The 288358-nt window shown below is 33.8% G+C and overlaps 27 protein-coding genes and 2 non-coding genes across 37 annotated transcripts in view; 18 read left to right on the top strand and 11 right to left on the bottom strand.

Annotated features, from left to right (window-relative positions):
• The first annotated feature begins 16868 nt into the window (after nucleotides 1-16868).
• On the top strand, nucleotides 16869-23898 carry LOC133310762 (histidine kinase 1). 2 transcript variants are annotated; one of them, XM_061511748.1, is made up of 14 exons: nucleotides 16869-17122; nucleotides 17406-17648; nucleotides 18107-18904; nucleotides 19135-19382; nucleotides 19698-19857; nucleotides 19976-20102; nucleotides 20178-20267; nucleotides 20811-21005; nucleotides 21122-21191; nucleotides 21392-21434; nucleotides 21740-21880; nucleotides 22156-22946; nucleotides 23025-23304; nucleotides 23408-23898. In XM_061511748.1, exons 1-14 carry the CDS (start codon nucleotides 16871-16873, stop codon nucleotides 23621-23623), a joined length of 3654 nt encoding a protein of 1217 aa, XP_061367732.1. In that variant the 5' UTR covers nucleotides 16869-16870; the 3' UTR covers nucleotides 23624-23898. The 2 variants fall into 2 exon arrangements, with proteins under 2 accessions (XP_061367732.1, XP_061367731.1); XM_061511747.1 differs by having other exon boundaries at nucleotides 22156-23304.
• A 2552-nt stretch (nucleotides 23899-26450) lies between these two features.
• Nucleotides 26451-30044, top strand: LOC133310763 (proteasome subunit alpha type-7). The gene is made up of 3 exons (XM_061511749.1): nucleotides 26451-26694; nucleotides 27029-27443; nucleotides 29545-30044. Exons 1-3 carry the CDS (start codon nucleotides 26522-26524, stop codon nucleotides 29704-29706), a joined length of 750 nt encoding a protein of 249 aa, XP_061367733.1. The 5' UTR covers nucleotides 26451-26521; the 3' UTR covers nucleotides 29707-30044.
• Nucleotides 30045-31321: 1277 nt separating this feature from the next.
• On the bottom strand, nucleotides 31322-53810 carry LOC133310781 (L-ascorbate peroxidase 3-like). The gene is made up of 10 exons (XM_061511770.1): nucleotides 53665-53810; nucleotides 53461-53585; nucleotides 53307-53356; nucleotides 52933-52998; nucleotides 52783-52831; nucleotides 52148-52230; nucleotides 51164-51243; nucleotides 50972-51074; nucleotides 45849-45997; nucleotides 31322-31490 (listed from the first exon to the last, which is right to left on the bottom strand). The coding sequence occupies exons 1-10, from the start codon at nucleotides 53775-53777 to the stop codon at nucleotides 31322-31324; spliced, it is 987 nt and encodes a 328-aa protein (XP_061367754.1). The 5' UTR covers nucleotides 53778-53810.
• Nucleotides 31432-31505, bottom strand: TRNAI-AAU (transfer RNA isoleucine (anticodon AAU)). The gene has a single exon. It is a non-coding gene; the product is annotated as a tRNA-Ile (tRNA).
• Nucleotides 53811-55658: 1848 nt separating the features above from the next.
• Nucleotides 55659-98892, top strand: LOC133310752 (rac-like GTP-binding protein RHO1). Of its 2 annotated transcripts, XM_061511733.1 has the most exons (11): nucleotides 55659-56181; nucleotides 57667-57873; nucleotides 58059-58264; nucleotides 58655-58878; nucleotides 59897-60659; nucleotides 97093-97180; nucleotides 97268-97377; nucleotides 97568-97631; nucleotides 98204-98268; nucleotides 98347-98412; nucleotides 98509-98892. In XM_061511733.1, the coding sequence occupies exons 1-11, from the start codon at nucleotides 55659-55661 to the stop codon at nucleotides 98608-98610; spliced, it is 2418 nt and encodes an 805-aa protein (XP_061367717.1). In that variant the 3' UTR covers nucleotides 98611-98892. The 2 variants fall into 2 exon arrangements, with proteins under 2 accessions (XP_061367717.1, XP_061367718.1); XM_061511734.1 differs by lacking the exons at nucleotides 55659-56181; nucleotides 57667-57873; nucleotides 58059-58264; nucleotides 58655-58878; nucleotides 59897-60659 and adding exons at nucleotides 96132-96246; nucleotides 96459-96684.
• Nucleotides 61755-64250, bottom strand: LOC133310770 (L10-interacting MYB domain-containing protein-like). Its single transcript, XM_061511758.1, has 3 exons — nucleotides 64117-64250; nucleotides 62725-63078; nucleotides 61755-62344 (listed from the first exon to the last, which is right to left on the bottom strand). The coding sequence occupies exons 2-3, from the start codon at nucleotides 63076-63078 to the stop codon at nucleotides 61796-61798; spliced, it is 903 nt and encodes a 300-aa protein (XP_061367742.1). The 5' UTR covers nucleotides 64117-64250; the 3' UTR covers nucleotides 61755-61795.
• On the bottom strand, nucleotides 73027-75166 carry LOC133310764 (uncharacterized). Its single transcript, XM_061511750.1, has 3 exons — nucleotides 75141-75166; nucleotides 73947-74301; nucleotides 73027-73566 (listed from the first exon to the last, which is right to left on the bottom strand). Exons 2-3 carry the CDS (start codon nucleotides 73950-73952, stop codon nucleotides 73027-73029), a joined length of 546 nt encoding a protein of 181 aa, XP_061367734.1. The 5' UTR covers nucleotides 73953-74301; nucleotides 75141-75166.
• Nucleotides 82410-86690, top strand: LOC133310760 (3-dehydroquinate synthase, chloroplastic). Its single transcript, XM_061511742.1, has 8 exons — nucleotides 82410-82892; nucleotides 83275-83425; nucleotides 83512-83679; nucleotides 83826-84052; nucleotides 84730-84853; nucleotides 85824-85886; nucleotides 86021-86164; nucleotides 86330-86690. Exons 1-8 carry the CDS (start codon nucleotides 82549-82551, stop codon nucleotides 86459-86461), a joined length of 1353 nt encoding a protein of 450 aa, XP_061367726.1. The 5' UTR covers nucleotides 82410-82548; the 3' UTR covers nucleotides 86462-86690.
• Nucleotides 98893-100864: 1972 nt separating the features above from the next.
• LOC133310753 (vacuolar protein sorting-associated protein 35A-like) lies at nucleotides 100865-110276 on the bottom strand. Its single transcript, XM_061511735.1, has 21 exons — nucleotides 109995-110276; nucleotides 109790-109886; nucleotides 109549-109672; nucleotides 108892-109077; nucleotides 108397-108484; nucleotides 108141-108197; nucleotides 107934-108023; nucleotides 107711-107833; nucleotides 106830-106964; nucleotides 105604-105720; nucleotides 105053-105292; nucleotides 104914-104979; nucleotides 104603-104692; nucleotides 104042-104131; nucleotides 103010-103099; nucleotides 102738-102806; nucleotides 102571-102651; nucleotides 102307-102414; nucleotides 102120-102223; nucleotides 101583-101696; nucleotides 100865-101487 (listed from the first exon to the last, which is right to left on the bottom strand). Exons 1-21 carry the CDS (start codon nucleotides 110085-110087, stop codon nucleotides 101277-101279), a joined length of 2373 nt encoding a protein of 790 aa, XP_061367719.1. The 5' UTR covers nucleotides 110088-110276; the 3' UTR covers nucleotides 100865-101276.
• Nucleotides 110277-119035: 8759 nt separating this feature from the next.
• LOC133310778 (heavy metal-associated isoprenylated plant protein 27) lies at nucleotides 119036-120098 on the top strand. Its single transcript, XM_061511766.1, has 2 exons — nucleotides 119036-119298; nucleotides 119513-120098. Exons 1-2 carry the CDS (start codon nucleotides 119212-119214, stop codon nucleotides 119897-119899), a joined length of 474 nt encoding a protein of 157 aa, XP_061367750.1. The 5' UTR covers nucleotides 119036-119211; the 3' UTR covers nucleotides 119900-120098.
• A 4008-nt stretch (nucleotides 120099-124106) lies between these two features.
• Nucleotides 124107-126241, top strand: LOC133310776 (GDSL esterase/lipase EXL3-like). Its single transcript, XM_061511763.1, has 5 exons — nucleotides 124107-124377; nucleotides 124488-124618; nucleotides 124725-124958; nucleotides 125372-125627; nucleotides 126035-126241. Exons 1-5 carry the CDS (start codon nucleotides 124107-124109, stop codon nucleotides 126226-126228), a joined length of 1086 nt encoding a protein of 361 aa, XP_061367747.1. The 3' UTR covers nucleotides 126229-126241.
• A 4310-nt stretch (nucleotides 126242-130551) lies between these two features.
• Nucleotides 130552-131886, top strand: LOC133310782 (uncharacterized mitochondrial protein AtMg00810-like). The gene has a single exon (XM_061511771.1). The coding sequence runs from the start codon at nucleotides 130552-130554 to the stop codon at nucleotides 131884-131886; it is 1335 nt and encodes a 444-aa protein (XP_061367755.1).
• Nucleotides 131887-137560: 5674 nt separating this feature from the next.
• Nucleotides 137561-139733, top strand: LOC133310777 (GDSL esterase/lipase EXL3-like). The gene is made up of 5 exons (XM_061511765.1): nucleotides 137561-137831; nucleotides 137936-138066; nucleotides 138173-138403; nucleotides 138831-139086; nucleotides 139527-139733. Exons 1-5 carry the CDS (start codon nucleotides 137561-137563, stop codon nucleotides 139718-139720), a joined length of 1083 nt encoding a protein of 360 aa, XP_061367749.1. The 3' UTR covers nucleotides 139721-139733.
• Nucleotides 139734-148280: 8547 nt separating this feature from the next.
• On the top strand, nucleotides 148281-153814 carry LOC133310784 (GDSL esterase/lipase EXL3-like; the record flags this gene model as incomplete). Its single annotated transcript, XM_061511772.1, has 6 exons — nucleotides 148281-148290; nucleotides 152003-152164; nucleotides 152251-152381; nucleotides 152514-152747; nucleotides 153182-153437; nucleotides 153621-153814. Coding segments are annotated over 6 exons (987 nt in total), but the record flags the coding sequence as incomplete, so codon positions are not given.
• Nucleotides 153815-164080: 10266 nt separating this feature from the next.
• Nucleotides 164081-170647, top strand: LOC133310761 (protein MID1-COMPLEMENTING ACTIVITY 1-like). 3 transcript variants are annotated; one of them, XM_061511743.1, is made up of 9 exons: nucleotides 164081-164238; nucleotides 164586-164775; nucleotides 164991-165423; nucleotides 166771-167186; nucleotides 167478-167578; nucleotides 168666-168737; nucleotides 169228-169334; nucleotides 169810-169903; nucleotides 170347-170647. In XM_061511743.1, exons 3-9 carry the CDS (start codon nucleotides 165016-165018, stop codon nucleotides 170397-170399), a joined length of 1251 nt encoding a protein of 416 aa, XP_061367727.1. In that variant the 5' UTR covers nucleotides 164081-164238; nucleotides 164586-164775; nucleotides 164991-165015; the 3' UTR covers nucleotides 170400-170647. The 3 variants fall into 3 exon arrangements, with proteins under 3 accessions (XP_061367727.1, XP_061367729.1, XP_061367730.1); XM_061511745.1 differs by having other exon boundaries at nucleotides 164999-165423; XM_061511746.1 differs by having other exon boundaries at nucleotides 165011-165423.
• A 13604-nt stretch (nucleotides 170648-184251) lies between these two features.
• On the top strand, nucleotides 184252-186018 carry LOC133310754 (SKP1-like protein 1B). Of its 2 annotated transcripts, XM_061511737.1 has the most exons (3): nucleotides 184252-184644; nucleotides 185711-185775; nucleotides 185857-186018. In XM_061511737.1, exons 1-3 carry the CDS (start codon nucleotides 184351-184353, stop codon nucleotides 185882-185884), a joined length of 387 nt encoding a protein of 128 aa, XP_061367721.1. In that variant the 5' UTR covers nucleotides 184252-184350; the 3' UTR covers nucleotides 185885-186018. The 2 variants fall into 2 exon arrangements, with proteins under 2 accessions (XP_061367721.1, XP_061367720.1); XM_061511736.1 differs by having other exon boundaries at nucleotides 185711-186018.
• Nucleotides 186019-189062: 3044 nt separating this feature from the next.
• On the bottom strand, nucleotides 189063-191082 carry LOC133310785 (pentatricopeptide repeat-containing protein At3g51320). Its single transcript, XM_061511773.1, has 2 exons — nucleotides 191070-191082; nucleotides 189063-190922 (listed from the first exon to the last, which is right to left on the bottom strand). Exons 1-2 carry the CDS (start codon nucleotides 191080-191082, stop codon nucleotides 189253-189255), a joined length of 1683 nt encoding a protein of 560 aa, XP_061367757.1. The 3' UTR covers nucleotides 189063-189252.
• An 822-nt stretch (nucleotides 191083-191904) lies between these two features.
• LOC133310772 (uncharacterized) lies at nucleotides 191905-193191 on the top strand. Its single transcript, XM_061511760.1, has 3 exons — nucleotides 191905-192089; nucleotides 192204-192258; nucleotides 192804-193191. The coding sequence occupies exons 1-3, from the start codon at nucleotides 192001-192003 to the stop codon at nucleotides 192930-192932; spliced, it is 273 nt and encodes a 90-aa protein (XP_061367744.1). The 5' UTR covers nucleotides 191905-192000; the 3' UTR covers nucleotides 192933-193191.
• A 2211-nt stretch (nucleotides 193192-195402) lies between these two features.
• Nucleotides 195403-195810, top strand: LOC133310751 (uncharacterized). Its single transcript, XM_061511731.1, has one exon. It carries the CDS (start codon nucleotides 195403-195405, stop codon nucleotides 195808-195810), a length of 408 nt encoding a protein of 135 aa, XP_061367715.1.
• A 1372-nt stretch (nucleotides 195811-197182) lies between these two features.
• Nucleotides 197183-197254, bottom strand: TRNAE-UUC (transfer RNA glutamic acid (anticodon UUC)). Its single transcript has one exon. It is a non-coding gene; the product is annotated as a tRNA-Glu (tRNA).
• A 6374-nt stretch (nucleotides 197255-203628) lies between these two features.
• LOC133310771 (protein FD) lies at nucleotides 203629-205047 on the bottom strand. The gene is made up of 3 exons (XM_061511759.1): nucleotides 204292-205047; nucleotides 204027-204101; nucleotides 203629-203926 (listed from the first exon to the last, which is right to left on the bottom strand). The coding sequence occupies exons 1-3, from the start codon at nucleotides 204796-204798 to the stop codon at nucleotides 203852-203854; spliced, it is 657 nt and encodes a 218-aa protein (XP_061367743.1). The 5' UTR covers nucleotides 204799-205047; the 3' UTR covers nucleotides 203629-203851.
• A 35671-nt stretch (nucleotides 205048-240718) lies between these two features.
• Nucleotides 240719-245646, bottom strand: LOC133310759 (la-related protein 1C). The gene is made up of 6 exons (XM_061511741.1): nucleotides 245023-245646; nucleotides 244142-244625; nucleotides 243903-244068; nucleotides 243710-243800; nucleotides 241961-242032; nucleotides 240719-241801 (listed from the first exon to the last, which is right to left on the bottom strand). Exons 1-6 carry the CDS (start codon nucleotides 245425-245427, stop codon nucleotides 241496-241498), a joined length of 1524 nt encoding a protein of 507 aa, XP_061367725.1. The 5' UTR covers nucleotides 245428-245646; the 3' UTR covers nucleotides 240719-241495.
• A 1835-nt stretch (nucleotides 245647-247481) lies between these two features.
• On the top strand, nucleotides 247482-249148 carry LOC133310769 (uncharacterized). Of its 4 annotated transcripts, none has more exons than XM_061511754.1 (7): nucleotides 247482-247676; nucleotides 247764-247868; nucleotides 247941-248027; nucleotides 248230-248280; nucleotides 248426-248519; nucleotides 248601-248685; nucleotides 248803-249148. In XM_061511754.1, exons 1-7 carry the CDS (start codon nucleotides 247560-247562, stop codon nucleotides 248957-248959), a joined length of 696 nt encoding a protein of 231 aa, XP_061367738.1. In that variant the 5' UTR covers nucleotides 247482-247559; the 3' UTR covers nucleotides 248960-249148. The 4 variants fall into 4 exon arrangements, with proteins under 4 accessions (XP_061367738.1, XP_061367739.1, XP_061367740.1 ...); XM_061511755.1 differs by having other exon boundaries at nucleotides 247764-247859; XM_061511756.1 differs by lacking the exon at nucleotides 248601-248685 and having other exon boundaries at nucleotides 248799-249148.
• An 877-nt stretch (nucleotides 249149-250025) lies between these two features.
• Nucleotides 250026-251502, bottom strand: LOC133310766 (peroxidase 64-like). Its single transcript, XM_061511752.1, has 4 exons — nucleotides 251218-251502; nucleotides 250893-251081; nucleotides 250589-250751; nucleotides 250026-250480 (listed from the first exon to the last, which is right to left on the bottom strand). Exons 1-4 carry the CDS (start codon nucleotides 251419-251421, stop codon nucleotides 250086-250088), a joined length of 951 nt encoding a protein of 316 aa, XP_061367736.1. The 5' UTR covers nucleotides 251422-251502; the 3' UTR covers nucleotides 250026-250085.
• An 8264-nt stretch (nucleotides 251503-259766) lies between these two features.
• LOC133310756 (aspartyl protease family protein 1-like) lies at nucleotides 259767-264110 on the bottom strand. Its single transcript, XM_061511739.1, has 10 exons — nucleotides 263508-264110; nucleotides 262868-263003; nucleotides 262327-262562; nucleotides 261676-261900; nucleotides 261368-261503; nucleotides 261194-261270; nucleotides 261020-261116; nucleotides 260867-260924; nucleotides 260267-260338; nucleotides 259767-260171 (listed from the first exon to the last, which is right to left on the bottom strand). Exons 1-10 carry the CDS (start codon nucleotides 263804-263806, stop codon nucleotides 259975-259977), a joined length of 1533 nt encoding a protein of 510 aa, XP_061367723.1. The 5' UTR covers nucleotides 263807-264110; the 3' UTR covers nucleotides 259767-259974.
• Nucleotides 264111-274223: 10113 nt separating this feature from the next.
• LOC133310786 (uncharacterized) lies at nucleotides 274224-275768 on the top strand. Its single transcript, XM_061511774.1, has 2 exons — nucleotides 274224-274920; nucleotides 275374-275768. Exons 1-2 carry the CDS (start codon nucleotides 274224-274226, stop codon nucleotides 275766-275768), a joined length of 1092 nt encoding a protein of 363 aa, XP_061367758.1.
• Nucleotides 275769-275833: 65 nt separating this feature from the next.
• Nucleotides 275834-276886, top strand: LOC133310787 (uncharacterized). The gene has a single exon (XM_061511776.1). It carries the CDS (start codon nucleotides 275834-275836, stop codon nucleotides 276884-276886), a length of 1053 nt encoding a protein of 350 aa, XP_061367760.1.
• A 198-nt stretch (nucleotides 276887-277084) lies between these two features.
• On the top strand, nucleotides 277085-285678 carry LOC133310788 (uncharacterized). Its single transcript, XM_061511777.1, has 4 exons — nucleotides 277085-277435; nucleotides 277556-277748; nucleotides 278004-278767; nucleotides 285613-285678. Exons 1-4 carry the CDS (start codon nucleotides 277085-277087, stop codon nucleotides 285676-285678), a joined length of 1374 nt encoding a protein of 457 aa, XP_061367761.1.
• Nucleotides 285679-285727: 49 nt separating this feature from the next.
• LOC133310768 (very-long-chain (3R)-3-hydroxyacyl-CoA dehydratase PASTICCINO 2A-like) overlaps nucleotides 285728-288358 on the top strand; it is a 2767-nt gene continuing 136 nt past the window's right edge. The window contains exons 1-9 of the mRNA XM_061511753.1: nucleotides 285728-285944; nucleotides 286036-286147; nucleotides 286323-286341; nucleotides 286471-286559; nucleotides 286673-286726; nucleotides 287424-287494; nucleotides 287595-287676; nucleotides 288102-288198; nucleotides 288300-288358. The exon at nucleotides 288300-288358 is cut by the window's right edge and continues 136 nt beyond it. Of these exons, the coding sequence (XP_061367737.1) occupies nucleotides 285874-285944; nucleotides 286036-286147; nucleotides 286323-286341; nucleotides 286471-286559; nucleotides 286673-286726; nucleotides 287424-287494; nucleotides 287595-287676; nucleotides 288102-288198; nucleotides 288300-288358 (654 nt within the window). The 5' untranslated portion in view covers nucleotides 285728-285873. The remainder of the gene's footprint in view (nucleotides 285945-286035; nucleotides 286148-286322; nucleotides 286342-286470; nucleotides 286560-286672; nucleotides 286727-287423; nucleotides 287495-287594; nucleotides 287677-288101; nucleotides 288199-288299) is intronic.

The following is a 288358-nucleotide window of genomic DNA, read 5'->3' on the forward strand; positions in this document are numbered from 1 at the left end:
AGATAAATTATCTTCGATAAGTCCAAAACGACGTTGTTTTGATGTGGAAATCAAGGTATTTTTGTAATTGTAATATATTGCAGGGTTATGTTAGTCTTTAACATTATAATTTTTTTAATCTTATAAATCCAAAACGACATCGTCTTGAGCTCACTGGAGATAACTTTATCTCCGGTGACTGGAGAAATACTTTTCTCATATATATATATATATATATATATATATATATATATAAGTTCATTTTTTTAAAGCTACTTTAAATAACTTCGTCTAATATTCACCAAAACGACATCGTTTTGGGATGAAAATCATGGTGTATTTGTAATTTTAATTTATTTCAGAGATAATAGTCTTTATCTCTCGAATTTTTTAACGCCAAAATGATGTCATTTCGGTAAATATTAGACAAAATTGTCTAAAGTAACATTAGATACTTATATATATATATATATATATATATATATATATATATATATTTATTTATAAGACTTAACATATCTCTTGTCATAGGAGAGATTAAAATTTTCCAGCAGAGAGATAATTTTGTGGAGCCCATGAGTTTTTGAAAATGAAAAAAATGAAAAATTAAAGCACGAAATTCGAGCTGACACAACATGAGAAATACACTTCCCAACAACATATTCTTCCCCCAACTAACGAAGAGATCAATGACGTTCAATTATCCGAAACAGAATTTCCAAAAAAATGGCTAACAGATGGTTTTCATTTTGAATTTGAATGATTATCCCATCTAATTTGTACGTTAAAAATAGGAGAAGTGTATTTCCCATGTATATATATATAAAGGTGAAAATTAAGTGAGATGGACTACCTTGATTTTTACTCTCTAATACTTGAAGTAGGGTGTAAAGTGAATAAAAAGTATTTTTATCTCATTTTTATAGCAGAAGAGAGGTTTAAAACGGTTGAAAATTAAGTGAATATAATTTGTATTCTATTTTTAATAGTCTCTATGTTCTCTAAAAAAATTAATAATACGATTTGGTGCAAAACTCCTATTTTTACAACAATACAAAAATAACCTCCCGTTTACAAAAAATAAAAATAAATAATAAACTCCCCATTTTTATAATATTACCTAAGTGAAAAAACTTTAAATTTCTTTTGTCTCTTAACTTTCAATTGTTTATTTATATTTAACCGAGCATCTCCATCCGTCACATTCTCAAAATTCAGACGGAGGATCAAATCAGTAGTGGCCTATGGAATCACGAGTTGTTGCATGAGTTTAATTTATTTATTTATTTGGGGCATGGGAGGGTAAGGCATTATTTGAGCACCAACTTATCTTAAGATGGTGATGTTTTATTTTAAGTGTGTACTGCAAGCTCCCAAATTCTCAATGCCATAAACTTTTTAAGTCTTTGCAGCGAATCAAATGCTACTTTTGGAACACCATCCTATCTTACGATGGTGATGTTTTGTTTTAAACCTATGTTGATATTATACTATCAATTTAATGTCTTTTATATTATAGAAAATAAAATTATTTTTTATACATATATAAAAATCTGTGAGACCTGTATTTTCTTTTTCTTTTTTTCTCTTCTCTTCGTATAGGCTCTATACACTTTTATATAAATTTTTATATGTTACACCATGAAAAACATCAAATATCCCCTAAAAGATGAGTTATGCTAAAATGAGCCATGAGGTATGGATTTTTATCGACAAGTCGATTGCTTAATAAATTGTGGTCAGGGATTACCTAAATTTTCATCACAACACTAGAGTTATTATTATTATTATTGGGAAGTAAAAACTTAAAAAAAATAAAAAAAATCACTACATAAAAAAAGAGAGGCAATGACCTGTCATTGCAAGTAGAGATAACAAAACGGGGCGGGGCGAGATGAGCTTTTCAACCCATCTGAAAAGCGGGGCAAGGCGTGCTTATTTTTTGGCGGATTGATGGCGGGCATAGACGGGCCGAGGCGGGTCAGTGTAAAATAGGCTTGGACTGGCGGGTCAACCCGCCCAACCCGCCAAACGAAGCGGGGCGGGCTAAGTTTTTCAGCCCACTTTTAAAAGCGGAGCGGGGCAGACTGACTTATTTTTTGACGAGTTGATGGCGGGGCGAGGCGGGCTGCCCACTTTGCCATCCCTAATTGCAAGCACCCAAGTTCCGCCATAGAGAAGACTAATTTATTATGGGAGGAATTTGTCATAATATTTGGCATTAGAAATTTAGAATATTTGACCTAACTAAACTTGTGTGATTTTTATAATGAATGATATGCGGGACGTGTTGTAATCAAAACCATTCATGTTTTATATACGGTACAGTTATGATTAGGTGATTTGCAATTATTCCTAACCATTGCTCTTGTATGACAGGTTCCCTCCAGATACTTCTGCTTTAGATGTTCATCCAGAATAAATGAAATGGAAAAGGTAAACCGTCCAATTAAATAGCACAATAATGAACTATTCATTTTTCTTCAGTGGCAAAAGACATGGATTCCACTTGATTCTCTTCATCGAACATAATCTCAATAAAATGACTAATATTTATAGGTTATTGTCCCTCCTAATGAAGATGACTTCTATACTTGCCATTAAATCCCCCGTACAATTTTTTATAGAATAATATAAATCATTAAAAAAGTCTTCATCCAAAGTTTTAGGTTGAAATAGTTCTTTAATTCTTACCGTTCTCACTTTCTAATGGAATTAAAATAAGCACAAGGTAAACAAAAAATTGAGTCTGTGTAATATTCACATTTCAAGTCCAAAAGATTTTTACATGAGGAAGTGTGTTAGATAATAATATAAATTATTAAAAGGTCATCACCCATTACCTTTAAACTTTTGAGTTAAAATAATTCTCTGCCACTATATATCACTTCTAATCAGGATAGAAATTCCCTTTTTAAATTCTAAAATCCACAACTTGGAATTTCCACCTCTAGTTTATCGCCTTTAGAATTTAATTCCTCCTTGACCAAAACAATTGGTATTTGCGCCCATGGAATATAATTTCAAAAATTGTTATGAATGTGACTGGGAGGGTCACTGAATTGGTACCTTTCATTTATCCACTCTTTTCTCTTATGTTAGTGCCCAAAGATTTTGCATATCTATCTGTTTCTTGTCGGCTTGCTGGCAGCAATAGTTAAACACTAAAACTCTAGGATGGTTTGGTTCAGGAAAATTTTTTTAAATATTAGAGAAATGTAATTAATAGGGAAATGTTAAAAAGTGAGTTTGGTAGAAAAATGTAAAAAAAATTGTTTGGTTGAGTAAAATATTACTGGGAATAAGTTGTAAGTTGTACTGTACACATGTTGCTTTTTGTCATTTACCCAGCTTTCTCTCAAATACCATGTTAGAAGTTGATAAGTTGAACAGTGCTTTTCATCCATTTTTACACACAATTATGAAATGATGGGGAACCAAGTTAGCTAGGAAAATCTTGTAATTTTTTTTACCAAACTTGGATAACACAAAAATCCAATCTCATATGCCTAGATATCCTCACAAAAAGCTCCAACCAATCTCATTTACCCAGTCTATACAATATCAGCTGTGAGTTAAGAACATGTGATAAGAGCAACGGAGTTTAATTCCCGCTAATGTTTTATATGTCAAGTTAATAATTTTATGGGTTTTATTATTCTCCTTCAACATAAGATAGGTATCTTATGTTGTAGAGATAAAATAGGTGGGTCCCACCATTACAAGAAAAAAGAAAAAAAAAGAAAAAGGTGAGATGCGGAAATCGAAGTGAGAGAGTAGGAGAGAAGTAATCTTATGTAAAAGGAGAATAATATTTCTCTAATTTTATATACTATTTGTCTAACATACCTTTCATCTAGGAGTTATTTTGAACTTGAAGTGTGACCAATATACAGCCCATCATATCATATTGATATATAAACATATTACACCGATAACCCATTTTTTTTAAGGGATTGAAACGTGGAACATTTAATTTTTATTAGAAAACATGGATGATAAGAATTGAACTCGTAATCACTTTATCAGAGACACTAATATCATGTTAAATAATTACTTCAACCCAACAATTTAAGTTTTATATTTTATTTTTCTAACATACCTCTTCCTTCACTTCTACGCTCATTAGGGAGCTACAAAGGGGTCAAGCTCGTAGGATGAGTCCTAAGACTAACTAGAAAAATAGAGAGAGAAAGGGCTAAACTGTAATGGCAGATCACATTTTCTAGTTCTGGAATTTTAAGTGGTCGGCCACGTCAATTTTGGGAAATGATCTCATATGTACAAACCCGACATTGAAATATTCTTATAAACTTATACTTTTATCTCTTTAGTAAAAGGAAGAGAAATAAACAAGTTAGGAAATACAATTATAAAATCATAGTACTCTTTGCCGGAAGAGAAAAGGGCAACTAAAGTTTATTAGGAAAAGGAAATTAAGTGCGCCACTTGTTTGTACTATAACGACGAGAATTTATGTATGATATTGTTTCTTATTAGGTCATCTTTTAGCCATGCAATGGAAATGGAATACCGTGGAGAGTTTTTGGCACCAAGGCAGTTCAAACTTTTCCCCACAAAACACCATAAAAAAGAGCTTAACCCTCAGCTCAGTGCTTCAATTCGTCTTCTAAAGCCTCAACGAGGAAGACACACCACGAAAGGGATTTATGTGGATTAGTGAGTTGGAGCACAAAAACTGTGTTCTAGAGGCTCTTTTATACAAGTCAAAGACACCAAGTGCACGCCTAAAATAGGCCCACGTTTTATCGTATTTATTTTTAAGGGTTTAGTGTTGGTCCTTTTAAAGGACATAGAGATATGTCATTTTAATTGAGAAAGATACAAGCAATAAAAATTATGGAAGAAAAATTGAGTGCTTTTTTTTTAAAATTTAAATTTTAAATAAAAAATATTAAATTATGTCTTTTTTCTACTTAAAATAACATAATTATATGTCCTTTAACAGGGCAAATATTTTTACCTTCTTTTAATAGCCACCTTCACATGCTTGCTAAATAATGTGATCGGAATAAGATCGCGTATTGATTACCAGCTACCCCCACTTAACACAAAAAATAATACCCACCAATTGATTCTTTCTTGTTTCACATCTTCCCCTTATAACTTTTATCACTTTCTTTTTTCACGTTTGTTTGAGTTTATCATTTGCCGGGCATAGGTAATAGTAGCAGCTCTGCTTTTAGGTACCACAAATAGAATTAATATTTTTCATTGTATAGAAAGCACAATATGTCTTATATTTTGTCATTGGAGCTGTAAAACATTTGTGTTACCATAAGTTCTTGTATAAACTTGGATTGCCCAAAAGGGATTGAATAGTTAGCAATTTCGCTTAATGTAAATGATGGGACATTATTGTGGTACGGATAAGTTAATTTGGAAGACTAATCTGTTTGCTATGAAGCAAACAAGGAAAAAGAAAAATTAAAATTTCTCTTACCATTTTTAGCTTGCTAATGGTTATGAAAATACATGCTTGTATTTCTTCATCCACAGGCGTATATACTTTCTTTGGGAAGATTTTAGGATCCCATGACGTGCCGACAAAGGCTTGCATTGTCTCATATCCACCAACTCAAATGGGAAGAACAATCATTGCTTCCTAGAAAAGAGACCTTCTTCTTCTCTAAAGTTTAAGGAAATGCAAAGTTGGTGTGAAGTTTCTCCTAAACCCCGTTTTATTTATTTTATTTTTGGAAAATCAGTTTATGGATCCGGATCCGTATCCTAAAGGATCCGGTTATGTATCTTGACTTTTTTTTAAGTGTGGGACCCACACTTAATTTGTGTATGCAAGTAAAATACTCTTGTCCCTTATTTATTTATGGGTTCGCTTTTTGTCATGTCATATGAAAAGAGCTTTTGACCTGCACACACAAATCAAGGGTGAGAAACAGTGTCATTCCTACAACATGACAAACTGATTTTCTTTTATTTTTATTTTTGATACTTCGTTAACCACATTTTAGTGTTAAAAGTTTGAGTTGATAAATAAAGTATTAGGAGAAGGTTATCTTTACAAATTTTTTGTTTACAAACTATATTATGTCTGACCGGTAATACACTCTTGAGTAGAGTATTACCGGTCAGACATAATGTAGCTTGTAAAAAAAAAATCTATATAACCCTACTTATAGTATAATTATTAAATTATAATTTTGTCCATTGATTGAAGCAACTTGGATAATTTTCACCGTCTAATGAGCATGAAGTTTCCTCAAAATTCCATCATTATTTTGATTATAAAAGGGTATGACCTGAAGAAAAAAATCTAATTTGCACATGGCAGTAAGTTCATTGAATTCAAAGATGATTCCCTCTCGGACAAGATACAAAATTCGGTTTTAATAATGTGCCAGAGGCACTTCTAAGATCAACGGGTGTCACTAACTAATAGAATATACTTTTTACTCTCTTGAAAATTCTTGCATAAATCTAGCACTCACTACTAGAAATATTAATATTTTCAACGGAATTTTTTCTTTGCAAATTATGAAAATTCTGTTAAAAAATCATTTTTTCATGGAATTTTTTATGGAATTATTTTGTTGGATAGTCCTTCGTCGAAAGGCAACGGAATTTTTTTTCTGTTGAAATTTGCAACGGAATATTTTTTCGTTGATATATTCGACAGAATAATAAATTTCGTCGAAAACTTCAACGAAAAATATATCCATAAAAAAAATTTGTCTCAATTTGCAACAGAATTTAACAAAAATTCCGTCAAAATTTTTGACGAAATTAATTTCCATTGAAAAATTCCATCACAATTTTCCACGGAATTTAATTATAATTCCGTCGATAATTGCAATAGAAAAAATCTCCGTGAAAAAATTTCGTTGTAAAATTCAACGGAATTTATCTATAATTTCGTCTATAATTTAAATGGAAAATAATTCTGTCGAAAAGTTTCGTTGCTATTTGCAACGGAATTTAAATTCTTAACCGTTTGCAACAGAATGTACAAAAATTCCTTCGAAAATAATATTTTTAATTTAAAAAAAAAAATTAATTGGATTTTAATTCAACAAATATTGACAATATTTTAAACTGCCAGCATAAATATTGACATCATTTTGAAAACTGCCACCATAATTCAACAAATATTGACGTCATTTTTTACGGAATTTATTTTCCGTTGAACATTTCCGTCTCAAAATTCAATGAAAATATTTTCCGTCTCTATTTCAAACAGAACTGAATTTTTGTTAAAAATTCTGTTACTATTTTTGACAGAATATTTTTCGTTGATAAATTTCGTCGATAATTCAACTTTTTTTGCAGTGAGTGTAAGTTAATAACACATTAATATATTGATTATAATAATTAACATTAATTACTTTTATATTTAATTATTAATAATGTATACATAATCTACTGATCTAATGCCTCCAATATAAGTGTACGAAATTTATATAAAAATTTCTCATTAACTTGACGTGTCAATTTTAAATTTATTGAAAGACAGAGAAAATTTATTCTCATTAATTTGTTAAACCTGACGGAAAAAAAGAGGAATAACATATGTTAGAAAACTCTTACCTCAAACCTCTAGGAATGGACTAATAATAAAGAGTTTAAATAGTTTGTAGGTCGCCATTGTTAGTGAAAAAAAAAAAAAAAAAAAAACAAATTCATCAACTTTACCGTGCGAATGAATATTTTATTGATAGGAACATATAGCTCCATAAATATTTTTTTTTATTAACAATGGTGTTGTAACAAATTCACGCACCAATGATGTGTTTATGCACATTTCACCATTTTTTTAGTTAATTTACAGTCAAAAGTTAAAAGAAAAAGTCACAGCAATAAGTAATTCCCAGATTTTCTCTTCGCGATCATTTCCCCTTTCTAGCTTGTAATTATTTTCCTTTCATTATTGAACTCACTACCTTCTTATAGAGCCAGCATGTACGCGAGCTTCACATGACATCATTATTTGATAATTTGCATATTAAATATGTTTATATTTTCATAAAAACAGATCTAATTAACTTTAATCATACAATTTGAAAGCCAACGTGGGTTCGGGTTGATATTAGATAGTTAAGGTCCCAATTTTCCAAGATTTGGCTTGCTTTTGAAGTCACTTAGAATCTCACGTTGATGGACAACTTTTTCTAAGAGTATCTCCTAAGGTCAAAAGGGTTATCATAAAAAAGAAACTTGCTCCAAGGACTCTAAGATAATCCTTTAATTTGGTTGGACTTGTGTTTGTATCTTAACGGAGCGTTGGATAGAGGAGAATTTTTTTTATCCAGAAATTATAATTTTTGGGAATATGGTGAGAAAGTAAATTTTATAAGAATGTTATTAAAAAGCTGTTTAATAGATAAAAAATAATACCAAAAATAATGGATAAATTTTCTCTTTTTCACCTCTGAATGATATTTTTGGATGAAATTTTCATTTACAATTTACATACAAAATAGATTCTCAGGTAAATCATTTTCTCGGATAAATTTTCTGAAATGTGATATTAAACATGATCTTCTTGAAAACTCACACTCACTTTTCTTTTCTGGATATCTAAAAAACTCCTCCTACCAAACACTTCCTAAATGTGAACGACCATTCGCTTAAAGAAATGCATATCCAACGGTCATGATTAGCTGTTGCACTACTGCGCCATGTAAAAATAGCAAAATCTGTTATTCCTTTTTAAATATAACCCGAGAAGAAAAGGGGAATAGATTCATTTTATTTCATTCTAATTCTTATTTTATCATTTCATTTCATAAATTAATTAAGAGAAAATTATCTTACTTTAAATCATAATATATTATTTCTAATGTATTAAAAAAGAATATGTATGCCTAAGATCTATTTCGATGCTGATCAATTAAATCTCTAAATTTTGAAAATTAAACCCAGTATTGTATCAGCATCGTGCCACACTTAAAAGTTGGTCCGCCTCAACCTAACTGTAAGTCACATAATATCTAAATAATATTTTTAAAAATTATAGGTATATTATAATATTTTTTGTTAAATAACAAGAAAAGAGAGGAACATTGAAATAATCTATGTGTATTAATCTGGTGAGAGATGTACAATATATAGACAAACTAATGGGCTAAGCCCAAACCTAATATAATTAGACCTAATACAAAAAGCCTAATGAAATAAGGAAATCCTAATTACAATATAATTCTAACACTCCCCATATGCACCAAGCTTATTACATATAAACTCTATTCGAGGCCCCCTCAAAGATTTTGTCAACACATCTGCTAATTGCTCATTAGAGGGTACAAAACTAGTTTTAATTTCACCAGCAAGAACCTTTTCTCGAACAAAGTGACAATCTATTTCTATATGCTTGGTTCTTTCATGAAATACTGGATTTGATGAAATGTGTAGAGCTGCTTGATTATCACAAATGAGAGTCGCCTGTCTAGTGTCTCCAAACTTAAGCTCTTTGAGAAGTTGTTTAAGCCAGATAAGCTCGCAAGTAGTAGTCGCCATGGAGCGGTATTTTGCTTCAGCACTTGATCTGGCAACCACACTTTGTTTCTTGCTTTTCCAGGAAATCAAGTTGCCTCCAACAAAGACACAATACCCAGAAGTAGATCTCCTATCAGCTGGACAACCAGCCCAATCAGCATCACAGTACCCAACAACTTTATCATGACATTTATCTTCATATTCAAGGCCTTTTCCTGGAGATGCCTTGATATACTTAAGAATACGAATGACTGCATTCCAATGTTCTTGACATGGAGAATTGAGAAATTGACTGACAACACTCACTGCAAAAGAAATATCAGGCCGAGTGACTGTGAGGTAATTCAATTTTCCAACCAATCTTTTATACTGATCAGGATCTGAAAAGGGCTCCCCCTGATTTGGTAGAAGCTTGATACTTGGATCCATAGGAGTATCAACAGACTTTGAATTCAACAGAGCAGTTTCTTCAAGAATATCCAGAGCATATTTCCTCTGAGATATCACAACACCAGCTTTAGACTGGGCCACCTCGATTCCCAAGAAGTATCGAAGTTTCCCGAGATCCTTAGTCTGAAAATGATGACATAAATGTTATTTCAATCGAGTGATCCCATGCCGATCACTTCCTGTGATAACAATATCATCAACATATACCACCAGATAAATAGATCCAGAAGCAGAATGGCGATAAAAGAGAGAATGATCAGCTGCACTCCGAGTCATGCCAAATTGTTGAACAACACTGCTAAATTTACCAAACCAAGCTCTTGGAGATTGTTTGAGGCCATAGAGAGACTTACGAAGACGACAAACAAGATTGACTCTCCTTGAGCAACAAATCCAGGAGGTTGCTCCATACAAATTTCTTCCTCAAGATCACCATGAAGAAAAGCATTCTTGATATCCAGTTGGTAGAGAGGCCAATGGCGAATAGCAGCCATGGCAATAAAAAGGTGAACAGTACACATTTTCGCCACAGGAGAAAAAGTATCAATAAAACCCAAGCCAAAGACTTGAGTGAAACCCTTTGCCACCAAGCGAGCTTTAAGACGATCCACTTGACCATCAGGTCCAACCTTAACAGCATAAATCCATCTGCAACCAACTACAGATTTGCCAAAAGGAAGAGGCACTAGATCCCATGTGCCATTATGATGAAGAGCACCCATTTCATCAATCATAGCTTGTCTTCATCCCGAATGTGAAAGTGCATCACCTGTAGTCTTAGGAACAGATACAGAGGACAAATAGGAAAGGCAAGCAAAGTATGATGGAGAAAGACGATGATAACTAATATTGACTGTATACCTGGCCGGAGGGCGAGTATCACGAGTACCCTTACGAAGAGCAATGGGAAGGTCACTATCCGAAGGTGGGACCGAAGCCGTGGTAGGAGATGCAGTTGAATGTGAGTCCACAGAGACATCTGACGAACTATGTTTGATCTCATCAGCAGAAGAGGTGATAGAAGGAGAGTCAGAAACATGGACAGGTAAAGACGGAAGGTAAAAAAGGTCACCTGGGAAGGACGACTGTACAGAATCAGTATCCACAGGGGTAGTAGAGGATCTGAAAAGGGAACTGATTCAAAAAAGGAGATATCCGCCGAGATAAAGTATCGACGTAAAGTGGGAGAGTAGCAACGGTAACCCTTCTGAGACCGAGGATAACCCAGAAAAACACATTTATGAGACTTGGGAGCTAATTTATCCAAACCTGGACCAAGATGATGAACAAAACACGTAGAACCAAACACATGTGGAGTTAAAGGATATAAAACTTGATGGGGAAATAAAATAGAGTAAGGTACCTTATAATTGAGAACAGATGATGCATGCGATTAATGAGATAGCATGCAGTAAGTACAACATCACCCCAGAATGTGTATGGAACATTACCATCAATTAACAAGGCACGAGTGGTTTCAACCAGATGGTGATTCTTGCGCTCGGCTACACCATTTTGTTGAGGTGTATGGAGGCAAGATGTTTGATGAAGAATGTCATAAGATGAAAAGAATTGTTGAAATTGATGAGATAAGTACTCACATGCATTATCACTACGAAAAGTACGAAGGGGAATACCGAATTGAGTTTTTATTTCATTATAAAATAACTGAAAAATAGAAAACAACTCAGACCGCTTTTTCATTAAAAATAACCAAGTACATCTGGAATAATCATCAATAAAAGTAACAAAATACTTTAAACCCAAGTAGAAGAATAACGACTGGGTCTCCAAACATCAGAGTGGACCACAGAAAAAGGAGAAACAGCTTGACGACTAAGACGACTCGGAAACGTACTACGAGTATGTTTCCCAAACTGACAAGACTCACAATTTAAAGTAGAAAGAGACGACAAATGGGGAACCATCTTCTAAAGCTTTGCAAGACTAGGATGACCCAGACGAGCATGGATAGTAAGAGGAGAATCCACAGTGGAGCAGGCTGAAGAAGAGGGAACTAGTTGATAGAGGCCCTGAGACTCACATCCTTTGGTAATCTCCTTCTCCGAACTCCGATCCTGAAAGATGACAGAGGTTTTAGTAAAAGAAACAACACAGTCAATGGATTTGGTCAAACGACTAACAGAAAGTAAGTTAAAAGGGGAATCGGGCACATATAGAACATGATCCAGAGATAAATTGGGTAAAAGAAGAACCGTGTCAATTCCCTTTGATTGGACCAGAGACCCATTGGCCATAGTAATAGTGGGAAAAGAACCAGTAGTACACAGGAAAGTGAATAAGGACTTATTACCAGAAATGTGATCAGAAGCCCCAGAATCAAGAGTCCAAGGGCCTATAGAGTGCAACTGAGAGATGCCAGCAAAAGAATTACCAGAGGGAGCAATGGATGCAGTAGGACCTGATGTTTGCTTTTCAGACCACCAAGTCACAAATTCATTCAGAAGAGCAGCTGGAGGTTGTGCACTAGAAGGTAACTCTGGAGCAGAGGTACTAGAGAAAGCCTGGGCAACATGAGGATTCCGAGAATGTGGAGGTGGCCTGCCATGAAGCTTCCAACAGCGGTCAACAGTATGATTGGTCTGATGACAATGAGTGCATAACAACTTTCCTTTAGAGAATCGACGTCCACGACCATACCCTTGAACAGCAAAAGCTGAAGGGTCAACATAATCTTCTCGACGTCCGCGACCATATCCTTGATCAGCAAAAGCGGAAGAGTCAACAGAATCTGCTCTACGTCCACGACCATACCCTTGAGCAGCAAGAACGGAAGAGTCAACAGAATCCACTGGGGGTATATGCATCATAGGAGGTGCTGATGACGGAGAGGGCTTAGAGGGAATTCGAAGCAAGGTAGACATCACGGAATCCAGTGTAGGAACTGTAGCAGATCCTAAAATTTGATCCCGATTGGCAGACATGGTCAGGAAAACCATATAAATTGAACAGCATAAACAGTGTATTACGTTGTTCCTGTTCCTTATTAACATCACCAGTGAGAGGTAGAAGCTCATTAAGATCATGAAGTAGACTTTGAGTTTTCCCCAAATATTCAGTCATAGGACAATTGAAGTCCCGAGGAGCAAATATAGTCATCAATTTCTGACACACACCATAGAGTCTCTGGGTATCATTGGTGTAAAGTGCTTTTGCTTGACTCCAAATAGCTTCACAAGTAACAGCAGGTCAAAAAATCTGCTTAATAGACGGATGAAGAGTAGCTTTAATGAGGCTACACAGCTGAGCATCAATCATTTTCCACCGTGTGCGCTCCTTTTCCGCCACAGATTCAGCCTTAGTGGTGAGATGGGATGTATAATTCTGCCCATCCAACCAAAGTCGCAGATCGGAAGACCAAGTATCATAGTTGGAACCATCCAATTTATCCACACTCAACGGAGCAAGGATATAATTTGAAAAAAATAACAGAGTTCGACTTTTTCTCAGCCGGAGTACCAGAGTCATTGGAGACAGGAGGGTCCATAATTAAGAGAAAAAAGTATAAAAAAAGGACAGATCACACAACTAACCGGTAGAAGAAGGATCTGACGTCAACACAAAACGAAGTCCAAACACAGAACGAGGACCAGATCCAGAACCGTCACAGGGAGACGAGGAGAACGCCACCAGCCGCGGCCGGAGAGGAGGTCTCACGCGCCGCCACGTAACACCCCGTATATATCCGGTAACATTATCATACTATCGTATTAAGCTGCGCTTAATTAAAAATGCGGAATATCTTTTTCTTTTCAATTATGAAGTCATTAACATTACCAACTTGCTTATTAATCAATTAATAAAACATCGCCTGTATGCAATTGCAATAAAACAGCTAACTGAAATACCTCATTAATTAAAATAACATAATGTACGTCTCTAGTCGCGGAACTACAACACGTAGACCGGACCACTAGCAGTTTATACAACTCGACTCAAAAGTACTAACAACATAGTGGCATGGACAACTCTCATGCTTACCCAAATAAGGCAACAAAGCCCAACATAAGTCTCAACTCAAAACATAAAGAGCAAAAAACATAAACAACATCCAATCCAGTCATGACAACAATACAACATAAATATCATAATCAGCTAAGCTCTGGCCTCCTGCCGCCAGAGGCATCAATGACCATACTACCTGAACCTGAAATAAGCATTCCCCAAACATGGGGTGAGATCTCTAAACAATAAATCTCAGTAAGGCAAGAGGTCATCAAGGATCTTCCACCTCAAGCTCACTTACATGTGCAATATAAGTTTAAAAGCAGTTCATCAATATCATTTCTAAAACAGTGCAATGCAGCAGATAATAATGTCATGTGTGTCAATTCTATTCTACTGGTCAGAGAAATGCAGGATTTATATACGTCTAATACCCACAAATAGTGCAAAACGCTACTTGCATCCACCCCGGATCACCGTCTTGTATGACGCCACATACTCAGACTTACCATCAAGATGGAACAACACAAGCATATTAAAAGCCATTAACACATAAAGCTCAACAGCATTTCATATATCAAAAGCATGTAACACAGCATGCATATAACCATACCCCCATGGGACATGGTGGAACCACAACATGTAGGGGTGTTCATCAACCGATCCAAACCGATTCAAACCGCGGTGACCGAACCGATAACCGAATAAACCGAAAATCGAAAACCGATAAAAAACCGCAAATTTTAATTGGATTGGATCGGTTTTTGGATTTTTGGATGGGTTGATGAAAACCGATCCAATCCAAACCGATCCAATATATTAATTTTCTTCTACCTACTTGGGTATTTTCCTAATCATAGCCTAAAAATTTCTAAACCCAAGACCCATTAACCCATCAACTAAACCCAAGAAAAAATCTAGTCATATCTCATCAACAAAATTTTATCTTTGTAGAGCTTCATATCTCATTGCCAAAATTAAAAAAAATTATATTATAGTTTACTAATGCTTTTGTATTTCAAAAAAAAAATTACAAAGCCAATATATACAAAAGATGTCATTTGCACAATAATCATGAAATAAATTTTAGGATTTTCAAAAAACCGAAAATCGATCCAATCCAAACCGAAAAAAATTGGATCGGATCGGATCGGATTTGAAAAAAAATCAAAACCGAATGGATGATTATATGATCAAACCGAAAGGATTGGATCAGATGATTTTTGCTTCCAAAACCAATCCAATCCAGACCGCGAACACCCCTAACAACATGGCTAAACCGAGGACACGAAAGCTTACCTTGCAAGCTAACACCCAAAGCCAAGAGTCCACAGCTCAAAGTCCAAACACAGCAGATTCACAATCTGTTATGGACCAATAATATATCAATAAACATGCACCGCAAGCATACAATATTAAGACAACGCCTTTCCATTACGTTTTACGTCTTAAGGCTTCACACAAGCCATAAGCCCTTAATCATATGATTCTTACTCACATTAATTAATTACAGAAGTTCAACTTCCTCAAACTAGGGTCCACAAACCCATAGATCAGTTCTGGATGAACAGTACGCTATTGTTCCTCACAAACCCAGAATATCTGGATATTCCTCGGGGACATATCCGGATATCCAATATCCAGATATCTCACAGGCAATATCCGGATATCACTCTGGCAATATCCGGATATCACTATCCGGATATCCAGATCCCCATATCCGTATATTCCACGGCAAATATCCGGATATTTCGCGACAGAATGCAGTTTCTGCATTTCGCGAAGATATCCTTCCAAGGTTCCATTTTTAACATTTCCAGAAGCTAAAACATGCATCTTAAGGTCCATTTAGGTTCACATGACAGTTGGTTACTTGTTTAATTCATTAAATATGCCAAGACTTCATCTTTAAGCAACAAAACTCAATACCAAGGTTGGTACAACTTACCAAAGCTTAAACTCATCAAAATGGGTGCTCTTGGAGCTCACACAACAGCTCCAAGGTACTGACTTCAATGGAGAGCGAAAATGCTACCAAAGCTTGGCCCTTTCCTCACAAAGGAAGCTTCTTGGAGCCTCCACACACAAGACAAAGGCCCCAACCTCACAACTCAGAAAACTCAGCACCTTAACCTCACAAGGCAGCTCACCCAACTCATAAAAGAAGCTCTCAACACACTCATCAAAGTGTTTCCCACTCACCTAAGGTGTTTACAAGGAGAAAGTGTGAAGAAATCAAAGAAAAGAGGTGGCTTGAAGGTGTTTCATGCAAAGGTGACCAAGGAGAAGGGTGGCAGCAGCCAAGCTCTCAAAATGTCACGTAGGAGGCACCATTTCTGACCTAGAAATGTGTGCCATGGCCTTATATAGGCCCACTTAAGCCTTAAACACACAGTATTAATTTTAATTGCTACGCTTAGTATTTTAATCCTAAACTTTGGATCTTAACCTACTCAAATTTACAAGAATTATCATATTTTTCTTATAATTTTTGGAGCATCTTTCCGGTACGCGCTTTTCATAGCCAGTACCAGTTTCTGACACTGTTCTCATTATTTTGACTTGAAAATCGTTTTACAAGTCCTACATATTATTCTAGTAATTATCATGCACTTATTATAATTTTTCGGGATACTTTTTCGGTATGTATTTATACCGACTAGCAGAACAGGTATCTGTACTTTTCTTCCGAAAGGCGACTTTCAGCATTCTTACTCACTTACTATAATTATTAGAGCCTTATAATAATTATACGGTCAATTATGAAATTATTTTTTAATTTCATATAATTAATTAATTAACTTTCTTAATTAACTGTGCAACTTATCAGCGAAGACACGCTCTCAATCTCTCTCTTTTCATTCTCCATATATATGTATATATATATAACATTGAATCATAGTGGCTTTCTCTATCTGACACGCGGGCATAGACATAAACAAGTTGGAACCTCTCTGATGTGTTACTTTATAAGCTCATAGCTTCAGGAATCAGCAGAGTTATGGCAGAAAACAAAGACGAAACCTGTTCTGAAAGTTCTGTATCTTCACCAGGTTCAAGCTTACCTATGGGTAATAAGTGCATAGACATGTTTGATAGATTATGCAGTTGTAACACTTTGTGGAAGAAAAGCAGCACCCCAAGAGGTCGAAGAACTTTCCAGAGCGATGTGGAAAAAGAAGAATTCCAGTATGCTAGTAGTCATTGTCTCTCATCCTACTATAGTGTGTTTGTGGTTCGACTAGCAATCATGGTCAGTGAATTCTTCACAACACCCATCTTATGAAGTTAAATTTTGGTCTCTAAATTTGTTATTTGCTGCAGTTACGTAATGGTTGATATGTAGAAAGATATTCTTACTGCTATTGGAAATTACATAAATGAGGCATAGTCCATAGACATGGCTAAACTGCCATGAAAAATTAAGAGAACTAGCGGTGAAGAAAAAGGCTACTAGATGAGACCCTTCTTTGAAGAAGATTAGAAAGTGAAACCTATGTTGTTGATCTAACCAACCCTTATTTTGTTTTATGCAGGTCATGCTAGCCATCTTGATAGGGCTGCTTACTATACTGACATGGCATTTCACGAAGATTTATACAAGAAAATCACTTAATAGCTTGGCATATGGTCTGCGTTATGAACTTCTGCAACGTCCCATCTTGCGTATGTGGAACATTTTGAACTCTACTGCTGAAATTACAAATGCTCAGGTCAGGCTTTCCCAGTATGTGATCAGACGTTATAGCAACCCTGCAACTCAAGCAGAGCAAGTTGAGGTTGACTCTTAATTTATTATTCATTACGCTCTTATATTAGAAGGTGAGCCGAGAAGTAGCAATAAGGTTGCTCCTTGTGACCGGAAGGTCACAGGTTCGAGTATGAGAGAAATAGCAGCTATACAAAAATGTAAAGATAAGACTCTGTACAATCGACCCTCGTCCTTATCTTTGCAAGTTGAGGAGTCTTGTACGCCGAGATTTGTTCTTTACTATGCTCTTATTTTATCAATATATATGTATATAACTTCCTGTGCTATTATTGTTTGAGACCATATTAGCACTTGTCATATTAACCAATGATTCCTTGTTTATTTCTAATGTTTCAACTCTATCATCTATATATATGTACACACACATACACACTCTTTATTTGCTATTATTGTTTGAAACCATGTTAGCACTTGTCTTGTTAACCGATTATTTCTTGCTTATTTGTAATGTTCAAACTCTAGCAGCTGTATGAAGCGATGAGGGCTGTGACATGGGCGCTGTTTGCTAGTAGAAAAGCTCTCAACTCAATAACTATCAATTATAAGAATGGATTTGTGCAGGCATTCCATAGAGATCTGAAGGATAACAATACATTTTACATCTACTCTGATCTTGCAAATTACTCCATAGGTGCCAGCAACTCTAACGAAATCAATTCCTTTTCAACACATCAAGCTTGGGAAGATAAAGCCATTCATGGTAACTATTCTGCCATTTGGTACCGCGAACCACTTGATCCTATCAGTGGCGAGAAGATAGGAAAAGCTATGCAAATTGCACCTGAAGACTTAATCAACATAGCTGGCCTTTCCCAAGTACCTGATGGTGTAGCTTCATGGCATGTTGCAGTGAGCAAGTTTACAGATTCACCATTGCTTTCAGCAGCATTGCCAGTTTGGGACTCTTCTAATAAGAGTATCATGGCAGTTGTGGGTGTCACAACTGCACTTTATAGTGTAGGACAGCTAATGAGAGAACTAGTTGAGTTGCATAGTGGCCATATGTATTTGACTTCCCAAGAAGGTTACTTACTTGCAACTTCCACAAGTGCACCTCTGCTCACAAATTCAACAAAGCCTCCCAAGCTTAAGATGGCTGTTGACTGTGAAGATGATGTAATAAAACTGGGAGCCGAATGGTTACAGAGAACTTATGGGAACAATTTTCCTCCAAGTCATGAGGTTCATGTAGAGAATGCCATGCTAGGCAACCAGCAATATTACATTGACTCATTCTTCCTAAACTTGAAGAGACTTCCTTTGGTAAAATTTCAAGATACTGCACCTGTTCCTTACATTTGATCTTATTGAACATTACTTTTAAAATTTAAAAATATCTGTTGATGATAAAGAAGATTTTTTTTTTTAATAGTTCTATTAAGCATAAATTCCAGGAAAAATTTCTGCCTCTATTTTATTTCTGTTTTGAGTAAAACAAATATCCTGTTATACTTTTTGAGTGTCTATGAATTAATGACTTAAACTTTGTGCAGGTAGGTGTAATTATCATACCAAGAAAGTATATCATGGGGAAGGTAGATGAAAGAGCATTCAAAACGTTGGTTATTCTGATATCAGCCTCATTATGTATTTTAGTCATTGGGTGTGTTTGCATTTTGATATTGACAAACGGAGTATCAAAGGAAATGAATCTAAGAGCTGAACTGATAAATCAACTGGAAGCAAGAAGGAAGGCAGAGGCATCAAGCAATTATAAAAGTCAATTCCTTGCAAACATGAGGTTAGTTTTTCAAATTCAGTTTTGGAAATACATACAATAAGAGCTTGCTTTATCCAATTTATGATCTAAAGTTTTTAATTTAGAGATCTAGGAACAATATATCCATCAGCCGATCAATGGCTTCAAGGAATCTGAGGCATATACGTTTACATATTTTATGTATTTCCAAAACTGAATTGTGTTTTGAGGCATATAACACTGGAAAGCTACTCTAAAAGCCTATCTTTGTTATTTGCTTTATGAGTCTAAGATGATCTTTCCTTTGAGCATTCACAAATGTGTTTCATGGTTTTTTTTTTCTTGGGTGTATTACAGTCATGAACTGAGGACACCTATGGCAGCAGTAATCGGGTTGCTTGACATTCTTATATCTGATGACTGTCTCACAAATGAACAATACTCAACAGTTACTCAAATAAGAAAATGCTCAACTGCTCTGCTACGTCTTCTTAACAACATATTGGATCTGAGCAAGGTGAGTATAAGCTAAGCCTTTTGCTCAAGAATATTTGAAAACCAATTCCAAGTTCATTTACCATTGTAATAAAACCGCACTTCTGCCAAAAAGCTTCCTCATATTTTATTGCATTTAGGTGGAATCTGGAAAACTGGTCCTAGAATATGCAGAATTTGATTTGGGACGGGAACTTGAAGGGCTTGTAGATATGTTTTCTGTCCAATGCATCAACCACAATGTAGAGACGGTTTTAGACCTATCTGGTATGAATCTCATTTTGATGATTAGAAGTTCTCTTAACAAGTTTCTGATGCATCTAGCCTATAATTTTTCTGCAGATGATATGCCAAAGGTAGTTCGCGGTGATTCTGCTAGGGTAGTTCAAATATTTGCAAATTTGATCAACAATTCAATCAAGTTTACTCCATGTAAGTCAATTTTTTTATGGTCTAATTTTGTTACAATAGTGGAGTGCGAACCTTGGAGCATAGATGAAAGGCTTCTTCTTTTCAGGCATGTTTCTCTTATGAGGAGTAATACATAATAACTGGACTACAATGTGAGAGTTAGTTTTGGTTGTTTTGTAGTTAGCTCCTACTGTGTGTAAATTGTCAATCATTTGTGGTGTTTCTGAACCCTAATCTTTTCTTCTCTGACAATTTTATTTAATTTTCTTTGACAATGTATTGCAATTATTCTTTTGAGTTTATTCAATTTTTTCGAGAATAAGTGTCATTTATTTAAATAAATTTAGTTTTGTGTGCAAGCATCAAATGAAAGCCATTCAAATATAAAAGGAAAAAATGTGATTGTCTGATCTGATTTTGCTGAAGAAACTTGTGATCATGTCAATATTAATTAGCATGTTCCTTGAGAATCGAAGAATTATTAAATGGGTCAATTATTATGAATCAATAAAGCACTGAAACTCTGAAAAAAGACTAATCTAAACTCTTTCAAATGTATTGCAGCGGGTCACATTATTCTGCGAGGATGGTGTGAAAACCTAAACTCTTGCACTGATAGTCCAAATTTTCCTCTTGACCTGAAGAAATCACGGAGTTTACAAAAGAGCAGAGAGAAGCCAAATTCAAACCACGCAAAGAGAACATCTATAAGAGATAACAAACTGATACTTTGGTTTGAAGTTGATGACACAGGCTGTGGTATGAACCTTAAAACTTGTTTGTAAAAATTACATTGAGAACCGTTCCTTTTGTGTCAAAATAAAAACAAATTTAAAGATTAATCACTATGATTTGCTTCCTGATATGTGATATAGGTATTGACCCAAGTAAATGGGATTCTGTGTTTGAAAGCTTTGAGCAAGCTGATCCATCAACTACTCGACTGTAAGTAATTTAAATTTTTAACAATGACAAGATAGAAGTCTTTTAGGAGTTACATTTTAGCTAACTAATAATCATGATATTATTATGAGATTGTCATTAAACTTCAAAATTAGTACGAAACTTATATCCAATATTTTAAGAACTTTTTAAATGCTATGGACTTAAGATTTATGTAGTTTTGAAACCTTTACTCATTTCAGGCATGGAGGCACTGGTCTTGGTCTTTGCATTGTCAGAAACTTGGTGAGTAACACCCTTAATGTGCAAAGTTTCACATAAGTAAAGTACAATCACCATTCATAATGCATGGGTTTGATGAATGACACTAGATGTGTCTGCTTGTTTTAAACTAAAAAATAAAAAAAATAAAAAATAGTATCTTGTTCAGTAAACAAGAGCACTGCCTTTTATTTTAGAAGAGTATGGTTTCATATCAACAAGGTTTATCAGTTCCTTCTGTATATGTCCTTTTCTCTTCTAAAACAAATTGTGAGTTTGCTTACTTGAATATAGTTTCATTTCATCTCATTACTAATCTGGGGTGGCAGGTTAATAAGATGGGTGGAGATATCAAGGTTGTCAAAAAGGAGGGCCCAGGAACACTGATGCGATTATGCTTGCTACTCAATGCACCCATGGATGTCACAGAACAACATTGTGCAGTAGATTTGACAGATAGTGGCTTCGTGGTGAGCAGAATCACTTTTCTTGGTGAATAATATTTAAAATATCATATATTATATGCTTGTGTGCGTGTCTACGTATGTAAGAATATACTTTTATCAATTAATGCTGACTTTTGTATGGACTTTTTAAAATTATATTTAATTAATGTTGAAAAATGTGCATTTCACTAAAAGCAAGTGCATTCATGGACATTTTAATCGGACCCTATACATTCAGTAACATAAGATCACTGCAAGGATAATAAGCAGGGTCTTAAATAATAAGAATGTCAATGCAGGTACTGCTTGCACTGCACGGCAACATGGGTCGAGTAATTACATCCAAGTGGTTACAGAAAAACGGGGTGTGCACAATGGAAGCGTCTGATTGGAATGGACTAACTCAAATTTTGAGGGAACTCTTTCATTCAAAAAGTTCAGTCCATAATAATGACTTGGATGCAAATTATCTAGTAAATGAGAGATTGAATTCTAAACTACTCAACATTCAAGATATGAGGAACCCGACTTTTGTCATTGTTGTTGACATTGAGCTACTTGACTTGAGCACAGATATATGGAAGGAACAGCTTAACTTCCTTCACAGGTACTTTGGGAGAGCAAAGTTTGTATGGATGCTAAATCATGACACCTCCAATACCATAAAGATGGAGCTCCGTAGGAAAGGGCATATCCTCATGGTCAACAAACCACTTTACAAAGCAAAAATGATTCATATTCTGGAAGCTGTCATAAAGGAAAGAAATCTTGAGCTACAAAAGAAAAACATGACTGCTCCTAGGACCACAATGAAAGAGGGTGATTTGCACGAGTTTCTTGAGATTGATTCAACTCATTTTGATGTTGCTAGCTCTGATGATTCTGACATATCTGAAAAGGTTGGTTCAAATCCTGTAAGTGCCAGTGGAGACAAACCAATTGAAAATCCACCATCACCAGATCAGATGAATAACGGCTTTGTTAGATTAACCAATGAATATTTACAAGACAATAATTTGAGGGAAGAAGAGTCTTGTCAGAGTAACCCCAATTCCAATGATGCCACTGAAGACACCAAACCTAAATCACTGTCCACTAAAGAAGCATCCTTTCCAGCAGAAGCTCAAGATGAAGATTCTGAATGTGGAGCAACACATAGGATCACCAGCTCAAGTAAAGCAATAAATGGAAAGAAATCTCTCGAGGGCCTAAGGATTTTGCTTGCAGAAGATACACCAGTAATTCAAAGGGTTGCAACCATAATGCTTGAAAAAATGGGAGCTGCTGTTGTTGCTGTAGGAGATGGACAACAAGCAGTAGATGCTCTCAATTGCAAGCTCGATGCTGAAGATTGTACAAGGGAGTCTCTCCAAAAGGAAAGAAACACAAGATCTCAAACAGAGATTTTGACTTACCCTCCATATGACTTGATCCTAATGGATTGTCAGGTATGAGCTAGAATATATACATATATAGTAGGTAACTTTTTTTTAACAATAAGTGAAAATCCTCTTAAATGTTCTGATTCTTCATGTCTTTGTGGAAAATAAGATGCCAAAGATGGATGGCTATGAGGCAACAAAAGCAATCAGGAAATCAGAAGTGGGAACAGGCTTGCACATTCCCATTGTTGCTCTTACAGCCCATGCAATGTCATGTGATGAAGCCAAATGCCTTGAGGTGGGCATGGATGCTTACTTAACTAAGCCAATTGACTTCAAGATGATGGTGTCCACCATTCTTTCACTCACTAAAAGATCATCTTGAATTCTCACTTAAAGCCCAAGCAAACAGTGGATGGCTTAGGCAGCTTAGATATGCATAGTAAGTTTACCACATGTTAACATCGGAAATCATAGCTTGACCCATGTATTGTAGAAACGTAGTCCAATTTTCCTGACTTAACTCACTTGTACAAGTAAATGGCTGAAGTTTAGTGCTCTTTTTCTGTGTGCTTTATGACTGCACTGTGAAGAAGGAAAAACTTTATTTTCACCCAGTTACCAACTTCTATTTACATACTGCCAAATGAAATAAATAAATGTATTAAGGCAGAAGGAGTATGGGTCCTCTTCTCAATGAATCTTTGTCATGTAATTGTAAGAATCTACTTTGAATTATTTTTCCCCACTTCCATCTCATTAGATGCAAGGCCAGTAAATAGAATATCAAATTGATATCATTGTCATACACTTTACATACAACCAATGACATGGAATAAATTATCTAACTTACAATAAGCAATAATTTCTTTGTTTATAACATATGCGATAGCTAATATTATGATCAATTTAATTTTTTTATAATAAAGGGAAAATTGCAATTACATCACTGAGGAGTGTATTTTCTTGGGTAGGTTTTGAATATGAAAGGGGAAAGAGAGTAGGAAAAGAAACATCACGTGATACCCATGTGAGTTTGACCATCATTTAGATGTGACAATAATTTGAATGAAAATCATAATTACTACCATATGCATAATTAAGGAATATAATTTCTACTTTATATTGTTTAGATGGTTATTTACAACAACTCACTCAAAGTTTAAGGGGTATATATTTTTTTCTTATAAAACATTATCTATTTTCCACGTTGTATTCTGTTGGGCTTCCTCCTTCAATGCTAAGCCTAAGTTCATTAAGGGGTTTCCTAAAAATCCTAAATCTAGATCTCACATCCTCTATATATTAATTAGTTGTGGGTGGAGGCTAGGTTAGAGATTAAGAGAGAGATTAAAAATTTGAGAGAAAAATTGTTTGAGGAAAGCTTTATGCTTTGTATTTGAGAGATTTCTAGAGAGAGTTTGTGTGAAACTTCTCTAGGGAGGTTTGATTATCATCATTGTTGGAGAGGTTGAGTTAACCATCACATTGGTGAATTTGATTATTTGTAACCATTATTTTCATAGTGGATTTTTGTTTTGGACTAAGTCCCGTGAATTTTTACTTCTTCATTGGAAAAGGTTTTTCCATGTTATAATCTATTTGTGTTCTTCTTCTCTCTCTTCTATTTGCGTTTTTTGATTTTCCGTTGCGTTGCCCGACCTAGTGAAGTTCAGGCCGAGGTATTGTCGAAATCCAAGATCAGGATATTGTTGATTGACTTCCGCACAAAGGCTGCTTAGCCGAGCTTGAGAGAACCGAGTTCCCAACATATTCAACATTAACTATATGCAAAGGTTTTCTTTTAAAGGAATTTAATTTCTCACAATTTTATCTAATACACATATAAAATAATAATTATTATGACCCACTTAGAGGAAGAGAAATAAAAAAATAAGCGAATTTCATCCAATTTTTTTTATATATAAAATAATTTTGTTTCGTCCAAACTAGAAATTATATTCCTACTAATAAAACATATCTAAATTTTTTTAAAATAATGTTTATAAAAAAAGTGTATATAATAAAAAAATGGCTAAATTACAATTTACCCTCTTATACTTTAGTTGTATTTCAAAATACCCTTTTATACTTTCAATTAAATCAATTTACATGCTTTTACTTTCAACATTCAACAATTAAACATTCAACAATTAACTATATCTGTTAAAATTTCATCCATCTCCGTTAGAATATCAAATGACCCAATCTTTCACACCTCATCCTCAATCCACCTCCGTTAAAATTTGACGTGGGTTTTCAAGAAGACAATGTAAGGTGATGTTACGTAATGAACTTTTAGGATAAGAAGGTGAAAGACTATGCCTGATAACTAAACATCATGTGTTCCCGGTTTGTGTTGTAATGGTACATCGCTGCATCTACAAGGCATTTTAGGATTTCTATCCTACCATGGTGCTTCTGAATTGTTGCAGTTGTTGGAAAATGTTAATGAATTAAAGAAAATGACATCGTTGATTTTCTTTCATAATTCGTTTTATGGCAAGACGTGGTTTTCTCTTGCAGTATTGCTGTCATCCGCAATGCGAATAATCAGGGTAGAGGGGGGTTTGGCCGTGGTCGTTGGCAGCCCGGGTTTCAAAATGATAGAGGAGCTGGTCTTCTTCCTCGTCCTGGACCTTATCCTCAGAGGCAGAATTTTGGGTATGGAAACAGGTTTCCGAATTGCCGCCACCACGATGAACAATTTGTCTCTGATATGAAGCTTCAAAGAGTGAAGAAACTCTGTCAAGAAAGTGCATTGCTTTTCAGGAGGTAGGGTAATGCCATTTTCCTATGGTTAATTTGCTTCCTGTGGATGTCTCTCATTTCTTACTATAGGGACACAAATTGTTTTTCTCATTTTGGCTTTGGAGGGAAGAAGACAATATAGAAATTTTACTCACATTACATTAACAGAATGGGATGGAATATGTAACAGAATGGGATAAAATTTTAAGAGACATGGTTAATTGATAATTTTCAAAAGTACAAGCAGGTAAATTGTTTTAATTGAAAGTATAGGAGAGTATTTTGAAACACAACTAAAGCAGGAGGCTAATTTGTAATTTAGCCTAAAAAAATTGTAGTAAAATGTATTTTCCTACTAGTAAAACATATCTAAACTTTTTTAAAATAATTTTTTTAAAAGAAAAAGAAAGAAGAAGAAGCAAAAACTAATAAAAAAAAAAAAGGAACACCCACACAGCACACTTATACTTGACTTGTTGGTTAAGAAGCAGTTCATTTTGATCGAGATTTGAATTCGAAGAGAAGCATAAGCATGGCGAGGTACGATAGAGCAATCACCGTCTTCTCACCGGACGGCCATCTCTTCCAGGTCGAATACGCACTCGAAGCTGTTCGCAAAGGCAACGCCGCCGTTGGCGTCCGCGGCACCGACAACGTCGTTCTCGGCGTCGAGAAGAAATCAACCGCCAAGCTCCAAGACTCTAGGTTTCTGAAGTTTTCCTATTTAGTTTGATTTCACCTTGCCCTAAAATTCTAATTAGGTTTGGATTGCGCTTTTTCTGTTTAAATTAGCTTTCTATAACAGATTCTCAAGGTTAAAATCCCACTTCTCTTTAGATTACGCTAAAATCTGATGTTAGGGTCCATGAGACTAGCTTCTAGGGTTTTTGAAAACTTATAAATTCGTGTGTTTAGTGCATGCTTGATTTTGCTTAATTTTTAGAGAAAAATCGCTTTTATAAGTTATTCTGAACACTAATTGGACTGTACAGTGTTTTTTTTTTTTACATCATAAAGTTTAATTTTTTTTGTTATGCAGAACGGTGAGAAAGATTGTAAATTTGGATGATCACATTGCACTTGCTTGTGCTGGACTAAAAGCCGATGCCCGTGTGCTTATAAACAGGGCAAGGGTGGAATGTCAAAGCCACAGGCTTACTGTGGAGGATCCCGTGACTGTTGAGTACATAACTCGTTACATTGCGGGTCTTCAACAAAAGTACACGCAAAGTGGTGGCGTGCGACCCTTTGGCCTTTCCACTTTGATTGTTGGCTTTGATCCATATTCCGGAACACCTGCCTTGTACCAAACGGATCCTTCAGGTACATTTTCTGCTTGGAAAGCTAACGCAACTGGAAGGAACTCAAATTCTATTCGGGAGTTCCTAGAGAAGAATTATAAAGAAACTTCTGGGCAAGAGACTCTAAAATTGGCTATCCGAGCATTGCTTGAAGTGAGTTCATTTGTTCTTTTTGTGCTGGGGAAACCATTCTCAGTTCTTTTTATTTATTTATTTATTTATTGCTGCTTTCTGCACCATTTTTTCTTGCTCAACGATGTAGTCACTGTCCTTTTCTGGTCAAGGTCTTTATCTGTGTCTCTCTTGCATATAAAATCTGTAGTCAATGGCTTGGGAGGAACTTTAAGATAATGTCTTCAGTCTATATGTTTTGTGAGGTTAATGAATTGGAATAAAAAATAAACCTTTAGAAAAGCTGGTGATTGCAAATTAGGAATCAAGTAAGGAATTTTTGGATGGATTTTGTTAGAGTGTAATATAAATCATTAAAAGGACCCTCACCCAACACCTTAAGGTTTTGGGTTGAAGTGGTTCTTTACATGGTATCAAAGCTTGAGTGACTACAAGATCACAAGTTCGATGTTCGATCCTCACCGCCCCTCACTTTAAAGCGGAATTTAAAAAAAAAAAAAAACACACAAAAAGGTAAACCAAAAATTGGGCCTGTGCAATATCCACGCTTCTAGCCCAAAGGGCTCTTGTGTGAGGAGGGGTGTTAGAGTGTAATATAAATCATTAAAAAGACCCTCACCCAACACCTTAAGGTTTTGGGTTGAAGTGGTTCTTTACAGATTAATCATCTACGTGTAAGACAGAACAAACATTCTAATGTATAGAACACAAATCATATACACTAATTTATGTAGAAATATACCCATGTTTCAATATATGATTTATGCATTAAATGTTCAATTTATAGTTTATGACATTATTAGCTTTCATGCCCTGGTTCATTGATACATTTTCTTGCAAGCTATCCAGTACATTATTTGGTATTTTATGGAAGTAAACATAACATACAGTCTCAATTTTAACTATGTCCTTCTGTTGTACTCAATTATATGATTGTCTGGAATATCATCCAAACTTGTCTGTTACTTTTTGGTTCCCAACTTCTAATCATTTTTATGATCATTTCTCTACTAGTAATTATGATACAATATATGAAAAAAAAAAATATATATGCAATCTATCTTTGAGGGATATGTGGTTAACTTGATCGAAAAGGTCTTCCTTCATTTTGGATTTTTTTTTTTTAAAGTAAAAGGTGTGAATTAGTGCAGGTAGTGTGAAGAGATTATGGCTTGTGGTTACTTAAGCTGTACATATTCTTATTTGGTTTCTGAATTTCTTATGCATTCATGGAACCAAACCACCACTTTACAAATTAACTAAATTCTGAAGACATTAATGTTGTATTTTATGAAATATTCTGGTACAATTAAGATGTTTGAAAAGTGTTGCAAAAATCCCTGCTGTAGTCTACTTTTTGCCTTGGCGCTTAATTCTCCCTTTTTTTTATTCGAAGAATTGCAGTTTAGGAATTATTGGTGAAATATTTTTTATGCTTAGGAACAATTAACCATACAAGCAGTTTACAATGTTAGAATATTGGTTGATGGGTTAACCATATATTGACTTGACTAATCACTTATTTAGTTTTTAGCGGGAAAAAAAAAAATTAGGGTGAGCGATTAGTTACCCTAATCTAGGGTCATGGTAGGCCACCTGAGCTCACTTATTTAGTTAATTGTTCCTAATTTGCAAAAAAAAATTGGGTGGAATTACTTTGTAAATCTCCCTTGTTTCTTTGAGCTCTTGCACCCGGAACTTAAGTGATCCTATTAGGGTGTATACATAATTGGGAGTTTGGGACATCTTAGGGCAATATTATAGCTTAGAAGACTAACAGTAGCATTCGAAGCACATGTCTTGTTTGCATTTGAAGCCTTTATTTTCTTGGTGTGTGGCTTGTCTATACCTTGGCTTCTTAATATAAAAAAATTGACCCCTGTTATTTTCACATTAATATGTCAAATTTTTCGTATGTTGTCAGCCAAGTGAGTAATAAAACATGGTAAGTAAATCTTATGGTTGCATGTTGACTCAGTCAGTACTATTGAAAATTGAACTGGATCAAGTAATTACTTTGGGCTAGTCATTAACTCGCTATGCTTTTTTGGAACTGGGTTTTTATAAATGTACTTTACTTCAGTTATGACTGTTTCTTGTATCTGTTGGCATTTGTAATTAGGTTGTTGAGAGTGGAGGCAAGAACATAGAAGTTGCTGTGATGACAAAGGAGCATGGTCTGCGTCAACTGGAGGAAGCTGAAATTGATGCCATTGTGGCTGAGATTGAAGCAGAGAAAGCTGCTGCAGAGGCTGCAAAGAAAGGCCCCCCTAAGGAGACATGATTTTGTTACTCTAGCGTTGTTCTTGCTAGGTATTGGGCGGACGTACTGAAGCTAAAGTTGATGCCATTGTGGCTTAGATTGAAGGAGAAATCAGCTGCTGAGGATGCAAAGAAAGCCACATATTAGGAGGCAAGATTTTCTGTTTTTGTTTTGGGTTACTCGATTATTGTTCTTGCTTGGTGTTGGCCGGACTTACAATTATTGCTGGACTTACTGTTCTGGTGTCGGATTTTGTAGTATTTGTCAAATTAATTGCACTATTCTATTAGTCAAGCCCCCAAAACCATAAGTATCTTGATTCACAAGATTTTTAATGAGAGGAATTAGGAATATAAAGCTTTTATTCCCCTATATTAAATGATCTATTTTTTTATTTAGAAGAAGAAAATTTAAATCTGTTTTTATTTTTTTGGTAAACAATTAAGGGAGGTGTATTAGATTGAGATTTCAAAAGATTTTAATGGAGAAAAATAACAGCGGAACTAAAACTCTCAAACCAATTTTCTTTTTACATCAATGAAACAATATCAATTTAAAGAAAGATTGAAACTTTCATAATATGAACCCTATATTTCGTAACAATACATTCATGAACGAAATTCCTTCACTATAAGAAATAATTTCAAACAATTTTTGTGTCAATAGATAACTAAAAACTTGTTTCTCAAAAGTCCCAAAGCAATTTAAGGTTTCAATGTATCGATTGAAAAAAAATTAAAATTTTTTCTAAACTTTCATGTAATTAAACCCAAAATTTCAGATTCATATGGTTAGAAAATTTCAAAAATTCCAAGATTTTCAAGATCAATTGCAAAAATTCCAAACAAAATTTTATCATAAACTTTAGGTTCTATATGCAAATTTAGAATTATTTTTATAATTAAAAAAAAAAGTGGGTCTTATAATCATATATGCATAGTTTTGATACCAAATGAAGAAGATAATTTTCAACCCATTAGATATGTGAAAAGTTATTGTTTAGTAATTTTGAATGTTTGTTAAAAATTATATTATGTTTTACTGATTGAGAAAATTATATTAGGTTTTATTTTTTTTATTAATTTCATTGTATTTCTTTGTTATGTTTTTATGAGGATGATATACTTACAACTTATTTTTGTTTAAAATCTTTTACAACCATATATTAACCGTTGATTTCTGTCAATCAATGGTTATTATTTTCGCAAATCAAACTCATTAATTAATATTTAATTTGCAATAAATGATAACCGTTGATTGATGAAAATCAACGGTTAAGATATGATTGTAAAATGTTGTAAACAAAAATAGGTCGTAAGTATAACTTTTCCCTTTTGTATTGACTCTTGTAATTTTGAATGTTTGTTAAAAATTCATATGGTTTTTTAAAATCTTAAAAATCTATATTGTCCTTTCAAATCTTATAAATTCTATTAAAATCCTTTAAAATCCAATCCTATGAAATCTTGATTGTAAAAAAAGTCTTTAAAGTCTCTCCAATTCTAAAATATCTTTTAAAATCTGTAGGATTTTTTATCTCAAAAAAGTCTTTTAAATCCTAATTCAATACACCCCCTGAATCTCTGTTTTATACTACGAGTATTTGGGTAAATAGACGATATTTTTTTTTTCAACGTTATCCAAATAAAAACTTCGCACCCCTGTAAGGGGATGCATTTTTTCGAAACCCTTTGTACATTCTTCTGTGATATTTATTATTTTTTTTCCAAAACGTATTTCCAAAGTTGGCCCATGCAGGTCTCGAACCTGCGACCTTCGCGTTATTAGCACGACGCTCTAACCAGCTGAGCTAATAGGCCAATTGCGAACGATACGTAATAAATATATAATATTTTAAGATGTTTCCTTTCGTTGATATTTTATACTTTCAACTTTCTTTATCATTAATCCCATCAATTCCCTGACATCGGCAATTTTCATTGGACCAATTAGTGTCTTCGGGTTATGCATATTCATTCGCTTTGACTGCTGCCGACTTATTGTCTCAACTTATTATTTCAATGTCTTGCTCACACTCTCTTTGCAACCTTTAATCTGACCTCATCTAATTATTTTAATGTGATTTCTCCTTCATCAGGTAATATTCAAATTTGATGGGTTATAGATATTGGTGCTACAGACCATATAACCCATCTCTCCTCACATTTTCATACCATTAATCAAATTGATCAAATCAATGAGTTTTTCCAATGTTAATATGGTATCAGAGCTCTGGTATTCATCTAGTTCATCTTTCTTCTTTCACTTTGTTTCTTGTTCGTTCTTTCTTCTTTCTGCATCATTCTACAGAAATGGCAAATCAAAATCCTCTTCCAGACCACCTTACAAATTCGGGGAATCCATGCTTTCTCCATCTGAGTGAAAATCCGCTCAATGGGAAAAATTATCACTCTTGGTCTCGGGCAATAAAGATGGGACTCCGCTCGAAGAACAAACTCTCCTTTGTAGATGGAACAATATAGATCTTTACTCTTGCTAATGCCATGTATAATGCATGGCAAAAGTGTAACATGATGATCCTTTCTTGGATTCATCGTTAAATAAATGACACTATTCTTCAATTGGTCCTATGGATCGAGAACGCTTTTGAGGTTTGGAATGATCTTCATCAGAGATTTTCGCAATCTGACGTTTTCGTATCTCTGATCTTCAAGAAGAAATCTACTGGATCCAGAAAGGAGAAAGAACGGTATAAGATTTCTATACTCATATCAAAGGTCTTTGGGATGAATTTGAAACTTTACAACCTCTCCTTACCATACCTGTGTTGTTCCATGTAATTGTGGAATAACCAATTGTGTCCGATAGGGAAGAGAAAATGATCGTACGATACGATTTCTTAGAGAACTGAACGATCAATTTTCAAACGTTCGTTCTCGTATCATGCTTACGAGGCAATTTCCTTTTGTTAATGAAATTTTCTCATTAGTAAGTCAACAAGAAAGGAAGCTGAATACTGAATCACAATTTGATTCGAGTGAGGAACACAAAGTTCTCACAAATAATGCAGCAATTCAACAAAGCTCCAACAATGGATTCACTGTGCGTGGTGGTAGGCAGCAGCTCCTTTCGTGGTCGAGGTCGAAATAATGGTGGTAGAGGACGTGGAAATAAATTGTGCACCCACTCTAAAAAGACTAACCACTCCAATCTTGGATACCAACAACAAACAATGAATGAGTCCAATGAAGTGCATGCCACCAATCCTACTCATACTCCCTCTGCAACCTTTAATACGACCTCATATAATTATTTCAATGTGATTTTTTCTTCATCGGGTAATATCTAAACTTGATGGCTTATAAATATTGGTGCAGACCATACAACTCATCTCTCCTCACATTTTCATACCATGTTAAGTGTTGAGAACCCTAACAGAGAACAGAGACACAAGGAACAGAATTTAAGAAATTCACAAGCACTTTATTAATCTCAATATCAATCTTCGATTACAGATGTCTGTTTTATAGGATGGCACCTCAACTAACAGAATGCACATTCCTAACCAATTGGCACATGGAAAGCTAACTAACTGCCACCTCCTATTACAATATCTCAGCTATTACTAAAATGCCCTTACTGATATACTAATATACAACTCACGGCTATTGATACACACAATTGCACATTTATACATTCACCACATAGTCCCTAGCCCACGCTGGAGCTCCCCTCTTTCTCTTGCTCGTAACATTGCCCCTGTCATCCAAATTAACCTTGTCCTCAAGGTTCAACTGGGGATAGTGCAGCTTAAGGTCAGCCTCATCCTCCCAAGATGAATCTTCTGGTAGAGCATGAGACCGTTGTATTAACCACTAAGAGCCAGTTTTATTCCTATCAGCTACCTGTCGAGACATCAAGGCTGCAATTGGTTCCTGTACAGGGCAGTTTCCATGATTTAACTCAGGTAAGGTTGGAATTAAATCATGATGATCACCCTTAAATGGCTTCAACACTGAAACATGAAAAAATGAGTGTATTTTACAACCCTCGGGTAGCTATAGTTGGTAAGCAACAGGTAGGGGTGTAAATGGGCTGGGCTGGGCTGGGCTTTGGCCATCCTGGCCCAAGCCTACGTCAAAAAAAATTTAGCCTATCTGGCCTATTAAAGGCTTTATTTGTAGGCCAAGCCCGGCCCATTTTCAAAAATAAGAAAGCCTGACATGGCCTACAGGCCTTGTAGGCCTCCCACTATATATACTAAGCAAAAAAAATAATTGTATAAAGCAAAGAAAGTTCCATTCATGCATGCACTAGTACTTCTCATAAGAAAAAAATGACAAACAAGAAAGAGTCAACATAATACCTCAGCTCTAGAATGTATATCATAGAGGAATAGAGTCAAAGAAATGGGAAAAATAAGAAAAATACAATTACTAGATGCTGAAATAAAGTCTACAAGAGAATGTCATTCATCTAAAAATCTTTAAACCACCATCAAGACAAGGGAAAGAAGAGTATTATTGAAAGATCTTCATCAGTAACATCATAATTCAGCAAGGTACTCATTGTTCCATGGTATTAAGTTGCAACAGCATGTAAAATTTGGAGACATTAGACAAGTTTTCCTTTCATAAAATAAAATAGCACAAAAAGTAAGAGATATTGGTATTTGGCACTTTGTGTCTTTGCCACATAAAATAAATATTATTTTATTATTTTATTTTAATAAATTAAATAGGCCAGCCTACAAGGCTGTAGGTCGGGCTTGACAAAATTGGCCTATGGCCTATTTATTAAAAAAGTTATTTTATAAGCCTAAGCCTACTCTACTTTTCTGAAAGGCTGGGCCTGGGCTGGGCTCAATGTAGGCCGGGCCGTAGGCTGGGCTGGGCAGCCTGGCCCATTTACACCCCTAGCAACAGGACTCGACTCGTATAATGGGAAAAAGGCCAAAATATCTTTTAGCCAACTTCTGATTGGACCTCCTTGCTGCTGTAAGCTGTCTGTAGGGTTGTAACTTCACAAGAACTAAATCCCTCACTGCTAAAGAAATATCCTTCCTATGTTTATCCGCTTGAATCTTCATTCTATTTTGAGCTCCTTGCAAATGATGCTTAAGTTGAGCAAGCAAGTCATTTCGATGGATTAGTGCTGTGTCCACAGCTTCTACTTGGACCAGCCCCTTAGGATAATAAGGAATTACGGTTGGCAATTTTCCATACAAAGCCTGAAAGGGACTCATACCAATTGAAGAATGGTGGGCTGTGTTATAGTGTAATTCAGCCCAACTCAAATAAAAAGACCACTTGTGATTCTCATGAAAGCAAAAGGCTCTAAGATATTGTTCCAAATACCTATTAGTCACTTCTGACTGCCCATCAGATTGGGGGTGATAGGTAGTGCTTGTATGCAACTTGGTTTCACTGAATTTGAACAACAAGGTCCAAAATTGGCTAAGGAAAACATTGTCTCTATCAGAGACAATAGTCTTCGAATACCCATGAAGTCTCACCACTAAATCACAAAATAAAGAAGCCATTTTAGCTGTTGTATAAGGGCTGACCAATGCACCAAAGTGTGCATATTTTGTAAGACGATCAACAACTACAAATATCACTGAAAAGCCTTGAGATAATGGCAAGCCTGTGATAAAATCCATGCTGAGATCTTCGAACACCCCTTCAGGAATTGGCAGGGGTTGCAATAATCCAAGAGGTGGTGTGGTGGCTGTTTTCACCATTTGACAAATTGAACAAGCTCTAATTAACTCAGTGACATCTTTTCGCATATGTGGCCAATAAAAGGAAGCGGATAGCCTTAATAGTGTACGGGTCACACCAACATGGCCACCAATTGGAATGGCATGTGCCTCCTGCAATAAAATCTGTCTCAAAACAGATTGTGAGCCTAGCATAAATCGGTGTTTATGATAGAGCACCCCCTCCTTGGCTGAAATATTAGGATCAACAGCTAAACCATTTTGCAACTTAGAATAGAGAGACAATAATTCTGGATCAGTGGCATTTTCTCCTTTAATTTGATCAATTATATCAAAAGTAACCTTTGAAAGTAATGTCATAACAGTACCTGATGTATCATCTTCATACATCCTAGATAAAGAATCTGCTACAACATTGGAGCTACAAGGTTTATATTCAATAATAAAATCATACCCCATCAATTTACATGCATACCTTTGCTGCTCCAAGGTTTGGACTGTTTGAGAGAGCAATTCCTTCAAGCTCCTATGGCCAGTCTTGATAACAAATTTCGAACCAAGCAAGTAGTGTCTCTATTTCTTAACAGCTTCAGTTACTGCAAACAGCTCCCTGACATAGGTGGATGCTACACGCATTCGAGGCCCCAATTTCTTACTAAAATAGGCTACAGGTCTGTTGTTTTGTAACAGGACAACTCCAATACCACCTGAAGATGCATCAGTCTCAATTACAAAAGGAAGAGAGAAGTCAGGAAGATTTAAGACAGGGATAAAGGACATAGTCTCCTTGAGCAATTTGAATGTTGTATCAACATCTTCATTCCATTTAAAACACTCACTCTTAAGCAAGTCAGTTAAAGGGGCTGCCAAAGTTGCATATTGGCGAATGAACTTTCTATAATAACCCGTAAGTCCAATGAACCCTCTCAATTGCTTCACATCTTTTGGTTGAGGCCATTCCATCATGGCCGAAATCTTCCTTGGATCTTCCTTGACACCATCACTCGAAACAAGATGACCCAAATACTCAATCTCAAGCAAAGCAAAGCCACATTTAGTAATCTTAACCTTGAACTGATTCTGTTTTAAGCATTCCAGAGCCAGTTTTAAATGGTTCAAGTGTTCCAAAAGAGAGGCACTATATACTAAGATGTCATCAAAGAAAACATGATGTATCTCCTCAAATAAGGTCGAAACATTTGATTCATTGCCGATTGGAAAGTTGAAGGAGTATTGGTTAAGCCAGATGGCATCACCAAAAATTCATAATGCCCTTCGTGGGTCCGGAAAGCAGTCTTGGGAGTGTCTTGAGGTAACAACTGTATTTGATGGTACCCACTCCTTAAATCTAATTTGGAAAACACAGTAGCCCCCTTCAATTCATCAAGGAGTTCGTCAATAGTGGGAATCGAAAACGATCCTTTATTGTTATTCTATTTAAGGCCCGGTAGTCAATGCACATCCTCCAAGAGTGATCTTGCTTCTTAACAAGCAGTACTGGTGAGGAAAAAGGACTTCTACTGACCTTAATGAAACCGGATGCAAGCAAATCTGCCACTTGCTTCTTAATTTCAGACTTTTGGTGATGAGCATATCTATAGGGTTTCACACTCACTGGTTCTGCCCCTGTTGCTAGATGGATAACATAATCATATTCCCTGGAAGGAGGTAGGCCCTGAGGTATCTGAAAAACATCTTGGTAATATAACAGAATTTCCCACACAACTGAGGGAATTTTCTCTCTAATTGCTAGCAATTCTGATTTACTGGTCTCTGTACTGGCTTCGGTATCACTAGTAGATAAGGACAAACATTCAGCAGCCAGTCCTTGCTTTATGCCGCCATCCCTTTTTAATAATACCCTCTGATGATTCCAATTAAACTCCATAGACAAATCTCCATAATCATGGATAACCCGTCCTAAAGAGCTCAACCACATAATGCCCAAAATAATTCCCAAACCGGTTAGATCAACTACCCATAAACCACAATAAACTCATAGCCTTGAATATTTAACACAACAGCTGAACATTTCCTCTCACAAGTTAAAAATTCCCCATTTCCCAAAAATATATGCATTCTAGGAATTCTTATCATAGGCAGTCCCAAACTAGCAGCTAACTCCTTCTGAACAAAGTTATGGGAGCTTCCAGAGTCTATGAGAATAGGAACTAACCTGCCACTCAATCGAATTTGAAATCGCAACGCTCTTGGATTCTGCTCACTTTCCAAAGAATGGAGTGCTGCATCCATGGGATCCTGGTGAAGTTGCTCAGGTTGCCAAACTATCTGTTCTTCCCCTTCCACCACTTCCTCTTCAGAATCTCCAAACATCAGCAACATTCTCCCTTTACATACATGCTTGGACTTCCATTTTTATCACAAGTGTAGCACAATCACAAGTCTCTTCTTTTTTGCAAGTAATCATGAGTCACCTTCTTGCTGGTTACAGTAGACGGAAAGGCAGGAAAACTTGATTTGGTGATTGGCACAGTAGACGGTAAAGCTGGAAAACTGGACTTGTGGGTTGGCACGAAGTTATTTACTGAGTTTGATGGTTCTACAATGTTCAGTGGCTTGGAAAAAAAATTTCCTGTTAGCAGAAGACAAGGACACACGTAATTCAGTGTAATAAGCCTCATACGTCAAAGCCAACTGCATTGCTTGGTGCAAAGAAGTTGGTGTATGCAATTGGATTGCTTTCCTCAAATCTGGTTGCAACCCCGAAACAAAAAAACTCATCAAGACTTCATTCGAAAATCCAGTCACCTGATTAATCAATGCCTCAAAGCTTCGAAAATATTCAGTAATAGCACCCTCTTGGGTTAATTTGGATAAAACCCCTCGAAGATCAGTGTATGTTGTGCCACCAAACCGTTGCTTCACGGCATGCTTTAGATCCTCCCAAGACTGGATCGTTCCTCCACTATACAACCATTGAAACCATGGGCCAGCCATTCCCTCCATCTTCATGCCCGCCAAACGCACCTTGAGAACATCGGGTATCTGCTGAAGCCCAAAGTAAAGCTCCGTTCGAAAAATCCAATTGATTGGATCTTTTCCATCAAAAGAGGGCAATTCTGTTTTAACCGATTTCATCACATTGCGTGAATCATTAGGGTCAAACCTGAATTGATGATGCCCTGACGATTCAGAATTGACAGTAGTGGGATTACTTTGCGGTGGAGCATTATCACCCATTCTATTCTCCACACCCACAATCGCTGCGTGGATTTGTTGAAGCTGGTTGGTGATATTCACAAACTGTGATTGATGGTCCACGAAACGCTGCTGCATCTCATCCAAGCTACGATCCACACGAGCTTGAAAAGAACCCAAATCCTCAGCTAGATCTTGGAGTCTCATCTTCGACGACGCGAGTCCAAAAGAGTGAAAGCACCAATGTTAAGGGTTGAGAACCCTAACAGAGAACAGAGACACAAGGAACAGAATTTAAGAAATTCACAAGCACTTTATTAATCTCAATATCAATCTTCGATTACAGATGTCTGTTTTATAGGATGGCACCTCAACTAACAGAATGCACATTCCTAACCAATTGGCACATGGAAAGCTAACTAACTGCCACCTCCTATTACAATATCTCAGCTATTACTAAAATGCCCTTACTGATATACTAATATACAACTCACGGCTATTGATACACACAATTGCACATTTATACATTCACCACATAGTCCCTAGCCCACGCTGGAGCTCCCCTCTTTCTCTTGCTCGTAACATACCATTAATCAAATCAATGAGTTTTCCCATTGTTAATACATTGTTAAGACTCTGAAAAATTACTTATGAGATAAAAAAAAATAGCTTTAATATTATAACTATGTGTTACCTGTAGTCCATAGTTATGTTTTCAAAGATAATTTTTTTTTTAATATTATAACTATGTACTACCTGTAATACATAGTTATAATTTTTTGACCGGACAAAAACATATATTCAGTCACATGACACCTAAATTTCCCATATATATATATGGTAAAATCATTTCTGCAGCCGCTTTACGTATAACAACGACAGGTGTATGGTTATGATTTCTCGCATTTAATGCTTTCACGTATATATATGGTAAGTATTTGATTGCTGCACATACAGCATCTGCAGAAATGTAAACCATATATATAGAGAGATAGGATCCTTTGACACCTCATCTAAGAGCCATTGGAACAAAAAACATCAATGGTGTCACATGCTTACAAATCAAAGCCGTTGATCTTTTTTGATCCAATGGCTCTTAGATGAGGTGTCAAATTTTAAATTTAACACTGGTGTCAAAGGATCCTACCTCATATATATATATATATATATATATATATATATATATATATATATATATATATAGGGATAAACATTTCTGCAGTCACTTTAGATAAGCTTATCTACAGCTACCCTTTATAACTATGTTCTCTCGGGAGAATATAGTTATAACATTAAAAGATACTTTTTCTCTCTCTTCATTTACTTTTCAGAACCTCTGCTGACGTGGAGAAAGAGAAAAAAACAAATTTAATATTATAACTATGTTCTCCCGAGAGAACATAATTATAAATGGGTAGATGTAGATAAGTTTATCTAAAGTCACTGCAGAATATATATATATATATATATATATATATATATATATATATATATATATATATAGAGAGAGAGAGAGAGAAAAGGAAGAATTTTTCGTACAACAATTGTTGTTGACATGTAAATAGATCTTGAACATTATAATAATAATAATTTCCGCCATTGGTTTTTCATATCTGTTCAAGCAAGTAACCCACGATTAGGGGTGTGCAAAAAAACTGGTTCACTTGCCCTGCCCTTGATCCGACCTTGACCCGACCCATAAATACCCATATTTTTTGAACGGTGTAAATACTGACCCACTTTTATTTGGGTCAGTTTTAGACCTGACTCGTTTTAATATTGACCCACTGACCCAAAACTTGACCCATACCCATTATGTGAAAAAAAATCACAATTACATTAAAAAAAAGTTTTAACGTAAAACAATTAAGTCAAAAATTTTTATGGAAAATATTTTCATAAAAATTTTCGCAAAAATTTTTGATGAAAAATATTTTCATCAAAATTTGTGACTAAAAACATATCGGTAAAAAAAATTGACGGAATATTTTTTTTGTCAAATTTTTTTACGGAATCTAAATTTCGTCAAAATATTTCACAAAAAAATATATTTATAAAAACTTTCGACGAAACACATTTTCATCAAAATTCTTTACAGATTTCAAATTTCGGCGAAAGTTTTCGACAGAAACATTTTCGTTAAACTTTTTGACAAAAAAAATTTTCGTCGAAATTTTTAGCGAAACACATTTCTATCAAAAATTTTCGACTAAATATTTTCGTCAAGTTTTTTGATAAAGAATATATCCATCAAAATTTTCAACGGAACACATTTCTGTAAAAAAAATTCGTAAAATTTTTTGACAAAAATATTTCGATAAGAAATTTTGACAGAAAAAATATTTTGTCTAAATTCTTTAGAGAATCTAAATTTCGTCGAAAGTTTCAAATGAAACATTTTCATCAAAACAATTTCCATTGAAAATTTCGACGAAACACATCTCCATCAAAAAATTCTGACGGCAAAAAAATTCATTAAAATTCTTTTCAGATTTCAAATTTCGGCGAAAGTTTTCGACAGAAATATTTTCGTCATCAAAAAATTTTGACGGCAAAAAAATTCATCAAAATTCTTTACAGATTTCAAATTTCCGTGAAAGTTTTCGACGGAAAAATTTTTGTTACATTTTTTAACAAAAAAAATTTTTGTCGAAATTTTTAGCGAAACACATTTCCATCGAAAATTTTTAACTAAATATTTTCGTCAAATTTTTTGATAAAAAATTTCCATCAAAATTTTCAATGAAACACATTTCTATAAAAAAATTCCGTAAACTTTTTTGACAAAAAAAACATTTTGACAAAAAAAATATTCTGTCAAAATTCTTTAGAGAATCTAAATTTCGTCGAAAGTTTCAAATGAAACATTTCCCTCGAAAAAATTTTCGTCAAAATTTTCGTCAGAACACATTCCCATCTAAATTTTGAACGAAAAACATTCCGTCAAATTTTTTGACAAAATTCTTTTTTTGTTTAAAACATTTTATGGAAGAAATCATTTTCGTCAAAACTGTTGACGGAAACTACATTTCAATAGAAATTTTTTTTTTTTGTAAAAATTTCGACGAAAAAATAATTTTGTGACGAAATTTTCATCTTTTGCAACGTAAAAATTTTGTGAGAAAACCAAGTCAAAAATGGGTCAGGTCAGATTTGACCCAGTTCAGAAACCAAGTCAGACCCATTTCAGAAACTAAGTCAGGTCAGATCCAAACTGGTTCTGAACTAGTTCAACAAAATCCAATCCAAGTCAGACCTGACTTGGATCAAATTAAAGCGGGTCGGGTCAAAATACTTGACCTATAAAAACCAACTTGGGTCGAGTCGGACAAAAACCTGACCTGACCTGACCCATGCACAGCCCTACCCACGATCATCGCAGTTGAGGCAATAACTAATCCTGTAAGTACCTGGGTCAAACGATTCTTAACATTGAAGCCTAACTCTGAGAGTTTCTTGTGTGAGGTTGCATAATCTGTGAAAAATGCATACCCATCCTAGTTCAATTGAAAATTATTAGTGTAAACAAAAAATTAAAATCAAAGGACGTCTTTATGTCACAAATCAAATTTTCACATAAATTATTTAAATTTGAATACTTTTAACAAATACCCATAAAATGTAAATAAAAAGATTAAATTTGTTTGATTACTTTATTTTGAAATTTAAAAAACTAGCAGATTTAAACTACCAAAAAAAGACTAACAGATTTTTTCTGAAAATAAAAAGTTGAAAGAAATTAATTGTTTCTTGAAAAAAAAAAACCAATCACGCGCAAAATAAAATGTTCCTCAATAGTGTTGTTATATTTATATGAAAAGAGAAAGTGTTTGGGTGTTTGAGCACTCATATAAATTATAATACATATTCTTTGTATCAAAAATAAAGAAATGAATAATTTAAATGAAACTATTTTTTAATTTTTAAGTTTTAATGAATGTATTCCGGATAGAAATAATTTTTCAACTAGTTGTTAGTACAGTAGTGAAAACTTATCCAAGAGTGAGAGCTACAATATATTGTCAGTGATACGGTGACTGGAAGACCGCTTTTAGATGCGACTCTGATGAAGCCGTGTCTTCCTACCTAATACCATCAAACGTGGTATGTTTCTAACCGTGCCTTTGCTACACTGATTTAAGGTAGTGTTTGGTTGGGGAGTTGTGAATATTTTTCCAGCAAAATGCATGTGGGAGTTCCATTTCTCCACGTTTGATAGAAGTTTTCATCACTTTTGCCCATCAATGTCAGTTTCCTATCAATTGAAAATTGCATGTAAAAATTGTAATAAAACACTGTTACGATTCCCTCTGCCAACGTAACATTCTTACAAAACCCGGATAAATGAAAAAAAGGGATGAAAATAATGGCAAGTTTATCCCTCTTCTTATAAATCTTACCTAATTTGCCTAGTAAAGTTTTTTCCAAACAAATTTTTTTACATTTTCCTATCAAACTCACTTTCCAACCATTTTTCTATTAATTACATTTTCCTAGTATTCAAAAAATTTCTCCTCAACCAAACACTCCCTAAAGGCATTTGACTGACAATAATACAACACTAATAAGAGGTGCATCTTAATGCAGTGACTTCTATACGGCGTTGTTCTGCATTAGTTTGATAATTAATTTGATTGGGAACTTAATTTGGTCAAACTTTTTAAAAATGGGATTAGTACGGTCAAAAAGTCTTGATGCTTAAAGCAGAGATTGCATTTTTGTTTGGTTAGGAGTGGGGAAAGCTACATTGAAGCATGCATCAGCCGTGGAAGCCCTCTTGTGCTACAGGCATAGGTGAACCTACATAGGGGTTAGGGTGGGCCCCTGTCCCCCTAAAATCTAGGGGGGAAATCATTTGATCTTATGTTACATTTGACAAAGGTATGATACCACATTCTCATTTAATAGTGTTAATTAATTTCTCATTAGCAACAATAGCACTTACTTTTTTTTAGTATTACCATGGAGGTATCTCCATTCAACTCCCTCCAGCCCACCTTAAGCTAGCTTCTCATTGGTGCAGCGGGTGCATTGGACAGTTGTCGCCGAAGAGAGGATGGGACTAATCCCCAATCGAGGCTTAGAGTGCAAGGGTATCACCTTTGACCCAAAGAGCATCTTCCAAGGATCAAATACACGACCCGATCCTTGGGGCACAATTCACTACCGAATGTGCTCGCCCCTGGAGTTATAGCACTTACTTTTAAGGCAGCTGAAAAGATCTTGTGCCTTGATAGCAAATTTTTTTTTGGTGTTCCAGGCCTCATGTGGTCCTTCTATTCAGGGGGTAACACTTGGATAATTTTTTTCATTTTTCCTCTCTCCTCAAAATTTGTTTGATTTTGATTGGTCCGGACTACTAAATCAATAGTGGTCCGGAACCACCAAAATTCTTCTCCTTGATAGCCAACCCAGTATTCCCCAGTCTTAACTCTTATCCAGTGTTTTAAAACCCTGCCCCGCCCCGGGATCGACCCCGCCAAGTAATTGATCTCCTCTCTGAAGGTTAGGGTCAGTAGTTAGACCCTACATGCACATTGACCCCTCTGACCCCCGAAACCCCCCGGCTGAACCTGTGACTCCTGGATTAGAGGGGTCAAAGGGGGTCACTTCATTTAAAAAAAATTTACACACGAAAAGATATCGTTTGTTGTGTAAACCAAAAAAATAAAAGCTTGTTGCTGCCTAGACCTAGAACTAGATCTAAAATCTAAATTGTTCTTTTTCTTCTTCTCTTTCGATCTTCTTTCCTAACTATGGCGGAATATTTTCGCGATGTCAATGAACAAGATGTACTTCTATTTATCGACAATATCTTTCGCTTCGTCCAAGTAGGATCCGAAGTATCCGCCTTATTGGGTCGCATGCCTTCCGCTGTGGGTTATCAACCCACCCCTAGACCCAGACCCAATCTCCCTAATCTGGTGATCTCTTCCGCCGTAGGGGTAATTCCTCTTCAGACTTCTCTCTCCCTCTCCTCTGCCGTGCTGGTTGTTCTCTCTCCACCATTGATTTGTCACGTCGTCACCTCTCCTCCGTCGTTCTTGTAAAGAACCACTTCAACAAAAAACCTTAATGTATTGAGTGAAGGCCTTTTTATGGTTATATATTATTCTCTAATACACCCCCCCATGCAAGAGCTTTTTGGCTTGAAGCGTGAATATTGTATAAGCCCAATTTTTTTTTTGTTTACCTTATGCTTATTTTAATTCCATAAGTGGGGGCGGTGATGATCCAACTTGTGACCTTGTGGTTACTGAAGCTTTGATACCATGTAAAGAACCAATTAACCCAAAACCTTAAAGTATTAGGTGATGGCCTTTTTAATGGTTTATATTATTTTCTAATACCCCCAACTCAATACCTTAAGGTTTTGGGTTGAAGTGGTTCTTTACATGGTATCAGTCAGAGCTTCATTGACTACAAGGTTACGAGTTCAATCCTCACCGTCCCCAACTTGTGGAATTAAAATAAGTATAAGGTAAAAAAAAAAAAAATGTAGGCCTATACAATATCCATGTTTCAAGCCCAAAGGGCTCTTACGTGAGGGGATGTGTTAGAGAATAATATAAATAATTAAAAAGGCTTTCACTCAACGCCTTAAGGTTTCGGCTTGAAATGGTTCTTTACAGTTTTTTCTTGGGTAAGGGATCCCCTTTCACATGCTACTTTAGGTGCGTGAGAAGGACTAGGAGGGACAGAGTTTGATTATATAACTTTTCATTAACTCCATTGGAATATGTTTTTATAGTCTGATACTTTGATTAGCTTATGTAATATTGACTTGCGAATGTAATTGATTAAATTTTGTTAAATATATTTTGAATCTTTGATTATTGGTAGTTTGATTTTTTTGAATTTTTAACATAGGATATATATTTATACTTTTTTTAACGTATAAAACTGGATCAGCGAAATAATCTCGTGACCCTAATCTCTATCGAGTCGATAGTCGGACCGAATTTTTAAAATTGCTCTTATCCATGCTTTCCAACTTTTCATGGTCCAGTTTAACGCCGCAAAGTTGCAAGCTTTATCTAGGCTAGCTGTTATCCAAACCCGTTAAACTATTGTTCTTCCGCATACTATTATCCACGACTCGGTATATAAAGCCACTACCACTAGGAGTGGGACTTGGGTAGTTTTATAGGTTAAAACTTCAGTATCAATATTATATCCATGCATAGCTATATAGATCTATTAATATTATTGCAGAAGGAATAATTTTTTGCACAATAGTTGGTATTGTTGACATGAAATTACATCTAGAACATTATAATAATATTATTAATAATCTCCTCCTTTGGTTTTTCATTTCCGTTCAAGCAAGTAACCCAGGATCACCGCAGTTGAGGCAATAGCGAATCCTATAAGCACCTGGGCCAACATGGAACGATTCTTGACATTAAAGCCTAGCTCTGAGAGTTTCTTGTGTGAGGTTGCATAATCTGTGAAAAATGCATCCTCGTCCTAGTACAATTGAAAATTATTAGTGGACCTAAAATCACATTAATTATTTTAATGAACAAAAAATAGTTAGAGTAATAATGTGTCTCCAATTTATTATGCATTAAGGATTAATGTCAAACAACAATTAAATGCAAGAAAAGAATTCTAATAATTAAAAGATGAATTTAAAATCAATAATAAAAACTGCAGCTAGGTCTACTTCACCTCTGATCCCCTTTTATGATTTAATTAAATTCAATAATTCTTTATCACATTTGTTTCAAACAATTCACCATCTAAGAATTAATTAGTCAAATCACAATGTCTTAGTTCTTTAACTCTTTAACCCAATCAGAATCTTAATGTCTTAGAAATTCCTTTGATTAAGCCTTACTTGCAATGAATTATAAAAGTTTGCAATTCCTACCAGCCTATGTCTATATCAAGTAAGAATCAATGTTTATCCCTGTCTAGGTTAAGATCTCAATATGTCTATTGCGAATTCTTACCCTCTTTATTCCTATATGGTTGGCCAGATCATACAAGAATTTAAACAAGCAATTCAAGATAAACACAAATAATTAGAGATAATTTATTGATGAAAAAAATTAAACCAAATAAAAGATTCACGTCGGATCCATATTTCTAACTACAAAGAAAATTAGCCAGATATATCTCGCTTAAACAAAATAAAAAAGTAAAAGAAAATAGAAGAAGTCACGGAGTGAGTGTTGGTTGATCTCCACAATAACGCTCTATTATTTTTCTCAAACCAAATTTGATTTGTCCAACCTAAGTAAAAATAATGAACTAGTGCTTGAAACACTAATTTTTGTGGGAACGATACTCTACTCACTTTTTTATTACTTGTACAACCGGTATGCTTACCGTGATCATAACAACTAATAATCAGTGGTGTACCACATCCACGCCAGCAAGTGTCTTGGCACCTGCTTGTTTTAATTTTTATTTATTTATTATATATATTACATAATTAATTATAATTAACCAATGTTAAAATTATAATTTGGTACCACCTATGTAATACCCTATATTTTCTTTTAATAAAATAATAATAATAAATATTTTTGGATAATAATGATATTTAGTATTTTTGTAATTAATAATATTGGTATTTAGTATTTTTAATTAATGAGTTAATAATTGTTAAAATAATAAGAGGTAAGATAATAATAGTAATATTATTTGATTTATGTGATAATATATATATATATATATATATATATATATATATATATTAGATGATAAATTATGATTAATTGATTTATTAATTGATTGATGATTTATGTATTTATGTTTGATTAGTAATGATTGATTAGTAAATTGTTTAGATATGATGAGTCAACAAACATATATTGTTTAGATATGATGAGTCAATAAACATAAATTGTTTAGATATGATGAATCAACAAACATATATTGTTTAGATATGATGAGTCAGCATTGAGTCAGTAATGTATAAGCCCTAAACTTCAACTATAAATAGAGACATAGCTTAACCAAACCAATTCACTCTCCTCTACTACTCTCTCTCTCTTCTCACTCCAAAAAGCTTAGTTTAATTATTTTCAATCTTTATATTTTTTTTATCAACCGGTTCTCTACCCCAAATTACTCTTCTCTTCTAGAAGTTAGCGCGGAGACCAGGTAATCCTAATCTCTAGGTGGTTGTAGATTCGTTGTGTATGAAATTTTTATTGTGTGTAATCCTAATCTTTAGGTAGTTATATGTTTGATATGTGTAATCCTAATCCTTAGGTTATAATTTTGTTTGAAGTTTATTAATAGTAATCCTTATCCCTAGAGAGTCATGGATTATATTGATATGAATCTCGGTATATGTAATCCTATTCGTAGGTTATTTCTTTTATATAAAACTTGGATGTAATCTGAATCCTTAGGTGTTTAGGTTATCTCTATTATATGAAATTTGGGCATAATCCTTATATGTAATCCGTAGATGTTCTTAATAGTTTGGTATGAACATTTCTATATATATAGGTATTTGTTTTTTTTAAATTTAAATTACTACATATGATAATTAGAATATTTGTGGAAAATTTTTATTATTTCAGAAATTATGATTATGTGCAATATATGATATAAACTTTTAATTCATGTGCAATATATGGATCTTATTGAATAATTATGAAAATTATGGAATTATACTACTCTTTAAGAAAAACTTTCCAAATATGTGTTTTAATGATTGAATTTAAATATTTATATTATTAATAACTATGATAATTGATGTGATGGGATTATTTGAATGACGATGATTGGATTTAGATTTTTCTATGATGAATGTTGAAGATTTAAATTATTATATCCTTGAATAAATTGGAAAGTTATGATGAGGATCAGATTTGGATTTTACTGTGATGAATGTTGAAGATTTGAATTATCATATCCTTGAATAAATTGGAAAGTTATGATAATGATCAGATTTGGATTTTACTGTGATGACTGTTGAAGATTTGAATTATCATATCCTTGAATAAATTGGAAAGTTATTATGATGATCAGATTTGGATTTTACTATGATAGATGTTGAAGATTTGAATTGTTATATAAATTCGAGAATTTATGATAATAGTTGTTTGAATTATGATACTTTGGAAAATTATAATGCCCTTGAGTAACTCATTTAGAGATGATAATACTTAAAGAATAAATAATTATGATTGAATATTTCCTGATTGTGTGTGTTTGTAATAAATTAATGGTGGGAGGATAGCTTTGGGATGGTACCTCCCAAGGTGATGAACACAACTTTTGGGCTTTATGCCTCCGATGTGAAACTGATGTGAAAAAGATTATATCCGTTCTTTCCAAAGTGGTGTCTGGCATGGTTTCCTGGGATACTAGTAGCAACTTTGGGAAGAGGTGTGCACACTAGGAAGATGTGAATTGATTATGGCCAATTTTGATTATACGTGGCTGGTAACAGTGGTTTTTTCCCGGGTCACGGGGTAGACTGGCAGGGTTTCCCGGGTCTACCATGGTTCTCTTCCCACTAAATATAATGAACTTAAACATTATTAATAATGAAATTTGTTATTTGATTTGATTATGAAGAATGTCATTGAGTTGTGAATATTATCATATTATGACTAATGTTGTGCTAAATATATTAGTTGATAATTACCAAATACATTAAATGAACTTAATAAAGATAAATATTATATTATGGAATTTTGATTATTATATTGATATTTGATTTGATTAATGTGGAATTGATTTGAACACTATTTGACATTTGATTTAATTTGTTATTACTCACATTAATTGTATTTTGATTAGGATTACCAGCTTTGCTGACTTTTGTGTTTGTTTGACTGTAATGATCCTGCGGCTGCGGGGGAGCAGATTTTCAGTGAAGCATGTTGCAAAGGATGGGGCTAGCTGTGGACAGTGAGGATCACGACTCGAGTATTTCAAGCTAGTTTCTAAGTTTAGAAATTTATAAGATTTAAATAAATGCATAAGACATATTTCCTTTATTTAAACTTTAGTCTTTGGTTTTATTTTAATGTAATAAATTTAGCCTTGCGCCTGTTCATTGTACAGGTGCGGCGGTAACATTCCCCAAATTAGATTTTGATTAGCTTCCGCAATATTTCTATTATTATAATTGTGAAAAAAAATGAATTTTGACAATTTATTTATTATAAGATTGTTTCATAAATTGTTAGAAATTTGGGGTGTTACAACCTAAATATAAAATCAAATACTCAATACAAAGTAACAACAAACCATCTAAATGCAAACAAATAATAAGGAATGTGTACAATATGATTATTTTTGTGTTTCACCTTCTTCTTTTTATCTTGTGTATTTTTATTTTTATTTTTGCTTTATTCTAATCAATTATGTTATTTATTCTTATTCCTATTATTTTAAAAAATAAAGACTTCTAAACTTAATCACAACAATGATTAGTTGATCTATTTCAAAATTTGGGCCCAACAAAATCAAATAAATCCATTTAAAAGTAGGAAAAAAGGTTTGTCCTTTTAAAGGACACAAGCTTGTGGAGAGAGAAAAAATTGCTTTTAGTTTATTCTTTATCCTTTTAGTTTTTAACACCATATGTTACCGGTAAGACATAGTTATAATATAAAAAATTGTTTTTTTTTTCTCTTTCTTCATTCACTTTAGCTGACGTGGAGATAGAAAAAAATAACTTTTTATGATATAAATATGTCTTAGCGGTAAGATATAGTGTTAAAAATTAAAAGAACATTGTTATCAAAAAAAAAAAAAAATTAAAAGAACATAAATTGTGTCCTTTAAAAGGACACATTTAACCCTTGAAAACAAAAATCATAAAACTAAATGAATAACAGGTCTATAGTTATGGAATATGAAGGTCCATTGAACTATTGTGTTTTGGGTTATTGCACACACAAAGAATAGTCAAAAACCTAATTCCTAAATGTGAGAACTTTTTGTTGTGCTTATTGTTGTTGCAAACAAGGGCGATGTTCTCTAACGTGAGATATTGAAAATTTAAGGAATAGAGATAATGAAAGGGTCGACAAAAGACAATGCTTATTATACATATAATTATTATATTTGTGTATTTTCATATCATTAGGACAATGTTTGGTTCATTGCTTATTATGTTGTGGAAGGAAAGTGAAATTTTTATGTTTGAAATACTCACCGAAAAGGTTAATGCAATTTTATATATTTGTTTTGATATATAATCAATGTCAATTGTTCATTTGAATTTTCAATGTTATATGACATTATTTATTACATAATTTAGATAATATGCTAGAATTCATAGTAAATTTTTTTCTAATAAATTTGTGTAATTACAATAAATATTTTGATAATTTGATGTCAAATTTTTTGACGCCACTTAAATTTTTAGGCCGGGTCTGCCATTGATAATAATATATATATATATATATACATATATATATATATATATATATTTCTAAGTTCTAACTTTTTGGCCAATACCTTTGCATACAGTTCAACATACGTGTGGAACTCAGGATCCTCGACTAGAGCCTTGTCTGTGGGAAGCTTCAATAAGTCCTTTGATTCCGCATTCAATAGTTCCCTGTTTAGTAATGCTATATGTGAAACTTCAATTTTTAATTATACATTTTGTGAATAAACAAAAGCTTGTAATATAATTAAACATCTTACACAAAATAGGAGTTATCAAACTTCAAAGGGTCCTTTGTCCATTGACCTTCAAAGTCTGAACGTTCTTTATGTGCCTTACCCTTATCAATTAAAATGAATAATAATGAGATTAAATGTTTTCTTCAATATATATATATATATATATATATATATATATATATATATATATATATATATATATATATGAGGCAGGATCCTTTGACACCGGTGTCAAAGAAAAAGTTTGACACCTCATCTGAGAGCCGTTAGATTAAAAAAAATCAATGGTGTCACATGCTTACAAATCAAAATCGTTGATTTTTTTTAATCTAACGGCTCTCAGATGAGGTGTCAAACTTTTTTTTTGACACCGGTGTCAAAGGATCCTGTCTATATATATATATATATATGGGGCAGGTTATATTTACAAACTTTTTTGTTTACAAACGCTTACAAACTACGCTATCTTCTGCCGGGAGAACACTGATTAGGAGAACATAGCGTAATTTGTAAAAATTTGTAAACGGATCATTCTCATATATATATATATATATATATATATATATATATATATATATGTAGGATCCTTTGACACCGGTGTCAAATTTCAATTTTGACACCAGTGTCAAATTTCAATTTTGACACCTCATCTGAGAGCCGTTAGATCAAAAAAGATCAACGACTTTGATTTGCAAGCATGTGACACCATTGATCTAACGGCTCTCAGATGAGGTGTTAAAATTGAAATTTGACACCGGTGTCAAATTTGAAGTTTGACACCTCATCTGAGAGCCGTTAGATCAGAAAAGATCAACGACTCTGATTTGTAAGCATGTGATACCATCGATATTTTTCGATCTAACGACTCTAAGATGAGGTGTCAAACTTCAAATTTGACACCGGTGTCAAAGGATCCTACCTCTATATATATCTATATATATAGATATATATATATATATATATATATATATATAAAGCGACTCTTGGGTGTTATATCGTTCTTACCAAAGTGTGGCCACCAGATAGAGCCACGATGTCTCTATCACCCAGACCCATACGATTAAAAACATCCCTTAAATGCGATGCACCTGAAATTTTTCCATATGAATGAATTTTTCTAATAACTATACTTAAGTCAACATCACTAATACTTTGGATACGGTCAGAAAGTAATATCCTATGGCTAAAAGAACAGAGGAACACAAACAAATAGATGGGCAAAACCATTGTCACTAATCTTAAGATCTATACCAAAAATTTTTCTATGAAGCAGTTGATAAATGTTTAATAAGTTGTGGTGTATAATAAAATGAGAGACAAAATCTCACAAAAGTAAAATGAAACATTCAGGTTTTCCCAAAAAAGACTTTTAAAATATACATTAGACAAAAGAAATTCTACAAGAATGTGCCTCCTATGATGACAAGACAAACTCAACCTATTGGCTATTTTATTTTCCATTTGCATTATACCTAGTCAGACTTGTACTTAACAACGTTTAAGGTAATGAAATGACAAGTTATAAGGAGATGGGAAATCAATTGTTGTAAAATGGTAACATTGACAGCAAAGCCAACTTAAGGAACAGATCCCAAAATGGTAGAAAACAAGAGGCACAACAACCAACATGATTTTATAACCTTGTTTGGCATCTGGAAGACGCCCTTCTTCTGGAGATTCCAATGAATCCTAATAAAGAAAATAGTAGAATATATAAAGAGCTACATATTGAAACCCTAACCCATTAATTAATTATGAGACTAAACAAAAACTTCTGCATGATCACATACCTTTCTCCCGGGAATAAAATCAATTGTTGGACCCCCAGTGACCTCTACTGCAACAACACCAGCTAGCTGAAATACAAAAGTTAATCTATATATGACTCCACATATATATATATAGAGAGAGGTATGATGTTTTGATATCGGTGTCAAATTTTAAATTTGACATCTCATCTTATAGCCGTTAAATAAAAAAAATCAACAAATCTGATTTGTAAGCATGTGACTCCATTAATTTTTTTGATCTAACAGCTATAAGATGAGATGTCAAATTTGAAATTTGATAACGGTATCAAAGGATCCTACCTCGTATATATATATTTATTAAACCCCCCTCTAATTTCTTAATCACAACTATTACATGCCAAAACTAAAATAACCTGGTAAAGGTCTGCATATGAAACTTTTGGATGTTTGTTCTTCACTTCCTCTATTCTCAAAAGAAACCAAAAACATTGAGGATTAAGCAGAGAGATAGAAGAAGAAGAAGAAGAAAAAAAGCATTTCAGTGAAAAGAAGTAAAAGAAAGCTCACCACAGAATTCAATAGCTGTTTTCAACCCCTTGTTTGCAGTGTGATTCAATTCTTGTTCACTCCTAATAGAACCATTGGGGCCTCCTGTTCTGGTTTTAACATCGTAGGTACCAGCATCGTGCCACCTACAAACATATATAAATTATGTTAATTACTAAAAGTTTATGATACATAATATTCTAAATGAAAACAGTTGCAACGTACGCTAATCGAAGCATGAGAGGAGCGCAGTTTCTGTTTGAGATAAGAGCGCGAAGGTCACGACGAGCCTTCTCTATTTCCTTGAGATACATAGAGTCAACTACAGGTTTCGCCATTGTCAAAGTTTATTTGCAGTTTCAACGATTTGATATGAAAGGAGGAAGTGCAAAGAGGCTTTTGCGTGTGAAGTGTTTATAAAGCGAGAGAGGACATAATGAACAAGGTATGCTGATGCTGATGCTGATGCTGATGCTGGCATGCAAGTAAAGGATTTCTTTCCTTTTGATTGCTTTGCTGCAACCAGAGGAAAAGGAAATCGTATTTTTGTGTGTTTTTCTTCACAAGGAGAAGATTCGGTTCAAACATCACATGCCTTCTTCATTTTTGTACCCAATTCGTTTTAAATAAAAATTAATCAATGAAATTAATTTCATTAATGTAAAACTTAAATGTTGCTTTCTTATAAATCACTCTTCCCATGTTAATGATAGGATAAACAGCCACCCTATAAAATAGAGGCCTAAATTCTAACACAATGATTATGATACAATTATTAGCAAAAAGTTAGCTAGTTAAGTTTATAAAGAGTAACATACCATTTATCACAACAAAATTTATAATACAGGGATGGTCAAAGGAAATATTTTTAAAAATAATAATTACTTACACTTAATCTTTTAAAATTCAGCTCGATTATTGACTTGATTAAAGTATTGGATCATTAGTTCAATCGATATCATTAGTTCAACCGATTTAATTAAATTTATATTATAAAATGTATTTTTACTAACAAGATTATTTCAATCTATCCAAATCAAATACATACATATGTTCCTGAAAAGGGACATTTTTTAATTTTTAATTTTTTTGGTACGTTGGCATTTTTTTTCTTTAATATAAAATTGTCTTTTTTTTTTGGAAATTATATAAAATTGTCTTTTGTTATTGAATAACCAGCAAAGCATAAGAGAGATGTGCGATAGCCCACGTCCCTATGTAACGCCACTTGGCACAGAAATCCATCTTTGGCAACGCCATTTCGAAGCACACTCAACACCAAATCAAAATTAAAATTGAGAGTTCAGTGAGTGACTCTCATGCGTTTCTTAATTTTTATTTAGAGAAAGTTATACCCTTTAATCAAAAGACAATATTTTGAAACAATTCCCATGCCATGCCACGGGTGAGAATAGCGAGATGGGGCTTTATGTCCGGATCAAATTACCAAAATGCCCTTTTGATTCAAATCCACTATTCTAAAATTCTTTGGAAGATAGCCCCATCCGTGCATCTGATCTGGCACTGGCAAATCTGTTTTGGGCTTTTGGCCTTTGGGGATATTATGCATCATGCATGTTCCTTCACGTTATGTAAAGAGAATTTGACCATTTTATAATTACCCCAAACCCAGAGTAAAATTACACTAGAGGGCTTGTAGGGGTACTTTTGACAAGTTAAATCCAAATACATGGAATAAAATAACTCTTTGCATTGTAGGCTCTCTGCCCAAAGCTTACTTGTTTGTCTTGTACCTTCTCAAAACAAGTACCAACATTGATTTCTCTTTCTCCATTGTTGCTCCAACATTAAGAGAGAGAGTCCCAAGCATAACATAACTATCCTGATTCCTAAACTGCATTTTCATTCTGGGTGAGAGTGGAGTTTCGGATTCAACCAGAAAACATAAATACATGTCTTGAGAGGGAATGGCTTAGTAGTTAAAGTGAAGGTATTTAGACCCAAAAGAAAGCTACTTTATCACTTGACAACCAAAGCCAGAGTTCGAGGCATTAAAATAGGAAACTTTATGCAGAAGAAGCACCATCCATCCTCACTGATTCACGTTTTTATGGAGTTTGCCAAAGAGGGGACCATTTTTTTAGCATAGTAACAAAAACAAACACAAACACAAACACAGACCAAAAAAAAAACGAGCTTTATTCTTCTACAGAAGCAAGGTGATCTTGTTCCTAGCAAGGCAGGAACAAAAAGACAAGATGGGTTGCTGCCATTCCAGAATAGAGAGAGAAGAAACTGTGTCACAATGCAAGGCCAGGAAGCGTTACATGAAACAGTTTGTGCAAGCAAGACACGCTTTTTCTGCTGCGCATGTTATGTACATTCGGTCTCTTCGTGCAACTGGCTCTGCTTTGTTTCAGTTTGCAAATGCTGAAACCGCCGTCAACCACCACCACTACCACCACTACCACCACCACCATAACCACCATCTTCCTCCGGAGCCTCAGCCCATTCTCCCTTCACCGCCGCCGCGAACCCCGACCCCAATGCCACCTCCTCCGCCGCCTCCGATGAGTCCAAGTTCAGATACTTGGACATCGGTGACTGCCTCCCCCGCTCTTCCTCCGCCGCCGCCACCTCCGCCGCCGATGTCTTCCTCCGCCTGGGATTTCTGGGACCCGTTCATGCAGGCCCCACCTCCTCCGCCTTCAAGGTCCGCGACAGAGGAAGAGTGGGAAGCGACGACCACCACGGGTTCTGAGGTGGTGGTCTGTGTGTGTGTGTGTGTGTGTGTGTGTGTGTGTGTGTGTGTGTGTGTGTGTGTGTGTGTGTGTGTGTGTGTGTGTGTGTGTGTGTGTGTGTGTGTGTGTGTGTGTGTGTGTGTGTGTGTGTGTGTGTGTGTGTGTGTGTGTGTGTGTGTGTGTGTGTGTGTGTGTGTGTGTGTGTGTGTGTGTGTGTGTGTGTGTGTGTGTGTGTGTGTGTGTGTGTGTGTGTGTGTGTGTGTGTGTGTGTGTGTGTGTGTGTGTGTGTGTGTGTGTGTGTGTGTGTGTGTGTGTGTGTGTGTGTGTGTGTGTGTGTGTGTGTGTGTGTGTGTGTGTGTGTGTGTGTGTGTGTGTGTGTGTGTGTGTGTGTGTGTGTGTGTGTGTGTGTGTGTGTGTGTGTGTGTGTGTGTGTGTGTGTGTGTGTGTGTGTGTGTGTGTGTGTGTTGTGTGTGTGTGTGTGTGTGTGTGTGTGTGTGTGTGTGTGTGTGTGTGTGTGTGTGTGTGTGTGTGTGTGTGTGTGTGTGTGTGTGTGTGTGTGTGTGTGTGTGTGTGTGTGTGTGTGTGTGTGTGTGTGTGTGTGTGTGTGTGTGTGTGTGTGTGTGTGTGTGTGTGTGTGGGTGTGTGTGTGTGTGTGTGTGTGTGTGTGTGTGTGTGTGTGTGTGTGTGTGTGTGTGTGTGTGTGTGTGTGTGTGTGTGTGTGTGTGTGTGTGTGTGTGTGTGTGTGTGTGTGTGTGTGTGTGTGTGTGTGTGTGTGTGTGTGTGTGTGTGTGTGTGTGTGTGTGTGTGTGTGTGTGTGTGTGTGTGTGTGTGTGTGTGTGTGTGTGTGTGTGTGTGTGTGTGTGTGTGTGTGTGTGTGTGTGTGTGTGTGTGTGTGTGTGTGTGTGTGTGTGTGTGTGTGTGTGTGTGTGTGTGTGTGTGTGTGTGTGTGTGTGTGTGTGTGTGTGTGTGTGTGTGTGTGTGTGTGTGTGTGTGTGTGTGTGTGTGTGTGTGTGTGTGTGTGTGTGTGTGTGTGTGTGTGTGTGTGTGTGTGTGTGTGTGTGTGTGTGTGTGTGTGTGTGTGTGTGTGTGTGTGTGTGTGTGTGTGTGTGTGTGTGTGTGTGTGTGTGTGTGTGTGTGTGTGTGTGTGTGTGTGTGTGTGTGTGTGTGTGTGTGTGTGTGTGTGTGTGTGTGTGTGTGTGTGTGTGTGTGTGTGTGTGTGTGTGTGTGTGTGTGTGTGTGTGTGTGTGTGTGTGTGTGTGTGTGTGTGTGTGTGGTGTGTGTGTGTGTGTGTGTGTGTGTGTGTGTGTGTGTGTGTGTGTGTGTGTGTGTGTGTGTGTGTGTGTGTGTGTGTGTGTGTGTGTGTGTGTGTGTGTGTGTGTGTGTGTGTGTGTGTGTGTGTGTGTGTGTGTGTGTGTGTGTGTGTGTGTGTGTGTGTGTGTGTGTGTGTGTGTGTGTGTGTGTGTGTGTGTGTGTGTGTGTGTGTGTGTGTGTGTGTGTGTGTGTGTGTGTGTGTGTGTGTGTGTGTGTGTGACGGCTCCGCCGTCTGTGATTAGCAGGTTTTCCAAGCAAACCCCTAGTGAGCTTGCAATGGTGGTGTCAAGGAACACCAAAGATCTGGTTGAAGTTATCAAAGAGCTTGATGACTATTTTCTCAAAGCTGCTGATGCTGGTGCTCATGTCTCGTTGCTTCTAGAAGTTCCAAGCTCTGGCTTTTCTGATCAAAGTAAAGCAAGTAAGACTCAGATTCATGTAACAAATTTCGGGTTGCTTTTTGTGGAGTGTGAACATCTTTGAAATGTGCATCTTATAATTTGTTCTTCACACTTTAATATGTTCTATGTTGTTCAACATTCAAGTTTGTGTTTTTCTTGACCTTTTTTGAATTTTGAAGGTTGTGTTTGTACCTGTTGATTGTAGGTAAAGTGTACAGCTATGGATGGAGTCTGAGTCCATCGTTGTGGGCATGGGGTTCGAGTCCAAAACTGAACGGATTTGGCAAGCTGGCTGAGGGAACTCCGGTTTCTGTTGGTAATTTTGGGGCTAATGGTGTTGGAAGTGGTGGCCATTGCTCCACTGTGGAGAGGCTATATGCGTGGGAGAAGAAATTGTACCAAGAGGTCAAGGTGTGTAGCTTTTTTCTGAGATTCCTTAGAGGATGATAATAATTAAAAGAAAAAGAAAAGGGAAATAAAGGTTGAAGAAGATTTCCCTTTTTGTGGGTACAAATTTGATGTGGGTCTGGTGAAGAAGTCTTGTTCTTTACAATTAATATTCTGTGGATGCTATGATTTTCTAGTAGTGGTCATGTGTTCATTTACTTAGTTTTAGTTCAATTTTGCATTTCCCTCATCTTTTGGAGTCCGTAGAGCTAGACCGAATTAAGAAAACTTCTAATATCAAAATCATTTGAAGAGGAAATCCCACCTTTTTATTTTATTAGATTCATTAGGTGACTTGATAATTCCCATTAATCGTTGCTTACCTTCTTGTTAATATTCTTTGGTTGGTTTAAGAATGCTAAGACTATAAAGATGGAGCATGAGAAGAAGGTGGCACTGCTAAGGAAGCTAGAGATGAAGAGGGCTGACTATGTGAAGACAGAGAAGACAAAGAAAGAGGTCGAGAAAACAGAATCACAAATGATGGTTGCTTCCCAGGCCATCGATAGTACATCTGCTGAAATAATCAAATTAAGGGAGATAGAGCTCTACCCTCAACTCATTGAGCTTGTCAAAGGGTTAGTCTTCTCATTTTCTGTACTTCATTTTAGGGTCCACTTAAATTTTATACATATCTTTGCGTCACAAATGGGATGATCATAAGGTAAAAGGCAAAGCTCTCTAGCAATAGTAGAAAATAGTAGCATATTAGCAACTGAGGCTTAAAGCAGAGATTGCATTTTTGTTTGGTTGGAAGTGGAGAAAGCTACATTGAAACATGCATCAGCCCTGGAAGCTCTCTTTTGCTACAGGGGATTAAGTTACAGCTTCTTTATTTATGTAGCGGAGTGGAAGTCAACTGCTACAAACTGTGTCTACATACGTAGTATCAGTAACAGTAGAAAATATTGCTTTTTACTTTTACTGAGATAACTATGTGCTCCTCACTTGTTTTTGGCGAAGACAATGCTGACCACCACCCTTGACCGTGTGAAGTACAATCTGTACGACCAGAATCTCATTTTTTTTATCAAGTGGATTTCCTTAGGATCAGGGCTTATTGCTTGTAAACCTCTTTTTCTTGGGGTTCAAACTTCAAAATGTGCCCCTGGTCTTTTTGTTCAAAGTGTGCCCTTGTCTTTGGACTAGACATTATTGTAGCACACTTTGTTTGTACCATATAATTTTCATAAAGGTACATGATGGGATGTTATGGACCCCGCATGAGGGTTCTTATCTGTCTGTTTTCTGTTTATGAATAATGATATCCTTTTTCTATTGCTTTGATAACTCGTACAATATACATACAGTTTAGGGACTGGTTGAAAAAAGCAGTACTCTATGTTGGGGACAGGCAACAACTGTAGCTATAATTTGACTCTTTTCAAATGGTTTAAAATTTAAAATCTTGGATGGCCATTTTAATTTTATTGAATTCCTGGCTTGAATTATTGTTGCTTCTGATTTGCTAACAGAATGTGTACCACCATATCTAACCCGCTGGATTAATCATTGACAGTGACATTTCAAAGTAGTCTATGTTTTATTTAAATGACATTAGTCTCACTCAGAATTGTGTGTTTGTTATGTTGGTAGATTGATGTGCATGTGGAGAAGCATGTACGAGTGCCATCAAGTCCAAAAGCACATAGTTCAGCAGCTGGAATACATCAACACTATACCATCAAATAACCCAACATCTGAGATTCATAGACAATCAACTCTTCAGCTGGAGCTTGAAGTACAACAATGGCACCAATCCTTCTGCAACCTCTTCAAGGCCCACAGGGATTATATCCAATCCCTCACAAGTTGGCTAAGGCTTAGCCTTTTCCAGTTTAACCGAAACCCTTTGAACAGAACCACTGAGGAGTCAAAGATATACTCCCTCTGTGAAGAATGGCACCTTGCTGTTGACCGTATTCCAGACAAGGTGGCATCTGAAGGAATCAAAAGCTTGTTGACAGTGATTCATGCCATTGTAGTGCAACAGACAGAGGAGCATAAACAAAAGAAGAAGTCAGATTCTGCATTTAAAGAGCTTGAGAAGAAGGTGGTTCAACTTCGATCCTTGGAGTGCAAATATGGTCCATACTCCATGCGAGAATCCTCTGGCACCATGCGAAACAAGGACCCCGTCGCCGAGAAGCGTGCTAAGGTGGAAGCTTTGAGAGCAAAGGCAGAGGAAGAGAAGACCAAACATGAGAAGTTAGTGAGTGTAACACGGGCAATGACACTGAATAACCTGCAAATGGGTTGCCCACATGTTTTTCAAGGGATTGTTGGGTTTTCAAGTGTGTGCATGGAGGTTTTTGAGTCGGTACACAACAAAGCCAAAGTTATTGAGCAGGAGCATGACGTGAAGAGAATATTACAGTAGGAGAATTGACCTGGATCTGTATAGATGATCACCCTTGCCCATATATAGATTGTATTTACACTCAGTTATATCATGAACCATGGTATCTGATAGGAGAATGGAAAAGTGCAATCTAATTCACTTTTTTTTCTTTTGGTAAGACTCAGATAAGTTTGGTGTAGAATCATCGTTCCAGTTGAAGAAGCTGCCAACTTGCTAGTTCAGAAAGCTAGGAAGCACTTAGCTTGGAGTTTCTCTTGGTTTCGTTATATTACTGTTAATATAATTACATATAGTTAAGAAATTTTGATAATTAGGGGAGGGGAAAGTTTGTAACGAGTTTGAACTTTCTTCTAAGGTATGGTTCCATTTAATGTAACGTTTCCTTAGGTATTCTTCTAAGTCAAGGCGTTCTCAAATAATTTTTAACACAAAAAAAAAAAAAAAAAAAAAAAAGGCAAAAGAGAACAAATTAAAAAAAATTTGCTCCTGTCCTGTTCACACGTTTCCTGCTTGGAGTATTTTTGTTGCATTTATACGTAAACCTAAAATTTTATCATCGAACTGAAATTTAACTTATTACAAGGACTTACGACCAAACTCTACGTAATGTAATACAATTTAATAGTCTTAAATTCCTTTAATAGATATTAAATAGTCATAATGATTCTTTTAAGATGATGAAGCGCAAATGTTAAGGTTGTTACTTGTGATTAATAGATCACAGGTACGAGTTTAGGAAACAGTTTTCTCCCAAAAATGCAAGGATAAGTGAGGGAGTTTTATGCATGACGTAGGCACTCAATGATCTTTTTAAATACTTATTTTCAATAAAGTGCACGAATATATTATCCCGATTGTTTCTGGATGTGACGGTTCCGCATATTTCGTTGTCAGATTTCAGCTGAAGTTGAGCTTAATATGTTTTTCAGCAATTTGGAGAAATCAGTTTGTTGTATGGAATAGATCAACTTTGATATCATTACGGTAGCATGTATTGGTGCCATGCATACATTAATATTTTAACACAAACTTTACGAAGTAATGTGATATGAATGAGATTATATAATCAAAGTTTGTGAATAATTAGTACCTACGGATCAAACTGTGACCAAAGGAGATCTTTTCCTCTTTTTTCAACCAATACTATTGGATGCAACAGCACACTTGCCACGCAACCAAGTCAAACGTTTATCCTTTTTGAGAGACAAAAATATCTCCCTGACATTAGGTTTGTTGAACAGATCTAAAGCAGCAAAATATAGTTGTTGATCAATATCTTGCATCAAATCCAAGTCCTTAATACAGTCAGCCATGCTATATCTAGCATTATGTTGCTCTATGGCAGCTGCCCTCATCTTAGAAGCAGATGCCATCTCCAATATGGCTTTTGCAATAGCATCATCGATTCCTTTACGCCCTCTTTTGCGGTTACAGGTTGCAGTAGGTGTAGTAGGTTGAACTGTTAGAGGGTCATTAGCATCTTCCTCATCCTGGGATCCAGATGAGGACTCCTCTTGGTGCGTGCTCAAGAGCTCTGAACAAGGAGTTCTAGATGTATGTTCACCCTCAAATGCAACTAAATATTCATGCTTGCCATTAGTTGCTGGCTCAGAGAATATTGTGCATAGCTCCTTAAAGATTGGGCAGCCACAGCTTTTTACAGTCTCAGCATCAGGATGTTTCTGTAATTTCAAAGAGTTAATCAAGTATTTTTATAAAGAACAAAAAACACCTCCTGCCTGAGTTCAACGGAACTCCAATCCTGCAGGCTATAATAGAAACTAATAGAGTTTCACTCCAGAGACTTATGCCACGGCATTCTCAAGAGTTACATAATAAACATAACTTATTCCACATTCTTATCACCAAAAAGAAAAAATGTAAAGCAAGCTTTGGTGTGAAAAATTCAAAAGCAGATTTTTCATATAAAGCATCCATGACTTTTTAAACTCATTTTTAAGGGAAGACCAAACTGACCATATGTTCAAAAGTTTCCTCCTTAAGCAGGGCCATTTCTTGGTATTTAATTAATAATAACAGAACATAAGATGAAGGAACATACCTTTATGTATTCAACCCAAATTTCATCATTTGCCGTGATAGATCCCGTGGCTTCATCCCAAATAAAGTCACTTTGATCAAGAATGGACTTTACAGTTGCATACTGTCTTCTCAAGACTGAATATCGGTTTTTGAGTTGCTCCTTGTCCCATTTCAGACCAGTTTTGTTGTAAAATTCATCACAAATATATTTCCATGCTTTCTTATTGAATAAATTGTTATGTTTATTCCCTTTATGTACTTGGTCAACCATCAGCTCTGCAAGTATCTTAGTGATTGATGTCGTCCACCTAGCCCTTGACTGTTCCTGCTGTTGAGTTTCTAGTCTTCTTGATCTCGTAACTTGGCCTGCCATCTATAACAAATGAAAGTGCTTGATAAAGCGGGGTATAAAGCCGTACACACACAGAGAGAGAATAGTCATAACAGGAGTGGTTTCTAGTCTTTGGCCTTAGGATTCTTGTTGACTGTGGCTAACAATAATGAAAGGAGTGCAAGGCAAGAACAAATAACAGAAAATATAAATAAAACTAGTCTATGATGAATCATGTGTGGGTGCATAAAACTAATAAACAGACAAGAAAAGAAAAAAATTCCCATTCAGGCCCCAAAGAAACATAGTTTGTATACAATAACTAGTAGCCATATTGCAGAACTCAACCACAAGGAACTCAAAAATCTGGCAACAAAAGGACACAACATATAAAAAGAAAGAAAAAAAAGCCAGGGTGGCTCGAAACTCAAAGAAGAATATAGACTAGATATTTACCAGAACTAAGGAGACGAAAGAATATAAACAGCAAATCAATTCTCCAACTGAAGGAAGCAGTGATAAATATTAAACAAAATTTATTGACACCAAAAAAGCAAACCTATATCAATCAAAAAGCCAAAATTTCCACTCACTCTACTTCTACATCTATAGTTCAAGGCAACAACTAAAGAAACATCTTGTATGGACTATGGAGGCAAAATAAGCTTAAAGGTAAGCTAGTCATAGCCCATGAAAATCCCTGGGATCTTGATATGCAGTTGAGAACTCTTCGTGCATACAGTGATGAATGAAAAAGTTCACTAAATACAAAACCTACCCACACACAATAAATTAGGGAATTGTTTGCACCGGTGAAATGGGCATTATAGCAGGCACAGATTTTTGGTACTAGGAGGACATACCAAAACCTCCAAAATCAAATAAAACCCAAATAGCATGAAAGGGAAAAGTCATAAACTTTATATCATTCAGAATCAGGGGAAGCAGATTCATCTCAACTCAGGCATTCTATGTTGGTGGAATCATCATTTCAAAGAAGTTGATTCAAGACAATTACACTTTTTTTTTAACCTTGTGGAAAACCCTGAAGCAAAGGGAAGAAAGTAAATTTAAATTTACCTGAGGGGACGTTTGGTAGAGGAAAAACACCGATCTCTTCGATTAGGATTGATCCTTCGATGAGATTACAACAAGGGGAAGAAGAACATATAATCCTTGAAAACGGACCTCGTTTGGCAACGAAGGAAAGTAAACCCTTTGCTGATTAGTTTTAGTTATGAGTATTTTAAATAATCTTTTTCGTGTGAATTAATTAAATTTAATCTTAATTGATTGTATTTATTCATATTTTAAACAGAAATATTTCTGTGCAGATAAGTTATCTGTATTTACTTTTAAAATAACGTCATTTTGAAATTAACAAAAATTAAAAATTATAATTATAAAGATTAAAATAACCCCAAAATAAATTAGAATTATAAAAATATCATGATTTCTGTTTTAAAATTATGTTTTTTTAGACTTACTGCAGATAACTTATCTGTAAAAATTGCAGAAAAAACTAACCTTATTTTAAATTATCGTCAATTAAATTTAATCTTTTTCATGTGAATTGGTTTGTCTTTGTAACATTTTCATTATGAGTAGTTTTTTTGTTGATTTGTTAGCCTTCCTGTTTTGTTCATATCAATTCATTATGAAATGAAACAAATGTCCTTAAATTTGTATCGCCTTATTGTACACCTGTATAATGTATTGATGAAGAATCCTACTGACATGGCACCAAATAACTTAGATGTAAATTGTTTTTTTTTTTCCTTTTCTTAGATGTATTTAACTATATATTTCTATTTCTCTAACATTTTCTCACCTTTTCCGTTCAATATTTGCATAAACATTGGATATTCCCATCAGTTACAGTTATGCTATGTGTTACAAGTTTTTTTAGTGAAGGGGAAACGATGGCAAAGGAATAAAAGGAAAAGAGAAATTTATGGGATATTTGACATTCAAAAGCAGTTTTTTGATTTTGCAAAAATAATTTTGAAAATTATAATAATTTTAGTTTTTGGAAAGAGTGTTTGTCATTTTTTATTTTTTTTTGATAACATGAGTGTTTATCATTTTAAATGTCATAAAATTATGTGAGAGAGATAGACACCAGAAAATATTTTTTTATTTAAAATTTAAATTAAAAAAAACCATTCACTTTCTCTTCCATAATTTTTATTTCTTGTATCTATCTCTCTCAAAATGACATAACTTATGTTATTTAAAATGACAAACACCAACCCTTAGTTTTTATATTCAAATTTAGAGAAATATTTTCAAGCTCGAGGAGTACTCTCTGCTCCTTTTATTAAAAAATAACACTTTTACATTATCTTTATCTTTGTATTTATTTTCACTCATATCCCATTTTTTTTTATTTTTTAGAAGGGATCATTTATATTTATTTTCACGCATATAACACTTTTTTTTTTTCCTTTTGAGAGGGACCATGTGCTCCTAGAGCATAGAAAAAGTTCTCCAAATTTAGAGAACATGGGCCAATTTGATCGTACTTTTTTTCTCTTAAAAATGTTTTATAAAATAATTAATAAAATAAGTGTTTTTTATATATATTTTTAAAATTAAAAATCAAAATACAAAATAAAAACAACTGAATGGCCTGTTTGAATTCTGTTTTCAAAAATATTTTTTCTAATTTTCAGAGTAAAAAATTAAGAAAACATATTTAATAAGGATATTTTATAAAAATAATTTTAAAAATTATAATTATTTTTTAGTTTTTAAAATCAATTATAGAGAATATAAGTATATAACAGACCTTATCGTATAGTTTTGATTTAAAAAAGGGAAAAGTATTTCTCCGGTCACTGGAGATAAAACTATCTTCAGTGAGTTCAAAACGACGTCGCTTTGAAATTATAAGATTAAAAATTATAATGATAAAGACTAATATAGCCCTGCAATATATTAAAATTATAAAAATACTTTAATTTCCGTCACAAAACGATGTCGTTTTGGACTCACCGAAGATAACGTATCTACACTCACTGGAGAAATCTTTTACCCTTTTAAAAATTACAAAATAAGCAGTTATAATTTTTACAAAACAAACGTCTTTAAACAAGTTTTTTGTTTTTTTAAGTTTTTTCTGTTTTAAAAATTATTTTTCAAAATAGAATTAAAAAGATGCACTTGATCGTAGGCAATAGGCATCTACTATGACCATACTTGACATTAGAGGTGAAAGTGAGCTAGGTCGACTTACGGGGGCCTGCGGCCTAGCCTATATCAGGTCGAGCTTGACCTATTAATCATTTGGTCTAAGATGATAGGCTTTTTTTACATGTTGGGCCTATAAGCCTACAGGCCAGCCTATATCATATTATTTTTTTAAATAAAATAAAATAAAATTATTCATAGTAGTACCAAATGATGATAATTCACTTGGTGCATGTGAGTTAAGTAGGTGGTGGAAGAACCTAGGTTCGTTTCCTCACCAATACTATCCTTGAGAGTGGCATAACATCTGTGTCAATCTCTACAGTACAATCAGAATCAACATTTAGTGCTGGAGGAAGAGTTATTGATACCTATCGTTCTAACTTGGCTAAAGATACCATCCAAACTTTAATATATGACGAAGATTGGCTACGTAATAGGTATGACTTGAAGAAAAAACAAAAAAATATAATTTTAATCAATTGAAATTATTTTATAATTTAATTATATTCGATTAAATTTTAATAGAAATTTGACTTTATTTTTTATGTAGAAGGAACCAACATCTTAGCATGTGAGATTGCCTATATGAATCTATTAAAAGATTTTTTGTTTCTTAATCTTAATTTTTTTTTGTTTCTATTCTTTATTCTTGTTTTTTGTTTTCTAAATTTACAAATTGTTTGCAACTTATATAATCTTGGAATTGTATTTGCAGGGGAGAGAAAATGAAAATAAATTTTTGGCTACTACAAGGATCATGATGTGTTTGTTGGATTTATGTAGTTATTTTAATTTACATAGCATAGATTTATTTGTTGGATCTGATGAAATATATGTTATTTAGTTTGAGCATTTTGCTTTTGAAAGTGACTTAAATGCATATTGTGATGAGTTTTGTTGTAATTCATGGTTCTATTTGGACGTTGAAATTGTGATTTTTGTTTTAGCAATAGGATTTGAGTATTTTTTGAAGTTGATTAATGGTTCTGCTTGGAAATTAAAAATTAACAGGCTAACAGCTCAAGTCAGGCCATTTTTTTTTTTTTTTTATAAACGGGTCAAGCCAGACTAACAGTTAGACTCGTACTAGGCTCGGGTCAAGCCAAATTATAATTTTTTGGATAGACTTGAGCTTTTCGGGACAAAGCTCGGCCCAGTCCAACTCACTTTCACCCCTACTTGACATCCGATGAGAACTCAACTCTTCACTAGCAAAGGAATAAATGCCTCAAAGCCTCTTTAGATTCTCTATTTTTTTTAATGAAGAAGCTATTTTTTAGTTGAAGCTAAAAAAAAAGAGCTTAATAGAAAAATAAAAAGTTATTTGGTGATTATATAAATATTTTAATTTAAAAAGTTACTTAAAAACACACATTTTAAGAAAAGCTCCTCTCTCTATATATCTATATCACTCTTCATTTCAAAAAAATTCGTAATAGCATATAGTTCAAGAAAAGTAGACAAGAGCTTAAAAAAAATTTCTCTTTGGAGTTTTTGGTTATTAATTTTTTCTTTATTATAAAAAAAAATTATTATAATTTTTTTTTTCAAATTTTATTTGGCCTATAAAAAAAAAACTAAAAATAAGATGATATAAACATGTACTAAACATCTTGTACAATGGAATATCACGAATAAGCGTCAAATTTTAAGAATGGTGAGAAACATGACATCAGCATGTAGGCACAAAAAGTAATATGTCACGTGGCTGTTAAATGTTAAGGGAAAAATGTTTCTGCAGTTAATGCAGATAAGTTTTCTGTATTTATTTCTAAAACGACGTCGTTTTAGTATTAAAATCTTAAAAAATTATAAATATAAAGACTATTATAACCTTAAAATAAATAAAATTACAAAAATACCATGATTTCCGTCCAAAACGACATCGAATTGGGCTTACTGCAGATAACTTATCTGCAGTAACTGCAGAAAAAGCGAACCCAAATGTTAATTATGAAAACCATTTTACAGTTGCTGCTTGCAAGGTCTTTAGCTAAATAGTCAAGGAGAGGTCTTCCGGTACAATGAGTGTATTTATTTCCTTGCATAAAATAATGGGTTCATTTTTTCTATATTCAATATAGGTAATTTATTTATATTGAGTCCAAAATGATGTCGTTTTGAGATGGAAATTAAATTTTTTTTATAATTATAATTTATTTTAAGGTTATAATAGTCTTTTTCATTATAATTTTTTAATTTTTCGATCCAAAACAATGTCGTTTTAGTATAAATAACTTATCTACATTCACTTTAAAAAAATTAAAGCCTAAAATAATATATATAAAAAAGTTAAAATGGATAAAATGTACCTATTTTAATAAATGGGTGTACCGAATATTAAAATACTACGAATTCGGTACACACATAGTATTAAATTTTTTTCCATAATCAAGGGCGAAAAATAAAAGATGAAAGATGCCAATTATGAAAACCATTTTACACCTATTTCCTTAGTTTGAAAAAAATAATAAATAATATTTTTACATAATTGAAACTTTGAAAGACTTAATTAATGAGAATTTAAAGAAAATTGTAGTTGCATACTATATGAAGCACCGACACTTCAAAAACTCTAACGTGTGGTACCCGACATTCTTCGACATTCTGACACTCTCCGACACTCCAACACGTGTTATAGAAATTCAAAAAAATATTCAAAGGTTGCGTTGAGTTGAGTTTTTAGTTTAAACTATTAGATTCGTTGGATTACGATTATCATTTTATTGAGTTTAATATAAATATCGGAGATATCTTATGTTTCTTTACAAAATTGATGAATATTATAAGATTAATGTCATTTTTTTGTTAAATTATTGAATATTAAATATAATATACACTACATAAATTAAAAATATTATTTAATATCAAAACGTGTCGAAATCTAACATTTCTTATAATTAACGTATCGAAGTAGACAAAAAAATTAAAATAATGTTTTTAATTAAATAATTACGTATTTATTGCAGTTTTGAGAAAAATTACGGATCTATTGCACACTGTGACGCCACATTGAGGCGTCTCACCCTAAGGGGAAGACGCCCAAATGGAGCGTCTCTCGTGAGGTGTTGACAGGTGTCACTTTTTTTTTCAAAAAAAAAATTAATTTAATCATAAAACTTCTAAAGGCCATAACTTTTGACTCGAGTATCCAAATCAGGTAATTCTTTTTTTGATTCTACATAACTTTTTGAGATCTACGCAATGACATCTCATTTGATATATTTTATTTCTCATCAACATAATTTAAATTTAAATCAGGTAATCCTTCTTCCTTAGATATTTAGAATATTTATTTAATTATTTCCTTTATTAATACAGATTTTTCAAATTGATTTTTGATTTTAAATCACAAATCAAATCTTTATTTTGTTTTCCTTATTAATAATAATTGTTACTTTTAATTTAAATTACAAACTAAATTTTTTTATAATAAAAATAAAAAAATTTATTTTTTTAATTTAAATCACACATCAAATCTTGATTTATTTTTTGTATTAAATCACAAACGCAAAACTCAGGAACTTCTGAGTTTACATTGCATAGCCACTCTTTATTCTCCTTGTCACTATCTAGACACAGTTGTTAATGTTTTAACAAGGGGAAACCCGAATGTTTACATTGAGAGTGTAATTTTACCAAATGGTGAACTGTACAAGGACATGGTAGGTCTTTCGTGTTTGAATTAACTGTACGTGTGTATTTGTACTTTTGGCAATTGCATAAAAAGTGGTTGCATATTCAACTGATAGATACTCTTATGAAAGTCTTTGACAGAGCCATTGAGTCACGGTTGGACCGGCGGTGTACGTTTATTGCTCTTGGAGGTGGTGTGATTGGCGACATGTGCGGAGCTTCCTTCCTAGTCTCTGCCACTTGACATTATCTTTTTTACTATTCATTGGATTTTGTATTATGTTCCCAAGTTGATTCTTCAGTTGGTGGCAAAATTGGGATAAACCATCGCCTGGGAAAGAACCTAATTGGTGCTTTTTACCGACCTCAGTGTGTGCTTATAGACACAAACACATTGAATACATTACCAGACAGGGAACTGGCATCAGGGTTTGCAGAGGTTATAAAGTATGGGCTCATCAGGGATGCAGAATTGTTTTAGTGGCAAGAAAAAAATATGCAGGCATTAATGGCAAGGTAAAATCTTGATTAAATACGGTACTTTTTCAAGCTTGCGTTCCTTCTATTTGTCTATTTGGTTTTCATAATTAAGCTTGTAATAATATGTGAAAGTGTAAAACATCTCATGGGTCATGGAAGCAAATCTTCTGGGAAATGTATGTTAAAATATGTACTTTTGGCTGTAAAAAGTATCTCAGCATTGAACTTTATGACTTCTCATTACTTATTAGCTAGTTGCATGAATACAGATACGAGGATCATACGATATGCAAATATAATAGTTTTTAAAAAACTTAAGATACTGCTATGTTATATATAGAGGTGTCAAAATGTGCTGAAGTCTATGGGCTAGCTCGCAAAGTCCTATATTTGGCCCTAATCCATTAGGACCTTTTTGTGGTAGGGTTTGTTTTAGCCCTAACTCTCAAAGCTCTATAATTTAGCAGGTTGAGTTAGGGCTGACCCACGGGCTAAATTTTTTCCTTTATCAAAATTTTCATTATTTAATTTATAAATATAAAATAAATTATAACGTAATATAAGTTAAAATTGTTGTGAATTTGATAGAGAATATAAGAGCAAGTGAAATATGAAAGAAAGAAAAAATGAAGTGTACAAAGAAAATCAAAAGAAGAGTAAGATAAGAACAAATATGACCTCTTAAAGGTAAGGAAATATTATTATATTCTGAATTCACCAAGTACCATTTTTTCCATCTAAGATATGTCCTTATATAGGACTTTAAACATAATTAGGGGAATAACACATCATTAGTGTGAGTGATAGTTGTAGAATAACAAAGATCATGAAAAACAAATAGTCACATTTTATGAACCATTTACAAAGTCATCCATAATATTTCACAACACTTCCCTTTGTATGTATTCTACAATTCAACACCCGTTAGTGTGATGGTTATAAAATACATCAAAAGGTCATGAATAACAAAGAGTCACATGTTATGAATCATGTGAATTGTCATCCATAATCCATGTGAAAGGTCATCCATAATATTTTACAACACTCCCCCTTGGATGTATTCTACAATTCAACACACCATTAGTGTGATGGTTATAGAATACATCAAAGGTCATGAAAAACAAAAGAGTCACATGTTATGAACCACGTGAAAAGTCATCCATAAAAAATAAAAATGAATTTTTCACCAGTGATATGTTTTAACAGAGAATTTCATCTGCACATCAATAAAAATTAATTTTTTTATTGACATCTAAGCATGTTATATATCCAAATTTGTATTGAAACATATGGTATACAATGCACCTTAGTAATTTTGTGGATATAATAACTAATTTTTTTTGTAACAATAGTAATTAAGAAAATCAATGGTTTTACTTTCAAATGTATAGCATACTAATAGTAGTTATTCAATACTGGTATTAAGGCCATTTTTCCGTCGTTACTTTTAGTTTTCTACTAGAGTTGTTGTATTATGTTATGACTCCTGGTGAGAAATTCTTTATTTGATGACATCCTTTAATAATGAATTTAGTAAAGGCAGTAACTAAATTTTCACTTATATTAAAACTTTGTTTACATTTTCACTTGTATATTTTTTAAAAAAATTAAATCATAAAAACTTATAATTTGTATAAAATATGTTAAGAAAATGTTATATATTTATTTGTTAAAATATTTTTTAATGAATTAAATATGATAAAAAAAATTATGAAATTATAATCTTGGATAACCCTCAAGCAGGCCTTAACCCATAGGACACGAGCCTTTATTATTGAGATTCATTTGGCCCTGGGAGCTTTTTGGCCCTAATCTAAGGGGCTAAGGCTAATGGGATGGATTGATCCATTTTGATAGTTCTATCAGTATACATGAAGTAAAATATGTGTATTTATATATGTAATTTAAAATCAAATTTATTTACATGTGATTATCCTATCTCAACTCATGTTCCATCTGTTCTCCTTGTCTCAAGTCCCTATGTAATAATTTTGAAGTTGGCAAGTACTTTTAGGGTGACAGATTTCAAAAAATAAAACAAAACACACACACCCCAAATGCATGTGTATTATACGAGTATCTATCTGTATTGAACATGGTTGCGCCACCATTTTGGAGTATCCGTGCATCGCAGCTTATTAATGCCACATACTTTCTTGTTGGTCTATTTATTTTTATCAGAATGTTGTGCAATTGCTTCCATAATGCTCTTCTACTCGTCTAGTTATTACAAGTTATTGGACATGGTCTATTTATTTTTATGAGTTTAGGAAACAGTTTTCTCCCAAAAATGCAAGGATAAGTGAGGGAGTTTTATGCATGACGTGGGCGCTCAATGATCTTTTTAAATACTTATTTTCAATAAAGTGCACGAATATATTATCCCGTTGTTTCTGGATGTGACGGTTCCGCATATTTCGTTGTCAGATTTCAGCTGAAGTTGAGCTTAATATGTTTTTCAGCAATTTGGAGAAATCAGTTTGTTGTATGGAATAGATCAACTTTGATATCATTACGGTAGCATGTATTGGTGGTGCCATGCATACATTAATATTTTAACACAAACTTTACGAAGTAATGTGATATGAATGAGATTATCTAATCAAAGTTTGTGAATAATTAGTACCTACGGATCAAACTGTGACCAAAGGAGATCTTTTCCTCTTTTTTCAACCAATACTATTTGGATGCAACAGCATTCTTGCCACGCAACCATGTCAAACGTTTATCCTTTTTGAGAGAGAAAAATATCTCCCTGGCATGAGGTTTGTTGAACAGATCTAAAGCAGCAAAATATAGTTGTTGATCAATATCTTGCATCAAATACAAGTCCTTAATACAGTCAGCCATGCTATATCTAGCATTATGTTGCTCAATGGCAGCTGCCCTCATCTTAGAAGCAGATGCCATCTCCAATATGGCTTTTGCAATAGCATCATCGATTCCTTTACGCCCTCTTTTGCGGTTACAGGTTGCAGTAGGTGTAGTAGGTTGAACTGTTAGAGGGTCATTAGCATCTTCCTTATCCAGGGATCCAGATGAGGACTCCTCTTGGTGCGTGCTCAAGAGCTCTGAACAAGGAGTTCTAGATGTATGTTCACCCTCAAATGCAACTAAATATTCATGCTTGCCATTAGTTGCTGGCTCAGAGAATATTGTGCATAGCTCCTTAAAGATTGGGCAGCCACAGCTTTTTACAGTCTCAGCATCAGGATGTTTCTGTAATTTCAAAGAGTTAATCAAGTATTTTTATAAAGAACAAAAAACACCTCCTGCCTGAGTTCAATGGAACTCCAATCCTGCAGGCTATAATAGAAACTAATAGAGTTTCACTCCGGAGACTTATGCCACGGCATTCTCAAGAGTTACATAGTAAACATAACTTATTCCACATTCTTATCACTAAAAAGAAAAAAATGTAAAGCAAGCTTTGGTGTGAAAAATTCAAAAGCAGCTTTTCATATAAAGCATCCATGACTTTTTAAACTCATTTTTAAGGGAAGACCAAACTGACCATATATTCAAAAGTTTCCTCCTTAGGCAGGGCCATTTTTTGGTATTTAATTAATAACAACAGAACATAAGATGAAGGAACATACCTTCATGTATTCAGCCAAATTTCATCAGTCGCCGTTATAGATCCAGTGGCTTCATCCACATACTGCCTCCTCAAACTGAACATCGGTTTTTGAGTTGCTACTTGTCCCATTTCAGACCAGTTTTGTTGTAAAATTCATAGCAAATATATTTCCATGCTTTCTTATTGAATAAATTGTTATGTTTATTACCCTTATGTACATGGTCAACCATCAGCTCTGCAAGTATCTTAGTGAGTGATGTCGTCCACCTAGCCCTTGACTGTTCCTGCTGTAGAGTTTCTAATCTTCTTGACCTCGTAACTTGGGCTGCCATTTATATAACAAATGAAAGTGTTTGATAAAGAAGGGTATAAACCTGTACACAAAACACATAGAGAATGGTCATAACACGAGTGGTTTTGGGTTTTTGGCCAAACGATTCTAGTTGACTATGGCTAACATTAATTAAAAGAGTGCAAGCAAGAACAAATAACAGCAAATGTAAATGAGACTAGTCCATGATGAATCATGTGTGGGTGCATAAAACTAATAAACAGACAAGAAAAGAAAAAACTTGGGTAGGATAAGCCACTAGGAGTGGTTTAGTGGTGAGGGGTTTGGGTAGTCTACATAAGGTCATAGGTTTGAATCTCAATACTATCATTGTATCAAAAAAAAAAACTTAGGTAGGACATATATTACAATTACAAAACCTAAATTCAATTCCCATAATTTACCCCCCTTCCTCCCCTAAATAAAAAAAAATGAATTCCCATTCAGACCCCAAAGAAACATAGTTTGTATGCAATAACTAGTAGACATGTTGCAGAACTCAAGCACACTGAACTAAAAAATCTGGCAACAAAAGGACACAATATATAAAAAGAAAAGAAAAAAGCCAGGGTGGCTCGAAACTCAAAAAAGAATATAGTCTGGATTTTTACCACATCTAAGGACATGAAAGAATATAAACAGCAAATCAATTCTCCAACTGAAGGAAGCAGTGATAAATAATAAACAAAATTTATTGACACGAAAAAAGCAAACCTATATCAATCAAAAACCCAAAATTTCCACTCACTCTACTTCTAAACATTTTGTATGGACTATGGAGGCAAAATAAGGTTAAAGGTAAGCTCGTCATCTTGATACGCAGTTGAGAACTCTTCGTGCATACAGTGATGAATCAAAAAGTGCACTGAATACAAAACCTACCCATTGACAATAAATTAGAGAATTGTTTGCACCGGTGAAATGGGCATTATAGCAGGCACAGATTTTTGGTACTAGGAGGACACACCAAAACCTCCAAAATCAAATAAAACCCAAATAGCATGAATGGGAAGAGTCATAAACTTTATATCATTCAGAATCAGGGGAAGCAGATTCATCTCAACTCAGGCATTCTATGTTGGTGGAATCATCATTTCAAAGAAATTGATTCATGACAATTATTTAACCTTGTGGAAAACCCTGAAGAAGAGGGAAGAAAGTAAATTTACCTTAGAGAAACACCGATCTCTTCGATTAAGATTGATCCTTCGACGAGATTACAACAAAGGAAGAAGAACAGGGAATCCTTGAAAATCTCGTTTTAGTTATAAGTATTTTAAATTATCTTCAATTAAATTAAATATTTTTTCGTGTGAATTAATCAAATTTAATCTTAATTGATTGTATTTATTCATATTTTAAATTATCATCAATTAAATTTAATATTTTTCATGTGAATTCATTAAATTTAATCTTTTTCATGTGAATTGGTTTGTCTTTGTAACATATCCGTTAACGAGTAGAAGTTGTTGATTTGTTAGCCTTCCTGTTTAGTTCATACCAATTCATTGTGAAATGAAACCTATGTCCTCAAATTTGTATTGCCTTATTGAGCACCTGAATTGTATTGATGAAGAATCCTACAGACATGGCACAAAATAACTTAGGGGGGCGTTTGGTACACGGCATTTGGCCGGATTCCCGGGAAACTGATTTTTTTTAAATTTTAAATTTTTGGATATTATCGTAAACTGAATGTAATAATCATATTTTTAAAAATTGAGATTGCTGAACAAATAAAAATTTCTCCTGTACCAAACACCCCCTAGGTGTAAATTGATTTTATTTTTTCTTTTCTTAGAGATATCTAACTATATCTATATCTATTTATCCAACATTTCTCACCTTTTCCCGTTCAATATTTGCATAAATGTTGGAGATTTCCATCAGTTACAGTCATGCTATGTTTTATAAATTTTTAGGGAACGAGAAAGGATGGCAAAGTAATAAAAGGAAAAGAAAAATTTAGGGCATGTTTGAATTCTATTTTTTAAATTAGCTCACATGCTTAGGCTCACTACTGGGTCCAATCTAAAAGGCCCACTTCTAGAAGGTATAGGATGCCCTCTCATTTTCATGCACCTTGCTGCCCCTGCACACTGGCAGGGGTTCAGCATGCCTAGCCTGAAAAGGCTAGGCTGGCTAGGTTGACTAGGCTTTAACTCTAAATATCCTCTCTCACATTGAGGAAAGGAGGCTCTTCTCCTCCATTCAGCTTCAGGCGCTGCGAACATGGAGAACAATGCTAGCCACTCTCACACACCCTCCTTTATGGACACCATGGGAAGCTTCATTAGTGCTTTGGTCTCTACCATTGCTACTATGAGCACCCTTATATCAATATATTTGACCCTCCATGGAACACATCTATGTACCACTATGAGTACAGTTATATTTAATTTTTAAATTTTAGAATTAAATTTATACAATATATTTTAATTATTTCTGTTTTGTATTTTGACTATTAACTTTAAAAAAATAAAAATATATATATATTTCATTAAATATTTTACAAAATAATTTTAAAAAATAAAAAATAAAAATCGAACAGCCCCTAATTTAGGAATCTACTCTTACAATAAGAACTCAATTCTTCACAAACGGGGATTAAATGCCTAACCATCTCATTCTACAATGGAAAATCACGAACAGAAGTCAAATTCTAAGAATGGTAAGAAACATGAAGTCAGGATCATAGACACAAAAAGCAAAATGTCACGTGGCTGTTAAATGTTAATTATGAATGCCATTTCACAATTGCTTGCAAAGTCTTTAGCTAAATAATCAAGGACGAAACATAGCAGATGAAAGATGCCAATTATGAAAACCATTTTACACTTGTTTTTTTAGTTTTGCTAAAAGAATAACTGATTTAATAATATTTTACATAATTGAAAGACTAAATTAATTATATTCTTTTTTCAAGAACTAAAATAATAATACTTGTATCGTAGAAAAATAAGAATTTACTTTAAGAAAATTGTAGTTTCATATTTATCCCACACATGGTAGTTAAAATTAAGATTTTACATAAAATCGAAAGGGAATAAAAAATCGTAACACGTAGAATCATAAAAATATAAAAGCGTTTGGAATATTGGTAAAATCGTTTTGATGAATTTTTTTTATAAAACAGTAAAGTCATAATAATAAATTGGGATTTTAACTACCGTTGTCCCACAAACTTATAATTTTTAAGATAGACTTGTTTAATTGTTTGGACAGTTAAAACACAAAATTGTATGGTTCAGTCTGAGTAGTTCGAGAATGTTCACCAAATAGATGATGAATCAATATCACAAATATCATAGATCATCATTGTGCACTAAACGGTAAATGATATAACTAAAATGTTGGTGTGTGCACAACGATGATAATAATAAAGATGAGCCAAAAGTCCTTCCATGATGTCTTTACCTTTTATTTACTTGTTTGGGCTTGGGCCTTGTTTGTTTTCATATAGTTACGATTTCTTATCTTGGCATTAGTATTAGAATCCCCATCTATTTCTCCTGTTTGTTAGATTCTTTGGGGGCGTTGGAAAATTTGTTTTAGCGGTAAATCATAATTATTGAAAGGGGTTTAATTTTCTCATATTGAATAAGAATTCAATTCTCATGTTGTAGAGATAAAAAGCATGTGGGACTCATGTGTTAGAAAAAATTATATGTATGACCCATGTCAGCACGGAAATCGAAGGGTGTGTAGGAAAATTTTAATTCTCATATTAAATGAGAATTATAAAACCCTTATTGAAAATATGGTAGAGAAGTAAATTTTAAAAGAAAGTTAAAAAAATATATTTGAGACCTCGAAATATTACTGAAAAAATTGATTTAAATTTTCCGAGTCTATATTTGATTAAAGGTAAAATATTGCTGAAAAATGTGTTGAAATTACGGAAGTAACTCTTGTCTATCAAATTTTGACACGTTATTTCAGAGATATTTGTATCCAAATTTTTATTCCCTAATTTTTTTGTTTTCCAGTTAAATCAAAATATCACCTATGATTGTTATTCTCGAGTGATTATCTGGATAAAATTGTATACACAATATCACATTCCCATATCCTTTGAATCTTATATGAACTTTTCCACACAACAAAATAAAACTCTTCTATCAAACAAACCCTTAATTGGAGTAGTTTGTTAGGATATGGACTCATGGATCAGGTCCATTACATATTGAATATTGAAAAACCAAATAAATAATGGGATAGGATATTATTGTTATTAAATAATATTATTATCATATCTTAACCATTAATTTTTGTGGAAGAATAATTATCATTTATTATGAATTAATAATTAATTAATAAATTTAATTTGTGAAAATAATAACTGTTTACGAAAATTAAACTGTTACAACACGATAGTTAATATCCTATCCCTTGAATAAATAAATAGATCATAATTTGGAACAGTGACCAATTTGCCACTGATTATCATAAAATTTACCAGAATGCCACGCGCACAGTAAAAATTCCCAAACTGCCACGCAGGCTAATTCGCTACATAGTGTAGCGAATTAGGCCGGATGATGTGTTACCTACTCACTGGTCCACGTATTTCGCTACACAGTGTAGCGAAATACGTGGTCAAAAGGTCAGCCTGGTCAGTCACCTTTTGGACACGTGTCAAGCCACCCATATTTCGCTACACTGTGTAGCGAAATATGTGGCAACGGTCACCTGCTGCACTGCGCATGTCAGACACGTGGCAGCTTGGCACAAATTCGCTACCTTGGGTAGCGAATTATGTGCATCTTTTTTCCTATATAAACCCCACGGTCCCCTCCCCTCCCCCCACCAATTTCCTCTCATCCTCTCCCTCACTCCCTCTCTCTCTAAGTGCTTTCTCTCTACAAGGTTAGTAATTTTTTTTATGGGTTTTATAATTCTCATTTAACATGAGAATTCAAATTTTCCTACACACCCTTCGATTTCCGTGCTGACATGGGTCCTACATATAATTTTTTCTAACACATGGGTCTCACATGCTTTTTATCTCTACAACATGAGAATTGAATTCTCATTTAACATGAGAAAATCAAACCCCTTTTTTATTGCTTTTATAATATGTTTGTTTCATTGATTATGTTTTTTTTTTATAAATGGGTTATATTATCTTATATTTATACTTTAAACAATAGATTAGTAAATATGTTATATTATTTAGTGTTTAGGCTTGAAACTTTAGGTTAGTAAATATGTTATGTATTTAGTGTTAATACTTGAAACTTTAGGTTAGTGAATGTGGTATATTATTTAATGTTGATATTTCCAACCTTAGGCTAGTAAATGTGATTATTTTAAATCATGCATAAATGATTAGGTATAATTTATTTAATTTATTATTTAAGCTTTAATATATGTGTAATGTTATTTAATTTTGGTTTTTGATACCTTAGGCTAGTAAAATGTGTTAATGAATTCCATGCTATAATGCTTAGGCTAATATAAATAATTTTTTATTAATGCTGTAATATTTTGTGAATATTATTTAATGTTGGTATTTGAAACGTTAGGTTAATAAATGTGTGAATTTATTTTACGAATGAATTCATGATTAGGTCTACATAATTAAAAATTTGAGCACAAAATATATAAACGTTAATAATTTATAAATTTAGATTTTGGGTTTAGGGTTTTAAAACCTTAGGCTAGTAAAATGTGTTAATATTATTTAATGTTGGTATTTGAGCCATTAGGTTAATAAATGTGTTAATTTATTTTACGCATAAATGAATGGTTAGGTCTACATAATTAAATTTTTTAATTATTTTATAAACGTTAATAATTTAGAAATATTGTTTAATTCTTAAAATTTTGAAACCTTAGGTTGGAAATTATGTGAATCTATTAAGTTATAAAATCGTAGGTTTAATTAATTTAATTTATTATTTATGCTTTAATACTTATTTCATTGTTAGTTACTGTTGATGTTAGACACGATAGGTTATCAATTTATTTTAATTTAGTTAAAGCAGAAACTTAAATGGAGAAAAACCTTTGAATTGTGCTTTTATTAATTTTTTATTTAGCTAAATATTTATGAATTCTTTGTTCATGAATATTAGTTTAATTGTTTTGTATTAATTTATTTAGATATGGAGCATGATGAGGCACCTCGTCCTGGGTCTCCACGCAGCGTGATTGACCCTGGGCCTTCAGACAAGACTCTCCTAACGTTACAGGAGAAACATATATCCACACATGTGTGGAACACCTGTGAGGATCCGAATGTCCCGGATCGTGTGATTAATGTGCGACATGTTGCGACACATGATCACCGTGCCATTCCTGAAGAGATTGAGCCATGGCTGAGGCAGGCTGGCTTCTACCATATTGCGCGCCTACGCAACCATGAGGTTAGTAATTTTTTATTGTATCACTATATCCTGACTTTGGCATATGGCATTGTGATAATAATATATTTATTGCTGATTGACCACATATTTTTTATGATTTCAGATAGACCATTCGCTTGTGTCTGCGCTTGTCGAGCGATGGCGCCCAGAGACACGGACATTTCATATGAGGATGGGCGAGGTCACCATTACCCTGGAGGATGTGCGATGATTTGCCATACAATATTGTTTAATTGCCATCTGTACATCTTGCTTAGTGTCAAACAGTTGGTCCTTATATAGCTCGTTGTCGATCTGCCAGTTAGGTATTTGTGCTCCATTCATATCATCCAATTCTTGATCTGGATATTCCCAATTAACATTCGTGAAATGGCTAACTCTAGACCAAAACGGTACATTATCATTTCCTGCATAATAACATATCCAAAACCCCAATATATTAATGTCGTTATATTTGATATTAGATATTTTATTATAAAGCATTAATCCTTACGTACCTGCAACAGGAGGATCTTGCATTCCGACAATGCCTGGCGATGGAATTGGTTGTTCAACTGCAGTAGACGGACAACAATCAAAGTCACCATCGACATCCGTATCCGATGACTCGCTATCTGGAACAAGACCTTCATCACGCTCTTCCTCGAAACTATCTGTACGCCAAGATGGATCGTACATGTCGTTGGCTGGAACCGCTTCATAAAAAATTTCTTGAGTTGGTGGTGCAAGCGTTGGGGACGCGAGCTCAACTTCCAGATTAACCACGGGCACCATGTTTATGTCGATGATGTCAGTGCATGGATTGCTCAGTTGACTGCTGGATTGTCCACCGTAGTTGACTTCTGCATACAATTCAATAAATCTTGACTCGCCGTGTTCAGAAGTGCTTGCATCTACGACTAACGTTACATCTTCATCGTCGACAATTTCCACACCAACTCATTGCACGGGGTTACCCGAGGCACATCTAGCGGTCAACCGAGCAAGAGTTTGACCACATTGTAATCTTAACTTCTTGTATATTAACTTCTTCAGCTCGTGAAGATTGCATCTTGGGTTCATGCGAAACATTTTTGCATCACCTTCAAACACTTGCCCGTTTGGACCAAAGTATTTTCTTCCATTATGATATACAGTTGCTATTAAATCATTCCTACCCTCACTCATCCTACAAAAATAGAAAAAAAAACTAAGATTCAACAACAACACAAAAATAGTAAACCTTAACATAAAAGGAAAAATTTCGTAGGGGTGGTTCACACACAAAATGGACTAATTTATAGCTTATAATTCGCTAGGGGTAGCAAATTAATCATCATAATTCGCTATACCCCTAGCGAATTAGGGGGGAGATGACACTTGGCAGATATTACATATTTCGCTACGAGTCATACCAAAAATAGCCCCATAATTCGCTATGTAGTACAGCGAATTATGTGGGGAAGTGACACGTGGCCTGACTTTGAGTTGACATGAACTGACGCTTCTGATGCATAATTCGCAACCCTGTGTAGCGAATTATGTGTCCAACAGAGATGTGACACGTGTCCAAAAGGAACTGACCAGACTGACCTTTTGACCATGTATTTCGCTACACTGTGTAGCGAAATATGTGGACTAGTGAGTAGGTGACACATCATCAAGCCTAATTCGCTATACTGTTTAGCGAATTAGCCTACATGGTAGTTTGAAAATTTTTACCGTGCGCTATAATGAACAGTGACAAATTGGTCACTCTTACTCATAATTTAGCGACCAACAGCACCATTTCAGGTCCTCACCTAACCCCACCTCTCAGTCATCGTCTTCTTTTGAAAGCACACCATGTTTTTGTTATTGTTACCTTATTCACTCACCAACCACCAAACCATAACCTCACATCGTCTTCCGTTTCTCTCATCTCATTCCTGAATTCTCCAATGGCTTCCACGCCCACCCATTTCTCTCTTTCTCTCTCCACCAAACAAGTAAACCGAAAACCCAATTACCCCTCTTCTCTTCAAAAACCTAAATTGTTGCATACCCACTCTTTATTTTCCTCTCCTAAGAACCATTTTCACTTGAACTCGAAGCGGGCTTCTGTTTCTAGCGCGTGTTCAGCACGGAGATCAACCATACGCGCTACTTCGTCTCAAGTTATGGATCCCTTTGCAGCAAAAATCGAAACTGGGCTTCCCGCCATTGTCGATGTCGATTTGGGCAATCGTAGCTATCCCATTTATATCGGATCCGGGTTGCTTCATAAACCCGAGTTTCTTCAGAGGTAACAATTGTTGATCAATTGAATTTTAAGTTCAATTTTTTTTTTTTTGTCTCGTATACTTCCAGACTCTGTAGTTATTATCATTTTTTCATTTACTTATAACCTGAATGATAGTTGATATTTTCAACTTCCAAGTTATAACAATGGACCACAATTTGGGAGAAAACAAAAACAACCATCTGATCAATCAGTTTATAAGCTAATAAGCTTGACTATTTTGTGCGTGTACGTGTAGTGTCCTATTTATTTCCAAAAATAGATAAGTGTCCTATTTATTTCCAAAAATAGATGAGAACTCAACTATCTAGCGAGGCAGGATTTTATTTCATGTTTGTATTATTCTAAAATGCTCTGTTCTTACTAGTTGATCATTATGTGATAGGCATGTCCATGGAAAGAGAGTCCTTGTTGTCACTAATAAAACGGTTGCACCACTGTATCTAGACATAGTTGTTGATGCTTTGACAAGGGGAAACCCAAATGTTTCTGTCGAGAGTGTAATTTTACCAGACGGTGAGCAGTACAAGGACATGGTAGGTCTTTCGTGTTTGAATTGACTGTCATGTGTTTTGACACTCTTGACGATTGCATAAAAAATGGTTGTATGTTCAACTGATAGGATACTCTAAAGAAAATCTTTGACAAGGCCATCAAGTCACGATTGGACCGGCGGTGTACATTTGTTGCTCTTGGAGGTGGTGTGATCGGCGACATGTGTGGCTTGGCTGCTGCTATCTTCCTACGTGGTGTTAATTTTATTCAGATTCCTACCACTGTTATGGCACAGGTCTTTCGCTGCTCTATTCTAAATTTCTTTTCATGATAAATGTCAATCAGATCTGTTGCTGCTCCATGTAATGTTTATGGTTCTAGTCTCTGCTGCTACTGACATTGTCCTTTTTCCATTCATTGGATCTTGTATTATGTTCCTAGGTTGATTCTTCAGTTGGTGGCAAAACTGGGATAAACCACGACCTTGGAAAGAACTTAATTGGTGCTTTTTACCAACCCCAGTGTGTGCTTATAGACACAGACACATTGAATACATTGCCAGACAGGGAACTGGCATCAGGGCTTGCAGAGGTTATAAAGTATGGGCTCATCAGGGATGCAGAATTTTTTGAGTGGCAAGAGAAAAATATGCAGACATTAGTGGCAAGGTAAAATTTTAATCAAGTATGATACTGTTTCAAGCTTGCATTCCTGCTATTTGCCTATTCCGTTTTCATAATTAAGCTTGTAATAATGGGTGAAAGTGTGAAACATCCCATGGGTCACAGAAGCAAATGTTCTGGGAAATGTATGTTAAATTATGTACTTTTGGCTGGAAAAAATATCTCAACATTGAGCTTGATGACTTCTCATTACTTATTAGCTAGTTGCGTGAATATAGATATGAAGATCATACAATATGCATATATAATAGTTTTTTAAAAACTTAAGATACTGGTAAGTTTGTATACATGAAATAAAATATGTGTATTTATATATTTAAATTAAAGTCAATTTTATCTACATGTGATTATCCTATCTCAACTCATGTTCCATGTGTTCTCCCTGTCTCAAGTCCCCATGTAATAATTTTGAAGTTGGCAAGTACTTTGAGGGCGACAGATTCCCAAAAAAAAATAAAATGATACACCAAATGCAGGTGTATTATACGAGTATCTGTATGGGACATGGTTGCGCCACCATTTTGGAGTATGTGTGCATCATAGCTTATTAATGCCACATACTTTCTTGTTGGTCTATTCATTTTTATCAGAATATTGTGCAATTGCTTTCATAATGCTCTTCTACTCTTCTAGTTTTTACAATTTAATGTCATCCACTACAGAGATCCAAGTGCACTGGCATATGCTATAAAGCGATCTTGTGAAAACAAGGCTGAGGTTGTGTCCTTGGATGAGAAGGAAAGTGGACTGAGGGCAACATTGAACTTGGGTCATACATTTGGTCATGTGAGTGATTGTCTTTCACTGGTTATTTAATTACTTTAGTTTGCAAAAATACCAAATCTGCACTGTGAAGATCTTCGTTAGGTTTATGTACTCATGAACAAGTATAAAATTTTAAATATAATGAAAAAAGAATTTAAGTAAATGGAGACATGATTGTTTGAGAAAAATTTATTAGCTAAGATGGTGTGCAAATACTAGTTAATTACGCCGCAATAGCACCGCGAGCCGCGCTGTATGGGCGTTGTGGTGTCTCACCGCTCCGCACCGCATTGGAACGCAACAGCAGTCATTGCGATCGCAAATTGCAGCCATGTTGCTGTCATAAGGCAAAATGGCAATTTTGTCCTAAATTTAAATGTGTAACACAATTTTTTTAAGGGTTTTTTAGTCTATCTGCGTCTCTCTCTGTCACTTATGCTATTTCTGCCTTTAAAAAATGTTTCTTTTTGTCATTATTTCTGTCATATATCTATTCCGCTATTTTTGCAACCGCAACCCGCTATAACGCTATAGCGTTTTTCGTGGTTGGCCGCGACATCCGCATTTGATAACTTTGGTGCAAGCTTATCTTAGCATGTTCCAAATCAATAGGTCCAATTATTTCAAATACAGAATTTAAGTTTCTACGGAGGATAGAACACCAATAGTGTTAAGAAAAACATGCATTTCATTTTTTTGTGGCTTTTTTTTGCAGTGAAAGGTAGCATCATATGTTAGATTGATTAATCATCCATGCCCCTTTCATGCTATATTGCTGTGTGTTATTCTAATGACATCACGAAATCTTCAGCCCATATAATTTCCCAGATTATTTACATATTGTAGCTTTTAAAATATAATTGTTAAAAATCTAAGAATGTGTGTCTGTTTGCTTTGCGAGTTGTGTCATCAAACTATTGAAAAAAATGTTTCTGCATTTTCTCTATTAGTAATCTGTGATTTTAACTCTTTCCCGTGGCACTTATTTTAGGCAATAGAAACTGGGGTTGGCTATGGGCAGTGGCTTCATGGAGAGGCTGTTGCAGCTGGCATGGTATATATTTCTTTGATTACGACCATGAATTATACCTACACTTGTATATTTATCTTGTCCACTTTTTCCCTTGTGAGTGTCTTTCTTTTAATACTGGATCTATATTGAGGGAATCTGTATACGGACGTACACAGGTAATGGCTGTTGATATGTCATATCGCCTTGGTTGGATTGATGATTCAATTGTGAAGCGAGTTGGAGACATTTTAAAGCTGGCTAAGTTACCTGTTGCGCCTGCTGAAACCATGACTGTGGACATGTTTAAATCTGTTATGGCGGTAAGGGTTGATGCTTCAATACTCTTTTAATGTTCAATTTGTTTCAAGGGAAAACATTTTCTTATGTTAAAGAAGATAACACTTAACATTTTCCTTAACAAAACATGAGATTAATAACACCCTTGTTTTAATATGACTAACAGTTTATTTATTTTGGAATATCAGGTTGATAAGAAGGTCGCTGATGGGTTGCTAAGGCTTATCCTTCTAAAGGGCCCTCTAGGCAATTGCGTTTTCACAGGGGATTATGACAGAAAGGCCCTAGACGATACGCTTCGTGCATTCTGTAAATCCTGATCTTTGGGCTCGGTGTTTCTATTGCAGCTTTATCCAAATCTTTTTACTTTTTAGTTTTGGTTTACTCGATCATTGTTCTTGCTTGGTGTTGGCCGGACTTACTATTGTGGCTGGACTTAATTGTTCTGGTGTCGGATTTTTTAGTATTTGTCAAATGAATTGCACGATACTATTAGTTAATGAGATGAATTAGGAATATAAAGCTTTTATTCCACTATATTAAATGATGTATTTTTTTTATTTATATTCGAAGACGAAAAATTAATCTGTTTTATACTACGACTATTTGGATAAGTAGACGAGATTATTTTTTCAACGTTATCTAAATAAAAAGCTTCGCACCCCTGTAAGTAGAAACATAAGCTTCTGGTATGGAGTTTATATGAACTTTGGACTTTGGGCTTATTTACCTTATGGGCTAGCTTTTGGGGTAATGTTCGTATCAATTGATATCAGAAAAGTAAAATTAAGCCCTGTTCATACATGGGCTTCTCGGGTACGAAACGAGCCATTTCAAATAGGTTTATTGTCCCAGCCCAGAATACTATTAATCCAGCATGGGCTACATGGGTCCCTAGTAGTTTATCAAATAAATTAATAAGTCGGGCATTCCTTGTCCACCAAGCGAAATCGGTAGTTTCTTGGTCACGACCTGTTAAAGTTCTATTAAAGAGCGTTTCCACATGGTAGAACCTTTTCAGGGAATATAAGGTTTTCATGAGGCGGTCTTGAGCCGTCATTATGTCTTCCTGCTACAATCAAGTGGCGCTGATGGTGACGCTGACATTGCAGTGTCAACAAGCATGGGGTGCAAAATAAATCTCTTGTTCAGAAGTAATAATTAAGAGAATTTGGTGGGATGAAGAATAAGAAGATTCCTCTAATCATAATATAATAAAATAAAAGTAGTTCGTTCTGGTTTTGTTCAAACAGAAGCCAACTGTTACAGCTGCATGTCCAGTGTGAAGTTTACACGTGAGCTATTTATTAATCGTTTTCATTGAGAGAATGTAATGGAATAAACCGAATATTTAATGTAATGAAATAAACCGAATAATACTTAGAAGTAAAGGATAATGTGCATGGTTAAAATCAGGTTTTGTTTGCTTCCAAGTTGAGAACATTTGCATGGGGTAGTGCATGGTTTACAAGCATTCTGAACTAGACGAGCAAACATTTATAATGTTTTGAGTATATCTAATGATTCCACAATACTCAGTTGTAATTAAACTTTGGTGCTTTTATTGTGTATGCTTGACAAGTTTTCTCTGCTTTTCTTTTTTTGTTTAGGAAAATAAAATTTGTAGTGTATGCTTCAGTCACACTTGCTATATTTGATGGGAGGGTAATGAATAATGACTGACTTGAGAATCTGACTTGGTTACTTAACAGAATTTAGAAAATAGTGGGGATTTTCTGTATCACAGGTGACATGATTCAGGTCCTTGACTTCTTGTTTGTAGATTAAGTTTCAAGCCGAACAGTGTACTTACTGTTGTATTCGAAGGCTAACAGAGGAAGCATGAAAAATTGGAAATAGAGAGTTTCATGTCAATTATCAATTACAATGGTAAATATAAATTGTGTTGGTTGATATTTCCTATTTAACAGACATCCTTGATTAATCAATGATGATTGCTCTAATTTTATATCTCATGCGAGTTTCATAACATGCTCGGTACGTTCTACCAAAAATTATATATATTGACGTTGAAAAATAATAATAATTAATGTCCTTATTTTTTTTAATACAAATTTTGATACTTTTTATCCATTAAATCCAAATCAAAAGTTTTTATCAAAATAATGCATTAAAATTTGCTATGGTCGTTCAAGTCGCACATGGTGTGTGCACAACTTGCGCATGGCCGAATGAGCGTCTGTCACGTGGCATGCACTGCGAGATGCATATGGAGTTTGTGCATTCAAATTTCGCATATGATGGGTACATAATTTGCACTATTTAAACCCTAGTCATGCTCATCTCCCACACACAACATGAATGCGCATGACCCTCTATGTGTCTCACTTTATTATTTTGATGAAATATTTTGATTTTGTTTTAATCTAGTAAAAAGTTTTGAAATTTGAATTAGTATGGTGAAAATGTCCCTTTAAATTTTTATGAAAAGTGAAGTCTTGGATAAATTCTGATGTTATACCAATAATTATTTGTTCAAATGGCAAACAATTTATTTCCCTTTAATTAGATTTTTTTATTCAAGTCCTGGAAATGAAGAAAATAGTGTTAGGAAAGTCACCCTATTCGACAATATTCGAAGCAGATTAGACCAGTTGAAATAAAAACATAAAGAGACAAATTTGGATGCCCTTGTAATGGAAATAATGGATGAATAACAATAATGTTTAAACTCAGATAAATATATAAATAACATATTATTAAATTATACTATTTTTTATAATTTGAAATATTTTTTAAACATATATTTTCTTCCCCTATTTTCTATATTTTACTTGAATTAATTTTATGTTTTTTTAATTTATATTTGTATGTTTGTTTTACATAAATTTTTAAAACAATAGTATAAATCAACTTCTTTTTTTGTCAACTTTGGTACGGATCAATTCTCGGAGTTCCTTTATCGGACATAAGTAGTATATATAATATACAAATATTGAAAGAAATGTTATTTAACACCCGGAAATAAATTTAATTTTTTTTGTCATGTTTAAAATATTAATTACTGATATTTTTTAAAGTAAGAAAATATTCTTTCATTGGACATTTTCCCGCATTTTCTGCTAAAATGCAATGAATTTTAACATGTAATAAAGATAAAAAGAAAACATAAGAAAATAAATGGGAAACCATTCATGAGCATGAATTAAGTGAGTCAGATCAGCATTCATGATCAAACTCTGCCTCAAGCAGTTTCTTGGAAAATCTTTGGGGGCCAGAGGATAAGCCAAAAAATATTCGGTTGGGGGATTAGTCTCGTCTTTTCTCCGGTTGCGAAGCTTAGTGCACCCACTGTTACAATGAGGGGCTAGCCCAAACGGGCCGTACCCCGATGGCATGGTGCCCGGAGAAGGTTGAATGAGGATACCTCCTGGCAATGTACCAAAAAAAAAAAAAATGGCAAAAAATATTTCTGAAGCAAAAGCAGATCTATTTTTTTCCAAATTCATTAATATAAAAGTTAAATGTTGTTTTCTTATAAAATCACTCTCCCAAACCTCCAAGGGTAGCTCAGTTGGCAGCTGAGCTCCAAAGAGATTGCTTGGTGCAGGGATCAAATCCTGCCTCAAGCAGTTTCTTGGAAAATCTTTGGGGGCCAGAGGATAAGCCAAAAATCTTCTGTTGGAGGATTAGTCTCGTTCTTTCTCCGGTTGCGAAGCTTAGTGCACCCACTGTTACAATGAGGGGCTAGCCCAAACGGGCCGTACCCCGAGGGCATGGTGTCCGGAGAAGGTTGAATGGGGACCAAAAAAAAAATAAAAAAAAATCACTCTTCCCATTTTAATGATAGGATAAACCGCCACCATATAAAATAGAGACCCTTAACAATTATTAGCAAAAAGTTAACTAGTGAAATTTATAAAAGAGTAACATACTATTTATCACAACAAAACTTATATAATACATGGATGGTTAACGGAAAAAAATAATTTTAAAAATAATTACATCCACCAATTGCATTCTCCCAACCAAACCAGATACTTACAAAATTCACACCTCTATACGTGAAAACGGGCTTTTTTTTTCCCTTTTATTATAACATTATCTTTTCTTTTTAAAGAACCAGCAAAGCAAAAGATAGATGTGCAATAGCCCCCATGCAACGCTATTCAGCTACGCCATTACCAAGGAGTTATTAATCTGCCAATTTTCATCACCAGGAGCAACCTCAACAAGTTTTTTAATCTTCTTGTTGAGATAACTCATCTTACCCTTTGTCCGGATGACCAATGTAACATACTGAAACCATTGCAGGAAATTCTTATCGTTCAATCAGTGACTAGTGATCTGCATGGCTAAGCTATCCCCATAAGACTAAGTATTAGGGGTAGACATGGAAGCTACGACCAAATAAGGAAGGTTTGACAGTGGAACAAAAAAATCAAGTTGCTAGTTTGCAGGTCTGACCGCTGGAATAGTAGAGGAGGAGCCGATGATATGATCTGGGCATGTCACAAGTTAAAAAACTATCGGAGTGACAGCACGTAGGACACACACACCGGAGACAGGCCATGCGTGTGGCATCGCGTGGAGGCTCATGAGACAGCATATAGTGATGGTTCCGACGACGGTCGGCTCTTCGGATCTTTTTGAGTTGAATGGTCACTTCTTCTCAATTGGAGGTTTGTAGATAGGATTTCTAGGTTGGGTAGTGGTCGGATGGTGTTTGTACTGGTTTCAGCCTTTAGAAACCAAAGGTAAAAATGAACCTGCTTTGATACCACATTGAAATATGAGAAATAAGTTTTTCTGAATTTATAAAATTTGATTTACACTGATATGAGATATTTACACCTGAGTAAATGACAAAAAAATTTATCGATTAGCAAAATAGTAATGATTTACTTGTTCTCACACTTTGCTTTTTCTTTTGCTATTTTTTTTTTGGCAATATGCTTCCTCTAAGTTGGAGAAAACACTAATAATAAAATTCTCTCTTTAATATTTTAGCCACGGACTTGAAAGCACAGAGAAAGTTTTGGAACCAGTACTTATCAAAGGATTTCTTATTGATATGCTTGATACTCATTAATTTCATGTCATCATTCTGTGTTTGTCAACTAATTTGAGTGTCTGATTTGTTTTTCTAATATATGTAGCATCAAAAGCTGTTGAACTAACGATTGGAGCTCAAACAACTTACACTTACTTGTCAGGATCATAATATAAAATGGAAATGAAATGTTTCACTACCCTCCCATATTTATAGGAAGATCATCTTTTTGTGCTTCCACATTCTCTTGTTCCACACATTTTTAATTTCAAGGAGATATCAAATTTGCTACAATTTTGATTGAAGAAGCCAGGAAAGCTTGAACATTTTTTTTGCCCAATAATTCAACCAGATATGGATAGTGTTCTGAGGGACAACTTGTTATTGCAAGGATGGCTCCACTATCAACAACTGAATATATATAAATTGGGATATTCTACTACAAATCTGGTGTTATCCAACTCCAGTACTTATGATAGCATTTCCATTCGTCAGCTCATCGAGAACTTGCATGGCATATCAATGGGAATTTAACTTTCTGCTTATTCAGCTCATCTCTCCAAGCTCTAAAATCAAATTTACCCTTGATTCCTTTGCGCTCCAATATGCTATTAATTCCTTTCACGACCAACTTCAAATCCGAACAAACAGACATATGTGACTGCTTGTTTTTTCCAACCTCAGCCGAATCAATGTCTATGTGAACAATCTTAGCTCGACTAGCAAAAGCCCTGAGCTTTCCAGTGATCACATGATCATTCTTCGTGGTACTTGGCCGGTGATTTCAACAAGTGGCACACTATCAAGCATCGCATCAATGAGCCCACTAACCAAGTTAGTCGCACTGGGGCCGGAGGTCGCAATGCAAGCGCTGGGGAGCCCAGAGGATCGGGCGTAACCCTTGGCGGCGAAAACCCCGCCTTGCTCGTGGATAGGGGCGGAGCGCGTAAGGGCCTGGTGGACCTCCATGGAGGAGCCTGTAACACCCCGTGTTAACTCGGTTTGTTAACATGCCATGTCATCGTATTAAGCTACGCTTAATTAAAAGTGTGGAATATTCTTTTTCTTTTCAATTATGACGTCATTATCCTTACCAAGTTGAATTACTTAATTCGTTTCCAAAACATCGCTTGTATGTAAATTGCAAATAGACAGCTAACTGAAATACCTCATTAATTAATATCATAAATATGTCTCTAGTCACGGAACTACAACACGTAGACCGAACAACCTGATAGTTTATACAACACAGATAAGCTTTAACAAGACGGAAATCAAAGTGGCATAGACAAACCCCATGCTCACCAAATAAGGCACAAGCCCAACAGCAGTTTCAACTCAATAACCATAAATGACAGAAAACATAAATAGCAACCAAGTCCACAACATGCCAGCATACAACATAATAACATGATAACAGCATAATCTAACTCAGCTCCGGCCTCTTACCGCCCGAGGTCTCAACCCCCGAGTTACCTGAACTTGAAATAAGCGTCCCCAAACGTGGGGTGAGATCTCTAAATAAGAAATCTCAGTAAGACAAGGGGTCCTCAAGGATCTTCCACCCCAAGCTCACTTACATGTGCAATATAAGTTCAAAAGTAGTTTAACAATATAATTTCCAAAATAGTGCAATGCAACAGATAATCATGTCGTGTGTCAATTATATTCTACTGATCAGAGAAATGCAGGAATACGTCTATTACCCACACAATATGCAAGACGCTACTTGCACCCACCCACGGGCTCACCATCTTGTATGACGCTACATACCCAGGCTTACCGACTAAGTGGAAACAAGACATACATATTATAAGTCATTGCACATACCAGCTCAAAAGCATTTCAAGATATCCAAAGCATGTAACACAACATGCATATAAACCATTCTCCCATGGGGTATGGTGGAACAACAACATGGCTAAACCGAGGACACGAAAGCTTACCTTGTAAGCTAGCTATCCAAACCCAGAGTCCACACAAGCTCAAAGCCCAAAACACAGCAGATTCATAATCTGTTTCGGATCAACAATATATCAATATCCATACTCTACAAGCATACAACATAAAGACAACGCCTTTCCTTTACGTTTTACTTCTTTAGGATTCTCACAAAGCCACAAGCCCTTAATCACTTGATTATGACTTAGTCCAATTATTATAGAAGTTCAACTTCCTCAAATTAGGGTCCACAAACCCCAAACATCAGTTCTGGATGAACAGTAAGCCACTGTTCCTCGAAAACCCAGAATATCCGGATATCTGTCAGGAACATATCCGGATATCAATATCCGGATACGCATATCCCGATATCATATCCGGATATCAAAAGACCCCATATCCGGATATCAATATCCGGATATCATATCCGGATATCCATATCCGAATATTTCACGACAAAATGCAGCTTCTGCATTTCGCGAAGATATCCAACAAAGGTCCAACTTTTACCAATTCAAAACGTTCAAGACTCTATTTTTAGGCACATTTAGGTTTAGACTCAGATTACATACTTGTTTAACTTATTAAACATGCCAAGACATCTCTTTTAACCAATTAAACTCAAGACCAGAGGTTGTAACACTTACCAAAGGTCCAAATAGCCAACCAATGATGCTCTTGGAGCTCACATGTCAGCTCCAAGGTACTGACTTTGGAGAGAACGAAAATGGACCAACAAAGATGAGTTCTTTCTTAACAAAAGAAGATACTTGGAGCTTCTACAACTAAGAACAAGGCTCCAACAACTCAAAACAAGGAAACTCAGTTCACTCCCCAACCAACAGTGGTTGGAAGTTCTGAATGTACACCCACAACTCCTCACAATGCTAATTCTCAAGTGTATAAAGGCTTGAAGATGAAGAGAAATGAGAAGAAAGGTGCAAACTTGGGAGATTTTCAAGCCAAAGAGGTCAAGAAATGAAGGTGGCAGCAGCTGGCTCCAAACTCTCACGTAGAGTGGCTGAAGAATCAGCCTAGGGTTTAGTGCCAAGCACTATATATAGGCGGTTAAGTCATTAACACACAGTATTATCATAAATAGCTACGCTTAGCATTTTAATCTCAAACTCAGGATTCTGAACCTACTCAATTTTACAAGATTTATCATATTTTTATTATATTTTTCGCAGTACCTTTTCGGTACGCGCTTTTCCATAGCCAGTATCAGTTCTGGCACTAGTTCTCATTATTTTAACTTGAAACTTGTTTTTACAAGTCCTATTTGTTATTCTAGGAATATTCATGCACTTATTATAATTTTTCGGGATACTTTATCAGTACGCATTTATATCGACTAGTCGAACCAGTATCTGCACTTTTCGTCAGAAAAGCGACTTTCAGCATTATTACTCACTTACTATAATTATTAGAGCCTCATAATAATTATTAGGGTCAATTATGAAATTGTTTTTTAATTTCACATAATTAATTAATTAACTTCCTTAATTAACAATGCGAGTTCTTACAGCGCCGCCAGGGTAGGCGAAGACATTAATGACGCCTTGGCGTTTGAGAGCTTCAACGAGGATACCATCACCCTTTCGAGGCCTAGCGGCGGCAAATCGAGAAATGAAATGTTCGGTGGTGGAGGAACGATGGTGGTGGAGGATTTAGGGGTTGGGTTGGCGAGGGAACTTAAGATGGATGAGTGTGAAGAGAGAGAGAGATAGGGATACAATGGTAAAGAGGAATTTGGGAGGGGATTGACCTCATACATTGATCCCTTATCAGGTCTAATCCCACTCCCTAAACCTGATGAAATTATACATCATCTTTATGTATTAAGGGATTCTGTTTTATAAGTTTATATAATACGATGGTCGCACCAAACAACAAAAAATATCATAACGTATAGTATAAGCTTATACTATCAGGTCTAATACATTACACCAAACAAGCCCTTACTGTTGTATATGAAGGCCTAACAAAGGAAACATGAAAAATTAAAAATACAGTTTCATGTCAATTATCAATTACAATGGTGAATATAAATTGTGTTGGTTGACATTTCCTATTCAAGAGAAGGATCAAGGATGTTTACTCTAATTTTATATATTATGCGAGTTTCATAACATGCTGGGTATGTTCTACCAAAGAATAGATATATTGACGTTGTTGAAAAAGAAATATAATTAATGTCCTTATTTTTCTAAAATGGCATTTAGACCTATTTGATACAAATTTTGATATTTTTTTATCTGATTAATGCAAAATCAAAAGACTTTATCAAAATAATGCAGTGAAATATACAGGGGTCGTTCAAGTCGCGTATAGGGTGTGCACAACTTACACATGGACGAATGAACGTCTATCACGTGGCATGCATTGCAAGACTCATATGAGGTATGCGCATTCAAGTTTCGTATAGAATAGGTGCACAACTTGCACTATTTAAACCCTAGTCACGACATCTCCATGCATAATATGAATGCGCATGACCCCCTGCGTGTCTTATTGTATTATTTGAGTGAAATATTTTGATTTTATTTTAATCCAATTAAAAGTTTTGAAATTTGAATTAGTATGGTGATGAAAGTGAAGTTTTGAATAAATCAACTACTCTTTTTATTAACTTTGGTATGGTTAAATTCTCGAAGTTCCTTAGTATATGTAATATACATATATTGAAAGAAATGTTATTTAACACCTGGAAATAAATTTATATTTTCTTTGTCATGTTTAAAATATTAATTATTGATATTTTTTAAAATGAGAAAATATTCTTTCATTGGACATTTTCCCCCATTTTCCGTTAAAATGCAATGAATTTTAACATGTAATAAAGATACAAAGAAAACATAAAAAAAATAAAGTAAATGGGAAACCATTGGTGACCATGAATTAAGTGAGTCAGATCCGAATTTTTGGGCTATTAACACGTCAAGCTAAAATGGCAAAAAAAGGGGAAAAAATTAAAAAAAAAAAAAGACGAAGGTAATAATAATAATATTTGTTGGCAAGATTGTTTTGTTTTGGGTGAATGAACGTTTCAACGGCAAAATCTCGCGGGCTAAAAGGTTTCGTCTTTCTCTCTCTATCTCTCTTCTCCATCTTCATCACGTTACGCTTAATGCCATCTCCTCCCAAAGGGTTAGGGTTTCCTCCTTTCTTCTATTTTTATTTCTTTTTCTCGCAGAAATTCCCCATTTTCCCTAACAATCTCATTCTGCATTCTCGCAATTAGGGTTCGAGTTCGTTCGTTCGTTTCGGCATTTACTTTTTTGTTTTGGTTTTTCTTTTCTTTTTTTCATTCATGGGAGCTTCTTCTTCTTTTGTATGGATTTCGGTTTTGCTTCGCACAGATGTGTAATTGAAGCGGAAGCAGCTGGAGGTGGAGGAGGAGGAGGAGAAGAAGTTGGACAGGGTGTGTGATTGGACCCTCAGGTGAAGATCTGAGGCTTTCGTTTTTTTTTTTTCCCTCTTGAAAAGATGAGCGCTTCTAGGTTCATTAAGTGCGTCACTGTTGGGGATGGAGCTGTGGGCAAAACATGCTTGCTAATTTCCTACACCAGCAACACCTTCCCCACTGTGAGTTCTTCCTCATTTCTCTTATGTTTCTGTTTTTTCAACATTTCCCTTTTGAAATCAAAATTTTGATTCGGGGTATTGGGTTGATGATTAAATTTCGCAAATATGAAGTTCAGTTGCATATCATCTCCATTTGGGAAAGCAATGGAAGATGCTTCATAAGGCAAAAAAATATGTAAATTATGGAAATTACTTGAGAAGATGTATTGGGTGTTAATTTAAAGGTGAAAATGAGGGACATAATGAAATTTCGTTTCTGAATTTATCCTCTGAGCAGTCATTGGATTTTGGAATTGTACACTTGGGTTAACAATCTGCGAGAGTCGTATTTGTGTATTTGCTGGAAAAGAGTGGCAATCATCAAATTGTTTTTATTTTTTTTTCACGCTGCTCTTTGCTTGGAAACAGGATTACGTGCCAACTGTTTTTGACAATTTCAGCGCAAATGTGGTTGTCAATGGAAGCATTGTTAATCTGGGTTTGTGGGATACTGCTGGTAATATTGCATATTTATATTTCTATTTCTGTAAACTCTATAATGTAGGAAGTTCTTTCTGGATTTATTTTGTTATTTGTGGAGCAGGACAAGAGGATTATAATAGATTAAGACCTTTGAGTTACCGTGGTGCCGATGTTTTCATACTTGCTTTCTCTCTCATAAGCAAGGCCAGTTATGAAAATGTCTCCAAAAAGGTTCTTATCCCACTTTACTGTGGTGTTCCTTGTCTTTTAGATGTATTTCTGCTTATTTCCTTTGAAAATAATGCAAGGTTTCTGTATGACCTGTAATGAACAATATAATGATTGTGTTATATGTTAGTAAAATAATTTATAAAAAAAATGCTCATAAATCGCTTATATGCTGATTTGATTTCGTTTTCAGTGGATTCCAGAGTTGAAGCATTATGCACCTGGTGTCCCCATAATTCTAGTTGGCACAAAGCTTGGTAAGCTTATTGCTGCCTTATGTGATACTGATATCGTGATATCATGCATTCTTTAGATGCTTCCTTCCAGCATATTTATTATGTTATTATCAGCGGTTAGTGTTATGATGAAATCATATATAAACTTAACTCCATGGATTTCACGATCAATAAATGTTGACCTTAGATACGACATCTTTGGGAATTTCCATTTTCTGAGTGATGAACTGTTAAACGAGTTCATTTTGTTTGCTAGATGGGAGTGGATTTCTGGCGCATTTTATTCTCTTTTTTTGTTTAGTTTTTCATCTCCATTGTTTTTCCAATGTATCTGATACTGCGGTTATGGTCAATGTTTTGAAATTTCTGGTTCTTTGTTAGTTTTATTCATGCATTGTATTTGTAGATAGGCTGCCCCTGTCTCTGTATATGTATTTATATTTTCAAATAATCTCCCTTTGAGATTCGTGGCCTGTTTTGTTCTATTGTGGGTACAAATGGTTGTGTTAGTTTCCTGAACCATGCCTATTGTATTGATGCTTTTCTCGATTAAGAGATAGTTCCTTATTGTTTTGTAATTTGTAATGAGATAGACCTTCGGGATGATAAGCAGTTCTGCATAGACCATCCTGGTGCCGTGCCCATTACCACAGCTCAGGTGAATACTGCTTCTGGTGCTCTGCAATCTCGTTTAGTTATTTAATAAATTGATTCTGATATGTGCATCCACTTAAAGGGTGAAGAGCTTAGGAAGCTGATTAATGCACCCTTTTACATTGAATGCAGTTCAAAAACACAGGAGGTACATAGCTAAATGTATTTCTGATTTATTTATTTTTTTAATATACAATGGTTAAATCGTTATGTAGTTTGAATTTATATCTGGCATTTATTTCAGAACGTGAAAGCAGTCTTTGATGCAGCCATAAGAGTTGTCCTTCAACCACCCAAGCAGAAGAAAAAGAAGAGTAAAGCACAAAAAGCCTGTTCAATATTGTGATTCACTAGGTGTAAACATTTGACTGCCCTTTGTTCTACCTGTATTCCCCTCTCCTTCCTTTTCATTTCTTTGCTATTGAAGAAGTTGTCTATCTGGGTGTTCGCCAGACAAATACTCTAGATCTTGAAGCATAAGCTGGTTTAATGCTTTGCTTTCTTTGAATCATTGTCAACTTTAATAGTCAAATTTGCATTTCATGGTTCCAACCTTTTTCTCATAACTTCCGATTTGATTTATGTATTAATAGACTGGATTACTGGAATATCCCAAGTTAGGATAACGACCTGGTTTGCTTGAAGATATAAATATATATATTATTTGTATTTCGATAGAAGTCTTGGCTGTGTGCTCAGGTCTATAGTTGTTTCATAGTTGTCATTTGGTGGATAAACCGGTTAAGTCTGGAGCAGTTTATTTGTTTCCTAGCATTATTTTGTATCGTTTTGGTTGAATGCAGGGGCGGGTACGCATTATTTCTACACTATTTGTTACATGGGAAATTATACTCTTATGTTACGTAAGATTCATCTCTCATATTACACTCACATAAAAAAATGTCTCACTTTTTTTTTAAAAAATAAAATTGATGGGCCTCATTTAATTTATCTCACAACATAAGATAACTTCTCTTTTTCAACATGAGAGAAGTAAAGCCCTTGTTATATTCATATTACCTCTATAGCAAATCCCAAGATTTTCCAAAAATGTAAAATTACAAACAATAAAGTTTTTTTTTTTTGTGTGTGTGTGTGTGTGTGTGTCTACTTAATTTATTAATTTTTTTAAGTTATTTTACATTTTTTGTTGAAGTACTCGTCTATATTTGAGCGTTGACGAGATCTTAAGTATAAGGTGTTTTTAATGGGTGACGAATCTTCGCAAGTCAAGTTTCATACATGAGACAGTTTGCTGATTGAGTCAAGCCTCATGATTTTTCCATCCACCCAATTAATTACAAGGTAATCCGTAATTGTATAGTAATGCTTTTTTGTTTGGTTCAGGGTCGTGTGTTAGTGGGATAAATTTTTGCTTGCCAGAAAACTCGCATTGAAAATTCTAGTTATTCATATTTGATATAAAGAATGAGATTCTGGGAATTAAAAGTATGAATAAAAATCCCATGAAATAATATCACTAGATGAGTGGTATTTTTGGATTTTCACTTGATGAAATTTTTTTACATAACCCTATTTTAATATTTTTATGACTAAAATACCGTCTCTTTGTTAAAGCTCCAGTTACAATACTCTTGCTTCATAAAATAGTGAGTTCCTCTTTTCCCTTTCATGACACCTCAGTTTTGGGTTTGATCTCCAATGTTGCATTTTGACCCTTTTGTGGTACATTAGAAAAAAAATTCAAAATTCATCAAAGATTAATTGTGTAAAATTAGTCTACATTCCCAAGAGTCATTGACAATAAACCAAACATAGAATCAAGAAATATAAACTAACATTCCTAAGAATATTTTGATTTACCAAACAATTCTTTGATAACATTCTTGAAAAATTCACTTTCCCAGCATATTTCCAGAAACATAAAAAAAATTCCTCTACCAAACACACTCCCTGAGTGCCTATTTGCATTGCAGAAAAACTTTTATTTAAACTAGGGTAGGAAGTAAGAATTTCTACTTCTATAGTTTGAACTGATCCAATTACAAATGAGACTCGATTTGTTGATGATTTCCCCCCCCCCCCCCCCCCCAAAACATGACATACATGTATACAATAATTTCTTTATTTCTATTAGAAACTTACTAAACAAAAATATGAAGCAAAAGCAAAACGAGGCAAAAAAATGCTTGAGATTACCCTAGTCAAACGCCAAAAATATGAAGAAAAAATAAACAAAATATACTAATACTAAATTTCTAATCATGTTTTACCCCTTTCAAAAATCCATTGACCCATTTTTTTATGAACTTATTCAGTTACGGTACTCTTCCTAAACCCCAATTTTACTGCCTCTCTACCCAACGTGTTCATCATGCGTCTTCAGCTGAATTCCTCATTTTCTTATATCGTCTTATACCTGAAAGTACATATATAACCATCTTTAATGATCCCCACACTTATTTACAGAATTTAAACTTTGAAATTATTAATAAAAAGATAAATATGGGAATTTTCAAGATCATAAGGTAACGTTACATCAACAAATCACCCAAATAAACAGTCCATTCCCGCCTATCCAAAACAACGGGTACTTTCAACAATAAACCATCCTAATACGAACAAAGCAAAGAAAGAAACACTCCTCAATATGTACCTGATTTCTATTAAAAAAAATAAAAATAAACGACAGTAATTGTCTGCCTATAGATAGACACTAGAAATCCATAATTCCGTGTAAACCTTAGTCTAAAACTTGAAGAATTTAAATCTAGCAACTGTACTACAAATAAATTTACTTAACTGATGGGAAGTTGGGAAAAAAAAGTTCCAGCAAAGTTCAATAGTGTCTCAGTCTCATTAGTTACATAGTGAATCGGAGTCCTAACTCAGTGACCGAGTATTTTTTGCTGTCAGCATATATCAGGAACACACAAACTTGTGGTTCTTCAGTTGAAATCCAAAAGACAATCGTAAACAGTTGCTGGACCAGCCCAAGAACAAATTGCTCCAATGTCTTGACAAGACCAAGGGTATCAGTCATCCAGCATGTCAAACCTTGATGGGTTCATACTTCTCACCTACAGTGCCGCCTTTTTGTTTCTGGAACTGTATATATCGCACAGTACTGGCTAAGAAAGCATCCGCTGCTGGATCTGCAGTTGTGGTGTCACTTTGCATTTCATTCATAATTAACTCAATTAGGCCCTGGATAGCAGCAACGTTGACTTGTGGGTTACCCTTCTCAAAGAAATAAAGATACCTAGCAAAAACAAACACGGCATCATTATTACATTTTATACTGTTGAGAAGCAAAGAAAAACAATGCTGACTTAAGATTATGGATGCTAATTTTACTTGTTCAATATCTCAATGAAGAGCATTACTGATCCAGTGCTACCTCGTGCTGCATTTGCCATTTGTTGTGCGGCATTTGCAATTCTTAAAGCTCGCTTCAGACATAATAGGACTCTGGTTCAAAATAATGATGAATAAAACAATAAAATCAGTAAGAATCACAATAAGATAAATTCAGAAATAAATTCCCATATTCCTTTTCCAGTTTTACGAGACGTATCACGTATCCAACATCCCCTCTTTCTTTCTTTTTTTCTCGGCATTTCCAACTTATCACCATGTTCTGCAGAGTCAGTGAATAAATATGTTCACTCCCTTGAGGGATATCAGCGCTGGTTAAAATCATTCTTACTCTCCTCCTCCAATTACATATGTATTGCATAGGATTATTAGGAACATAGACAAATAAAATTCACCTAAACTACTTCTGTTCAACTAAACAGCAACTGGGAAAAGCCCTAAACAACCTTAAGAGCATAACAACACAAAGAAACGCATTCCTCAAAAGTATGAGATCTCCTATCAATAGAAACACACCTCTCTCCATCTTTCATGTTATCATGATCATCAATCCAAAACAGATGTGAGCATGCATACACAGCTCTGCATTGATCTGGCTTCTTTAAAAGCTTTGCTGAATACTGTCCAATGAAAAGGCACCATATTAGGATCTAGCAGAAAAATATACATAAGCACTATGCAAATAATGGAACTCAATAATCACCCCTGTGGCCTTGTGCGTTAAAGTATCCCTGTTCTCAACACCAAAGACATGCATCCTTTGAAGAGTTCCTATTATTAAATGGATAGCTGTGATCTGTGCTCTGGAATCCTAGTATCACAACACAAACGCATAATTGAGCATAGCTAACCAATAAATTTTGACAGCGAACATTTGTCCTCCAAACTTACTCTCAGTCCCATGATAAGAAAGGGGATTTTTTTTTTTTAGTGGGGCGCTGGGGTGTGTGTGACTGATAAGACTTACAGAGATTTCTTCTTCATATAGAATATAAGCTTGGGTGAAAAATTCATATGCAACTGGTTCCAGATCACAGTCATTTGCAGCCTTATGGAAGAAAAGAAAAAAGAAAATCAGCAAATATAGTTACAAAATATCATTTTGATGTGTTAGAACCAAATATATTGCAGTACCTCAGCGCACTGCAAGCACAACTGCAACCCTAATTCTGGTGCCAGGACACCTGACAGAGTCTCGATGGTCTGAGATAGTTAAAGGCAAAAGTATCATCAAACAAATTAACCAACTAACTGCACATTATCTTCAAAGAATACGTTGATTTAACACAAACCAAAAACAGAAAAGAGACAAGATTGAATGTCAAATATTCAATTATTAGTTGTACATAATTAGGCTGACGCAAATCCCCATCAAAAAAACTAAGTCCTTTACAAAAAAGCATTACCTGATTTAAAAGCTGAAAAATTTTCTTTGGTGTTGTTGATGCATCATCTCCAAAAGGATTTTCATCTTGACCTTGCAACTGTCTGACCAGCTGTAGATAGTAAAGTACATAGAGTGCATAAATTCTTGTATTTGGTTTTACGAAAATAAAAAAAAAACAGCAGAATTGCAGGCAGGCATTTTTCAATTTGAATGAAGAAAAGCACGGACACAGGGAACAACAGTATCAAGAAAGCATGAACTAAATGATTATATAGTCATAGAATTTTGGCTTAATTTAGATATCGTGGCTCATTGTGCCACTTCATCTGAATGAGCAGTGGAACTCCTAATATGACTCCTGCCAGCCAGAAATGAAAAAAGAAACTCAATTTTTATCTAATGATGAAAACATGCAACTTACTAAACCAGTTGTTGCCTCATTTATCGAAGTTGTCATATAGATGGCAAATCAACTATCTATACAAGATTCTAGCATGAAATCAGAAGCCTTAGTAGCATGCTACTGAACCTATGATCACAATCAATTATTATCCAGTAAAGTAAGGAAATATTTCAATCAACCTCAATATCAAAACTAAGCCAATATGCTAAAGTGATTTGGTCTCCAACCTATTCTATTGCTGCCAGCATTATCAATTCATCATGATGTTAGCAATGTAAAGAACCACTTCAACCCAAAACCTTAAGGTGTTTGGTGAGAGTCTTTTTAATGGTTTATATTATTCTTTAACACACCCCCTCACGCAAGAGCCCTTTGGGCTTAAAATGTGAATATTGCATAGGCCCATTTTTTTTTTGTTGGTTTACCTTATGCTTATTTAATTCCACAAGTGGGGGGCGGTGAGGATTGAACTCGTGACCTTATGGTTACTGAAGCTCTGATACCATGTAAATAACCACTTCAACCTAAAACCTTACGGTGTTGGGTGAGGGTCCTTTTAATGGTTTATGTTATTCTCTAACAAGCAACAAACAAGGTAGAAACAATACACAATAAAAGTAGGCAACTAATCAGAATGGTCAGCCAAACCTTTAAAGAAGAAAAAACAAGAGGTGGAACAGTGAAAGGTAGACGTTTTGGTCCTCCAGTTAATATGTGCTTCCTCACAGTATCTATGATCTGCAATTTAGTGCATGATGATTACGGCACAAATTAAAGTAAAAGTTGAACTCATAAAATACAGCACAACTCCTCCCCCTCTCCCTGAATAAGGGAGGGGGTAAACAATGTAGTTTGCAGTCACTGGCAACATATCAAACATCATTACATTGAAGTTAGAAACATTAAAATTAAAGATAAGCACTCATACTCACAGGAGCCTATGACCAGTCATGATCCACGTAAAAATGTTGAAGTGATTAAACATAAGTTAACACCAAATCCATTTTAGTTCTGTCAAATATTTATTTTTAAATATTTGCTAGGGTAAAATCTATGTGCAGCATCAGTACAAAAGTAACAGTAAGTCAAAAGTGGAGTCAACTGAAACTATTAACTGCAATTAGAAATAGGGAGGTTCCAGCAGAAAAAAAAAGTATAACACAAACTTCATTCGATCATCATCATAAAGCGTGGATATTAGCGATTCACCTTAAACGTCTCTTCTGCATCTTCATTATAAAGCATCTGGATTAGTCGGGCAACAGAATTCTGCTCCTCTTTGAAATCATCTTCATCCACCTAAGAGGAGAGGGGGAAAGAAAAAATAAAAATAAAATAAAAAAAAAGGAGAGAAAGGGTCACAAGAATAAGTATTATCTTGTCTTACTTTATTGGAAGTTTGGAACATGTCAGATCATTTTATTATAAAAGGTAACATGTAATGGGAGAAGTCAAAATAATAGGCATCGTAAGAAATAGCCATTATATGAATATATGACTAAAAGTGGTACTTAAATGACCTCATCATTAGCAATCCCATCAGTATCCTTGATAAGCCCCTTTATCAGTTCAAATAATGCTTCAACCTACAAATAAACCAAGCAATGTTAATAAGAAATTAACACCAAAAAGCAGACCAGGAAGTAAAATAACACATACCTTGTCTGAAGTAGAAATGTGGGTTCCATTTTTCATAATGCTTTGAATAATAACAGTTGCCATGACCTTATTAGTTGGAATATCAAGGTATTCCATTACACGAGGATAGTTTGAAAGCCTCAAGGCAGTCATAATATCATTATATTTCTCTAGTGGAGCACTTAATAGAGCAACAATCTGCTTAGTCGCCTTCTTGTCCTCAATTTTCCCTTTTCCGGAGAGTTTTTTCACACATGCTCCCTAGCATGAAGTATATACAGTCAGGGCATGGCTTTCAGAAAATCCAGGAATAAGTTTGCTTCTTACATGAAAAGAATTAGTGATGCACTGTTGCTACAAATTCAATCATATGTACATGCGTTAAATGCAATAACTATTTTCTGGCAAATAAAATTCTACCAAAATTGTGTCTTTCATTCTTTAAAAGCAAAGGAAGTATTACCATGAGTTAAGGAAATATAATAATGTCAATAGCTGCATTCAGATCAGATTAACAGTATGAATCAAAAAGTTAACATGAGTGGGCACAAGCAGTTTGAAATGAAACATACCAAGACTTGATCTGCATAATCAAGTCGATCAGGGTGGACATGAAGAGTAAACGTGAGAAGCGATGAATATAAAGTTACAACTCCAACAGTGGGCATGTCAGGCTGTGCCTCTATCACCTGCATAACAAATGAAGACCTCATATTTCACAATCCATGGGCATAACAATAAAAAGGTAACATAGGAAAACAAAAATGAGAAGGGTGTAAAAAGGTGCAGTTTTCTCTTCAAGAACATCTAAATCAGAAGTATGAAAAAGAAGACCATTTTGATATTCAAACGAAAAATGAAAATGACAAAAAATTATGCTTTACAATCAAATGCTGAATGTGAAGAGTAGTGAAAAAAAACAATTAAAGATAAACAGAGTGTAAAAAGAAAGGGGAAGAATCAAGATTAACCAGAGTATTTCACTCCCCATAATATGGAACATAACCCACATGCATAGAGAGAGATGCACATAGACATAGATCTCAAAATATACAGCAGAACAAGTGATATTGTATTATATCTTCAAAAAAAATGTTTCCTTTTGGTGAAATCACATTAGAACTTTAGCATTCATCACTTAAGAACCACCCATAGGGAGATAAACAAGCTTAATTTCTACTTTCTAGAAAGTATCAATTACTCTCTGGTCAGTCTTTGGTTAAATGTGTTGGTTGCAAAATTGGGTGGATAAACTTTGACAGTGTTATGATCCAATTGCAAGGTATGGGACTTGGAGTCCCCATCATAAACTTAAGTTTCTGGTGTGGGGTTTATATGAATTTTGGACTCTCCTACCTTACGAGCTAGCTTTTGGGATAAGGCTCTCCCAAGATTCGTATCAATTAGTATCAGAACCTTCCACTGTGTCTCCTAGTTGCAATTGAACAACGCGGCTAGTGACACTGGCATTGCAGTGTTCGCCCAGGGCTAGTAAAAGACTAGCGCAAAGCCAGCCCTCGTGGGTGCCGCCGTGCTGGGGCTATGGAGCGTGGTGGAATATTACGATCCAATTGCAAGGTATGAGACTTCGAGTCCCACATCGGAAACTTAAGGTTTTGGTGTGGGGTTTATAATGGAATTTGGACTCTCCTACCTTATGAGCTAGCTTTTGGGGTGAGACTCTCCTAAGGTTCTTCTCAGACAACTTCTTGACTTTTAGGCAGCAAGCAGTATACAACTACATATGTTTGAACTACATGACTACGATATCCAAGATTTATTGGGAAAAAAAAATTACCTTGCCAATGGCATTGCTTAATTTGGAAAATGCTTCCACTTGCAAAAACTCTGGCAACACCTCAGCACTTGAAGCAGCATAATTTGAAAGCCTTTCCATTAACTGGGACAGCACTGTCTTGATATCAACGGATGGCTGAAAAATGCAGTGAAAAAAAAGAGACAGAAAGCAACTGAGTGACAATATCTACTGGATTTGCAGCATAAAATTGTCATGGATATTTTGGAAGCAATTTTTAATAGTTCTGAGCAAAGTATACAACAGCTACTCAAGAATGTGCTGATCAATTAATCCAGAGGGGAAAGTAATTGTATTAGCTATTAAAACCATGGTAGTCAATGGAGATTGGTTCCCCAGGCAAGGTCACTCTATTGCCCAAAGAAAGAGGTGCCAACTAGCACTCAAAGAATGCAGATGCTAACTTATTTAAACAAATTATTAGTATCTCTATGCCATGGACCTGCAAATTATAAACCTTAAAAATAGAATATAATAAATGCATCATTGACTATAATACTGTCTGCAAATAAATGCAACAAAATATGGATAGGCTAGCATCCATCTTTTGCATTTAGGAAAACTTTGGAGATGCCAAACGCAGCCCCTCCTCAAGTTCCAACTTTACAGGTATTACAGCTGATAGAAACTTGTGCAATAGTTTGAAAACTCTAAGTATGTGCTAACTGCAAATTATTATATACCTGTTTCCTTTACTACCTCTATTTTTTAAGATTGTTTGATAAATATTTTATTCATATTTTATTGGTGCTTCTTTGCAATCCTCTTGATAAAAAAATCTCGCATGTTTTGGAAGAAGAAATAACATATACACATCAAGGCATCCTCCACAAGTAAAACCAAAAAAGTACAATTTCACTGACCTGAAGCTGAGGGCAAGCACCCAACAATACATCAAGAGTTTGCAAGTGATACTCATCTGGGAACACTTGAATTATGCAGTCCATCAAGTAGAACTGGGCCAACTCATCTTTGCAATTCACAACCTGTCAAAGATAATCGAGGAAAAGGAATCACTTTTCCGGTTACAAAGTGACACAAATCTTTGACAATTAGAAACATAACTAACAAAATAACAGATTAGACCTGCTCCAGTACTCTGGGAAGCACAACATCTTTGTACATATCAAGGTCAACACCCTCAATCTGACTGAGGACATGGAGATTTTTCCCAACCTAATAATGTATCATGATAAAAAGAAAGAAAAAGCAAGAGAAGCCTTCTATAAGCATTTGATCATGCATACAATCCCGTTGCAGTAAAGAAAACCAGTTTCAGGTATCAGGTATTACAAGATCGCGCAGCTCATTCCTTTCCTTTTCCCGTTTCTCCTTCTCTCGGGCAGGCCCCTGCAGACCAGAAAGCCCGACAGCAAGCCTCAACTCAGGGTCAGCTAAGAGTATGAATGAATCATATGCATTACTATACCTGCATGACCAGAAATCATGCCCTCATGATATATTTTCCCCTCATGACATGCAACTATTGTGACCACATGCATGTCCAAACATGTGAGAGCTGTAACAATGTGCAGACAATTTTACCAACCTGATGTTGCATCCGCACCCAAAGTTTGTTCATTTCTGTGAAATTTTGGAGTACAAACTCTACAGCATCTGCTACAGTGTCTGCATCCCTAGAGATCTCAGAGGAGACATTCACATATCAGGTTCAATCTAAAATTGGTGCAGCTTTAAAATCAATTCCAGTGGCCCATAAAAAAGACAAATACAGAAATCACATAGTGAATTAGAGATAAAGGAAACAAAGAGGGAGGACCCAATATTCTAATGACTCCGATAGTTTACATCATGCATCAACATTGCAAAGGTGCACTGTGGATTGCATTCAGACTAGGCTGGTGGTCCTGATAGAACAAAAAGAAATGGGGACACCTAAGGCTGCCAGCAATTAGGTTCCAAATGTTCAGTACTACTGACTCCATTCGTTGAAACTTTTAAAATCTGGCTCAATTAAGAGACCTTATAGTGGAATGATCCTGCCAATGAAAGGAGTGAAAGGCAAAAAATCTTGCTTGCTTACCCTTCATACTCAGAACCAATGTCCGGCAATTTATCCCTACTAACTTGAGAAAGGTAACTTCTGAGAAAGAGTCCACGAACAGGGTGCTGAATGCCACGGCACATCTCCACAAGATCCTTCAGAACATCCTTAGCAGGAGCTTCCTTGGATTTGATGTATACAGATCCTACTGTACAGAGGAGATACCTGATCATGATCATAAAATTAACAGCTCATAAGTACGGAGTAGATTACATACAATAGAATGAACACATAACCACTGCAACTTCAAAACTTTAAACCCTTCTCATTAAAAATTAGGGTGGGAGCTTCAAAACCACAGAACACATATGTCAAGGCATCAGTAACAAAAGTTACACAGGATTTATTTCTAAGCAAGTTAAATGATTTTCACCATGCGCCATGATGAAATATCAATCCAATGCTGTGCCATTAGTAGGAATCAGCATTCAGTAACAGCATTATTGCACATTGCTCCACGTTAATAACAAAATACATAAATACACCGGTATGAGAACAAAAAAATTCATATTCACCATTGTGACAGCAAATATATCTTTTATAATAGAACATTCGGGAATTACTTCCTATCTTGAACGGTTTAAAATCAACGAATGAGATAAGAAGGAACAATGATTCATCATAACTGCCACTTACAATCGAGGCAAAATGTTGCCGGCGTGCTGGACTAGTTCATAAAGATCAATAATGGAGCAACCGCGACGAGCCTCTTCCTCGAAGAACATCTCCAGTTTCCTTAATTGATCAAAGGCGCGCATGTCTATAAACACCAAAGAGAAAGATGGAAATTAACAATAGCAAGGGTTGCAAGGACAGAGCCAGTTTCAGGATCGAAAGAGGAAAACAAGGAGAAGGTGGATCTGAGAGATGAACTCACAGAGTTCGTAGTACTTATGAGGAGAAAGCTTGGAAGTCCTGAGCTCGGAAAGCATCTGAGCCGAATACTTCAAAGCATCCCTGAGATTGTTCGAGTCCTGAAATTGGATCGAAATCAATTAGAATTTTGAAAAGGTGAATATGAAATTAGGGTGATCGTGCGTGGAATAGAAGTAAGAGAGGTTAGGGTTTAAGGGAGGAGTTACCAATGCACGGTGCATGTAGAAGGAATTCTGTTGAAGGCCAGCGATTCCGGCGGCGAGGAACTTCTCTTCATCTTCGGTTCCGTCTAACATCATTTCTTTCCTCTTTCACTCTTTCAATCTTTCTTTTTCTCTTCGATCGTTCTTCGTAACTGCCGGTCCAACGAAGGTGGTTGTTTTGCTCTGCTCTCTGGCGGGCCGTGGTCTAGTGATCGAGAGAATATGCTTCCTCAACCTCGCCCAATTTTGACCTCTATTGGCTATTACTGTGCTTTATGACTTGTTTTATTTTATTCTTGCTTCTCATCTCACGTACTTTTCTACACCGATATCTTATTTCTTTCAGCTTCACAAGTCACCTACATGTTTGTCAATCACTTTTTCTTTTGATTATTAATGTTTAACAAAATAAATATTGAATAATGATTTTAATTAGAGGTCATATTAACAGGATATAAATAGACTATGCCGGCTTAACTTATATTAAATCAAATTTAATTTATTACAAATACCGAAATAAAAAATGTCTAAACTTTTGAAAAAATCTATTTAAAAAGCAGGCCATATGTTTTTTTGTACTTATCGAACCCATAAGCCTATAAATCAGCTAATATAATATTATTTATTTTAAATAAATTTTTTATTTTAATAATTTTGGATAATAAAGTAATATTATTATATTTTCTTTTAATTATTAAATATTTAATAGACTTAAATTGACTAATAGAACTAGTCTAAAATTTTTATTTTTTAAATATAAGTCAGATCATACTCATAACTTGGACTTATATAGGCCAATAGACCCAAAAAAATTTATATAAGCGTAACCTAACATATTTACCTCTCTAGTTATATACAATTTCGTGTCTTGTTTGATAAGCGTTTTTTTTTAGCCTTACTTCTTTGTATAAGTAAAAATCAGGTCAAATAGATTTTCATAAAAGCCATTTTTTTTATAGAGCTTTTTTTGTGCCGTTTAGATTAACTTTTTTTTGTCTACTTTTCTTAAGCTAAAAAATTTAATATTTCAAAATATTTTTTAAAAAACAAATATTTTTTAAAATTTAAATAGTTTTAATTTTAGTAAAAAAAACATTTATAAAATAAGCAAAGCATAAAAAGTTATTTTCTTATATGCTCATCCAAATAGGCCGTAATGAAGAAAAAAAAGCTAAAAATCAAAAACTCTCAAGGCTAAGATGATTATATATTACTTATTTTGAAAAATCTAAAGAATACTCTCACGTTGACTATAGAATTTCGAAAATTACACAAATTAAATATATTCTTTGTGGAAAAATGAGATTAATTTGTATTTTTTTTTTTATAGTTCACATTTCGGATTGAACTTAGTGATAAAGTAAGATGAGTTTTTTTTTTTTTTTTTAAAGAAATCATTATTTTTAGTGTATAAGATGACCACATTGTTTAGGAATTCCATGTAAGCAATGTAGTTAATAAATAACTTTAACATACTTATGTCCCACTTCAGCATTTACATTTTATGTATCTAACATCAATTGCTGTTAAGTTGTCACTTTTAGAAACCAACATAGATAGATATACACTTTCACGAATCAAAAAATACTACAAACAAATTAAATTTTATTTATTTAAACTTGTGGATTTATTTTCTATTATAGGTTTAGGCCTTGCAAATTTTTTGAATCCGTCACAATTAAAATTTAGATTAGGATAATCGCTAAAAATCAACAATTCCATAAGATCATTTTATTTTAAGCTTTTTCTGCAAACAAAAATTTGTCTAATCATAGTTGACTTGATTACTTAACATTTGTTTTTTTGTGTTTGGCTATATAGTACTCTTATTAATATTGCGACACTAATACTCTAGACTACAATTACATAGTGGGAATTTGATTCCTTACATATTTTTTCCTTATCCCGGAGCGTTTGGTAAAGGAGAAATTTTTTTTATCCGAAAATCTCGATTTTCAAAAATATGACTTTTACATTCAGTTTACGATAATATCCAAAAATTAAAAATTTAGAAAAATTCAGTTTCTCAGAATCTTGAAGAATATCGCGTACCAAACAGCCCCTTAAGGAGTGTTTGGTACAGCATAATATTTTGGATACCCAAGAATGGGATAGTGAGAAATATTTATTCCCATATTTGGTACAAAGAAAACATAAATTGGATGCAGGAATATTTTGTACCCAGGTATTCATTTAACACTACCGAAAAAAGATTCAAAATACCTAATTGGACATGGTAATTTACTTTTCCTACGTAGTTGGAATCCATTGACATATTTGCAGACAAAATTACCCTTTGAGCTCTAGCATATCATAAGTTCCAAGAAATGGTTTTCGTCTGAATAAATTTGTTGGTGTGGAGCTAGGCCAGCGACGAAACTTGTGTGTGGTTTGTTCGATCTTGCTGTGTTAGTTGTCTCTGTTTTGTGGGGAAATCAAATGACACGAATAATAAGAACAACTTCCATTTCGATGAAAACAACTTCAAAGGGGAATGAGACAATAACAAATGGGGGTTATGGACTTACCAGGTTGATGAACATTCATGATTAAATCACGAATTCGGAATATGCAAGCTGATACGGTGCAAAATTAGGTCAGAAACGAAATGGGTTGTTATTTGCGCACTGCTGTTTTATGATTTTTGTTCCTCTATCGTGTTTAAAAGTTATTTATGAAGAGGGTAGTTTCGTAAAATATCTTCATTTTTCCAGTAATATTTTATCATCAACCAAATACTCTTTCAGGAAAATTAATAAATATTTTCAGTTATCAAACACATTTTTCATATTATTCCCGGGAATTTTTTTTCCAACCATATTCTCAATAATAATGATTCCTAGATAAAAAAATATTATTCCTGTACCAAATCCTCTCTTATGGTCCAATAATTTTTTTTTAAGAGGGTTGTCTCACTCACTATGTAGGGAACTAATCTTATAGGGAATCCCAAGCAGTAGAGGCAGAAACTATTTTCAACGGTAGTCTTTCTACATACATGAATCTCCATATGAAACTCATAACTACATATTTAAGAGACCCAAATCTCCAAATACGCGTTGGTCCAATAAATCATTTGTAAGAAAAAAACTACAAATTATTATCTTGTTTTTTTTTTTTTTTTTTTTATGCATAAGGAAGGTTGGATTGAGATCATCAACAGTTTTTAAAAAGCCTTACACAATCTTACGCACAAAAGAGTTTTAAACATAATTTAAGAAAAAAACAATGAGATAGAGAACTGCACATAACGCTGTTCCTATTTATTTTTTTTGGTGAAAATGCTGTTCCTTTTTAAAATCTAGAGAACTCCAATGCAAGAAAGGTTAAACTCTTACGAAAATTAATAATTCAGGGAAAGAAACCCCTACACTATCATTTACCATGAGGAAATTACATTCCGCGGAGAATTGATCAAACAAAAAGGTTCCCATGATTATTGTGAGTTATGACCATGATTTACCAAGAAGTTCACAACTCTAATAGAGTTACCATGAAATTTAACACACTAAAACTTCTAAATAAACCCTTGTATACATTATTCAATTTGAGTGGGCTAGGCCCGAGCTCACTCAAGTCCAACCATTAGGTAGGTTATCTGTGGGTCACATTGTTGCAAGTTAGTATAAATTTGGGTCAATTGAGATCGAGTTAAATTTAATCTGAGCTAATAATTTTTTAGTTCAGTCAATCCTACATTGGATATGGGGTTAATAAATTTTAATTATAATATTAATGATTTTGAAATTATTAACACTACCTAAGACTCAACGCAAAGCTTTTCTACCAAGTAATTAATCTGATCTATTACTTGCAGTCTCAAAATTTTATATAAATTTTGTACGCAAAAACACCCCTCCTCGTTTCTCTCCCTATTTTGTCTCTCGTTCATCGATGGCGAGGATCACTCCACCTGCCTCTTAAACCCATAGCTGACCCAAGCCAAAGTGCAGAGGTAGCGTAATCTGCGAGTTGCAATTTCATTGACCCAACTCGTGGTCCTAGGGTTGTAAGGTCGGGGTCAAAGAAGAGTTTAGGAAATATAGGATTAACATGTAATATTTTATTTTTTTTTATTTTAGAAATTGATTAACATGTAATATTAAAGAAGTTAGCTTTCCTGATTGGTGGTATCCTCCGGTATGCGCCTGACACTAGGGGTGCACATTCTTGGCAAATATCCTTTCTACAATCACAACCCGTTGATTTCATTTGACGTTTGGCAGGGGATAAAAAAAAAAAAAAATTATCAAGAAATCTCGATTTTCAGAAATATGATAAAAACATTCAGTTTATGATAATATTCGAAAAATAAAAATTTAAAAAATTTTAATTTTTCAAAAATTCTGAAAAATACTTCGTACCAAACGTTACCTGTGTCAAATTTAATGGTAAGAATTTGATAGTGCACTGCTACACCCCAATTTAGGAGGTGCACTTTATATATCGCTAAAACAGCCCTTCCCGGTCAAGAAGAGCATAGCCAATTTATTGAGGAGGCATAGGAATATAGCATCATCGTTTGGCAGGTTAAATTCAATATTTCTTTTATAAATAAAAGACTAGATCTATATAAAATTAAAATTAAAAAAGCGGGCGATATATCAACAATGTCCGCCTCTATTAAAAGCCTGTCTCTGTGTGCTATTCATATTTTTTCTAGTATGCCTTCTTATTGAAGGTAAAATAATCTTATAAATGCACATATTATAATAAGAGAAATTTGTTTCTCCTTTTAAATGACACAACTTATGTCATTTCACTCTTACAAAGAAGTGGGATCCATCTTTCTTTATCTATTTTTTTCTCTCACTTAAAATGATACAACTTTATATCCTTTAAAATAATACACATTTTTTCCTTATAATAATAATATGGGTCTCCTTCTAAAAACTCTAGTGTATAGTACACCAATTTAAATTTTTATAGTTCTATCATTGTTCTTAAGTAGATAATAGTTAATGACAAGGGAGAGGTTATAGTTACAATTTTTTTTTTTATAACTTCTTACAATCATATATCATAATCGTTGATTTTCGTCAATCAACGGTTATGATTTTCGCAAATTAAACTCATTAATTAATTATTAATTCATAATAAATGACAACTGTTGATTGACAGAAATCAACGGTTATGATATATGGTTGTAAGAAGTTATAAGAAAAAAGTTGTAAGTATAACCTTCCTCTAATAACAAATAACAATAAAAAACATTATAACAAAACTCTTACATAAACTTGATATTATTCAAAATTTCATCATTAAAAAAATAAAAAGTATAAAATCATCCAAATAATTCAGAAAAAGTGAATTGACGTGAGTTATTTCGTTGAATTATTTTCTTTTTGTTCGAACTTGGGCCCATCCTATAAACAGGCTTTGTCTGGTAAATTTTTTTTTTATAAATAAAGGGTTAAAAGGTGGCAAAATGAATCTACTCCTTCGGGTTAGTTTGTTTAACTTGTCACAAATAAAGGGTTGGGTTGGAAGTTCTAACTCATCAACCCGCTTAAACTTATTTCGTTTAAGGATGGGTTAAAATGGATTGATGTACCCGTTAGGTTGATTTTTTTTTTATTATTATTTTTAAGGGTTTTCATTTTATCCTTTAACATAACACAACAAACTTTTCTACACTCACAATATTTTGTGGGGCCCACACTTTTTAAAACAAAAAAATAAATAAAAAATAAGCCATGCAAAACGAATCTCTATAACATTACACAATCACTTTTCCTACAACATAACTCTTATAAAACCCTATTTTTAAATAACTAATGATATATTTTATACATATTTTGTCTGTATTTGATATCTTTTACGAGAGTATAATTTTTAATATTTGTGGGTTGGTGGAGTGGGTTAGGATCCATAGGCACTGGGGTGGGTTGAAATTTTCAACCCACATTCAAGACGTGGAACAAATTGGGTTATTTTAAGTCAAGACAAGTTCAGTTACTCGCTTTGCCACCACTAGGGTGAAAGTGAGCTGGGCTGGGCCAAGTTTTGTCTCGAAAAGTCTAAGCCTATGTCAAAAAATTTCAATTTGGCCTGACCCAAGCCTATTACGAGTCTAATTGTTAGCCTGATTTGACCCGTTTATAAAAAATCAAATGGCCTGGCCTAGCCCATTAGCCTATTAATTTTTAACTTCCAAACAGAACCATGAATCCACTTTACAAAATACTCAAATTATATTATTAAACCAAAAATCATAATTTTAACGTCCAAATAGAATCATGAATAACAACAAAATTCATACAATTTGCATTTAAGTCACTTTCAAAAGCAAAATGCTCAAATTAAATAACATATATTTCATCAGATCCAACAAACAAATCCATATTATGTAAATTAAAATAATTACAAACACATCATGATGCTTGTAGTAAGTATAACCTCTTCTAAAAATCTTGTAATATATTCATATACACAATTTAACATGCTGAGATGTTGGTTCCTCCTACATAAGAAATAAAGTTAGATTTCTATTAAAATATAATCGAATATAATTAAGTTATAAATAATTACAATTGATTAAATTTATATCTTTTATTTTTTCTTCAAGGTATATTATTCTATTTTATTTTATTTAAAATAAATAGTACAATATAGGTCGGCATGTAGGCTTATAGGCCAGGCCTTGTGAAATTGAGCCTATGACCTTTTTATTAAATAAGTTTTTTCAACGCCCAAGTTCAGCCTAGTTTACGAAATATACTAGGTCAGGTCTGGCTTGTTGTAGGCCGAGTCGCAGGCCCCTGTAGGCCGGTCCGGCCCAGTTTTACCCCTAGCCACCACTTTATCTCATGTGTATAAACTATAAAGTTCGAAAACCTATTTCTTATTTGTTGTTATTAAACATAGGGCTGTGCAAAAAAACTGGTTCACTTGATCCGACCTTGACCCGACCCATAAATACCCATATTTTTTGAACTGGTTTAAATACTGACCCACTTTTATTTGGGTCAGTTTTAGACCTGACTCGTTTTAATATCGACCCATTGACCCAAAACTTGACCCATACCCATTATGTGAAAAAAAAATCACAATTACATTAAAAGAAAAGTTTTAAAGTAAAACAATGACATCAAAATTTTTTATGGAAAATATTTTCATAAATATTTTACAGATTTCAAATTTCTGCGAAAGTTTTCAACGGAAATATTTTCGTCCTCAAAAAATTTTGACGGCAAAAAATTTCATCAAAATTCTTTACAGATTTCAAATTTTGGCGAAAGTTTTCGACGGAAACATTTTCGTCATCAAAAAATTTTGACGGCAAAAAATATCGACGGCAAAAAATCTCATCAAAATTCTTTACAGATTTCAAATTTTGGCGAAAATTTTCGACGGAAACATTTTCATCATCAAAAAATTTTAACGGCAAAAAATATCGACGGCAAAAAATTTCATCAAAATTCTTTACAGATTTCAAATTTCGGCGAAAGTTTTCGGCAGAAATATTTTCGTCATCAAAAAAATTTGACGGCAAAAAATTTCATCAAAATTCTTTACAGATTTCTAATTTTGGCGAAAGTTTTCGACGGAAACATTTTCGTCATCAAAAAATTTTGACAGCAAAAATATTCATCAAAATTCTTTACAGATTTCAAATTTCGGCGAAAGTTTTCGACGAAAAATTTTCGTTAAATTTTTTGACCAAAAAAAATTTTCGTCGAAATTTTTAGCAAAACACATTTCCATCGAAAATTTTCAACTAAATATTTTCGTCAAGTTTTTTGATAAAAAATTTCCATCAAAATTTTCAACGAAACACATTTCTATAAAAAAATTCCGTAAATTTTTTTGACAAAAAAAACATTTTGACGAAAAAAATATTCTGTCAAAATTCTTTAGAGAATCTAAATTTCGTCGAAAGTTTCAAATGAAACATTTCCCTCGAAATAATTTTCGTCAAAATTTTCGTTAGAACACATTCCCATCGAAATTTTGACCGAAAAACATTCCGTTAAATTTTTTGACAAAATTCTTTTTTCGTTTAAAACATTTGATGGAAGAAATCATTTTCGTCAAAACTGTTGACGGAAACTAAATTTCAATAGAAAAATTTTTTTTTTGTAAAAATTTCGACGAAAAAATAATTTTGTGACGAAATTTTCGTCTTTTGCAACGTAAAAATTTCGACAAAATTTTGTGAGAAAACCAAGTCAAAAACGGGTCAGGTCAGATTTGACCCAGTTCAGAAACCAAGTCAGACCCACTTCAAGTCAGGTCAGATCCAAACTGGTTCTGAACTAGTTCAACAAAATCCAATCCAAGTCAGACCTGACTTGGATCAAATTAAAGCGAGGCGGGTCAAAATACCTGAACTATAAAAACCAAGTTGAGTCGAGTCGGACAAAAACCTGACCCGACCTGACCCATGCACAGCCCTAATTAAACACACCACATTCTCCCATAGCTACTGTAATCTACCACCACCGGTGGCTGTTTATTCCCCCTTGACACCGCCTACCCACATTTCAAATATTATATAGCATATTTGTTTTAGCATAAAAAAATGAGGAAAGTTATAGTTACAATTTTTTTTTACAATATCTTATAACCATATCTTAACAATGTTGATTTCCGTCAATCAACGGTTATTATTTTTGTAAATTAAATTCATTAATTAATTATTAATTCACAATAAATGATAATCGTTGATTGACGAAAATAACGATATTAAGATATGATTGTAAGAAGTTATAAAAAACAAGTTGTAAAAAAAAAAAAATTATAAGTATAACCTTCTTATAAAAAAATTGCTAAAAATTTAAAATAAATGTATGTAAATTGTGCTTTGAAAAAATGTCACAGTACGTTTTCCAGAATTCTTCCACTGGAGTGTTCTACATAGTACATTCGTCCACTTTTCTTTGTGCAAAGTCCAAAATGGGTAGGCTGAGTCAGCATTCCCCCACCGTTGGATGTGTCCCACCAGCGCTGCACTAGAAACTTCTAGCGAAAACCATGCCGCAATGTTTATGGATCCTGCCCTGCGTACATTGCCATCATATTGATTCTTGCGTTCTCTCATATGTTGTCATAAAGTGTTTCTTACCTAGTTATCCACGTCCAATTTCGCACATTCATATGTCATATCTTGCATCCCTTACACGCACATCGTAAACATATATATCTGTTCGAGTTACAAAAAAGTTGGATTAGCTCTGCAACGTTGTATTTCTTAACTACAATAACATACACTAATATTATGGGTGTCCTTGATAGCATTTTGGAGCACTGTGAATCCTGTCGCATGCACGACGGTAGCAAGCTCATCAAACGCAAGCAACTTCAGGTAAAACTTCTTGCTCATTTATTGCTTTCAATTTCAAAATCATTCTTCTTACTAAACAGAATTATGTAATATTTGTATATTGTTGATAACAACGGTGAGGGTACTGAGTTATAACATTATTGTTGCACCAACTTTTCTACAAATATTTAATAATTGAAATTGCGTAGATATATATACTATAATATAAATCTTTGCGACGATGATGATTAATCAGACGGTGGAGATAAAGGTGAAGATGGATTGCGAAGGATGCGAGAGAAGAGTGAAGAAATCAGTGGAAGGCATGAAAGGTGTGACGCAGGTGGAAGTGGAACCAAAGCAAAGCAAGCTCACTGTCACTGGTTTTGTGGACCCACACAAAGTGTTGAAGCGCGTGGGTCAACGCACCGGGAAGAAGGTGGAGTTCTGGCCCTATGTCCCCTACGATGTCGTTCCGCGCCCTTACGCACCGGAAGCCTACGACAAGAAGGCACCGCCTGGGTACGTGCGCAACGTGCTGCAGGATCCGGAAGCTTCGGCACTTGCACGTGCGAGTTCCTTTGAGGTGAAGTACACCACGGCCTTCAGCGACGAGAACCCAAATGCTTGCATAGTTATGTGATATATGTGTCATGTGAGCATGTCCTGAATGTGAATGGTTCCATTCTGCACGTAACCGTTCTGTATCTGTTGAGCTTCTTGACTTGTTAGTGTCATTGGTTTCCACTTTGCTCATTAGTTTGTTTGCACTAAAAGAATGTTTTCGAATTTCGATAATGCAGGAAGGACCGAGATTTTGTTGTCCTTTAACAACTTGTATATCGATCTTGTTATTGGTTTGTTAGAATTTGAGGATTAAATGATTATTAAATTTAATTTGGCAACAGAAGAGGATTCATTGCCTAAGAATAAAGTTGAGTGTTATATATGAATCTCGTTTAATAATTTATGTTTGTCTCTTATTTAGTGAAATTTATAATAAAATTTATTCAGTAATACAAATGTATTAAAAATATATATCAAAATGTATTAATGGTCCTTTAAAGTACAAAGATTGGTTGACTATTAATTTAAAGGGAAAAGTGTGTATCGTTTCAAAGAATATAAAGTTGTGTCATTTTGAGTAAGAGTGAGAGATAAATCATGAACGAGAAAGTAAGAGAATTTTTTTAAAAAAATATGAGTCCCACCTCTTTATAAGAGTGAAAAGATATAAGGTGTGTCATTTAAAATGACACATATTTTTTCTTAATTTAAAATTAAGTTTTACAGGTTGAATTTTGGTATGGATCGTTACATTGGGCCTCACATCTAACCCAATTCTTTAGGTCCCACCTCACTTAGTACATAAAAAATCTCACAAAATTAGGAAATATTTTCTGAAAGGCACTCATCATTTCATCATAATAGCTATGATGATTCTTTTTTCATTTCTCTGTAATTATAGTATCTTCACTCTTAACTATGATTTTAACCCTAATTGTATATTTCACATTTATTTTATAATTATTTGAACGTCGAAATTTTTACTGGTACAAATTCCATTGTAACCACGAAACATGGCCAACCTCCAAACAAGAATTCTCAATAAAATTGATATCAGCATAGATATCTTAGTGAACGGATTCATATATAAGTTCTTTTTCTTTTATTTTGAAAATTACTGCACTGCATAAATTAAATTAAAATAAAAACATATTGTAAGTTGATTTTCTTCCTCATTTTGCCACAAGTTTGAAAAAATGTATACAAAAATATCCATTTCTTCAGCTTACTAAAAAATGTTTCATATCAGTTAAGTATTTAGCTAATGCAATTAAGATTTTACTAGGAGATAATAAGTATTATAATGTAAGTAATTTATTAGTTAACTGTAAGTAAAATATTAATTATATTATTGTGATATTTAATTAATTGATATATGAAGTAAAATAAAAAAGTTATGAATAGTTGACTATGCTTATTATAAAATAACATTATATTATTATTATTATTTAAGTAAATATATTAGTTAAAAAATTAATTTTAATGAGGCAAACAATAATTAAATAAATATTATTGTTGGGTGATTGGGCTTTGTATGTTGGATATGACTAATATTTCATATTTAGATGAAGATTTTTGTTGGCGGGAACAACAAAAAATTAATTAGTCAATTATACGTAATCTATATTGGATGAACCAGAATAAACTGAGTGCTTTGTAATGAATGACGGTGAAATGAATATAGTACAAATAAACTAAACGTATAGCTTATACTGGGTGAATTAGGATAAACCTCGTTCTAAATTTTTCTCCCCTTCCTCTTTTTGTTTTCGGAATTGGGTGTGTTGTCGATTTCCAACATTGTATTGAAACCATGTACTGAAGAAAGAAAGAAAAAACTGAATAGGGAATCAAATGGAATACCGACTCGGGTTAGGGTAAGCGTTGTTGTTAAGAACCATTTCAACCCAAAACCTTAAGGCAATAAGTGATGCTCTTTTTAATACTTTATATTTTATTCTGTAACACATCCCCTCACGCAAGAGCCCTTTGGGCTTGAAGCGTAGATATGGCACAAGCCCATTTTTGATTTGTCTTGTGCTGCATAAGCCCATCTTTTTTGTCTGCCTTGTGCTTTTCTTAATTCCACCTAAAAGTGGGGTGGTGAGAATCGAACCTGTGACCTCATGGTCCCTGAAGCTCTGATACCATGTTAAGAACCTTGAGATACACCACTTCAAAAGCTAGCTCAAAGGGTGGAAGTGCCCAATGCCTTATAAATGCCACATTAGTTGCACATACAACCAATGTGAGATTATATATCTCAACACGCTCCCTCACACGAGAGTCCATTGGGCTAGAGGTATGGATATTGCACAGACCCAATCTTTGGTTTACCTTTTTGTGTTTTTTGTTTTAATTCCACTTTAAAGTGGAGGGCACTGAGGATCGAACTTGTGACCTTGTAGTCACTTAAGCTCTGATACCATGTAAAGAACCACTTCAACCCAAAACTTGAGAACTTGTGACCTTAAGGTTTTGGGTTGAAGTGATTCTTTACATGGTATCAGAGCTTGAGTGACTACAAGGTCACAAGTTCGATCCTCACCGCCATCACTTTAAAGTGGAATTAAAATAAAAAAGCACAAAAGGTAAACCAAAATTTGGGCCTGTGTAATATCCACCATTCTTGCGTGAGGAAGTGTGTTAGAGAATATAATATAAATCATTAAAAAGATCATCACCCAACACATTAAGATTTTGAGTTGAGTGGTTGTTTGCGAGAGTTGCGAGTGAATTAAAGACAAGGGATGGTGGAGTCAAGTTGTACTTGAATATCCAGCCTTAGAGTGTTGTATCGGTCTCCATACTGTGATGTGAAAGAGGAAAAGAAAAAAGCCGAAAGGAAATTCATTGGGAAATTGGCAAATGCATGTGTAGAGAAATTGTGTCATATTCATATATATGACCGTTAAAAATAGATCATAGATACAAGCAAATTGGCTAAATTAATTAAATTATATTTGTTGGAATAGAAGATTCTATATGTTGTTATGATTTGCTGTGATATGTTGTAACCTGTAGTTTGTTAAGATAAATAACTACACCTAATTACAATAGGACTCAGTTATACATATCCTAACAAATTACAGGTAATATTATATCTGTATGTTCTTTTTTGCATGACTTAATTTTAAAACAATTTTAATTACTAATAAGAGCAGGAAACAATAAAAAAATATCAATCCTTTGCATAACCTAACAAGAAAAAATAATAAAAGGGGACAAAATAATATTCAGGTACACATAGAAACTATGTTACTTTATATTATATTATCTAGTTTAAAAAAGAAACATGTGCCCATTAATTTGGTTTTTCAAAAAATAATATAGGAATTTATTTAGTTTCTCAACATTTAAAATGGATATGATCAGTTTAGTGTTTTAGAATATTTTTAGACATCAATTTATTCCTGATAATTATTTTACATTATGAAAGACTAAATTAAATCTGAATTTTTGGGTACCAAAACGATATCTTAATGATTAGACAACGACGTTGAGTATATTTTATTCCTTATTTCTCTCTCTCTGAGTAGAAAGAATTTATATCACTGGCCACATTTTGTTTTGTCATTGTCAATAATTGATGTCTAGATGTGCATGTAATAATGAAGAACAGTTTTCTGCTTAGGGTCTCATTCAAGCCTCCTCATCTTAACAATAAAAACACACACATATAAATGTGATGGCATACAATAGTTGCCACTTGCCAGCCCTGGCCTATACATACGTGAATTTCAGTTGCTTTCTGCAAATATACGCCCGTAAAAAGAGAACATGCATGAATGAAACACAAGTTCACATTTATTTGAAATGTATTGACTATCTCATTCATTTTTGTGTTTTTTGTTTCTAGTTCTTGAAGGCCTCACGCGAAGGGTAAAAATTATGCATTGCAGAGTATTAATTTATTGAATATCTTTTAAGTACAATATAGCATTGAATGTCTTAATCAAATTCCTTATTTTTTATTTTTTTTTTCTGTGGCGTAGCATTTCCTCATTGATGATTAGATTTGGCATGAGATTCAGTCAATATTCTTCTAACAATTAACAATATTATTTATGGGTTTGGTACCACAACAGATGTATCATATAATTAATTCTCCTTCGTAAATCTTTTTGTTACGAGAAAAGCATGATTTCCAAAGAGATACTAATTAAAAATTTAGTCTGGCTTTGCTATAAGTAGCTTGCACCAAACTCAAAATGTATTCATATTAACAAACAGTCATTAGGTTCTTTATAAAAGAAAAGCAGAGCACTATTAGTCATAAAAACATGGAGTTTCTCTTTCAATGGCCTTTAGTCATTAATAGGTGTTTTGCCATAGCCATAATCTTTCAACTAAGTGTTTGTGCTGTGACTCTACCAAACAATGAAACTGTCCCAGCACTCATTGTGTTTGGGGACTCTATAGTGGATCCGGGTAATAACAACTACATCAGCACTATTGTTAAATGCAATTTCCCACCATATGGTAGAGATTTTGCTGGAGGAAATCGACCAACCGGGAGGTTCAGCAATGGTTTAGTCCCATCAGACATCATTGGTATAAAAATGTTGCTCCTTCACTATGTTACCATGTGTACAAACAGATATAGAACTTAATGAACATGTTCTGGCTAAATTTCTAAACAAATTTCATTTGCTCTTTTTCAGCTGCAAAATTTGGAGTCAAGAAGATTTTACCAGCTTATCTTGATCCCAATCTGCAAGTTCAAGATCTCCTCACAGGCGTAAGCTTTGCCTCCGGTGGTGCTGGATATGATCCTCTTACTTCTCAAATAGCAGTTAATAACTACCCCTAAAGCCTTATAAGCACATGTCTTCAAGCTATAATTTTCACTAGCATATCTTAAAAACTAACTGTATTTTACTTTATCTTTGTCACATAAGTCTGTGATATCATTATCAGATCAATTGGACATGTTCAGGGAGTACAAAAAGAAGATAAGGGAAGCAGTTGGAGAAGAAAGAATGACAATAATAATGTCCAAGAGTGTATACATAGTGTGCATTGGAAGTGATGACATTGCCAATACTTATACTCAAATACCAATTCGGCGAGCAGAATACGACATTCCATCATACACGGACTTCATGGCTTCACAAGCCTCAAAGTTCTTGCAGGTACGTTCTGTTAAACAATCCAAAGCGGGAAGTTAGAAACTAGCATCTTTCTCTGCTGAGCATCATCGTGTGAACACTTTCCTAAGCAATTAAAGAGCAAAATTATCATAACTTTTCAATCAAAGCACATGTAGCTGTTACCCCAACACTAATAGTTGGCAATTTATGTTAAGGGTAGCTAACAAGCCAATTCTTCGCAAAGGGGTGCATGTACTTAATAGTATCAAACATGTATTATACTATTTGAATGTTTCTGCTGTCTACATCCATGTCAACCACATGACCAAACGAACATTTTGGTTTAGACTATTGAATTCGATTACCATTCTTAGAACTTTATTCTATATATCTTTGTATACTGTTTTTACTCACACATATATATATATATATATATATAAATGAATTGAATGCAGGAACTTTATGGACTAGGAGCTAGGAGGATTGGAGTAATTGGTTTGCCGCCTATAGGGTGTGTGCCCTCACAGAGAACAATTGCTGGTGGCATACAGAGAGCGTGTTCAGATTCTGAGAACCAAGCAGCATTCCTCTTCAACACCAAACTCGTCTCTCAAATGGATGCCCTTAAAAAAATGTTTCCAGAGACTAGGCTCGTCTATCTTGATATTTACAACCCGTTACTGTATATTATTCAAAACCCTGCTAAATATGGTAATCAGACACATTCATTCCCATCATATACCTTTTATAGGTAGATCAATATGTTGGACCGTTATACCTTTCTGAACGATTTCATGAATCACAACCCAGCATAAAAAGTTGACATTTATTCATAGACTTTTTCACATAAAAGGAAATTAGTAACAAGTCACGTCAAATTCATCTGCATGTTCATATAATTGTCGAGTTGTTTTTGTTACTTAGTGGCTCCTTAATGCACTTCACATGGGACTTACAAATTAGCATGAAAATGTCCTGAACTCCCAACTAAAACATCAAATAGAATAGGATTCTCATGTGCCTGGGGTATCACCATCTTGACTAGTCCCACTCCCATGCCTTTTGACTAGCACATTTTCATCTCTCTGATTCATTGCTCATGGTATTTGGTGGTTTAGGTTTTGAAGTACCAGACAAGGGATGCTGTGGCACTGGAAATATAGAAGTAAGCATATTGTGCAACCGTTATAGCCTAAACACATGTTCAAACTCCTCAAATTATATATTCTGGGACAGTTACCACCCTACAGAAGAGGCCTATAATGTGCTTTGTTCTATGGTGGTTGATAACAAAATCAAGGACTTCTTCTGAGAGCAGTTTCAGTCTCGTTTTAGAATGCTGCTTCTTAATGTTCTTCTATTATCCTTTGTCTTACTTCTTAATGTACATCGATTTGTCTCAAACGAAGTTCTTATGAGAATTATATAGTTACTTCTTGTTATATGGTGAATATTTGTCTTTTAATTAATTTATCGGACATACTTATTTTCAAACATTAATTATGGCATCTTCAATGGCATGGATGAGTTTGATGGCATTATGACGTTATGAAAATTACTAATAGTTAGTGCGATAGGTGGCGGGTTTTGGTTTCAATAAATATAAATATACACTAAAAATACTTTTATAACCGTAGGAAACTAGGAATAACACGGGATTCCTATAATACTTGCAATAATAATGCCTTACGCATTCTAAGGAGCTTTGGGATCATTATGATATGTTTTTAAATGAAAAAAACTCGTATGTTTTTAAAGTCCGTTTGGATGGACTTTTGAAAAAAGAATTTTTTACGAGTTACTTTTAATTAAAAGAATTTTTTTAAAAAAAGTTAAAGTTATTTTGCATTTGGATGTAATATTTAAAAATTGCTTTTAAGTAAGAATGTTATTTGGATGTTAAAATAAAAAAGTACTTTTAAATATAAAATTACTATTGTGTCCCTTTTTTCTTTTTCTTTGACACACTTAGATTGAAGAAGCAAACAACAATGACTTATGAGAATTTAGGGTTTTCTCTTCAAAAAATTAAAGCCTATTCGTATAAACAGAACACCCCTTTCAAATCACAAAACTGCAAAAAATCACCTGGAACCTTCAAATCATAAAACTACAAAAAGCAAAACACCATAGATCGATTCACACAAATCTTAACAATAGCATTAAGGAAGAGAGAGGCAACTAAGGAAATGAAAAAAAAATGAAAACTAATGGAAGGGAAAGAGAGAATAGCAGGAATGAAGAGAGAGAATAAAAAATGGAAGTAAGAGAAAATGAAAGTAAGAACAAAAATAGTGATTCACACAAACAGAGCAGAAGTAGTGGAGGTGAAGGAATGGAAAGTTGGGAGAAGAGAAAAAAAAAGGAGAACAAGAACGCTGCTCCCGGCTGAGATGGATCCTCGAAGAGAGATGGATAAAATTGGTAAGGAAAATTTTTTAATTGCTTTTGGCTTCTGCTTATTTCAAAAGTTAAAATTTTTAACTTTTGAAAAAGTTAAATTTTAACTTTTTAACTTGCTTTTGCTTTTATTAAAAGCTCACATCCAAATAAGTTAAAATTTCTAAAAGCACTTTTTTTTATAATAAAAAACAGCTTCTGGATGGCAACAAGCTCATCCAAATGCACACTTAATCTCATCTATGTTGGGATAAGTTTAAATTAAATTAAATAAAAATAGAAAATGAAAGGTTTATGGTGAAGAGGTGTGTCCCTAGGTATCTGTTAATGGACAATTAATATGTTTAGATTGCCTATGTTAGTCATTATCACTCTTAATCATTTGCTATTGCTTATAAATAGCACATTGTAAGTCTTGTAAAATGGCTTTGGTAGAATCAGTAATAGAATAGAGGCATATTCAGAGAATTGTCTGTGTATTTGTGTGTGTGAGCACCAATTATAGGACCTGTGAAATAACAAATTGGTATCAGAGCTTGAGCCAATGGAGAATATGAGTAATAGTCTGCCAGTGCCCCGCCTGACAAAGGTGAACTATGAAAATTGGAGCATCCAAATGAAGGCTCTTCTAAGAGCCTATGACAGTTGGGGGTTGGTGTAAAATGGGTTCCTAGAACCTGAAACAACGAAAGGATATTCAGCAAATCAACTCAAGCAGTTGAGTGCGACGAGAACAAAGGATGCAGCGGCACTCTTTATGATGTTTCAAGCTGTTGAAGAAAGCGGTGGTCTTGAAAAGATTGGAGGCGCAACAACGGCAAAAGAGGCCTGGGATATATTATAGACGATCTACAAAGGCGCAGACCGTGTGAAGCAGGTCAGACTTCAAACTCTTCGAGGAGAGTTGGAGGGGATGAAGATGAAGGAAACCGAAGGAGTGTCGGACTTCATCACCAGGGTTCAGACCGTGGTGAACCAGTTGAAACAGAATTGAGAGGTGTTAACGGACTCCAGAGTTGTTGAAAAGATTGTGAGGTCGTTGACAGACGACTTCGAAAACGTGCTATGTGCAATTGAGGAGTCTAAGGACTTGGCTACGCTTTCTGCTGAAGAGCTAGCTGGTTCTCTTAAAGCGCATGAGTAGCGCAAGAAGAAAAAGAAGGAGGAGTCTCTTGAGCAAGCACTCCAGACAAAAGCAACAATTAAGGATGAAAATGTGCTGTACTCTCAGAATGTTCGAGGTAGAGGTCGTGGACGAGGTGGACGTGGAAATGGCCGATGTGGTCGTGGCCGAGGTCAGGAGGTGAAACATGAAGAAATAGTTGAGATGAGTCAGCAAAACTGGAGAGGTAGAGGACATGGCCAAGGTGGAAGAGGCCGGTGGTCGAATCAAAGTAATATAGAATGTTATAAGTGTGGCAAGTATGGTCACTACGCAAAAGATTGCAACTCGGACAGATGCTACAACTGTGGCCGAGTTGGGCATTTTGCTAAAGATTGTCGAGATGAAAGAAAAGTTGACGAGACTTCAAACTTCGCTGCAGAAGGAGAAATAAGATATGGAGGAGTTCTGATGTTAGCACATGGTGAAACTAGCTCGAAGAGTGAGACAGAGTGGTACTTGGATACTGGTGCCAGTAATCACATGTGTGGTTACAAACATTTGTTCAAAGAGTTGAGAACGGTGGAAGCCGGACATGTCTCTTTTGGAGACGCGTCCAAAATTGATGTGAAAGGCCGTGGTACGGTCTGTTTTCTACAAAAGGATGGACGGGTTGGAACAATTCGGGATGTGTACTATGTGCCCGAGCTCAAAAGTAACATTTTGAGCATTGGACAGTTGATGGAGAAAGGTTACTCGATTCTAATGACAGACCGAGTTCTAATATTGAAAGATAAACAAGGGCGTCTGATAGCCCAAGTTCAGATGGAAAAGAACAGAATGTACAAGCTGAGTTTGAGGAGCATGGAGGTCGGCTGTCTGCAAGCCGAGGTGGAGGATAAGATGTCTTTGTGGCATCGACGGTTTGGACACCTTCATTACGGTGGTCTAGCCGAGCAGATGAAGAAGAACATGGTAGTGTGACTGCCAAAGATAAATTCTGAAAGAAAGTTCTGTGAAGACTGTGTGCTGGGTAAGCACGCAAGAAGCCCGTTCCAAAGGATGGCAAGATACCGGGCTAAGCAGCCTCTGGAGTTAATACATACCGACCTGTGTGGACCCATAACTCTGGGGTCCTTAAGTGGAAAGAGATACTTTATTTCGTTTATTGATAATTTCAGCCGTAAAACTTGGGTATATTTTCTAAAGGAAAAATCCGAAGTGCTAGAGGCCTTTAAGAGGTTTAAAGTAATGATAGAAAATGCAACCGGGAGATACATCAAGTCGGTCCGTTCTGACCAAGGTGGCGAGTACATTTCAACTGCCTTTAAAAGGTATTGTGAAGAACATGGGATAAGACGGTTCCTGACCGCGCCGTAAACACCACAACAAAACAGAGTTGCTGAAAGAAAGAACCGGACTATCTTGGATATGGTGCGTTCTATGTTAAAGACTAAGAATATGCCTAAGGAGTTTTGGGGAGAAGCCGTACAATATGTTGTGTACGTGCATAATAGATGTCCGCATTCAAGTGTGAATGATAAAACCTCACAGGAAGCATGGAGTGGTCTAAAGACATCAGTGGCACATTTCAAGATTTTTGGTAGTGTTGCGTATGCACACATACCAGACCAACTCAGAACGAAGCTTGAAGATAAGAGTAAGAAGTTTGTGTTTATTGGATATGATGAGAAGACGAAGGGATACAAGTTGTTGGATCCCATCAATAAAAGAGTGTTGGTAAGCCGAGATGTGAAAGTGAATGAGGAAGATGAATGGGACTGGAATAGTACATCCGGGATCAATGTGGAACTCGGAAATATATCAATTGAGGTCGGACAACCTTCGAGCCATATCCCGGCAAATCCTGAAGTCTCTGATGATGAAAAAGAGCAGAGACAACCGAGAATGAGAAGCTTGCAAGACTTGTATGACTCAACTAACGAAGCACATCTCGTTTGCTTGTTAACAGATTCTGAGGATTTGAGCTTTGAGGAAGCTGTCTGAAATGAAAAATGGCAATCTGCCATGGAAGAAGAGATAAAAGCTATTGAGCGGAATAAGACATGGGAGTTAGTCGAGCTACCAAAAGGAAGTCGGTCCATCAGTGTGAAGTAGGTATATAAGAAGAAGATGAATGCTAAAGGGGAGATTGAGCGATTCAAAGCCCGGCTAGTAGCAAAGGAGTACAAGCAGAAAGATGGAATAGACTATGACGAGGTGTTTGCACCCGTAGTGAGGATGGAATCAATCAAGTTGTTGATCTCACATGCAACCCATCTTGGATGGCCGATCTATCAAATGGATGTGAAATCGGCGTTCTTACACGGTGTACTTGAGGAGGATGTATATCTCAAACAACCTCCGGATTTTATGAAAGTCGAACAAGAAAGAAAAGTGTTAAGGCTGAAGAAAGCTTTGTATGGGCTGAAGCAGGCACCGCGGGCTTGGAATACCCGTATTGACTCTTATTTCAAGAAGGACGGAGTTGAGCAATGTCCATATGAACATGCCCTGTATGTGAAGAAGACAGAAGGTAATATTTTACTAGTTGCTTTATATGTTGATGATCTAATCCTCTTGGGAAATGATGAAGGGATGATACAAGACTTTAAGAAGAAAATGACAAAAGAGTTCGAGATGACAGATCTCGGTCTGATGAGATACTTCCTTGGTCTGGAAATCAGACAAGACAAATCCGGGATCTTCGTATCTCAAGAAGCTTATGCAAAAGATATCTTAAAGTTTTGGTTCAAAATGATAGATTGCAATCCGGTTTCAACTCCTATGGAACCCGGCTTAAAACTTTCGAAGTATGATGGAGGAGAAAGAGTTGATCCGGGTAATTACCGGAGTCTAGTAGGATGTTTGAGGTATTTAACTTGTACGAGGCCAGACTTGTGTCTAAGTGTTGGGATTATAAGCCGGTTCATGGAAGATCCGAGCTACACACATTGGAAGGCAACAAAGAGGATATTGAGATATGATCAAGGAACAATCTCGCAAAGACTTCATTATTCGAAGTCAGATAAGTACAAGCTGGTGGGATATTCAGATAGCGACTGGTGTGGAGATGTTGATGACAGGAAGAGCACAACTGGCTATGTGTTTTTCATGGGAAACCCGGCATTCATGTGGGTGTCAAAGAAGGAACCCATTGTGACTCTATCTACATGCGAAGCTGAGTACGTTGCTGCATCCTGGTCTGTTTGTCACGCAATGTGGCTGAGGAATCTATTGAGCAAATTGGAGCAAGAACAAGTCGACCCAACCGAGATCCGGGTTGACAACAAGTCTGCAATCGAGTTAGCAAAAAACCCGGTCAACCATGAGAGAGTAAGCATATTGATGTCAGGTTTCATTTCATCCGGGATCAAGTTAAGGAAGGAAAGGTGGAGCTCACTCATGTTGCAAGCCGAGATCAAGTGGGTGACATATTTACGAAGTCGTTGCCAACGTTGCTGTTAGAAAATTTCAAGAAGAAGATTGTGATGAAGGATGGTCGAAGAATTTAAAGCTTATGAGAGAGTTTTGTTGGGATAAGTTTAAATTAAATAAAAGAAAAATAGAAAATGAAAGGTTTATGGTGAAGAGGTGTGTCCCTAGGTATCTGTTAGTGGATAATTAATATGTTTAGATTTTCTATGTTAGTCATTATCACTCTTAATCATTTGCTACTGCTTATAAATAGCACATTGTAAGTCTTGTAAAATGGCTTTGGTAGAATCAATAATAGAATAGAGACATATTCAGAGAATTGCCTGTGTATTTGTGTGTGTGTGTGTGTGAGCACCTGTTATAGGACCTGTGAAATAACAATCTAGTGTCATATATTTAAAAGAAAACAATAATAATAACAATAATCATTGTTATTATTATTATATTATGGGATAGGATATTGTAACAACCAAGTAGTGTTACTATCAATGTTACTACCAATCAATTTCACCGTTAGATCGATTATGTTGATCCAACGGTTATATTTATTTTCATCTTTGTATGGTTATGATTCTCCATATTTAATACTTTATATTTATTTTCACCTTTGTATGGTTATGATTTCTTATATTTAATGCTTTCACTTTAAATATGGGAAATCATAACCATACAAAGATGGAAATAAATATAACCGTTGGATTAACATAATCGATCTAGCGGTGAAATTGATTGGTAGTGACATTGGTGGTAACACTACTTGGTTATTACAATATCCTATCCCAAGTTTAAATTGCATCTATCTTGTTATTGGTTTGTTAGAATTTGAAGAGTAAATGATTATTAAATTGAATTTGTCAGAGTTAATGATGAGGATTCCTTGCGTAAGAATAAAGTATAGTGGAAATGTTAGAATTTTTTTTTGCTTTTTTTAAAATATTATTTAATTTGTTATCAAATAAGTTATATTTGCGAGATTAGTATATTTTATACTGGTATAAATTACAATTTTTATTTTAATTATTGATCTTATTTATATTTAATGGATTTAATTTATTAAATATTTGAGCCGTTTAATACAAATAAAACAATAACCAAAATTTAGTGTAAAATTTCTTATTCTAATACTAGTATAAGAATAACATATAGCATATGTGAATCTCGTTTAATAGTTTATGTTTATCTCTTATTTAGTGAGATTTGCAATTAAATCATTCAATAATAGTTTTACCAAAAAAAATAAAATCATTCAATAATAAAAATGTATTAGTCCACCCAAAAAAAAGTGTATTAAAAATATATATCAAAATGTATTAACATTCCTACTGCTTTAAAGATTAGTTAAGTGTTAATTTAAAATTAATACTAAGTTTTGAGGTTGGATATTGAAATGGATCATTATATTGGGCTTCAGAACTAATTCGATTCTCTATGTCCCACCCAAGGTAGTCAAAATCGAGATTTTACCTAAAATCAGAAAGGAAATAAAAAATCGTAAATCGTAATACAAATCGTAGATTTTACCTGCACTCTAAAATTAAATTTATATATACATATGCTTATGTATAAATTTTTTTAAGAAAAGATAGACTACTTGCCACCATCCTTATACATTTGCATACAATTGTCACACTCTAAGGGTTTAAGCTAATAAAGCATTCAAGTTATTATCGTTATTATCATCGAAGACATTTTGTTCCACGTGATCTTCAACTACATCATTCAAAATTGTATTCATCTAAACTTTCATCATGAGATAAAGTTCCTTTATTTTCCACCATCCATTTATCTTCGGATGAAACATCAGCAATGTTATATTCAACAATTTTTCTAACTTGCTTAACATCATTCCAATAGTTAAAATCGGGATTTAAATCTTAAAATCGGGACTTAAGTAAATATCTAAATCAGGATTTTATATTGGAAAGGATTTTAAGTGAAATTTAAATCGTTTTAGCAAAAATAAATTGTTAAAATCGGAATTTTAAGATTTAAATCCAGATTTTAACTACCATGGTCTCACCTCAATCGCTCGGTACATAAAGATTCTCACAAAATTAGGAAATATTTTCGAAAGGCACTCATCACTTCATTATAATGGCAACGATTATAATATAGGATCTTCACTCTTAGCTATAAATCTAATTACATAGTTCACATTGATTTTATATACGTGCTCCATTGTATCTAGGAAGCATAGTTGCCAACCACTAAACAAGAAGACTTTCAACAAAGTAGATATCAACACAGATATCTTAGTGAACGGATTCGTATAAGTTCTTTTTCTTTTATCCGAAGCAGGTTTGGTTACCTACATGAGGCTGCTTGATATTCCACTTCACCCTCAGTTGCTCCATTCTGGATCCCTGTGTGATAGAATAGCTATATGCTAGCCTACCAAACCTCACCTAGATGTGTTTCACTAAGAAACCCATTGGGGGTGCCCATGTCACTAACATAGGCTCAGCTCCCAAGCAGAGTGAGGTTAGAAATGTTGGGATGGGGTCCTTCAATAAGCACGAAAGCGATTCACAAGTCATCGAGTGGAGTACCATCCGAGCACTTGAAGGTCATCCGGAAGTCAACAAGTCAGTCAAACACACTAACACAAAAATGCAAAAATAGAGAAAAGCTTAGATGAAGGGGTAAACACACACAAGTTTTAACATGAAAAAAATTTAAAATTTCGTAACGCAGAGGAGTAAAAATAAGGGGATCTAGTCTAGAATAATCTTGATTACAAAGATTTAAGTTTCTCTAATTACACTAGTGATACACTCAAACTCCATTAACAATGGTGGTTACAAAGTTCTACCTTCTCTTCAGAGAATTTTTACACAAAGTCTCTTTGTAACATTTTACAAAGATTTTCTTATCTTTATATATTTGAGGTGAAAGATCATTCACCTCTCTATAAATATTCCATAATAATGAGATAAATAGCATTTATTAAGGTGATTATTCAGACATTAAATCATAATTGTAGTGCATGTTTAGCCATCAAGTATTAATGGAGGAACACTCAAATTTTGTGAGAGGATTGACTCTAGTTAGAACCAGCCTATCATGCCACTGTGGTTCCGTCTCGTTGGCCTGAGTCTTGCAGTCTAAGGATGAAGGAGTCATCCAGCCATCGGGATTGATTTCACGACCTTATCCGTATCTACATGACTACATCTCCTTCCTGATTGAGTTACATAGAAACTAAGAGAACTTGAAAGCAAGAGATGCAAGAGGAATGAAATGAATATATTTTATTTACAAATATGGTTAAAATTTCCCCGAATTTAAAAAATTTATTGCATAAATGTTATTATAATAAAAATATGGGATATGTTATTCTATCTATCTTTTTTTTCATATATACTTTATTTACCACTTTCCAACACCGTTACATTAAAATCTTAACTAACTTTTATCATTTCTCTGTTTTCTTGATATTCTGATTTAACGAGGTTGGAGAGTGATAGGTAAGGTAGGCATTAAAAAAAGATAGTTAAGATAACTTATCCCAAAAAATATAGGGTTTTATAAGAGTTATGTTGTAGGAAAAGTGATTGTGTAATGTTATAGAGATTCGTTTTGCGTGTCGTAATTTTTTTTTTCTTTAAAAAGTGTAAGCCCCACAAAATGTCGTGTGTGTAAGAAAGTTTGTTGTGTCATGTTAAATGACAAATGCAAATTCCAAAAATATATTGTAAGTTGATTTCTTTTCCTTATATTGCCACAAGTTTAAAAAATTAAAAAAATTCATTTGTTCTGCTTAATTACTAAAAAAATGTTTCATCTCAGTTAATTATTTAGCTAATGCAAATAAGAATTTACTAAAAGTTAATAAGTATTATAATGTAAGTAAATTATTACTTAAATTACAGTAAATATAAATTTAATTATTTTGATATTTAATTATTTAATATATGAATCGTTGACTATGTTTATTTTAAAATTACATTATATTATTATTATTATTATTTTAAATAAGTTAGTTAAAAAATCATTTTGAAAGAGTTGAACTTTTAAGTCAATATAAAAAATTGGGGTATCGACTGAGATGACTTTAGAATATAGATGCTTGTTGGTTGATTGGACTTGGTGTTGAAACCATGTATGACGAAAGAAAGAAATAAAAAAGAGTAAAATAATTTTTGGATACTCAACAAATATCAGGGAGATTAATTTATTTATTTTAGTAAAAAAAAATTGATTCGTAATTTCTATGAAATTTAAAATAGATCCATATTAGTTCTTTTGAGATATTAAAATTTTAGAGGATCACAAATTCGACTAACTGGGTCTATTTTGAATTTTAGAAAATCACAAGTTGATTTTTTTTTGTTAAGGATTAAAAATGGACCTATAATTTTTGTTGAGAATTTAAAAGGTAGTTTATTAAAAAAAAAATACTGAAAAGCGAATTAAGTGGAATACCGACTAGGGTCGGGCCGTCGGGGTAAGTGTTGCAGGCGAGATTTGCGAGTGAATTAAAGACAAGGGATGGTGGAGTCAAGTTCTAGTTGAATATCCAGGGTTAGAGTGTATGGGTCTCCATACTGTAATGTGAAAGAGGAAAAGAAAATGAGGGATACTGTGCACCGAAAGTGTAAATATATGAATCATAATTACATTATGCATGTTACACATATTGGCAAATGCATGTGTGTAGATAAATTGCGTCATGTACGTATGACCGTTGAAAATAGATTATAGATACAAGCAAATTGGCTAAATTAACTAAATTAAATTAGGGTTGACTTTTTCTACAATTATTGCATAAAGTTATCTACAGTAAACTCAATACGATGTTGTTTAAAGACGAAAATTATGGTGTTTTCGTAATTTTAATGTTGTTGTAGTCTTTATAATTTTAATTTTCTAATCATTTATTTCTAAAACGACGTCGTCTTGAAAATAAATACATATAACTTATCTGCATTAACTGCAAAAATATTTTTCTGATTAAATTATATCTGTATGTTCTTTTTGGCACGAACTAATTTCAAACAAATGTAATTACTAATAAGCACAAGAAGCTATAAATAAATATATCAATCCTATGCATACTTGACAAGAAAAAATAATTCCACCAAAAGAAAAAAAAGACTAAATGGGAAAAAAATAATCTATAGGTACACTTAGAAACTATGTTACTTCATATTATATTATCTAGTTTAAAAAAGAAATATCCGCCCATTAAGTTGGTTTTTCAAAAAATATAGGCATTTATTAGTTTCCACACCACCGGTCAATATTCTCCTAATATTTAACAATAGGATTAAATATTTTTATCGTCACTTTAAATAAGATTATCTATAACTATTTCTTTTTTTAAATAAGTTTGACCAGCAAGACATAAAAATTGTATTTTCTCTTTTTGTCACGTCAGCTGACAATGTCTGAGAAAAAAAAAATAACTTTATTATGATAACTATGTCATATTGATCAGATTTAATTAAAAAAAAATAGCTTGAAAATAATATTATTTAAAATGGCCGTAGAAGCTGACAATAACAACATGTGTCATATAATTACTTCTCCTTTGAAAATCCTTTTGTTAGGATAAAAGCATGATTTCCAAAGAGATATTATTTAAAAATATAGTCTGACTTTGCTATAAGTAGCTTGCACGAAGCTCAAAATGTATCCATATTAACAAACAATCATTAGGTTCTTTATAAAAGAAAAGCAGAGCATTATTGGTCATAAAAACATGAAATTTCTCTTTCAATGGCCTCTAGTCATTCATTGGTGTTTTGCCATAGCCATCATTTTCCAACAAAATGTTTTTGCTGTGACTCTACCAAACAATGAAACTGTCCCAGCACTCATTGTGTTTGGGGACTCTATAGTGGATCCGGGTAACAACAACAACATCATCACTATTGCCAAATGCAATTTCCCACCATATGGTAGAGATTTTGCTGAAGGAAATCAACCAACCGGGAGGTTCAGCAATGGTTTAGTCCCATCAGACATCATCGGTACAAAAATCCCGCACTATGTTACCATGTGTACATACAGACAGAGAACTGAATGAACATGTTCTTGTTCAATTTCTAAACAAACTTCATTTGCTCTTTTTCAGCTGCAAAATTTGGAGTCAAGAAGATTTTACCAGCTTATCTTGATCCCAATCTGCAAGTTCAAGATCTCCTCACAGGCGTAAGCTTTGCCTCCGGTGGTGCTGGATATGATCCTCTAACTTCTGAAATAGCTGTAAATAACTATCCCTGAAACCTTATATACGCATGTCTTTCATCTATAATTTTGGTTAGCATTTCTTAAAAACTAATATAATTTATTTTCTCTCTTGTCATGTAAGTCTGTGATATCATTATCAGATCAATTGGACATGTTCAGGGAGTACAAAAAGAAGATAACGGAAGCAGTTGGAGAAGAAAGAATGGCGATTATAATATCAAAGAGTGTATACATAGTGTGCGTTGGAAGTAATGACATTTCCAATACTTATACTACAACAATTAGGCGAGCAGAATACGACATTCCATCGTACACGGACTTCATGGCTTCACAAGCCTCAAACTTCTTGCAGGTATGTTCTGTTAAACAACCCAAAGCGGGCAAGTTAGAAACTAGCATCTTTCTCTGCTGAGCATGATCATGTGAACCCTTCCCTATTCAATTAAAGGGCAAAATTACTACCAAAAAAAAAAGAGAGCAAAATTACTATAACTTTTCAATCATAGCACATGTAGTTGTTACCCCAACATTAATAGTTGGCATTACATGTTAAAGGGTAGCTAACAAGTCAATTCTTCGGAAAGGGTACATGTAATTAATACTTAATAGTATCAAACATGGATTGTATGGATTGTATTATTTAATGTCTCTGTTTACACCCATGTGAACCACATGCCCGAACGAACATTTTGGCTTAGACTACGGATTCTTAGAGCTTTGTTTTATATATCTTTGTATACTGTTTTTATTTTTAAAATATAAAATAGAATTGAATGCAGGAACTTTATGGCCTAGGAGCTAGGAGGATTGGAGTAATTGGTGTGCCAGCAATAGGGTGTGTGCCCTCACAGAGAACAATTGGTGGTGGCATACAGAGAGCGTGCTCAGATTCTGAGAACCAAGTAGCATTCCTCTTCAACACCAAACTCTTCTCTCAGATGGAGGCCCTTAAAAACATGTTTCCAGAGGCTAGGCTCGTCTATCTTGATATTTACAACCCGTTACTGTATATTATTCAAAATCCTGCTGCATATGGTAAGCAGCTACATTCGTTACCGTTACATACCTTTTATAGGTAGTTCAATGTATTGGAATGTTATACCTTTCTGAATTAGCCTATATACACTAATTCTTTTGTGCCAATGATATCATGAATCACAACACAGAATATAAATTTGATATTAATTCAGAGACTTATCACATAAAAGGAAATTAGTAAATAGTCATGTCAAATTCACATGCATGTTGATATAATTGTCGGGTTGTTTTTGTTACTCTTAGTGGCTCCTTAATGCACTTCACATGGGACTTACAAATTAGCATGAAAATGTCCTCAACTCCCAACTAAAACATCAAATAGAATAGGATTCTCATGTGCCTGGCGTATCACCATCTTGACTAGTCCCACTCCCATGCCTTTTGACTAGTACATTTTCATTTCTCTGATTCATTGCTCATGGTATTTGGTGGTTTAGGTTTTGATGTAACAGACAAGGGATGCTGTGGCACAGGAAATATAGAAGTAAGCATATTGTGCAACCGTTATAGCCTAAACACATGTTCAAACTCTTCAAATTATATATTCTGGGACAGTTTCCATCCTACAGAAGAGGCCTATAATGTGCTTTGTTCTATGGTGCTTGATAACAAAATCAAGGACTTCTTCTGAGAGCAGTTTCAGTCTCATTTTGGAGTTCTGTTTCTTAATGTTCTTCTATTATCCACTGTCTTATTTCTTAATGCTATATATTTAAACGCCACAATGGGACCACAAATAGTGAATTAGTTGTAACGATCGATTTGTCTCAAACGAAATTCTTGTGAGAATTATATAATTACTTCTTGTGGAGAATATTTGTGAATATTTGTCAATTTAATATTTCTCATGTTATAAGCGATAAAATCATCTCTTACAATATATAAAAACATGTGAGGCCAGGACAATGTGAAGTGAAAAAAAGAAAAAATAATAAACATTAAACCCTTCATTCTCAATTAATAGTAAGTCACTTGAGGGCTTTCCCTCTTAATTATTCGAATTACTTTCTACACGTTAGAATCATACATGTAAAAATAATTTAAACTTTACTTAATTAACATAGAAAGCATGGGTTTGCACTGATCTAATTGGTTACTTATCTCTACATCTCCATGAGTTTCTTTGCTCAAAGTATCACATATCCTAATAGATTTTTCTTACTCTTCTTCACGTCCGTGAGTTCTTTACAACTGTACAGAACTAATTCAACCCAAAAACTTAAGTTATTGGGTGAGGCTATATTAATAATTTTTATATATTTCAACACGCCCCTAGTACGAAAGCTCACTGAACTTGAAGGGTGGACAATGCACAGTCCCACTTACCTGTGCGAAGAAAGAAATTCCACTTGAAAGAAAATGGGAGGCGGTGAGGATCGAACCGGGACACGAGGCTCTAATACCATGTAAACAACCAATTCAACCCAAAAACTTAAACTATTGGGTGAAACTATATTAATGATTTTTATATTTCTCAAGAACAACTCCTACTAAAGGTGTTACTTATTATTTTATGAGACATTTATTTTCAAACATCATATTTCAATTATGGTACGAATGAGTTTGATGGCATTATGACGTTACGAAAATTACTAATATAGTCAGTGCGATATCGGCGGGTTTGGTTTCAATAAACATAAATATACACTAAAAATACTTTTAAAACAGTGGCAACTGAAGATTCCTATAATAATTGTAATAATAATGTTTTACGCATTCTAAGAAGCTTTGGGATCATTATGATATGTTTTTTTAGTAGATAAAAAAGTTTAGGTAGAGTGATATATACATCGATATCCCACGTGAATCTAGTGTCATATATTTAAAAGAAAACAATCAGATTTAGTCTAAATAAAAAATCTTAACTATGTTTAAACCCTTTAAATTTGTTGATTTAATAAAGCATATTTTATTGAAAAAAATATGCCGCCATAAATTGTTTTGGTTGATAATCACCTCAAATTTTTAATTTGTCATAGATAAGAGGTAACCTAAATCGTTATATGTGAATAGATTTATGGTTTAAATTAGGTGTAAGACTTCATATTTTTGTCAATGTAAATTGATCATGCCCACATATGAGACATGATCATTTTATATTTTCAATATGAGTTGTTGATCATATTTATATATCTAAAGATTCTAATTTATTAGATATGTAGATCGTTAGATAAAAGCAAATCCATGGCCCAAAATTGGAGATAAGACTTTTTATTTTCTCATCGATTCAAATTGAACTTGTCAATATATATATTGCAAAATAGATCAGGATCATTTTACACCGGTATAAATTATATTCTTCTTCTTGACTATTTATCTTATTAATTAATATCTAACTACTCTGATTTATTAGATGTGAGCCATTAGATGCTAGTAAATCAATGGCCAAGATTTGATATAAAACTTCTTATTTTTACTTTAGTATAAGAATAATATGCTCATATATATATATATATATTTGTTTTAATTCACTAATTTATTTAAATTCTTATTATATTTAAGAATACATAAGTATTAGGCATACATTCAAAATGCGAATTTATATAGATATCCCAATAATCTAAAATATTTTCCAATTAATAATAATACTAATAATAAGTCGCATAGTTGCACATTGATATCACCAGAAAAAAAATGTCATAAAAATTTAATAAATCCTTAATTTTCATAACTTTGAGTGATAAATAAAAATAAAAATATTGGAATAACATCATATCATGTATATATTGTAAGTTTCTAACCAATTATAATTAAAAGGGTGGAACATATATCTTGAATAAAAATAGGTAACTCAAATCATTCCTAGAAATTTGTTAAAAGCAGTCAATTATAATTGAGTTTGTATAAGTTGTTTCTTTTTCTCTTCATATCTAGGCAGCTTCACTTCTAAAGTTTTTACGTGCCACTTTAGTGACAAAACATGTTCGTCACTAATACCTGTGTTGTTAGCCGTACTGCCACAAAAAACTTAGTAAAAACAAGTTCCAATTTATTTCAAAAGCCGAAAATACGTTTTTATAATTCAAAAATCAAACGTATGAACATAAAAACGTCTTAGAGACTCATTCAAATATCTACTCTCTTTTTTATACAATAATAGCACTATGATTTTAACCTACGACCTCATGCAAACTATCCATATCCCTCTCACTACTATATCAATGCTAATCGCTTCAAATATCCACTTTTGATTATATATGGACAAGTTTTATTTTAATTTTTTACCTTCGTTTCTTATATGAAAGGAACAATAAGATGACAAATAAAAACCAAACAACAGCTTAGTTGTTAATACTTGTATGGAAACTTCTTAAAGGAAACTGGAACTTGTTGGACTTCCTCCTTCAATGCTAAGCCCAAGTCCATTGAGGAGTTTCCTAAAAACCCTAAACCCTAGATCTCACCTGCTTTATATATTCATTAGTTGTGGGTGGAGGCTAGGTGTAACACTCCGTTCTAGAACCGGTTTGTTAACATCGCATTATGATATTAACCGCAGTTACAATCACATGAGTTCAATTAAAATCCGGATAAATTTTTCATTTTTAAACATGCCGAATTTATAATGCCCAATTGCGTGATCATAACCATATTACATTGCGGAATAAAATGAATTAAGCTTAAAATCATACTCTTATATCCTTAGACCAAAGGTTATTAATTGTCTTCTTCTAATCATTAGCTACGCGTGGCTTCGAACCGCTTCTCATTTGGAGCACTGTAGCTCGCGTTATGACAAATTAGAGCAACATAAGTGTATGTTGGACACAGGCCCCGCGCGCTTCAGCGCGCTACGGGGCGCTCAAGCGCGCATCATCGGGCGCTAAAGCCTCCAACTGGGCGCTTAAGTGCAAGGAGGCTGAGAGCATCAGGTCTTCCAGTGTAAATGGGCGCTTAAGCGTGCACCAGGGCGCTCAAGCGCGATATCCTGGGCGCTTCAGCCCCCACTCTGGGCGCTTAAGCCCGTGGAGACAGTAAAAATTCCACCAATTCGCAGCGAAGAGCGCTTAAGCGCAAACCAGGGAACTCAAGCGCGAGGAGGCAGTAAAAAATTCATCTTTTCGCAGCGAAGAGCGCTTAAGCGCAAACCAGGGCGCTCAAGCGCGAGGAGGCAGTGAGAATTGGCTCCCACAGGGGCAGCAGGGCGCTTGAGCGCGCTCCTGGGCGCTGAAGCGCACTGCCAGGGAATTCCAATTCCCTCATTTTTCAAATCTAATTCTAGGGAGGTTGCATTTCCATTTACAAGCCACACTTGTTCAACCATCTAACTTAACCCTAGAACTTTTCAAACCTCTCCTCATGGCTTGTACTAAAATTTGGGCAGCATAACCTTTGTTTTCTCAACAATTCCCAATTTAGAACTAGGTACCTAATATACTTTCCAGCTCAACAATCCAATACATAGAGAGCATGCATATAATGAACTTAAGGTAATCATCAATTACAAATCATATTCATTACAATTCATGGAACTTAGCTTACAAAACACTATGATCACTCCCTTGGCTCCCATTAACAATGAGATAACCAAAAGCATGAGCATAGGCTAAGTCCATTCCAAATAAACATATCATGCATCTATCAATTGATTATTAATTACAATCCTGTACATGTGAGCTACAAAACAACATGTATAATATCAAAATACAGGATCCTCATGCATCACTACTAGTCCAAGTATGGCCACTTGCCACTGGTGGCTTCTGCAGCATCCTTACCTGAAAGGGGTCCCCACAACACGGGGTGAGATATACGAATATATCCAGTAAACCAGGGGTCCTTGGAGCATCTCTCCACCCCACAGTTCCATATCAGTGTAATAGCAATAACAATAATAATGCAGTAAATACATATCTATGCAAAGTGCTATAACATCTCCAGGAGAAATCCCTCGAGCTCTCAAGCTGTCCTAAGGAAACTCAGATGCAAATAGTCCTACTGGCCAGCTAACTACCAAGTATGATTTACGCATCGTCATGCAACATACCACATAGGGAAACATCATCCTATGTCACACCAAATGCATACAAATACGTATAACAAAGCATTACACTATTTCATTGCATTTATATACACTATAATCACCACTACCCTTTCAGGGCTTGGTGGAACAATCACGGAAATTACACCCAAGGTCTGAAGGCTTACCTCAAGCTTTAGCCAACCTTTGTTCCTACCAACCGGTTCCACAATCAATCAACTTTGGTTTCAAGCTATGGTTTACACAGCACACACCTACATCCAGGTGTCATAGCATCAATCATGCAATTCAATGAATATCTACATATATTCATCATCAATACAACAACACCACACTGTTGGGCAAGTGGCTTCTTACACAGGACGCTTACGGAACACCTAGAGGGGGGTGAATAGGTGTTCTAAACTTTTTCAAAATCTTTTTGAATTCAGTAAACAATTACACAATTTTTCTTCAATCCCTATATGCCCAAAATAGTTTTTCACAATGCTAAGGACAATGTAGTAATAGAAAGCGTACCTTAGCAATTTATAGAGTATAAACGCAGCAATTATAATAGAATTAGTGTAACTGTCAGTCTCTAAACAAAATATTCAGAAATTAAATCAGAGAGACAATGGACACACGATATATCCTGGTTCACACCCACTAAGCCTAAGTAGGGCGCTACGTCCAGACTAAAGTAGCTACATATATTTTATTTATCACAAGTGTACCAGTTTTACAAACACGCGTCACACATGCAATCAAACAAGATATCAAAAATCTTCCTAGTGCCTACACTGCTCCAAGCTCTGAGGATACTCTCAAGCCGAACCTACGGAGTTCACCAACTCCTCTCACACAAGACCTCAACTCTCCCTAGTGGATTCTTGAGGCTCCAGGCCTTGAGACACACTCTCAAGCCAAGCACAAGGTCGTCAACCCACTCGGTTGCACCCACACACCTAGGACAGATTTACAGCAAGCAACTACTCCACTTTAACAACCAATACAATATCTCAGATTTATAACAGAAATTTTTTTCAATCTATTACAATGTCCTATCACACTTGATATATCAAATAAAGCACAACAACAAGCTCCATAAATGATATGATGTATGCAGAAAATTTAGAGCACAAGTATGTGTATCACAAACTATAAATTTTCAGCAATAAGGAACTTGTATTTATTTATATCAAGTATCAAAATGATAGACACTAAAAATTCTGATTTAGAAAGAAATTATCACATTAAATCCAGAAAAATCATAATTGTAATTTCTCTCAAAATTTCACAAAAAATTCAGAATTAGTTCTAGATAAATCTTTTATTAACAAACCACAAGAAATCTGAATTTTAATCACAATACATCTTAATTAAAACAGAAAATTCAGATTTAATATTTTCAACAATAAAATTTCTAGAACAATTCAAGATTAGGTTTCTAAACAATAAATCCCAAACAAAAATCTGAATTAACACAATGTATAACAAGGTATAAAAATAAATTCAGATTTAATATTTTTAATCAATATTTCACAAAAATTATAAACACTAATCTTACACAAAGAGCATCAAAGATTTCTAAAATATTCACTCAAAATCAAAATAGCAAAAATCAGAATGCTCACAATATATCAACAAGAAAACTGAAAATTAATTCAATAATATCCAGTATCAAGATTATACCAAAGGATGCTCAAAACAAGGTTTAAGATATTACCTCAATAGATCTCAAATTTTTAGCTAAGTAAAACACAAAATGAGGTTAGGGTTCTTCAACCTTAGTTCCAAGAAACTTGAAATAAATGCTTCCAAATGGTTGAGAACTTATCAAAGAGTATAGAACGTGAGAGCTTTGAGAATTTTCTTGCAAACTTCCGAAGAACAAAGATGACTACCGAGAGAAAAATGAGATCGCGTTTTATTTTTTGAGAGCGTAAAGTGAAGAAGAAAGGTACTGTGAACATTTGAAAGCTGTATGTAATTGTAAAAGTTTCTCTCTCTCTCTTTTATTATTATATACAAAAGGATTCTGACTACGCTTTTGTTTAGAGGAAAGTGCAATTGCTTTTATTATTATTATTATTTAAAATCTAACTAACTTTGTATACTATAGCTTTTAGCCTTTTAAACAAAGATGAATCTCTGTGTACGTGCGTTGGACAAAACAATTGGTTTGGATTTTATTTTCTAAAATCTGTTTATTTAATTTTTTATTATTATTATTTTTTATTAAATCACTCAACATAGCTAAATACATGTTATGCAATGAAATGCAATGGAGCTTGGAATCATGCTTAGTGATATATCTAATGTGTTACAAAAAATCTAAAATACCTAATCACTTGTATCTTCACATCCATCTTCAATTTGAGACTTCTTGTAAATCCTTTGTCATCATCAAAATATATATTCCATTATGCTTAAGAGGTCTTCACACACCACAATTGGCATGGACTTACCTATCCCAAAGAGCTAATCAAGCTCCATTGCTTGCTCCAATGGTTGATCACTTATGGTTGGTCCAAATGCCTTAATCCTAGACATCATTAGGACACAATCATCAATCAACCAAACCAAACCTTTTATCATTAATGCAAGAAAATCCAATATCAAGCATTAAATCTTGCCATTTTTTCAAAGTATAGTCATATAACTATCTAAGCTCATTTCCACCGATTAAATGTCATTCCTAGCATTTTTCACAACATACACTAAGCTCCATTCTTTCTAGAACATAGCTAATTTAACCACATTTCATCAAAACTCCAATTTACTATTCATTGAACCCTAACTCATGCAATTTTCCATGAAAATAAGGTTCAAGGGGTAGAATCTTACCACCAATGGTTGCACAACCAAGGGTTGATGGCTCCTCAAGCTTCAATGGTGGTTGAAGCTCTCAAAACCTCAAAATTTCACAAAGGGTCGAATTTTTTAGGGGAAATATCTCACCACACAAAGCTCCCCACTAAGAACTAAGCTTGGATTATGAAAGAGGACGAGATTCTAAGCGATTTAGGCTTTTGAATCACTCAAAACGGTCAAGGTTTCCTCCCTCCTCTCTCTCTCTTCCTCTCTCTCCCTTTCTTCTTCTTCTTCTTCTTCTTCTTCTTCTTTCCTTTCTCTATTTGCTCGACTGTTTGGGGTGGGAAATGGGGTTCTTTATTTGCTTTCTAAGTCACTTACTTAGTTAAGTGACTTATGTGGGTATTGGTTCATCTATCTATTCAACTCCATTAATTATCAAACTCTACCCAAAAGTCTGGAATATTATTCTAGGAATATTTACAATTTTATTTTTATATTTTGGGCACTTTCGCCAGTACCCATTTATACCCCTTAATTTTCACTGAGTACACTTTTTAACTTCAAAGTGACTCAGATTCATTTAATCAAGCCTTATACTTAATTTTACTCACTAAAACATGCTTAATTATTTAATTACATGTAATTTGCTAATTAATTAGGTTAGGACTATTATACTAGGTTAAAAGATTAAGAGAGAAAAAATTTGAGAGAAGATTTTTTGAGAGATTTGAGCAAAGCTTTATGTTTTGTATTTGAGAGATCTCTAGAGAGAGTTTGAGTGAAACATCTCTAGAGAGGTTTGATTATCACCATTGTTAGAGAGATTGAGTTAACCATCACATTGGTGATTCTGATTATTTGTAACCATTATTTTCATAGTGAATTTTTGATCTGGACTAGGTCCCGTGGGTTTTTACTTCTTCATTGAAGAATGTTTTCCCACGTTAAATCTGGTTGTGTTCTTCTTCTCTCTCTTGTGTGTGATTTTTCGTTTTTTATTTTCCGCTGCGCTGCCCGACCTGGTGAAATTCAGGCCGAGGTATTGCCGAGATCCGAGATCAGGATCTTGCTGACTGACTTCCGCAAAGAAAGGCCCCTAAGCCGAGCTTGAGGGAACCAAGTTCCCAACAGTGGTATCAGAGCCCGAGTTCAACGGGTTCTGAGGGAGACGAGATGGAGACCAGTGGCATAACCAATGATGGAGACATGTTCAAGCTGACCGCAGACAATTTCACCTATTGGAGACCGATGATGGAAGATCATCTCTATTGTAAAGATTTACATGAGCTTATTATCCTTGATAAGAAAATGGAAGGCAAAACCGATCAGGAGTGGCAGATCCAGAGTCGTAAGGCGGTAGCTACGATCAGAAAATATATTGACAAAAGCCTCATTGAGCACGTGTCCGAGTTCACAAACGCGTATGAGTTGTGGACGAAGCTGGAGTCCATGATTCAGAAGAAGACTCCCAGGAACAAAGCACACCTGGTTCGCCGACTTGTGAAGTTGGAATACAAGGATGGGATGAGTATGATTGAACACCTCAACACCTACAAAGGTATTGTGAATCAGCTGTCAAAGGCTAATATGAAAATTGATGACGAGATGCAGGTCTTGCTGCTGTTGAGCTCGCTACCAGAAAGCTGGGATACTCTGGTGGTGACCTTGAATAATTCGACTCCAGATGGAAAATTGAAGATGGATGTCGTGACAGACAACCTCTTGGGTGAAGAAGCTAGGAGAAGAGAACGAGGTATTTCGAGCACGTCTGAGGCCAACGTTGATGAGAACAGAGGGAAATCCGACTCCCGAGGTAGAAGCAAGAGTCGGGGTCGAGATCGTGATAGAAGAGGAAAGTTCAGAGGTCGGTCAAAGCCGAGATATGAGTTGAATTGTTTTAACTGTGGAAAGACAGGTCATAAGGAGTCAGACTGCTGGACCCTACAGAACGACGAGAATAACGGCTCTGTGAAGCCGGATCAGATTATTCCCAAGAAGAGGGAAGACAAGAGCACCACTGCGGTGGCTGCCAACCCAGATGCCGAGATATTCCTCCTAGGTGAGGATAATTATTTGAATGTTGCATATGATGAATGCACCTGGATTGTTGACTCTGGTGCCTCCTTCCACGTTACTTCACACAAAGATTTTTTTCTCCTCTTACCGAGGTGGTGATTTTGGAGTCGTGAATATGGGAAATCAAGTGACCAGTTGGATTGTTGGTGTCGGCGATGTAACCCTGACCACAGATGTCGGATGCCGACTTGTGTTGAAAGATGTAAGGCATGTACTTGACATGCGATTGAACCTAATCTCGGTTGGCAAGCTTGATGATGCCGGGTTAGTGAACTACTTCGGTAGTGTTAGATGGAAGCTGGCCAAGGGAAAGTTGGTCATGGCCCGAGGTAAGAAGGAAGGCTCCTTGTACGTGATGCAAGGAAAGATCAATGGCAGAGAAGCCAATTCTGTTCGAGATGAACCTAGCTTGGAGCTATGACACAAGTGTCTCGACCACATGAGCAAGAAAGGGCTCCAGATCCTGAACAAGAAAGAATCATTGACCGGGTTGAAAGACCAAGCGTTGGAGAGTTGCACGCACTGCGTAGTTGGAAAGCAGCACCGGGTTTCTTTTGTGAGACCAGATCAACCCAGACGATGCAGGTATATTCTTGACCTCGTCCATACTGATGTCTGCTCCATGTCGGAAAGATCCCTTGGAGGAGCTCAGTACTTTGTTTCATTTATTGATGACCATTCCCGCAAAGTATGGGTATATTTGTTGAAGTCTAAAGACTAGGTACTCCAATCCTTTAAAGAATTCCATGCAATGGTTGAAAGGGAGACTGGAAAGAAATTGAAAGTGGTTCGATCTGATAATGATGGTGAGTATTGCGGCCCATTTGATACTTATTACAGAGCGGCCAAGATTCGACTAGAGAAGACACCCCCCAAAACTCCACAGTTGAATAGACTTGCTGAGAGGATGAACAGAACTATTGAAGAGAAGGTACGAAGCATGTTATCCAATGCCGGGTTATCGAAATCATTCTGGGGAGAAGCCGTCAGAACTGCTGTCGACTTAATTAACCTCTCATCATCACGGCCACTTGAAGGAGAAATTTCAGAAGAAGTCTGGACAGGTCGGAAAGCAGCCTATAATCAATTGAAGGTATTTGGATGCCGAGCCTTCGTGCATATCCGTAAAGATGAAAGGGCTAAACTTGATCCAAAGAAAAAAGAATGCATCTATCTTTGTTCGCCGAGATGTGAGTTCGGGAACCGGCTTTGGGATCTAATCAATAAAAAGATAGTGAGAAGCCGAATGTGGTCTTTCATGAAGATGAGAACATTCATGACATCTCGAAGCCCAAAGTCCAAGTTACTGTCAGAAGAGAAGAACCCATCCCTCCTATCCGAGCTGAAGCAGGGGGAGAAAATCATGAAAATGAAGAAATTGATGACCAACAACCAGCTGAGGATGACCAAGACACTGAGGTCCGAGTTGATGATGAGATCCGGGATGAGAATGATGAACCGGGTTCTTAAGCTGAAGAACAGCCAAGATATCCAACCCGAGAAAGAAGACCCTCTACAAGATACTCATTTGATGAATACACTGTTGTTGCTGAAGACAGTGAGCCTCAGAGTTATGACGAGGCTGTAACGAGCTCAGAGAAAGAAGAACGGGAAAAAGCAATGCGAGACGAGATGAAGTCTCTGCACGAGAATCAGACTTATGAGCTGACCGAGTTGCTTGAAGGAAGACGAGATCTGAAAAACAAATGGGTCTACAAGATTAAGAATGAATAGAACAGGCAGAAGCCGAGATACAAAGCCCAGATTGTAGTGAAAGGCTGCAATCAGAAGAAAGGAGTAGACTTTGAGGAGATCTTTTTTCCTGTGGTGAAAATGACCTCGGTCCGAACCGTGTTAGCCATGGCGGCTTCGATGGACCTCGAGGTAGAACAAATGGACGTGAAGATGGCATTAATTCACTTAGCAAATAATGCGTTCAGAATTGTGGCTACTAGAACCGCTAGCTCATCGGAAGTTCCTTGCTTGAAACTACTGGACAAATTCACAGGAACAATACTATTATGGCTACTACCAGCATATATATAAACACTAGCCGAATTCTCCATATAAATGTCCAAGTTTGATGACCCATATTTGTTATGCCCAAATCAAACTCATCATTTATTTTTAGGTTCAGCCTCTAGAATACCAAGCTCTTAGATTTTTACAATCTATTCATTTAAAACCACTAAAGATAACTTAGTTCTGCTTTAATGTAAAGCCACTAAAAGTAGCGTGCACGAAATCAAAAATTTGAAACTTTTAAAATACAGATTATATCTAATTAAATATTTCCTTCGCGGGGTTCATTAAATTTTGGGTGACCGCAATGAAAAGCAAGAAGGAGACAAAAGGCTAAACAGAAAAAGTATCGTTCAGTAGATGATTTTTGTAACCATCAACGCAAAGCACGCATAATGAAACAAGGAAAGTGTGACGAAGTCGTAAAACACAAATTTGAGTTAGCCTGTTTCACGTGAGAGTACTGATTTCATTCTTTTTGAAATAAGAGAAGATAAATCGAGGCAAAATTCAAAAAATAAAAAAAGCATGCACGAGTGGGAAAAAAGAAAGTGTTAGTAAATTACAAGATTGAGGTGTAGCAAAATACACGGGAAAAAATTGAGTATCATCTCTAGTAACTAGACCTTTCATACAATAATCACACCATAAAATTGTGGTTTTAGGCTATGATAGCTAGGCTTCATTGGGAAGTACCATAAGTATCGTACCCTCATTATGAAAATGTTGGAATTTATAGGAACGAGAAATGAAACAGATGAAAACTTCATTTGGAAGTACCATACTAGAAAAAATTGCTCTTTTCCCTTGTTTAATTACAACTAGCACCGTCACCATGATACTTATTAAGTGGCTAAACCTACAAGTATATAAATGGTTACATGGTCACAATAAACACATAGGTCAAACACGAGTGAAATGCAAATCACACGATGAAGCCACCCACTCTTAAATCTCTATATGCTCTTGCCTTCGTTATTTTCTATCCATTTGTTGCAATAGCCACATCGCAGCCTAAAAAAACACACTTCTCAGTTCCTGCTGTAATAGCTTTTGGTGATTCAATTTTGGATACTGGAAACAACAATTATATCAACACAGCAATAAAATCAAATTTCAAACCATACGGGAGGGATTTCAAAGGAGGAATACCCACAGGAAGGTTTAGCAATGGCAAGATCATTTCAGACTTTTTCGGTAGTCCTAACTCATTAACTCATGTTCAAGCACATTCTACTTATATATGGTTCATTATGCTAAATGATTGTCATATTATTTTTCAGCTGAAGATGTGGGTGTGAAGGAGCTCTTGCCACCTTATCTTGATCCAAATCTGAAGCTTCAAGACCTCTTAACGGGTGTGAGTTTTGCCTCTTCTGGTTCAGGATATGATCCTCTTACAAACAGAATAACAGTACGTATTAATTCTTATAACTTGACCTCTTCTGTATCTTTTCTTCTGTTTATATCCAAGTTTTAATTCTACTTGCTAGTATTTGTTTTTAAATATAAATTGTAACCATTTTTCTAATTGTTGTTGTATCAGTCAGCACTGTCATTAGAGGATCAACTAAAGATGTTCAAAGATTACATTGAAAAGTTGAAGGAAGCAGTGGGGGAAGAAAGGACAGCTCACATTCTAGAAAAAAGCATATTCATCTTGTTCATGGGAACAAATGATGTGTCAGTGACATATTTCTTGTCTCTATTTAGGAGGCCTTGGATTAACATCGATGACTATACGAGTACGCTGGTCGATCAGTCATCAAATTTTCAACAGGTATGCTATTAGATGCAAAAATGACAAACTAATGAACAATTTTATTATTTTTGATCTAGACAATGTAGATTTTGCATTATGTCCAAATATAAGTTCATAAGCATCTTTTTCTTTTTCTTGGCAAGATGTTATTCTAAGAGAAAAATTGGTTCAATATTTGATATTCGTCTGCACAATGGGTAGCACATGCCGCCTTATTATAAATCCTGCTCCAATTATTCTCCAAGCAATATAAATTTAAGATCCAACTTTTTATAGCAGAGTATGTAGAGCTCAACCACAGGGTTACAATAAAATCGAGTCTATGAAAGAGTTTTTCCAATAGTTTGACTTAGATATAATTTAAGGAACGAATTACATGTTAACTATATATGACACTCCTTTTATTAAAGAAAATCACACTTTGATGGCAATGTCATGAAAATTAATGGCAGGAACTTTACCGATTGGGAGCAAGAAGGATTGGAGTGTTCAGTTTATTACCAATAGGGTGTCAACCAGTGCAAAGAACAACATATGGAGGCATAGAAAGGGAGTGTGCAGAATCAGTAAACGAGGCAGCCATGATGTTCAACTCTAAGCTTTCTTCTAAAATGATGGATCTTAAAGAACAACTTCCAGACGCTAGGCTTGTCTACCTTGACACCTATAATGAATTTCTTCCATTTATCCAACACCCCACTCAGTTTGGCAAGTTTCTTACTCTAATTATAGTATCTTTAAAATGTCTTCACAATAAAGTAAATTTATAGTATCATAGCCTCCATTCGAGAAATTAGTGTTTTGATTATTATAATATGAGAAAAATTCTTAAAGGTGTGTAATTACAATCAAATTCCCATTCGAGTAACTGTATAATTGCTCGTGTATCAGGATTTGAAGTGGGGGATAAAGGATGCTGTGGCACGTTAAATGTAGAAGTTGGTTTTCAATGCAATTCTTCCCAAGTACAAATCTGCAAAGATGCATCTAAATATGTATTCTGGGACGCTTTTCACCTAACCGAGAAAACTGACTACATACTTTGCTCACAAATCATCAAAAAGAACTACGACAATTTTTTCTGAAACTTTTTCCTTATGATGTATCCTCCAGTTACACAGTGGGCATTCAAAATGTAACAGGAGTAAAGCGTAATGATGATAGTTTCAAAAATGATATTTACGCATAAAATATCTTATATCATTTTCAATTTGTACTCGTTTGGGAAAAAAAAGAAGCTAAAGATAGTATGTATTGAAATGAGTGCATTTTTCTTGTTTATTATGTAAAAGAAGTTGTTATAATCATTTAATGATTTTAGCTTTTATACATATATAATCTCCCCTTAGGCAAATACATCAAAAATTTGCTTTAAATTATGAAAAGCAAATGAAAAAGAAAGCGGGGGCGAAACACCATAGCGAACACTACTATAGCTAGCTAGTTCGAACTTCGAATTAAATATCAGATCCCATGTAATGAATAGAGAATACTGCAAACAAATAAACACATTATGACGTAATTTAAAAATTAGAACTACACATGTTCATATTTATGGTACCCATTACATTTATATTTTATGGGGAAAATATCTATCATTTAAAAGGACGGTCCTTTTAGATGAATGTAATGTGTTTTTTTAAATTTTAAATTACAAATTTTTTCATCCACACTCTCTCTGTCATAGTTTATTTTTTTATCTCTCTTAAAAGGATATACGTGGGTGTTCTTTAAGAGGACACACACTTTTTTCATATTTTATTATAATATATCAAAACGTGGATATAGTGCATTTTTTATTTTCGTAGACATAAGCTATCATATGGATCCTAATATCTCAAAGATCCTTTGTTTTCTTTGTAAATATGGGTTCCAGGCTTTCCCAATGCTACATCGATTTCATTATTGTTTTGCTCCTCGTGCAAAACTTGTATGTTTGCTAAGGCTTTAATTATTAACATTAAATTTTTGTGAGTTTTGTATCATGATATAATTTTTTTTTATAAATGGAGAATGAAACAAGTTTGTATCAAGGGCTGTTTGGTAGCATGCGAAAAAAAAATTCCCTTGAAAGGTGGAATTGGATAAAATATTTGACCATATTTGATAGGTGGAAGATTTAAAAACGAGATTGGAAAATTTTCTTCCCATCAAATTATTTTCAACATCAACATGTTATAAAATTTGACTGCTAAGAATATGGTAAAAAAAACTTTCGTTGGTGGGGTAAAGTTTTAACAGTTTTTGAAGATCAAAAAACCTTTCTGAACTTAGTAAAATTATGAAAAATAATATTCAAATTAACCCCACCGACGGAAGTGTTTTGACAGGATTGATTTTTAACACTAATTTGAATATTAACTGAACAAAGTGTCAGGATGAATGTATACAAATTTCAACAATATTCAAATTCATGGATATTTTCATAATTTTTTATTTTTTTTTACAATCAATTAAACATAGCTAATTAGTAAAATTAACCTAAGTTTTCTGACAAAATTTTAGGCTATCAAAAACCTTTTCATTACTTACCAAGTAACAAAAATTTCTAATCATATTCTCAGAAAACTTTTTTTTTCGGTAAAAAAAAATTTCTGTCGTACCAAACGTCCTTTTTGAAGCACCGTATATATCCTAAGCTTTAGATTGGTGATCAAACTCCTTGGTTGACCGTTGACCAATCCACATAATCTGGTTTAGGGCCTAACTGCACAGCAGTAGTGGCGAATTAGAGGATAAAATATAACTAAAGAGCTTTACATAATGCCTAGTCTAGTCGTAATCCCAGACTCCAATTCTCACAAATTTTCAGTATTGTCTGCTTTTTATCATTTATAAAAGGATTTTGGGCCTAACTAATGGTCTTGCGACTTGTATTAACATAAATCCTTTGAAAAGCCCAATTGTCTTCCCTGAATAGTCCAAAAAACTAGACAGCATTGTCTGCATCACCATCACTTCATCGGCTTCTTAATCGTACAGAACAGTGATGCCAGTGTTAAATGATTCGGACTTAGCATTGTTTTCCAGCAAAAGAACTGCTTAGATTTTTATAAAGCAAAGACAATAATAGATAAAAAGTTGCTACCTCAATTTTGTTTTCTTAGGTTTTTTTTTTTTTTGTTGAATTGTTTGTTCCCGAAATTTATGCATATATGTTTGTTGAGCTCTATAATTGATTGCCCTATGTAGGACGTGGGGGCCACTATTGACATTGATTTTCAATGATGCTTTACAAATTTACCTTTCTTGTCCACTATTCCATTTACATAGTGGTACTAATCACTAGACCATTTCGTGGGTTAATTATAACGGTTTCAAAAGGTCAGTGACTCTAGAGTTACAACAGTGGGCAAAATGTTACTGTTTACCAACTTTTTTACTTAAATGCTACGCGAACGGTGTTATTTTTTAATCTGTCATAAGGACAAGTTCACTAGCCGGTGTAGCAAACTCGGTTTGCTGACGTGTCACGTTTCTAGTGGATACCAACTTGATTTTAACCAAGTTCGTCTACATGGTAGGCGACCTTCATTTTTTTTATTATTATTTTTTTTAAATTTGATACTTGTTATCCATTAAAAATGTGACACGTCAGCAGACCGAGTTCGCTACACAGGGTAGCGAACTTGCCCCCGTGGCATATTGAAAAATAACATTGTTCGCGTGTCATTTAGGTAAAAAAGTTGGTGAACAGTTGCATTTTAGTCAGTGTTCCTAGAGTTAGCGCAGGATAAATTTTTTAGGGGGTTTACTAATCTCATGCTATATGAGATAGTACTCTTATGTGGGTGATACAAATATGTGAAATTCATAATTTAAAAAGAAAAGAAAATTGACACAAAATTCTATGAATGTATGACATGAGATAGGCATCTTATGTAGCATGAAATTATCATTTCCCATTTTTTAGTGCCAAAAAATTATGATTTTTAGAAATTCATCATTTTCTCACGAATATTATTAAAAAACTATTTCATAGATCAAAGTATTATATAAATTTTGTTCCAAAAAAATGTAAAAAAAATTTAACACTTATTAGGATTCCAAGAAAATCGTCCTTTTGATGATATCTTTGAATGGCATTTTAGAAAGAAAAAAAAGTGTACACAAAATAAAATTTTAGAAAAATTAGGTTCTCCAAAAAAATTTCAAAATCTTGTACCAAATAGAATTAATAGTATCACTTTTCTTGAAATCTCAAAAAATTCCATAAAATCAAACACCGTAATGGAATTCCTTAATAACCTGAACAGAAAGGCCATGACTCGGAAGACTGGAAGATTGGAAAACAACAGATACAATGATGTCCAATGTCTAATTGTCAATGACCCATGGCATGCTTTGTCAAGGTCCACCAACAACGTGGGTGGACGATAATTACGGTTGTTCAGTTTAGATATTTTCATTTTTTTTTTAATCTCTTTAAACTTTCAAATTTTAAGAACACATATAATATTGCACATAAGCCACAGTTAGAGAGAGAGAGGATTGAAGATGAGATTTAATCTTAAATTTTTACTTTCATTTATAAAGAACTTTATCGATCGAGTTAATCTTATAATTAATTTTTAATATAAAAATTAAATTCACGGAAGTGCCTCATGTCTCAACCACTAGGGACTGTTTGATTACTATAAATAAAAATCGTTTTGAAGAGGGTAGGAGATTCTTTCTTTTTTTTCTGGTAAGCGGAGATTCTGAGCTCATAGCGTAAATGCGTAAATGTTTGAATACTGTTCTTAAAAATAATTTTTTGATTTTCAAAATAAAAAAACTAATTTGATAAGATTTATTTTGTAAAAAAAAAATTAATTTTTTTTTTTAACTTTTAACTTTAAAAAAATACAGAATTTTCATAACTATTCTATAAAGCAGAACCAAAAAATCAAAACATAATCAAATGGACTCAATACTCTCCATTTATCTTTCATCCTCTTTCTAAAATAGAAATCAAGTAATTTAAAAATAATATTTTTAATGATTAGGATTTTATTTAAGTTTTTTATTAAATAATATTTTATATTTAAGTCAAACGACTATATAATTATGTAATTCATGTATTATGTTTTATTATATAGAGGGAAGATCCACTTACCACCACTAAAGTATACCACATTTACAACTAATTTGATCACCGTTGGATTAAAATTAAATCCAATGACTTACGATTAATTCTTATAATCTTAATTTTTTACCTTTCACTCTCTCACATATTCTCTCATCCTCTCACAACTCTTTCTAGGTCCTTTGTATTTTATCCTCTCTTTTTTTAGGGTTACAACGCTGAATCTATTTCTTTATGATCCTTTGATCATCCTTTCTTGAATCATGTTTTTCTTATTATGATTTTCATACTCGCAAAGTTGCGGCTGCATCACGAGAGGGTTCCGGACATTTCAGAGTCAACCACTTATCTATGTTTGTATCTAAATACTGCTTCCAACAATTGATGCAGTATGGATGATCATTTAAGCCTATTAGACATTCAATAATTAAAAAAATAGTTAAAATAATATTACTTTTTTATAGCCAAAATAATATTACTTTATTATTCAAAATCATTAAAATGATCATTTACTTTTTATTTTATTTTTTGTGGTACACAATGATCATTTATTTTAAAATATAATATAGGTAAGCATGTAAGATTATAAGTCCGACATATAAAAGAAAGTCTATAGCATACTTACTAAATAGGTTTTTTTTAGGCCTGAGCTTGTTCTATTTGACTTTATACAATAGGCCTTGTCTGGCCTTATGTAGTCACATATCACTACAAGAAAAGGTGTATTTCGCGACTGAATTTCAACGACGGTTGACGGTAAACCGTCGCAAAATATGATATCACGACTGTTAGTACGACGTCCTAACCAACGGTCGTTAAATATAACAATTCTACGACGGATATCAACGACGGTTTGTAACCGCCTCCAAATATATCATTTCACGTCGGTTGAAACTGACCCTGAATATACAATTTCACGTCGGTTGGGCTAACCAACTCAGAATATAACATTCCACGACGGTTTGGCTAAATGTGAAAAAAAAATTAAACATAATGACAGCCAACAGCCTATTTACACCCCTGAATGAGATTTAACATTTCTCCTGTCAAAGGAGATAATTTTATCTCATGCCACCCTAGAACTAGTCGTTTTGGGATTTAAGATTTAAAATAAAAGATATTTTAATAAAATTCATGATAAAGAGGAAAGTAAAATTTTCAAACTACCTTGTATTTTTTATCCTAAATCCCAAAACGATATCATTTTGGTGTTGTAGAAGATAAAATTATCTCGTGACAGGAGAAATACTATATATATAAATAGGGTCAACATCATTTTACACCGGTGTAAGTTACTCTCTCAATCTTGATCATTGATGTTTTGATTTATTATATATTGCAGCCGTCAGATGCAAGCAAATCAATGGTTAAGATTTTGTGTAAGACTTCTTATTCTTATATCGGTATAAGAATATCTTGCTTCATATATATATATATAAATGAAAAATTGGGTGTCTAGACACTAAATATAAGATTTTATCTAATCATCACATTATAACTATATATTTAACTATGTGCTATAAGGAATACATAATTATAATATTAAAGTTATACTTTTTTTTCTCTCTTCATAAATTTGTCTGCTGATGTGGGAAGTGAAAAAAAAGTACAACTTTAATATTAATAATTATGTATTCTCCAAATACATAATTATAATGTAGTTACTATATCAAAACTTATATCTAGTGACCGGAGACCATATAGACTCATATATATATATATATATATATATATATATATATATATATATATATATTTGGCATATACTTTTTCAAGCTTTTTTTGTGGGTACAATTTGTACTTTTAAAATTATTTAAATGACACATGCATGCAAGTATATGTGTACACGCATATACTTCTGCAGGCATTAATTTTTGCAACTGAAAAACTTAACTTTTACGAGCATTAATTGGATTTTTATTTAAAAAAAGAAAGAACTTTTACAGGCATTTAAACCAATACTGCTTTTGAGTTGCCCCTGCCATAATCGCAATGTTTAGAAACACTCAAAACTGGTATAAGCATGTGAAACTCTGATGAAGATGCTTGCTAGATCTTAAGAGGGTTTGCTTCATGATTTTATTTGATGGAAGAAATCGTTCACTCTTTAAGTCCCCCACCCAAAAAATAATAATAACACAGAGTCATGTGTACACGCACACGGTGACGTACAGCAAATTATGCTTCTGTCTTCAATTGTTTTAGCCACATGATGAAGCATTATCTTGTCAATGGGGTGTCTTTTTCCTTATCAACCAATATGTTGTATGGGTCCAATGTGGCACATCCAAGTATGCGACAAATTAAAAGCCATTTTGATATTACCTCTGTGTATGCCATCCACACACAAAACATTGTCTTAGGCCTGAAACTAAATTGGACTAAGACATAAAGCTAAAAACTACTTTATTTTCCCTTAAATGTGATGAAAACTAAATGGTTATTTGTCTAGGTGAATGCCAAAATTAGAATTCATATCTTCAGTGAAATATATTTTTAGCATATGAGATGCAGTGAACTTAATGCATTTATCTATTTATTTTGTGATATGTACAGTGGCGGAGCCAGGTTCCAATCGGAGCCCGGGCTAAAAAATTATATATGTATTTTTTTTCTTAATTTTATTTAATTTATATAATAATATATTTAAATTATATTAAATATAAAACACTTGAGCAAATAGTATTAAAAAGAGTTATAATTTTATTAAATATTTTTTAATTTTATTAAATATATTTAAATTTTTTTATATAAGTGAAAATGGAACATATAACTTAATACAACTTACCCAAATCTCTCACCAAATATATTTTATTTTTTTGATAGGGTCAAATTATAAATTTCAGCCCGGGCCAAATTACAATTTTAGACCGGACCAAATTATAATTAATTATATAATTATACATGATAAGTACAATTTATTAAAATTTAGCCCGGACCGAGACCACCCGACAACAAGTGGCTCCCCACTGGATATGTAAAAAAAAAATATTACATAATCTAAAAAAACAGATGATATGATATTTTTAGTTCACATATCACGTAATAAATGGACAAATATATTAAATTTTTGATGCATCTGATACATTAAAAATTTATTCCTTCGGGTCGGTGTTGTTTTTGCACCCATTCATATAATGCTGAACTCAAACGAGCCATAAAGATGATACGTGAAGCCACGTTGACTGCAAAGGGTCCAAACTTTGATAATGCCACGGAAATGTAAACATAAGACGAATATAATAGTGCTGCAACAACCAACCTCTCCTTATAAATATCCAAGCCAAACTTGCTTTTTTCCCGTGAACAAAAAACTAGGCTCAATGTTATTTTTATTTTCCTGCCAGAAGTATCTCATTTTGTCTCTAGTTAAAGATTATGGTCATGGAATATTTGTAAAGAGTTCTTTATATAATTAATTAAACAAATAAGCGCAACCAATTAATATAAACATTCGTATGTTCCTGGCAAGAGACCAATTAGCATAAAGCACCATTTTTGTGCTAATGTGAGGTGGATATAGCGAATCACATGGATGTCACTATAGAAGTAGGTGTATCAGGCCTGCAATTAGGTTCCATTAGTTGGATTAATGAATAATAGAAGACTAATAATAATAATTATTTACAAAAAAAATAATAATAATAATAATAATTTGAAATGAATATATAAATTACAAAAAAAATAATTAAATATATTTTAAATATTTAATATGATTCTAGTAAAAAAAGAATATGTTTTACAAATGTAAAAAGTAACTAATTAGGTATTGTTTTTACTTTGAAACGAGGTAAATTTTTCTTTTCCTAAACTTTATCATTAAAAAATAGGGAAGTACTATTCTCATTTTACATGAGGTAGTTATCTCCTTTTCTTTCACTTCAAAAATCGTATCCTTTTTTTTTCTTTTTCTTTTTTGCTTTTAAATAGCGAGCCCTACTTGAATTCTCTCTGTGACATGAGAGAACTACTCTCGTGTTACATGAGAGTAATATTACCCTAAAAAATAATAATAATTAGGCATCCAATTGTATACGTGATACATTGGAATATGAGTATCAGACCCGTGCTTTTAATTATTTAACCAAATTTAGGTTGACGATCTTCCTCCAAATAGTTAATGCATTGTGACAAACTTTCATCGTGATTTGAGTCGCAATAATCGACGATTTCATTAATGTCAGCCAACACGACAAAATAGACAAATTAGGAAGGAATAACTTTAAGAAAAGGTTACCTCTTATGAAAATGGTAAAAGTAAAAGTCGCGAATTTTCTCATCTGAAAAAAAAAAAGCATAATATAGTCATAAAGAAAATAATAATTATGTAAAGATGAATTAATGATAATAAAAAAATTATTAAAATAAGTAATTAAAAATTCATAATCGTTGATTTATCTTTATATGTTGATGATATTCTTCTCACATAATTATGATATATTTTTTTTACATGAACGAATCTATTTCCACTCTGAATAATTATTTAGATAAAAAGACCCAAATTCAAAATTAAATTAGTCGGGGGTATTAAAATTTTAGACATAGACAGTGGTAGAGCAGGGAGGGGCTAGGGAAGTTGGTTTTCCCCCTTCAAATTCATATCGCTCCCCTTTCAATTTCATATAAATCTTTAACATAGATAATTATAACTGAACAACAAATATTACACTTACATTTTACGCCTTTTATAAAAGTATTTGAATCATGTTACCAAAAAAAAAAAAGTATTTGAATCTATCATTGTTAATGGTATTTACCAAAAAAATTAAATCATTATGAATGTTTGATTATTATAGGAGGGGGCAATGCTTGGCTTTAGTATACAATGCTTAATATATTAGTCTTTTAGTATTCACTTTTCCATCTTGGCTTGGATCGTTACGTACAACTTCAATACCAAAATATTGTACAACTGAAGATATTCCTAATTAAACGGATTGAAATATTTTACTATCAAAAGTCCGTCACAATAGATTTTAACAATAAACCAAAGATGAATATAAATAATATCAAATAATTAAAATAAAAATGAATTTTATAAAAGTTGTTATAATATTATTTTATAAATTGAAAATATAAAACATTATTTCTGTAAGTAATTTGTGTAAAAATACAGCTACTTATAATTGTATCCATAGTTGTTAAAATTTCGATTTATTACTACAATTTTATGTTCTTATAATTTTTTTTTCATCAAAATAATTTTACTAATATTCCAAATACTTTTATATTTTTACGATTTTTTTACATTATGATTTTACGTTTTATAATTTTTTAATCTTATTTCAATTTTACTTAAAATTTCAATTTTAACAACATTAATGATATCAACTATGCCAACTTTTAAGATAAAAAAAAATGAGAAAAAGTGAAGATGGGGACCATAGTCCACAAGAAAAAGGATGCTACAGTTGGGAGTTGCATGTAGATCGTGGGAGTAGAGTGGATTGAGTTCGAGAAGACCGCAAGACATTAAAAGATGAACGCCACGTGCTACTCATAACATGTGGAACCTCTATCATTCTCCACCACGTTGCAGTTTCCACAGAGAATGGTTGTTCGTCATTTAATTTGAAAACAGAATATCCCTCATTTCATTCATTACCTCTTTCTAATTGCCTTTTGTTTCAGCTCAATGAATACCTCTTCATCATAATTAAACTTTAACTTATTATTCCTCCTTAAATGACGCTATTGGCCCTATTCAACTTTTTCCGCTCCTTCATGGTTGGTTGCCCCTTTCATTTTCCTTATCATTTTCAACCTTTTAACTTCCAATCTAACCAACCTTCACCTTCTCCGTCATCAATCACACCTTAAGATAAGTGAATATTGTCCTTTTATTGAAAAATCCAATTTAGTAATCTTTAATAGATCCATCCAAAACCTTAACCGATTGTTAAATTATTATATATGATCAAATCATTGATATAACTATGTTATATGAATTTTGTATCCCCCCAACACCCTTAATATATTATAGTAACTAGTAAGTGCAGTATCAAATGCCAGCTGGTGTGGTATTAAAAATGAACTATGATTAAATAATTTAACTTTCTGAAAGAAAAAAATTATTTGAAATAATTAAGCGTTTTGAGGCATGAAAGTTTCTGGAAGGGTCAACCCGTCCGTATCACGCCGTTACAGTGTGACAGTCCCGTGAGGCGGAAAGTGGCAGTTTGGTAATAAGGCTAGCAAATGGAGGGCACTTGCGTAATTGGTGGTGAGGAGCACATGAGGCCAAGCTCGATCTTGCTGCACAAAACAGCACCGAAGACCGAACCGAAACTGTGAGCGATAAGAGGGAAGGGAGAGAGAGAGAGAGAGAGAGAACGAGTGCTTCACATGAACCAGAGCTCCTTCCCGCAAAGCAATGCCTGGCATCATCTGAATTCTATGTAACTTTTTCCGTATCTTTGACGTTGCTTTCGCCAATTTCACGTAAGTAAAACTACTTTACAAGCCAGCCAAAACTAAAATAACTAGGAATGTCACTGCATTTTCCGTATCAGTTGATGGATTATTTTGCCTTGTTTGTTAGGTAAAAATGTTTAATCCTGCATTCTATCATGCTTTTTAACTGAGTTACTATTTTTCTTCTTCTTTTAAACGTAAAAATTAAAAAATGAAATGAAATAATTGAATAGAGTGACTTAACCGGATTTGGATGTAGTTCTCAATTATTGATTTCAAGCTGGGAAGTAGTGATTTTAGATTTCTTCAGTGTCAAGATTTGTTGGTTCATTTTTGTTTTTCAATGATTTAATTGCATTTTCTACATTTTGCAGTGTCTTTGTCTCCGAATATCCAAGATCTTGGAGGATAATGCTATCTCTGAGAAACATTTTTCAGAGGAAGGCTTGATCCGGCCTGAAATCTTCGATTATTGAGGTTTTTTCTGCTTCACTTCATCTTGGGCTGTTAAGAGAGGAGCAACCTCAAAGGCTTAGGACTTCAATGTTATTTGCTTAATCAAAGGTAAAATGAACTATTTTGTCTTACAAGGTATAAATAATTTTCATGCATGCTTTTTTCTGGGGGTTCATTACTTCATTATGTGTTGTTATTAATATTAATATTATTATAATTGTTATAGTTATTGTTATTATTATCATCTTTATTCCAATTTTAGAATGAAATCTAAGGATTAAAATGCAACTTTTGTAAATTGGTGTTCTGAACTGATATTGTAGGACTTTAGGTTGATTTCCAGAGAGGATGGCGTCATGGGATCAACTGGGGGAAATTGCAAGTGTGGCGCAGTTGACTGGAGTAGATGCTGTGCGGTTGATTGCGATGATTGTAAAAGCTGCAAATACTGCACGGATGCATAAGAAAAACTGCAGGCATTTTGCACAGCATCTGAAGTTAATTGGGAACTTGCTGGAGCAGCTCAAGATCTCAGAGCTAAAGAGGTATCCAGAGACTAGGGAACCTCTGGAGCAGCTGGAAGATGCCCTCAGAAGGTCTTACATATTGGTCAATAGTTGTCAAGATCGGAGCTACCTTTATTTGCTGGCCATGGGTTGGAACATTGTTTATCAATTCAGGAAGGCTCAGAATGAAATTGATAGATACCTACGTCTTGTTCCTCTCATTACTCTTGTTGACAATGCTCGAGTCAGGGTATCTGTTATTCTTCACTGTGCTCAATTATCTGCTCTCTCTTGTTGTGAATGGTCTTTTTAGTGTTCACCAAAAAAAAAATAGGGATGAAAATTTTTGTGGTTTTTTCCACATTGGAATTAGTTTTTCAACTTCTCAGATGCTATTGATCAATCATGACAAAGTTTTATTCCACTTCAAATATGTATTGTTTACATAGCCATCTTTACTTATAATATTCTGGATTTTTGTACATTATTCCTTGGGTAGGGGAGGAATTTAAATAATCAGATATGGTACTGGCATGGGGGTACATTGAGGTAAGCCTTCTGACAAAAAAATAGTAAAGCAGGAGTTTTCAACATTTTTTTAAGGTTCTTGTCAGCTTCAACATTGACCAATGTTTTATTTTGAGGCTATCAAGTATTGAAATGGGGTTGCTTTGTTTGAGTGAGGCCTGACTCTTGGTGGAAGATTTGTGGGTGACAGGAATTAAATTGTCCCAAACAACTTGTTGTCTGGCATATTCTACTTGTTTGCTAGATAGCCCAGATAATTCATTATTGATTGGTTCATCTACCAAGCTGAAATATTGTAGTGCATTGAAAATTTAAAATCCTGGCTCGTGAAAATTAGGGTCCTATGCTGGTAAGTTGCATGTATTGAATATGTGCAGCCAGCCAGAATATGTGGTTTAGTTTGATTCTAGTTACAATTCAGAAAAATGTCTAGTATGCTTAAATATGTGAAAAACTAGTTTGAAATATGTCTTCGGAAGGATTTATTTATTTAAAAAACTAGTTCAAATAGCATTTAACTGTATATTCTTTTTGAAACTCAAAGTATTAAGTTTCATACTTCTAGACATTCACATGTAGAAATGGATCCTGTCTCTTAACTACATGCATAAGCACAACTATATTCCCTGATGCTTTGTGTAACACACTATTTGCTATCAGGGTAAGGAAGCACTTAATAAAAATTATGATTTAAATTATGAGTCAGGATGAACACAATTGAAATGGTTTAGCTGCATTGTTTTGATCCTTCAGATAGGGTTGGGTATTAGTTTTACTTTTACCTTAAGTTTTCAATCAGTAGCACTATACGAAAAGGCAGTGGCCCAACTTGTAATCCATCGTGCAATTAATCAAATCCTTGTTCCTTTTCCTTATATTTGTGAGAGATTGTGTGTGTGCACACATGTGAGGGTGTTGCACATGTTGCAGCTTTGTGTTTCTGGATTTTGCATATTTTCCAACATGTATTAATGACTTTGACCTGCTTTATATTGTCACTTTAATGGTAGCACTGTGTTTGTAAATTTGGTCTTGTATGGTTAACAATCTGCTTGTCTGGAATATTCAGGAGAGACTTGAATTTATTGAAAAGGATCAACGTGAATACACATTGGATGATGAGGACCAGAAGATGCAGACGGTTATTTTAAAACCTGAGCCTGACAAAGATGATGCTGCAGAACTGAAGAAAACTCTTTCATGCTCTTACCCCAACTGTTCTTTCACTGAAGCACTTAAAAAAGAAAATGAAAAGCTTAAACTTGAACTACAACGATCACAAGCAAATTTGGATATGAATCAGTGTGAAGTCATTCAACGTTTATTGGATGTCACAGAAGTTGCAGCTTATTCTCTTCCGGAGAAGTGTTCAACTGAAAAAAGTCATAAGAAAGTGCAATACAGTTACACTGATGCCAATGATGACCAGGGTCATTCATCTGATGAAAAACACCATAAAATAATTGACAATTTTTCACCAGCAAGGTAATTCAATTCCCTCTTCCTCAACTTTAATGTGTTTTTGGTTCTCTCAGGATAACTAGTTGATCAAAAATCAGATTATTCATTTGAATCTTGAGCCATACAGCTCTGACATCTAGGAAGGCCCAAAGTTTACCCTTTGTTTTAACTGCTCTAAAGTTCCTGCTTCTTCCATCCCTTTCTTACACTGGCATGCAGTCAATTATAGGATTATTAATAAATTTGACCGTCTTTACCTTTGGTTACTAATACTGACTGTGAGTCTGATGCTCTTATATCCCTGGGCTCAAACAGATTGTCAGTTTCACAAAAGGAACTGGTGTCAACTGGAGGTTCATATCAGCAGGAAGATTGGCACACTGATTTACTTGCTTGTTGTTCTGAGCCTTCTCTTTGTATGTTCTCTCCTGCTTGATTTTCTTTAGGTTTGGTTGGCTGTAGTAAAATAGTATCTTTCTTCACCACAGAGGTTTATTACCAGTATATTGTGGTTCTCTATATCTGTAGCCTTATTAAAGGGAATGTCTTTCCTTGTGCATTTCCATTATGGAAGCAGTACTAGTTTGTAACCCTTTATTATGTATGATGATGCAAAACCCAGGTCACATATCTGTGTTAATTTTGTGCATTTATCTTGAGGTTTATTCTTTAACTTTTCATAAAGCTATCGTATACTCTGTATGGGTCTGTTGAGGTAACATGATTTGGTGGTTCCCCCCTCCCCTCGCTTATGGGCATCTGGGATCTATTCAATTGAAAGATTAGTGTAATGTAAATTTGACTTTCCTTCTTTCTCTTTCGCCAAATTTTAATCCCTTCAAGTTGCACTTATGTGTATTTGGTTTCCATGAGATGATGTTCGACACTTAATTGGATAAAATAGGCAACTACATGAGAAAAAAAAAGGAGCTCCCTATGAAATCCCGACTTGTGAGGGTATGGATGAGCAAATCCTTGTACATAGTCTTGCCCTTACATTTTTGCAAAAAGACTGTTTCATGGATTCCAATCCAAGACCTTTTGGTCACAAAATGAGCAACTTTATGACTGTGCCAGGTTCACCCATAGGAAACTGCATGAGAATTAGAAAGAAAACAAGGAAATAGGATAGATATGGCTTGCGAATGTGCATGAAATAAAATGAATAGGAAATAGGAAGATTTGTGTTGCTCTGACACCTTTTTTTATTTGTCCTGTCGAATAAGACCTGGTAGTGGTAATTGTGGAAGCTGCTTTTCTCTTTGCTTTTACCTTGCATGTTGAATCTTGCATCAATAATTGTCAAGGGGTAGTCTCATTGAGCAAAAAAAAAAACCTTATGTTTTGAAGAAATAAAAAATTTAGTAAGATCAGGAGGATCAGGAGTCCTCTGAACAGCACAAAAAATAAGGAAATAATATAAATAGAAACCAGCTCAAGAGAGCTCTGAATCCCTCTATACTTTTCATTCCAAGTAATAAATGTAGAACATTTGATCTGCAGGTCTGAAGACGTTCTTCTGTCCTTGTGGAACATTTTCAAAGATTGCTACTGTTGCAACAAACAGGCCCATGTGTAAGTTGGCTATAATATATTGTGTTAGCATTAAAGTGATGAATCTATATCTGAATTCTGTTTCATTTAAATTATTCTCGCGTACAAGGCTGGAATTTAAGTAGATCAAGTTGATATTGATCTTATTATTATATTATATGGGTTCAATTTAGATTTTGTACCTCAGTAAAATCTCTTACTTAGTTACCATGACTTTTGTGGGAAGCTAGATTGATGAAATCTGAAATCTTGACTTCATCAGCTTAACTGAAATTTTAGAAGAAGTCTTATCTACACTTTCTTATGTTGTGAAGACTGAAGTAGAATGATATATCTTGAATTTTACCAAGAATGTAGACATGATTTATGTAATTCGGACCTTTTGTGTAACTTATGAGTTAGTGCTAAGGGTTCTTTACGTTGCAAATATTTGTCATTGCATTTTATGCTTACTTTCAATCTGTTTAATTTGAAACACTTAAAATGTTCTGCCACTCTGTGTTTTTTTCAGCCTCTGGAGAAGCATGTAATGAATTGATGGCATATTCATTAATTTTATCTTGTTGTTGCTATACTTGTTGCATAAGGAGGAAGCTTCGGAAGATGTTGAACATCACGGTAATGCTTCCTTCCTTCTGCATAAATTTTCATCCCTTTTATTTATTTTTTATTTTTGGTGCCTTGTGTTTGTGGATATTCATATATATTTTCAGCTTCATTAAAGATGCAGATCACATATTAAGCTTTGTTTGACAGCATTGCTCATTGTACCATGTAAAACGTATACATTTTATTCTCATGGATATATGCCATAATCCACACCTATTTTGTAAACATGGATAGCAGCTGGCTCGCAGCTATTAGCTTATGCCTAATATCTTATTATTCAGTATTATTAATCCTTTTTTATGCTATTTATACCAACTCTTATTATTTCAAAGTAGATTCTAATTGTCCAATTTTCAAGATGAGTTAAAAAATATGGATAATGTATTTGTTAAGATTTGAGCATACATAAGAATTTAATATCATGCATACTTGCATTTGCTGTTTCTTTAAATGTTACTTTACTCACAGTTACATTCGATGCTAGGGGGGCTTTATTGATGATTTTCTCTCTCATTTGATGTGTTGCTGCTGTGCCCTTGTGCAAGAATGGAGAGAAGTGGAGATCCGTGGGGTTAGTGGTATGTCCTCCGCATTCTTCAGCTTCTTGTACTAGAATATTGGGAACTTTCTCTTGTTCAAAATTCCAATTACGTTACATGTGTCTTGGTCTTGTCTTTCCTTTTCTCAGCAAAACCTGTTGAATTGGACCTAGCTTGTTATTCTTGTTATAAATTTCTATTTTACTATAGCTTTTTCTGTACGTTTTTTTTATGGGTTTTATGTTTATCATGTAACATGATATAACATCACTTTCCTACACACACATTAAAGAGGTGGAGTCCACATGTTTTTCTTTCTCTTTCATCATTCCACTTTCTCTCTCTATTTTTTTGTGTGTGTTGGAAACAACACTTAAATCATGTAACATAACACTAATAAAACCCTTTTTTTATCCCTAAATTATTCTTGCTAATCTGTGCTCACATTGCATGCGAAATTTTTATGTTAAACTATTTTGCAGGTCCTGAGAAGACCAAAACAAGCCCTCCACCCTCCCAGTACATGGAAACTTAAGTAACAAATGAGATTGTCATTTGGTTGTTTAGAGATTCAAGGGTCCTTGAAGACCATACTAAATAGAGGCATTGGCTATTGGAATTATCAAAGGAAAGCAGTAACTATGTATTTTGATTCTCACCTCACCTGGCCTTGGTTAAACTATGTATAGTAGCTTTTTTGTGTTATACTAAAAGCCCGTCTGTTTGGGCTTCTAGAAAAAATGATTTTTATCTCTTTTTTATTTTAGAAGTATTTTTTATAAAAGTGGAAGTAATTTATATTTTTATAAAAATATTTAGCTTTTGAAAAAATATTTGGTTTTTGACTTTTACTTTGTTTAGAAGCTAAAATTTTTAGCTTATAAAAAAGTAGAATTTTAGCTTTTTTTCTGACTTCTGCTTTTTTTTAAAAGCAGACATCCAAACGAACTTAAAGTCATAAGTGTTTTTTTTTTTTCTAAAAAAAGCAGCTTGCTTTTGGGGAAAAAACAATTCATCTAAATGGGCTTAAAAACAGGTAGCTTCTAGATTTAGCTGTCGGTGTATCGTAAATTAATTTTTTGTTTTCTTGATTTAGGGGTGTATTGGATTGAGATTTTAAAACATTTTAATGAATTGTTTTTGGACAAAAAAAAAATCATTGGTATTCACTTAGAATTTTAAAAGATTAATTTTGATTCTATCTAAATCTGGTGGTATTTAATCAGGATTTTAAACAAAGAAAAAATAATCTTTTGGTATTCAAATTAATGTATTTCTATTAGTGTGGATTTCATGAGATTTTTTAGTGAGAAGTATAAGTAGGATGTCTCTTTCACAATTTCACGAGCATTCACCTTAAGCCCTAAAAAGTTTTGAGATTTCTCTATTGCAGTGTGTCTTTTTTTCTTTGGCGGGTCGACTAGCTCAAAATCGGGTTATGTTATGGGAGCTTTGCTAAAGCTCAAAAACAGTAGATTTTTTAGCGATTTTTATCACAAAACAATTCAAAAATAACCACTCAACAAGATTATAATCTAATTCATCTTGAAAATAGCAAATTTTTTAGCAATTTTTAAGAGTTTTTGAAAGTTTAAAAAAAGATTTTTCAAGTTATGGGTCGCGATTTTCTTGGCACAAAAAGGTGTATTTTTGTATTAAAAATAACATAAAATAGTGGAAAAATAACATGAACAAAAATTCTCAAACCAATTTTTATTTTACATGAAACGAGATTGATTTTAAGAAATATTGAAACTTTCCTAAGATGAACCTTTTGTAACAATACATTCATGAACGAAATTCTCTTGCTGGAAAGGATTTCAAACAATTTTTGTGTTAATGGATCACTAAAAACTTGTTTTTCAAAAGCTCCAAAACAATTTAAGGTTTCAATGTATAGTTTGAAAATAATTTAAGAAATTTTTTAAATTTTCATGTAATGAAATCCCAAAATTCAAATTCAAAATTTTCTTAGAATACTCAATGAAAACATGTATAAGATATATGATTAGAAAACTCTCATCACGTAGAACAAAAACCTCTAGGTTTCCAAGATGAATAGCAACAAATTCCAAATGAAATTTTATCATGAACTTTAGTTCTATATGCAAATTTTGAATTATTTTAATAAATAAAAAAATTGTGTGTTTTATAATTATATTTGCATAGCTCTGATACCAAATGAACCATTGGTCAAACCTAGGGGTGTCAATATGGGTTGACACGACACGAATTCGACACGACACGAATTCGACACGACACGAATACATCAACACGAACACGACACGAAATTTCATTCGTGTCAAAATCTTCAACACTGACACGACACGAATTTTTTGCGGGTTGACACGACACGACACGAATAACACACAAAATAAGGGACAAAACGGTAATTGACAAAAAAATTTAAAAAAATAGATCGAAAATAAATAAAAAATTAAAAAATAATAATAAAATAATAATAATTAAAAATAATACGGGTCGACACGAACACGAATTCATAAACACGAACACGACACGAATTTTTTGCGTGTCATTTTTTCCAACACGAACACGACACGAATTTTTTTACGGGTCAACCCGAACACGAATTTTCGTGTCGTGTCGCGGGTTGACCCGCGTGTCAAAACCCATATTGACACCCCTAGTCAAACCCAAGAATAGGAACGAAAAGATGCTAATACTTAGTAGGGCGAATATAGATAATATCATTGCTTGCACGTAAGGGTGTAAATGGACTGGGTTAGGTCAGACTTTGGCTTTAGTAGCCTAAGTCTATCTAAAATATTTAGAGTTTATACTGATATATTAGCCTATTAAAAGTTTGATTTATAAATCTGGTCTGACCTATTATAAAAAATTAAAAAAACCTAACGCGGGCTGTAAGGCCTACTATGTTGCAAACTAAAGTTTATAGGCCCAAATCAAACTGAAATATTAAATATAAAATTTCTTATTCACAAAGACCATATGAAATAATATCTTCATTAACTACACATGAAATAATATTCATAAAAATCACATGAAAATTTCACTCATATATATATATATATAGTTAGGACATTTTTACTGCCAATTTTTTTTACTACCATTCCACTACCACTCTAATTATCGTTGGATTAGAGAAAAAGTTGAATGAAGAGAGAGAAAAGAAAAGTAACTTTTGAATCCAATGGTGATTAAAGTGGTAGTGAAGTGGTAGTAGAAAAAATTGGTAGCAAGAATATCCTACCTCATATATATATATATATATATATATATATATATATATATATATATATATATAATTTGCACTTTCTTTACTAATTTAATTTGATATTATATTTTAAATTTCAAATAAATATTTATTATTTGTTAAAATAACATCAATCATATTACTTTGAAAATTAATGTTACAAATCATGATATCAAAATATGTCTTTAAGTGAACAATATATTTTATAAATATATCATCTTATTAAAAAAAATTAAAAGGCTAGCTTACAAGCTTTTAGGCCAGATTTTTTTAAAGTGGAACTATGGCCTAATTTTTAAATGAAATTTTCTAAAAACCAGGTTAGCTTACAAGCAGTAGGGGTGGTAAATGAACCAGGGGCCTTTGGCTCGGCTCGTGAAAGCCCGAGCTTACATGTCTAAAATTGGTTGTTGGAACCTGTAACATCCCCGTCTCGAGCCGGTTCAATTAACATACACATGATATAAACAGAAACAGCGGAAGACTTAACTTACGAAAATATGAGCTAACTTTTTCTTTTTCTAACTTAATTCTTACTCGGTGTAAACGAAAATCGGGCAGAGTTTCCTCTATAAATCGGACAACTGGGAATTTTCCAATCCCACTCAGAAGCGTTTCCTGATAAACAGTTTATACAGCATATTAATCCAGAAGTACCAATCATGCAAATATAATCAGATACCCATCCATGGGCGCATGCAAAATTTGGCTCCGTGCCACTATCCTAATCAGCATGCAATCCAATAAGAAATCATAAACTGAATAATACATCATCATATAACGTGCCTGAATACCCAAATGTACATGCATCAAAGTGACAGACATGTACAAAACATATACAGGCCACATACAAAATAAAGGATCAATATCATGATCCATCAAATGCGGAAATACTAAAAGACATCAAACACTCCAAAAAGGTAGTAGCCTATAGCCACTCAAAATCCGATCTGTCAACTGCCTCAGCCACGTGTCGTGTCCCTGCCTAGTGAGGACTCACCGGGAATCTGGGCACCTGAAAATATGTCCCCAACGAGGGGTGAGATTACAAATCTCCATAAGCTCCAGGTTTATAGAGAATTCTCCATACCCCTGGCTCACTCCTGCACGAAAGTCAGATACAGAGTATACAAATACAACATATAACAGATATCATAACATAACAGAGCATATATCCATATCATATCAGAGGCGTGCGCCGTCATTCCCAAGGGAGGACCCCAAGCGGAAATCAACGCACGTGTTCCCGAGGGAGGACCCCAAAGCGGAACCAGACATAACAGAGGCGTACACCATCAGTCCCGAGGGAGGACCCCAAAGCGGACTTCCGGGTACTATACAATCAATGGCCAGAGATTGTTACAGAAATCATATTACAGAAGTCATATCAGAGCAAAACATATCATGTTATCAAATAACTCTATATGAATGCATCTATACAAAGCATCTAAATCACAATCATACAGTCCAACCATAGTTCACTAACCATGGTGGAGCACTCAAGCAGGAAAAGACTCCTTAAACATAGAGCTTACCTCTTGAAGCTTTACCAATACCCTTACTTGTTGCACAAGTTACTTATATATCTTCAAGAGATTCTGATTCCTTTTTAGTCCCTAGGTACACCTAGAGCAAGAATCCACAAATACCAATTAATAAAATGCCATCATGCCTAGCTTTCACATAAGGCACACATTTTATCGCTTCTTTTCATTTCTTTGCATTTTTGCCAATCCTATGCCAATACACAAGTCTAGACCTCTTTATAACCGTTGGTGTTCTTTAATTTAATCATCCATTCCCTTACGAATTTCCAACATAAATCATAACATTTTACTTTAAAGGACCGTGAGCCTAAAATTAGGAAATCAATATATTTTTCCATGATTTCTTTTCAAACCATTTCACTTCATGACTTATCATTTTCATACTTTGAAACACACATATTTTATTAAAATAAAATATGACAACATCTTTCCCTAAACACCCTATATGTCGAATCCTTTAAGGGAATTTCCAAGGATCCTTCTCTTTTACAATACATTTTCCTCACTTAATTTAACAACTACACGTACATAAATATATATATATACCAAGTTCCAATTTAATTTTTGGGAATCTCAAGCTCTTTAAATCCTTCAAGGACGAAACATCAAGGGTATGTTTCAAAGGATTTTCTTTCAAATTTAACATTCTTACTAACTCATCAAATTTCCTCTTATTCAAGAACATTAAACCTTCCCAATACATACAATAAATCTTTGTGCATCACCCCTAATTACCCTATCAAGGCCGAAATCTAGGGTATGTCACCATGGGATTTTTTTTCAACTTTTTTTATACATGTTCATATGCTTATTCCACATTCCTATATCCAACACATCATCAATCCATCATCAATTCAAATTTTAAACTAATTTATTTCACACCAACACATGCTCACAATTTCTATGACACAAACCATCAAAATAACATCATGGAAACAAAGGTTTCTTACCACTAATCAACTTCCCAAAGCCTAGAAAGCAACCTCCATCAAAAACTCACTTTTTCTCCTCCAATGAATAGTAACTCGAAAATGAGAGGAGGAATAACTCTTCACACACTCAACTATAGCTCAAATGGATAGGAGGAATGGATTCATTGAGTTGTTTCCAATCAATTTCATGTGGTGGGTCATTGGATTTGGTGGCATATTCAAGAAGAAATCAAGAAAAGAAATAAAGCCCTAAACCCCCCCCTTCCATGATGAACTCCACGGCTTGCAAGAGAGAGAAAGGAGTTTTAGTTGTGTGAATAGTGATTCACTTGAATGACAAAGCTTTATAGCCACATGTAACTTTTTAACAGATGTTTTTCTTTCACGTATTTTCACTTAAACTGACCCGGAACTAACTCAATGCTACAAACATATTTTTATTTTTCTAAAATCATTTATATTAATTTTTAATTCTTACAAAACAATATTCATAATTCACAGTATGATTTTTGCACCGTTTTTGACGAAATGCACTGTGAATCACTAATTGTACTTCATTTACTTATGAAACTTAAACTTATAAACTTATCATTTTCTTGGGCCTATATTGACTTGCTTGGCATATATTGGACTTTCTTATTCTTATTTCATCAATTATTTGTTTCTGGGCTCTACCGGTTGCTTAAACAGCAGTACAAAATACCCGGTAGAAACACTATTCACGAGATTTTCACGGAAAGTGCCAGACTATACAATTTTTCGTTCTGAACTCATATTTGTCGTCATAATTATCAAATTATGTTCCTAAAATTATTTTGCTCATTTAAGCTCTACCGGTTAATTCACAAAACTGTAAATTCTTCGGCAGAACGTACTGTTCATAACATAGTCATGATTACAGTAAAAAATACTCGAAATCGCTCACTGAATCTAATTATGGCATTTAAATCCTTAAATTAAATCTCTAACTAAGATTTACCAGTTAGGGTCATTATAGAACCAATCTTGGATTTGTACAAAAACTCGTTTAATAAAAAGGCCTCAGGCTCCAATTCAAAAGCTCGGCCTTAGAGCCTTTCAGGCTGGCCTAGTATATTATTATTATTATTTTCATTTTTTATACTTCTTGTAATAGCCTCTCTCTTCTCATCCATTTCACCTCATTTTATTAGTTAAACAGATTTTTTAAATGATTTTGTTCTATATTATGCTGTTTGGATATACATTGAATTTATGAATATTTATGGAATTACTAGTGATACTGATTGTATACTCTGTTTGGATAAATTTTTGTTGTCTTATTTTTTTAAACAGGCTAAAATAGGCTTTTATTTTTTGTAAATAAGTCAGGCCACATGTAACATCTCGAGCGCTGACTAGAGCTGGGAGTGATCGTCGGTGCGAAAGGGCATAGACAAGGAGCGGCTCCTGACAGACTTTCAGCGAGGGTTACATGAATGAATCGAATCGACCCCCGAAAGAAAGGGATTCCAAAGACTATGCAGGTATGAGACAACACATTTTGAGATAACTTATAAGAATTAATTGATATTACATATACTAACAATTCGATAGCCTGGAACGGAAGAACTCCATAGTTAAGCGTGCTTGACTTGGAGCAATTCTGGGATGGGTAACCTCCTGGGAAATTTTTTGAAGAAGTGTGCGAGTGAGGAAAAAGCACATTGAAAAGTCACGTGTTAGTATAGTAGTGGCGAACCCAGAAATTTATACGAGAGGGGCAAAAATATATATTTCTAGAAAGACGTTTTTTTTTTTTTTGTAATTCTAGAAAGACCTTTAATATAAAAGAATCAGATAATCTTATACACATAAATCAGTAAAAAAGCACAAGATTTGACTAATATATTACCAGTATCCCAAATTGTTAGTTTTAATCTCTTCCCACCTACTGTGAGCATTTTGATCTTAAAATCAGCAACTACAGATCATAGAAACAATATTAGATCATATCAAAACTCAAATCAGATAAAAGCAAAATGGTCTAGTCAAGGAGAGCATAAATTCAATTGTTTGTTAATTCTACAGCATAAAAGGAGCAAAATAATATAGCAATGAAATCGAACACAAAATTAATATATTTCTTATATATATTTATAATTGAAGGATAATATTTTGATTCGGTCGATAATTGATTCAAATGTAATAATATTAATTAAAAATAAATTAATACAGAAAAGAGAAAACACTTGTATTTACCACAAGCGAAACACCCATGAAGTCATTTCGGCAAATCAAATCCCCTACATGTAGAAACTTTCTTAATTCCAATATATGCTATTAGGTAAAAAATAATAATATTAACAAGTAATACGTGAAGGCTTTTTCAATTCAAATAATGTAATTTATAACTCTTTTTTTCCTATTCAATCAATGTGGTAAGATTAATTTCCTAAATGCTTTTAACTTCTTCCATTTTTTAAACGTTGAAAAAGGTCCCAAAAAAAAAAAATTGGTACTTTGAAAAAGGTCAATTTTGCACAAACAAATTTCTCAACATGAAATTTTTTATATATATTTTTCTGACATAACAAAACTGAGATAAGGGATCATGATTATGACAGAGATCGAGATTGATACTGAATCGAGACCATGACCGTGATTGAGACCGTGACCGCATGTGGTTGATCAAAGTGCCAAAAGCAAATAAGGAAAGGACAGGAGATCCACTCATAAAAGGAAGAAGATCCACTAAGATAAGAAAATAATTCCTTAATTTGATTTTTTTCCTTCTTTTCAATTCATATGATATGGCTCAAATAAGGAAAGGACAGGAGATCCATTCAGAAAAGGAAGGCGATCCACTAAGCTAAGAAAATAATTCCTTAATTTGATTTCATACTTTAATTTGATTTATTTCTTTCATTTTAATTCATATGATATAATTCAAATAAAGAAAGGACGAAAGACCCATTCAAAAAAGGAAAGAGATCAACTCAAATAAGAAAATAATTCCTTAATTTGATTTGCTCAAGATCCAAAATGATAAAAAAAGCCACCGCCTTCACCAGTGAAGCAATTCGGCCATAGAGTCGAGCTCTAAATAACCCAACTAAAGCTTCAGATTCCAATTTCAGAAACTTAGACATCAATCCGAAATAAAGATGAAGAATGATTTGGAAAGATGTGATCCTAGCAAAAGGATCACAACCCAATCCGAGATAAAGATGAAGAAGGAATTAGAGAGATAGGATCTCAGCAAAAAGGATCACATTTCAATCCGAGATAAAATAAAGACGGATTTGGAGAGATGTAATCATAGAGAAAGAATCACACCCCAATCTGGGATAAAGACTAGGATAAAAATCTGGGGTAAAGAACCAAAATAAAAATTTAGGGTAAAAAACCCAGGATAAAATTCGGGGTAAAGATTCGGGATAAAAATTCAAGATAAAGGCACGGGATAAAAGATCCGGGATAGAAATCCAGGACAAAAATTCAAGATAAAATAAAGACGAGTTTGGAGAGATGTGATCTAGAGAAAATATCACACCCCAATTCGGGATAAAGACTCAGCATAAAAATATGGGGTAAAGACGAAGACAGGTTTGGAGAAATAATGATCCTGGCAAAGATCACACCCCAATCCGAAATGACTCACAAATCAACTTGGTGAAATTAGCCGAAGTGAAAGGAGCTGGAATCAGATGAGAATTCGAGATAAAGACACTGGATAAAAATTTGGGATAAAAGATTCGGGATAGAAATGCAGGACAAAAATTCAAGATAAAATAAAGACGAGTTTGGAGATATGTGCTATGGAGAAAGAATCACACCCCAATCCGGGATAAAGACACAGGATAAATTTCGGGATAAAGATCCGGGATAAAAATTCAGGATAAAGTCACAAGATAAAAATTCGAGATAAAAGATTCGGGATAGAAATCCAGGGCAAAAATTCAAGATAAAATAAAGATGAGTTTGGAGAGATGTGATCTGTAGAAAAGTCCCAGGATAAAAATCTGGGGTAAAGACGAAGACGAGTTTGGAGAAATAGTGATCCTGGCAAATTGATCCTGGCAAAGGATCACACCCCAATCCGAAATGACTCACAAATCAACATGGTGAAATTATCTGACGTGAAAAGAGCCGCAATCAGATTAGAAACCCATAGTGAACATCGCCAGGTTCAAAGCTTAAATATTGTAACAAAACAAGTCAAATACAAAAGCGACTACAAGCAAAGAAAATATTCAGAAAAAGAAGACAAGTCCGTTAAATGTGGAGACAACCGCTATTATACCCCGGTAGCCCAGACTACCGGACTGGGGGGCAATTGTTATGGACTCGACAAAGGCCTATATTCTAGAAGGTCCAATAAAGGACAACGCAAAACGAAGGGAATCTTCTATTAATGACGATCCTATCCAGACAGCTAAACAATTAGACTTGGCCCCCCAATATTCCTAAGAGGCTCAGAAGTACAATTTTGTCTCTTATCAGGTAACTCATCTATAAACAAGAGGTTAAGCCAATAAGATACACAGATTCTAAACCCTCTTTCTCTTAGTTGTCACTGTGCACACACCCCATCCTTGGGCTATGCTGTTTATTATAGTGCACAATGATCCGTTGATCTCTATGGTATCTCTCCGTAGATACTTGAGAGGGCACACAAATCCAACAGAAATGTACCAAACATTAGGTTGGACATCCCGATTTATCATATTGGAACAACCATATTTGGTATCATATTTCAAAATATTTATACGGAAAAGTGATTTACCTAAGAATCCATTTTGTGTGTAAATTGTGAGTGAAAATTTCATACAAAGATGGTATTCTTAGATTGATGGGGAAATAGAAAAAAGTACTGAAAAAATTGACCAGAATTAGGAAACTTATCCAATATTTCTAGTATTATATTTTACTTATCAAACGGCTTTTTGGTAACATTTTCGAAAAACTTATTTTTTCAGGAAGTATGATTCTCGGATAAAAAAAAATTTCTCCTCTATCAAACACCCCTAAGTTGTGACTTTGGAATTACACAAAACCTGTAATTTCATCCAAACTATTATAATTTTATGGTTAAGATCTTTATCAATCTCTCCTCTCTTTTTACAATATTGATTCTTGATACCTAAATGCATAATTTCTTAGTTGTTCATATCCTACATATTCACGGTTTTTTATCATTCAATTATGTAAATACATATTATAAAAAAGTTTCTAGATTGTTGATTACTAAATAGTTTAGAATACAGACCGTATTTGTTCCTTTTCCTTTTAGATCTAGTGTATCTTTTTCAATTTATAAGTATCGTCAAGTTTTGTTCGTAATGGATCTTCGTTCTTACATGAAAGAAAAAATATTAGTTTTACTTAATTGAAAATAGTATAAAATTAATTAACAATTGAAAGGATTAGATGAATGCCTATACATATGAATGTAAAATTATAATCAAATTTTTTGTCATAAAACAATGACGAGTCAGTATTTTTTGTGGGGTGGTTAAATATATACTTTAAGATTCATAATTAAAATAAATTAATTATATAATTGAATAAAAATACTCACAATACAATATAAGTAAAAATACTCAAATCAATTGAATTGACTAGAAAATAAAACCAATTTTATGTATTATACATTGATTTGATATTTAGGTAGATATCAAATCTATTTGAGATTGACTAGAAGATAAAATTAATTTTATCATGTTTAAACTTATTTTATATTTAACTTTAAAGTTATCATTTATTTATTATATATTGATATTTAGATATATATTGAATCTATGTGAGATTGGTTAAAAAATAAAAAATAATTTTATCATATTTAAATTTATTTTTTATCCAATTTTTAAATCCTAATTCAATTCTTCCTGTCTTATTTATTAGTTTATTAAATATTGATATTTAGATAGTCATAAAATATATTTATATAATTACTAGAAATAAAATCAACTTTATCATGTTTAAATCTGCTTTCTATCTAAGTTTACTTCTTCTATTTTTTTCCAATATATTTCAGATATTTATATCTTTTAAACTAATTCGAATAACATAATCTTTCAACAATATCGGAGGGATAACAAATTACTCTTGTAACAACATGATCAGTGACGTCAAGCATTATTAATCTTAATCAGTATATGAGTAATAGTAATACTAGTTATCGATTTGAAACCCCCCCCCCCCCCCCCCCCCCCCCCCCCCCCCCAATTTTCAATAAGTTGATATTAAAATAAATTTGATTTCACATGAATATATTCCAAAAAAGTTTAAATTTAATACAAAATTTTATATTATGGTTCAATGATATGTTAAAAGTTAAACTTCATAAATACTGTTTGTAATAATAAAATAATGTTGATAACTTTAATGATAGTAAAAAAAATATAAAACCAATTATAAATCAAAATTAAATCTTTCCAAGTAAAATTTATTAGGAAAATATTTGATATAAACTCGTTCAAAAAAAGTTAGTTTGGATTCTGACAAGATTCAAATCCGTGCTCGACCAAGATTTAACTGAGAAGTAATTGTGTTAATAAAAGTATGAAAAAAAAATGCCTTTAGTGAGTTAATCTATCCAACGTGGACAAAAAAATTTATTTAATGATTTTTAATAAATTAATTACGCATTTATTACAATTTTAAAAATAATTACACATTTATTGCATAATAAGACACCCATTTTGGGCGTCACTCATCAAGTGTTGACACATGTCATATTTTTTTTCCAAAAAATAATAATTTAATCATAAAACTTCTTAAGGCCATAACTTTTGACTTGAGTATCCAAATCAGGTAATTCTTTTTTTGATTCCACATAACTTTTCGATATCTACGCAATGATATCTTACTTAATATATTTTATTTCTCACAAACATAATTTAAATTTAAAAGAATGATATTATAAGAGCGGTTAAATTCAGAAGCCTCTCAGTTCTGGGTTTGTGATTTAATATAAAAAAATAAATAAAGATTTGATTTGTGATTTAAATTAAAATAAAATTAAAAATTTGATTTGTGATTTGTGATTTGATTCGTAGTCTGAAATTAATGATGGCTTATGAATGTTTTTCAAAAATAAAATCCTTCTTCCTTAGAGATTTAGAATATTTATTTAATTATTTTCTTTATTAATACAGACATTTCAAATTGATTTTTGAGTTTAAATCACAAATCAAATCTTTATTTTGTTTTCCTTATTAATAATAATTGTTATTTTTAATTTAAATCACAAACCAAATTTTTTTATAATAAAAATAAAAAAATTTATTTTTTTTAATTTAAATCACACGTCAAATCTTGATTTATTTTTGATATTAAATCACAAACTCAGAACTCAGAGGCTTTTGAGTTTAAAAATATGACACGTGTCAACACCTGACACGTCACCAATGACGTCTAAATTGGATTTCAATAAAGAGACAATCACGCCTAATTTAGGTAATCTTATTTTTGAAAAACATTCATAAGCTATCATTAATTTCAGAACACGAATAATAACCCAGAAGCTTATAGCATTAATCGTTAATTTCAAAAATAATATCCTTCTTCCTTAGAGATTTAAAATATTTATTTAATTATTTCCTTTATTTCTACGCAAATTGATTTTTTAATTTAAATCACAAATCAAATCTTTATTTTGTTTTCCTTATTAATAATAATTTTTGTTTTTTTTTAATTTAAATCACAAACCAAATTTTTGTTATAATAAAAAAAATTATTATAAAAAAAATTTAAATCACAAATCAAAATTTTATTTATTTTTTTATATTAAATCACAAACCCAGAACCCAGAGGCTTCTGGATTTAACCCTCTTATAATATCATTCTTGCAAATTTAAATTGTGTTTGTGAGAAATAAAATATGTCAAATGAGATGTTATTGCGTAGATCTCGAAAAGTTATATGGAATCAAAAAAAGAATTACCTGATTTGGATACCCGAGTCAAAAATTATGGATTTCAGAAGTTTTATGATTAAATTATTATTATTTTTGGAAAAAAAAATATGACATGTGTCAACACCTGATGAGTGACGCTCAAATTTAGGCTTCATTGCCTCTTGAGTGACGCCAATTTAAGCTTTATTAATGACGCCCAAAATGAGCATCTTATTGTGCAATAAATATGTAATTATTTTTAAAATTATAAATTATAATAAATACATAATTAATTTATTAAAAAACATTAAATAAATTTTTTTGCCATCAAATGTGGCAACAAAATCTCCAAATCTATATTTATTAATTAATAGAAGGGAAAAACATCTATCCTTTTAAAGGATATAAGTTCATATCATTTTAGATCCTAACCGTTGATTTTCGTCCATCAACGGTTATAATTTATTGGGCCAAACTTAATGGGCTAAATTTATTATTAAGTAATTAATAATTTTAATCCAATAAATTATAATCGTTGATGGACAAAAATCAACGGTTAGAATCTAAAAAGATATAAGTTTATATTTTTTAAAATGATAGATGTTATTTCCTTAAAATAATAACAATATGTTAGGAAAGAATCCTTTTAGAAACAATGAGTTATTGCCACGTAGGAGACCCATGATGCATCAGATAACCCGAGATTCAAAAAATAATTGCTTTTTTTTTTTTCCAAAAAATAAAAAATAAAAATAATAATTGCTTCGAATTTGCCCTATAAAATAACGTGCTGCCCCTTTCGTTCTTTTCCATTCACATCACATAACCTAAGTAAAGTTAGGGTTAGGGATTTTACCTTCTTCTTTTTTCTATCAGCGTAAGGTGAAGAAAATCTCATCCTAATCTAAATCATGTCGTCGACGAGGAAGATCACCCTGAAGAGTTCCGACGGAGAGGCCTTCGAGGTTGATGAGGCGGTGGCGCTGGAATCCCAGACTATCAAGCACATGATTGAGGACGATTGCGCCGACAGTGGCATCCCTCTCCCCAACGTCACCAGCAAGATCTTGGCGAAGGTAATCGAATACTGCAAGAAGCACGTCGAAGCCGCGAATCCCGACGAGAAGCCATCCGATGAGGACCTCAAAACTTGGGACGCTGATTTCGTCAAGGTTGACCAGGCCACGCTCTTCGATCTCATCCTGGTCAGTTCCGATTCTGATTTTGTTTTTGATTTTGATTTTATGATATAGTTTTAGTGACTGTTATATCGACTTTTGACTTGTCTGCGTTGGTAGATTATTGATTGGGGGTTAGATTTGGATTTTTGAGATTGGGAATCTGTATAGTTCGTGTCGTTGTTAGGCTCTGTTTGGGATTATTTATTTTGATCGGTGATCAAGTTACTTATTATGATTACTTATTGAGAGTTTATGTAAAAAAAAAAAAAAAAAAATTGCTGACTTTGTTCACTGCGTAGTCTCTATATTTGTGTATTGAATCTGGATTCAGATTTCAACGTTATTGTGAGCTAGGATCCTAATTAAGATGTACATATTTTTTTTTTTTTGAGAAAAGTAGAAGTTTTGTAACTAAAGTGTAAACTTGCAAGTTTCACATTGATGACATTCATTATTCTTTAAGATAAAATGTGGCTTTAGTCATTACCAAGAAGAAAAGGTGGCTTTAGTTAAATTTACATTATATATGTCATTTTATTTTATTTTATTTGACCGGTTCACTCTAGATCCTGTTGAACCGGCTTTTAAATCAGGCTCAACCATTGCTAACCCAATAGGGGTTCTTGAAAATTATGGCAAAATATTTCACCACAATTACTCTCGAGGGATTCGAACCAGCCACCTAAAGGGAGGGAGTGTAATACTAACTACTAAACCATATCATTTTAGTTGTCACATTACCTCTATTTTTATATGTATTAGATATATTTACATAAATTCAATTTTACTTGCTGAACCAATGACTTATGGACCTAGTATTCCGACCGAGTTGATGGCCTGTACACTGCTTTAGAGAGAAACGTAAAGTATATAGAGGATTCTAACAATTCCGTAGTATGTTGGGCATCTGCAAGTGATATCAACTGTCAATGTTTCCGTCCATGCCTTTTCATATTTTGCATCTGACAAACTTATTGCTATTGCATTTTATCTTTTGCCATGTTTTTATTATTTGTGGCGACATAATGACTGTTTATTTAGTAGGTTAAGGCTGTACAATTGCTTATTGGTATGACATTTCTCTTTTCAGGCTGCAAACTACTTGAACATTAAGAGCCTGCTGGACCTTACGTGCCAGACCGTAGCTGACATGATCAAGGGGAAGACTCCAGAGGAAATTCGCAAGACCTTTAACATTAAGAATGACTTCACTCCCGAGGAAGAGGAGGAAGTTCGTCGGGAAAACCAGTGGGCATTTGAATGATTTTGTTAAGCTCTTAAAAACTAATCAAAGACCTTCCATGTGGATTTATGCTATGCTTGTTTTGTTTATCAAAGATCTTCCATGTAGATTTAACTATGCTATATATATACTTGTTTGTTTTATCTTTTCGTCTATTTCTGTTGACTATGTTCGCGGGTCAGATTATATTTCTTCATGAATAAGGGCATTTTGAATTGTAAGTAATAGTTGAATATGATGATGGAATGCGTTGATCCTGGTCCGAGGCTAATTGATAATTCAATATTTGCCAACCTGTCGTTCCCTATCTCTCGTCTCATAATTTACTGGTAATGTATATGTACCACCTTCGCAGGTTTCAGTTTGTGGCCTATTATGTGTTCTAGGCCCCTCATTAACTAAGAAAGACCACTTTATGCCATTAACTTGGAGGTGATGCAGCAAAGCAATATTCAAAGACTCCATGACCAGCTTCACTAAGGTGGTAGCTGCATATTTTTCGTCACTAATAACTAATGTATGAATTAGTGTGGAGCTACATTGTTTAGGTACAATTTTTAAATGGTGGGGCTCTAGATGCCTTGTGGCTCTTATGATTCCCCCTTTTATTGTTATTATCCCATAACAGAGGTTAAGTTGGCATTGAACGATGAGGTATTTTTAAAGGGGAAATTCATGCTTTTTAATGGTATTAAAACAACTTTTTTAGAATTTCAAGAAAAATATTAAAACAAAAAGTGTATAATACGATTGCAATTTCAGCTAGAGTATATAAGAAAGTCAAATTTAAATGATTATTACCGGATGACAATTTCACTAGAGCATATGAGAAAGTCAAATTTAGATGAATTTCATTCTCCATCATCTTATAATAAGGTTTGGAAATGGTTTACAGGTTGAATTGGGGGGTCACTGACTCAATTTTATAGATTAAAAAAATATAAATATATATAAATATATATATTTTATAAGAAAAATTCAAAAAAATCAAACCACCTATAATTAAAGATTCAAAATATACTTAACATAATTCAACTAATTATATCCACAAGTCAATATTTAGCAACTAATCAAAGTATCAAAGTATAACACACATATTCCAAAGTCAATATTCACAGACTAATCAAAGTATCAAACTATCAAAGTATAAAACACATATTCCAATAGAGTTAATGAAAGTTATATCATCAAACTCAGACCCTTCTTGACTTTCTCATGCACCTACAACAATATGTGAAAGTAGATCCCTTATCCAATAGAGAATAGCGGAGGAGAGGCGACGACATGATAAATTAACGTTACGTTCTGGAGAGAAGAACCAGCACAGTGGAGGAGATCACCGGAACAGGGAGACTGGGTCTTAGAGGGAAGATCGAAAAAGTAGAATTAGAACAATTCAGATTTCAGATCTAGTTCTAAATCTGCAGTAACGATTCTTAGATTAACACACATCATCAAATGACATCATTTCGTGTATTTTTTTTTTTTATAAAAAAAATGCATTGATCTCTCTGACCCCGATGTCAAGGGTTCAACCGGAAAATTTCGGGAGTTAGAGGGGTCAACGTACAAGTAGGGTCTAACTATTAACTTGATCCCTCTGAAAGAGGTATATAAATTCTGACAATAAATAACTTGATTCAATGCCTATCTCATAAAAAAAATTGTTTTGATTACGTTACAAAGTGATTTTTCCTAGTTAAAATTCTAATTTATTATTATGTTTTTATGTTTTAGCAATTTCATTATCAAAATATTTTTACAATTTTTTTTTTTACGTTACGATTTTTTTATTCCCTTTTTAAGTGAAATCTTGTTTTTAATTACTTCGCTTGTGGTAATCTTAGGGTCCGTTTGGATAAGTTTTTTTTAAACAAAATTTGCTTCTTTTTTTCAAAAAAAACCACTTCTACTACAAAATTTGTTTGGATGTCTAACAGCCATAAAAAAAAGTAAAAAACTTGCTTTTTTTTGGAAGCTAATATTTAGCTTCTAAAATAGAAGAAGTCAAAAACCAATTTTTTTTCAAAACTTAATTTTTTTAAAAAAATCTAAATAACTTTATATTTTATAAAAAATACTTCTAAAATAAAAATATAAAAAGCACATCTAAACGGCCTGTTAGACATGCTTATCCTGCTACATAAGTTTGGAAATGTATTTTTGTGATTTTTTATTTTTTTTTACTTTCAGATAAAAGATACTGATCATGAAAAACTAGCGCACATTGGAGATGATAGTCAAAATCGAATTAGTCCCGGTCCCGTTAAAGCTTCCGATATCTGTTGGTATTTAGTCTAGACACCTTCGTAACAGGGATAGCTATAATAATTTTTATATAATAATTCAACAGAAAGATCCAAACATGTATGATAGATAAAATATCATATATCAGTTTCTTTCTTAAAAAAATTTGTGTACCTAATTGGATCATCTTATCTACTGAGCGAAGAACTTAGATCTTACGGTTAGAATCTTACTCTCTAAGCTCAATCAAACACTAATGCCGATATTATCCTGTCCAACTAAATTCAATACCAATAAATATCAAAAACTCAACTAAACATGATCACAATAAACTTATCACAATAAATTAAATTAAAATATCCTTTAATCCGATTATTTTAGAAAATATAAAAACATTAATTAATATTTACCACGTACAAAATTTCTAACAATAGCTCCATCTGTGAGTTAGCATAGTTATTTAGTTGTCAATTGAGGTTGGATGATGTACCGAGGTCAGCAAACAAAGAAAGGCTATTCAAATTAAACATCTTCTAAGAGTTAAGTCATGCTTACCAATTGGATTGTCTCCCAAGGAACACACATTGGGTGGTTTTAGTTTTCCTTTATCATCTGTTAGCGAAATTTTCTTCAAACAAATAAAGGGTGTTAACTGCGTAAAATGAATTTAATTGTTGAAAACAAATAACTCCACATGGTTAAGAGGATGTGTTTCTGTACGTAGTGATATCAGTCTCTGCCATAATTTTTCAAACTTAAATAAATTCATATTTGTTGCATCCTCTAACTAATCCATTTCACTAACAAGGGGATTAATCATTTTGACATTTAATCCTTCTGCAGGAGGAAATCCACGATGACAGAGAAAGTAAGTCCAGCACAAGCAATGCTAAACCCAAATAAGATTAACAGCTCAATTATAAATTGAACACCTCAATACAAAATTGGGATTTTCTGTAAGCACCCGGATGCATCCCCTCAAGAGAAACTTGCACCTATATAAAACTGAGATCCTCCATGGTTTTTAGTGGTTGTTTGACCAACAAAAAATCAAGACAGATTATTAAAAAAATCTGAATAAAATTTTTAGGCTACTTGTTCAAGGTTTTGCTTAATCTGTCATCTTCATCTTCGCTATTATTCTAGCTAGTGTTTTCTTCCTGACCCGAGTGAGAACTTGGCAACCTGAATCTATGAGCTAGTTCATCCATCATCATGTTTACTGCTTCAATTCCTTCTTGCCGTTTGTTTGACACTTTGAAATTGTGAACAATATATTTCAAGTCCGCAAGACTGCTTCCAGGCATTATCCCTAACCTTCTTTCCTTCATCAGTTTTTGCACTCTAGAAACATTCTCCCATTGAGCAGCCACAGCATAAATGTTCAGTAGAAACTGGTAACAGACAATGTTCTTAGGATCCATGTCAACAAGAAGTTTAGCAATTCGTTCCCCCAAGTAGACATCTCTCTTGAAACGACATAAACCAAGCAAACTTGCCCATAATAATGATTCATGTGACATATCTCCATCAAATTTTGCCATGCTCCGCAGGAATTCTTCTGCCTCATCAACAAGCCCCACATTTGCAAGAAGATTCGCCATGCACCAAAAATGAGCAAAATTGGGCTTCACATCAAATACATCAGTCATTTGTTTGAAGTAGCACCTGCCCTCAGTCAACATCTCTGCCCTAGCACATGCACAGAGGATGCCAATGAAGGTTATTTCATCAGGAAGTAACCTAACTAGACCTCTATCTGCACTTGGACTCTCGACAGACTCAACTTCATGTTTCATCTTTGCCATCCCAATCATTATATCAAACAGGCTTAATCCATCTTCAGGACTCCCGCGAATGCAGTGCCCCAAGATCATTGCATTCCATGAAACCAAATTCCTGTCTGTCATCCGCTCAAACACTCTATTCGCTACCTCCACCCTCCGGCATTTACAGTACATGTCTATCAAAGCAGTATCAAGAATCAAACTTGACCCCACGAACATCCTGATGATGCTCCCATGAACTGATCTTCCTTCCTTTAGTCTAGCTGACCGACCACAAGCCGTAACCACAGATACCATAGTCCTAGCATTACCTTTCAGTCCTATCTTGCCCATCTCCCGGAACAATTTCATCGCATAACCAGGGTTCCTAGCCTTGAGATATCCACTAATCATGACATTCCAAGTAACCAAATTCCTATCAGGCATTTCATCAAACAATGCATGTGCATCCCTTAAGTCACCAATCGTCACATACCCATCAATGATTGAATTCCATGAAACAAAATCCCGAATCAACATATTGTCAAAGAGCACCCGAGCAAGCTGAATATCCCCACAACAAGCATACATGTGAATCAAAGAGTTTTGCACCTGCAACACAGAGTCAACCCCATTCTTAAGAGCCTGGGCATGGCATTTTCGCCCAGAATCAACACAACCCATCTTGGAGCAAGAGCCAATGAGTGGCACAAAAGTATAGCTATTGGGAAAGAAACGATTCGTCAAAGAGCGAAAGTAGAAAACAAGTGCCTCGTGGGGAACATGGCTGTTACAATAAGCTTGGATGACGGTGTTAACGCAAAAGGTATCCAAGGGATTAACGTAACGAAAGATGAAAAGGGTGTAAGCGAGGTGGCATAAATGAGAGGAGCGGCTCAAAAGGGTGCGGGCCAAGAAGGGGTTGCGGAAAAGGCTTGAGGTGATAAGAAGAGCTTGGATTTGTAGGAGATTGCGAGCGCTTTGGCATGAGCTTTGAAGAAGGGCTTGGAACTGTAAGGGGGAGAAGAATAAGTGTGTTCTTTTTTCTTCAGGGATTAATGAAGAAGAAGAAGAACAAGAAGAAGGTGTAGCGTTAATGTCAATGTTAATGTTAATGTTAATGTTAGTGTTGGTGATGGGACGCATGAAAATGATGTTTCTGAATTGAACAAGTTGTCGGGTTGAGACTCTACTTTGGCCATACATTTGGAGCTTCCCTTCCGCTTAATCGCCATTGACGAACATAGCCTCTCCTCTCTCTCTCTGTTCAGTCGAGAGACCACCAACACGCGAAACGCATGCGTTCTCCCAAATGCAAAGTATCAGGGATCGGCTAAATTCAGATTAGGTAGTGGAAAAATCTTATACTTACTCCCAATCTTTTTTTAAAAATCAATGATTGAAATTTCATAATGAGAGATAATAAAAAAAAAAAAGACAATATATATAATTTTCTTCTTATTTAAAAGGATTTATTGTTTCTCGTTTTTTCCCTCCATTATTTGTAATTAATAAAATAATGTGAATGATATTGTAACAATCAATCAGTGTTACTATCAAATAATTTCATTTCACAGTTAGATCATTATGTTGATCCAACAGGTATATTTATTTTCATATTTGTAGGGTTATGATCTCTCATATTTAATATTTTATATTTCTTTGTATGGTTGTGATTTTTCATATTTATTGCTTTCACATTAAATATGGAGAATCATAATCATATAAAAATGAAAATAAATAATCAAAATCAATGTTGTTAAAATAGAGATATTAAGTAAAATCGAAAGGAGATTAAAAAATCATAAAACGTAAAATCATAATGTAAAAAAATCGTGAAAAAGCGTAAAAATATAAAAGTGTTTAGAATATTAGTAAAATCATTTTGATGAAAAAAATAAAAATATAAAATTATAGTAATAAATCAAAATTTTAACAACAATAATAAAAAATAATTGATGTAACGATAAAATTGATTTGCCGGTGGTAATTGGTTCGGGAAAGTAATCACTCGAATTAATGATTCTGGGGGCGTCGTTTTGTTAGGTTCGGCAAAGTACGGTTCGCTGCAAAACGTTTATTGAATTGAACGAAGTAGACACTATGAGATTGAAATGAAGTGAAATGGCGAGAGTAAGCAGAGAAGTTTTGCAAAAGGCAGGGAAGACCCTATCCGAGATCCTCGTTTGCCCTCTCTCGAAGCAACCCTTGAGGTCATTTTAATCCCTTTTTATTTTCTTTTTCTTCTTTACTGCAAAGAAAAAAAAAAAGCAAAAAAAAAATCTCAGTACGTCTTCCCTAACAAGAGTCATCTCTATTTTGTGTAGGTATTGTGAGGAATCGAACTCCCTAATTAGCGATGCTATTGGCGTTTCTTTTCCCGTCGGTTTTAACTCCTACTTCTAATTCCTCTCTCTTCAACTTTCATTTTTCTTTCTTTGTGCATGATGTTGTTGTTTTGTTTCAAGTTTTGCGTTTAGATGCTTACATGTAACTGTGTTGTCAATATATGCACTTAAAAATGGTTACTTTCGGCCCTTGGGTAAATGGGTTTTCAACAGAGTTTGGATCTTTCACTTGTAATTGTCAATTGCCCTGTTTCTTTTGATCCTTTTTGAATTTTATGGCTCATTGTTTGTTAACAGTGTGGTTTGGTTACTGAAATTTCAATTGACACTGCCAGTATAACGCCCTATTTTCCAGTATTTATGAGTTTTTAGCTTGTTCTTTCTGTAAATTTCTCTCGGGTAGGGGTAAATGAATAAAAACATTTGTTGCAAAGAAAACCAAACTCCTCAATCCAAACATAACCAAAATGGCTGATATAACTGGACATTGACACACAAGGACATAATTACATGTAAATAATGTGCATATAGTTTTAGTGATGACTTAGTGTTCCATTTTTTATTTTTTTTATCTGTTAGGTAAAAAATGGGATTCCTTGCCTGGTTCCAAAAGATGGGAAGATACTTGAGGAAGAAGATGCATCAAAACCTGATGATGATGCCAATTTATCTGCGGTGAATGAAGAGAATCAAGGAAGAAGTTCCTAAGACGAACTGTAATTTTTATTTTTATTTTGGACTTTAATTTCGCAAGGTTCCTGTTGCCCTTTCTATGCGTTTCCTCATGTCATGTCTCTTTCTCCATATGATTATCAACTATCTGTGAGCCTGGTAGAATGTTGTGTGAGTAAGAAGTTACCCTACCCTGTTTACACTTTTGGGGAAGATTTGTGCTTCCTTCTATGAAAAAAATTTGAACAAATAAATCTCTTAATTTTCCCCGTTCCTTTCGTTGTTTGAATATTTTAACCTATATGAGCTAGTTGATTTGTATCTCTTAGATTTTTATCTTTAAATTCATGATTCAACCTTTGTTATATAACTCGTGGGAATTTTAGTAGGGAGATACACAATTTGGTAAAACAAAAAGGATAATTGCTTTTGTCTAAGTAAAGCGTGGAGGATACTGACCTCTATTCAAGAGATAAGGTTCTTCGTATATAGAGGGGTTTGGTATAGATGTATAATATCAATAGCTTTGCAGAAAGAGCCTTTTGATGATCGATGTTACTGCTGACTATCAATGCCATCTATTGAGAGGGATAGTAACGTGAATACGTTCAACTTTTTCTTTGACATGTATTGATTATATTAGTTAGTCATTCATCATATATACATATATAAAGAAAAGAAAGGCTAAAAGAAAGCAATAGAAGAAGATTGATGTACAAGATAGCTTTTCTTGATCTTGAATATAAATGTCTGCCTCAATGAGGTCTGGTAGCTTGACTTGTCTTTTACTACTTGCCAACCTTCCAAAAACACTTTTTCTTCTTCTTCTTCTTTTCCCCCTAACATCAAATCCTCTCATGATTTTGAGATTTTCCAATTTACGCTATTTTCATTTTTCAGTCTAGGAGAAATTTTTAATATTCTCCTGTTTAGCAAATTTTGTAAGTTTTGCTCGAGTTATTTGTTAATGAGGTTTCTTGATTCTTGAGTTACTTTGCATTTACAAAATAAAAAAACCAAGTTCCCTGCATTTACAAATTTTGTATCAAAAAACTGGCATAATTGTGAGATTTTTCTTATTTGCACGGCAAATAAAACTTTAATTCTTTAGGTGACAAGTAGCTATCGGTATAACAAATTTAAACGGGGATATCTCTCAGGTCAAGAGAAAACGTTTTATGGTAAAGTTACATATTGTAATTTGACCGGATAAATCTTCTATAGACAACTTGACAGGTTACTTACCATCTTCCTTCTTCCCTTTTTGCGTATTATACAAACTGCTTACACGATGGAGTGTGAAATTTGGTAAACGGTGGAAAAGGTAAATGATTCACATAGTTGTGCGAGTGTAAAAAATTCTGAGCTGTAAAGTGTAAATTCAAGTGAATTCTGTTTAAAAATTGATCTATAAAACTCATTTATATTCATAAAAAAGATTATCTTCATTTCAGCAGTAATTATACTTCAATTTGTTTGAGGAATCATTAACTAGCATGTCACCATGCCTTGTTGCGTAAATGGCGAAGCTGTTCCTTCTATCAACACTTTTCTCAGGGATAGCTCTTTCATAACGTTTCGTACCTTTTGCCACATTTTGCATCAAGTGTTCAAGAGTTCTACTTCCGTCGCTTTTTTTTTTTTTTTTTTTTTTTTTTAATAAAAGTTAAATTTTGTATATATTAAAACTATGCTTGTGCATTTTTGTTGATGTTTATGAGATTTTTATACTCGACATTTTTGTTTTTTAATTTATTTTGTTTCTTTCAGGCTATGGCCTTTCTTTTGTACTTAAAAAAAAGGAAAGAAAGAAATCTTTCTGCATCTTACACAATTTAGTATAAAGAATTTTTTTGAGGCAAAAGATATATAAATATAATTTTGTATTTTGACGTAATAACTTTCTTTAATAAAGTTAGTCCATCCTTGTCACAACTATCTAACAATAATTACAATTAACAAGCTAATGTCTCAAGTTTGCTTGTGATTCACCAAACAATTTAGAACACAATACGCTGATAAAATGTGTAAAGCAACATGGTAGAATCCTCATATTTGCAGTGAATCTTGCATATTCATTGCTAAATGTAGACACCATGAAGAACAATATAGATAGTTATTGACTGAGAAGTGTACAAGACTTGCTGAAAAGTTTCATTACGAGTGTCCCGGGGGTATCAAATTACCCTTATATCTCAACTGAAGGTGATAAGATAATGACACTAGGTACTACACAGGAGTTAGGCATCGGGTAGTATTATTTTCTCTCAAAGAAATGAGGTATATAGGTCAAGAGTAACACTCTGTGTTGGTGTAACCGCTTTGTGTTTGGACACAAAGAAACTGACACACACACACACAGCGCTTATCTAACCACCCTTTCAAACCAAGCAAAACAACTAACTATGACTAAATAAGAACTATAATTTTGACAATAAGACCCATCAGTTGCAACTCTATTTCTTATTAAAGGTCTAATAGAGATGCTTATCCATCACTAAATCAGATGACTCTCAAAGGTTTGGTATCACTTGTCCTCAATTTAATTGGTCTAGCAGAGGAACCAAGGACCAAGGATGCACCTTTACCTTACCTGCTATCTAGTCCTATTGTACCACAGAAGATCAAGCACCAATCATCTGAATCTGCGGCAGCATCCAATTTTATGGAGAATAGTGAGTGTGGTTGGTGTTGTGTGTGCTTGTCAAGGTTAAACGACAAGGATGAAATCCGTGTCCTTCCTTGCTTGCACAAATTCCATAAGATTTGTGTAAATAGATGGCTTAAGGGTCACCACAAAACATGTCCACTCTGCCGTTTCTCAATGGGAGCTGAGGAGAAGTCTCATCGTGCCGAAATGTTCACTGAAGAGATGCTAATGTGGTTTTCTTCTTTCCATATAACTGGTATGTAATGATTCAAAACTCACCCTGAATCTATGTAATTTTCTACAAGCAAAGCCTTGCTTTACTTTCGAGTTTTTGTTCATGCAAAGCTTATAAATCTGATTATGAGCAAGCTTAAATGAATTGTTATGACTTATGATGTTGTTGAGATATATAGTCCCACATTGATTGGATGGGCAACTAATATGACCTTTATAAGGCCTTGGGCACTCCCACCCCTTGAGCTAGCTTTTGGGGTGGTGTATCCCAAGGTTCTTTACATGGTATCAGAGCCTCACCGTCCCCCCGCTTTAAAGAGTGGAATTAAAAATAAAAAAAAAAGCACAAAAGGTAAACCAAAAATTGGGCCTGTGCAATTCCACGCTTCTAGCCCAAAGGGCTCTTGCGTGAGGGGGCGTGTTGAGATATATAGTCCCACATTGATTGGATGGGCAACTAATATGACCTTTATAAGGCCTTGGGCACTCCCACCCCTTGAGCTAGCTTTTGGGGTGGTGTATCCCAAGGTTCTTTACAGATGTCTCTAGGCCCGAAAAAAGGATTGTGATCGTGGTGATTGTGCTCATCTATGGCTCAAGTTTGATGGTACCCTCATACATTTAAAGAAAATGAATCCAAGTATTAAAAATATAAAAAACGAATCCAAAAAATTACCACAACTTTATATGCATGGTCAAAATTGATTTTGCTTTAAACTAATTTTATGTATCCATGTAAGATTAAATGGTTAAAATTAATTATTCTCAAAGGTCATTTCCAATGTACCCTCTATATGCATAGGGTAGAAGCTCTTGAACACGTCACTTGCACAAGTTAAATACTACAACAATTTAAAAAAAAAAAAAAAAATCATATTTTCGGATTATAAATTATAAATGCTAATGGAACAGGGGCTAAAAAATGTAAGATTAAAATAAAGAATTTCCTTTTTTTTATGCCGAAAAACTGTTGAATTATTATTTTTATTTTTTTTCACTACCCCATTTTTAGCCTAACCAAACATAAATGGAAGAAGGCAAAATCAACTAGATAACGAACATCGTCCTATATGTATGTCGGGCATTTTTATACGTTGGTGTTGTATTAGCCCAGAACGAGTAGCATGTTTTTGGGAAAGAAAATGCATATCATCATAGTTGAGCCCAAGCCCAAAATATCATTGATCCAAATCAGAAGAGAGGAAGAAATGCTAAGGGGGTTTGTCCATAATCTATCGACCAAATATGTTAGTAAAAGCCCGATGTTACGTCGACCGTTGGGTCATCCAGCCCAATACTAAGTGAACCCAATCTTTACGGGAGAGCCTAACATCTGACCCAAGTACTGAACATTGGGTCTTTCTTCAAACCCAGATGAAAAAAGTGGCATAAAATTAAAATTTTCCATTGCCGGGAATCGAACCCGGGTCTCCTGGGTGAAAGCCAGATATCCTAACCGCTGGACGACAATGGAACTTGCTTGATAAATGTGATTTGGTTACGTTTATATATTAAAACATTCAGACACTTAAGAATATTAAGTTAAATTAAATTTGCGATTATTTTAATTTGGAAAATTATATTCTTATATTATGGGAGATTATTTGTTCCTGTTATACTTGCATTGAAAAATGTGTAACTCTTTCTTTTAAAATAAAAAAAAAAATCCAATGAACCCCATTTCATTTGTCTCTGTCTCCTAGAAAAGTAATTTCCTTTTAATTTTACGTGTTTCTAAAGGTTTCTTAATTTTCAAGTGAAAGCTGCGTAACAGTGAGAATCTGCCATGTAATGGCTTGTCTTTTTTACATCACTTACACAATTGGCATCTCTCTCATCTGTGTAGTAGCATACAGCATCCTAAATTTCACATTCTCACAATCAATAGCCAATAAGAAAAACAATCAATAACCAAAAATTATATACAGTTAAGGAAATGGAAAGTAAAGAGTTTCGTTTCGATCCTCACGTGCAATTTTTAGGAGGAATTTAAATATTTTTATTTTTGATCTATCTTGCGCTTTGAATTAGTCTCATAGCCGAATCAAAAAGTCTAAGTTTATAGAAATACCAAAAAAAGTCAACTCGCATTAAGGTTGGGTTAATTTAAAAAAAAAAAAAAAAACACACTATATACAGCCTGATACTGCCAAAAGTAGCTCCACCAGAAGGAATAGAATCAACTTTTGCAAATATGGTAATAGGATGCATCTGTACACACCTCTTGTACAAAGAAGAATCATAGGCATAGATTTTTGACGTGCACAAATTACGAAGAAAAGGAAATGATCTTACGCTCCTGGACAAAGAACAATTTTGCGAATTGTGCAACTGAACGTGCACAAACAATTTTGTCATATAAATAAGTACCAGTGTACCTACCAATTACTGCATAACATATTAATGATATTAGATATCAGAATACAAAAGCCTATGACAAAATTGTTCAGTCATTATTTGTGCACTTGAATGGTTTCTTGAAATAATTTAAAGTTGGGCCTGCATCTAGGTTCATGTCCAAAACGTATAAAGAACGATAGTTAGACCTTGTTTTTTTTTTTTTGATAACAAGTTAGACCTTGTTTTATGTAGTCTTTCCATGGAACCCAAATGCTTCCTTTTTATCATTTATGAATTTTGAACGTGTGGTTATTTAAGGTTTAGCGATAATTTTTCATCGCTCAAATTTGTTATTGGCTTAATATCCTTATAATTTGCTTTTTCTAAAAGCTGCATAGACTAAACCTTAAATAATCAAATACAATGTTAGAGTATATTTTCACTTTTTCAGATACATCATCATCTTACTCATTTTATTATCCTAACAAAAAGTAGTGTAATTGCGATAACATTATCGATCGAGAGTTATTTCTTCAACTCAAAATCTACATTTATGGTAATATAAATTGGGTTTGTTTTTTCTGCAGTTAGTGCAGATAAGTTATGTAAGTCCAATACGACGTCATTTTGGGATGAAAATCATGATATTTTTGTAATTTTAATTTATTTCAGGGTTATAATAGTCTTAATATTTATAATTTTTTAAGATTTTAATACCAAAACGACGTCGTTTTGGGAATAAATGCAGATAACTTATCTGCATTAACTTCAGAAATATTTTTCCCATATAAAATTATATGATTTTTTCTTTCAAAATTCACACAACCAATTTTTTGAATTAATCAAACATTAAATTGATAATAAAGAGTTTAATAAAGTTAAGAATGGAAATAAATTATTAATTTGCCTGAAAAAGAGGGAAAATAGTATTATAGAAACATTGATTTAAAGTTTATTGGATAGAAGTGGCAATAGACACTCTAAACTCATATTATCAAAAGTTATATTTTAAACCTCAAAAGTGTGTTCTATTTGGTTTAATTCTATGCTCTACATATTTTTTTTTTTTGGAAATATTCCATCGATTCATCGCTTCGCGATTAGTCCGATTCGGGACGGGTCCAGAATTAAGGCTTTAAACCCCTCCCAAATGTGGTACTGGAGAGATTCGAACACATGTCATCACCCCCACCTGCTCAGCTCTCATGCGCCAACTGAGCTACCACCATTTGGTCATGCTCTACATATTCTATCACTTTCCGATGCAGGTTTGTTGTTTACATTCGCAGATTCTTGGCTATCGACATTATCCTTGACCTATTTGCAAAGCTTCTCCCACTTCTCGCCAAGTTTACATGGATTACCTCTCCATTTGAATGCTGCTGTCCTAATCCTAAGTGTTAGCCTTATTCCTATTAAATTAATGCCCTTCTCCCTCTCCTTGTCATGCTTGATGTGCTTTTAACTCTTGGTGGTGCAGATGCAGCAAAAAAAGGATTAACATCATATGCACCAGTAGAGGAAATTGCATGTCGCAAAGGAATAGCAAATCCAATATTAATATCATTGACAATTGCAAACCACGGTGGAGTAGCCGATCCAAAAAGAGGGATATTTGCATCTCCGTATTGCAAATTTGCCATTTTTCCAAATCCTAATAAGAGCATAAAAGAAAAGCACTACTTGCCAAAAATAGTGTCATAACCCAAAAAATAACTTTCATTAAGTGTTACTTATTTCCATTTTGTAAGGTTTGCAGATGCCTATTTTTTTCTACATTATACTGACTTAATTCCATTAGGAAATAAGAGATTGTGATGATCGAATTCATAATTTCATGATATCAGGAGATCTAATACCATGATAAATAAATCTTACCTAAAAACTTAAGCTGGTAATTGAAAATCTTCAATAATTTTTATATTATATCACTTTTAACATCATCATTCTCCCTTCCAACATTTTCAGATCTTTCAATTAGAGTTTTGTGAATTGAAGACCTGACTACTACAAGGCCAGTTACAGGCCACATATTCTCTCCAATAATGGGGTCCATTATAAGTCCATAGTATGTTGTCTATGTGATAGTGCTGATATATATGCTTAGTCCAACAGGTCTTCATTGTCAGCAAATATACCAATTACAACCTACCTACAAGGTAATCATGTTGTACCCTAAAACCTACATGCACAACTCCTTTACTCCAAATGCACTTGAAAGTGATGTGGGTAATTTTGGACTTCACACCGGAAATAGTGAAAACAACCTTGTTTTCATTATTTCATGTAGAGGTTTTTCAAAATAAGAAATAAAGTAAAAATAATATCATTTTTTTGTAATTTTTAGTGAAATAAATAAATAAATAACATATCTACAAACGAATTACTATCCTAAAGTTTTCTTGCCAATTACAGTGATCTCGAAAGGCAAAATAAGAAAACTCGAATAATCAAATATTAGGTATTTTATTTTAAAACCCTAAAATATATCGGGAAGTTTATATTCATTATATTTTTTTCTTATCTCCTTTTTCAATCAATTCTATTATCGTTAGATTAAAATCAAATTAATAATTACAAAGTTACAAATTTGATTTGATTTTGATATAACCATAACAAAGTGGTTGCAAGAGATGATAAGAAAAACAAATAATAAGTTTAACCCATCTAAAATTATATATAGATAAAAGTGAGGAAAAATTTACCGCCCGGGGGGGGGGGAGTTACTATATTAAAAAAATATATAAGTATCATGTTGACGGAAAAAGAAAATGCTTCCGGTTGACCTTTGAACAATGTGCATTATTTTATTTTATTTTATTTTTAAAAAGAAGATTATATTTACAAACTTTTTTTCTTACAAACTATACTAAATAAGACTGTTCAGATTTTAACCAAGAATGTTTATTGCAGTTTGTAAGATTTTATAAATAAAAAATTTGTAACTTCCCCTTTTTTTTAAATGATAGGCGCTACCAGTATGTGTCTATAGGTATAAGGTATCTCGTCTCCTCCAACGCAACATGAGAGGTTTAAACCTTTAAAAAGAATGGGGAAAAAGACATGTGCAGTAGATATTGCAAAAGTAACAAAGAAGAAGAAGAAAAAAAAGATACGCGTATAGGGGGAAGAAAAGTCGATAATATTCTAGTCCGAGGACAATCTAATCATCCATAAAAGAACGCCAGATTGGGGTATCACATAGAATAACAGAAGCGCCGAAACGATTCATTGTTGCCACAGTTCAATTTTGATCAATTAAGTTTAATTTGGAGACATGGTTCTTTAATTGGCAAATTGAGCTATATGTGAATGAGTTCCCACTCATTGTGCAAAGCTCAATTGAATTTCACTGAAGCAGCACCTCATGATCGAAGCCATCAGGTGTCCTACTAGGAATTAGCTTCACGCAACAAGAATGCGAGTACAATTCAAATTAAGGAATTTAGGATGAAAAAGAACCACACCTTGCGGTCCAGTTAGTCAAAGGGTTTTCTGAGGAAACCTAGTGGCCAGTGGGTCTGATTTCATGGTGTGGTAAAGGCCAAAGGGTATATATGCATGTTGATATTTAGTTGGAACACCAATAATATTCCCCATTTGCGGTACCACATTAACTTTTGGAAAAGCAACGTGAGTAAAAATCCTAATATAATGACATTTACATATATGGATAAACATGTTCAATACATATAATAAATTTAAATTATAGTTTATGATAAAGAATTTTTGTATACATATTGTTCGCCGAATAATCACACCCAAAATGAAGCAAGGCATTCCAGTAAAAAAAAAACAAGTGAGAGAAAAAGCATAAGGTATATCGCAAACTGAACTTCATTAAAGAAAAATGTCCACCCAGTAAACCACAGGACCACAAAACAACGGAAACTATGCTCTACGCCTCTACCTATATTGATAGCAACTTATCCAAGCTGTATATGCTAATGGTGCTGACCCACTATGTGATGGGAAAAGTTGCTATTCCTTATGAATGAGTCAAAGAAGAGATAAGAGTAGTATAGTAAACTCATTTATTGTGGTATATTATCATCTAATATTTGATGATAGTTCTTCCTTGTCATGGGCTCTTGTTGCTTGACCATTAATAATAATAAGTCCCTACCATGAGCTTCCGTTGCTTTACGTTATTGTTTTAACTTTAACCAATGCTTTCTGTTTCACTGTTTCACGTCTCTATTGACCTCCTTTTAGTTATAGTAAAGTCATAAATGATGAAAAGTATTTTTAAATCTCCTATGAAGAGTTGTTACAACTTACAGTACGTAAGTTTGCCTTTGCATCAATGAGCTTAACTTCTTCAACAAGTGATTTTAGAAGTGCACCCATCCATTTCACTTCAGCTCAATGCATTAAAAGAGAATTAAACCATTCAACTGTTAACTCAGTTCCAGCAGAAATAGTTAAAATAGAACGTACTTCTCTTTGATCCCTAAGTCGACCCTCTTAAATTACCAACACAATTTATTAATTATTAAACATTATAATATATATATATCAGTTAATAAGAAAAAAAATTAAATACAAACAAAATTGTCATTTTTATTTTTGGTTAAAAAAAAGAGTTTGACCTGATATAGGGAAAAGGAAGGGTAAGATTTGTGGGAAAGCAATGTAGTCTCAATAAAATTTGGATTCAAACATATCATTTAATCTAAGACTATTGTTCAGTCGTTGATAACTTTAATCAACATAAGTTATTAACATAACTATTATGATCTCACATTAATCAGTATTAAATTAAAAAAAAAAGTCAAATCTCACATGGAGGAAATGACAAAAATCACACTGTTGGGGAAATTGGTATATATTAAGAGGCCGTTTGGTATATGGCTTATCTTAGGATTCTCAGGAAAATAATTTTTTGTAAATTTTAAATTTTCAGATATTATCGTAAACTGAATATAAAAATCATATTTTTGAAAATTAAGATTCCCGAACAAAAAAAAAATTCTCCTGTACCAAACGCCTCCTAAAAAACTTTTTGGTAAAGGACACTAGACTCGGGAAGATAAAGAGATAAGAAGAGCTTGACTAAAATGCAGATAGTTTTATTTTAGCAGTGCGTAAAAAATTCAACATTTTGATATAAATAATACTACTTAATTAGCAACTCGACAAATTCATAGTGTTTTGAGGCATCCCATGGCTTTTAATAATAGCTACACAACAAAATCATAGCTGAAAGTTTGCCCCTTTGTTAATGTGATCAATAACAAGTAGCTCTTAATAAACAGCTACGATAATGAGATTAAATATCATATTATTAAGCTATCGTCCTATCTCGGTGCTAGTAACAGTATGGTTGGGTAAAGAACAAAACGTCTTGTCTTGGAAAAATCATCCAGCTTATAGGCTAGACTCTTCCCACTTATCGCTCCCCACATATTTCGCTTTCCGCATGAAGAAAGTTTTGAATAGAGCAAAAATGCTAAACGTCAAAACCAGGGAACAATACCATAAAAAGAGTCATCAAATTAAGTCCATTTGTTGAGGTCCGTCCCTACAGGGAATGCAAAAGCACCTTCTCCTCATACATATTCTCCAAATAACTGTCAATATAAGACAGATTTAAACGTGGAAGAGTCACAACCACAAACCCAGATATACAATAAAAACCATATTACATCATCAAACACTCTCAAAAGGTTGCGATTTTCAGGAGCATTTGGGTGGACTGATTAAACGAGTGTGTGCTAATAGATTCTTCTCAAAATGGAGCCGTAGATGCTCTATATAGGTTGCTCTTCTTCTTTTGCTGATTACTGGCTGCGGGTTCACTCAACTACAATCATCAAATAGTTACATAAAGGAGTAAACATTATTTGTTTTCAAGTATATGGAATGACCCACTAAAACAAAAAAACGAGATAATCATCATCTACCTGTTGCTGTCTTTTGAGCCTTGCATTCTCTTCTAGCAAGTGTTTAACTTTAAGCTGCAACTCATTCGTGTAAGCCTGAAGAAACAAAAATGGAGACTTGTTATGCAAATTAGCAATAAAAAAAATTGAATATATATATATAACCCAGTTATTATTTCATTTTGTCAACAATTATTATTATAATTATTATTTTGGTGGAATAACCACTTAAACGGACCTAATGAGTATTTGGAGTGAAAGGGGGAAAGAGAGAAGAAGAAAAAACAATATTTTCCTGTTTTCTAGCTCGTGATCGTGCAGCAGACTCACGATTCTTTATCATACGCTTATGGCGCCTGTCACCGAGGCTGGTATCAGCAGGTTCTGCAAACCTCGTGGTTCCAAAACAGTGCAAAGAGGAAGGGTTGGAGAGGCTTTCAAATGAGGATGTGTTATTGCTGAAAGAAGATACCATTGAAGGAGGGTGATGGAGGTTCATAGGTTGCGAGTTTTGGGGTCTAAGAGGATCGAAATGGAACTCAGGGCGAGAGTTCAAGCTAAGAGCAGTGACGGGGGGTGGTGGGGTCGGTGAGGCAGAGCAATAAAGAGAAGCCCTTTCTGAAGAAGGAGAAGAAGAAGAAGAAGAGACCATGCTGTTTGGTGGGTCTATGCTGAAGGGTCGACCCAGAAAGTCTTGGACGATAACACCTCCAAAAGTGGAACGGGTAGTAATGGGTCGAGCGTTTTGTTCATTCAAGGAAGCGAGATTGATGTCTTTCCATACCTCTTCCATGGTTGGTGGTTCTTCTTCTTCAAGGAGAGATTGGAGAGGGTTGTTTTGATGATTATGACAGTGATTTTGAGAGAGGAGGAGGTACGAATAATGTTATAAAGAAGGGTACGATTTGAAGTTTATTTTAAGAAATCGTCGAGAACGAGAGAATATAGAGTGACAGAGAGAGAGAGAGAGAGAATGGTAAGGGTTGAGTAACGTTGTTGTTGACTGTTGCTAACTAGTATTCGTGTTTGCTTGATATTTTGCAGCACTTTGTGTGAGTAGTCATATCGGAGTATCGACACGCGTGCGTAATCTTATTTGAACTTCTCCATCCACCTGTCGATTGTTGATAAATTAGTTTATCAATCTGGTTCGAGTTTTATGACATTACTTCGTTTAAATTTTAGGCTTAATGTTTCTATAATAAACATACGGGAATATTAATGTCAAGTAACATGATATTAAAAAAATTTCTTACACAAATAGATTTTAGTGGGTCCTACCATAAAAGAAAAATAAAAAACAAAAAAAATGTCTGCACGCTTCTTGATGAAGCAGTAGGAAATTTGTTAGCTATCATGTTACTTGACATATACATTTCCCATAAACATATGAGTTATTTATATTCGTTCTGAAAATGATATAATTTTAGATTGAAAAATTAAAAATTTATAATGAAAAAGATTATTATAATCCTGAAACAAAATATAATTATAAAAATACCTTGATTTTCGTCTTAAAATAATATCATTTTAGGCTCAATGTAGATAAATTATCTACATTGATGGTAGAAAAAATGAACCCTAAATTTTATAAGAAGATGATTAATTTTTAAGTTATTTTAGACATTAAAAAAGGAAAAAACTATTCTAATGTTATTAAAGAGTAGTTCTCTTTTTTCCACACCCATCAATTTTTTATATAATTTTATTTTTTATAAGTGATTGGGTCATGTCTATAATTGTGTCTATATTAAGAGAGAATTACTCTCCATAACATAAGATTAATAAAGTCCAAAAATATACAAAAAAATTCTTTTCTTTGTTAGTTATTATTTTGGAACAAACGTCTCTCTCCTTGTCTCCTGTGGATTTTAATTCACAATAAAAGTTTATGTGAAAAGATATTGTAACAATTAATTAGGGTTACTGCTAATGTTATTACCAATCAATTTCATCGTTAGATCGATTATGTTGATTCAAAACTTATATTTATTTCCATCTTTGTTGATAATGATTCCTCATATTTAATACTCTATATTTATTTTCATCTTTATAAGATTAGGATTTTTCATATTTAATGCTTTCAAATTAAATATGCAGAATCATAATCATACAAATATGAAAATAAATATAACCTTTGGATCAACATAATCGATCTAACGAAAAAATGTATTAGTAGTAATTTAAGTAGTAACCCTAATTAATTGTTACAATATCCTACCCCAAAGTTCATAACAAAAAATGTTCGGGTCAATCGAAACTCTCCGGCCAATTGGAAGACAAGAGCTTGAAATTTGAACGTTTCTTAAATATAAATATAGAGTTCATGTTTTCTTATGTTGCAGGACAGCATAAGAGAAAAAAAGTAGAGATAAATTAAATGTGAGTCCCACATTTTATATTAAAAAAGAAAAAAAATTAATTGGCACGAAAAACGAACTCTTTGCAGGAAAAAGTTTTGCTTTCCTGTGTCATAGGAGAGCATGATTTTCGATAAATATATCTACTATGGCAAAAACATCCTTTTAAGACTGTTGGGAAAAAAATTTACCATTTAAAATAAATTGGATATATTTTTTTTAAACAAAAGCGATCAACCATTTAAAATAAATTCGATAATTTTTTTTTTTAAACTCAAGCGATCAAACACATAATCAAGCATTATGTGACTGATGTCATGTCAGCACCATATAGACAATTTTACACCTAGAAAATACGGGACTCATTTGGTGATGACATGTTGCACGAAATTTTCAACAATTTTAACGTAAAATTTCAGAAGGCCATAACTTTTTGAGATTTATGCAATGACAATTTATTTGACATATTTTATCTCACATAAACATAGTTCGAATTTGCAACACTGGTACCGCAATCATAAGAGCATTTAAACCCAAAAACTCACAAGTTCTTGCCAAACAAACACCATGAACTGCAGCATGTGTCATCGATTGACACGTTTTTATATATGTGAATAACATTAATTAATTCTTATTTGTAGAAAATCAGAATTCAAACATGTTTCCGTTTTTATTTCCTATTAATTAGGAATGATTATGATTGATTAGGATTGATTGTGATTGATTAGAATTGATTGTGATTAGGATTGATTAGTCATCGCTTAGTCATTCTTAGCGATTCTTTCTTGTATAAATACTCACTCATGTCAATTATTCAATATCAATATACAAAAACTTCTTTTCAATATGGTATCAGGAGCGGGTTTGTTCCTACCCTAATTCAAATCTGAAATAACCATCCAAACACTTCCATCACCGTCAAACACCTCTTAAACACCTCCTTGAATCTGTCCAACACAGAAACCTAGTCTACTGACCTCCGATCAAGAAAGTGAGGTGACCATTCGACTCAGAAGGATCCGACGAGTCGACCGCCGCTCGCGCCGTCACAAGCGCGGCCAGTCTCCGGCGCGTGAGCTCCACGCGCCGCCTTCCCAACGTCTTTTTCCGCCGCGACTTGCACAGACCTTCTCGCCGGCTTCTCCCCTTCCTGTTCCAGAGGTCAGATAAAAAAATTTACAAAACTTGATTTTTCATCAACGGTCAACCCTTCTCTTTCTATTCATGGCTTCCTCAAAACACTCTTCTGCCTCCTCATCACCCCTTCCTAAGGCCACTAGTCATGTGGTCCAGCAAGGTACAGTTTTCCATGTTGATAGTCAAAATCATTGGATCCTTGATTCTGGAGCCTCTGATCATATGACAGGTAATCTTGGCTTGTTTTGTTCATACAATCCATATTCTGAACCTTCTCGGGTCAAAATTGCCGATGGCAGTTTTTCCCAGATTGCGGGACACGGAACCATTAAACTTTCTGAGTTGATTACTCTGACATCAGTTCTTTATGTTCCTTCTCTGACTTGTAATCTCATTTCCATTAGCAAGCTCACCTCTGAGTTGCATTGCTTTGCTAAATTCTTTCCACATGGTTGTGTTTTTCAAGAACAGGACTCGGAGAGGATGATTGGCAGTGCTAGAGAGGATGGTGGACTTTACTACTTTGAGGAGGATGTGACTCATGAAGCTGTTTTCGTAGAAAAAAACTCTATGTTTCCTTTTGATTCATGTAATGATGTTATGCTGTGGCATCGTAGGCTAGGCCATCCAAATTTTATTTATCTTCAGAAGTTGTTGCCAAACTTATTTATTAATAAAAGTCCAAGTTTGTTTTCTTGTGATATTTGTCAACTTGCCAAGCATACTCGTGCTCATTATCTTTCTAAAGTTCACCATGACTCTGCCCATTTTCCTTAATTCATAGTGACATATGGGGTCCAACCCGTGTTAAAAATATTTCAGGTACTCGATGGTTCATTACCTTCATTGATGACCATTCTCGAGTCTGTTGGGTGTATCTTCTAAAGGATAAGTCCGATGCTGCATCCGTGTTTAAAAATTTTCATGCCATGGTTCAAACCCATTCCAAGTTGCTATACAAATTCTTCGTACAGATAATGGCAAAGAGTATTTTAACTCTATTCTTGGAGAATATCTTTCCCAACATGGCATCCTTCACCAAAGCTCGTGTCCTGACACACCCCAACAAAACGGAGTTGCCGAAAGAAAAAGCCGACATCTCCTTGAAGTTGCTCGGGCTCTTATGTTTACCACGAGTGTTCCTAAATATCTTTGGGGAGAGGCAGTTCTCACTGCCTCGTATCTGATAAATCAAATGTCATCTCACATTCTAAAATTCCAGTCTCCTCTTTCTAGTCTTGTTCGTATCTTCCCTTCCTTCCGAGGTGTCTCCTCCTTACTTCTCAAGTTATTTGGTTGCGTTGTATTTGTCCATATTCCCTCCCATCAACGGTCTAAGCTTGATCCTAAGTCTCTTCAGTGTGTCTTTATTGGTTATTCTCCTACTCAACGTGGCTATAAATTTTATTCACCCTCTCTTCGTAAGGTCTTTGTCTCTATGGATGTCACTTTTTCTGAGAATGACCCTTTCTTCCCCTCGACTTCTCTTCAGGGGGAGTCTATAGGAGTAGATGAAGATCAGTCATGGGAACCTACTGATGCCACGGTATTACCTCTACTTTTAGAAACAGGGGGAGCTACAGAATCCTCACCATCAAGAGCCTCCTCAAAATGGGGACAAGTTTATAGCAGGCGAAAGCCTCCTCAAAGTGTGAATAACCCAGAGCCTCTACACTGCCAGGATTCTGAACCATGTTCTAGTTCCAGCACCCCAATACTTGAGTGTCATGATGAAAATGATCTACACTTGCCCATTGCTCTCAGAAAAGGTACTCGATCTTGTACTACTCATCCTATTTCTAATCATATTTCATATGGAAAGTTGTCCCCAGGGTTTCGTGCTTTCAATACTATGTTGGATAGTACAAAGATACCGAGAAATATACATGAGGCTCTCAATGATCAAAAATGGAGGTATGCTGTCTTTGAAGAAATGAATGCTTTAGAAAGAAATGGAACTTGGGAGATAGTGACCCTACCCAAAGGAAAACAGGCAGTAGGATGCAAATGGGTGTTTACAATAAAATTCAATGCAGATAATAGCATCAACAGATACAAGGCAAGATTGGTTGCAAAGGGTTTCACTCAGACTCATGGGATAGATTATCATGAGACTTTTTCTCCGGTTGCTAAAGTCAATACCATCTGAGTTCTCTTATCTCTTGCTGCCAATCTAGATTGGCCTCTGCAACAGTTAGATGTGAAGAATGCATTCCTAAATGGTGACTTACATGAAGAAGTCTATATGGATCCTCCACCTGGTTTTGAAAAGAGAAATGGATCAGTGTGTAAACTAAAAAGGTCTCTATATGGATTGAAACAATCTCCCAGAGAATGGTTCGACAAATTCACACAAGCAGTCAAAAGAAAAGGCTTCATTCAAGCACAAACTGATCATACTCTCTTCCACAAACACTCTAAGGATGGTAAAATTGCTATTCTTATTGTATATGTAGATGATATAATTCTTACAGGTGATGATATTGAGGAATTGAACACCTTGAAGAAATTTCTAGCAGCTCAATTTGAACTCAAAGACTTTGGCACTCTCAAATATTTCCTTGGTATGGAAGTTGCTAGGAGCAAAACAGGCATCACTCTAACACAAAAGAAATATGTTCTAGATCTTTTGTTGGAAACAGGAATGTTAGGGTGTAAACCTGCTGAGACACCTGTGGAACCTAATACCAAGTTAGGTATTGAAGATGGGAATGAGGTGGATAAAGAACAATATCAGCGATTGGTTGGTAAACTAATCTACTTATCTCATACGCGTCCTGACATTGCCTTTGCGGTGAGTATGATTAGTCAATTCATGCACTCACCCAAGGAGAAGCATCTTAGTGCAGTCTATAGGGTGCTTAGATACCTCAAGAATACTCCAGGAAGAGGATTATTCTTTAAAAAGGGGTATAAAAGGACAATTGAAATCTACACTGATGCAAATTGGGCAGGCTCATCAGTAGACAGGAGATCTACCTCGGGCTATTGCACCTATGTGTGGGGAAATCTTGTTACTTGGAGAAGCAAAAAGCAAACAGTGGTTGCAAGAAGTAGTGCTGAAGCAGAATTTCGAGCTTTAGCTCATGGAGTTTGTGAAGGAATCTGGTTGAGAAGACTTCTTCAAGAGTTGAAGATTTCATATTCACTACCAATAAAACTATATTGCGACAACAAGGCAGCTGTTAGCATTGCTCAAAATCCTGTGCATCATGATCGAACAAAGCACGTGGAAGTTGATCGTCACTTCATCAAAGAAAAATTAGATGATGGAAGTGTGCGTTTGATATATGTTCCAACCAAAGAGCAAACGGCAGATATCCTTACCAAGGGCCTACACCGTCCAGCATTCGAAGACTTGATTGGCAAATTGGGAATGATCAATATTTACCTCCCAACTTGAGGGGGAGTGTAGAAAATCAGAATTCAAACATGTTTCCGTTTTTATTTCCTATTAATTAGGATTGATTATGATTGATTAGGATTGATTGTGATTGATTAGAATTGATTGTGATTAGGATTGATTAGTCATCGCTTAGCGATTCTTTCTTGTATTAATACTCACTCATGTAAATTATTCAATATCAATATACAAAAACTTCTTTTCAATATTATTCTTATTTTTCAACTATCTAACAATAACAAATAATTGTGACTCGATATGTAAAATTTATTCAACTTGTCGAAAAGTATGTATGTGTATCCCAAAATTTTCTAATCATGATAGTGGTTTGTTCTCCATCAAACCGCACAGATAACAACATTTCTTCTTACGGAAAGCCCTAAAGTATTAATCTTATTGCTGGAAAAAGTTGGTTTAGAGGCTAACCATGAGAAAATTAGGCCAAGAAATCGATGACACATCTTGCAGCTCATGGTGTTGGTTCCGAAAGAACTCGTAAGCTTATGGGTTTAAATGCTATTGTGATTTTGGTATCAGTGTTGTAAATTTGAACTATGTTTGTAGGATATAAAATATGTCAAATAATATATCATTGCGTAGATATCAAAAAATTATGTGAAATAAAGAAAATCTTAATTGAATATATGAATCAAAAGTTATAATTTTTCGAAGTTTTATTATAAAATAGTTGAACATTTTGTATCACGTATCATCACTGGATAAGTCCCATGTCTTTTAGGAGTGGGACTGACTACGTGACACTTGCATGACATCAATCACGTAAATATTAGTTACTGGACTGGTCACATATTGTTTCATTAAGTGTTTGACTCTATTAGTTTTAAATTTTTTATCCAATCTACTTTAGCTAGGCTATTTTTTTATTTAATAATCTTATAAAGATGCTTTTGCCTATTTATCTGATTGTAAAAGTTATATCAAATACACGCCTGTACGGAGTATGATCCTGAATCCGGCCTGTACCACATGGAGTTAAGAAATATAATTATATGGTTAAGGAAAGGTGCATATGACAATAATTTTGTTCTTTAATATGTTTCTGAAAATGCATATATTTTTCTCATTTTTGTGCTCATTTTGTTTTTCAGTGTTTAATAATATAATTTCCCAGCGTGTATATTTAACAAATAATATATCTAAGGAAAAAGTTTAAAAACTTCATATGGTTTGCGGTTTTATCACTTACTCTCTTTATTTTTTTTTCTTATCACTTAAGGTTTTTATAATCTTTTTCATTCAAGTTCACATTTAATACAGTTGGTAATTGAACAAATTTACCAATTTTATCTTTGTTTTTCCAACATTAAAAGCTTTACTCTATCATTCAAATTTTGGTCAAAACAACTAAATCATTAATGACAATTTTTTTGCTAGTGAATGAGGACTTTGATAAATAAATCATAAAAGAGATAAGTAATTAAAAAAATAAATGATAAAAGAGTAAATCATAAAAAAATTTCTTTTTACATTTACTTATATTTAATGCTGATAACAAATTTTACAATGTATGTGTTTAGAATGTACATGACAACAGTTTGATTCTATTTCACATACTGCTAATAAAGATAAAAAAATCATGGAAACGTAATCATTCACACTCTTAATAAATAATGTGAAAGGGAAAATAAATTCTTATTTTTGTTAATTTGTGTTCCAGAGCAATCGATTATCTCTCTAGACCATAAAAATAAACTAGCTTTATCAACTATTATTCTAACAAAATCTGTTCCTCAACATAAAAATGCAAAAAAAAAAAATCTTAAAACATTATCATCCACACCCAAAGTCAGTCACAGGCACGTGTGCATACACAAATTCTGTTTATTAAGATTAGACTATAACTGTTGATCCAATAGGCAATAGGTTTAATTAGAAACTGAATCACCGGCCAATTCGGTCAAGTTAATTTATCGTTCAACGCACAAGCCGATTTGTAAACTGATAATTAGACACTAGTTTTATAAGTTGAACCGATTCATGAAATTTATGCAAAATTTTTAAAATTAATTTTTTATGCATTCAACCTTATTATACCTTGATAAATAAGTGATATGTTATTCTACCTATCATTTTTTCTGTCTACCACTTTCTAATACCGTTAGATCAGAATCTCAATAAGAGAGAGGAAGATAAATAGTTAAAATTCTGATCTAACAATATTGGAGAGTGATAAAAAAAAGTAGGCAGAAAAAATAGTAATTAAAATAACATATTCCGATAAATAATTCAGGCAATATTAGTCACTAAATCACAATCATATATTACTTTAATATTTTTATTATTTCATTTATGACAAAATATTTATCTTTTTAAAAGATATGACTTTATGTTGAGGCAAGATATTCTTATATCGGTGTAAGAGTTAGAAATCTTACACTCAATCTTGATCATTGATCAACTTGTATCGAATGGGTAAGTTTACTAAAAAATAGAGCCCTTAGATATAAGTGAGATAACAGACAAGATTAAGAGTGTAACTTATACTAGTGTAAAATGATCTTTCCCTTTATGTTATTTTAGATGAAATCATATCGTTTTAGCAAATAATTTGTAATTTTTTATATTTTTTCTGCTCCATAAAATTAGAAAAGGAGAGAAAGTAAAAAAGAAAGAATATAAAAAGTTATCAATTATATATCAAAATAAAATCATTTTATTTAAAATAATATAAAATTATATCTTATAAAATTGACAAATATTTTCCCTAAATTTATTTATAGTGTTATCCGTTTTTTTCAACCTTTTAACACTGCACCTGCTATACAATAATCATTATCTTTACAATATCATATAATCATTATCTTTATCCGATCGATACATATTTGGGAAATGATTAACTAAAAAATTATATTGTTTTTACACTTTTCTAAATATTTGTACTTATGTCGTAGAAATTATTATTTGGGTCGTTAATGAATTTCTTATTGTATTAGTCAATGACTGTCTGTTATATATAGGGGTGTTCAAGACTTCGATCAAAACTAAAATAAAACATTCTCGAACTTTGTATAAAAAAATTCTGAAACAAACCACTGTTTATAATTAATTACTTTATTTCTTTTCTTTCTAACACTTTATTTCATTTTTTTTAACTGACAATTGATTTGGTTGATTACCAAACAAAAAAGACGTCTGTAAGCTTTGTTTGTCAATTTGCCATTTATTTGAAAAAGGAAAAAAAATATTTTCTCATGTTGTATAAAAATTATTTTTTCCAACCAATGAATTTTTTATTTTTGTATAGAATTTTGTTTTATCTTTTTTAAAATAGATATAGCCCCATACAAAATGTGTTCATAGCATAATTTTTTTTCTTAATACATGAGAAAATTAAAAACCAAAAGAAAATTATATGATAAACAATTATTCACCTTAGAACGATGAATCTGCATTAGGTTTTTTTTCAGCTAGCATGTATCTCTTAGCTGTTGTTTGGTACTGGAATTTTTTTTTTAAATTTAAAAAAGTGGAGTTAGAAAAATATGTTTCAAACGTTTGATACGATAAAATTGAAAAATAATTTCAGTAAACTTTTTTTTTAATTATTCTATTTTACACGTTATATTCTCAAATGAAAATATTATTTAATACATGATATTTTTATTTTTTGATAGCATTAGTATAATTATCCCAACATTTTCGAAAAAATCTTAGAACCTATCAAATATCTTTTTGTAATTTACCCAAAAAAAATCCATCATATTTAAAAAAAAAAAAAATTGGTAAAAAAATATCTGCTATATCAAATTCTCCTTTATCACACAGCTTGTTGGGAAAATGCTGAACTCACTCTTTCCTAATTATATTCGACAAGTAATTTTCTCGTGAAGATACCTGTCTGCCGTAAACTACTGCACGATGATGGTCCCTTACTTTGTTTAGGTGATGCCACATACATACAGTAATAGGTGGGCACATTGACCAACATGTTACGTTTTCCCAAAAAAAAAAATACCTAAATATCATGCACCACGAATTTTTTTTTTTTTTTTTTATAACATGCACCACGAAATTTTATCAAAATGTCACGTTGACAAACTCTTGTAAGTGATAGCTGATAGCGAACAATATTATTAAAATCGAGTTTTTACGAAAAAATAATAGAAGAATATAATAAAAACGTAAATTTTTGAAATTATATGAAATGTAAAATTTTATCTACTTAATATTAATATACAAAATTATATATATATATATATATATATATATATAATTACATAAGTCACTATTCAAAATTCAATAAACAACTTCATATTTAAAAAATATAAGTCTTGTAACCATATAAGATAGTTTAACAACTACAAACAAGTTTCAAAATATCAAAACAATAAAGTTTAGTAATTTTTAAATTATATAAATTAATTCAAATAAAATACATCATTTTATATCCGTTGCATGTCCTTGATGTCTTTTTTTCTTTCTCTTATAACAAGTTCATTTGTGATAAAATATAATAGATTTATTCAAAATCCACCTCAGCTTGATACTTCAACTTTTCACCATTGGCTTTACACGAGAATTTTGTTTTCCAAATAGCTAGAAGAAGATACTATATATTTTAATTTGGGGGGAATGAAAATAATTTTCTTAAAAAAAAACTAGGTCATGTGTTAAAAATTGACCCGAAACAGTTTTTTTTACGTATAAGACCGATTCGATTATTTGGTTTAAGTAAAAACACAAAAGTTTGTGTTTTTATATTTTTGCACGGAGTTTTTATCAGTTTTTATTAAGGAGGGTTTTTACTTGTTTTTTTAACACGTATCGCTTTAATAAAAATATAATTTTTTACATTTTTACACTGATTTTCGACAACAATGATAGCGAGTTTTAACTGCCTCATAGCAGAATAAAAGAAACTCATTGTCACCAGTAGGAAGTATATTGGTAAAAAGATTAACTTTTTTTAAGAAAGTCATAATTTTAACTCGAATGTCTAAATCATGTACTTTTTTAATTCCATATAATTTTTTGAAATTTATGGCTTAAAAAATTCTAAGAAGATTATTTTTTAATGCTAGAGAATGAAAATAAAAATAGAAATTAAATAACATCATTTACATATATTAATTTTTCCAAACGAGCCAAAAGAAATAATTTTAAAAAAAATCACCTCGTCTAAATATCTGAGTCATAAATTATAGTCTTTCGAAATTAACGCTGTTGGCGAGTTTGATGACTTATTGACATTTGAAACTCGTTTTCAGTCAGTTTGCCACAGTATCCGTTTTGAGTCTTTTGACAAAATTTTGTAATAGGGTGGCATTCATGTAATTTTTGGGGTAACGTGGCAATATTGTCAAAGTCCTCTAATGGAAGCTGCCACAATATTTTTCTTTTACTCTTTCATAGTTTTATTAATGGATTGGGTTATATTTACAATTTTTTTTTATAAATTCTTACAAATTACACACATATTAGGTACTATAAACTATATGTTAAAATATACTATTCCTAATATATATTATTATTTGTAAGAGTTTCTAAATAAAAAAATTGAAAATATAATTTTTCCATTATTAATTGGTCTGCATGTATCTTATATTTTTTGTTTTTGTAATTGGGGTCCTTGTATTTCGTCTGATTTTTCCCCGTTGTTGCAAGTCAATTATATATACACCATTTATACAATTATGTGTTAAAAGTGGTTTATAAGTCATAACATTTAAATCAATAAATAATCATAATTTAGATTGAAAATTTGTCATAGTTTTTCAGTTAAATATCTATCTGTTAATATTATAGAAGAGTTACAAAATTTTATATTTTTGAATAAATAACAAAATAACTTACCCCTAATAAAATTCTCGCATTAATTTTGTTTCACACTTAATAAGTTATTATTAAATTTATTTATATATTTTAAGTTTTTTTGTTAAGAGAGGGCCCACTCTTCGTGTGGGATCAGTGTCCATACCGCCACGATCGAAGGATAGAGGATTGATTAGGGGAGAGAAAATGTAGCGTCATTGGTACTTCAAGAGAGAAAAAAATAGAGAGAGAAAGAGGAGAGAGGAGAGAGAGGGAGAAGAAAACCAAGGACAAGAGAACAAAGGTGTGTTTGAAAGTGTTTTAGTTTTTTTGTTTTCCAAAACTGTTTTAAATATGAGTTTTAAAAACTGATTTTGAGAATAAAAAAACAAAAAAACTTGTTTGAGTGTAGTTAAATTAAAGTTATAAAGAAGTTGTAATTATTTATAAAAATGCCATTAATAAACTTTTAGAATTACAAAAATGCCATCATAAAGTAATTGTTTTGGTTCTAATTTTACGAAATTGCCATTAATGAATTCTGATATTTACGATTTTGCCACCGTCTAAATGCAAAAAACAGTAAGCAGTGGATGTTTTGGTTTTCTGGTTTTTAAAACTTAAAAAGAGTCATTGTTTTGAGAAGCATTTTTCAGAACACCCATTATCAAACAAGTTTTTTTATTTTTTTGTTTTTAAAAATAAAAAACTGTTTTACAAAATAATTATCAATCAGGCCCTAAATTTCTTGATTAGGGAGACTCCTCTTGGAGATCAAAATCTTACTAATTATCGAGAATGATTTAGCAGTGAAGTGAGAGAATATGATAATTTATATAAGATTATAGATTTGAACTTCGGTATCTTTATTCTATTAAAAAAATCCCTATTATAATCGTGAATCTCATATGTTGATGCCAATGTGCTATTTTAATTTTTTATTAATATTTATGACACATTATGAATTAAACTTGAATAATATTCTCTCTTCTAAAGTGTTATTTTTCCTAAAAAAAAATAAAAGATGCTCATAAGACAAGATTGAATAAAATGGTTAATGTTATAAAAAAGTTATAAAGGCTAAGATAAATCCCTACGTTTTTATCAGATACATGTTAACATTTAAAAAAATATTAAATATATCTATATTAGCTTGTCATTATTCAGACTTTATTAATTGAGATTTATAATTATTTACAAGTTATTTGTGTTAGTTTTATATATTTTAAGTACGTAAGTGTAGAAATTTTAATCAATAAAACAATTAAATTAAAATAATTTATTTATAGATTTTAAAAAATATAAGAAATATTTAAAAAATTAAATTATAAAAATTCAGAAAAGCCTACAAGATAATATAATTAAGCAATTCAATAAAACACATGACCTAATTACAGGCATTCCACTGTATTAATAAAAAAAGTAGATTCTTATTAAGGTTTAGTGAAAATAGATTAATAGCATACATTATTTAATATTGTTTAATAAGCAAGTATCATTAAATGTTTGTAAGTAATTCGCTACACAGTGTAGTGAATTTCTGCCTGCTTGACACGTGTTATTTTTGCTGATTGTGCAGTCTGATATGGCATATTTTGCTACACTGTGTAGCGAATTACTTGCAAACATATTTCGCTACATAGTGTAGCGAAATATACCGCGTGATATTTTGACAAAATTTGCCAAACGTGACAAAATGGTCAGTGTTCCAAAATGAACTCCTTAAAATTTAAAGGACACGTTGATTTGACTGATGTATCAGTTGCCAACAGATAATATCTAACTATTAAGGACACAGTCAATACTATGAGAAAATGTACTCCTTAAAATTTTAGAAACTTGTTATCAAAAAAAAAAAAAAAAATTTAGAAACATTATTATTTTGTCACAGTAAATGCATTAATGCTTTTATAATATTTTTTAAACTTTCAAAATAAATAATTACTATGAATAACTATTTATACTTTAAAGATAATTAGGTAAATTTTATTTTTTTTATAATTTCCATACGATACATTTTCATTAAGAAGGCTAATAAGTCAATTAAAATACTCGTTAAAAAGATAAATTTGTTACGCTTCGTTATAAATTACTTTATTTTTGTGAGAGGTATGATGTTATTTTTGTATTAGGTAACTTGGAGAGTCAGTTATAATTAAAACCTTGAATTATATAAAATTTGAAAATTTAAAAAATTAGTATTATTTACGAGAATTTCATAGAAAATATTACATTTTATAACCTATCTGGTGAATGTTGTAAGTGACTTGCCGTACATACTACATACCAATTTTAAAATAAAGGATAAATATTTCTACAGTCAATTTAGATAAAATTATCTACAACTATTCCTTTTAACTAAGTCTGACTAATTATACATAGAAATTATATTTTTTCTCTTTGTCACGTCAGTCAAAAATGTCTTAAGAGATAAAAAAAAGAATAATTTTATTGTTATAACTATGTATGACTGGTTAGACTTAATTAAAATGTAAAGAACTTTGGGATACACCACCCCAAAAGTTAGCTTTCCCTCCACTTTCTCTTGTGGCGTTTCTTAGCACAGGTAGGCTGGGCCTGTTGCATTGTCCACTCTTCAAGCCCAATGGGCTCTCGTGTGAGGGGACGTGTTGAGATATATAGTCTCACATTGGTTGTATGTGCAACAAATGTGAAGTTTATAAGGTCTTGGGCACTCCCACCCTTTGAGCTAGCTTTTGGGGTGGTGTATCCCAAAGTTCTTAACATGGTATCAGAGCTTCACCGCCCCCCACTTTCTCTTGTGGCGTTTCTTAGCACAGGTAGGCTGAGCCTGTTGTATTGTCCACTCTTCAAGCCCAATGGGCTCTCGTGTGAGGGGACGTCTTGAGATATATAGTCCCACATTGGTTGTATGTGCAACTAATGTGAAGTTTACAAGGTCTTGGGCACTCCCACCCTTTGAGCTAGCTTTTAGAATAGTGTATCCTATTCTTTACAATATAATAATTATAAAGAATTTTATCTAAAATAACTGTAGAAATTTTTATTCCAACAATGAGATATCTGAGATTTAGTAGTTTAAACTTTAAATATAAAGGTTAAGCCTTTATTTAAAATCGCAATAAAATGACGTCATAGCTTGGTCACCTTCTTTTTTTTGTCACGTTTAGTGTGTTGGGAATAGTATCTGTTGTTGAAGAAGTGTATTTCTCTTCTTGTGCCAGCTCGATTTTTGTGCCTATTTAAATACATCTTATTTAAAATAGCAATAAGATGATGTCATAGATTGGTCACTTTATTTTTTTTGTCACGTCTTGTGTGTTGAAAATGATAAATTTACAAGAATTTTAATATGTTGGAAAACAAATATTATGTTGTAAAAAAATTCTTATGTCATATAATAGAAACAATCAATTATAGGTATATTATTTTTAAAATAAAAAAAAGTAAAAGAATTGATGGGTCTGTTTTTGTATTTGTGTAGAAAATTACTTGTGACATGTAAAAGAAAAAAAACATTACCCTATGTAATTATGTACAAGTCATTTGAGAAGTTTTCCAAAATTTACAAGGATAAAGGACCTGTTTAAAAAAAGGGTAAAACTATCGTCATGTAACAGGAAACAACAAAAAAAATTTGTGCCGAAATAAAAATACATGTGGATCCATGCATGTAATAAAAATAAAAAATAAAAAAAATTGGTGCCAAAACCAATGGGTCAGTAGGTAAAAAAGTTTATATGCTGTTACATGCTACTGGTTTTCCCTTTAAAAAAATACATTTTATGCATAATTTTTTTTAATGGAAAAATGTGTGATGTAAAATTGTGTTAAGTTAAAAAAAGAGATAGATCACCAGAGGAAAGAGTGGATAAAAAAAGAAAATATGGGTCCCATCTATTTATGAAAATAAAATCACATAAGTTATGTTATTTTATATTTGGATTAGTATAAGTCCTATATGCGAATTCTCTGCTCCTTCTTTATTTTTTTTCCTTATACAAATTTTACCCCTATATGTGGGAGGCTTAAAAATTATATAATACTTGAGCATAATGTTAAGTATAGATTCGTGAACGTCAGTCGTTTAAAAGACAATTGTGTTTTTAAGTTTTTTTCAATCATTTAAATTCATTTTTAATTTTCGGATCATTACAAATACTATTCACAATTATAACCGTACAAAATAAAGGAATTATTGTTATAAAAATAAAATAAAAAAAATAAAGGAATTATTTTAATAAACAAACAATGGAATTAAAATATTTTTAATCGTACCGTTAATAAGTTAAAGAAAGGATCTACGAAAATTTTCCAAGATAAATATATACATTTTTTATATAAATAGTTTAGATTAGGGAAGACATAGGCATACAAGGCCAATATATACAATTTTTAATAAATACCATGTAAGTGAATATATATTACATGTATAAATATTTTTTATTTATATTTAAACCACATCTCCAACTAGTTTGAATAAAATTAATATTTACAATGATAATGTATATTTGAAACACATCGTATCAATGCTTTTTTTGGCCATGAGTTTTGCTTCATGATGTCAACAGGGCGTGGCAACCAAATTTATAACGTGAAATAAATAAAGGGAAAAAGAAGTGATATGTGCAAAACAAAATATTTTCGATAACCTTCGTAGTTAATAAATATTATTGAGATTTTTCATAATTTCCATTAGTTTTGTAAACCCAGCTCAGAAAACATCAACAACAATTGCTTATGGTGAGAGTTAACAAAAATTCATTCTGCCTTCAGCGTATTATTTTCTAAATGATATTCTATATACATAATATTTCCTAACGTATTTCCCACGTAGCGATAAGTGTCGAAGAAGATAAAATATCAACAGAGAAAATAAAAAGAAATGATGATGTCTAGTTGTATAAATATAAAAGGACACTAGTACACGACATTTGATACATAGTGAACGGTGAACCCTAGAGCGTGGCGATCTACAGTCTTTTTTCCTCATCCTTGTCGATGAAGGAAAGGACTATCAAACGTGTTACAATTTTCTATACAAACCAGGATCCAAGAAGGATGTGCAAATTTGGAGAGTCCACTACTCCAAGATTTCATCTGTTCCAAACAATGCTATTAGGGTGTGTTTGGTACAGGAGAAATTTTTTGGTGACCGGGAATCATGATTAATGAGAATTCAGTAGAAATTGAGTTTACTTGGAATCTTACGAAAAATGTGTTTGGTTCGCCAAAATATTACCGGGAATACTGGGTAAAAATTACTGATTCCATATTTGGTTTAGAACGAAATATGACTTGGAATATGAGGTTATTTTACAAAAATAACCCCAAACTATTTTTACTTTTGTAATTGATAGATTGGGTCTAGATTTTTATGTGTATTGGGGTATTTTTGTCTCAAAATTTATTGTTGTGTTTTCCCTTTACTTGGTATTCTGATTGGTATTCCGAATTACCATATTATTTTTGGTAATCTGAATAGTGACTTTTCTTTATAAATCAAATTACCGGTAATCCTTGGATATCCGGGAATCATAATTTATTCCTTCTACCAAACGTGGTAATTACATTTACCAAAGAAGGATTACCGGTAATCCTCTCCAAAAACTTGAACCAAACATCCCCTTAATGCATTTTGCATGTACATATCGCAACAACGAAGTGAGAGAATTAAAAATATACAATGGCGGAGCCAGTAAAAAATTCAGATGGTGTCAGAAAATTTGACATATTAAATTATTAAAATATTTATCATAATTATATAAATTTAACAAGAAAAATATTTATTATGAATTCTAGCATAATTATCTAAATTATGTACTAAATAATATCACATAACATTGAAATTTCAAATGAACAATTATCATTGATTATATATCAAATCAAATATATAAAAATGTACTAACCTTTTAAGTAAGGATTTTAAGCATAAGAATTTCACTTTCCTCTCACAACATAATAAATAATGAATCAAATATTGTCCTAAGGATATGAAAACACACAAATACAATAATTATATGTATAATAAGTATTGTCCTTCGTCTCCTCTTTCATTATCTCCATTCCTTAAATTTTCAATATCTCTCCTTAGAGAACATCGTCTTTGTTTTCAACAGCCATAAGCACGAAGGAAAGTTCTCACATTTAGAAATTAGATTCTTGACTATTCTTTGTGTTTCCAATAACCCAAAACACAATAGTTTAATGGACTTTCATATTCCATAACTATAGACATGTTGTTCATTTGGTTTCAAGATTGTTACTTTCAAGGGTTAAGTGTGTATCTTTTAGTTTTTAACACTATATTATCGGTAAGATATAGTTATAACATAAAAATCTATTTTCACGAAAAGTTATTTTTTCTCTCTCTATACGTCAGCTGAAGTGACTGAGGAAAGAGAAAAAAAAAAAAAATTTCATATTATAATTATGTTACCAGTAAGATATAGAGTCAAAAACTAAAAGGACACAAGGTTCTGTCCTTTAAAAGGACAAATCATTTTCCCTACTTTTAAGGGGTTTATTTGAGCCCAAATTTTAAAATAGATCAACTAACCATTTTTTCGATCAAGTTTAGAAGTCTTTCTTTTTTAAAATAATAGGAATAAAAATAAATAAAAAACTAATTAGAATAAAGCAAAAAAAAACAAATATACAAGATAAAAAATAAAAGAAGGTGAAACGCAAAAATAACATACTGTACACGTTCTTTATTATTTGTTAGCATTTAAATATTTTATTGTTACTTTGTATTGCGTATTTGATTTTTTATTTAAGTGGTGCTAAATTATAATTTTAACCTTGATTAATTATAATTAATTATGTAATATATATATAATAAATAAATTAAAAAAAACAAGCAGGTGCCTTGTGTGTGTGGCTACATATGCACAAATCGGAGAAACACCTACATTATAAACTAGATACAGAATCGACATACTCTATTAGTTTGGATCCTTTTAAACTATCTTATAATAAAGTAAATTAAATATTATAATAATTAAATATAATGATAGGGATTAACGTTTTTCCGATGAAAGGAGATAATTTTATCTACTGCAATTTTAAAATGACATTGTTTTAGGATTTAAGATTAAAAATTAAAAGATATTTTTGTAAAATTCTTGATATAAGAATTTTTTTTTTAAATATCTATTTTTTTTTATTCTAAACCTAAAATGGTTTTGTAATTGGAGTTGCAGGAGATAAAATTATCTTATGTGACAGAAGAAACATTTTTTTTATAATATTAGTAATGACTAAAATTAATGGAAAAAATATTTTTGTAGTTAATGCAGATAAGTTATCTGCATTTATTTCCAAAACGACGTCGTTTTGATATTGAAATCTTAAAAAATTATAAATATAAAGACTATTATATCCCTGAAATAAATTAAAATTACAAAAATGAAAAAAATATTTCTGCAGTTAATGCAGATAAGTTATCTGCATTTATTCCCAAAACGACGTCATTTTGGTATTAAAATCTTAAAAAATTATGAATATAAAGACTATTATAACCCTGAAATAAATTAAAATTAAAAAATACCATGATTTTCGCCTCAAAACGACATTGTATTGGTTTATTGCAGATAAGTTATCTGTAGTAACTGCAGAAAAAACGAACCCTTACAAAAATGCAATATTTTTTGTCCCAAACGTCGTCATATTGGATTTACTTAGTGCATATAACTTATCTGCAGTATAACCGCAGAAAAAACGAATTCAAAATTAATTTATAAAACATTAATATGTTTGTAGTACGTTTTTATGTATTATATCTTAACCGCATTATATCTTATAATTTTTAGAACTTATCCTATGCATGGTTTTAGTATCGTGATGCATGAATGTTTTGTACTTGTATACGTGTTTCTAGTCGGAAATTTTGATAGGTCCAAGTACAAGTACAATTCAATAATATGTTAATTTTTAAAAATGTGCAAAACCAACATTATTGGTCTGTTACTATTCTCAGCTTCTTCTTAGCCTTCTGCGTAGCTTCTCTACTTAGAACTCGACAGCTGTCAAATCTTTTTCTGTCCTAAACTCTACCACATCAGTACATCACACAATGTTGGGAACAGCCCCACGCCTTAAAATATGTACACTTTAGTGTACCCCTAACCCTTTCTTTGCAGGTTCCACTGTCCACTGACTTTCTCTTTAGCCAGCAATTGTCCTAACCTCAAAGTATCTCTATTTTCAAATCATTTAATGCCTCCTTCTCCAACCTCCTCTCTATTTTTGCTTTCTTCTTCTTATCCCACTTTCTATTTTCACCAATCTTTCCCATATGAAGAGGAGACACAAATTCCTTTAAATACTCCTCCCTATTTTACTTCCTTAATAGTGACATGTAAAATCAAACCAAATCGTGCAACATTTTTATGTCCCATTATATTAACGTTTGGGATTGCCAAATTTATTAAAAGATGAGTAAGGGATGATCGCTAGGAGGATAGCTGTTTGAAGTTCCAATAATGCTTCCTAACGAAACCCAAAGGAGGATTTGATTGATGGATACCCATCAAGCTAGCATTACTGAACTGAGCGTATAGATGCTCACAAGAAAGAATATCAATTAGTGTCAGAGTCTTATTTTAGAAAATTTATATATATATAGACGTTTTGTCTGCTAGCAAAGGCAATGTGTCAATGTGGTGTTGTCCATTGGAATCAAAAGTTGGATTGCTTAGTATCTGTTGGATGCTTTATTTTACCTCGGTGGCTCAAATTTATTGGGTGAAAAAAACATAGGACGCCCTAGAGTCCTACATAATTGGAACTTAAGAGAGGAAAGAACACCTAAAGAGCAACACTTGGCCAAAGCATGATTCACTTTCCTTTACGCATTTGGCCACTTCCAGTTCTACCAACCCATTCCATGCTAACAGTTGGCAGTGCTAACTAAGAGACATGGTGGGAGCCTTGTTTTTTTTTTCCCACCCATTTGACACGCGTAAAGAGACAAGCAGTGATTATTAAATTTAATTTTTTAATATTAATAATTATTATTTATTTATCATAATACATGTACACTGAAGAAAGATAGATCGGGCTCATGGGTATTGGTGACTGAAAAATGAATAAATTGCGTTATGTATGTTGGGATAATTTTAATTTGCTTTTTGCTATTATTCTTTTGGGAAAAAAGACTATCATTAAAAAGGATATAAGTTGTGTCTTTTTAGATAATTTACACAAAATATAACCGATTATACTTTATGTAAATCTATAAAGCTGTTTTTTTTCTCTTTTCTCAGTCACATCGCTGACGTGTAAAGTAAAAAAAAAGTAACTTTTCAGAATTACACAAAATATGTGTAAGTCACTAAAATAACACAAACGATGTCTTTTTAATGACATACACTAAATCCTATTCTTTTACTAGTTCAATAGCTAATGTTGTTCTCAAAACGTTAATGCATATTGTCATAACAAGAAAAAATGAGTCGATTCATACATATTATAAAATATTAATGTCAGATATATAATTGATAATAGATAAATAGTAGATGTTAAGATAAATACTTCATTTAAAAAAATAATAATGTGTTGAGAACTGAGCCATTTTCAGTGCCATAACAAAAAAAAAAAATCTAATATACTACCATGTCGTACCTACGTCTCATCAATAGAAATATAGCACATTAGCTAACATATTTTCTGAAGAATTTTTTTTTTAATATTATAATTATATATTTCTTGAAATATATAATTTGTAATTTTATTTTGATTGGAAGTCGTATCCGTATTCAGTGGACAATAACACCAAAACTATTCTCTATGACAAGGAATTGCATTAAGAAGGAAGAAAAAAAAAACTAACATATTAAAGAACTCAATAAAAATTGTAGGTAAATTATTAGTATTTGTTTATATTTTTTTGAAGATATTCCGAACGTTTTATCACTTCGCGACTAGTTTGATTTTGAAGTAGATATCGGAACTAAGGTATTAAATTCCTTTTAAAGATGATATTATAGAGAATCAAACACATTTTTTTCCCACCTGTTTAATTTCTTAGTACCAACTAATCTACTATTATTTGGTGTAGTTTCGTTTATCTAATTTAGAAACCAATCAAGTTTATAAAATATCTTATTTATATTCATGTGTTTGAACGAAAAAGTAATGATCACCATGTTAATTGTGTGGAGTGGTCTCTTGAATGGTGTTAATAATTGTAAGGGAAGTAGGAAAAACAGATGATAAGCCATAAAGCTGGGCTAATTGTTCAGTCCATCGAGCACCTGCGACAAACTAAAAAGGTATGTGAGGAAACCGTGTGGAAGAAGTTCCAAGAATCGGACAATTTATTCAACGAGGTATTGAAAGGATCAGCATGCCTGAGAATACTTTTTTAAATTTTTTATTAAAACTTCTCAATACAAATAAATTAATCCAAACATATAACTAAATAATTTTTTAAGCAAAAGACCAACTGAGCTGTTCAGTGTTTGGGTAAACCTATATATGTCTCCCTCAAGGGTTATAATATGTTGATGTAGGAGTGTTCTCAACAACTAAGATCTGAACGGTGGCCTTGTTGAAGCTTTTCATGTACGCTGCATATCAAAGAGTACATGTGTAAAAATTTATGATAGTTACCGGTGACAAGTTTTAAGTAGTGCCAAAAAATTTGATTTATTAAATTATCAAAATATTTATTGTAATTACATAAATTTATCCGAAAATTTTTTACTATAAATTATAACACACTTATATAAATTATTTACTAAATAATGTCACATAAAATTGAAAATTCAAACGAACAATAGCCAATGATTATATATCAAAGCAAACACATAAAAAATCACTAACCTTTCCGGTAAGCATTCCAAACAAAAGAATCTCACTTTCCTTCTGCAGCATAATAAGTAATGAACCAAGCATTGTCCTAAGCATATGAATACACATAAATATAATAATTATATTTATAATAAAATTTAATGAACAATTTAAAATATAATAAAAAATTGCATACCTAAAATTGTAAACGACGCTCTTTTAAACTGACGAAATCTTCAAGGATAGAATTTTTAGTGAAAGTTTCATCAATTTCTCTTTCAATATACACAACCAAATTATTTGCAAGAAAGTCATCCTCCGTTTTGTTTCGTAGCCTTGTTTTCACAATTTTCATTGTTGAGAATGCACGTTCACCACTTGTTGAAACTGGCAGTGTTAAGATAAGACGAATAAGCCTATCAACCAAATGATAAGAATTTGACTTTCCTGTCTCAGCTAATCCTGGACACAACTCAGACATTAAAGATAAATTTTGAAGTTTTGGATATTTTGGGATGTCCTTGTGGTATTGCTTCAATTGACAATTCAAATTAATTCTCTCTTGCTCAGAAAAATCAAGAGGATAGTATTTCTCTGCAAGGCTACAAATATCATCAACATTAAATGCTTTGTAACCATTCTTCGGATCCAATGAAGAGCTAAGTGATAAAAGTTCCATTGTTTGTTTAGTAAACCTTCTATCTAACTCTTGTAATTGAAAGTCAATGGTTGAATTAAACATATCAAAATGATAGTCATGCTCAATAGTTATTTGATCATGCTGTCGACGACCACGACCTTCAATATATTGAGCATCAAGATCTGGAACATCTATTTCATGAAGCTTGGAGAAATTAACAACACTTTCAAGTATTTTTTTCCAACCATCATCTCGCAATTCTTGAATAAGTTTCATTGTAAGATGCCAAAAGTTTGATCATTTCAATAAAATTACCACTATTTCTTGAATTAATAGTCTCATCGTGCCCTCTAAAAGCACATCCTTGAAAAGCAAGCCAACGAGCAACATCAATTGAAGTCTTAACACGCAGCCTATTTTGTTCAATTTGTTGGGAGCATTGAGCATGCATAACTTTATCAATATGGCAAGATTGATTAATTAAGTCTGTATATGAGATGAGTGCATTAGTATGTTGTGAACAAGGATCATCTTCTATGTGACTTAGAAAAGCACAATACTTTCCACTATGAACTCTATGCCAATTGTTAAAACCTTTGATTGTGAAAGCATCCCAACCAAGTCGCCCACCGGCCTTTGTAGTGAAAAGATAGCATGGTAAACAAAATGCAGCATCTATATAAGGTGAATACTCAAGCCGTGAAGAAAATTCTTTGAACCAAGAAGATTGAAAACGTCGAGGATGCTTTTCCTTTGAAAATGGATAGGAGAATTGAGGTTGATATGGCCCAGCTATTAAATAAGCTCTTCGTATCTAATCGATTTCATTAGCTGGATATTCCCAAATTGGCTTACGCTTTCCTGGATCACATTCAAAAATTTTATTTTTGACTATAATAATGTCATCAGCATGTTCAATTCTACGACACTTGGAAGGAAGTTGCTCATGAAAAGGTGCATCACTTTCAGAAATTATGTTTGTAGGAGCATCACTTGATTCCCTTTCAGAGACTACTTTCTTTTTGAAGAACACATCTATATTTTTCTATTTATGCTTGTCCATACTTTTTCAACCAAATCAATTTTCAAATTTAAGAAATATCAAATGATTATACAATACCTGTACAACACCAAATAACCTACAATTGTGGAAAAGGAAGAAAATGACTTACCTTAATTTTGTTTTTATGGTTGCTTATCTTTTCTCAATCTTGTTTGATTGTGAATCAGCTTCCACAGCTCCAAGTTGTCAATTTCGATTTCCTAGAGGAATATGTGTTGGGCTTCCTCATTCAATGCTAAGCCCAAGCCCATTGAGGGGTTTCCCAAAACCTAAACTTTAAACCCTAAATTCCACCTCCTCTATATATTCATTAGTTGATGGTGGAGGCTAGGTTAGATGAGAGAGATTTGATATTTGAGAGCAAAGCTTTATGCTTTGTATTTGAGAGATCTCTAGAGAGAGTTTGAGTGAAACATCTCTAGGGTAGTTTGATTATCACCATTGTTGGTGAGGTTGAGTTAACCACCACATTAGTGTATTTTGTTTTTTTGTAACCATTATTTTCATAGTGGAGTTTTAATCTGGACTAGGTCCCGTGGGTTTTTACTTCTTCATTGGAGAAGGTTTTCCCACGTTAAAACTGCTTGTGTTCTCTCTCTCTCTCTCCTTATCTCTTTCTCCTGTTATCATTTTTCGTTTTTGATTTTTCCGCTGCGCTGCCTAACCTGGTGAAGTTCAGGCCGAGGTATTGCTAAGATCCGAGATCGAGGATCTTGTTGATTGACTTTCTCATAAAGGCTGCTTAGCCGAGCTTGAGGGAACCGAGTTCCAGACAATGGTATCAGAGCCCGAGTTCGACAGGTTCTGAGGGAGACGAGATGGAGACCAGTGGCATAACCAATGATGGAGACATGTTCAAGCTGACCGCAGACAATTTCACTTATTGGCGATCGATGATGGAAGATCATCTCTACTGCAATGATTTAAATGAGCCCATTACCCTTGAAAAGAGACCGGAAAGTAAAACTGATAAGGAGTGGGAGATTCAGAGTCGTAAGGCGATAGCTACGATCAGAAAATATATTTACAAGAGCCTCTTTGAGCACATGTCCAAGTTCACGAACGTGTATGAGTTGTGGACGAAGCTGGAGACCATGATTTAGAAGAAGACTCCCAGGAACAAAGCACACCTGGTTCGCCGACTTGTGAAACTTGAATACAAGGACGACATGAGCGTGATTGAGCACCTCAACACCTACAAAGGTATGGTGAATCAGTTGTCAAAGGCAGAGATGAAAATTGATGACGAGATGCAGGCTTGGCTATTATTGAGCTTGTTGCCAGAAAGCTGGGATACTCTGGTGGTGACCTTGAATAATTCAACCCCAGATGGATGTTATGACAGATAGCCTCCTGGGCGAAGAAGCCAGGAGAACAGAATGAGTTATTTCGAGCACGTCTGAGGCCAACGTTACTGAGAACAGAGGGAAATTCGTCTCCCGAGGTAGAAGCAAGAGTCGGGGTCGAGATAGTGATAGAAGAGGAAATTCCAGAGGTTGGTCAAAGTCGAGATATGAGTTAAAGTGCTTTTACTATGGAAAGACAGGTCATAAGAAGCCAGACTACTGCACCCTATAGAATAACGAGAAGAACGACTCTGTGAAGCCGGATCAGATTGTTCCCAAGAAGAGGGAAGACAAGAGCACTACTGCGGTGGCTGCCAATCCTGATGCCGAGATATTCCTCCTAGGTGAGGATAATTATTTAAATGTTGCATATGATGATTGCACTTGGATTGTTGACTCAAGTGCCTCCTTCCACGTTACTCCACACAAAGGTTTTTTCGCCTCTTACCGAGGTGGTGATTTTGGAGTCGTGAAGATGGGAAATCAAGTGAACAGCAAGAATGTTGGTTTCAGTGATGTGACCCTGACCACAGATGTTGGGTGCCGACTTGTGTTGAATGATGTAAGACATGTTCCTGACATACGATTGAACCTAATCTCGGTAGGAAAACTTGACGACGCCGGATTAGTGACCTACTTCGGTAGTGTTAGATGGAAGCTGGCCAAGAAAAACTTGGTCATGACCCGAGGTAAGAAGGAAGGCTCCTTGTATGTGATGCAAGAAAAATTAATGGCGGAGAAGCCAATTCTGTCAGAGATGAACCTAGGTTGGAGCTATGGCACAAGCACTTCGGCCACATGAGCGAGAAAGGGCTCCAAATTCTGAACAAGAAATGATCATTGACCGGGTTGGAAGGCCAAGCGTTGGAGAGTTGCACGCATTGCCTAGCTGGAAAGCAGCACTGGGTTTCTTTTGTGAGACCGGATACACCTAGACGACACAAGTATATTCTTGACTTCTATGCCGGAAAGATCCCTTGGAGGAGCTCAGTACTTTGTTTCATTTATTGATGACCATTCCTGCAAAGTGTGGGTATATTTGTTGAAGTCTAAAGACCAGGTACTCTAATCTTTTAAAGAATTCCATGTTCTGGTTGAAAGGGATACTCACAAGAAATTGCAGGTGGTCCGATTTGACAATGGTGGTGAGTACTGCGGCCCGTTTGATGCATACTGCAGAGAGGCCGGGATTCGACTTGAGAAGACGTTTCCCAAGACTTCACAGTTGAACGGACTTGCTGAGAGGATGAACATAACTATTGAATAAAGGGTACGAAGCATGTTATCCAATTTTGGGTTACCGAAATAATTATGGGGAGAAGCCGTAAGAACTGTTGTTGACTTGATCAACCTCTCACCATCACGGCCACTTGAAGGAGAAAGTGCAGAAGAAGTCTGGACAGATCGGAAAGCGGCCTATAATCAACTGAAGGTGTTTGGATGCCGAGCTTTCGTGTATATCCCTAAAGATGAAAGGGCAAAACTTGATGCGAAGACAAAAGAATGCATTTATTTTGGTTCGTCGAGATGTGAGTTCGGGTTCCGACTTTGGGATCCAATCAATAAGAACATTGTGAGAAGTCGAGATGTGATCTTTCATGAAGATGAGACCATTCATGACATCTCGAAGTCCAAAGTTCGAGTTACTGTCAGACGTGAAGAAACCATCCCTCCTGTCTGAGCTGAAGCAGGGGGAGAAAATCAAGAAAATGATGACCAGCAACATGCTGATGATGACCAAGACACTGAGGTCCGAGTTGATGATGAGATCCGGAATGAGAATGATGAATCGGGTTCTCAAGCTGAAGAACAGGCAGAAGGAATACGAGCTCTGAAAAATAAATGGGTCTACAAGATTAAGAATGAAGAGAACGGGCAGAAACCGAGAAACAAAGCCCGAATTGTAGTGAAAGGCTAAAATCAGAAGAAAGAAGTAGACTTTGAAGAGATTTTTTCTCCTGTGGTGAAAATGACCTCGGTCCGAAACGTGTTAGCCATGGCGGCTTCGATGGACCTCGAGGTAGAACAAATGGATGTGAAGATGGCATTTCTTTACGGTGATTTAGAAGAAGAGATATATATGGAGCAACCTGAAGGGTTCCGAGCTCCAAACCAAGAAGACTTGGTATGTCGGTTGAAGAAGAGCCTCTATGGCTTGAAGCTATCACCTCGGTAGTGGTACAAGAAATTTGAATCATTCATGACTAATCACAAGTTTGATAAGACAGAAGCCGACCACTGCGTATTTGTGAAGAGGTATGAGGCCAGAGATTTTTTGATTTTATTGTTATATGTTGGCGACATGCTTATTGTATGGAAAAACAAATCGAGGATAGCCGCCCTGAAGAAGTCATTGATCTTATCTTTCGCAATGAAGGACCTCGGCCCTGCAAAGAAGATTCTCAGAATCAATATTATTCGAGATAGACAAAAGAAGCTACTGTGGCTGAGTCAAAAGAAGTATATTGAGAAGATTCTAAAGAGATTCAGTATTGACAAAGCCAAAACAGTGAGCACTCCCTTAACCGAACACATAAAGCTAAACCAGAAGCAATGTCCGAGATATGATGAAGACAAAGATGATATGCTTAAGATCCCGTACCAATCCGCCGTCGGAAGCTTGATGTATGCAATGGTTTGCACTAGACCCGACTTGGCGTATGCTGTTGGAATGGTAAGCCGGTATCTGTCAAACCCCGACAAAGAGCACTGGGAAGCAGTGAAGTGGATCTTCAAGTACCTCCGAGGTACGACCAACTTATGCCTCCGATTTGGAGAAGGCAAAGCCGAGTTGCAAGCCTACTCGGATTCTGATTTAGGGGGAGATTCCGACTCGAGGAAATCGATGATGGGATACATGATGAGATTTGCCGAAGTAGCTGTCTCTTGACAATCAAGACTTCAGAAGTGTGTTGCACTATCGACAACTGAGGCTGAGTACATTGCCGCTACTGAGGAAAGCAAAGAGATGCTGTGGATGAAGAAGTTTCTCATGGAACTCGGCCATGATCAAGACAAGTAAGAGCTGGGTTGTGACAATCAAAGTGTAATCCATCTTGCGAAGAATTCGACCTATCACTCCCGCACTAAGCACATTGATGTGAGGTATCATTGGATCCGGGATGTGGTGGAAGGTGAAGAACTCGAACTCGTCAAGGTGCACACTGACCAAAATTGGTCCGACATGATGACAAAGCCGGTTCCAGCAAGGAAATTTGAAGACTGTTGTAAAGGAGCTGCTGAAGCCGACGCATTGAAGTCGGAGGGGGAGATTTGTTGGGCTTCCTCCTTCAATGCTAAGCCCAAGCCCATTGAGGGGTTTCCAAAAAACCCTAAACCCTAAATTCCACCTCCTCTATATATTCATTAGTTGAGGGTGGAGGCTAGGTTAGATGAGAAAGATTTGATATTTGAGAGAAAATTGTTTGAGATTTGAGAGCAAAACTTTATGCTTTGTATTTGAGAGATCTCTAAAGAGAGTTTGAGTGAAACATCTCTAGGGTAGTTTGATTATTACCATTGTTGGAGAGGTTGAATTAACCACCATATTGGTGTATTTTGATTCTTTGTAACCATTATTTTCATAGTGGATTTTTGATCTGGACTAGGTCCCATGGGTTTTTACTTCATCATTGGAGAAGATTTTTCCACGTTAAAACTGCTTGTGTTCTCTCTCTCTCTCTCATATTATCGTTTTTCGTTTTTGATTTTTCCATTGCGCTGCTCAACCTGGTGAAGTTCAGGCCGAGGTATTGTCGAGATCCGAGATCGAGGATCTTGTTGATTGACTTCCGCACAAAGGCTGTTTAGCCGAGCTTAAGGGAACCGAGTTCCCAACAATATGTTAGTAACCATAAGAAAAGAAAAACAAACGGCCACTGTGCTTTGTGCTCTCATTCTTAATGCACATTTAAACAATGTAAATAAAACAAACGATAATAGTAAAAAATAACAAACAAGTAAAAGAATCAAACTATTATATTTCAATAGTTAACTCAAAAAGCTAACAGGTTTATAATATAACTCATTACTCATTTCTCCAAGAAATTTTAGCATTATTTTTTCATGTAACTAGTGATTACCCCTTCGAAATTTATAAAAAACTTTAATTGTGATTTGTGAGTACTATATATTATTTTATTATAAAAAGAATTAACTTTAAAGAAGAATATACATTTTAATTTCATCCCTCTTAGAAAAATTTATAGCTCCATCATTTCATCCAAAATAAATAAGTAAAATAAAATAAGTTTCAAAATATCCTAATATATTTCAGATTCAAAATCAGTTTCAAAGTTTCAAGAAGAGAAAAATCAGTCTCAAAGTTGTAACTACTTTCACAAGAAAACTCATTCAAAATTTGTTGATATAGCTCCATCATTTTAATTGTGATTCAAAATAAGTAAAATAAAATAAAATTGTAACTACTTTCACTTCATGATTGTTTTGCAGTATAAAAGAAGAGGAAAAAAAAAGACTAAATTTGCTAATATACTTCAGATTCAAAATCAGTCTCAAAGCCAAAAAAAAAAAAAAAACAGTCTCAAAGTTTCAAGACCAAACTCACTTCATGCTAGGAAGACAAATTTAGGGGCTGAATTAATCAGAGAATAAAGAACATATTCCTGTTACACCCGCAAAGCAGAAAATTAGTCAGAATCAAAATACCAATGAATAAATAAATGGGAAATAATAGACCTAACTTTCAGAATTGAAATGCAGCACAGATGCACCAATCTAGAGAAAACAGAAAAAATAGAGATTTAATACGGGATTGTAAGACGAAAATGAGAAAAATAATTTATTAATTAATTATTCAAACTATTACTTTACTTACTGAGCAAAGGATACAGAATCCAACTCTTTATCTTGTTTTAGAAATGCAGCACATGATAACTTTCTTCCTCTCCTCTCCTCGTGTGCCTTTCTTCTTCCAAATATGCTTAAAAGGTCTTTTCTTCTTTGCAATATCTGTTAGTTTTACTTTTTTTTTTTTTTTTTTTAGAACTCTAATTTTCTTCTATTTTTTTTTTTTTTTTTGATAACAATTTTCTTCTATTTTTGCTTGTTGTTAATAATGATTGAGTGGACTTGACGTTGATGGAACGAGCTAGCTGGAGTAAGGCTCAATGGTACCTTCTCATAATCTTTTTCTTTTTCTTATTATTAATTTAGTAAACTGAAAAATAAAATTTTATTTATATATATAAAGGCAAGAAACAACATAATTAAATTAATAAAAAGATGGACAAAATACGAAGTAAATTTTTTACACCAGTAGATATTAAAGTGGTGTTTTGTTTCTTGCAGGTGCCAAAGTATCAATGTTGTATGGTTATTTGCAGAAGGCATAAAAAAAATCAACTAGTAAATACAATTTCTGGAAAGAGAGCTGGTGCCTTGGCAACAACTGGCATCAAAGCAGCTCCGCCGTTGATAGTTACAGCTCAGAAGACAAAGATAAGAGAGTAGATACCCAACTTCCAAATGAAGATGGGGTATATAGAGAAGAGTTGTGCCCATGAACCTAGTCTTGTCATTGAGACAAGACATGCTGCCTTAGTCAGTACACAATGGCAGTCATTGTTGTTAAAAAATAGTATAAAAACATAGAAACTGTAGAAATGCAAGTAAAAATGAACCTTAGTAAAAACGGATAGAAACGTAAAAACAATAGAAGCGTAAGTTTTTATGTTTTTACTTAAACTCCAAATTTTTAATATTTTTTTAAAAAAATTCCTATTTTTCATTTTTTTTAAACTCATTTTTTTCTTTTGGTATTTCTAGACTTATATTTTATATAGTTACGTGACTTATATCATTTAAATATGAAGTTATTCATTAAATTTTGAATAGTAACTGATGTGATTTTATTTTTACATGCATATATATATATATATATATATATGTTCATTTTTTCAACAGTCAATGTAAATAAGTTATCTACATTCAATATAGATAAGTTATCTACATTAAGCTCAAAACAACATCATTTTGGGACGAAAATTAAGGTATTTTTTTAATTATAATTTATTTTAGGGTTATAATGGTATTTCTCATTACAATTTTTTAATCTTTTGTCTCAAAATGACGTTACTTTGGGAGTGAATATAGATAACTTATTTAGATTCACTGTAAAAATATTAAAGCATATACACATATATATATAGGGATTACATTTGGTCATGTAACATAACTAGAGCATTTTGTCATGCAGAGACACAAAAGTGGGCTCCATACATTTAAAAAACTAAAATTAAACAAAAAAGAAAGCGCATAGTTCGATGTCTGTGCAGGAAACGTAATTTTTTTCCTGCGACAGCACAGATACATTTCCCACATATATATATAATTTTGTATCTTGACATTAAGTAGTAGAAACTTTACGTTTTCTGTTCTTTCTACAATTTATTTTTCTACCACCCTTTTCTGTTTCTACGTAAAAACTCGAATTTGACAACAACGGTGGCAGACCTTCTCAGTTGTTGTTGACCCCAAGTGTAGACGTAAGTTTTATTTTATTTTATTTGTCGTTATAGGGAAATTGCATTTAAAACTTTGGGTGTGAATGAATGGGTTGTCTATAAATGAATAAAATATAGAAATAGAGTATAGGCAGAGAATGAATAATTTGTTCAACTTTTTGTGAATGAATAACAGGTGGTAATAGGACAACTTTGTCTTCATTGGCTTTGTGTAAATGAATAATGGGAGGCCGCATTGCAACTTTATGTGAATGAATGAATATAAAGCATATACTCTTTTCCCAAAAAAAAATTACCCAACAACAATGCATTCAAAACTTTCTCTAAAAAAAATAATTCAAGGCCGCTGTCTCTGAAACCTGAGAATAAGTGTGTAGACATAAATAAAATTTTCTAAGTCCGCCATTGGCCAGAGTATGTGGTGCCCTCTAGAAGGTTCTAAATGTGAGCTATAATATTGGGCCCAACCTACTGGGCCTTAAATAGTGGGCCATCAATTACACCAACCAAAGAAGCCTAAGGGATTTTATAAGAGACCAATATGTATCCACTAAGGAGTGTTTGGTAAAAGATAAAAATTTTCATGCCCGAGAATCGTGATTTCTAAGAATATAATGGGAAAGTCACTTTTTCAAAAATATTAACAAAATGCTATTTGGTAGCCAAAATGATGCAGAAAAATGGAGAAGTTTTCTGCTATATTATTATTCTTCAACAATCAAAAGTCCCCCTCTCACATCCTTATAACAAGCCTTTTAATCAGGCAATACAAAAAGTAACTGACAATGAAAGACCGTTAATGGTCTTAAAAACTGATACAAAACGAAAATAACCATAAACAAAACATAAAGTCATGCAAACTGAAACGTCTGCAATTATTAAAATTCATAAAAGGCCTTAAAACTGAAACATCTACAATTATAATAACTTATGGTGACTCAAGTGCATCATCCTCTCCCGTTAGAAAAAGATTCTCCCTCGAATCTCCATCGTCTTTATTGACGTCAACTTCTTCAGGTGGTAATCCATGTGGCAACTCTTCCAGCATTACATCTGTGAATTCTGTGAGTTCTAAAATTTTTGCGTGGACAATATAGAATTCTTCGCTTCCTTTCTCTAATACGAAGGTGCTAGTGTAATAAGGTGACCATCCTTTTTGAAAGTGTGAGTATTTTTGAAACCATTATGGTTTGCCTACCTAAACCCTATAGGAACGACATCGCACAGTTTATAAGGTTGTGGGTGTGCTTCTGTTTTTAGCCCCAATTTTTCTACCGTAGTGGTAGAAATCACGTTTTCACAACTCCCTCCGTCTATAATCACACTGCATGCTTTCCCCCAGCTGGTGCACTTCGTGTGGAAAATGGTGTGCCAAAGCCACGTTTCATCATTCACCAAATCCTCTTTTAAGACTCTTCGAGTGACTAGTGATTCTCCGGTATCAGCATAGACAATTTCTACCTCTTCAGATTCTGCTATAGACAATTTCTACCTTTTCAGATTCTGCTTCTTCTTGTTCATCTACATTGTCATAGGTTGGTTCTTCATAAAAAATTGGAGCCTTTGCAAACGTCACAATCTGCAAACGTCACAATATGTTTATTTGGACAATCTACAGAAAAGTGTCCAATTCCTTGGCACTTGAACTGTTTATTTGGACAATCTGCAGAAAAGTGTCCAATTCCTTGGCACTTGAAACATCTCTTCCCTGCACTACTTCCTTTACTCGACCCTTCCTTGTTGGGAATATTTGTCACAATCTGTTTATTTGGACAATCTGCAGCAAAGTGTCCAATTCCTTGGCACTTGAAATATCTCTTCCCTGCACTACTTCCTTTACTCGACCCTTTCTTGTGTGGAATATTTTTTTGAGGTGTAGAACTCCTTCCAGCAGGTGAAGTTGCTGATGAACTCACTGATTTAGCTCCGAATTCCGTTCTAGGAAATCCACATAGATATCGAGCAATCACCTGTTCATCTTCTTCGACCATGTCACAACGCATTCGAAGACAATCAAATTCAATGGTGTACCGTAAGGTCACGTTGCCTGAAATTGTGACACTCAATAAATGCCTCTTGTCTGTATTGAGCGGGCAAAAATTTTTGTTGCAACAATTTCTTCATCTTGTCCCATCTATGAATCTTAGGCTTTTCGTTTCTGATTCTTTGTTTCTTGACATGTTCCCACCAGATTGAGGCATTCTTCCTCAATTTGATTGCCATTAATTTCACCTTTTGCTTATCTGTGAGGTTTTTTAAATCAAAGATCCTCTCGACGGTGTGTAACCAATCGATGAATACATCAGGGTGAGTTGACCCCTTAAATTCTGGAATCTCGATCTTCATCCAAAAATTGGATATGAAGGGTTGATCACCGATTCTACCTCTCCTTGGTCTTAATTCTGGAATCTCGATCTTCATCCAAAAATTGGATATGAAGGGTTGATTACCGGTTCTACCTCTCCTTGGTCTTTCGAGGTTGCAAAATGGATTTCCATCCTCTTCTTCCTCTGGAGATGACAGTTCAGATTCTTGTCTCCCTTCTGACCTGTGCAATTGTGCGTCTGCAAGCAATTGTTCGAGTTCTTGGATCCGTCTGTCCTTTTCCTCAATTTCAGCATCTCTCGTATCAATATAGTAATAGTCATCTGTAGTTTGACCGCGTCCTCTGCCGCCACGACCTCTTCATACTTGACCACGACCTCTTTAAGGAAACCAGACTCTGATACCAAATGATGCATAATTATAGGGAAAATAGGCTATTAGGAAAATGCATAAATTTTCTACTATATTATTATTGTTCAACAATGAAAAGTCCCCCTCTCACATCCTTCTAACAAGTCTTTTAATCAGGCAATACAGAAAGTAACTAACAATGAAGGACCACCAATGGACTTAAAAACTGATACAAAACGAAAATAACCATAAACAAAACATAAAGTCATGCAAACTGAAACGTCTGCAATTATTAAAATTCATAAAAGGCCTTAAAACTGAAACGTCTGCAATTATAATAACTTATGGTGACTCAAGTGCATCACAAAATATTATCAAAATTTTGTCCCAAAAAAAAGTGAATTTTTTTTCCAACACTTGGGATTCCCAGAATACCACCACTTTGGTGATATTTTTGTATGACATTTTGAAAAAAAATTGTATACAAAACAAAATCTCAGGAAAATCATATTCTCAAGAAAATTTTCAGAAATCTTATAGCAAAAAGGATAAATAAAATTACCACTATCACATTAAAAATACAAAAACAAGTAAAGTCATTTAGCTATCACATTGAACGTAAATGGTACTTCGTTTTAAAATGAAACTCATTCAGAAAAAAATACCATTTTAAATGTGTTTTTTATTTTCATTTTTTACTGTCACATTAATACCATTTTAAATGTGTTTTATTTAAAATGTTTTGATTATAGAGCCTCTTTTATTTCATATTACTTGAGGTAGGATCTCTCACACAATAAGTTATGTAATGGATCCACCACTTTTTTTTAAAAAAAAGATAACACGAATTTCAATATCTTACAATATGATAAAACTATCTGAAAAATAATTTCCTTTGATTATAAGCATTTTTAAAAGAACAAACTACAAAATGTATAATTAAATTAAAATAAATTTAAAATTTAAAACAATCCATGTAAATGTGTAATAAAACTGATTAAAAATCCATTTCATCAAACATCAAAATAAACGAATTACATAAATAAAGGGATATAAGAAGGCGGCTTTCACGAAATAATCAAAACATAAGCTCAGGTTCCACGCAACTTAAGTCTAAAGAGACGAGAATAATTGAAGTCCTGATAGCCCCACAAGGGGCAACTTTATTGCTTCAGAATTTTTGATAGTTTAAGCGGATGGAAATTGGAAAATTGTGTAATTATCAATGTGATTCCAGACATGACGTGACGGGATAGTGCAAGTGACATCAAGCAATCATTCTTTTAAAGCAGACGTTGGAAAAGCTCCAACAGCAGAAGGCCACATTTCCCCTTCCCCAATAGGCAGCAGGTAGCTATCAAACACATTCAACACCCATGAACTAATATAACGCTCCCAAACTGGTGGGAAACTGACCCCAGATTTCAAAAAGCAGCCGAGGGGCAGTAGGGAAACAAAGACAAAATTCCCCCATGTTGAAGCAAACCATCCCCCAGAGTAAGAGTAAGAACATCATATCCCATAAAAACAAGTAAACTCGAGTCATGCAACTAGCTCCACAATAACAAAAAAAAAAAGTTTTTTTTTTCTTTTTCTTTTTTTTTGGTGGTGGGGGAGAGGAGGGGAGATTTTACTGTTTGGTCCTTTTTTATGTTTTATAATATGTATTTTCTTCCCATTTTTCAATCATTTTATCGTAAATATGCCTTGTGAGAAATCATTCCCATTTTGCCATATGCAAAATCTGAGACCATCTCCAGATACCAGCTTCCCGTGACCCTCTTAAAGAGCTGTCCAAAAAAAGAGTGCTAAAGCGCACATCTACAGCCCTAATTTCTTGCTGAAATAAAGTGATCTGAGCCTTGAATACCAACTTGACCAGTACCCTCGCTAGTGGAGAGCTGCAATGAATTATTCAAATCCCCAAATGCAGATCTATGTTGTGAATCATCAGATAGAACATCTAATCCTCCAGCACCATCGTAATCAGTTGTGACTAGTTTAACATGGCGTACTTGTTCTGCCAGCATGTCAGGATTCAACACTCCAAGGGTTTGAGAACCTGTAACATTAGAAAACTGAACGGGAGGCATGACCCATTTCCCCCAATCATTTCGTCTCCTTATTTTGTCACCCTGTGATATAAAGAAAAATAAATAAATTTCAAACAAGAGGTTTAATATATCCATAGAACAAGGACAGATGAAAATAACTTTTATTAGATACTCCCAATGAATTCGTGTTCATATTCAAAACCATAGAATTAAATCTCGAATGCAAGATCAGAAAAATACCTGCAATTCAACAACAGATGAAGTTCGAACAGCATCTATAATAAGCTGAATATTGTCAGTCAAATGCATAACCTGACAGACAAACATTTATCACTGGGTAACGAATAATGCCAAACTCACGTTCAAATAGGATATTTTTTTTTAAAAAAATTGTTTGCTGTGGAATTGGAAAACTAGATACAGCAGAGTTACAAGCTTCAGATGATATGTGATGAACTCCACCACATAAAATAGTAACATTAGAAGATACTAAAGCAGGCATTACACCCAAAACAATCATACACATTTACTCATCCATTTCCATTTCACCTGTGTCAATCATAATTAAGATTATAGAAAATTCAGTGAGATCGACTTCTGTATACATCAGAGTGTAAGATGTTTCAAGTTAAGCCTAAAGCAATTAAGTGTAAATCAAAATACATTTAACAACATGAATAACAAACCATAAAGCTCTTTTTGGTCCAACCTTGGTGTATAAGTATAACCATAATATCACATGCATGACCATAATTATATCCGTTAAATATGCCACTTAATTAGATTTCAGGTGATAGTAGTAGTAGTAGTAGTAATAATAATAAAAACAGAAATATTATTCAATACACTAAAAGGAACATTTAATTTTAAATCCATGAGAACAGATTATAAAATCTAAAATTTAAAAGGATCACAATTAGCTTAAGCATTTTTATTTTTCTAATAATGGTGCATATTTTCATACATAAACTAAATTTGATTATCAAACCCATGCTTTCATTCATATTATCCTATTTCAGTGAAGGGAGCGCAGAGAAAAGGCACTATCACAGAAGGCCAACACAAGTAAATAATTTCCATGTTAACATATGATACCCACTAGGAGATATCTCACATTTTCATCATACTGATGGTAAAAAAAGACTAGGATATGCAAAAAATATGGTTTTCATGTAAAAGAATTATGCAAAAATAAGTATTTTTTTTTTAATCAGAACCTGGCCTTGCATTTTAAACATTTGCTATCCAAATGCTATAAATTTTTCCTCAAGACACTGCAATAACTTTTTGTTTTCCAAGTGTAATTCAGTGATACACAACATAATTAATAAAAACTTGACTCTATATTCCTTAAACAGAGTAGCATTACTGCATATTGCTGAAAACTAAAGTAGGATAAAAGAAAAACCAAAAACCATAACCTGAATCCCCCACAACTATAAGGACTAGCTTAACTCACCAGAAAATTAAAACTGGTCTAGGGCAGGATGCTAACTTTTGCATCCTGATCCCCTCCTTAAAATGTAGCACTTATAGTGTACCTTAACGTCACTTTGATCATTTCAATACTAAAACTATATCTTAAAGAGCCGAGTTTTTTCCTCTCCAAAACATATTTTCTACTAGTACAATATTATAGGAACACTGCAACCATAGGGAGACAACATATGCTACCATCATTTCTCACCCCATGATTGTGAAAGAACAATAAAATTAAAACATAATTTAATCAAAATCAAAACACCACATATGCAATCATCATGACCTAATAATCATAGCAAAGAAGCACCTAAATCAGTCAACACGTAGCTTCCAGTAAAGGGTGGATGATCGTCATATATAATTTAATCCTTCTACAGTAGATTAATAATTTATGTCATGTAACATATATATGTATATGTGAGTGTGTGATCAACTACAAAACAAAAGAACAATCCATCTCCCACACACACAAACAGATAATCAATCACATTACCCCAAACAACTCACTTTGTTGAAGCCTGCAATTAATTTTATTGGAACCCAGCCCTGGTCATCCATGTTCCGCCGCAAGAATGTATCTCTAATTAAATTCTCATTACTGCAGTAGACAAGTTGTGGTATATCTACAGTCAACCTTCTAAACCAGTTAAAGACAAGAAAACAAATACAAAATATTGACAGGACAAAATAAAAGCAGTACCTAAAATAGTAGTCAATCTGGTTGACTATCTTAGTATGCAACTGAGGGTCTGGTGGACCTGTATAGAACAGTGCATGATGTGGCATTGGAGGCACAAAAGGAGCACCTCTTAGTGAATCCAGGGGTGGAGGTGGAGCTGCAACAAATACCATCGGAGGTACCAGTTCTGAAAAATGAATACTGCCATCAGAATAAATTCATATCCTAAAAGAATCCATCTTGTCATTAATACACCATACCATGGAATCCAATGTGGCTACCAAACGGCCGCACAGGTGGTGGGTGAATAAATTGAGCAGAATTAGGAGGCGGAGGTGGCCTTATAAATCTTGGAACAACTCTTGGTGGCATGTGTGCGTCTCTACCATTGAAATTTCGATGAGTATTCCAGTCCTGATCGCGCCTGTTCCCATAGTTATGATGGTGAGCACCATCTCCACGCTGATGTGGACCGCCATTACGATTTCTAAATGAATTACGCTGCTGTGGATGATCATTAGACACAAATCCACTTCTTTGTGCATGGTCCTTTGGAGATGAGTTGTGGGACCCTGTTGCGGCTATTGAAACCTGGGGTGCAGACTTTTGTGGGTGGCCACCATTAGAAGATGCATTTGAACTGTTATGTCTGAACGATTTCTGGCGAGTCGGCACCATATTGTTTGTGCTTGCATTATCACTGACTTGCCTCTGTGAAGAGGAAGAAGGCGTGCTTCCCATACCCTATAATTGGCACTTAAAACAATAGCAATGTCTATGTGCTTATATACAAACCATAAAACAAAGAATATACATGCCAGCTCACAATCATCCAGTTGCTAAGATACATCCATAACTAAAAACTGAAAGAAATACTTGCATTTTCCAAATTTTGCCAGAGATAAGAAAAGGTTAAGGCTCCTATAAAGTGAGCTTGTATGTAAAGTGCGCAAGTAAGGATGTATCTACCCTAAATTTAATTTAAAATACATCATGATATTATCCCACTAAAATTTAAGAGAAAACCATTGAAAACACATGAAAAATAAACTAATAGCCCTACAAATACAAATAGTTATAACTGATTGTTGCAGGTATTATAATAACTCAAATACTAGACTGAATCGCTAAGGAAACAAACCTGCAATTGGGGCACAGAAGATCCATCCAACAAACCCTTGGATGATTCCGATTTCATAGCAGCTCTGGTGGACTCGGACAACGCGGGCCAAGAGACCGCGTCCATGACCGGCGTAACCTCCGAAGCTGCGCCATTGGAAGGCTTGTTCCAAACAGGCCTCTTAACACTGTTGCCATTGTCAGAGCTCTCGGCGGCAGAGCTAGAATCATCCACCGGGGCTGCAGCGGCGGCGGAGGAGGAGGGGGAAGGTTCCGCCGACTGAGGCGGTGGCGGCGAGGAAGGAGCAGCAGCAACAGTCTCCGATTCGCCGCGGACAATCTGGTTCCACGGCGAAGAAGAGACAGGGAGCCGCGTTGCGCGGCGCGATTGGGGGTTATCGGAGGAATGATTACCAGTCATGGCCATAGATAATAGCAAATGTTTAGGGTTAATAATAATACCTCAGTCGTCGACGAGATGATCGACGTCGTAAGAAAGAAGATTCGATTTGCAGAGAGAGAGAGAGTTTTAAGGTTTGGATGAAACTCCAAAACCAAATGTAGTAAACTAGGGTTCCAAAATTTTGAGCGATCTGATAGAGAAGAAGAACTTGTTTTGTTTGTGTTTATGTGCGTGTGATGAAAGAATGCGTTCAGAAGAAAGATTGTAAGAATGCTTGGGATGCCAGGTTTTCTTCTTCTGTGACGCTCGATTTTACGCAAATACCCCCTGCGTTATTTCCATTTCCTTTCCATTACGACTTTAGTTATTGACGTCAGACACCAGTTACTGCCACTGTTGATGTTTACTGTGTTTTCTAACCAAATAAAATGAAAACTAAAAAACAATTTAGAGGTACCTTCCGATTAGTCTCAACTGGACAGCTTTCTTTTTCTTTTCTTTTTTGTTATATTGAACTCGACAGCTTTTTCGTCCCACCATTAAATAAATTAATTATAAAATTAATTATTCCAACTAATGTCATCACTTTTCAAGTGATAAAACTACGCTCATGTTTTTCTTTGCTGCTTGCGTTTTCTATATAGCTGTAATTGAAAGAAAATGGAAAACAAAATAGGATGCTATTGCCCCCAGCAATTAAATATTTTTATATTATTTTTTAAATGTTTAATTCTACGCGGTGTGGTCCCCATACTAATCAAATAAAGAGCTTCAAACATATGTTCACAGTGAGCACAAGTAGACTGGATGATGGGCACACAAACCTAGCAAAACTACCTTTCGAATATAATCACTAAAATCTTCAAGTCTCCATGGTTTTTATTAAAAGATTACAACTCATCCTTTTTAAAATCTCAAGTAAGTTTCAATATAGTCAGTCATAAGAGGATAGTTAAAGCAACGCGTGAACCAACAACATTTGATTTCAAACAAGTGGTCAAAATTTAAAAAGTATCCAAATGTTACATAATAAATTTTAAAAAATAATGTAACTAATTTTAAAAAATTCACTTGATTTAATAGTATTTTTAAATTGAGAAATCATATAAAATTCAACTAATATAATTTATTTTTTATTTCACAACAAATCACTCATTTTATACTCTTATAGCAAATTTGGTAAATTATCAAGGACCTGCTAATTCATGAACAAATGTAGGAGGACAGACACATACTTTGCAAAATACTTCTTCACTGATTTGGAGGAAATTGAGCCTGAAGCCGTTATCTAGAGTTCAGGCCCGCATAAGACCTTTTGTTATAACAACAATTTGGCTTTGAATGTTGAATAAATCCTAGAATTGGAACATCTACATTACGGTTCCCATACAAAGCTCAATATTATATCCTAGAAAGTTAACGGCCCATTTGGGGCCTTCAAAACAAATCCTTGGTATACGCTTATTTCGGCCCAATATGAATGAGGTTTGTCATAATTTTATCTCCTATATACATATAATGGTGTGTGTGATTTATATTTATATTTTATTTTTTTTCTTTTCATTTGACTTTATATGAACCCACATATTTTAATACATGTGTTGCAGATAATATTAATTTATCTTTGATAATTAAAATGTATTCATAATATAATTTAGTTTTAGTTTTAGGGAATTCATTTTCCTATGAAATAAGAGATTGTTTTCTCTTATTGCACGTGTCAAGATCCGTGCTATCGCCTTTTTTATAACAAGTAATGGGTTCCGTCACTTTGTATCTGTCACATAATAAAACTTACCTTATATAACATGAGAAAAGAGAAGTCCTTAGTTTCAATAGTATAATTAATTATTAAAGAATTATCATTTCTCTGTCAATTTAAATTAAAACTATCTCTAACAACTCCAAAATTACATTATTTTGGGAATGGGGATTAATAAAAAATATTTAATATATATATATATATATATATATATATATATATATTTACCAATATATCGGATATAATTTATGTCGATCGAGAAAAAAGAAACCATTATTACACGGGTGATTGAATCGCGAAATGAGTATAAGCTTTATATAAAGTTGTGAAGCCCCTAATATGAAGAAGAAGCTTTGACTCTGGGAAATTTGGAGGGTTTGGTTATTCCTTAGAGATGGCAGAGAAAGATAGGGATGAAGAATATGATGAGACGGTGACGATGACCACCATTTCCCGGCACTGTTTCGGCGATGATTCTGAAAAGCCAAGCTTCCGCATCTCCATAATTGAGGTCCTCCACTTTCGCTACCTCACATTCGGACTCTCAATTCGAAACACTAACAAATACTTTATGTTATTTTCTATGCCTTGAACGCAGAACATGAAGGAGGACTATGGCCTATTCGTGTGGCCCTGCAGTGTAGTTCTTGCCGAGTACGTTTGGCAGCAGAAGAAGCGATTTTCAGGAGCTAATGTTGTTGAGGTTTGCTTTTTAAATTCGTCGGTTATAATGCACTTTATTATCTATATGATATTTCTTATCATGTTGATGCAGCTTGGTGCTGGAACTTCCTTGCCTGGTTTGGTTGCTGCAAAAGTTGGTGCTAATGTCACTCTTACGGATGACTCGAGCAGATTAGAGGTATTACACTATCACCATCTTATCATTTTTTAACTTGTTATTTTAAAAAAAGGTTTCAAATTAATCGGTTGCTATGAAACAAAGTCAAGTGTAATAGTGTATTACCTTTTGATTGTTATAATTAAATCATAATGGCCGGGTCCTGAAACCTATAGATCTGTCAGATGATTGCTTATTGACTATTATTGATTTGGACTTGTAGGTGCTTGACAACATGAGAAGAGTTTGTGACCTGAATAAACTTGACTGCAATGTAAGCTATCACTACATGGGTTTTCTAAAAGGTGGTGATTAAGCGGAAGTGTGCAACAGCCACTGCTTATATGTATACATGATGCCTGAAATTTTATTTCATCATATTGTCTCTGTTGTCTGAATGTATTGCATTCTACTTGTAGGTGCTAGGATTGACATGGGGAGTTTGGGATTCATCCATATTCAGTTTACAGCCGACAATTATTCTGGGGGCTGATGTGTTGTATGACTCAAATGGTGAGAAAATAGGCTGTGTTAGTTATTTTCCATCTTCCTCCGTGGATTGGACTAAAGCATTGTTTCTTTTATAATATTTAGCCTTTGATAACCTCTTTGCTACTGTGACATTCCTGCTCCAAAATTCTCCTGGGTCAATTTTTATAACTTCATACCATAATCGAAGGTATTTTTCGTTCTATGTGATGCTAACTTATGACACAATTTTGTCCTTGCTCAACAACCTGCATCTGACAATTTTTTGTTCCTATTTTTTTTAATTAAGCTATCTAATCATTTGCAGTGGGCATCACCTTATTGAGTTCTTGATGGGAAAATGGGGCTTAAAGTGTCTCAAGCTTCTTGATGGGTTTTCTTTCTTGCCATCCTACAAGGCATCACTGCTAAGTGGTAACATTCAATTGGCAGAGATAGCTCTTATATCAAAAGATAATGCTTGAGGTAGCTCAAAGTTTTATAATAAAATTTTGGGAGTTTTCTTGGGTGCTGGTGCTGCTTTTATCTATGTTGTTCTTCTTCTTGCTTTCAGAAAATTACATCTCATGTATAGATGATCAACCAATAGAATTAGACATGATCATTCTACAGGAATGCCTCCTACAAATGGATATCATTGCTTTTCTGCCATACACTAGATAAAGAAAAAGCAGATTTCCTGTTTATTTGGTTGTTGCTTAATGTTAAGTTTAGCCAAAACATTGGAGCAACCTTTGTGGATAGAGAGCCAGGATGGCTCTCTTTGAGGAATTCTATAGTGTTATTTTCTTCAACAGGTTTTCAAGTTTCATTTGGATTTGATTTGATTTACTCTTAAGAATTATTGTGCATTTTATTATTCAATATTTGAATTTTGAAAAGATGTTTACATGTTAATATTTGCAGGGCTGTCAAATTGCTAAACCTAAAACCTGTATAATTTTTTTGAGAATTTAGATATTCTTCTGTTGTGATGAAAACTGTTGCATTCTTCATAACATTTCTTCTTTAAATCTCAGAAACTGTTTTTGCGACATTACTTTTGGGATAAAAGTGGGGAAAATGAATGCTCAAACATGGACCATGCCCAGAAGTATATAGTTTTCACCAGTAATGTTCTCTGCAGATAGGTTTGTTGCATATGTTGTTACAAGATTGAGCCCTTACTTTTTGGACAAAAATTATTACGTAGATATGGAAGATATATAATTTTGCATTCTTATCTGCTATTCCAAATTGTAGCCTCTGATAGTTACATTTGCTGGGCATGTTCCTTACAAGATTGAGCCCTTACTTTTTATCAAGAAAATCATTCCTTGAATTAGTAGGCTGCCAAGGTCATGTGCCTGAGCAGCATGTTTCCTGGCTCGTTACTTAAGTTTGCCAAAATGGTATATTTTACAACTTAGTTCTAAATTAATTTCCATAGATATGCTTGAGATTTTATAAATTGAGATAAATATACATATTGCTTGCTTTTATAAAGGGAAAAAATATACATTCTTGCCATCTTGGAAATGTGATCCACCATTGTCAAACTTCTAACTTGTTTGGAAGATCATAATTTAACTTGAATTAAATTAAGACTTCTTAATTAGTCACTCTGCAGTCCTTCCTAACCTCTTGCCCACCATTGATGCTACCCATTTTGATCATGGACTTCCCAAAAGCCTCATAAAAAGCCTCTCGTGAGGTGGCAAACTTAGAAACCAGATGCTTAGTGTATGGGCTATCAAGCAAAGCTTGATCAGAAGAAAACAGGCCTTTCCCTTGGAGGATCAACTTGTAATATGTATTATCAAAAGTTATTGAAGAAGGGTCCATAGTGGTGCCTGCATTTTTGGCTTTATTTTTTAGTGGACAAATTGATTTCAGTTTTGCTGCAAATGACGGATTTAACGAAGGGTCTACATCATGTGTAGCATCAAAGTTGTGGATTCTGTTCTGGAAAGATGAGCAGTGAGAGAAACCTAAAGTATGCCCTCCTACATATGGGTCAAAAGACATGTTGCTCTAAGCTCTATTCAGATATAGCTTGGAATAAATGAAAAAAGGGTCAAGTTTTGACAGTGTTAACCTTAGGAATAGCTTACCTGACAGAGCTACCAGGTCTTTCACTGACAATCCTCTTTGAGAGAAGCTCTTGTGCAGTTGTGATATGTTGAAGTTTGGCCCTGGTAATTTTATGGTTTCACTGGCCTTAGATGTTCTTCCATCCTTTCTTCCTTTAGGAACATCCCATCTAGGTCCACCAGACTGTAAAATATACTTAGATATACCATCAGTAGAAACTTGCAAATACATGTTACCAAGGCTGTATATGTCAATGCTAAAAAAGATAACAGTTGTTTAGGATCCGAATGATGAGAAGTTTGGTATTTAGCTTTGTTTTCTTACCAGAAAAACTGCATCCCTTGCTGCTAAAGCAATGATATCAGCACAAGAGACCGCCCCAGGGCATGAAGCTTCTACGGCTTTCTTTGCTTCATTAATGACATAAAATGCATGCAAAGAAACATTTGGTGGTCCGTCCTTTTCTGCTTTGTTGTTTCCTTTTGAATTTAGCAGCACCGAAGCATCACACCCCTTTCAAAAGTGTAGGGAAAAAAAAGAAAAAGGATATAATCTGTTCGAATGATGCATCAAATGTATATTGGCATGGGGGTAAAAGGAAACAGTAAGAAATGTCAAGAGGAAGGGAGGGGGGGCATTATAGCATTACCCGAATGAAACAGTCATGGAAGTGCATTCGCAGAAGTGCTGCAGGAACTGTTTTGTCCCTTGCAGTGGCATCCTTCACTGCCTTGGCAACAATGAACTCCAGATCGGGGCATGTCTTTTTATAGTAGTTTAAACTCAGTGACTTGCAAGGAGAAACTATTGAAAACATAATAATCAAATTCATGAATGCAGCCATGAAAGCCATGGCAATCAAGAGTATTTGATGATTTTTAGCTTTTAGCTGTGGAAATCAAATATAGGCAAAATGGGTTTTTATAGAGATAAAAAGAGATTAGTTATTGTATGAGATGTAATGTCGCTTTAGATAATCATTTCGTTATGTAGTATTGTCAATGAAGTAGTAATGTTTAAGCATTCTCATTGCAAGAAGACAACCCACTTTATGTTTGAGTTTAGGCATAAATAATTTTGTGTTTTTTCAAGACCAGTCGCTATCAACCCACTTTAGCTTCCAAGCAAGACCAGTCGCTTTGCCATAGGCATAAATAATTTTGTGTTTTTTCATAGCTTGTTTTGTAGTTTAGGATTTTTGAATAATTGTCAGTTATTTATTTTTTTGTTATTTCTTTGATTCTGTTTGAGTGTGCGTTAATTGTGCTTTATTTCCTTTGATTGTGTATAAGTGTATAACCCCCTTTGATTCTATTTGAGTTTTATTTTTGTTTTATTTTGTCCCACCTCTTTTAGGCGGCATTAAGAACTCTATTGTAATTTGATTGTTTTTGGTTAAATAAAATTTAGAAATGAGAAATAATTTTCTCACAATTCTTATTTATGTTCATTCTTTCTTTCTGTGTAACCAATTAATTCTTGTTTCGGTATTGGAAAGCAGGCTCAACTGTTAAAGCCTCTGGTTATTTTCAGTGGCTTATAACCTCTTTTATTGGGGGGTGGGTTGATGGTGTGCACCATTATACTCAATAAGAATTATCATATTTGATCTATAGCCAGTTCTAAGCTATAACTTCATGGTCTTGGTGAATACAATTGGTAAGCTCAAAATATCACACCCCATGATACATCATGATGATTCATTGATTATTACATTACTTTCTGGCATTGTCCTAATGTGAGAGGTGAAATGTTTTATTTTACTGTGAACATTTTTTCCGTGATCAAACACTTGTAGTTGTAGTATTGCAGTTTAGGCTTTCGACGGAAATTGGGACGGTGTCATGTTTTATTTCGACTTTTTTGAGGCCTTGTTTGAATAAACTTTAAATTAAAATGCTTTTATGATATTTTTTATAATTATTTTTCAGAAATTATAGTTTATAAAATAAATATTAAAAATATTATTTTTAAATTTTACTATTTTTAAACAAAATTGTCTCATTACAACTTTTCAAACATAATGTTTATAAAAAAACTGGACCTAAATGGGGTCACTAAAAATCAACCATTAGAGATACTCGTTTTAGCTAGCCGCGCCTCTTTCATGGAGAAGGAGTGTATGAGGTAGTTGAGGCTGAGCCATCGTAATTTTGTTTTTTGCTACCAAAGATTATAGTCCAAAGGAATCTAATTATTAACGTTGCTGTATTGTTTTTGTGTCCGGAGTCCGGACAATATGGTGCATGTGCAAAAGCAAATAGTATGGAGGATGCTGTAGTTTTTGTGTCCGGACAGTCTGGTCCATTTGCAAAAGCAAAAAATATCCTCCCCCGCTTTCGTTTAAGATGAAAAGAATTATGGTAAAATCGGGCTGACGTGGCCGATTGGGTGCTAACCCGATATTAGTTTATTTTTTAACCGATTATTGAAAATTGTGGTCACTACCTATGTAGCGCCGATACCGACACAGGATATGGGATACGATACGACACGACACTTCGACACGTTAATTCTAAAAAATGTTAGATTTCGACATGTTAAGACACGTTTTGATATTGAATAATATTTTTAATTTATGTTGCGTATATTATATTTAATATTCAATAATTTAATAAAAAAATAAAGTTAAACTTATAATATATATTAATTTTGCAAAGAAACATAAGATATCACAAATATTTATATTAAATTCAATAAAATGATAATAGTAATCTAACGAATATAATAGTTAGAACTAAAAATGCAACGCAACGCAACCTTTGAACCTTTTTTGAGTTTCTACAACGCGTGTTGAAGTGTTGGAGTGTCGGAAAGTGTCGAGAAGTGTCGGACACGACACGTCGAAATTTTTGAAGTGTCGGTGCTTTATAGGTCACTACAATTGTATTTCTGGAATTCAAACTTAGAATCTAAGGAAAGGAAATATAATATTATTTTGGTTGTGATATTATGTTACATATCTTTCATAAATTCAATTTAAGTGATCAATTACTACAATAACTTATTTGTCCAGTATCTCAATCAAGTCGATGACCGGTCCAGGTCTAATAACAATGACAAAAACTGCCATATTTTTAGCGTTGTCTCTTGAAATTCGAGATATGTCTGAGGTCAATATATAAAGTATCCTATGTGAGAACATAAAATCTTTTAATATTTGATATTATCCACGTATAGTTAATTTGAACGTATAATATAGGTCCAATAATTATTACCTCCCAAAGATTATTATCCAAGATGCCTCATAATGGCCTATCAGTAGAATAATCCCTCAAACATATATGTAGCATAAAAGCATACTTAACGTGTAAGATTCGCATACACAGTGGTGGAGCCACCCTCCCAATCTAAGTAGGGTCAAAGAAAATTTAACTAGTGTCAAATACTAAAACATGAAAGATTATTTTGCCACAATTAGTTAGCCACGTTTAAACCGTGGCTAATTATAGAATTTCAGCTGGGGCCCAGGCTCCACCCAGATTGTACGTGGCTCCGCCATACACATCATCCTACATACTTATGCAGCAACTTAGAGTTAGCCACCACCTACGTTGATCAATGCCAGAATAACATGGACAAGCCTCCAGCCAAGTCTCCACCTGATAGCCCACTAAGAGGCATCTTGGAATTAGAAGTAGGTTGAAAGCACCTTACCATGACATGATCTCACAAGCAAGACATGTCACATACCATCATACAGAGGAAAAGACATGTACATTCATCTTCCATATATTTCACATGTAATCAATCAAATACTGTTTTGAGTGTCGAAGTGTCTTACAGGTATCTATCTCCTCATGTTCCGATCGTAACATCCCATAAGAAGCACATCCCTAGCGCATCATATCATCCCGCTAAAAGATCCAAGTCTTTATTCATTCCATAGATCATCACCAAGCATCTTCAATTTGGACTAGACTCAATTGTGTGTAAACCCAATTTGTATAGCTTTGATAAATAACATATAAAAAGTCATTTATCCCTTTTTTTTCCATCATGTTTGGTTGGATTTATTGCAGTGGAAATAATTAATTTTGACTCTCAGAATTAAAAAATCTAAGCTTTTCCGTTAAAATATAGCTTATAAAACTGTATAAAACCTACAGGTAATTACTATTTTAAAAGTAATTTTAAAATTTTCAAAAACATACATGTAAGTTTTAAAATTGATTTTAATTTATTGTAGCAAAACCAGTTCTTTTAAATCATATTAAGATATCATTTTTAACTTTAATTAAGTTCTTTTAACATTAACTCCATCATAAAACTTTTTTTTTTGTATATACAATTACTTTTAAAATCATCCAACTGATATCTAAATCAAACGGATTCCATATTGTTTGAATTTTTATAATGTCATCTTTAAATATCCAACATTATCCATATATAATATTTTGAAACAATATATATAAAGGGATAATTTATCAACAAAACCTGACACAGTTGGTAGATGACTGAGTCCCTTAAACATGCTGACCAGGGTTCCATTTCTAACTGTGTGTATGGAAAAGACTTTGTTGGTAGAGGCAAAGCCCACTTTGGTGATTCCTACGCTTTGAAAGGATTAGTCTTCTCATGAGGAATATCTTGAGAAAACTAAAAAAAAAGAAAGATAATTTTCTGTTTGATAATTTTTATTTATATATTTTCAAAATAACATATAATAGTTATGAAAAAACTTCAATATAATAAATATGCAAAAACTTTATATGATAAAAAAAATTACAAAGAAAATAATTTTATAATATCATATTTTTAAAGGTACAAATAATATCTATATTTTAAATAAGTTAAAAATGTCATTAATTATTACTAATATCTGAAAAAGGAAACCCAGTTTTTGTAAAATAAAACCTACTAAAACTTGTTAGTTCCCTATTTATAATAAACATTTAGTCTCATTTTTATTAATTTGTAATACACCAATTACTTTGCTCTAACTTACAACGAAAAGCTTAATTTTTTTATTTATTTTTTGCCTTATCGATGTAGTATTAACACAAGATGCAAGGTTTTTCTTTATTTCGTTTTCACAAATATATATATATATATATATATATATATATATATATATATATATATATAGGGCTAGCAATTTCTCATGTTGCATGAGAAATGCAAGTTTTTCTACAGAGAGAGAAAGATGTAGGGTCCACCTTAAAGAAAAAAATAAAAAATAAAAAAGTGATTGACACAGATATCGAAGTGAGAGCGGTAGGAGAGGAGACTTCTCATGCAACATGAGAAGTCTTTTTCCCATGTATATATATATATATAATTGAATTTTCTTGAAACAGAGCTATAAGCATTTCCGTTGTTGTATTATTATTGTGTGGATTGAGAAAGAAACGCATAGACTTGTTGTTATTAACATGGATTGGGGGTATGTTAATGTGTGTTTCAAGTCTTTCCAGCAGTGAACTATTATGAAGTTTAGTTACGAGACGTACTGACATTACAAGCTATCGCGTACAGGGGCTCAAATAAATATCAAAGTTACAAATGTTACTAAGACTAATAAAAAAACTAATTTTTATAATATTTTTTAGGACGAGACTAATTATTGAGATCAATAATTTATTATTATTATAAAAATATTATTATATATATAATACTAAAAAATATTAAACTTTACGGAGGGACGATTGCCAACCCACGCCTCTCTTCTCAGTTCGCCACTGCTTATAATTTATAAGTAGTCATATATTTAAAAATATTTGCCTCTTATACACGTTCATGTTGTTTTAGAACCCATGCCAGTTAAACCCTTTGTAGTATGCATAAGGTTTTCTAAGCTCAGTTTATTTATAATTAAAGCGAGTTCAGTTTAGATCATAAATTCATTTTAAGATAAATCTACCTTTTGAACTTGGGATTTAATGGTTTATGCTAGGTTACAAATGTGACTGTGTTTTGATTTGCTTAATTTATAACAAAGATAGTTTATTATAGAAATCTTAAAATAATATTTGAACAAAATGGCATCTTCATAAAATATAAGTAATTCCAAACATTCGTCAATTGTTTGATTTAAATTGTTTTTGTTTTTTAAGGTTTCTATTAAACTATGTCTTTATAACCGATATAAAGAAAATGAAAGGTGTTCAACTTCAACTAGTATTGGAACGAGGTCAAAATATTATTTTAAATATACATAAATACTATAAATGTACAATAGTAAGTAAAAAAAAAAAAAACAACGTACATATGTCAAGTGTGTAACGAATAAATGGAAAAAAATGAAACATATTTATGATATAATTAGATTTATTTATCACACATAAATCATATTAAATTAAAGTATTATATTAATATTAATATAATTTTCTTAACTCAAACTAGTCCTATATCGAATTATTAAAAGGAATAAAGTGAAATTTTACATCTTATGTTAATCCTACATCCAATAAGTAAAACAGAAAAAAGTGAATACTTTTCGTTAAAAATTGAAGGCATGTAATTGTTGTATTACAAATTAATAAAAATGAGATTGAATGTTGATTATAAATTGAGAACCAAATATTCTTATTAGTAAAAATGTTTAATTTTTTCTACCCAAAAGTTGTTGGTTTAGTAACAACCCAATTAGACCATAGATTTAACATGTCCAAAAAGTAGTTCGAATATTGAGAATCACAATTTCCGGAGAGGGTGAATGGGTAGAAACTCGAAACTGGATTAGTCGAATTTATTAGGACTTCGTATACTAGTTGGTATATACAAAAAAAAAAAATAGTTGGTTTTATTTTATTTTTTTTTCTATTTTTTTTTTAAAGATTCAAACGTATATATGAACCGTAGGGTTCAAATATCAGTTTTGGAAAATATTTTTGGGCACAAGTTAGAGCATTGGTTATTGATTTTTTTCTTCTTTTTTTTGTTTTGAATCTTAGAGTATGGTTGTGCTCGAGCTTCTACGAAGTAAGGTGATAGTTGCGGCAAGATGCTCTTGCGTGTGCTCTAGTGGGAATAAGAGAGTTGTGTACTTGGATCAAAGTTTGTGTGCTCTTGGAGCATTTTTTTTTTGATGGGATTGAGGTGAAAGAAAGAGAGAAAACGTTGAGGAGAAAGAAGAAATAAATTTTTTTTAGTCAAGGTGGTAATTTTTTAATGGAAGAACCATGGTAATTCTGGACTATAATAAAAAAATTTGTGTATTTAAAAGATATTTTGACACTCAAATTAGTATAAGCCATACTCCTAATGTGTAAGGTGGAATATTTACCTTATACTTGCTTAATGAATAAGAGTAAAAATCCCTTATTATATATGACGGCTGACAAAAGTCTCCAAAGAAATTTAAGATTTTTGCCTTTAATTATTGGGTCTAATATTAGTCGGCCTAAACTGGGAACAAGGTCCAATTAGCAAGGTCAATTTTAAAAATCATGCCTATGGCATCTTTTAATTTAGTTAAAATATAAATATTATTTGTACCTAAAAAAATATGATATTTTAAAATTACTTTTCTTGTAACTTTTTTTACCTTATTAGGTTGTTTGGTATTTATGATATTGATGTTGTTTTATCTCATAAAATATTTTATGTTATTTTTAAAATATACATAGTAAAAATTATCAAAAAGAAGATTATCTCTTTATCATAATTGATATATATATATATATATATATATATATATATATATATATATATTATGAGTGTAATACTTCTTCAGTCACTTAAGATAAAATTATCTCTAATAAACCTAAAATGACATTGTTTCGAAGAAATGACCTAGAGAGAAAAAAATATAACATTATAAACTAATATAACCCTAAATAAATCAGAATTATATAAATATATTTTTCTGAACTTCAAAACGACATTATTTTATGTTTACTGGAGATAAATTATTTTGAGTGACTGAAAAAAATATTAGACCCATATATTATTTTGATAACTGTTGTTAAAAAAAAAACGTATAAGTAATTTAATCTGAATAGAGTTTAGAGCAACATGTATTTTGACCCATGTAAGAAGAGGGCATACTTAGGTTTCTCTCTCTGCTCATCTTTCCGGAACGGAATCCATAATTTTGATGCTACACAGGATGTGAACCCTTTATTAAACCCGTCATTTACAGCAAAACTGAAATCAATTTGTCCATTAAAAATTAAGGGTTCATTTAATCTCATGTTACATGAGAAAAGATCTTTCATGTACACACATGTAGTGGGACCCACCATTTACAAAAAAAAAAAAAAAAAGTATCACAATTTTTGATTAATCTATTGGAGATAAAATTATTCTTATATTGTATAAGAGTAGTTTTTCCAAAAAATTAATTAAGCAAAAAAAGCAGCACCACTATGGACCCTTCTTCAACAACTTTCGATAATGCATATTACAAGTTGATCCTCCAAGGGAAAGGCCCATTCTGTTCTGATAAAGCTTTGCCTGATAGCCAAGACACCAAGCATATGGTTTCAAAGTTTGCCACTTTACAAGAGGCTTTTGTGAAGTCCATGACCAAAATCGGTAGCATCTTGAGCTTAATACCCAAATGTCAGTCCTCCTACTTTTATTCATCAATCATTAACTAGCCTGTCATAAAAAACTTTACCAAATCTGCTATAAGAGTATACAGATGAGAGATTTGTTGTGAAATATAAAATAAATTTTATTCGTTGAATTTTATTTAATTTTTTAAACTTAAATATTATTGAATCATGTGAATTTTTAAAAATAGTTACATGAATTTTTAAAATAATTATGTCAAAATTATATAACACTTTCCTACTTTTTAAATTTTGACCACTAGTTATTTATCATTTTTTTTTACCACTTGTTTGAAATCAGATGTCGATTCACGCATCACTTTATGCATCCTCTTATGACTATATTGAAACTTGGCTTATATAAGATAATTTTTTATTATTTAGAGAAAACGCATCTTGAGTTGTTTAAAAGATGGGTTATAGTGTTTACCAAAAAGAAAGAAAGATGGGTTACAGTATTTTAAGTAACATCTAAAAACCACGGGGACATGAAAGTTCTACTTCTAGTGATATATCCGAAAGGTAGTTTTGCTAGGTTTTTGTGTCCATCATTCAGTCTACTTATGCTCACAGTTATCATATGTTTGAAGTTCTTTATTTGATTATTATAGGCATCACACAATGTAGAATTAAAAACTTGGAAATTAATAAAAAAAAGGTATAAAATGAATAAGATTCAAATTGAAAATATTGTCACTTTAAAAGAAGTACAATGTAAGAATGGAAATATATATGGTTTACAACTTTACTGACATGTTTCTTCTACATTATTTACAAACTCAATATCAAATTAATGCTAAAAAGACTTGACCAAACGGGTAATAAAAATGCCTCTCTTGTGTGCGTGTGCTAATAGAAAAACCTACTAATTTGAATAATACAAGAGAAAATAGGCAAAGGTATGCTCAAAAAATGGCTAAAAGCAGAAAAATGGCCATTAAAAATGCAAAAGAAGGTTTTATCTTAAATGAGTGACTAGATGGAAGCCTTTCAGGATCAGTAGACTGGTTTGATGTTGCTTCAGGATTCACAGCCATAGCAGGAGAAACAGCAGGAGAGTGCGATGGATTAATAGGTAAATTGGAGAATTCATCATCATAACCTGAGAATACCATATCTCATTGTTTAACAATAATTAATGAGAAAGTAAAGGAAAGCATGCTGTTTTCTGAAGCAGTAGAGGTGAATTGTACTCACAATTAGATTCTTTCCATCCCAGAATCATGTTCTCACGGTCAAATACTACACGGTAACCAGTCATGAAGTTTTCTGCATGAATATATATAATGAATGTTGCAAATATGTATCAATACTTCAGCAACAACTTGATAGAAATTTGTAAAGAACCAATTCAACCCAAAAACGTAAGCTATTGGGTGAGGCTACATTAATGATTTTATATATCTTACGTCTCCTCACACGAGAGCCCATTGAGTTTGAAGGGTAGACGATGCACAAGCCCACCTACCTATGCGAAGAAAGAAATTCCACTACAAAGAAAGTAGGGGGCGTTGAGGATCGAACCCGGTACACCGAGGCTCTAATACTATGTAAAGAACCAATTCAACCCAAAAGCTTCAGCTATTGGGTGAGGCTACGTTAATGATTTTATATATCTCAACAAAGTTGTACATGTTTTTGTCATAATATTGAAGCATGGTTTATTAAAACAAAAAACACACAAGCAAGACATGCATTTGGCGAAACACTACATAATATCACAAGAAACTGAAGAAGAGTCTGATAAGAATGTAGCATAGTCTGAATTGAAAGCTTCAATATAAAAAAAATACTCACGTCCAATGATATTCAAGTTGTTGCTTTTCACGACTCCCAGACACAGCAAGTTAAGATTCTAGATATCACAAGAAGAATTTACGAGGTTAAGAGGTCTGAAAATCATTAGCTATAAATATCATGAAAACACAAAGTTGAATTTCATGATCTCACCTCACCAGTTACGGTTACTATTGGGTCCATGACAAAATAATTGTCACCACCTTTCATCGTCAGATTCAAAATGGGAGCTTGAACTTTCTCATTTGGGCTGCAGGTAAAGTCCAAATCAGTGCCTGATGGTTTAAAACGAAATAGAAGTAGAGCATTCTCTCAAGCTATAATCACCTTAAGTTATAACAGTACTCAAAGGGGAGATCAGAATCAGAATTTGAATACCGTTGTTGTTTAATTAGTGAATCAAACTGCAAAAATAACAGGAAAAATATATATTAAGAACTCAGTGTGACATGTAACTCTAGTTACCTTCTTAAACAACTATAATATAGATAGATTACTTACGCTGTGAGTAATCTGTGTATAAGCCGGGTCGTTTAGGGATGTAAACGAGGTACCAGAATCAAATATTGCATGGAACTCAAGATCAGAAGCATTTCCTCCCACAACAATTTGGGTAATGGTGATGTTGTAAGTTGGACTGGCAAGAAGTACCCATGTTAAAATAAGCACTAGTAAAGTTAGTCACAAGATTTTCTTTTCTTTTTGAGCCAACCCTCTCATTCAGTTTCTTTTGTATGTTTCAGTTTGCATCTAACCACTTCTTGTTAAACTAAAAAGAAAGAAGAATGAAAGATAATAACTATACTTACTGCAATGCCCTGAGGTTGAATGGTGTTTTTCCTTGGTCCAAGCTGCTATTATCCCCAAATGTGATTCTTCCAAGACCATCAGATCCAAAACACATTGAAAAAGAATTTGAAGTAAGACCTTCTTTGGCTAAGATACTTGGGACAGATAAATTACCCATGCCAAGTCCAAACAGACCATTTGGAGCTGCACCGTCCAAAAATGCACCAGTCTGAACTTGACCACAACTGCAACGTAATTGAATGACAAATACCAATGTTAAAAACATTATACCAAGCAGTTTCAAAGAACAAGTATCAAACAGAAGCCATGATTAAGAAATAATAGTTTTAATTTTAAGGACCAGCTTGGAAACTTAATGTTCTCTTGTTCACAAACCTGCTAAAGGTTTATTGGACATTGTTACTATAGTGGGTATCATCAACCTTCATAGAGGTGAACTTTTTTCCACTTCAATCACTATATACAATGTTATAGTCCAACTTCCTAGAGCAGAATAATGAAATATGGCCAAGAATATATATATATATATATATATATATATATATATATATATATATATATATATATATTTTGGAAATGGCCAAGAATATATTCTGATGCTTCATATATATACCCAATAAAGTATCTCAGCAAGATGTTGTGAATTTTACCCAAAAGTGATTCGTGTGTCAGCAACTTTTGTTTGATCATCATCTGTAATTAAGTGCAACACATCCTCTACCAAGAACCCAGTAGTGGAAGTACCATTTGATAGATATTCAACTCGATACGGACAACTGCCACCAGATGAAGGGCATTGTCCCTGTTCCTCACATAAGCTGCTATTGCACAAAACATTTTGGCTTGTGGATGATCCTTTAACATCATAGATATTAAATTCAATTGTCTGCCATATGAAGAAAGTATTAAAAAAAGTGTCATTAAATTCAAATTTCTACGTCACTTTTGTTTATAACTGATCAAGAACCGACAAAAAAGAAAGAAAAAGATAAAAGAAAAAACTCAAAGAAAAGGGCAACATGAATCCATTTAACCAAGACTTAACTATCAAGATATCCTTCAAAAACTAATTATGATGCAAATGAAGTTTCACATAGGGTATTTTACTCTTGACTTGGTAAAATGTGTACACAATCATAAATTACAAATTGATAAATGCTATATTTAGTAGAGGTAAATTAATCTCGATACCTTTCCATTTGATGCCTTTATACCACGCACACAACTGGTACAATTGCAAGGTAACCAGAATAAGTCACTACCGGTATCCAATGCCACAAGAAACGATAAAGCTGGTGTCCCAACAGAAACGTTGGCAAAATGCAAACTGAAATCCAAACAACGAGGATAAATTATTACTACATACGAATCATCATAGAGAATGCCTAACAAAACCCATCACAGAAATGAAAAGGTAACATAGAAAACATCATTTGTTTAGTACTGTAAAGAACCTTGGGATACACCACTCAAAAAGCTAGCTCAAAGCGTGGCAGTGCCCAAGGTCTTATAAACTCCACACTAGTTGCACATTCAACCAACGTGGGACTAGCTCAAAGGGTGACAGTGCCCAAGGCCTTCTAATCTCAACAAGTACAAAGTTCTGAAATTCCAAGCTTAATATGATCTTATAATGGATCACATCAAAATCCTCTCTCTTTTTTCAAAAAAGAAGTTTCCCAAGTGATTCTCTTCCTGCACTTTTTCATATACCAAACACATGGACCATATTCTACAATTTTTTTTTTTGTTCGAAATAAATCATTTCCCTATGCTACAAAATTCTTTTAAGAAAAAATGTAAATTTGACAAATGGTTGAAGAACTCATACAATCCAAAGGCGCCAATCTGATAAGTGTCGTTGCCGGGAGAAAAAGTGAGCGGCGTCTGATGATCGCCGGCGAGCCTCCGGCCCCGGAATACACGGTCTCTGTGAACCATAGCAGCATAGTATTCACGAGTTCCCTTGTCTGGTAGCTCATGAAAGCCCATAATTCCCTTCACCGGATCCGAGAACAGGTGGTGTATGTCAAACCCGAATGAACGAAGACCATAGCAGCTCTGTGAAGCTAAACTCATCAACAACGCCAACACCAGCGATATACACAGGGAACTAAAACGCCAAGCCATGAGTTGAAGCTAGCTATGTGATATGCGAGATTTTTCCCAGATAAAAAAAATAGTAATAACTATATATTTTGAGTTATCCCAGAATGTTCTGCTCTGCGCGTTCGAATGAAATGTCAGTGGCACTTCCAATAAACGGGTACAAAAGTTCCGTATTTTTGCTGTGGACTATTGTCGTTGAGTTGACCCCAAAAGTTGAAAATTAAAAATTAAAACATAAAAAACGGAGAAGGAAGCTATCAAGATTCAAGAGTCGGTTGTGTTTGGTTGAGGTATATCTTTGTGCTTGCGAAAAAGTCTTGAGTCTTCTTCCTCTCTTACGATAATCACTCATCAGATTGGCAAAATGTGGGTCCCGAGTTGAGTATTCAATTTGTACATGAGTGTTACTTTGAGACTTTCTGTTTCTTCTTGTTTATATTCAATAAAGTTAGTTCAACAAATAGCATTTTGCTGGGGGGAAACGAGTATCTTAGCAATTAAGAACCAACAGCACCCACTTGAATTTTTCCCCAACTTATACTTTCTTTGAGTTTTGTCGAGATACTCCCTTTGCTGATATTCGAAGACTAATCCTTTTAAAACATAGAGATCACATAAGCACTGGCGGACTTAGGTGGGCACTTATGTCTGCAAGTGCGGACATAAGATTTTGGATTTTAGTTTTTTTGTTGTTGTAGCTATGTAGATCCTTTTTTGTCTCTTGTTTAATATTTATATTAAGAGTAATATCATTTTAAGTTCTTAACAAAAAAATATAGTTCTCACTTTAGTCTCTTATAAAAAATTAGTCTCGAGTAGGTCCTTAAGAAATTCAAATTGGATCAATTTAGTTAAAATCGTAGGTAATCCTTCACAAATTCAAAAAAGACCTGCATTAGTCGCTCAAAAAGACCAAAATGAGTCCACTTTAAATTTCATAGGGACCAAGTGACTATTTTTTTTATAATGGACTAAAGTGGGGACCGGATTTTTTTGTTAAAGGGACCAAAAAAGATATTTATTCTTATATTAGTTAGCAACGTAGCAACGTACAGAGATGATTAAAACAACGTAGCAAGGCAAATTGAGTAGAGAGAAAACTTATTTTTCCACCCATGTCACGTACCCATTCTCATGATTTCTTCATCCTTTGTTATGGAAGTAACTAGATTATGAGCGGTTCAACGTTAATTTAAATTTTCTTTACAAAAAAATATTTCGCGGTCGCTGCCCTCGAACCCCGCCACTAAATATGCGGACATAAAGAAATTTTTCTGGATCCGTCACTGCATGTAAATAAGTTTTTCCTATACCATGAAAGAAACTTATACTCTCTTTTATATTTCTGTCTTCACCATTGGCATTCATGATTGGTAAGAGATGTTGTTATATAATATTTTTTAAGTTTTGTTGCTACATTTGTATTCAAAGTAGGTTTAATAATTATCTTTTACATATATAAAAACATAACGGGTCCGTGTGAGCTCGTATAAGAAGAAAAGAGAAAAAAATATGAATATCACCTATTTTTATATATGCGTAAGAGATAAAAATTATATGAGAAACATTAAACTTTTTTTTAAAAAAAATCATCATTTCATTGAAATACTTTTAAATGACAAAACGAAAAGGGATAATGGTCAAGATTTACACATACGTGAATAATTATCGCTTACATTATCTTTTATCGATACAGCAATTTTTGGTCACACGTGAGTAATTTTTAAAATGTTAATATAATTTTTTTTAAATAAATAAAAATGATAAAACGGGAAATGAATAATAATGTTTTTTAAAATAACTCTTTGGATAATTAAACAAATGAGTTAGTGCGAATCAATGTAAATAATTGAAGGTAGCTCCTGGTAAAATTAACAAATAATCTTTTCTGGAAAAAATAAAACAAGCAAGAGTTTAAATGGAAAAATAATTTTCCATTTGAAAAAAAAAAGAAGAGAAATCATTATCTCATTTTACATGAAATAATTATCTCATGTTGTTTTCACATCAAAAATTGTGCCATCATCTTTTTTTAATAAGTGATAGGCCCACCACTTCATATGTCTATAGTAGAAGATAACTATCTTCAATAACATGAGAAAATAGAATCCAAAAAATATACCCAAATAATGCATGCAATGTATTCAAGAAATTTTCCATGAGTGCATGTCAATACCGTATTCCTAACAAATAAAACTATCCCGTTGATATTTAATTTAGTGGGTATTCGTTAACAATCATATTGTATTTTATTTTAAGAAATGTTTTTGATATACCCTTAAAGCTATAGATTGAAATTATAATATAATTTAATTAAATTATTGACGAATGCATTCATATTTATTTATTTTAAAATTTTTTAAAGGAATATTATTCATTAAAACATGTATCCTAGTATCGTACAAACACCGTAAGGTAATGAGACTTCAATCCAAATAAACAGACAAGAAAGCTCTATTAATGGTTAGAGGAGAGAGGCGGGGAAAAGTTAAAAAGTGAGGCAATAAGAGAGAGAAAGCGATAAAGGTGGTTAGGTAAAGAAGAAGTTTGACGTCAATTTCCACAATTGGGTTTTGCGTTTGAAGCAAGAATAAGATGAGCCACTCGTTCTGTGCTTAAAACAAAAAAGAATTCCATGTCATTCTCACTTCATTATATATTAGTGTTTTATAAGAGTTATGTGGTAGAAAAAGTGATTGTGTAATGTTATAGAGATTCGTTTTACGTGCCGTAGTTGTTTTTTTTCTTCAAAAAGTATGGGCCACACAAAATATTATGTGTAGAAAAATTTATTGTGTGATATTAAATGACAAATACAAGTCCTTGTATTTTAATGGCGTTTTAGGTTTGCTAAGGTGTATTTTTCCTAAGAAACACACATTTTGATATTGAGTTTCCTCAAAATATACACTTATGCAGCTGTGCTGAATGCGACAACAACTAAAATGACACATTTTGTCATTTTAATTACTCAAATATTACGCTTTGAAAATAGAATATTAAAATGTCGTATTTTAGGACCCGCTTGATCATCACATATTATGTGTTTAGGACTCGTTGCGAGCAGTGACGATCAAGGACCTGTCATTTTTTAAAGCGGAGTAATTAATTTTAAAAATTTTCGGCAGATTGGTCATTGTCCATGTGGTGATTTTTTCTTGTTGAGTAGATTATTTTAAAACAAATAAATTTAAGCTGATTAGTCCATCTGCTTATATGGCCTCAGTTCGGCGACGTGGCAGCTTAAGTTAAAGTAACAGGAGATAGTGATTGGTGAACTTGTTCCACCTCTTTCTTTGTGAAGCATGAATGAACCGTGAAGAAAAAGGTGAGATTGCGTTGCTAGTTGCAGAGACCTTCCAACTACAATTCCAAACACAAAATGGTGAAACACGAGGAAAGAGATAAAGCAAGCTAAGCACTCTCGGCCATTGGTTTCTCAAGTCAAAAATTCAAAGAAACAAATTGACCGCCATTAGGGGTGATTTTCTTTGACCAGATCCGATGAAACTTTTTTTTTTCTTTTCATTCTTTCTTTTTTTATAATTTGGTTAGCGGAGGATACATTTTGTTCATTAGCACCTTAAAAACTTGATACATAACTATCAGGCGATAAGACTGATCAATATCCCCAAAAATTGGTACAACACAATTCTCTTCGATACAGTGGGGTCGAGTGTATATGTCTAATTAGAGATTGATAGATTTGTACGAGATTTGCATATATCTACCACAGAGATATCACCAAGGGTCACAAATCGTTGTGTATAAAGATGAATGGCGTAGTAAAAGTGTACAGTGATAACTAAGAGAAAATAAAACATAGTATGTGTAGGTAGGATTATTTTTTTATCTCTATTAGGTGGTTGCTTGTTCTGGGTTATTAAGTTGGATAATACAAGTCTTATGTTAGCACGAGCTAGTTTAACATGCTCGGGAGCTTCAACTCTCATTCTAAAAATAGAAAAAAAAATGGATTGAGATGAAATTTAAAAAAAAAGAAAAGGGTATAAATTAAAGAAAATTTTCTTTTTTTAGTAAAGGACCATCGAATAGTGTTGTGCTCCTGGAACACATCAAAATAATCTTGTTAGCATATATAACAATGTTCTGCCATACATGATTGATAAATGTGCAATCTTTTTTAAAATAAAATAAAATAATAAATTTTTTCCTTGAATATTTTGCGGGAAAGCAAATTTGTCTCCCCGAGAATAAAAAAAGTAAACCCTATTAAGGTAGAAATGAATATTTTTATTACAAAAAAAAAATTCACTATCAATTTATTACTTATTTAATTATTATTGGATTAGTATTTTTTCTCTCTCTATTTTTCAACATTTTTCTCTCTAATTCAATAGATAATTAGATAGATAAAAAATTAATAATATCCTTCCTTAAGATATGACATCCATAACAAATTCTACGTTCATTGTTATATATTTTTTTTCAATGTCACCGTGCTTATGATAAGATAGATTTATCACCGGTTCCGATTGGACTGCCTCAAGGTCACCTAATATTCGTTGATATTTATCCCAAGAAAAATATTCGCTGATATCATGTAGTACGTGACAAATGAACGTGTAATACTGTTTGTTTGACGATGATTGTGGAATCATTTGCACTGTTCCATACATGCATGGAAATGTACTTGTCCTATGATGGGATGGGAAATATTTAATATTCTCCTGATTCATTTATGATTTAATGGTTTACATTAATAAAAATCAAATATTTTGATTTGTTTGTACGGAGAAATGGGAATTTTTATTTTTTCTCAAAATGGCATCTCCTCGATGAAAGAAATAGCTGTGCCGAGACTACTACATGTACACTTTTGATGAAATGGTATCACTCAAGCCAGGGATAATATTTGGCAATATAAATGTAGTTTTACTAATAATTTTTTGAAATTAATGTTTTTTATATTACAGGAGATAATTTTATATCCTATATACATATAAAAATGTGTATGACTCATATTTTATTTTTTTCTCTTTTATTCTTACATGGTCCTACATAAGTCTCACACACTTTTATGTATGTAGGAGATAAAATTATTCCTTACAACATGAGAAATATCAATCCCTAATTTTTTTGGGTATATCATTTGCATTATTTTATTTGTTAATTTTAAACATTTAAAAAATAAGAAGTTAACTTACTTGACAAATTATGTCAAAATTTTGAATAAGAATTTTTTACGGTACTTACAAAACTTTTAAGGTTATTATGAGAAAAAATTAATGTTGAACATAATTATAGAAATCTGAGCAATTGGATGTAAAAACTGCAAATTATGAAGTCCTTTTAAATTAAAACCGTAGAAGATATACATAGGGATGGGGTGTGGACTTGGAGTGATAGAAAATCAATTTTGCGGCTTACAATCCTTTTGAGATGTTTGCTCAATGTGGCAAAGCAGTATCTCTGCCACAATTGGGAATCTTGTTTTTCATATGCCATGCTTCAATAGTGTTTGTGGTTAGGTTCATATAGTATTTATGGGCACAATTAATACCCATAATATCTACAACCTTTTTATTTTTCAGGTGGAATCTGGTTGCTGGCACTAAACATCTCAATTTGCTGTGAATTTTATTAGACGACAACGCTTTGCGATTAGTGCATATCTCTTTGGTGTCTACTATCTACAATTGCAAAACTGAAATCAAGTTCAAAAGCTTTAAAATAAAGTATCGGAGGAGCATAGGCAGAGTGACTTTTGTTCCGTTGTTCTGTTTTCTCGTGAGACGAAATATTCTCTTTTTCACGGGCTAGTCTTGAGAGTCTTTTGGGGTGAGAAATGAGGTATCTGATCTCTCTTTAGGAGAGTGTAATTTCTGAAAATAAAGGGGGAAAAAACAGTGTAATGTAAATATTTTTCAATGAAGAAAAGTGTAATTTAAAAAAATTATCATAATCAATTAGCAATACAACAGTTACTTATACCAACTAAAAATTTGCAGCTGATATCGAAGGTAAAGGGACTTACCATAAATTTCTCCTTTAAAACTACATAATGAATTGAAATTTATCGTACTAAATTTGTCATAACAAAATAATTATTAATTGATGATGATCTATACAATACCTATCTGAATTAAAACACTACGAAATACAAAGTAATATAATAAAATGATTGAAGATTAATATTTGATTATAATTATAATTTAAAGCTGGTTATGACAAATGAATAGCTGTTACTTAAAATAAGAGGACCAATATTTTCCACATATCTTTTTATTTTGCCATATCAATTAAAGTACCGTATAAATATAGGCTGGCTTAAATTCGCGTAAAAACACTCTCATTTATGAAGTTTTTGATGTTACTAGTTTCTAGATCCGTTGGTGATGTGTCCCTTAATGTTGAAGTTAACAAGGAACCATTGTATGCTAAGTTTCGTAAATGCGAATCATTTAAGAAGGCCTATTTTGTGCTCTGATCCGTAGCTATTATTCATGTACTCTGCAGGAGCATTAAGCAATCGAATTAAATTTCCTTCCACCTATTAGTAACAGCTTTATTCGTGTTTATTAGTTTGTTTCAGCTTCGAAGCAAAGTGTAATGTGTCTTTTAATTTTACCCCTGATAAAATCACAATGGACAACACATACCCTTCATCACTTAAATCCATCATGATCACTTATACATCTATGTTCTCAATTGTTTATATAGTCTCAATTTTGAATTTTCTCATCGCAATCTTTATATTTTTCTTCCACCTCACTTTTCTTCCCATCTCTTATGTCTTCCCCACCAATCCCTACTTAAGCACTCTCGCTAAAAACAGCAGCTTCTGCTATTTTATCCCCTGCAATCTTTTTGCCTCTCTATCATTGGCACACAAAATAAGAATTCTCAGGTGCGCCAATGGTCCATTGACTTTGTGGTGTGCCGTGTGGATGCATTATGGGTTGGGACACCGTCCACCATCAGCGCGCGGAAGCAATCACAGAACTTGGAAGTGGATCTCTTGTCAGTATGTCTCATAGAAAATAGAGAAAGGGAAAGAGAGAGAAAAGTAGAGACCAATATTAACGTGAAAAATGTTGGATATATTAACATTGGGAAAAATATTTGTTATTTTAATGACACAAAATTATGTCATTTTTAATGAAACTACGTCATTTTGTTGTGTTTTTATATTCTTTCTCCTCCATTTTCTTTTTCTTCCTAATTTTGTGAAAAGAAAAGAATGTAAAAATACACCAAAACAATGTAGTTTCATTAAAAATGACACAAAATTGTGTTATTTAAAATGACAAACATTTAAAGCCTTTGTTTCTCAATCAGACGAGGCTCGTAGAATTCTCAGTAGTCATGGCTTACAACATCATGACAAGGTGGAAAGATTCATTAGCTGGAGTTTTCCTACTGATGATTGGTATAAACTCAATGTTGATGGCTCCTGTTGCAGGGAAGGAAGGAGGTCTAGTTGTGGGGGTGTGATCATAGACGCTGCGGGCAAGTGGGTAGCTTGGGTTCTGCAAGAACTTGGGGTCGGGTTCCTACACTAGACCTGAGCTATGGGGTTTTTTTAACGGGATAGCCCTCACGTGGAATCTTGGCCTTAGAAAGATTTGGGTGGAAGGATATTTTCAAACTGCTATTATCTTGATCAGTAAGGGTTGTGACAATCTGACAGACATCACCCTTTAGCCTCTTTGGTTAAGAGAATTGGTGGGATGAGGAGGAGGCAATGGCATGTGAAGCTAAGCCACACTTATAGAGAGGACCATATTTGGCATGTGAAGCTTAAGCTTTTGGGTTGAATTGGTTCTTAACTTGGTATCAGAGCTTGAGGTTCGATCCTCACCGCCCCCCACTTTAAAGTGGAAGCACAAAAAGGTAAACCAAAGATTGGGCCTGTTGCATAATCCACGCTTCAAGTCAAGAGGGCTCTTGCGTGAGGGAGCGTGTTGAGATATATAGTCCCACATTGGTTGAAGAGCAACTAATGTGGAGTTTATAAAGCCTTGGGCACTCCCACCTCTTGAGCTAGCTTTTGGGGTGGTGACCTCAAGGTTCTTAACTTCCCAAGGTTCTTTACATGGTATCAAAACATCGCCGCCCCCCATTTTCTCTTGTGGCGTTTCTTAGCACAGGTAGACTGGGCCTGTTGCATTGTACACTCTTCAAGCCCAATGGGCTCTCGTGTGAGGGAGCGTGTTGAGATTATATAGTCCCACATTGATTGTGTGGGTAACTAATGTGGCCTTTATAAGGCCTTGGACATTCTCACCCTTTGAGCTAGCTTTTGGGATGATGTATCCTAAGGTTCTTTACAGGACCATATTTGGCATGAAGTACCACATGTTTGTATTGATTTAGTTAATAGGGACTTGAGGGGCATTGCTAGCCCAAGATTGTGTACTAAGTTGTAGTTGTCTTTAATTCCATTTATCCAAAAAAAATAAAAAATAACAAACACTTTTTCCATAAATAATATAGTCCAAGTAGGTTAACATACAAGCTCAATACCTTACATTATTAACCACTAGGGCTAGCCTAGTGGTGTGGGTGTGTGTAATAGGGTGTGTGTGAGTCTGTGGTTGTGTCTTCTATTCCTTGTAACTTACAAAAAAAAAAAAAAACACCTTACATTATCTTTAGGATTTCTTAAGTTGAAGATAACATTATTAAACATTTCAAGACTTGATGTCTTTTGGTTTAATATTTCAAGAATACCTAAACCCTTCTCTGTCAAACTTCTTAGTTCTTACCTCCAAACAAACAAACAAAAAATCTCCGGGAGTAAAAATCACCATACTTAGTCTAACAAATCTCCCACTTTGTGAATAGTAAAATTACAACAATTCAAACTTCCTCGTTAAAACTAGAGATACATTCTCAAATTTTACCAACAATAGTATGTGAGGAATATTTTTACAATGTCTAACAACAGTTTTAACCTTTTAGAAACAATTTCCATTTCTTTATATAAAGATGAGGTGACTCTTCGCCTCCTTCTATACTTTTATAATTTCTTTATTGGAGAGATTATTTAGGCATTAAATCATGTACCACTAAATATATTATACATACTTAACCACCAAACATTAAGAAAAGAACACACTCCATTATTATGGACATGAGACTGACATCAATCCGATTGCAATTTGAACTGTTGGATCTATCACCACTTGAACCGTGGACTGGATATCTCCTTTGAAGCAGTTGTAGATCGCTTTCCATTAATTAGCTATATATATATAATTAAACTGAAGAAATTTTATCTTCGCTTCCAACTCCTTATTACTACTGAAAGTATCGAAAAAACTTTACTGCTGGCTCCACTGTATGAATGACATTGCACAGTGTGATTCTAGAACCCAGGTAATTTTTTCTTACGGCAATAGAATATCATGGCACGCATGTATCTAGTCTGATGTTCTTTGCATATGCAGATACATTCACACTTTATGAGTCAAATCATGTAATTGTGAAGTCACAGCTTGTCTTATTTGGTGAACCCATTTGATAATTCTTGGATTTCTGCGAGATAAAAAAAAGAAGATCAAAATTCAAATGATGTGGCAGCATTATCTGTTGCAACTGTGCCCCAACTGCAAGGCAAGGTTCATGGGACATGTCCCGAAATGCATCCTTTATTAAATATAAAAATAATAATATATTTATCTTTCTTATTTTACCTACCCTTATATGATTATTTTTTCCTGAATTCCCACTCTTTTCTATTTTTAGGAAAAATATACATACTCCTACAACACCAAAAATATGTTCGACATGTCCCAAGTACATGTCGTATACTAAATCCAAGGCTATATAAGCAAAAGCAGGTTGCAAATTTGTCATTATGTACAAGCCATTAAAATAAAACTCACTTATTTAATATTTATTAAAATAAAGATAAAAACATATTTTTCATAAATGTAATGTCGTGACACGATGCTCTGAATTTGTAACAGTGCCACTTATAAAACTGATTTACGTAAGCCCAACGGGCCCTGGCGTGAGATTTATACAGTGATATTTTTAATTTAAAGATAAACTTTTTAAATTAGAATACGTAGTGTTAATGTTTTTTCTAACGGTAAAAAGTTTGTTCTTTTAAAAAAATTTCTGATAGCGTTTTCCTTTTCAAAAAATGCTCTGCTAGGGTTTTCCTTTTCATGGAGGAAAATATAGCTACTGAAGGCCAAACTTCAAAAGAAGAAGAAGATCTACTACGTAGGATAAATAAGAGAAATAAAGATGGAGATATGGTGTTTACTGAATCACAGTCTAGGGTTCCTAGACATGAATCTTGGATGTTGACGACGGTAATAAAAAGATGACTTGGCGAGAGATGCTCATGCAACACAATGGTGAAACAGATGACTGGGAAGGAATGGATTGAAATTTGGAAGAAAATGTTGATCAAAGTGCACCTGTGGAGGAAGAGGATGTGAATTATGGTGGGATTAAAATGTGGACAGAGGAAGATGGTAGAACTCATTTTGGTTGTACTAGAAAAGCAAGAACAAGAATGCTGAAGGTTTGGGAAAAAGCTCTCATTGTAAAACTACTTGGAAGGAATACAGGAGTGGCTTTCATGAAAAAGAAGATTGAAATACTATGGGCTAGAGCTGGAAAGACTAACGTTACAGATGTAGGTAATGGATTCTATGTGGTGCAATTTAGCAACAAAGATGATCTTCTTTTTGCTCTAAATGGTGGTCCTTGGATTATTTTAGGCCATTATTTATCACTCCGACGTTGGGAGCCAGCTTTTAGACCAAATGCTGAAAGTGTGATGAAGATTGCAGCTTGGGTGCGATTACCGGGTATCCCACTGGAGTATTATGATGAAGCCTTTTTCCGCCGTATTGGTAACTGGCTAGGTAAAATGTTGAAGATCGATAAGACAACTAATGAGCATGTAAGAGGACAGTTTGCTCGAATTTGCGTGGAACTGGATCTTGCTCAGCCTTTGAAGGGTGAATATGTGTTGGACGGAGCAACTAAACAGATAGAATATGAAGGTTTAGGCCTTATTTGTTTCCATTGTGGGCGCTATGGACATAGTAAAGATTGTTGTCCTGAGATACCAGTTGAAGGAAAGGATAATCAGCAAAATCAAGACGGGAAAAAAGATGAGGCTGAGTTTCAGAAAAATGGATTAGGTCCTTGGATGGTGGTGCAACGTCAACGTCGATAAAAAATTCAAACTCCAATGGCGGACAACAGGAAGCAGGAACCGGTTCGAAGGGAATCAAGGCGTAATCAAGGGAGTAATCAAGGGAGTAATCAAGGGAATAATCAAGGGAGTAATCAAGGGAATAATCAATGGAGTAATCAAGGGAGTAATCAACCGCAATCAAATCAGCCGGTTATGATTGATAATCAATCAAATTCCCGTTACGCTGCTTTAATGGGCTCTAATGAAGATGATATTACTCATGATATCCCAGCGACTAATCCGGATGCTGTTATAAATGACGTCAATATGGTGGGCTCTCCTGTTAATATTGATATTAGTACATCTCAACGGTCCAAACACAGAAACCCTAGAAGCCGCCCTAATGTTGAATTACAGGAACACCCCAACTGATTTACGTTAAGTGGGATTACGACAGGTCATGAAAAAGAAAATCAAATAAATGGGAAGATAGTTGACAGAGGTACCTCAAACAATAATACAACGAACTTGAGGAGGCAAGTTGCGATTCATAGTAGTAAGGACATTGGAGGTAAAAGCGGTGGAGATTCCATGGTGGCTAGGAGTACTGTTGCTGATTATAACAAAGATTGTTATCAAATGGAGGTGGATAAGGATGGTCAAAATATCAACGGCTTAGATCATGGCTTGTCCCAACCAAAAGCGCCTGATCCAAGTAGAGATAAAGGAAAGCATATCCCAATAAACCATAAGCTCAATATTGAGGTGGAGATGATTTCAGAATCTGAAACTCAGTGCAATGACAATGGGATGGCAATGGACCCACAATCCTGCCAAATTACCATTGATTAATGTCTTTAGTTACATGGAATTACCGCGGGGCGGCTAAAAAGTGCTTCAAATCAACGTTTCAAATGATGGTTCGAAGGCATAAGATTGAGGTGGCAGCTATTCTTGAACCTCGAGTAAGTGGTTCAAAAGCAAAACAGATAATAAAAAAGCTGGGTTTTAATAATTCAATAGTGGAGGATGCTCATGGATTTACGGGAGGTCTTTGGTTACTATGGAATAATGATAGGTGTCAGGTTCAAGCATTAAAACAGACCCATCAATTTATTCATGTTCGTGTTACATTGGCAGATCATCAAGCTTTTCTTTATACTGTTATCTATGCAAGTCCTAGAGAAGAAATTCAGAAGAGACTTTGGGATGATTTACTTCAGTTATCAGAAGATATCTCGGTTGCTTGGTTAATTGCAGGTGATTTTAATGAAATTGCCTTTCCAAGTGAGAAACGTGGTGGTGCTCCAGTTGATACTAGCAGATGTAATAAATTTGCTTCTCTTCTAACTGATATAAAGATGATTGATCTTGAAGGAATAGGTTCTAAATTTACATGGCGAGGACCAAGATTTCTTCATTTAGATAGAGTTTTTAAACGTTTAGATCGAGCTTGTAGCAATGCTGAATGGAGGTTGATGTTTCATGAAGGCCAGGTTCGAGTGCTTCCTCGTATTAACAGTGACCATAATCCTATCCTTATTACCTTAGAGCCAAGCAAAGTTGATGGGGTGGAACGCCCTTTCCGTTTTTGGTTGGATCATCAATTTTTTAACAATTTCATCAAGGAAAACTGGCGTCAGGATCAAAGAACAGTTGATAGTCTTCGTGATTTCACTCCTCTTATTAAGCAGTGGAATAAAGATGTGTTTGGTAATATCCATCATAAGAAGAACAGGTTGATTGGTAGGCTTGAAGGTATCCAGAGGGCAATTTCTGAGCAGAATAAAAGCCATTTGGAAAAGATTGAAGGCAAGATAAGGGGTGAACTTGAACAAGTTTTAGAACAGGAGGAACTTTTGTGGTTTGAAAAGTCTCGTGCTACTTGGATAGCTCAAGGAGATAGGAATACAAAGTACTATCATACGAAAACAATTGTTAGACGTAGAAGGAGCATGATCTTGGAGTAGAAAGATGATGCTGGAAACTTGATTAGAGAAGATAACAACATTGCACGGGTAATAAATGCTTACTTCTCTAAACTATTTTCTGAAGAAAACCATGATCGTCCTTGGGTCCAGACTCTTTGGCCAAAGGTGGACGATGAAACTGCTGTTAACTTAGGTGCTCCAATTTCAAAAGATGAAGTCAGATGAGCTTTCTTTTCTATGAAAGATTCGAAAGCTCCAGGGGAGGATGGCTATACCGCGGCATTCTACAAAAAGAACTGGGAATTTATTGGTGAACAGATTTGGAGAGATATCAAGTATTATGCAGAAAACCCTTCCAGCATTGAGGAAGTCAACGGTACTCTGATCACTTTGATCCCCAAAGTTCCTAAGCCAATGTATGTTTCTCAATTCAGGCCTATTTCTTTGTGTAATGTCATTTATAAGGGTATGAGCAAGATCATTGTGGATAGGCTTAAGCTTACAATGGAGAATTTAGTTTCTCCTTACCAAGCTAGCTTCGTGCCAAATCGTCAGCTTCAGGATAATATTATAGTAGCAAAGGAGCTGGTTCATTCTATGGGGAGAGTAAAAGGAAAGAAAGGTACAATGGCAATCAAACTGGACCTTTAAAAAGCTTATGATAAACTCAGTTGGAGTTTTATCTATAAAGTGCTTATTGAAGTTCAGTTTCCTGATTGGATGATTGGTGTTATAATGGCTTCTATAACTTCTAATCGTTCGAGGGTCTTGATAAATGGTGTGGCTTCGGATTGCATAGTTCCTCAGAGAGGAATTTGTCAAGGGGATCCAATATCTCCTTATATTTTTGTGTTGTGTGTTGATAAGCTTTCCCACTTGATCGCTGAAAAAGTGACTATGGGTTCGTGGAAGCCTATTACAGTCTGCAGAAGAGGGCCGAGTGTATCCCACCTTTTATTTGCAGATGATATCATTCTCTTTGCGGAAGCAGATACGGGGCAAAGTGTTAGTGCAAATAAATCTTTGATTTATTTTTCCCCGAATACTGATACTCAAGTTGCTACAAGGATTGTCAACAGAATGGGCTTTAAGCGCACTTCTAGTATTGGCAGATATTTAGGCTCTATTGTTAAACAAGGGAGATATATTAAAGCAGACTATGGAGTTATCAAGGATAGGATACGTTCAAAACTGGATGGTTGGAAAAGCCATTGCCTTTCTTTTGCTGGTCGAGTTACTTTGGTGAAATCGGTCATTGCTGCAATCCCTTCTTTCCATATGCAGAATGGTCCTTTACCAGTAACGTTTTGTGATGAAATTGAGCAGATACAAAGGGCTTTCATTTGGGGAGATCAGGATAGCAGAAGGCGGGCTCATTTAGTAGCTTGGGATCAAATGTATAAACCCAAAGATAGAGGTGGTTTGGGAATAATTAACCTTCGACTCCAAAATGAAGCTTATATTCATAAACTGGCGTGGAAGGTGTTAACTAAGAAAGATGATTTATGGGTTAAGATTTTAGTAGCCAAGTATGGTAGAGGTCAAGACTTAAGGAGAGGTATAAAGGCAAAATCATATGACTCTAAACTTTGGCGTGATCTTGCTAAATGTTGGAGTAATTTCCTTGCTGGTCTTAGATGGGAAATAGCAGATGGTTCTGAAGTAAAGCTTTGGACTTATAACTGGTTAGGATGGGAGGAAAATTTGCAGCAGTTGTCGAGCAATCAGGTGCCGTGGGAGGAGAGTCAGAAATCAATTGCAGATTATATGGTGGATGATGGTTTCCGTCTTGAAGTTGTTCATCATTTTCTGGAGTCAGATTTGGCTGATGCAGTAACAAATCATCTCAGGCTTATTCCAAGGAATGGGGAGGATAGATTAGTTTGGATCAATAATCATCACTCGACTTCTTTGGTTAAGGTCGCTTACTGTAATCTTATGAACCTCCCAGCAGATGTTCACACTAGCTTATGGAAAAAAGTTTGGTCGTGGAATGGACCAGAACGAGTGAAAGTGTTTATGTGGATGACTTTGCTTGCTAAACTTTCAGTGCGCAGCAGAACCAGTAAGTGGAGCGGAGGTTCAAATGTCTGTCCCAGTTGTCCAAATCATGAGGAAACTATTATTCATGTTCTTCGTGATTGTAGACATGCTAGGAAGATTTGGCAATCTTGGTTTACAGGTTCGATACCCAATTCCTTTATGAATTCGAATTTGCAGGATTGGTTGACTTTAAATATCGATAACATGTGGTCCTCCAATAAAGTGAAGGACTGGAGGGATATTTTCTTTACTACTTGTTGGTTTTTGTGGAAGTGGAGAAATTTGGAGATCCATGAAGATCATTTCTGTCATGATGAGCAATCACAGGCTTCAATTTGGATGTTTGTCCAACAGATTCTGCAAGCCCGAATTTATCAGCGTCGTGGTGATTCCAACGATAGCGTTTGGACAGCACCCAAGCAAGGGTGGGTTAAGTTGAATTGTGATGGAGCTTCTTCTAGTGGCATGAAAAAAACTAGTTGTGGTGGTATATTAAGAGATCACAATGGATCCTTTTTGGGAAGCTTCTATTGTAATTTAGGTTCCTGCAATCCTCTTGATGCAGAATTATGGGGATTACTGAAAGGTTTGGAACTGCTTTGGGGAACATGATTAAAAAGAATAGAGCTAGAATGTGATTCTAGCCAAGCCATCCAGATGTTAAAGGAGCAGCATGAAGATCCTAGGGACTCTCAAGTCACTAGCAGATTGAGATTATGGTTAAAAGCAGATTGGACTATTCATCTTGTTCATACCAAGAGAGAAAACAACAAATGTGCTCATTGGTTAGCTAAAGCTAGGCAGACTAATAATCTCCATTTCAAGATTTTTAAAGATCCTCCTCCTCAGTTGATGGAACTTATAGTTGCTGATGCTAGAAATATGTCTAGCTTGTTAGTTTCTGATTTGTAATTTCTTTCTGTTTCTGGGGCTTAGCCCCTCTTTATTTACAAAAAAAATATATATATATATATATATAAATGAGATCAAAGGACAAGATTAAGAGTGTAACTTACACTGATGTAAAATGATCCTGACCCTATATATATATATATAAGGACAGGATATTCTTACACCGGTGTAAGAGTTAGAAGTTTTACACTCAATCTTAACCATTGATCCACTTGTATCTAATGGCTCACATTACTAAAAAATTTGAGCCCTTAGATATAAATAGGATCAACAAACAAGATTAAAAGTGTAGGTTTACATTAGTGTAAAATGATCCTAACTTATATATATATATATATATATATATATATATATGGGGCAGGATATTCTTACACCGGTGTAAGAGTTAGAAGTCTTACACTCAATCTTGACCACTGATCCACTTGTATATAATGGCTCACATTACTAAAAAATTAGAGCCCTTAAATATAAGTGAGATTAACGGACAAGATTAAGAGTGTAACTTACACTGGTGTAAAATGATCCTAACCCTATGTATATATATATATATATATATATATATATATATATATATATATATAAATATGGGAGGATTATATTTATAAATTTTTTATTTACAAACTACACTATGTACTCCCAGAAGTACACTAGGTTACACTATGTACTTCCTGAAATACATAATGTAATTTACAAAAATGTGTAAAACAAATTTGGAAACGGATCCTTCCCATATATATATATATATATATATATATATATATATATATATATGTATGAGGGATATACTTACAACCTAAAAGTTTTACAACCTCTTACACCAAGTCTTAATCGTTGATTTCTGTTAATCTAACGGTTATAATTTTATTAGGTCACACTAAGGGTGTGCATGACAACATTCCTGAAATCAATTTTTTTTTTTAATTTCTGTTCCCGGGAACAGAAATGGATAGAAAACTCGTTTGGTAAAATCGGTTTATTTTTTTGTTCCCGGGATGAACCAGATTAATTTTTGTGCTGAGGAACAGAAAAAAGAATCAGAAAATTTCTGCTTTTTTATTCCCGGGCACAAAATGAGAAACAGTTATCTCTCTTAATCACTCACCATCTCTACCATCATCACCATCACCACTATCATCCCAACACGACCACCGCCACCATCGTCGCCGCCGCCGTCGTACCACTAGTGTTGTCGTGACCACCCCTCACCACCACGATGTCATCGCCACCATCACCACCACCTCCACCCATCACTACCATCATGCCACCATCACCACCACCACAACTACCGTCGTTGCAACCACCACCACCACCACTATCACCATCACCGTCACCACCACCACCACCACCACCATCATCGCAACCGCTGCTGCCATTGCCATTGCCACCATTACCACCACCACAACGGCACTGCTACCATCACCACTACCACAACTACCACCGCTGCAACCACCGCCACTATCACCGTCACCACCACCATCGCAATCACTGCCGCCATCGCCATCACCATCACTACCACCACCACAACGGCACCGCTACCATCACCAGAACTGTCACCAACCACCACTATCATAGTTGCAGCCACCACCGACATTGCCGCCGCTACCAACCACGACCACCACCATCGTCACAGCCACTACCGGCACCGTCACCACCACCATCATCGCCATCATTACACCACCACCACCACCACCATTGTCACCTACCGCCACCGCCACCGCTACAGCCATTGCCACCACCACCACCACCTCTATAATGCCATCACAACCACCACCACCAAGCCACCGCTACCATTGTCGCCACCAGCAACGCCACCAACCACCATCCCCATCACCATTGTCGCAGTCACTGCCGTCACCTCCATAACCACCATCCCCACCACTATCACCACCGCCATCGCCGCAGCCACTGCCGTCACAACCACCACCACTATCATCACCACGTCACTGCCGCCACCACCATGCCACCCCCCGCCACCGCCACCACCACAACCACACCATATGGAAAGGAAAGTGATGATCTGAATTTTTTTATATTTAATAGGAATTATTTTTTATTATATTATTTATCATGTTATCAAACACAATTCTCATTCTCGGAATAAAAATAGAACATGTTATCAAACACATTTTTTTTCTCAGAAACTGTTCCAAGGAACATAAATAGAAAAGAATTATTTCTTTTCAGAAACAGTGCTACGGATTAGAATGGTTGTCATGCACACCCTAATTAAGTAATTATTAATTCCCAATAAATTATAGTCGTTATATTGACGAAAATCAACGATTAAGATTTGATGGTAGAAGGTTGTAAAACTTTTAGGTTGTAAGTATACCTCTCTCATATATATATACAAGGGGAGGTTCTTTTTACACTAGTGTAAGACTAACAAGTGTTACACCACATCTCAACCGTTGATGGACAGAAATCATCGGTTGATATTTGTAGTATAATTAATGATTAATTAATTCGTATGAGTTCCTAAATTATAACCGTTGGATGTACTGAAATCAATGGTTGAGATGTCTTACACCGGTGTAAAATGATCTAATTCAATATATCATAACCGTATATAGATGGTTCAATGGTAATAAATGAAGAAAGAGAAAAAAAGAATCATAACCATACAAAGGTGAATCAATTAATATAAGAAAATGAATAAACAAAATGACGTAGTTTAATCATGACTTGACCATCCAATGACATAACAAACAATAATCCCTATATATATAGGGGAGGGTCTTTTGACTCCAGAGTAAGACTTAGAAGTCTTACTCCCTTTCTTAGCCGTTGATGGACGGAAATCAATTGTTGTTATTTGTAGTGTAATTAATAATTAGTTAATTAGTATGACTTCTTAAACTATAACCATTACATGGATGGAAATCAACGGTTAAAATACAAAGTAAGACTTTTAAGTCTCACTCTAAATTCAAAATATCTCTCCATATGTATATATATAGCCGTTGATGGACGAAAATCAATTGTTGTTATTTGTAGACTTGTAGTGTAATTAATAATTAGTTAATTAGTATGACTTCTTAAACTACAACCATTAGATGGACGAAAATCATCGGTTAAAATATAAATTAAGACTTGCAAATCTCACTCTAAAGCCAAAATATCTCTTTTCACACACACACACACACACATATATATATATATATATATATATATATATATGTTGTTGTCCATGTCCTATACCTCTATTTTTTATGTTTTATTTTTTAATGAGAAATTTAGGTGAGTTAGACATCAATATCCCACCAGTATCAAGACAAACCCCCAACCTCTTTGAGGATTTATGAGAAGGACTACAGATCACCCACTAATAAAATTCTCATATTGATCAGCGGTATTTGAACTCATGCCTATGTGAAGTATGAGCCTAATCCTTAACCAATTGTGCCCACCCATGAACTGAGGTCCTATACCTCTATTTGTTCATAATATTTAAAACTCTCAAGAACTATTTCAAGTCAAAAGTTTTAACAATACCTCTTATATAACTCTTTTTGTTCATAACATTTAAAATTTTCAAGAATTATTCCAGGTCAAAAGATTAAGTTATTCAATAAACATCACATTAATAATTTTATATTATATTTATCTAATATGCTCTTCCACATAAATATCCATTGGCCTTGAAAGATGAAAAATACACAAGTCTACCAGTTTGTGTTAAAAAAATTCCAAAATATTTACTTCTTTATAAATTAATTGAGGGATAGATTGAACTTGAAAACACTTATACACTATGATATTATTTTTCAGAATATAAAGTGTTGGGTTTTGTTCTTTCACTAAGGCCCAATTGGATTTAATGTGTAAGAAGAGCCCAAGAAACATAGAGCTCGTTCAGCTTAGGACTATGATTTCTTAGAACCCATATATATTCTACATTTATAGTCATCAGCCTCTCAAGTATTAACTTAGTAGTTGCAGAGGCTGAGGTAATGTCATCTATCTGAAAGTGAGAGAATGCCCACACACTTCCTATTTCCCCTTGAGACATAGTTTGAAAGACCTGTCACTGTCTAGCTTCAAGGAGGTTGTTCGTGCTACGGCGCTGAGGTGAACAGTTTGTGAAGAGGAATCATACATGGAAAGATTTTGCACGAGATATGTGCACCAAGAGATAAATCAGTACAACGATGATAATCCGTTTGCATCCCAAACCACAATGGTCTAAAACGCGTTTCTGCATAACTAATTGCTCCTACATAAAGAACTAACTCAAAAAGATAAAAGTGGAATAAAGATGAAATCTCACTCAATATATTCCTCTAAGGGCCCGTTTGGATGAGTTTTTTTTTCTTCAAAAGCGGCTTTTTTTAAGAAAAAAAAAGCACTTCTCATTTTTAGTTCGTTTGGATGTCTGCTTTTAAAAAAAGCAAAAGTCACAAAAAAAAATCAAAAATCTACTTTTTCCAGAAGCTAAAAATTTTAACTTCTAAGAAAAGCAAAAGTCAAAAGTCAAATATTTTTTTTTAAAAAATTAAATATTTTTTATAAAAATATAAATAGTTTTAACTTTTATGAAAAATACTTCTAAAATAAAGAAGAGATAAAAGTTATTTTTTTGAAAAACTCAAACAAATGGGCTCTAAATTAAATTTGATGAGTTGATATGGCTGAACATTACTAGATGGAGACACGTCTGGTGTGGAAGGACTAGCACTAGATGCATTGAAAAGAAATGATGAAGGGCCAAAATATGTATATATTTGAACTAGCCGATTTTGGATCCCTGGGTTCATATATCAAATATATTATTAATAAGTACATCCTGCTGTAGTGAAATAATGTCGATCAATTTTGAAAATGCGGATGAACACCATTTTATTGTGATGAAGGATAACTAAATAATATATAAGGAGATTCAAATTGTTGTTAATCCATGCTATTATTTTTAAAGAATCATTTCAATTCAAAATTTTAAAATATCAGATGAGAATTTTTTTAATAATTTATATTATTTTCTAACACACCATTTCACACGAGAGTTCTATGAGTTAAATGTGGATATTGCACGGATCTAAATTTTTTTTTTACCTTACCTTATGGTCACAGAAGCTCTAATACTATGCAAAAAAATTATTTCAACCCAAAATCTTAAGATATTAGATGAGAGCCTTTTAATGATTTATATTATTCTTTAAGACTCTTTACTATTATTGGTTTGGTAGTTATTATGAAAAAAAATTCGTAATTCGTGACACGTGATAAAATATGGATGCTTGTTAAAGTGGTAAAAACACTTAATGTGGTTCATTTATAGTACGTAGTTGAAGACACATTTGATTAGATGATGGGTTTTGTTCATAATAACTTAAATAATCAATACATGTAGTTAAAAATAGTTAAATGCGTATGTGACATAAAATAAAATAAAACTAAAAAAACAGTTAGAATCAATTTCATTAACAATCATATGTAAAATTAAAAGAAGACTCACAATTTGTTCTTGCACATTTCATTACTAAAATTTAAAAGTAGATTTATTCATAGTTATTCATTTTAAAGGCAAATTAATTTTGAACTTTTTTTTTTTTACCACAATCACGTTTTAAAAATCAGAATAGAAGATTAAAGATGATGTAACTGTAATTTTGAGAAATGGATTATCTCATGATAAAATTTCATATAATTTAATTATGTAATATTGGACTCTCATTTATTTAATGCACGTGAAAAAAGAAATAGAGACAAAAATTTCAGTAACAAATCATAGTTTTAGAAATTTCAGTCCCCCGTAGTTTTGGACTTATACTCCTGTTAAAAATCATCAATTTTCTTATTGTGTTTTCAAGCTGCCCAACGAGAAACAACAACTTCAATTTTACTTTGAATATGGTTGGGGAGTTGAACTACCCTAATAACTGTAACCAATGCCATTTTTAATTGAGTAATAACAAGACCAGACACACAAAGTCACAAACACCATCTTTCTTTGTCTCCTTAATTATCAATACCCCCTTTTTTTATTCAACATTCATTTGAATTCCATTCCTCTCTTTCTCCACCTTCATCCAGATCTCTCTGACTCTGTTCAGCTCATCACTTTCACCTCCATGGCGGGTTTCTTCTCCCTTCTCAGGCGCCTCTACCTCACTGCCTACAACTGGACCGTTTTCTTTGGATGGTACTCACACTCAATTTCTCTTACCAACTCTCCTTAACCATTAGCCCCCTCGTTTCTTAATGTAACCTCTTAAGTTTCTAAATTTGCGCAGGTCTCGGGTTCTGTATATTGTTTTGAAGACGTTGAAGGAATCGGGCCATGAAAATGTATACAATGCAGCCGAAAAGCCTTTGCTTTTTGCTCAAACCGCTGCTGTGCTGGAGGTGTTTCCCCCCCAAAAGAACTGATTTTTATTAAATGTTGAGACACCCTTTTGTTTGTTTTATCGGAAAATGTTCCAAGTTTCTCGTGTGAATTAACTTATGTTTCTACTCTCTTTTTTTTTTTTTTTTGTGTTCTGGGGTTTTTGGTGTGGCGTTGGATTGCATGGTGTGCTAGATTCTACATGGTTTGGTAGGTGAGTAATCCGTTGCTCGTTGTCATTACTATGGGCTAATGAAAAAAATGGGAATTAAATCAATTAATGTTAAGTGTCTGTTTGGTTATGGATATTCTCTCTTTTTGTTTTTTTTTTTCAATGATGAAGGGCTGGTGCGGTCTCCAGTAACAGCAACCTTGCCACAGATAGGTTCAAGGTTGTACCTGGCTTGGGGCATCTTATGGAGTTTCCCTGAGGTTAAGACAAATTTGAACTTTTTTTATTTTCTTTTGCTTTCATTTAATAAATTAATTTAACTTCCAACCATAATCTTTTATTGGAAAAAGTTACCTATATCTTTGAATCACAGACTCGGAATCATGTGCTCGTAAGCTCCCTATTAATCAGCTGGTCTATCACCGAGGCAAGTATTTCATGATTTCATGATTTCCTGCTTTTTTGTTGTTGTATTGGTACATATTTACGTTTTCTTCCGCTTCCTGTCTGGCAGTTTTTTGTAAATTCTACTATCATACTTGATGGAAAACGAGAGTGCAAAAACTACAGTAAAACTATTACTTGGCGTTAATGATGAATGTAGTATGGTTGCGGGATCCCACTTCCACCTTCAAAATAGCCTCAAATTATAGCTACGAGTCCAATCAATTTTTGGAAATATCTCCCAGTAAATTTTGACAAGTCTATATGCTATATTTAACAATGCTAAAGATAAACTTCCTGTAAGTGGATGGATTTTCAACTGATTATCTATAATGATTTGGGGTATTCAAATAATATAATTTCCAAATGTCTGCTTCTTGTGCCAGGCATATCTAGGCAGTCCTGATGTCATTGATGTGGAACAATTAAAATGGTGAAAGTAGAGATTCAAGATGACATTAATTAGAAACATACTCGAGTAGGTCTGTTTTACATAAAATGTTAAATTCATAGATTTAATGGTTATAAGAACATTCAGTTTGCAATTTAAAGCAGTGAGTGGGGTGAATTCCTCTGCAATTCTTCTTTTGCTTATGTTCCATGGAAAAGCGATTCATCGAAAAGGTCCGAGAACAATTAACAAAGGTTAATATTGATAATCTTTGCTGTTTCAATTGTAGATCATTCGGTATTCTTTCTTTGGCTTGAAAGAGGCTTTTGGATTTTCCCCTTCATGGCTTTTGTGGCTCAGGTATGAAGTTTGAATGTTAAGCCTGCTGTGTGGAGTATAGTAGTGGGTATTGGGTAATTCTTGTATTGTTGTTATATTCACTACAACTTTTTGCTTGCAGATATAGCACCTTCTTAGTGCTATATCCAACAGGCATCAGCAGCGAAGTTGGTCTAATATACATTGCCTTGCCATTCATTAAGGTAAAGAATCAGAGCAGCAAATGTCCACAATGCTTTTATAATCCTGTAGGAGATCTAGACCCACTGGTTTTGTTCTGTTTGATCATCACGAATATATAGTTTGCTCTTTTGCCCTTATATTTACTAATCATCAAACAGAGGGCAAGTCCTGTAAGGGTGCTTCCACAATACAAGGAGGGACTTATAGAGTTTGATCTATAGTCAAGAAGGAAATAGCAGTCTTCTCTTTTGTGAAACTTTGCATTCTGCATTGCCCTTGAGTTTATTGTTAGTTGATATTTCAAAACCTTGAACACCTGCATTTTCTTGGTATTCCTTAAACGAGAAATGGGGAGAGACTTGATTGTCTGTCAAGTTTGGTTGACTCTGGAACTATTTGATATGTTGGTTTTTGATGACTCAAGTTGACGTAGAATATTTTTCAGGCATCTGAGAAGTATTGCATAAGGATGCCAAACAAATGGAACTACTCATTCGATTACTTCTATGCTGCTATTGTTGCTTTGGGAATCTACGTTCCAGGCATGAACTCAATATCTTTCTTGACAGTTGACACCAATGTCCTTTGGTTAATCTTCCTTTTGTTGACCTTGTTACTGTTTGGATTGCATAATTCTATGTAGGTAGCCCTCACATGTATAGATACATGCTTGCACAGAGGAAGAAAGCTCTCTCGAAATCA

Source organism: Gastrolobium bilobum, unplaced genomic scaffold, assembly GCF_033153095.1.
Source record: "Gastrolobium bilobum isolate Gb01-03AN ecotype WA unplaced genomic scaffold, APGP_CSIRO_Gbil_v1 utg10606, whole genome shotgun sequence".
In the NCBI taxonomy this organism is placed as follows: domain Eukaryota; kingdom Viridiplantae; phylum Streptophyta; class Magnoliopsida; order Fabales; family Fabaceae; genus Gastrolobium; species Gastrolobium bilobum.

Coding starts and splice junctions, on each gene's coding strand:
- LOC133310762 (XM_061511747.1), top strand. CDS start 16,871: ATGGCAGAAAACAAAGACGAAACCTGTTCTGAAAGTTCTGTATCTTCA. Junction 18,905..19,134: donor ACTTGAAGAGACTTCCTTTG/GTAAAATTTCAA, acceptor AACTTTGTGCAG/GTAGGTGTAATTATCATACC. Junction 23,305..23,407: donor TGATCCTAATGGATTGTCAG/GTATGAGCTAGA, acceptor GTGGAAAATAAG/ATGCCAAAGATGGATGGCTA.
- LOC133310763 (XM_061511749.1), top strand. CDS start 26,522: ATGGCGAGGTACGATAGAGCAATCACCGTCTTCTCACCGGACGGCCAT. Junction 26,695..27,028: donor GCCAAGCTCCAAGACTCTAG/GTTTCTGAAGTT, acceptor TTTGTTATGCAG/AACGGTGAGAAAGATTGTAA. Junction 27,444..29,544: donor CTATCCGAGCATTGCTTGAA/GTGAGTTCATTT, acceptor ATTTGTAATTAG/GTTGTTGAGAGTGGAGGCAA.
- LOC133310781 (XM_061511770.1), bottom strand. CDS start 53,777: ATGGCGAAACCTGTAGTTGACTCTATGTATCTCAAGGAAATAGAGAAG. Junction 52,999..53,306: donor CATATGCAGACCTTTACCAG/GTTATTTTAGTT, acceptor TTTGTATTTCAG/CTAGCTGGTGTTGTTGCAGT. Junction 51,075..51,163: donor TTTGATAACTCCTATTTTGT/GTAAGATGTTTA, acceptor ATTACTAAACAG/GGAACTATTGAATGCGGAAT.
- LOC133310752 (XM_061511733.1), top strand. CDS start 55,659: ATGGGTTGCTGCCATTCCAGAATAGAGAGAGAAGAAACTGTGTCACAA. Junction 97,181..97,267: donor GGGTTTGTGGGATACTGCTG/GTAATATTGCAT, acceptor TTTGTGGAGCAG/GACAAGAGGATTATAATAGA. Junction 98,413..98,508: donor GCAGTTCAAAAACACAGGAG/GTACATAGCTAA, acceptor CATTTATTTCAG/AACGTGAAAGCAGTCTTTGA.
- LOC133310770 (XM_061511758.1), bottom strand. CDS start 63,078: ATGGCAGGCCAAGTTACGAGATCAAGAAGACTAGAAACTCAACAGCAG. Junction 62,345..62,724: donor TTTGGGTTGAATACATAAAG/GTATGTTCCTTC, acceptor TTGAAATTACAG/AAACATCCTGATGCTGAGAC.
- LOC133310760 (XM_061511742.1), top strand. CDS start 82,549: ATGGCTTCCACGCCCACCCATTTCTCTCTTTCTCTCTCCACCAAACAA. Junction 83,680..83,825: donor CTACCACTGTTATGGCACAG/GTCTTTCGCTGC, acceptor TTATGTTCCTAG/GTTGATTCTTCAGTTGGTGG. Junction 86,165..86,329: donor TGTTTAAATCTGTTATGGCG/GTAAGGGTTGAT, acceptor TTGGAATATCAG/GTTGATAAGAAGGTCGCTGA.
- LOC133310753 (XM_061511735.1), bottom strand. CDS start 110,087: ATGATGTTAGACGGAACCGAAGATGAAGAGAAGTTCCTCGCCGCCGGA. Junction 104,132..104,602: donor ATGCAGAAGAGACGTTTAAG/GTGAATCGCTAA, acceptor ACTAAATTGCAG/ATCATAGATACTGTGAGGAA. Junction 103,100..104,041: donor TTGTTTTTTCTTCTTTAAAG/GTTTGGCTGACC, acceptor TACTATCTACAG/CTGGTCAGACAGTTGCAAGG.
- LOC133310778 (XM_061511766.1), top strand. CDS start 119,212: ATGGGTGTCCTTGATAGCATTTTGGAGCACTGTGAATCCTGTCGCATG. Junction 119,299..119,512: donor TCAAACGCAAGCAACTTCAG/GTAAAACTTCTT, acceptor ATGATTAATCAG/ACGGTGGAGATAAAGGTGAA.
- LOC133310776 (XM_061511763.1), top strand. CDS start 124,107: ATGGAGTTTCTCTTTCAATGGCCTTTAGTCATTAATAGGTGTTTTGCC. Junction 124,619..124,724: donor CTCTTACTTCTCAAATAGCA/GTTAATAACTAC, acceptor TTGTCACATAAG/TCTGTGATATCATTATCAGA. Junction 124,959..125,371: donor AAGCCTCAAAGTTCTTGCAG/GTACGTTCTGTT, acceptor AATTGAATGCAG/GAACTTTATGGACTAGGAGC.
- LOC133310782 (XM_061511771.1), top strand. CDS start 130,552: ATGAATGCTAAAGGGGAGATTGAGCGATTCAAAGCCCGGCTAGTAGCA.
- LOC133310777 (XM_061511765.1), top strand. CDS start 137,561: ATGAAATTTCTCTTTCAATGGCCTCTAGTCATTCATTGGTGTTTTGCC. Junction 138,404..138,830: donor AAGCCTCAAACTTCTTGCAG/GTATGTTCTGTT, acceptor AATTGAATGCAG/GAACTTTATGGCCTAGGAGC. Junction 139,087..139,526: donor TCAAAATCCTGCTGCATATG/GTAAGCAGCTAC, acceptor TTGGTGGTTTAG/GTTTTGATGTAACAGACAAG.
- LOC133310761 (XM_061511743.1), top strand. CDS start 165,016: ATGGCGTCATGGGATCAACTGGGGGAAATTGCAAGTGTGGCGCAGTTG. Junction 165,424..166,770: donor TTGACAATGCTCGAGTCAGG/GTATCTGTTATT, acceptor TGGAATATTCAG/GAGAGACTTGAATTTATTGA. Junction 169,335..169,809: donor GGAAGATGTTGAACATCACG/GTAATGCTTCCT, acceptor ATTCGATGCTAG/GGGGGCTTTATTGATGATTT.
- LOC133310754 (XM_061511736.1), top strand. CDS start 184,351: ATGTCGTCGACGAGGAAGATCACCCTGAAGAGTTCCGACGGAGAGGCC. Junction 184,645..185,710: donor CGCTCTTCGATCTCATCCTG/GTCAGTTCCGAT, acceptor TTCTCTTTTCAG/GCTGCAAACTACTTGAACAT.
- LOC133310772 (XM_061511760.1), top strand. CDS start 192,001: ATGGCGAGAGTAAGCAGAGAAGTTTTGCAAAAGGCAGGGAAGACCCTA. Junction 192,090..192,203: donor CTCTCGAAGCAACCCTTGAG/GTCATTTTAATC, acceptor TATTTTGTGTAG/GTATTGTGAGGAATCGAACT. Junction 192,259..192,803: donor CTATTGGCGTTTCTTTTCCC/GTCGGTTTTAAC, acceptor TTTATCTGTTAG/GTAAAAAATGGGATTCCTTG.
- LOC133310751 (XM_061511731.1), top strand. CDS start 195,403: ATGACTCTCAAAGGTTTGGTATCACTTGTCCTCAATTTAATTGGTCTA.
- LOC133310771 (XM_061511759.1), bottom strand. CDS start 204,798: ATGGAAGAGGTATGGAAAGACATCAATCTCGCTTCCTTGAATGAACAA. Junction 204,102..204,291: donor CTAGAAAACAGGAAAATATT/GTTTTTTCTTCT, acceptor TTGTTTCTTCAG/GCTTACACGAATGAGTTGCA. Junction 203,927..204,026: donor GGCTCAAAAGACAGCAACAG/GTAGATGATGAT, acceptor TGATGATTGTAG/TTGAGTGAACCCGCAGCCAG.
- LOC133310759 (XM_061511741.1), bottom strand. CDS start 245,427: ATGGCCATGACTGGTAATCATTCCTCCGATAACCCCCAATCGCGCCGC. Junction 244,069..244,141: donor TAGCCACATTGGATTCCATG/GTATGGTGTATT, acceptor TTCATTTTTCAG/AACTGGTACCTCCGATGGTA. Junction 242,033..243,709: donor TAATTGCAGGCTTCAACAAA/GTGAGTTGTTTG, acceptor TTTGTCTGTCAG/GTTATGCATTTGACTGACAA.
- LOC133310769 (XM_061511754.1), top strand. CDS start 247,560: ATGGCAGAGAAAGATAGGGATGAAGAATATGATGAGACGGTGACGATG. Junction 248,281..248,425: donor TGAATAAACTTGACTGCAAT/GTAAGCTATCAC, acceptor TTCTACTTGTAG/GTGCTAGGATTGACATGGGG. Junction 248,520..248,600: donor TGTGTTGTATGACTCAAATG/GTGAGAAAATAG, acceptor TATAATATTTAG/CCTTTGATAACCTCTTTGCT.
- LOC133310766 (XM_061511752.1), bottom strand. CDS start 251,421: ATGGCTTTCATGGCTGCATTCATGAATTTGATTATTATGTTTTCAATA. Junction 251,082..251,217: donor TCCATGACTGTTTCATTCGG/GTAATGCTATAA, acceptor CACTTTTGAAAG/GGGTGTGATGCTTCGGTGCT. Junction 250,481..250,588: donor AGACCTGGTAGCTCTGTCAG/GTAAGCTATTCC, acceptor ACCCATATGTAG/GAGGGCATACTTTAGGTTTC.
- LOC133310756 (XM_061511739.1), bottom strand. CDS start 263,806: ATGGCTTGGCGTTTTAGTTCCCTGTGTATATCGCTGGTGTTGGCGTTG. Junction 261,901..262,326: donor GACACACGAATCACTTTTGG/GTAAAATTCACA, acceptor ATTACGTTGCAG/TTGTGGTCAAGTTCAGACTG. Junction 260,172..260,266: donor GGGATGGAAAGAATCTAATT/GTGAGTACAATT, acceptor TGGTATTCTCAG/GTTATGATGATGAATTCTCC.
- LOC133310786 (XM_061511774.1), top strand. CDS start 274,224: ATGTGGACAGAGGAAGATGGTAGAACTCATTTTGGTTGTACTAGAAAA. Junction 274,921..275,373: donor GTTTCAGAAAAATGGATTAG/GTCCTTGGATGG, acceptor GGATTACGACAG/GTCATGAAAAAGAAAATCAA.
- LOC133310787 (XM_061511776.1), top strand. CDS start 275,834: ATGGTTCGAAGGCATAAGATTGAGGTGGCAGCTATTCTTGAACCTCGA.
- LOC133310788 (XM_061511777.1), top strand. CDS start 277,085: ATGAAAGATTCGAAAGCTCCAGGGGAGGATGGCTATACCGCGGCATTC. Junction 277,436..277,555: donor TTATAGTAGCAAAGGAGCTG/GTTCATTCTATG, acceptor ATTGAAGTTCAG/TTTCCTGATTGGATGATTGG. Junction 277,749..278,003: donor CGCTGAAAAAGTGACTATGG/GTTCGTGGAAGC, acceptor ATATTAAAGCAG/ACTATGGAGTTATCAAGGAT.